The sequence below is a fragment of the Canis lupus genome, chromosome 2, assembly GCF_011100685.1.
Source record: "Canis lupus familiaris isolate Mischka breed German Shepherd chromosome 2, alternate assembly UU_Cfam_GSD_1.0, whole genome shotgun sequence".
NCBI classification, from domain to species: Eukaryota; Metazoa; Chordata; class Mammalia; order Carnivora; family Canidae; genus Canis; species Canis lupus.
This window is the reverse complement of record NC_049223.1, coordinates 80,123,879-80,375,168: the sequence shown is the minus strand read 5'-3', so window position 1 is coordinate 80,375,168 and position 251,290 is coordinate 80,123,879. Positions and strand designations below refer to the sequence as shown.

The following is a 251,290-nucleotide window of genomic DNA, read 5'->3' as shown; positions in this document are numbered from 1 at the left end:
GAGGGGAAGGAGGGCTCACTGTTGGCCTGTTGGGAGCTGCGGTGGGGGAAGCCTTGCACCATGTGGGCGGGGAGGCTCTGCAAGCTCTGCGTTCTGAGGGACAAGACTCAGCAGGGGCAGGCCGGGCTGGGAGGGATGGGCTGGACTTTTGTGAAGGTCTCAAGTCTCCAGGAGAGAAACTGCACCCCTCCCTGCCTGGGACCCAAAGATGCCGGCTTCCATGTGCCTGCCAACCCAAGCTGATGGGACAGGGTGTTGCTGGAGTGCCTCTGAGCTTAACAAGCCCTGCTCCCTGCTGCTGCCGGGGAGCCCCACTGAAGGGGCTGCTGGTCTGAGGACCTGGACAGCCAGCACCCCAGAGGCACCACCATGACGGCTGCCGGATGCTAGGGAGAAGCAGCGGCCTGGGAACAAAGGCGGTGGGTCAACCCTGACCGACTGGGCCTGGTGCCTGGGGCTTCTGACTACCCGGGGCTGGCGCTGCAGTGGGCCCGGAGCACCTGTGACCAGGGCTTAAGTGACCCGAGGGCTTAGGCTCCCCTTGGAAGGGTTGGTGGGAAAAGGTGGAGAATGAGGGTACGGGCTTCCTGGGCACCTGAGACCTACCACCGTTCAGTGCTTTTCCGTGCCTGACCGTCTACCCTTGAAACCTCAGTGTCGCAAACCCAACCCCCTTTCTGAGTTGGGCCCGTGAAAGAGAAGCCCCTCCTGCAGGTCACAGGTTTCAGAGGGAGTTGGAGCTCCACTCACCTTCAACCCCAGACACTGATCTGGGCTCCCCTGAAGCCCGGTTTTCCCGGGGGAGCTCGGCGTGGGCAGCAGGTGGGAGGCGCCTGCAGGGAGCTGGGAAAAATGTTTTTATGTCTTATGCTGGTTCTACTGAAAAAGAAGCACAAAAGCCAAAACAGAGTAAACAATGATGTCGTTTATTTAAAATGTTTACTCCAAGAAATATATATATAAAAAAAAGACAATTACAGCACTAAACCAGGCACCTTCAACCAAATCACAACCTCTTCTGTGTTCTCCCCTTTGCCCTGAACCCCTCTTCCAGAGCTGGAAGGGGAGTCCAGTGCCCGAAGGGTCGGCGCCAAGTACTCGCTCAGCCTGGGCCCGGGCCCCGTCTTCTCTTGGAGTGCGGGACCACCCCCCAATTCCTTGTCCTGGAGGACCTTTCCCCTTTAGGAAGTTCATTTTAAAATTCTAAGCCAAAAGGAGTGATTGTGGCAGAGAAGAGGGCTGTCTTCACGTGGGAGCCCCGTGCCTATGCTGCTCTAGTCTCCGGGCGAGGGGCCCGCCCCGACCTAGGCTGGTGGCGGGTTTCAGGCTAGTCCCCTGGAGGGTCAGTGCCCCGCGGGACCAAGGGCAGCTCCAGGGGACGAGGGGCGCGTGCGCCGAAGCCCCGTTCCAGGAAAGAGGCTTGCGTCCAGGAGAACGGATGGGATCCCTGCACGGAAGTGAGAGCCCCAGAGGGTGGCTTTGGGGGTGATTTGGACAAATCAGGTTAGTTTAGCAGAAGCTCCTCCCCTGGACTAGACACAGGACAGCAAAGACGAGTGTGGAGTCAGACTAAACCTTAGGAAGACGCGGGCCGCCCTCCTCGCGCGGCCTTGGGACCGGCCAGGACAGATCCTGTCACGTGCCTTGGAAGGCGTGACGGGGGAGGGGGGGCGGGCAGGGAAAAAAGCAACAACAACTAGATCATTTTTGGCATTTTAACATCGAGACAATGACAAGTGGTAACAACAGCAAAGCAAAGAATAAAAAAGAGACCAATATTGAACTTTCCCATCCACCCAAGTATCACACGAAGTTCTAACCCCATCTCCCCCAGAAGCACCACGGAACTAAAAAATCTATTTTAAAGCACCCAAACCAGTCCAGACCCTCTCGAAACCAAGAGCCCCAGCCAGAGCTGTCGCCTCTCCTGGGTCCTAGTGAGCGGAGGGGTCCGGGAAAGGCACCTCGTAACTCACGCAGAGCAGCGCAACGCCGGTGACGAGCTCGGGCAGAGGGCAGGTGGCGGGCATCGGGTGGCAGTCACAGATGTGCGCTGGCGCGGGGAAGGGGGCTGCTTCAGCAATCCCAACTATTTGGTACCACAGCCAAGCGATGCGACCAGAGAGCTGGGTGAGCAGAGCCGGACCCCGCGTCTCGGAACCAGGGCCCGTTCCAGCAGGATCCGGCGGGGGTACAGACAGAAGCACAGAGGTGATAAAGGCTGGTACGGAAAGGGCTGAGCCTTCCTTGCAAGGACTCCAGAATGCACTTTTTTTTTTTTTTTTTTAAGCTGCTGGCTGATCAATCTCTAATGGCGAGTACGGGCGGGGCGGCCCCTGCTCCTCAGAGGAGCCCCAGGGCTGCCCCTGACCCAGACACATTGTCCCCATGTCTGCCCGCCCCCCAAGTCCCCAACGGGTCCACAGTCACCTGATTTTCATTTGGACTTCGTTTACAGCTAAAGTAGATAAAAATGGCTAAACACAGACCCCAGAGCCCCCACCAGGGGGGACACGACAGATTCTAGTAATGTTGCAGCCAACAGGCGGTGGGGCGTCTAAGCAGCCAGGGGGAGAAACAGAAGGCCAGCCTCAGCTGGGCTGCAAGAAGCGGGAAAGAAAGTGACCCAGATGCTCCCGAAGCAGGCGGGCGCGATTTTGGATGGAGATCCGCCACCACGACTGTCTCTGTCCGGCTGCTGCCGGTTCCCAGAAGGGACATAACCTTCTGAGTCCACGGGGACTCCTCTCCCAGGGAGCGCCCGCTCGGATCACAACGCTAGTCACGACTGGAAAGGGCTGTTCTGAGAAGTGTATTTAGGAGCAGGAAGAAAAAAGAAAAATGACTTGAAGGAGAAAAAAAAAAAAAAAAACACCTGGGTTGCTCAAAGTTTCTGCCTCTTTGTAGGAATGGTTAAGTCAACTATGAGCAAACACTTTAATTAAACATTAGGAGGGAAAAAAAAAAAACCACTTTGGAAAGCATACAGAAAAGGTAGTTGATGTTGAATCACTTATAAAACGGAACCTCAGGGAGTCTAATGAAAATGCACCTTCGGTCAACTTTTGTTTTCTTCAATTCCTTGTCCGACGTCCCGTCCCAGTGCGCGTGGAACTGACAGCTGCCGCGGGGGGTGTGGAGCCGCGGGAGGCTCCAGGGCCATCAGAGGGTCCGGGGGTTGTACTCTGGCAGTTTCTTGATCTTCTCCTTCTCGGTCTCGCTTTCGTCCCGGGCTATCACCAGAGAGTGTGCGTAGCCCATGGCCACCTGCGGGGGGAACCAGCGCTGGAGGTGCCAGGAGTGGACAACAGACCACCGGTCGGCCCAGGCAGGACCGCCGAGGCGGTGCTAGGGTCACCGTGACCCTGGACCCCGCGCCCTATGAGCTGGAGTGTCCCAGGCTGCCACCAAGCAGGGATTCAACGCTGTCAGCAGAGAGCAGCAGGGCCGTGAGGATCCTGCTGCCTGGGCCTCCCCGGACCACCCCGCCTGGTGTGAGGGCCCAGGGCCCAGCTGTGCGTCGGCAGACGAGGGCAGGCAGGGCGGGGCGCCCAGTGGACAGAGAAGCAGGGGCCTCACCCCGCTTCCCCCCCTGCCCCACAGCCTAACAGTGTGTCGTCTCAGCTGAAGGTTCGGAGCAGATGTGAGTGAGGCCTTTGTCCCCATGACAAATCCTTGGGAGCTGGACGGTGGCCAGTGTCACCTGGGTGAGAACGGCTACCGAGTCTGGCTGGCTTGCCCCGTGCTGCGCCTTCTGATGGCCGTCACCACCAACACCCCCAGTGAGACACAGCAGGGGAGCCCTGGGGAGACCAGCCTGCAGCGGGCTCACGAGCCCAGGAGCAGGGAAAGGTAGGCGCGGGCAGGCACCTCTTGGCGCTGCTGCTGGCTCGGGGCCCTGGCTCACCTGCTCTGTGAAAATGCCGTCCAGCGTCTTCACCTCTTGAGCCGCGGTGGAGGACTTGGGTTTGTGGTCCCCGTAGCCCTGGCAAAGTGAAAAGAGACACAGACCCGGGGTCACAGTGGCACAGTCCGGAAAAGGGACCACTGGTGATGTGCACAGGGAGCCCGCTGCCCGTGAGCCAGAGCCGACCCTGCTGGCTTGGTGACAGCCCCGGCACGCTGGACACGAGGGCCAGGCCGAGGGCGCAGCACCTACCCGCGGAAGCGCTGCTGACACGGGACTAAGTCTCAACTCGAGGACCCTGATGCCGAACAGTCACCTGTGGGAGTTTGTGTACTAACGGGCACCTTCTGGGGTTGTCACTGGGGACGTGACACCATCGCTAAGAACAGCGGCCGCCCAACACTCACCCTGCGGGCTGGGTCCTGAATGACTCCGGGACACCAGAGACCGCGGAGTCTGCTTGAGGACTGCCCAGAGGGCGTCGCACCGAGGGGGTGTGCACAGGGGCTTTCAGGGCTGGCACACCCTCGGCGGAAACGTAGGGCCTCCCTTCCCAGCACCATCGGTCGCCAGAGGTCACCGTGCACGTCCCGTATGAGAAGTGCCTCCTCCCAGCGCCATGCCATCGCCTCGCCCCCCAGACGCTGCCCCAAAGGCCCCCTCGTTCCCCTCTGGTTTCTAAACGGGAATTCGGAATCTCTGACCGGCCCTAGAAACACCTGCCCTTCTCCAAGAATAATCCATAAAAGCCGGGCCAGGTTCGGTGTCTTGATTTCAAGGCTGCACCCAGGGCTGCCGCTGTCCAGGAGCCCTGTGGGGCCCCAAAGTGTGTGCAGGACACCGAGGACGAGGCCACCGAGGCCCAGACATGGCTCCAGGGGCCAAGGAGCCCTTTCTTCCCTCCTCTGCATCACCCCTCAGCTCCCACCCACAAAGCGAGGCGGGAAGGGAAACAGACCGCCTTCCCCGCAGGAAATAACAAAGAGGCTGAGGATCAAATCGCAACTAGAACGGGCGCACCGCCAGCCGCGTCCGCAGCCAAGCTGTTCTCGACGAAGGAATTAAAAGTTAAAGACTCATCAGGCACCGTGGGCACCAGCCCCGAAGAATCAGACGGCTGGGGAAGGCCAAGTATGTGCGAGAAATCGAGGGCCGTCGGTTCTCATCAGGCAGGCGGCGGAGGTTAGGGAAGCAGCAACACAGGCTTGGACTTACTGAGGAAAATGAGGGAGCAGCGTCCCCAGGTGACCTAGAGGCTGGCCCCGTGGGGCACCGCTCTGTGGGGCCGCAGGAGGAAACCAGGGGGACGGATGCCTGCGCACCTCCGGCCACGTGGTGCCAGCGACCCGCTGTCCCTGCTGACCTAAGCCCTCCCGGAGAGAACCGGAGAAAGCACCCCCTTCCGCCTCAGGGGCACACCGCCACCTCGGCTCACACCACCGCAGGAGATGGGATCTGAACCCTCCCTGGTTCCGTATTTACAACGTGATCAAAGGACGTTCACCACGGCCTGATGGGCACAGAATCCTCTGTGGGTCTTGCCTCCCCCTACACAGGCCCCCACCTACTGGCTCCCTGACCCCCCCCACACACGGGCCCCCCACCTGCTCCCTGACCTCCCCCTACTGGCTCCCTGACCCCCCCACGGCCCCCCCACCTGCTCCCTGACCCCGCACACACAGGCCCCCACCTACCAGCTCCCCGAAGGTCGGCGACGGGCCCCAGCTGATGGTGCTCTCATCGGCGGCCACGATGATACTGCTCTTCCTGCAAACAGGGAGAGGCCGTCACAGGGCGGCCACCACGGGCACTTCCTGCAGGCGGCGTGTGACTTACTTGCATTAAGATCCAGTCTGTCCCATTAAAAACTCTCCAAGGTGCTCATTTCCCACAACACGCACAGGGGGTCCTGGGCAGGCCCCGAGGCAGCGCCAGGAACCAGAGCCCCGGACCCTCCCGCCTCGCCCCGGCCTGGTTCTAGGGCTGGGGGTAAACACATCAGGGAAAGGCGTCATCAGATCAGGATGACGGAGGACTCATTCCAAAGGGGCTAGAACACAACACACAATAATCCGGACGGGCCTGGACATTCTGGCCGACTAAAGCTGAAGCACTCCAACCCCGAGACGTTGCCCCCACCCTCCCCAGCAATCGAACTCCTCACCAAGAAGTGCTAGAGAGCTCAACAGGTGTCCTCAAAATAATCTGAGGAGCACCTGCTTCCAGCAGGTCAGGGGAACTAAAATCCTATCATCCAGCTAAAGTCATTTTAAGCTGCAAGACGGGCAGAGCCCACCGAGCCTTTGAAGAACAGAAACCTTCAGGAGAACTTTCTTCCTGCGAAGGTGAGAGGACAAGCCACCTGTTCTATCTGATGCCCTGATGGGGGCTGCTGGCGTCTCACAAGGAAGAGGCCCCCGCCCCAGTGTGTCCGCTGGGCCCAGGAAGGGCCAGGAAGGGCCCAGGCATCCTGCCCACCAGGTACGTTGCCACATACCCACAAGCCAGGCTCCGGATTCTCCAGCCACAGAGGTCCTGCACGGCCTTCGGGTACATGGTGGACTCGCGGGACGTGTTGGTGGCCCCCCAGAAGAACAGGCCACCTGGGGAGAGATAAACACGTTCCCTCTCTGACCACACATGCCAAGAACTGAATTCTCCTCTCCAGCACCATCAACAAGATGCTGCACGCTGGTGACAAGAGGAACATTCTGTCCAAAAGAACACTGGGGTTCTGGTCGGGGAACGTGGAGGACTCTGCGGCTCCCTCGCCCACCAGAGTGCTCATCTGCACACCCCCCTCCGGAGGCCCAGACGGGGGGAAAATCACTAACCCACTTCACTGACAGCAAAGGAGCAGGTGTAGCCGGCGTAGATCTGGGACGCCCCGCGCCCGGGGAAGTCGAACAGCTTCACCAGGCGAGGGACCATCTCGTCCTTCTGCTCGGCGTGGCCCAGGCGGCCATAGCCACCAAAGCCCCAGGAGAAGACGCGCTTCTGAGAGTCCAGGACCAGCTGCGGGAGGAGAAACAGTGTTGGGATGGGCTCCTGACGGGAGGGGACGGGAGGGTCACGCTGTGGTCCAGAGAACTGCTGCAGCAGCTGATGGTAAAAGGCAGAAATGCTGCAGATAGGCCGAACCTGCCCCCACCCACCCCGAGGTGCAGGAGGCGACAGGGCATTTCCTCTTCCCTCTGCTGGGGACGCTACTTTCCATCCTGAATCACGACTCAGTCACAAGTCTCCCTGGTTCCTCATCACAAGCAAGAGCAGGTGTCTCTAGAGGGCAGGTCAAGGCACTGGCTTCCCTCATCACAGTGTAGACGGAACAGCAGAAAGACCCGAGGGAAGGCCTAGGGAAGGCCTGCCTGCCTGGGACTCTTAGGCGCCACCCCCACCACGCCCCATTCACGGGGGAACCTCCACCTGGTCACGTGGACTGAACACAACCTAAAGTGGATCTTCAGGGCACCTGCGGGGGCTCAGGCAGGTAAGCGTCAGACTCTTGATCTCAGCTCAGGTCTGGATCTCAGGGTCCGGAGTTCAAGCCCCACAGTGGGTGTGGAGCCTGCTTGGAAAACAACAACAAAAACCCTTTTCCTTCAGGACGTCTTCCAACGTTCAGCATCTGAACTGTGTGAACATACGACTCATTAAAACAACGTGACTAAGAGGCCTGCGCGGGATCCACCTCTGCTTCCCTGGGCTACACCGGACAGAAGAGAACCACAGATTTTGGACTCCAGGGGATGGAAATCTAGTTCTCGTCACTGAGCACTAAACAGGGAACATTCCAGGGAAGAAGTCACGCCTGACATTTCTCGCCAGTCAGCTGCACACCACACCAGCGTGGTGTCTGGACTCCCAGCCCAGTGCTCTTTCAACAGAAAAGCGAGCCAACCTTGACTCACAGGCATCCCCGGGCAAGGTAACTCCAAGAAGGCAACAAAGATAAAGACCCAGTACTGGTGTGCCTGCCGGGCTCAGTGGGTGCAGCACCCAACTCGACCTCAGGGTTGGGAGCCCAAGCCCCACACCAGGTATAGAGATTACTTTAAAATGGAAATCTTAATGGGGCGCCTGGGGGGCTCAGTGGTTGAGCGTCTGCCTTTGGCTCAGGTCATGATCCCAGGGTCCTGGGATAAAGTCCCACATTGGGTTCCCCTCAAGGAGCCTGCTTCTCCCTCTGCCTGTGTCTCTGTCTCTCTGTGTCTATCATGAATAAATAAAAATTTTTAAGAAAAAGAAAATCTTATTAAAAATCGAAACAACACACATACACAAAAACTGTACTGCCATCTGACCAAAGCCACCTCTAAGGAAACAGCCTTCACAGTTCACCATTCAGCACCCTGCCTGTATGGGACATTGCCTACGGACCTAGGACGAGGCCGGTGGTGCTCTGCTGGATAAAAGCCAAAATCAGAAAGTCACCACAGGATTCCTACCCCACACGCCCGTCCTTTAGTTACGTCTACAGAAGTTGCACAGACACTATTAAGGTAAACAGTAGGCCCCGCAGCGAACCGCCTGGTGCACGGCCGTGGGAGGACGGCGGGAGGTCCCGGGTCTCCAGGACCAGCCTGGCCAGAGCCAAGTGCTGGGACACCCGAGCAGACACACAGCTCTCCCCCCGGCCCCTCTGCAGGGGACAAGCGAGAAACCTTCAAGCCTTACCGTGTGGTTAGCGCCACAGGCCACATCTCGTACGACCACGTTGGGGACCGGCAAAATCTGCCCATCTTTCGTCTTCTCGATGAAGATGGCCACTCGCCGGGGGACCAGCTCACAGTCATATTCTATCCGCTGTGCCCTGGCGATGAACTTCCCGTCGGAGTTGTGTCCTGCGGGGACCAGAGCCAGCAGTCGGCAGCAGTCGGCAGCAGTCGAGAGCACGTGCCCCTGCCCCGACCCAGCCCCTCGGGGCCTCGAGTGGCACTTCTGTGGCAACACAATGCCTTCCCATCTGGGGCACACCCCAATCCAGATCAATTTTGGGGGCTGAAACCAATTATTTTTTTAAAAAAATGAACGGGGCAGGATAGGAAACACCCAAGGGCATCATCGTCTGTAATGAGGCTGCTGTTTTGTAGAAATTCTTTGTACGGGCCTCGAACATCTGGATCCGGCCGTGACACGCACGTTTCTCACTATGAACTGTGGTCAGAGTCAGAAACCACAAATTCAAAGGAATGGCCTACAGGGTACAGTCTGTGCCCCACTCGGCCCCTGGATGGGCCAAGAAAGGACGGAAAAAGTTCAAGACACAATCCCAAGACTAGAGTTTTTAGGACTTACTAGTAACCTAAATATATCGCTACGGGTGTTAAAATACAGTTAATGGCACATTCTCCTCTTTGCCTTGCCTGACCCAGTAAAATGCGTCGAGAGAGAGAGAGAGAGAGAGAGAGAGAGAGAGAGAGAGAGAGGGCGAGCGTGCGTGCCGGGAAACACTACTCCAAGGTTACATGTCTACATTCTAACAGGGATCTCCCTGGATTTGCACAATGAGGTTCAGACGGTTTCCAAGAGAGCAGAGGAGCATGACTGACCAGACACCCCTAAAGCCAGGATCCCAAACTACCTCTAAATTAAAGTGTACCCGGGGCACCCCGGGGCCTGTACGAAGCCCCGAGTACCCGGCACAGTCATGGCTCAAGGACCGGCCTCCTCGTCACTGCCAAGGTCACGCAGTTCTCCCCAAAGGAAAATCCACCTGCTGGTCTGCAAATCCGGGGCGGCCACAGGCAGCAGGGGAGCCACACGTTTCCGGAAGTAGACTGGAAACACACTTCCGGTGTTTTGCCCGGGGTTGGGATGGCACCAGGGCCTGTGGCCATGGAAACGGTTTCTCCAACAGTCTCCGGCAACTCCCTGGCAACCGACACCGCATGTGCGTAAGGGGCTGCTCGTTCTTATTCACTTCTGACTTGAGGTATATTTAGTTTCACAAAGTCACTGTTCCCTGAAGTCTAAGGCCAACGCGATGCTCCTTGTTCTATTTATACCCTCTTCCATCTGCCGGCTCTTAATGACGTGGGGACCCGGCAACCCAGATACGGAGGCCGCGGGGATCCGGAGTGGCTTGCGGCTGAGGCGCCAGCAGGGGGCGCCCACTCCTCACCTCCCACTCGCCAGGGGCTGGGCCGTGGGAAGGCGCCAGGAGGGGAAAAAAACACTTTGGTGTCAGATGGGAAAAGAAAATGGAGACCTTGTAAAATCAGGATCGAGAGACATCTTCCACTTTCGGAGCACTGCTCTGAGCTTTCCCTTCCTACTCGATGAGCCAGACGGGAATGTGTTTCTGGAGGAGCGCGTCCTGTTCGGGGCGGCACCGGGACGGGTCCCGGTCACGGGGAGTGGGGCTTAGGTGGGCACTGGAGGGGAGTCGCCCAGACCAGGGTTTGCACAACCACCTTTACCTCGAGTGATATTCTCGCTTCCAAGAAAGGCAAATCTTTAAATACGAAACCGAATGAAGGGGGCTTGGTTATTTCCTTACAACTTCGAAATCCTTTTCTGCATAAACGAATTCCCCTCTTAAGAAAAAAAGATTCCTTTGTCAGACAGGAGGCCGACTTACTCATTAGGGCCAGGCCATTGTAATGCTCCACAGCCGTGGGTTAGGACGCGCTGTCCCGGTAAACGGGAGATCCACTTAATGGATCAAGGCTATTATCTGCGATCAATTACCCACATCTCCAGCACGTGTGTGCAGGCCCACACTGACTTCTGGTCCCAGATATGCAGTTAGATTACAGGGCTTTTAAAAAATGTTTCCATACCCAGCTGACCATATTCAGGGCACCCAAAGGAATAGAGGTTCCCTTTGCAGTCCATTATCATACTGAATTCAGCCCCACAGGCCATTTTGGTAATTGGCTGGCCGTTGTACATTATCTGAAAAGACAAGACAGTAGACTCTCAGACATTTTTTAAAAGACTGATAAAAAGCCTCCCCCCTCCCCTCCCTGCAGATCGGTGTGAAACAATGATTCGATTACAAAAGAAACTGAACGGACCCAGCATTCTGAAGGCCAAAGCCTAGAATATCCGTGAAGAAACAGCCTTGTGACCCCCTTCCCCACCTTCCCAGCAGAGTCAAACCCCAAGACGGGGCCCATGGTGCGCCCACCCCCGCATCCCTCAAGATGCCCAATGCCGTGTCCGGGTCAGTGCAAACCCCAGCTGGGACAGGGACAGAAACTTGCCCGCACGTAACCCCCAAACCTCACCCCGTCACTAGTATGTCGGCCTCAACTTGGAAAGAGCAGCTTTCTCCCTTTCTCCTTGCCCTCTGCAGATACCAGCCTAGCTAGTCTTCACTGAAGGCGTGGGCAAGAAACAGAACGGTTCAAATTCAGGAAATAAGACCGCCAAGGCCCCGAGGGACTCAGCGTGGGCTCTGGAAGCACGTGTCAGCCGGGACTTAGAAACCGTGCCACGGCGCCCCTCAGTCTGGGAGAGCCCTTGCCATCTAGCCTGCGCCCTGGGCCATGCCTGTCGCTCCCGGCCTCCTCTGCAAACGGTCACTTCCTCCTTAGAGCAAATGGCAGATGCAATGGAGACATTTCAAAACTATTTCAAACTACAGGTAAACTTGCCAACTGTCTCTTTTTCAGACCAAGAATGCGGAGTCCCTCCCCGCCCCATCTTTAAGTCACTAATCAGATACCTGCTGGCACATGGCTGCCCTGCGTTCATGGTCACTCTCGGCACGATCCCCACCTGCCTAACTCCTGTCTGTGCACTAAGCCCCGGCAGGTGATGTCCCACAAGGCCCCAACTCAAAAGGTTTCTGCAGAGAAACACGGATCACATCTAACGTTTCTCCCTTTCTTTGGAACAGAGCAGGTTATGACAAGGCCCCTGGGAAAATTCTTTCAATGAGAGAACTGTTCTCAGGATATTTCTCGATGCTGGGCACCTAGTAAGCGTGCTTTAAAGACGACAGGACATGGATTCTGCTCTAAGAATTGAGACTGTTTCCACAAGGCATCAACTGAACTACAGGGAGCAGTGCTGGGTCTCGCCGCAGAAAATTGAGAGCGAAAGGAGAGAGAGACAAAGGCCCCAGAGCCAGGAGAGAGGAGTGGCACCTGAGCAGGGCTCGGGACAGCGTCTGTCTGGTTGCCGAGGCCGAGCTGCCCCATCTTGTTCTCTCCAAACGCAAGCACGGAGCCCGTTTCTGGAAGGAAAAGACAGGATCACAAAAGGGAAAAGAACACGGAGGGTGTGGAACTCGATCTGGATCAAAGGCTCCAAGATAATAAAAACAGCTCGTGTGCCAGGAAGAGCGCCAGTGAGACCGTACCGCAAACAGAGGTGGGACGGGCAGCTCAGGGCACGGGCCCTTCAGAGCCGAGGCTGAGGACGCAGGGAGGGTCTAGGGGCCCGGCCTCTGCCTCCCGACCACCTTCTGATGCCAGCGGGTGGGGAGGCCAGCCGTGGCTCCGAGAAGCACCCACTGGGGTCTCTGGGTGCCCCTCTGATCCTGACTCAGAGCCCCAGAGACGACTCCACCCCAATGCCCAAGGTGGACCGTGCGGCCTCCTGCCCAACTCAGCAGAAGCCAGCCATTCCTTACCTGTCAACGCCAGGGTGTGGTTCCGTCCACACGCCGCAGACACAATCACTTCGTGGCTGAGACCCTCAATGAGTTTGGGGGCTTCCACCCTCTTGGTATCACCGTGTCCCAGCTGCCCCTTCTCATTTCGACCTGCAGATCAAGAGCAAAATACAGTGGGAAGGGAGAGAGCAGCCAGGACAGCGTCCCGGGAAAAGCCAACACACCTGGGTCCCCCCAGAGGGTGCCCTCCACCCTTGACAGCCGAGAACGAGAGGCAAAAAGCCCTGCCCTGGCTCCCCTGTCAGTGGCCAACCTCTCGAGGTCGGCCTGAGTGGGGCCAGGTGACCAGGGGAGGATATACAGTGCCATCCCCAGAGACGTGTCTGCGGGCCATGGCCACCTACCTGCCTCACCTCTGACCTGCTTTTCTGGGACAGCGGCTGGGACCCACCCGGGAGCCCTTTCTGTAGCTCTGCTACCGGGGAGACAGAGCGCTCGGTTCGCCCCGGGTGTCCCGCACAAGCAGATGAACTCATGGAAACTCACAGTTCTCACTCCACCTGCCAGACAATTCCCTCGCTCCCTTCTCTCCAAGATGGATTTTAAGAGGGGAACTATTTTGGACACCTGCCTCACAGAGTTTAATTACTTCAGTGCCCTGGGCATCTTCCATGGACCATTTGGTTCATTTCTGCCCGTCGTTTCTTTCCTTTCACCTGCCCTGGAAACGCTGCCTGCAGAGCAGCCAAGCCCACCTCCTGGGGGCAGCCCTCCACAAGACCCTCAGCTACGGGACCCCCAGGGGTGGACCACAAGCCCTTCCTGCCAACGGGGCCGCGCAGGCTGTGAGCTGGGGAGGCAGGAAGGCCCGAGGAGGCCGGCCTCTGCCAGAACCCTCCACAAGGCACAGGCCCTCTGGCTGCACAGCAGACATGGGGATCCCGGTGGGCCGGGAGGAGCCCCCACACTTCCCCTGCTTTCCAACTCCAGCTACCACAGTTCCCAAACCAAACAGCTCTGCAGCCTCACAGGTCCCCTGGCCAAGAGAAGAACCACATGGTGGTAACCAAACAAATCTGGGAGATTTCATGGGGCCAAAGAGTCAGGGCACTGAGGGGTCGGGGGTGAGCAGTTCACGCCCTCCCCTGACAACAAACTTCTGACCTTTCTTCAGGAGAAACACGGAGGACAGAGACACAAAGAGCAGGGCCAAGCATCCCGAGACCTGAGGAAGGAAGGGAACTGCCAGCTGCGAGAACTGTCCTCCAGCCCACACGGATTCCAGCCCTCTGGCAGGAGCGGCACACACCGGCTTCCGCCGGGAGCGAGCCGTCTGGGTTCACCGGCAAAAGCAGGCTGCACCGGGCGAGTGTTGGGCATGGTCTCTCGGCCCCTCGAGAGGCCCGAGTGGCTCTAACAGGTGCAGACCCCTCAAGAGCAACGTGCACCGATGCTCCTAGATTCCAGACGACACCCCTTGCCATTTCACGCAGCTAACTGTGGAATGGTGATGTCCCCATGGGCATGTCCCCCCCACCCCCCACCATAGCACCAAGTCCACTCACAGGGACACGAGTCCTCACTCTGGGGCCAGGCAGGGCGCATGGCCTCCAGCTCCCCTCTCTGCCCACAGTGTCCGCACAGGGCATGTTTTCAGAAGCACCACGTAAGGGAAATTCAGTAAAGAGATCAGAAGGAAGAGATGTCAAGTTCGGAGCTGTGACGCTGCCGTGTTCAGTGCTGGGACACCGCGGGGAGGGGTGCCCCGGGAGGAGCCCGGACCCCTGCACTGATCGGGGGAAACGACAGCCGTGGCAATGTCAGCGAGTCATCAAGAGACGACAAAGTTTAAATGTGGGCCAGACACACTTGTTAGCTCTTTTTTTTTTTTTTCCAACAGAATTACAAAATTAGCAGAGTGCAGCAAAGACAACAGATGTTAATATATTTGGACTTTGGTACAGCAGCTCATGAAATTGCAAAAAACGGTTCAAACAGACTGAAATAAAAAAAGCAGTCATATGGGCTAAAAGCTAGCCAAAGGACCAGAAACAAAGGGCGGGGACGACTGCCAACATACCCAGCTGGAGGAAGAGTCCAGGAGCTACGAGAGGGCGCGGGGCTAACCTGAGCCTCGGTCAGCACCTCGATCAACAATCTGGAAGAGGGAACGGGCAGCAGTGCGTGCAGCCCCGCGGAGGGGCCTCAGGCCAAGGCCACCACCGCCAGGGACCCGGGCGAGGGGCTCCAGCGGCAGGAAAGCAACTCAACTCAGAAAAAAGTAAACTCAGCTGTCGGGAAGTCTTATCATAGGCACCGAGCAACCGAACCTGCAGGCGGGCGGGATCCCCGGAAACAGAGGGACAGGAGCACGGAGATGCAGTGGCCGATGCCATGACGTGGCCGGCGGCATTTACAGCGGCAAGAACACAGGTCTCACGTCAATGCTGTGCCACAAAGCAAGGGGGGGTACTGTCTGCCCAGGGGACGGCGTGTCTAAAATAGAAATTCAATTCTAGGCACCTCAAGATCAGAAAGATCCAGATTCAGTCAGAACGTTCAGGGAAAGGTTGCTTAAAAGAGACACTTCAGGGGCGCCTGGGTGGCTCAGTCACTTTGGCTCAGGTCATGATCCCGGGATCCTGGGATGGATCCCAGTGTGTGTGTGTGTGGGGGGGGGGGGGGTTGGGAGCTCCAGGGGGAGGAGCCTGCTTCTCCCTCTGCCCCTCCCCCCGCTCATGTGCATACATGTTCTCTAATAAATAAATAAAATCTTCCCAAAAGTGGAGAGAATTCAAAGAGTCCAGTGTATGTACGAGCAAAGGGGAGGGGAGGAAAAGGATGCGCTTGTGGGGAACAGACGAGACCGGCTGGAAATCAAGGAGAAGAATCCAGGCTGCAAAGGGCCGCCCCTCCAGGAAGCCAGAGGAGGAAGTCAGCCCCACGGGGGCCACCTCCATGAGTCACCCAGTCCCGCCAGGCCCGGACTTACCCCAGCTCCACAGCTTCCCTTCCGTGGTGATGAGGAGGCTGTGGGCAGCACAGGATCCCGAGACCACCGTCCGCACCCGGACCCCCGACAGGCAGCCGTATCTATGGGGCCCCCACAAATTCTGACCGAGGTTGCGGTAGGCAGCTGCAGAGGGAAGAGTGCAAATCAAACACCCAGTGATTGAGGGGCCGGCCGTGAGGGGTCCGCTCTCCCAGGACACGGGAGCCCCGGGGAACTGCAGCAGCCTGGCATCGGGAGGCTGCCCCAGGAGAAAGGAGCCCGCCCGGCAACTGGGGTTGCTTCACCTCTACCTCTGGCCCCAGCCCTCCCTCAGGGACCTCAGACCCCTGGCTACTGAGCACACCCACATGCAAGTGGCCAAAGAGGCAGGGTGCTCTCCCTCTTATTGGGAGCCCAACCCAGGAAAGCTGGCAGTGGACCCATTATCTCCTTCCCCGTCCTCCTGGCTTCCTACACCCCTTCTCACATTCCCCTCCCTGCCCTCCACCCACCTTGGCCTCGCCCCTGCAGCCAGAGGATCCCGAGGAGAGGAGTCTGAGTGTCTCCACCCTCCTCTGAACAACCTGCCCTCCTTGCACATCCACCAGGCCCTGGGGTGGGGGGTGGGGGTGGGGAGGCAGTTGACACCCCTCCCCTGCCACACCGTTTCCTTCTTAATCAGGGGCCCTGCTGTCATGGTCAGGTCACGGCCCCATGCCTTTGCCATGTATTCCCTCCCACAGAAGGCCCCTCCCTGTCACCTGCTTGTTCTTCAAAGCTCATGTCAAGCACCGCCAACCTCTGGGAAGCCCTCCAGGCCCACATCCCCCTTCAGCTCATTGTTCCCCTCACACCCTGAGGCCGACCACAGCACTCAGCCTCCTGAACACAGGTGCCTTCCAGACCCTACCAACCCGAGGGCCTCGCCAATGCCTGGCACCCAGGAAGCACTTCGAACACTGGAGGGCCTGTGGGTCGGAAGAACACAGCTGCGTCCTTCAAAACCCTCTCCCCTCTGCTCAGGGACAGAGCATGGCCAATTTTTTTGCTTCGTATTTTCAACCTGGGGCTCTCAACAGAGACACAAGCCACGTTTCTAGGCCCGTGGGGATCACTGTGAAATGCTAGCCACTGCCACGTCCACCTCGTCCGGTCGATCTGGATGCGGGAGCTGATTAAGAGGCTGCCGGTGACCCAGCTCCAGGGGTAAAGCAGGGGGAACTGCTGGAGGCCAGTCCTGCTTGCGCCCCCCCCCCCCAGCAGAGGGCACCAGGGGTGTCGTCACTGGGCTGCGGGGCCACCCTGGCACCAGCAGCCCGGAGCTGCTCCACTCGAAAGTGTACCCCAACGTTGAAGACGACCCAACAACTCCTTGCCAAAGAGAAGACCAAAACTGACGGCCTTTGCAGCTTCTGTCCAAGTCTTCATTGTGAAGGCGACACAATCGGTGGCATCACTGATGCTGGTCATCTCTGGGAACAGCACATGGTGCTGTGGCGAAGTGGACCTGACTCGGGTGGCCAGATGCCCCGGGCTCGCCAAAGCCTCTTCCCTAAGGCAGCGCCAGGAGGATCAATCAATGCCCAGGACACCGGGAGCCCGAGGGGCGGACCTGTCCCCGCCGGTGCCGCCACCACCGAGGAAGCCGGTCAGAGTGATCCTCAAATTCAGTGGCCGGCAGCAGTCCCAACTCCCACCAGGCCGGTGGTCAGGGCAAGGAGCACGAGTCACCGTGTCAGGCTGTCCACCAAGCAGGCGTCATGCTGATTCCACGCGAGCCGTGGCAGTAGGACAAATCCCCCTCCTTTTCCTGTAGTCTCTTGGCAAGGTCACGGAGGGCCAAAAGTCACTTTAAAAATCCTTACAAAGAACCTTTTTTAATTGCATAAAAAAAAAAAAAAACCTTCATTTGTGGGGAGACCAATCAGGGAAGCCAGGGTCGGAGAGGGAGAAGACAAAAAGGCCCTCTGAAAACGCGCCCAGAAGGCCTCCAACCAGGGCGTGTAAGTGGATCTTAAACCACAAGATGGTTTTCCTTCCTCCTGTTCCTTCACGGGTGGGGGGAGCCTGGCCCAGCCTGGCGGTGCCACCCACCCTCCATCCGCAGGCGACAGCTCGAGCTCCGCCACTTGCTCTCCTCGGGAATGGACTCCCCCACGCTGGGCCCGAGCGTGCGTAACTGGGACGGGCCCACTGGACCAGCAGCTGGGGAATCGAGGCGGCAGGTGCACAGGGCTGCCAGGGAGCCCGCGGCCATCGCAGCCGCCGGGAGGGGCTTCCAGGACACCAGCCCCGGGGGCCGAGCGCTCAGCCGGCTCCAGCTCGGCGGGACCCCAGGAGCTGCCGAACTCCTGCCGCATTCATGGAATAAGAGGATCCTCTGCCCGTCCTGAGGCACCAGGGAGTGTCAGTGTGCAAATATTTGTTCGCTGGGCAATGTTGGAAAGTACTTTGGGAATCTTTCCAAATGAAATCAAGAAGCCATAAAATGTGGCGACGTGCCAGCTTCTCTTCTCTTGGATGGGCTGGTATCCTCCTGAGGAAAGATACCGATTCTCTAAAAGCCACTGGAAACCAAAAGCGACTTCTCGGGACTTCTCTCCGCACCCCCCACTCCACTCGCTGTTACTTGCTCCCACCGACCAGTTCCTGCCACAATCTGGCCGCTTACAAAGAGCCGTGGACTCTTCTGTAACGTCTAACAAGTTGGACCTGTGACATGTGACAAATATCTCAGACATTCGGACATCACACAGGAGGAGCCTCTTTGTTTTCGTGAAAGTAACTGACGGGAGGACGGTGGGAGGAAGGTGTCTGTGTTATCTGTGGTGACTGCTTACGCTTTTCCCATTTAATCCTAAACGGAACCTGGATTTTTCAAACACAGACTGGTGAAGCGAGAAACTGGCACAGGAACCAGGGTTCAAGTCCTGCCCCGTCACTACGGGGGCTGTGTAGCCTCGGGCAAGTTGCTTGGCCTCTCTGAACACTTCTGTCGAGGCAGAGGTTACCTACCTGGTGGGGGCTGGCCGGAACCACACGGACACCTAGCACACAGGAAGCACCCGACAAACAGTAGCTTCGTACGGTTTTAGAAACGGGGTCTCATACCTTGCTGTTTAGGCACTTCTTTTCGACCAATCAAGTCCCAGTTGGTTGCCCCAAAAATCAAAAGCTGCCCTTTGCACTTAGACCCTTCAAGTTTCTACAGAGACAGAAAGAGAGAAAGGATTAGCTTGCAATGTTGCTTCCAGCTTTCGTGGTCTGTCCCATGACAGCCAGAAACAAAAGAAAAATCATCATTCACGCCCTCCCCTGCGGCTTGCACCGCGAGGCCAGAGGTGGGCACCCCCTCATCACCCCCTCATCAGCGTGCATGATCCCAAACCTGCCCAGAGCAGCTCGTTTGTTAGGCCCAGGCTCATCTTTATTCATGGATTTCTCTTGAAGATATCTTGGAGAACACTGACAATATCGGCCAGCCAGCGTTGCCCTCCACCCTGCGCGCTGCCTACGGAGGGGTGTGCGAGCGGCCTGGCACGGCACACGAGGTGGCACACGGGGAGCATTACTACGGCTGACCTCGGGGCCGGTCTGCCTTGCCCACGGCCAACACAGTGCCGCACACGGCTCCAAGCCTCGGGAGCCCGCGTCACCTGTGATTCTGGACCATCCCTCTGTGTGCTGCCCATGGGGACGTCACCAGAGCGCCGGTGACACGGTGGAGCCCGGCTGCGGTGGGGCCGGGGCCTGGGAGGGAGAGGCTGTGTTCCCTGCCCCAGGGCCCCAGGACCCCAGAGTCCAGACCCTCAGCCTCCCAACGCAGAGGCACCCTCGTCAACGGGAGCATGCACCCCTCAGAACAGCCACCGTCCCACGGGGTAGCACACATTGGAATATTCTCAGCAGTTGACTGTATTTCTGAAATGCCCAAACACACTTGTTAAAGTCAACCATCAGGCAGAGACTCACTCCTGACCCAGGGACCCAGTTCCTGCGGGATGGGGAAGCGGGGGGGGGGGGGGGGGGGGGGGGGGGGGAGACTTCCCTCTCTGCCTTCATCCTTTACCTCACCACCCCAGGACACTGAGAACGGCTTCCTGCTGTTTACAGAACTGTTCTTGGAAGGCCTGGTGAAAAAAAGCCACCCGGCCCCAGTCATGCTAACCTCCAGGAGGTGCCTGCCCTGGCGGGATGCTCGGCAACACAGGGCATGCGTTTTCAAGAGGAACACATCTTCATGGGGACGCTGCGTGACCCAAGCCCAAGGCCACGGGCACCCCACGGGACAGGCCCATCACGCTCGCCCATGTTTACGTGGCTGGAGGAAGACGGTCCACCTACAGGGCACGGCTGCAGGCAGCGTGCAGAGGGAGCGAACAGCCAGGGTGGAGGACTTCTCCATGCTTCAATTATTTAGAGAACGACCTTAATCGGAGGGCAGTCCCACCCCACAGCACCCACAGACTCGGATTACTTGAATGGGAGCCTAGTTTCCCTCGGTTATCTCCCCTTCTTTGTTCAGCTGGCGAGCCTGGCTGGAACATTCTACAGATCGACAACAGAGGAGGACCAGCGGCCAGCGGTTTCTGTCAGGCTCCCCAAGGAAGGAGCGGCCCTGGGTCTCTGCCCATGTCAGCAGCCGGCCCTCCGGGGGCGACGTGACCACTGAACCACAACCCCGAGGGGCACCTGCTAGAGCCGCGGCTCGCAGGTGGCCCCCGCAGGCCCACCACGGGCCCACCACTCCAGTGCACCGTCAGAACCTCCACAATGGTCCCGGGCAGGAGCGGGTTTCCTCTGTGACCCAGAGGTGCCAGCGACAGCGCAAGGGAGCAAGGGCCTGTGGACACTGGCTCTTCAAGCCAGCTGAGCGCTTCTACACAGCTCCAACCTTAGTGCTACAAGGCTTGGGGAAAGCCTCCGCCAGTGGAGTCTACTCCAGTCCCCGTGGTCAGATTCCTCCAAAGAGACTGTTCTCTTTCTCAGGTTTTCACGTCCTGGGCCTTACGTCCTCACACATCAGATGCAAGTAACTGGCTGGACTTCATTGCTGTTCTCTGCACCGTCGTTTGCCATAAGGCACCTACTTTATTTCTCCCTAATGTAATTCTTCCCTCTACCTTCTAGGAAATAAAAAATTCAAGTAAGGGACGGAACTCCTGATACCCTTTAAATCACAGCCCATGTCCCTCTTGGCCACAGATCTGAGCTGGCCCGTCAGGTGGGAAAGACCCCGAGTCTGCTGGGCTCCCCGCAGAGGAACCCCAGGGATGGCTGTCAGGGCCGAGGGCCAGAAGCTGAGTGACCCTTGGAGGTATAATCCAGCCTTCCCTGATTGGGCCAAGAGATTGCTTTTTGTGAGTAAGGACCATGTGGCAGCGGAGCCGGTCCAATAGTCTCCCCAATAGGATGCGTGAATTTCATTACACCTGCTGCCTCCCGACAGCCCGGTCACAGAAGCGGGGCCGAGATGAATGGCCACTGCAGAAAAATGCACTGAGCTTCTTCAATCAACAAAATGGGGTTTCTGGTTCAAAGCGATTTTTGAATTATTGCCCAAGTGCAAGGAGCATGTTTATGAGGCTGAGAGTCCACCTTTTAACATATATCCTCTTAGAAAACCACTATCCTTGGCAGAGGGGAGGCCGTTCAGAGACCGGCCAGCAACGACAAACTCCCGAAGGGGATATCAACTGGAACAGACGTCAAACTCGCTTTTCGGTGGTATTCGTTTGGCCCTTGCAGATGGGACACACTTGTCTCAGGGTCCACAAGACCTGAGCGCCCCAACACTGAAGAAACCATGAAGACCGGATGGCTGGCCACACTCCCGTTTCCCAGGACTCGGCCAAGGCGGCCTGTGTGACCTACAGGGTCCTGGAGCTCACGCGTCATCCACCCTAGACCATCATAAAATGCTCACCTGACAGCACTACACGTTAAGCCTGGGAGAGAGCACTTCCTGAGACCAAAATCCTCAGAATGTTTTCCAGAAACACACACCTTAACTCAGGGCAACCTTGCCCCCTCAACCATCTATGGGTTCCCCTTTCACAAGCCCGACTCCTGCGGCTTCGAGTTCCAGACAACCCGTGGCAGCTGCTATCACACACACACACACACACACACACCAGGGGAGGTCCCCAACCGTGGTGAGGTTTGCAAAATTCTCCCTCAAAAAGCTTCTCCGGAAACAAGCTGGGGACAGCTGGTGGTGGCCTGGGGCAGGACTGATGCTTCCCTAAGAAGGCAGGAACCTGGGCCAGGCAGGAGACCCACCCGAGACCGAGGCCTATGGGAAGCAGAGGGGCAGCACGGGCCTGGCCTTGACCCTGGACCAAACTCCAAAGATGCTAGTAAGAACCTAAACTTGGGATGCGCACCTTCCATGAGACATCGGAACGCTCCGTCTCCTGATGTACTGAGTTGTCCAAGGGAAAACCGCTCAACTGCTTCAGAGGCCTCCTTGTTTTTTAATGGGGTGGGGGAAGGTACGTACGGATTTGTCTACATGTAGCAAGGATGTAGGAGATACGTGATCCATTAACACAAAGCAAGCGTGAACCGCAAGGCTCGGCTGTGTCTGCTTCTGGGGGCAGAATTCTCTTGGTGAGACTAAGAAAACGCCCTTTCCATCAGACAGGCCGGCCGGGGTCCCTCTGCACCCTCTCTCTGGGACTATGTTCTGGGTGAACTTTTAGCGTGGGATTAAGGAGCTCTCCTTTCACTTTGGGACAAGAAAATGCATGGCTCTGATGGGCTGGTGAGGGCCCTGCAGCTGAGGGGGGCTCCCGCACACACAACCCACCAGAGGCAGAGCCCCGCTGGCCGTTCTGGTCTGGGACTGGAAGGCCAACCGGCTAGGGGCCCGCACAGAGACGTCCATCTGTCAAAGAAAAACCGTTCCTGTGCTCCAGTTTCTCAGACTGGCAGGGACACGGTCCTGGCCTCAGACCCTAGGTCGAGACATTTCAGTGACAGGGGCTCTCCTCCCCACTCTGATGTGCAGACTCCTCCGGACGGGAGGACAGTTATAAAGCATTTCACGTGAACACCCTGCACAGGGGTGAGGGACATCGGCAGAAAACACGCAGCCCATGTGGAAATCTACTGCGATGGGCTGTTGGGACAGACCCTGCAACGCTGTGCCTCGGTTTCCTCATCTGCAAAGCAGACGAAGACATACGTTCTTTTTGACCATTTAAACTGAGCACCTCTGGGGGTGAAGAGCCCCGGCACTGCTAGTTCTCACACCCCCTTTGCGGGGGGAAGCACGGACAGAAATAGGCTTCTCCAACGTCTACACCCGAGTGCAAGTTCCTCCTCTGCCGGGGCTAGCTGCGATCCGGTCCAAGCCGGGATCCTCTGCTCAACAGAGGTGCAGAGGACGGCGGACCGCGGGCTGCGACCTCTGGCCAGGCCCCCGGAGCTGCCACGGTCATGACCCCACGGAGGATGCGCGGGCCCAAGGCGAAGCAGCGAACTGAAGCCCGTTGGGGGGTGGGTGTGTGTGTGTGTGTGTGTGTGTGTGTGTGTGTGTGTGTGTGCGCGCGCGCGCGGGGAGGGGGGGCACCGGGAGATGCTTCTTCCCGGGGGTGCAGCCCGCGCGCGCCGAACAAAGCCCCAAGCCGGGTCTCAGCCCCGGGGGCTTCCCGGCCTCGGCCGCGGCGGGGAGGGCCCCCTCGGAGCATGCGCCCTCGCACCCGCCCCGGCGCCCCCGCCCCCGCTCCCCGGCGGCGCGAGACGGCGCAGGGCCGCACGGGGCATGCGCGGCGGCCGCCAGGCCCCGCCCCCCCGGAGCGCCGGAGCCGAGGCGGCGGGAACCTCAAAGCCCCGGCGCGAACCGCCGCTCCCCGCAGCGCCCCGGCGGCCGCCAACCGGCGGAGCGGCGGCCGCGGGGGCGGGGGGCGGGGGCGCGGGCTGGGGGCGCCGGGGGCCGCCGGGGCGTCGCCGCCGCAGCCCGCACCCCGCACCCCGCGCGCGCGTCCCCTCCTCCGGCCCGAGACAACTTGCAAAAGTCTCCCTTCCCGGGGCGGGCGGGGGAGGGGAGGGAGGGGAGGGGAGGGGAGGGGAGGGGAGGGGAGGGGAGGGGAGGGGAGGGGAGGGGGGAGGGAGGAGGGAGGCGGCTCGCGCGGCGCCGGGGGCGGGGCCTTGACCCCCTCGCGCGGGCGGGCTCCGGCCGCCCCTCCCCCGGCGGGGCCCGGGGCGCGCGCCCCAACGGCCGGCGGCCAAGCAGGCGGGTAGGCCTCGCCCCGCGCCCCGCGCCCCTCGCCCCGCGCCCCGCGCCCGCCCCCGGCCCGCGCCCTTTTGTTGTGCGGCGGCGGCGGCGATGATTCAGCCCGCGGCCTGGTGGCGCCCGCCCCGCCGCCCCCGGCAGGACGCGCCGTGCCGCGCCGCGGCCCCCCCGACCCCCGGCGCCCCGGGCCCGCGCTCACCACGCGCTCCTTGGTGTGCTCGGGCTCCGTGATGACCACGGCCGCGCCGCCCGCCTTGGCCGCCGCCGGCCGCGCCGCGCGCTTGCCCCCGCCGGGGGCCCCGTCGAGCTCCAGGCCGTCCTCGTCGCCGCTGCTGCCGCCGCCGCTGCTGCTGCTGCAGCGCTCGGGCCGCTCGCGCTTCCTGCCGGCCGGGCCGCCGCGCTTCCTGGGCCCCGCGCGGGCCGTGCCGTTGCCCGAGCTCGGCTCCTCCCAGGCCGCCGCCGCCGCCGCCTTCTTCCTGGGCATGGTCGCGCTGGAGGAGACACGGGGCAGCGGCGCACAATGGACGGGTTATAAACTGCGCGGGGGGAGGGGAGCCGCCGAGCCACCGGCCTCCACTTCCTCCCCTGCCCTCCCCGAAGTGGCGGCCGCGGGGTGGGCGGAGAGGGGGCGAGCCGGGAGGAAGCCGCGCCTCCCCCGGGGAATCCCGCACGGGAGCCCGGGTCCCCCGGCCGCAAGAGCAGGGGGAGGGGGAAAAAAAAAAAAAAAAAAAAAGAAGAAAGAAAAAAAAAAAAAGAAAAGGAGACACCCCCCCGCCCCCCCGCAGCACCGGCACCGGCACCGGCACCACGTCTCCCCCGGCCCATCCTCAAGTTAGGTTTGCCTACGTCGCATCCCCGTTGCAGCCCGGTCCCTCCCCCTCCCCCACCCCACCCCCCAAAAAAAAGTAAAGGGAAAGAAAAAGGAGCCTCCGATGGCCCAGGTGTCAATTAGAGGAGAGGCTGCGGGACACTCCGGGGACCCCCCGCGCGCCCCCGCCCCGCCCCCGGCCGCCCCACCTGCTGCTTTTGTCCGCCGCCCCCCGCCCCCCGCCCGCCGCCCCCCTCCCCGCCCCGCCCCGCCCCCGAGTCCGCGCCGGCCGCGGGCTTCCGACCTCGGGGCGGGCCGGCCCCCAGCCCCAGACACCTGCTCGCACACACGCGAAAAGGAAAACTTTAATTAAAGCCGCCCCAGTCCGCCGGCCCCGCGCCCCGGCCGCCAGGCGCCCCGCTCCGCCGCCACTTCCCCGGGCTCCCCTGCGCTCTCGCCCTGCGTCGGATCGCTTTTTTTTTTTTTTTTTTTTTATTGATTTTGAACAATGGGATCTCTGTCTGTCTCCGATTAAACCACGTGGATCCGCCTTCCTTCCCCCTGTTTTTTTTTTTTTTATTCATTCAATCCCCCAACTCCCCCCCCCCAACCCCGTCTCCTCCTTCCCTCCTTCCTAAGGTTTTTTTTTTTTTTTTTTTTTACCTTTTCTCCTACCCAAAAAAAAAAAAAAGAGGGGTTTAAAAGAAGACAAAACAAAAAAAAAAAAAGCAACTTTCCCCAGATCCCGCGAACTGCACATTGTCGGTTTTTGATGTTTCGGTCCCTACCTGGCTGGAGTGAGGAGAAACCGGGAGAGAAAACGGAAGAGGAGCAACTAAGAGAGGAACCGGAGGGCCCCCGCGCGCCTCCCCGCCCGCCGCGCCCCCGCCCCGGGCCGCGACCCGGGCTCCAGCCCACTCACCAGATACACTTAAAATGTAAATACGAGCTTCCAGAACAAATGCTACAACACAAAACAGAAACACATGTGCTGCCGGGCGGCAAGCGAGCGCGCGGCGGAGCGGGCGGCGCGGGGCCCGGGGAGCGCGCGCCCCCTGCCGGCCGGCGGACCCCGCGGCGGCCCGGCCCCGCCCCCGCCCGCGGCCACGCCCCCGGCCCCGCCCCCGCCCCGAGGCCACGCCCCCGGCCACGCCCCCCGCCCCGAGGCCACGCCCCCGCCCGCGCCCCCGGGCCGGCCGGCCCATCCGAGCCCGCCCCGGGCGCCACGCGGCCACCCTCGGGCGCCCCGGGCCCGCGCCTCCCTCGGGCCCCGCGAGTCCCGCGCGCCACGGGGTTCTTTGGGGTTAAGGAGAACATTAGATTGCTCCCCCCCCCCCCCGCCCCGGGCATGTCTAGACAGGTCACCTGAGGACACTCGCTGGAAAATAGTTACTTTGCTCACGCATCCGCCGACCGGGGACGTGCCCTAATTGAGCGATTGGAATGAACGATGAATACAGTTTGAATGATTTTTTTTTTTTTTTTCCTCTCGTGCGGAGGGAAGCCGCTCTTTATCTGCACCGACCGAGGATGTAGTGTCGGCCCCAGGATGCAGCAAGGTGCTGCTGCTACTCTCCCCGCCCCCCCGCCCCCCCCCCCCCCCCCCCCCCCCCGCCCTCCTCCACTGGTAGACTTGCAGCAAGAGATTGCCTGTGTTCCTGTGTTGGGGACTGGCTAGCGATGAATACGCAGGCCAAGGATGCATTCAGAAGCTGGTTCTGGTGGAAAGTTCTCGTAAATAGTGCCTGGGCGCCCCCCCCCCCCTGGCCCCGTACCTGCGAGACACACAGCGCTTAGGTGCTGGCGGTTCAAAGCCAGAGGGTGAGATTCCTGTCTTGGTGAAACACACTGTCTGACGGGAGACAGATCATTAAACAAGTAGTCACAGGTGCGATAGGTGATGGGGTTCAGGACGCACCACCTCAAAACACGGCACCATGGTGTAGGGATATTGTAAGCTGAAGGCGTTTTGAGAAAGGCTGCAGAAGCTGGAAGGTCACTGATAACTCCCTTGCCCCCACCTACACCCCTTCACTCCCAACCCTTCTTCCCCTAGAACAGGTCATAAAACCCTCAGGTAAGGGGCACCTGGGGGGCTCAGTGGTTGAGCATCTACTTCGGCTCAGATCATGATCCCGAGGTCCTGGGATCAAGTTCCACATCGGGCTCCCCAAGGGGAGCCTGCTTCTCCCTCTGCCTATATCTCTGCCTCTCTCTCTCTCTCTCTGTCTTTCATGAGTAATATAAAATCTTAAAAAACAAAAAACAAAAACCCTTGGGTAAGAGATGCCCTCCTCATCCCAGGAGGAAGGGCACATCCTCTCCAAAAACAAAGGAACAACCAGAATTCTTCTAATACAGGACCCTTCCTAAGTGTCCCCAGTCTCCTACACCTACCTCTTACTCTTTGACCTTCACTTGTCCTCCAGCACCATCCACTCTCCATCAAAAGTGACAGAAAAATGCCTGGGTCTGTTTATTTTGGTCTTCATCGCCTTATGAGGGCTCCCGTGCCACATAAAACTTCTATTAAAATAAACTCGTATGCTTTTCTCCTGTTAATCGTTGTCAGCATGATTTTGCAGACCCAGCCAGGAACCCTAAAGAGGGTCGAGGAAAGCTTTCTCCTCTCCTACACAGGTGTAGCAAAGTCATCCCCGTGTCGGACCTTTGCGGCAAGGGGAGCTCATCCTGTTCTGGGTTCAGGGAAAGCCTCTCCTCCTTTGGACAGTTAAACCGAGTGACTTTCAGCATGGGTAAGACCCACGAGATGAACAGCGATAAGACTCTAACAGGGCACGTGGAGGAAGAGTAAACACAAAAGCCCGGGAACCTTGAGAGAGACATGCCATGTGGAGGAGAAGCATCCCATGGGGCATGTGGAAAAGAGCAGTGTGGCTGGAGCCGGGATGTAGCAAGAGCTAGATCACGTAGCGCCTAGTGAACCATATAAAGGATTGATTTTTCTTAGAAGGTCTGTTTACTCATCCTGGGAGGTGGATGACTTACTGGTCTTCCCTCCCACGTTACGGCCTGAATAGCCTGTGGTCTCCTTTTTTTTTTTTTTAAAGATTTTATTTATTCATGAGAGACACACACACACACAGAGGCAGAGACACAGGCAGAGGGAGAGAAGCAAGCTCCACGCAGGGAGCCTGACGTGGGACTGGATCCCGGGTCTCCGGGATCACACCCTGGGCCGAAGGCGGCACTAAACCGCTGAGCCTCCTGGGCTGCCCAGCCTGTGCTCCTACGGAAGATTTTTTACCTGCTTCCCTTTGTCTTAGACTTACTGCCCCAAGGAAGTTCCTTTTTTAGACAAATTCCCAAAGATTAGGATAGAGTTCTAGGCTTTTTTTTTTTTGCAATTCATTCATTCCTTAATCATTATAGCAAGAAGCAGGATTCAGGAGGCAACAAATGTCTAGAGGAAGACAGAAACACCAAGGGACCCAAATCTAAGGTATTTGATCAGTCCAAAGTCTGTGTGTCCAGGGAGCCAAGAGCACTTATGTAAGAGAACTTTAGAAACGAGAAATCAACTGGTACTTTCCAGAGATTTTTCAGATAGGTCAAGACAAGGAATAGAGACACCCTTTGAAAGCTTCTTCTTAATAGGTCTGCATTTAAAAAAGAGATTTAGGAGATTAAACCTTGATGCTTGCATATAAAACATAAGTAGAACCAACCAGAAAAGAATTTTGCCTAAGTATGCCATCAAGTCCCCTTCAGGAAACGGCATGCTGGCGCTTGCCAGGCTTCTGTGGTTGGTTGGGTGTTTATCCTCCACAAACACCCTGTGTGGCCAATTAGGAGAAGTACAGATAGTACTTTTAGATTTCAGCCCGTGAGTATTTTTCCTTTTTTTTTTTTCCCCTCTCTCCTTCCCCATGATAAGGCTTTTTGCCAGCGCAGAAGACACATGCGTCAGAAACACTGATGCAACGAGACGCTAATATCGGATTGCGTCATGTGATCCTAGGTGTGGTGCTCCTGAAACTGGTTTTTCTGGAGGTTGTGCTGCCGTAGAAAAGCACTCTGGAGATAACACCCAAGAACTGGCCCTACTCGTCAGATGGCAGGAGTAATTTTTGCATGTACATGCCTCGGTTCCACACCACTGTTCTCCTAGGGAAAGGCGGTGTGGCTTTCCAGGCTGAACCGGGCGTGCTGGGGACAGTCATCAGGTAGGCGTGTCGCGCTGCCGCTTATGTAATGGATGCGCTACCTAGGGAGGTGCACCCACTGGGCCGGCTGGAAATGACACTTCCTCCTCCAGAGCGCGCCCTGAATTGTATCTCACTTTAATCGAGCAGCGTCTCTGGGGACAGACTGGTTCGGTGCAAAACTGGGAGAGGAGAATTGAAGACGGTGGCTGAGATTTCTCGGGCACTTCCTAGGCGGCCGGCACTGGGTTACAAGCACTTCACACGAGGAACTCTGGAAATGTGGGTTCCAGCCGCCAGCCCGCTGTCACTGAACCCCACGACAGGCTGCTTGGCCTCTCCTGGTGTTCGGTGAAGTCCTATGTCAGGTTAGATCAGAGGCATTGAAGGGCCCTCCCAGAAGTGGAATGCCATTCACCTTGGCCACAGAAAGCTGGAACTCCAGAGTCTATTAAAGAACGATCGGGGACCCTGGGTGGTTCAGTGGTTGAGCGGCTGCCTTTGGCTCAGGGCGTGACCCTGGGGTCCTGGGATCGAGTCCCGCGTCCGGCTCCATGCAGGGAGCCTGCTTCTCCCTCTGCCTCTCTTTCTCTCTCTCTCTGTGTGTCTCTCATGAATAAATAAATAAAATCTTAAAAAAAAAAATCACTGGTCATGAGAAAAATGTTAATGACGCATGGACAACTGATCCCGATGGTCAGTGTTTGTACGGCCGGGTTAGGGTAGGATGCTCTAACTTGGATCTCCACCTTCACCGTCCAGCATGCTAGCCATGGACTAGTGAGCACTGGAAATGTGGCTAATACAAATTATGACGTGCTGGAGGCATACGGACACCGAATTTCAAAATCTTAGTACGACAAAAAAGAATCTAAAATATCCCAATAATTTTATCATCCTGATTGCATGTTGAAATGGTCATATTTTTGGCATTAGGTTAAAAGACTATTAAAATTAACATCACCTGTTTCTTTCTACTCTATCCAACGTGGCTACCACAAAATTTAAAATTACTTATTTAAAATTTTGTGGTTCACATTTTATTTCTATTGGATGACCTGCCTTCGAAAGCATAGCTGGAAAACCAGTAATCGGCTCTGGACCCAACACTCTCTGCCTCTGTTCTTGAGGGTTCTCGCCGGTTAAATGGCAAGATAGAGTTTGTACTAGATTTCTTTTGGGGTTACATCTAGAAGAATATTCCCTGATTCGGAGAACCATAGTTGGTGGGGGAAGGATCCTTATCATAGTGTCGGGAAACATGTTTTCTAGGAGAGGAAACTCTTATAATTCAATTTCTGCCAGTCAGCCATGAAGTTTTAGAGAATCCAAAGGATCCTTAAATACTATCATTGGACTTTTAAGCAACCCAGGATGCAAAGCCCTCCCAGAAATGTGGTTTATTCATCTTTGTTTTCCCAGCAAGCACCCAGGGCAACCTGACATGAGTATGCTGTCAATTTATGTTTGTTGACCTATGTAATATCCAGATGAAGAATTGAAGCCCAGAGAGGCTCTGTGACCAATAAGGCCACACAGTGGCTGCCAGGTGAGCTCGTTCTAGGAACCCTTGGTGAGGTCCCTGGACCAGCAGCAGCTGCATCATTTGGATGTTCATTAAAAACACAGACTCTCAGGCTGAGCCCCAGATCTATTGAATCTGAATCTGTGTTTTTATCAGGATCCCACAGGTTGGGGCACCTGGATGGTTCAGTTGGTGAAGCGTCTGCCTTCGGCTCAGGTCATAGTCTCCGGGTCCTGGGATGGAGCCCTGTGTATGGCTCCCTGCTCAAAGGTGAGTCTGCTTGTCCCTCCACCTCTGCCCCTCACCCCTATTCACGCCCGCTCTATCTCAAATAAATAAATAAAATCTTAAATCCCATAGGTAATATTTATGTGTCCTAAAGTATGAAAAGTCATACACCTTTTCTCAAGGGAAGTCTCACCGTCCCCGTGGGAGTATTCTGAGCCTAGTTCCAGGGAGAGAAGACGTAGGATGCCGGACACCAAGCCTCACATGCTGGCTGATGAAGAACAAGATTTAAGGAAATTCAACAAATATTTACTGAACCTCTGTCCTGCCCGGCACCTGGAGCCGGTGCCCCTGCTTCTCTTCCTGAGGGTTTTCAGGGCTTACGCTTTGTAGCCCCAGTCACCTACACCTTGGGGAACAAGTGGCCCCTTCATGATTTTCCTCCTACTGGTCCCAGTGTTCCTACTTTTATACAAGAGTCCAGAAGAAATGTGAAATGAAAACAGACACGCCTTGGGAGTTTGACTTTTCGGACCCAGGACCAATGGGATCGAAATGGGTTTCATGGATGTCTGCATGTGAGTTTGTAACCACCAGACCGTCCGTCCTGTGCCAGGTGCTTACACTCACATTGTGTTTCCCACCTGGGATAGAACCACAGTATATAGAATTGGACTCTCTAATCCATAGCTCTCCAGTCACTTTTTTCAGACTATCCCTCATCCACGCTTGCCAATAAAAGCCACGCTCTGCAGAGATACCATTCCCCCTGGCAGTGGGCAGTATGGATGGAAGGTTTAGGGCAGAGAGAGAGATAGAGGACACATGAGTCGCAGGCCAATGAGACATTTGCCCAGCACCCATTGTGTAATGGAGCCAAGAAGCCAGGGAGTTTTCTGGTGAGGTCAAGACACAGGGTCTGAATAGACAAGAAAAACCAAGGCTTTGGGCTCCGGCACAGAATTGATCATGTGCCTGGGTGGCTAGTGATAAGGCAAGGAGGGCAGCCTGTTTCATGTGTCAGGTGGCCCTGGTGGCCAGACACCACTGCATTTCAGGCCATGTCATGTCATGCAGAACGATAACAACCCTCGGCAAAGTGAACAAACCCAACCGGTGTGAGCCCCCGCAGCGCCAAACACCTGGACTGTCGGTCAAGGTCTCACAGGGGAACATGGTGAGGCCACGACTTCCCCTAAGTGCTGACTCCCAATCCATTCCTTCTTGTGTGTCAGACAGACCCAGCATGGGGCCTCAGGCCGGGCAACGTCTGTGAATCTCGGGCCCCTGTGGGGGGGCAGGCACAGCCACCTGGTGGAAGGAGCCAGAGTTCCACGAAGGACTGTGGCCCAGCAGGCAGCATGCTCGCTGGCGCACAGAGGGGGAGGCAGTGGGGCTCATTTCATCCTCTCCAGGGTGTAGGCTCCTCACCTCTGGGTGAGGAGAGGGGCGGGGGGCAGCGCTTCCTGCCGGGCCTGCTCCCAGGGTCAGTGCATTGAAGCATTCCCTAAACTGTTAAGTACTGTTCCCAAGACAGAGAGCCTTGGAAACAGGGTCGGTGTGGCTTTAGGTCCATGCCGCACGGTCTGCGTCTCCTCCTCCTTGACCCTCTTGGGGGGGACTCCACAAGGTCCAAGCCTGGGGAGCACACCTGTTCGTGTCTCAGTTTCCCTGTCACGCAATCTTTAATACACCTTAACTCGTACAATGACTCGATGTCCTATTGTTCACTAGAGCTCAACATGAGATGTAACAACCTGAAGGTAAAATATAATAACGTGAGGAATGACGATATAATATTTATATAAGTTTTGCCTATTTTCAGAGGCCAAAATGAATTGTTGCTGACCTCAGGGGCCCCACCCGAGCCATTCCTGGACTTACTCCATTGTCACCCACTAGCTCTCTTTCCTTGCTCTGCCCCCTGCCCTGTGCCCTCCTTCATTTTCTTAAATCCCCCTCTTCCTAGGACCCCTTCTTTTTTTTTTTTTAAAGATTTTATTTATTTATTCATGAGAGACACAGAGAAAGAGAGAGAGGCAGAGACACAGGCAGAGGGAGAAGCAGGCTCCATGCAGGGAACCTGACGTGGGACTTGATCCTGGGTCTCCAGGATCACACCCTGGGCTGAAGGCGGTGCTAAACCGCTGAGCCACTCGGGCTGCCCTAGGACCCCTTCTTTTTATGCCTTCTCTTGCTTTCCCTATAGGAGTCTTGGTTCAATTCCAAAGCTGGAAACAGCAGGTGGAAGGCAGCAATCGTGTGTGGGTTTCTTCGGGCTTTGAGTCTCAGGAAGAAGCACTGTCTTAAAAGACAATGTCCACTCTGGGCAATGGTGGTGCTGGGCATGGACCCGGGTAGGGCCAGGGCCCGACTTCTATCCAGGTCCCGCGACTCTGGGAGTGGACCGTGTGAGCTGGCAAGTCTGCACTGTGGGCTGAGCCCCGCTGTGTGCAGAACCCTCCCGCGGCCAGGCCTGTCACCCACCCATCACGGCCTTAGATTAGGCCCCTCGACAGCACCGACGTGTGATACCCGCAAGCCTCAGCTTCCTCTCTTCGTGCAGCAGATCAGGCAGTAGGAACAGCATGAGCAAAGACCCTGAGGTGAGAACACATTCTGTTCTCTTGGGCAAAGTGGAGAAGGAGGAAGAGGACGATTGTAGACCAAGTAGGTGCCAGCCCTATGAGCTGTGTGGTGTGTGGAGATAGCAGTTAATTTCGTAATGGACAGGGGGGAATGAAGGCTCAGAGAGGTTCTGAGGGTCAAGGATGCTCAACTGGTACCTTCCAAGGTGGTAATTGCGACTCCGTGATTTAGAAACCCACACTCTTTATGCCACATGGCACTGCTCCTCAACTCTGAGACCCGGGCCCCCCTCAACGAGATTGGGCTTAGGCTATAAGTCTGGACCCCCAGGGATCCTCCCTGAAAAATGAAGAGGATGGGTCTGAGCTCCAAGGATGTGCCTCTTGGACATGCACTGTGGACATGCCCTTGAATATGCTCTGTGGATGAACACCACAGACAGGCACTGCAGGTGTGCAGTGTAGATGCACACCGTTGGCACGCTCCATGGCTATGCTCCATGGACACACTCCATGGAGAGACAAGCTCCACAGATGTGCTCTGTAGACACACATCATAGACATGCCCCATGGATGTGCTCCACGGACGCGCATCATAGTCGGGTGCCACGGATGTGCACTGTGGACATGCACCATTGGCATGCTTCGACATGCTTCGTGGGCATGCATCGTTGGGTATGCACCGTGGCTATGCACCTGGTGGTGGTTTTGGCAAGTACACAGATGAACATTTTAAAAATTCCTATTGCTACAAATTTATTTCAGTGCATGTTAGAAATACGTGTGTGTGTGTGTGTGTATAATGAGCGATCAAATCCATGCTTTCAATAATGAATATTATGGAGTTCTCTTTTAAACTGCTCAGCCACCCAGAGATCCGAAAATGGATGTTTATTTAAAGCAAGATACTCTGGGACACCTGGGTAGCTTAGCGGTTGAGCGTCTACCTTCGGCTCAGGGCGTGATTCCGGGGTCTTGGAACTGAGTCCAGCATCGTGCTCCCTGCAGGGAGCCTGCTTCTCCCTCTGCCTGTGTCTCTGCCTCTCTTTCTGTGTCTCTCATGAGTAAATAAATAAAATCTTAAAAAAATAATAAAGCAAAAAAAAAAAATAAAAATAAAAAAATAAAAAAATAAAAAAAATAATAAAGCAAGATACTCAATCAGGTATTATGTAGATCTTGAGGCAAGTGGTTCCCCAACAGCTTTGTCTGGAGAGATCAGGATTCCCTGCTCTCCGACCCCTCTCCCACATCTGGGGTTCTTCAGTCTGTGATGAACCGTGGACTCTGACGATCTAGAAAAATTGGGTAGTGGCTGAGAAAGCAAGCCTATTTAAATGTACATACTGAATCACGCAGGTCTGGACCTGATCCACGGAAGACTTCTTGGCTTTGCATGTGTGACCAGGTGTGCAACCCATCATCAAACACCGGCCTGATTATGGGGCTTAGGAAGCAGGAAGCTGGCACCCAAGGAGGATGAGCCTTGCAGGTGGGAACCTGATCTTGGCGTGTCGTATCTGGTGTATATGTGTGATATATAGTCATTTCTATGCCTATTAGGTTGCGCTGGAAAGTATTATTTTCTAGCTGGAAGCCAGTCCCCTCCTTTAAGGGATGAGAAAACGGAAAGCCAGACAAGGCGAGCTGTCACCCAGCCTGAGCCGAAAGAAGCAGGGCCATGTGTTGTCTCCCCACCACTCGGCCAGGAGCCACCTTGACAACTAAACCACTCATTATATTTTATCTTCTGGATGGTTTAAATAACTATTATTATGCACATGTTTGTTTTTTTTTTTTTTCAAAAGAGTGTGTTTATTACCAAACCTCATTAAATTGCCTGTGTCTCGAGCTGGTTCCCCATCCCAGCCTCGGAGGGAAGGAAGGAAGGAATTTGGCTGGACACAGAAGCATTCCCTTCCTACACGATTACCTAATGCTCTCTGTCCCAAACAGGGTGCTAGGGAATCTCTGGGCAACCAGTCTGACAGGGAGGGGGTTTCCAGATGACTCACGGGGCAGCAGTGAGCACAGGTGACCCCAGGAATGTAGGCAGGGCCCTTCTGGGGAGGCAGAAAAGGGTGGACCCCCGTGAGAGAAAGGGGGAGATGGGAAGCACAGACTCTGGAACTGGCCTGCCCAGGTTTGCATCCCAGCTCTGTCGCTTGCTGTGTGATCTCGGACAAGTTAAAGAGCCTCTCTGGGCTTCACTTCCCTCCTCTGAAAGTCAGAATTTTCTTTCTTTCTTTCTTTCTTTCTTTCTTTCTTTCTTTCTTTCTTTCTTTCTTTCTTTCTTTCTTTCTTTCTTTTTTTTTTTTTAAAGTCAGAATTTTAACAATAAAAATCTACCTTAAAGGGGTGCCTGGGTGGCTCAGCAGTTGAGCGTCTGCCTTCAGCTCAGGTCGTGATCCCAGGTTCCGGGATCAAATCCTGCATCGGGTTCCCTGCACGAAGCCTGCTTCTCCCTCTACCTATGTCCCTGCCTCTCTCTGTGTGTCTCATGAATAAATAAATGAAAACTTTTAACAATAAAAATCTACCTTAGGGCCTCATTCTGTGGCCCAAGCGAGCTGGTCTTAGAATGGCACCCAGCATGTAGTGAGATGTGTTGCTAATATCTCAGATCTTAGATCCAAGACCCTGGTCAGGCCACAGCTGCAACTGTGCTCACGCCGGGACTTTGGGCCGCTCCTGCACTCCTCTGGACCTTGTGTTACCTCGTGTGAAATCAGGGTGATGACGGAGATTACCTGGTGGGAGGTAGGAGCAGGCCAGGACACAATCCCACAGCCTGGCACAGAGGGAGCCCTGGAGAAAGAGGAACTTGCATTAGCTGAGACTCCTGTCCACCTATCACTGGGGCCTTGTGACCTCACATGGGGAGCACTCGGACGGACCCACAGGAGTGGATGCCTGTGACCGCTTGGGTGGGGAGGGGGCAGCAGAGGAGCAGAGTGGAAAGGGCCCATGGCGAGGAGCCAGGAACACTGGGTCTGAGTCTCCCAGTGCTGCGGGCACCGGATGACCCAGGGCAGAGACCCCCACCCCCACCCCCGCCCACTTCCAGGGCCTCAGCTGCAGCAAGCCTACAGAGAGGAGCGGAACCTCATTAGTGGTCTTCCAGTGAGGCTTCCTTGAAGGTGCCACTGCCTAAGCTCCCCCAACCCACTTCCATCAGATTTTTAAAATAATAACACATCTGTTGCACCCTTACCACCTACCAGGTACTTTATATGCACCAGTGCATTATCTCAGTTAACCCTTGCAAACCCCTCAGGTGGGCACACGCTGCAGGAGGGGACATGAAGCTCAGAGCGGTGACGCAGTCTGCCTAAGGCCACACAGCAAGCTCGCCGTGGAGCTGGGACTTGTACCCGATTCTGAGTGGCTCCCGAGCCTGGACAGTTACTTATTTATTTATCCTTTAATTTTGGAAATCATTACAGATGCCCAGGAGATTGCGTCTGTAGTACGGTGTGGTTCGTACCACCCTCCACCCGGTTTCCCACAATCGTTACATGTCACACAACCACGGGCCAATACCAAGGGTACGATGTGTCTCGATGTGACACGCCGTCCTCTTCCATTTTACGTGCTTGTGCAGAGCTGCGTGACCCACGCCACCGTGAACACCCCCAGCCGCTCCCTCATTGCAAAGATCTCCCTGGGGGCTGTCCCTCGTAGTGCCCCCCTCCTTCCCTCCCACCCGCCATCCCTGACTCTCGGCCACCACCAGTCTGTTCTCCATCTCTGTAATTTTGTCACCTCGAGAATTGTTTTGCAGATGGAACCGTAGGCTTCTCAGGTCGACTTTCACACTCACCTAATCCCCCGTGATCTGTGCGCCCTGCTGTGGGTTATCAGTGGTTTGCTCCTTCTCCTTATTGTGTCGTGGTCCATGCTGTGACCGGTCACAGCCTCTTTCCCCATTCGTCCAGTTAGGGGACCTTTCGGTGATTTCTAGGTTTGGGCTATTACAAGCAAACCTGCTGTGAATATTCGTGGATCGCTTTGTGTGTGGACCTAAGTTTTTGTTTCTCAGGGATAAATGCCCAAGTGTGTAATCGCTGGGTCAAAGGGGAAGTGTATACTTAGTTTTGTTAAAGAAACTGCCAAACTCTGTCCGATAGTGGCCGTAGCATTCCCAGCGGCCGTGTCCGAGGCATCCAGCTTCTCGCCAGCACCTGGCATGGCCACTGTCTTTTTAGTATTAACTGTCCTAACAGCTACACCGGGGTGGCTCGCTGGGGTCTTGATTCTCATTTCCCTAGTGACTGGTGATGGTGACCCTCTTTTCATGGACCTATTTGGCATCTGTAGATCCTCCCCCCTGAAATATCTCATGCCTTTGGCCCATTTTCTAATTGTATTTTTTTTTTCTTTTTAACTGTTGGGGTTTGAGAGTGCTTTATATATTTTAGATACGAGTCCTGTGTCAGGCGTGTGGGTTAAAAATATTTTCTCCCGTTTGTAGCTCATCTTTCCATCCTCTTGACAGGCTTTTTTTTTCCATAGAGCAAAATTTCCTAATTTTGAGGAAGTCCAGTTTATCGATTTTTCTCTTTTGTGGATCGTGCTTTGGAGCTTGGAGCTTTGGGGTGAATGAAAAAGCGGAGATTTGGAGAGAATGGGAGGTCTGAGAGAGGGCAGGGGGAAGCCCCGTGCATCTCTCCTTCCATCTGTCTGTTTCTGAGTTATATCCTTTTTTTTTCTTTTTTCTTTCTTTCTTTTTTTTTTTTTTTTTTGGAGGAGGAGGAGCAGGAGGAGAAGAAGGAGGAGGGGGAGAGGGAGGGAAGAAGACAATCCTAGCCCTATGGCCCCAAGACAGTCTTCTACATTTTCTTCTAAATGTTTGATAGTTTTCTGTTTTACTTTTTTTTTTTTAAGATTTTTTATTTATTTATTCATGAGAGACGCAGACAAAGGGAGAAGCAGGCTCCCTGCAGGGAGCCCAATGCAGGACTCGATCCCAGGACCCTGGGATCACGCCCTGAGCCAACGGCAGACGCTGAACCGCTGAGCCACCCAGGTGCCCCCCCATGGCTCTTATATAAGAAATTGCAAGGGTTTTAGGGTCTCTTTGCTTGAACCAGAGGAAAACCAAATACATTTCTTTTCTTTTTTAATATTTACTTATTCAAGTAATCTCTACATCCAACACGGGGCTCGAACTCGAGGCATCCTTATGTTTTACTTTTTAAGTCTGTGATCCATTTGGAGTTGATTTTTGTAGGAGATAGGAGGTGAAGTCGAGTTCCTGCTTTGGCCTCTGGATATCCAATTACTCTGACACTATTGTTCAAAAAGCCATCCTTCCTCTTTCAAACGCGGACCTGTGATCAGGACACTTGGCCACCCCGATGCTCTATGTATTCGAGATTCCAGCAGGATATTGTTTGAAGAAAAAATGTTGCAGCTGAAATAGTTTGAAAACTGCTGAATGAGAAGATGCAGACGTTCTCCTGGCTCTAGTATCTTATCTAGTATCTTCTAAACCCTGGGGTGATGCATGGAGCCCAGCAGCCGGCTTGAAAGCTCCCCCCCCCCCCCCCAGAAGGGACTCCTGGGTTCCAGCCTCAGTGCCAGGCCCCTCCCGGGCCCTCTGTCACCATGTGGGCTCTCCTCCCCAGATGGGGCCTCTCACTGCAGAAGGAGTGGTCTGGGGCCTGCAGGCTCATTAGCAGGACTGGTGACATCCCTGGCCAGGGGGCATGAGCTTGCAGGGGGGCATGAGCCTGCAGGGAGGCAGGTGGCCTGGAGCTGGCACAGAGGGTGAAGAAGGCACAAGGGGAGACCTGCCCTGAGGACTTGGAAGGGTGGCTTCGCACGGCAGTTTTCAATCCTTGCCTCTCCTTGCAGCTCTGAGGCCGGAGGACTCCCCCAGACGTGGCAGGAGAAGCTGCAGAGGGCCGCGGGGGCACGAGGAACGCGCCTCCTGTCCCCCACCCCCAGCGCACCTCGCACGGCAGGAACGCCCCAGACTCCTTGATCCACTGGCGTCTCTCTCCTCGCTCTGCCATCCTACCGACTGCGATGAGACCTGAAGGCCACTTGTCAAAAATCTCTTATTTTAGACAAGAAAAGGCAGCTAAAAATAGTAGCATGCGGAAGGTCCCTTCTCTGATCAGTGTGGTGCTTTAAGTTAGCACAGCACGGTTATCTTCTGTCTTGGGCCTCCCAACCACCGGTGAGGCCACGGGGGCCCAGATTATTGTGCCCATTTTATAACTGGGGAGCCTGAGGCCTAGGAAAGGTCAAGTGACTTCCCGGTTCACTTTTCTGTCTCCCTCCACTAGGCCGAAAGCTTGGAGGGACAGCTGAGGTTTGGCTTGTTTACTGCTCCCTCCCCAGCTCTCAGCACGGCTTCCAGAATCTAGTAGTTGCTCAGTAAACACTCTGCAGGCGAGCACAGTAACAGGCAGCAGAGCTTAGGCACACAGTCCCCGCAATTCTCTTTTTGCAGCAAGATCTAGCAAATCACAACAAACGACAGGAAGGAGTGTCCGGTCCAAGACCTTCCGAAGAAGAGAGAGGCACCGGGAGGCCAGATCCAGCCTGCGAGTTAAGCGGAAGTGTCACCCTCTCCCTGGAGGAGCTTCGTTCTGCGGCACAAGAAAATTCTCCTTGATTATAAATGTAGGGTTTGACAACAAATCAGGAAGCGTTTGTGAAAATTCATTTTACACCTTGTTATGTAAGTAGCCACATGGTACCTGCAAGCGTGCCTCTTGGCTCACAGAGCCCGAAATAGTGACTGTCTGGGCCTTTGCAGAGAACAGTTGCCGACCCCCCGCTCTAGAAGGAGAGAAGTGGGAGCTCACTGCAAGCATTGAGGGTGATGGGAGGGCATCTGGATAAAACAAGGAGTGAGATTCTCAGAAGTCACTCAGGTAGGCAACTCCGATCCCAGAGTTCTTTCTGCCCCGTGTCACAGCTTCTTCTGGGGACCCCGTGAAACCTCACTGGGAGAATTCTCTAGTGTAATGTGGCCCCCTGGAGTCCCCCACCACCCACACGGTGGCTTCTGGGGTGACCACATGCTCTGCAGCCAATCGGCTCCCCTGGAGCTCCGCCTTCCTCCTGCCCAGCTCAGCCCAGGACACCCTGGGTGCTGGCCCCTGAGAGTTGCGTGGGCCTGTGGCTTTGAGAGTGAAAGGGAGGGGCCTTTGGAGAGGCACCAAGTTCACACCTGCTTTGCCTGGCGTGACCTTCGATGGGCGGCCCCGGCTTTCCGGCTGCCAGCCTGGCCTTGCCAGGGCCAAAGGAGGATGCTTCAGGCAAAACCCTCGCACGGGGGAGGCTCGCTCAGGTGGCTTGGGAAAGGCACCCACTGGAGGGTGGGGACCTGAGGGCTCTTCTTCCGCCAGCTGCTCTGCTCGGAGGAGGCTGAAAAATCTCTCTGTCCTAGTGTTCATCTTGAAACATGAGCCTCAACCTGAAACGCTGACGTCCTGCCACCTGGCCACGGGTCCATCCTACACCTTGCCTGAGAGAACGGCTCCTTTCCAAACCATTTCATCTGCGTATCAAACGCAGTTTCTGAGTCAAGGTCTGAACACATCGAGGCACCGTTTGTAGCGAGGAGTGTTTTATTGAGGCTGCTTTCCTGTAGCAGAGTCGCGGAGGCTGGGGACGCGCACACTGCACAGGACAAGAACGCAGGTGTTGGGGACCCTGTCGGGAGCACGCGCGCCACGGCCCCACTCACCTGGCTTGGGCGGATGCGTTTTCGATTCCTAACCCCACATGTGACTACACTCGGCACATCTTTATGGAACACGGGGAGGGGAGCTATGTGGCGACAGCACGTGCCCTGTCAAGGTTTTGACGCTTTGCGTATTTTAACTTACTTAAGCCCCACAATGATCCTACGAGGTGGGTATTGTTGTCCTCGCTTACAGATCAGGAAACTGAGGCACAGGGGCTGAGAGTCTTGGTCAGGGGCGCGCATCCGGGGCACCCTGCCCCACCACGTCCAACCATTTCTGCTGCCCCCCAGAGGCTGATCTCTGCTCAGCAGGACCTCTGTGCTTGGCAGTGGGTTCCAGCTGCTGGCTGGTGTTTGGGGAGCTGCCCCAGGGAGAAGGTGGCAGGTGGCAAAGGGCAGGGCTTGCCTGTGCGGGTCCCTCCCCTGGATCTGGGGACCACAGGCATGTGCTGCTGGTGGTTCGATGCCCGAAAACCATGGCTTCGGGTATTTTGTTCGATATTATGGTTGCTTATGGTGGGGGCTCATACGGTGGTACCAATTACTCCCCCACAGCCATGTCACCTTGTGGGCTGATATTTTTTTTCACTAAAAGTTTTAAATTGCAGTGAAATATACAGAATATAAACTATACCACTTAAGCCATTTTAATGCAGTTTCATTAAATTAATTTATTTAGAGACAGAGAGTGCAAGTGTGGGGAGAGGCAGGGGCAGAGGGAGAGAGAGAATCATAAGCAGACTCCCTGCTGAGCATGGAGCCCGATGCAGAGCTCGATCTCACCACCCTGAGATCATGATCTGAGCCGAAATCAAGAGTCGGATGCTTATCCACCTGAGCCATCCAGGCGCCCCAGCACTTAAACCATTTTTGGGCGTATCATGCAGTGGCATTAAAGACATGGGCCTTGCTGTGCGGCCGTGGCCACCGTCCGCCTCCAGAGCTCTGTCCCGCTCCCGAAGGGAGACTCAGAACCCACCAACATCGCCTCCCGCTCCCTGCAACCCCCCGTGGCCACCCTGCTCCCTCCCATGAGTTTGAGGACTTTAAGCAGCTAGGGAAGTGGGCATGGGGATGTTTCCCCGATGTCTTTTAAAACCTGAAAACACTACAGAGCGTCACTGAAAGAAAAGTAGAGAAGAAATACAGGAAAGGAGGAGAAAGACTGTCCGACGACGTAGCACTTTGTTAAAAACACTCCTGTCCCCCATTTACAGCAGAACTTTCTGGGAGCCATCGAAGCCAAAGGCTGGGTTTGTTTCGTGGCCAGGGCCTCTAGCGAGATGAAGCTGATAAGCGATCACCGGGAACCTGGCTGCTAACGAGGGCCGGCCCGGGCCCTAACTAGACCTACTGAAGCCATTTTCCTGGCCCGTGAACTTTGGGGCTCGTGTCCAAGTACAGACCTAGGGCCTCACGTGCCTCTCCAGGGCGCCGGTTTAAGGGCGCCCTCAGCACAACCCGAGCATCCCTTCCCGGCGCTGACACCCCCCCCAGTCTGCCCCCAGGGCCCCCTCGGAGTGTTTCTCTGCTGCCCTGGCCTCCCGGTTAGACACTCAGCCAGGCAATGTTTTCTCCCCCCAGTGGCCTTTGTTCATTTATTTTTAACACAACCGGTTACCATTTTGGAGGATTCAGCTTTGGTGGGGATCTTCTGGTATTACCGTGGCCCTGGGGCTGCACCCTTGGCAAACAATTTAGTCCCTGCCCCCAAGGAATCTAAAAACTAAATCCAGGCCATTTTTTTTAGCCAGAAAGAAAGCTGGCATACAAAGACCAGTTTGGAGAAATCATCATAATTAGAGCTACCATTTCTTATGCTTTTTCTAGGGACAATTGGGTACTTAACATGCATTATTTTATTCCTTCTTGGGAGTGGGCTTTGTTACCTCTCACCGGCTGGGGAAGCTCACAGAAGTGAATGGATTAGCCTGACCTCCCACAGCTGGTAACTGGTAAAGCCTTGATAACGCCAATTTATTACTATTATTATTATTATTATTATTATTATTATTAACAAGAATTATAGCTGGCATGTATTGAGCACTTAGTGGGTGCTGGCGAAGATTTATGCGTTCTAAGAATGTATAACTTTATATAGTTCTCATAGCGTTAGGAGGTGGGGGCTACTTTCAAGATCATCCCCATTTTACAGATGAGGAAACTGAGGAACATTCTCTCTCCCAGCAGCCTAGCCAGTCCGTGGGGGAGTCAGGACTTGAACCCAGGTCTTTCACACCACCTGTCGTTAACCCTCAGCTCACCTGCCCCCTGCCCCAAACCGCAGACTGGCTTGCGGATGCATAGCTGCCTTGTACACGAATGACGCTAGCAATTTCATTATGTGCAGACTTGGGGGCTGGGGTTTGAAATGATGCCATCTGATCTGGGGGGCGGGGGGCGGCTGGGACAGGGGACCAGACTGTGCCACCTCTTGTGAGAATGCACCCTTCCCCTCTCCTCCCCTCCCTCCCTCCCGTCCCCTCCTGTCCCGTCCTGTCCCATCCCCTCCCCTCCTGGGGACTCCTTATCTTTTGGCAGAGCCTGAGAGATTGTGTGTGCTTAGTTCACAGGCATTTGCAAGTTTGGCCACAATCTCTGTTCGGGACTGGTGAAAACACAGGCCCCCATATGTGAATTTTATGTCTGCTTTCTCATTAAGAGAAGTTTTAGCTCTTTTTGGAAACAGCTTTTTCTACCTTCCCGTTCCTTCAGGCTGCCTGTGAAGTTAACCCTTTGCTTTACCCATCCCTCTTCCTAAAATGGAATCTTTCTTTTGTCCGCTGGCAACCCCCGCCCCTTGTTTTTTCTTTTTCTTAAGACTCTTTTCATTGAGGTGTGATTTGCATACAATGAGACTCACCGGATGCCTCTCAGATGCCTCTGGGCTGAGTCCTGCAGCTGGGTGCCTGGCCCTGGGGTGGGCGCCGTTTCTCCAGCACCCCACACCACCCACTGCAGAGGGACACCCCATCCCTTCACGGAATCAGCTGGCTTAGGGCAGAGCCCGTGAGGGGACAGGGGAACAGGTCATTTCCCTGGGTGAGGACCCAGAAAGGAGAGATGGAGAGAGCCAGCAGAGGGCCTTCCCAGCTACGGGGGAGAGAGCCGGTGGAGGAGGACCCCAGCCCGACCATTCGGGAGCGTGTGCGTCTGTGTTTGTAAATCCAACCGTACGATGTGTGCTGTCGAGGACAAAAGGATGGTGCTGGACACTCGTTAAAAGCTGCGAGGAAGGTTGTTCAGGACGACTGCGGCTGGGGAGAGGCTGTGGCACCAGTGGGGAGACCAGCCGCTGAGCTCCAAATACACCGAAGGCAGTTGGGGAGTCACAGCCAAGAAGCGGAGCCAGGGGGTGAAGGGAGGGGGTGAAGCTCCTTGCTTTATTGGTGCCTCGACGACGACAACAAGGGAGAGGCTCGCCTGATTTATTCCTGACGTTTATTTGCCTGAGGCCAGATCCAAGAGACAGACTTAGCACATGTTTTACAAACGGGGGGAGGGGATGACCCCATTTGTAAATTAGTTTTTTTGGGGGAAGCTGGGAGGCAAAGATAGAGGGAGGGGAAAGTAGAAGGGCAAAACCCAAAGGCTCTTATACAGGGTGCAGGTGACTATTTCGGAATTAATTGGATCTTGCTTTCCTGCAGACACCCAGCCCAGCATTCCATTCTTCCAAAGAGCCACCTTTTGGAAGATTTTCCTTTTACAAATATGTACCGAGCGTTGACTGAACTGGGTACTTTTCCTGGCACTGGGGATATAGCAGGGACCAATTCAGTCTAAGAGCCTGCCCTTCTGGGGCTTCTGTCCTATTGGAGGAAGACACCCGTTAAAGGAGGTGAATTGTGACATCTGTTAGGGAAGCGTGCCATTGCAGGGAGAGGGTGCCAGTTGGAAGGTTTGCCGTTGCAAATGGGGGGGGGGGGCAGGAAAGGTTTCACTCCGGAGGAGGCATTCTGGCTAAGGAGCTAGCTGGGAGACAGGAGGATATGTGGGGGGAAGCACGGGGCCATGAGAAAAGCAGGTGCAAAGGCCCTGAGGTAGGTCAATGCTTCCTGTATTAAGGATCCACAGGCAAGGAGGCTGGTGTGGCTGGAGCGGAGGAGGAGAGGTGAAGAAATGAGGGGGACAGCTAAGGAGTGGGGCATAGGGGAGTTCACATAGGGCTTCAGCAGGAACCCTGAGGGCACTGAGAAGAAGAGGGACACGATTCTTTTTACTTAAAAAAAAATGGATCGCTTTGCCCACCCTGGAGAAAGGGCCAAGCCAGGCGGCAGGGAGATCAGTTGGGATTCCAACGTGACAGTCCAAGTGAGAAATGAGCCGGGCCAGGTGGCGAGAAATGGTCGTGTTCAGATACCTTTCAAAGGTGGGGCCACTGGATCCATTGATCGCCGGGTGGGGGAGAAAAACAAAAAGAGGGCTCTGTGATTTTCAGTCTAAGCAACTGGAAGCATGGAGCCACTGTCATCAGTGACGGGGAGGAGACCCCCTGGGTAGAGGCAGGTTGGGGCGGTGGGGGGGAGGGGAGAAGCGGGGAGGGCCACTGGGAGCTCAGGCTGGGACATGCTGACGCGAGATGCCATCGGACCCACCCCCACCCCGTGCAGAGGTGTGGGGTCTGGGTTGGGAAGCCGTCTGGCCTGGAGAGAGACACACGCGAGTCACGGAGGGTCTTGGAGGGAACAGCGTCAGGCGCTTGCGGCTCTGCCATTCGGGGCTCACATCTCACGGGAGAGAAAGTGAGGTCCAGACAAGGGAGGGGGGAGGGTCCTGGTCCCCGGTCGCCGCAGCCCGCTGATGGCAGCATTAGGAATGAGGCCTCGATTCCCTGGTCGCCATGATCAGGGTCTTTTCCTGCCTCCAGCTTCTCAGCACCCTTTTAGTGATGAATAGGGCTCCCCGGGCTCCAACACTTTGTCCCCTGGCCACCGCCGCACGCTCATGGGGTCACCAGGGAGCAGGGGTGGCCTGCCACCAGCCGCGTGGCCAGTGAAGGCACTAGGACTTCTGCTCTTTGCTCTTTTTGATCTGTGTTGCCTCCTCCAGGAAGCCGGTCTCTCATGCCTGGACCACCTGGACCTTCGTGTCTCCTCTGCCCCTCTCGCCGGACTCTGGGCCTTTGCCACTTGGTGTCCCACAGCCCAGGGGTCAGCCCCTGGTCGTGACAAAGAGCCTCTCCCTGCCCAGACTCGACTCAGGCTCCTCTGAAAGCTCTGCTCCACCAGGCCCTGACCCCTGGGCCCTCCCACGTTCATCTCTGTGCCGTCCTGCATTCTCCGCGTGAGCCCCACGGAGCTGGCTCAGCCACGTACCCTCATCCTCCATATATGATCACTCCCTGACATCCCCCGCCACCGCCCAGGTGATGGCCCTGACCCGGCCTGCCTCTGGTGGGACTCCTTGGCAGGTGTGATAGTGCAATACATACTATGAAATGTTGGGGTGCCCGGCTGGCTCAGTTGGAAGAGCGTGTGGCTCTTGATCTCAGGGTTGGGAGTTCGAGCCCCGTGTTGGATGTAGAGATTACTTAAATAAGTAAATATTAAAAGAAAGAGAAATGTATTTGATTTTCCTCTCGTTCAAGCACAGAGACCCTAAAACCCTTGCAATTTCTTATATAAGAGCCATGGGGGCGGGGGCACCTGGGTGGCTCAGTGGTTGAGCATCTGCCTTTGGCTCAGGCCGTGATCCTAGGGTCCTGGGATCGAGTCCCAAGTCAGGCTCCCTGCATGGAGCCTGCTTCTCTCTCTGCCTGTGTCTCTGCCTCTCTGTGTGCTTCTCATGAATAAAGAAATAAAATCTTTTTTTTTTTTTTTTTAAGAAATAAAATCTTAAAAAAACAAAAAAGAGCCACTGGGGCATCTTGCTGTTGTGATATTTACTGTTGTCCTCGGTTCCAGGACAATACTGGTGAAACGGAGTCTGCTGTGTGTGTAGCAAGTCCCTTCCAGCCACACCGGAGTTTACGTTAATGAGGTAATTTTTGGAAACCCCCTAAGATGGGTGCTGGTTGCTGGGGGAACCAACCAAGGTTGGAAAGTTCCAACTTTCTCACCACCTGCCCCATGCTCATGTCTCACCTGGATCGGCACATTGGAAATCTAACCGATCTCCCTGCTGCCTCCCTCGGACCCCCACGACCTCGGGGCAGGAAGAAGTACTGGAGATGGGGTTTCATCCACCCCCCCCATGTAATGAAGCCTCCATAAAACCCCCAAAGGACACAGTTCAGGGCTCGGTGGTGGGGTGGGGTGGAGAGCTTTGGGGTTGTGGAGGGCTTGGAGGTGCTGGGAGGGTGGCCCTTGGGGAGAGAGACCCCTGCCCACCCACCCCGCCCTGTGCATCCCTCCCATCTGGCTCTTCTGAGATGCGTCCTAACACTCAGCGATCTTCTGAGATGCTCTAGTAACACTCAGCGATCAAGGGGGTCCTGTCTTGCTTCTTGTAGGAGGGGTATCTCTCTGTGACCATCTTCTAGAAGTAATCACCTCCTTGGGGGTGGGATGCACGTGCTTTGGCATTTCTGTCAAGGGTGCCAGGCCCAGCGCCGCACCAGGGAATGTGCCGGTGACCCAGGAGGATTTGGAAGGTGATGGGTGGATGGCCCTGACCCGTCGGATCCCGTGCCCCACATTCTTGTCTCAGACGTGATGCATCTGTAGCCGAAGGTAAAGGAGGCGATGTCCACTGGTTTCCCTCAACCCCAAGGCCCAGGTGTGGGTGTGAGGGTGGGGGTTTGAGCCTCTTATTGTGGACAAGCCTGGATGAGCTTGTCTTCATTCAAAACCACTCTCTTTGCTAAGGGTTTTCTGTCCCCACGTAGCTCCTGGGGGTGCAAACAGCCTGGGATTTTGAGCAGTGCAGGGTTTTTGGGCCCTATGGACAGTGGCGGACAGAAGGGGGCCCTGCGTTGTGGGGGCCATTCCGTGCACTCTAGGATCCAGCCTCTACCCGCTGGATGCCAGTAGCACCTCCTCTCCCACTCGTGTCAACCAAAATGTCTCCAGACGTTGCCAGATGTTCCCCGGGAGCTGAATTGCCTCCCCCCAGCTGAGAACCACTGAGTTACTGGACAGGATTGTTTTCATCTGTGGCAGCAGGAAGGGAGTGATGGAGAGGGGCCCCTATAGGGGAGGTGACCAGAACCAGATGTGTAGCTTTGATCGCTACGCCGAAGCCTACTTTAGGGCCACGTGTTTCATATCTAGAGGGGCCTCAGAAGCAGCTTTTTTTTCACTGATATAAACTGTCCTGGGGTGGAGGAGGGTCCTAAGGGAGTTCCCTGGCTCCCTCCAGACAGTGAAAAGTGATGACATGAAAATGATGTCTTGGTAGACGAAGAAAGATCCAAATCTACCGAGGGACGGGGACGAGGGGCGCGTGCGAAATCTAGTCCTGGCCCCAGCAGAAGATGCTGTGTGGCCTCAAGCTCACCACTTAACCTCTCTGGGCAGTGAGGCTCCCAGGGACGGGAGGGGCCCCGAAGACAAGGGCCTGCCCTTGGCCGGGCCCCATAAGGGCAAGCTCTCCTTGTTAACTCTGAATAACGATGCTGAGCATGACGGCGGGTCCGACAGCCTCGTGACGCTGGACTCTGGAAAGACAAAACCCAATGTCAAGATCACGCGCCCCGTGCAGCCGTGAGGGCAAACTCATGCCAGGCTGCCGTGCTGTGCGGGTCGCCCCGAGAAGCAGGGGGGCGCCCGTCTCTGGAAGGAAGACGAAGCACAGGGTTAGAATCCAGAGAGGGCCTCTGGAGGCTTCTCGCGTCGTGCTGGACGGGCTCCAGTGTTCTTAGAAAGTTGGATGTCTTCTTGCGAACGTCTGGGGGAGATTAAAGGAACACACATATGGGCGCTAACACGCGCACGAACGCACACACGGTAGCTTTTAGAGGAAGGAGCTTAAGTGCTGAACTGCACGTCCTTTGCTTGCGGCGCAGCGCCTCGTACCCCCCGGGGCCCCCTGCAAATCCCTCACCAACCAGCCTGGCGGGTGGGGTGCGGGTGTCACACCCAGATTTGCAGGTGGCGCGGTGGCCGTAGGAAGAGTGCAAGTTGCTTTGAACAAGTACCAGACACAGAAAAAACTCGGACTCCACTTGACTAATGTTGATGGAAAGAAGTGAGCCGGACCCGCCGGGTAACCCGACGGAGGAGGCCTCTTCTCCTTGGGGTTCTGGTAAATGGCTCAATGTTCTAGTTTGTTCTGAAAGATAATGGATTTGAAGATCTGAAGAGCCAAATTTTTCCTCCCTCCCTTCCTTTCTTTCTTCCCCTTTCCTTCCTCCTCCCTCCCTTCCTCTCGCTCTCTCTCCCTCCTCCCTCCCTTCCTCCTATCCATCCAACCAGGGGTAACATCCGGGCAAAACACCTGCGAACTAGCCCAGTGTGACCGCGTTGCCCCCGCCCAACCTCTATGCAGACAGACCTTTAAACCGATTGCCCTCCCAGGACACAGTGTACATTCCGGGGTACACGCTACCTGTATCACGATCGAGGATCGAGTAGTCAGTTAGTTACCCTCACGGCCGGAAAGGTGTAGGTGGGCAGCTAGTCAAGACTCCGAAGGTCCCAGCCGTCTGTGATTTCTCCCTTCGCTCCCGCAGTCCTACGTCTTCCCCTGACCTCTGCTCCCTCTGTTCCAGCCACACAGCCTCCTGTGGCCCCGTACGCAGGCTAAGCTCCTGCCTCAGAGCTTGCTGTCCTGTCTGAACGTGCGGCTTCCGGGAGCTCCCGGGAGTCCCTCGGTCTCTGCTCAGATGTCACCTCCTCCGGGCAGCCCACTCGGCATAGCCACGGCCACCTGTTCCCTCGTCCGCTGTATTTTTCTGCAGCACTTGCCGTTAGCCTGCGCCCTCTGCGTCGCCTCGTGGAGGTCGGCCTCCCGCTCTGCACAGTTGTGGACGGAAGGATGGAGCCAGTGCTGGGTCCCGGGCAGTGGGACCACGCTGTGTTTTGGAACTGGAAGTGGCTTTCAGACCTACTTGGCACCCCGTCATTGTGAGGACAGGGAAACCGAGAGCAGGGGAGAGACGAGCTCGACCCCATCACGCAGGGGGTCTAGTTTGGGGCCCGGCAGTGGGAAGCAGTGGGGAGGCCTGTGTTCTAGAACTCGCTGCTGGATCCACTTCTTGCTCCGTGACTCTGGGCCAAGCGGCTCCGGCTCGGTGAGCCTCTGTGTCCGGCGAGGCAGGTGCGCCGGGGCTGGTGCTTGGTGAAGGGACGGGGGTGAACGGCCCAGCACAGCCGCTGCAGCAAATGTTGGCCTGTTGCTGGGAACGGGCGAACCCGGGAGCTGGGGCGTTTGGTTCTCAGAGCGCAGGCGGGCCTGCGTTCATTCATCCGTTCATCCATTCGCCTGTTCGTCACGCCAGATGCCGGGCTCGAACTCGCGACCCTGGGATCGAGAGTCGCATGCTCCACCCGCGGAGCAGCCGGGTGCCTGGCTTTCGACGGGGACCAGCAGGGAATGGGTTGTGCGAGTTGGATCGGAGCAGGGCTCTCGGGGGGGGGCTCGGAGCAGCGGCGCTCGAGCTGTAGGAGCACCCGGGTGCTCGGGTATCCGCGTTTCTAACAAGTCCCCAGGGCCACATGCCAGCGCCACCCCCGCTCCGGCCCAGCACCTATGCCTCGGTCTCCGGCTCTGCAGACGTCATAGGCTACCTCCCACGTGCGTTCCCCTCTCGACCTGCAAAGCCCCTCAGCCTCCTCCTCCACCCTCCCCAGCCTGACCGGATTGCCTCTCTCGTCCTCACGCGCCTGTGCGCACAGGGTGCTTCTCATCCTCTCTGGCCCCACCAGGGCGCTCTCGTTCTGCACTGGGCAGCGAGGACAATGGCCTCGACTTCTCAGGGTGGCCCTCGCCAATTATTCGGGCCGCTCAAGCCTAACCTGTTTTGGCCTCCTTGAGTTGAACTCTTCCTGAATCAGGCTACCTACCCATCTCACAATGCAGAGCACCTCCTCCAGGAAGCCTTCCTGGACTGCCCAGGCGTGGTCAGGTTATTTCTCCTGAGCCTGTGCTTACCCCTCTCACTAATAGTCCATTTTCTTCCTATGCAGGGACTGTGAGCCCATGGGGGGAAGGGATGAGGTCTTAGCTGGTTGCTCAGCGTCCTCAGTCCTCCCGGTGTCCTTTCCACTGAGGTCAGCAGAGGGCGCCTCAGCTCCACGATTCAGCCTTTGGAGGGTGCAGCGCCCCCACCTCCTGCCCTCAGGACGCCTCTGGACAAAGGCAGGGCTTCCCTGCCGCTTAAGAGCCCAGGACTTGGCCCAAACATTCCTAATTGCGTGACCTGGGCTTGGCGATTTGCCCATCAGACCCTCAATTTTTCTCTTCTATAAATTGGCTGTAATAATGCCTCTCAGGAGTTTGCGTTTAATAAAGTGATCACGTGAAAGGCTTAGCCCAGCCTGGCCCAGGATTCGTGTGCCCACCCCGGACTAGCTGGGTGACCGTGAACCAGGGATCTCACCTCCCCGTGCCTCAGTTTCCTCCTCTGTGAAATGGGGGATAATTTTTTTTTTTTTTAATGGGGGATCATTTTAACCACTTCCTCACTTGGCTGCTGTGCAAACTGAGTTGGTATGTACAGGACACCAGGAAGAATGTCGCGCAGGGTCGCGCCCTATGATCGTTTCCCTTTATTGTGTTTGTTACTTGGCGATGATGATAATGATCAAGCTCCGGTTTTCACCTGTCACGTTCTGGCCGAGTGTGGGTCCACCCTGCATTCCCAAGATCCCCCTGGCTCCCCCAGAGCCCAGGCTCCTGGTGGGGCTGAGATCTGTGCCCCAACTTTGTTTTGGGGAAAGGGTCAGTTTAGGGTTTTGGCCCGAGCTGGGGTGCCAGGTGGCTTCTGGAAACTTGGCTGCCCCCGAGCCAGGCTGCAGCTTACTGCAGGAGTGGGGGTCTGCGGTGTCCCCAGGACGCCCCCACGTGTTCCCCCCCAAAACCGAGGCTGCTCTGGATCCCTGAGCAAGCCCTACTCTCTGTGATGGGAAGGGAGGGCAACGGGGCAGCAGGGAGGCTGGTGGCCAGGTCAGCCTCATAAGCCAAACTGGGGAACGGCGGTGAGGCTGGACTACTGCTCTCTCTCCATCTACATAAAGGACCAAAAAAACCCCTATTTCGTTTTTCCCCCTCAGTGCAGGCTGGTTGAGCAACATCTCAGCCCCATCCATTACAGTCAGGGGCAAAGGCCATGTTCTAGAGCCTGACGGTCTGGCTGTGAACCCTGACTTGACTTCCTACCAGCTGTGTGACATCGGGCGAGTGACTGAACCTCCCTGAACCTCAGTGATGCAGGGGGCATTGAAAACGTGATATACAAAAAAAAAAAAAAAAAGAAAAGAAAAAAAAAGAAAACGTGATATACATGCATGTTTTACTCTTGCTGTTGTTTTTGGTGTTGGAAACCAAATGCATTTCTGTGTCATCTTCAGTTAAGCAACACCAGGCCATGGCTGACCCTTGAGCCACGCAGGGGTTAGGGGTGCTGGCTCCCCTCCCTGCACAGGGGAAAATCTGCCTATAACTTTTAACTCCCCCCAGACTTAACTACTAACCTCCTACTGTTAACCAGAGCCTTACTGATAATATAAACAGTCGCCTAGCACATACTTCGTGTGTGGTATGTACTGTGCACTGCGCGCTTACAGTGCACCAGAGAAGAGGGAAAGTGAAGGAAATCATGAGGAGGTGCAGGGGCCGAGGGCAGGCCGCCCGGGATGGGCCACTTTGGCATGAAGCGTATTTTGAGCCGAAGACACCTGAGTCTCAAGAGAAACTTTTGCCCCTCCCTTAACTACATAGTAGAATCTAAATTGGGCGTCTTTCCCAGAAGAAGGGCTGTTATCAGAGACAAATTTTTTTTTTTTTTTTTTTTTTTTTTTGGTATCAGAGACAAATTTTATCCGAGTGACCCGTCTATACAGCAGGACAGACACCTACTTACCAAACACCTGCTCTTCTCATTGCCCTGTGAAATGCATTCCTTTCCTCTGAAATCCCAGACCCTGGCTCCCTTCTCCATAGTTCAGAACCCCATGGATACCTCATTTTGCCTGTCTTTGGAATTTCCATGTCCGTGTGGATTCCCTGTACATCCTCTATTAAATTCGATTTTCTCCCGTTCATCTGTCTCATGTCAATTTGATTCTTCCTGTCCAACTGGAAGGACTCTTTCCTTTTTTTTTTTTTTTAAGATTTTATTTATTTATTCATGAGAGACACAGAGAGACAGAGGCAGAGACACAGGCAGAGGGAGAAGCAGGATCCCCACGGGGAGCCCGATGCTGGACTCGATCCCAGGACCCCAGGTGCCCCTGGAAGGACTCTTGAAGAAAGACAGGGGTTCTTGCTCCTTGACAGAAGAAAAATACAGTTCTAGTGCCAGACTGTATTTATTGAAAAAAAAAATCCACCTGTAAGTAGATACATGCGGTTCAAAGCCATGTTGTTCAAGAGTCAATCGCAGGCTCTCTGAGCCAGCGCCACGACACTAGCTGTGGACCTGACCCTGAGCTTCGCAGCTCCTCCGAGCGGAGAGGTGGAGCTGCTGCCCTCGGGATGAAGGGGGGAGGCTGCTTGGATGACTAGTCCTTTACCTCTGTGGCTTCAGCAATTCCACATAGCAACAGGGAGAGATGGCTGCATCTTCCCAAGTTAGAGGTAATAAAGCTGAGGCCCCAGGAGGTGGCAGGACTTGGTCAAGTCTACATCTGCAAGAACAGGTGGCTCAGAAGCTGCCCCTGGGATGGAGGAGGGGGCACAAGAATATGAGCGAAGGGGCAGCCCGGGTGGCTCAGCGGTTGAGCATTTGCCTTGAGCCCAGGGCCTGATCCTGGAGACCCTGGATCGAGTCCCACGTCGGGCTCCCTGCATGGAGCCTGCTTCTCTCTGCCTGTGTCTCTGCCTCTCTCTGTGTCTCTCGTGAATAAATAAATAAAATCTTAAACAAACAAACAAACAGAATATGAGCGATGTCTTGCCCTTGACACTGTCCTGACACGCTGCTCAGTCAGTGCACGACGCCAGGGGGTGCTGTGTGCATCTCAGAACTCTCCTGTGGATCCCGGCCCCCCTCCCCCCAGCCCCCCGGGGCTGTCCTGAGCTGCTGCTGCATCTGACTACTGATTTCCGTGAAGACAGTTCCGTGAGGACAGCACTGTAGCTGGTAATGACCAATTATGCCCATCACTGGCCTCTTGGGAACTGGGCCCCCCCCCCGCCCCACAAGCCTGTGGCTCCAGCACCCCCTCCAGCTTGCTTCCTGTTTCTGCAATGTCTTAAGTGTGTCCCAGCTGTTTGTGCTGTGAATTTAATCCCCAGGATGGCCCTGAGCTTGGCAGAAGACAGGCATGTTAGGAATCTAATAAATGTGTGGCTGGCCCGGCAAATCGATGTAAGTAAGCTGTTTCCCGGAACCTCTCGGCGGGGCACCTCAACCTTGGAATCCTGTTGAAGGGCCTGAACACGAAGAGCCTCAAGTTCAATCCCAAACAAGTGTCAGTGATTCGAGCTGGGACAAGACGTGAGGAGGACAGAATAGCGACGTGACAGGCCTGTGTTCAAATCCTGATCCAACCACTGTATAAGTGACAGGAACAGCCGTTGTGCTTCATTTCTCCCAGTGATGTGGAGTCTGGTTTTCTTTCTTTCTTTCTTTCTTTCTTTCTTTCTTTCTTTCTTTCTTTCTTTCTTTCTTTCTTCTTTCTTCTTTCTTCTTTTTTTTTTTTAAGTATTTATTCACTCAGGAGAGGCAGAGAGAGAGAGAGAGAGAGAGGCAGAGACACAGGCAGAGGGAGAAGCAGGCTCCATGCAGGGAGCCCGACGTGGGATTTGATCCTGGGACCCCAGAGATCATGCCCTGAACCAAAGGCAGACGCTCAACCGCTGAGCCACCCAGGTGCCTGGAGTCTATTTTTCCACTGTTTTACTTTGACAGAACATGCTGGAAGGATGGACATGTGACTTCTACGTCAGGGTGTCAGGAGGCCTTGCCCACTGGCAGGTTCTCTCCTGGAACTTTGTAGCCATCACATGCCATGAGCCTGTGCTAGAGCACTGGTGGCTGAGCACCACGTGGAGGACACTTTTTTTGTCCCCATTTTTTTATTCATGAGAGACACAGAGAGATAGAGGCAGAGAGAGACACAGGCAGAGGGAGAAGCAGGGTCCCCAGGAAGCCCATCCTACTCCAGCAGACAGCAGCCTCGTGAACAAGCCAAGTCCAGTCGAGATCGACTTAGTGTGGTCCTGGCCAGAGGAGCCACACGACTGACCATGAGCTATAATTGAGGTATATTGCCTTAAGTCCCTAAGTTTGGGTTTGTTTATTATGCAGCAATAACTTGTTGATAGAGCCATATGTAGTTAGATGATCTCGGTCAGATTGCTTCTCCTCTGAGCCTCACTTTCTTTATCTGTGAAATGGGCATGATAACAGCCTTCATCCCAGAGGACGGACATGGGGAACGAATATACATCCAATACATCAAGGACCTGGCCCGATGCCTGACGTGGAGAGGTCGGCTGGAACAGAGGCTGTTCTGCTGCCATAGAAGCAACTCCCAAATCTTTTTTGTTTTTAAAGTTGGCTCAGTCCAACACCAGAGTTGAACTCACGACCCTGAGATCAAGACCTGAGCTGAGATCAAGAGTCAGACTCTTAACTGACTGAGCCAGCCGGGTGACCATCAACTCCCCAATCTTGATGAGGAGTGAAACAACAGAGGTCCGCTTCTGGCCCTTGCTACCTGTTGCTGGCAGGTGGGTGGGGGGCGCCGCTCATCGCGGCTGGGTGGAGTCCCGGGCTGGTGAGGAGGTTCCCCACCCTGAGGGTGTGCCGGTGCACCAGGGAGACCGGGCAGGGTCTTCTTCTGGCAACTGAATGCTCTGCTGAGAAGTGACACAAGCGGCACTCGTGTTCACAGCTTCCTGCCTCCACCTGCCCGAGGCATCAGGACGCTCCATCCTTCATACCGGAGAGCGCCTGGGAACGGCAGGTGTACCTGTTACCTGTTCTTCTGCTCAAACCCAGAGGCAGGAAAACCAAACCAATCACAAAAGCAGTGCGGATAGAAGGAATACAGCAGGTCCACTTACTGAGCACCTACTATGTGTCATTGAGCCCTTAGCTCCCTCCACCTGCCAGGGGATGGGGCTGAGAGCCCCAGGACCTGCCCAGCGTGACTGGCCAGAGCCGGACCAGGCTTTCCATAAACAGGGTCCGCCAGTCAAGGCTGTGCCTGGACTCCTGTCAGCTGCGATCAGAAAAGCTGCCTGTCCTTGGCCTTTTAATCCCCTGTCCCCTCGGGTTTCATAACAGAACTTTCCCCTGAGGGATTCCAGCGTGGTGTGAGGTGAGCCGGGAGATTCGGGATCTCTTACCCCGGAGGGACTGGACGTGGGCTCCTCCCTTTGCACAGCCATTGGAGACCATCGCAGCCACTGACCGCACCCTCGCCGGAGCGGACGCACCCGCAGGCGCTAGGTGCTTCATGGGCAAGGCCTTGCGGAGTCCCCTCCTCGGCCCTCTGCTGTCACCCGCATTTTACACAAGTGAGAACAGATGCACAGAGAAGTTAAATGTCTCCTCCAAGGTTACGCAGCTGGTGAGGAACTGGGCCTGGACACAGAGAGCGACACAGAGAGCTCGGCCGGGTCTGCACTTGTCACCTCTGTGCTATAAAGGGCTTTCACAGGGACGCCTGGGTGGCTCAGTGGTTGAGTGTCTGCCTTCGGCTCAGGGCGTGATCCCGGGGTCCTGGGATCGAGTCCTGCATCGGGCTCCCCGCATGGAGCCTGCTTCTCCCTCTGCCTGTGTCTCTGCCTCTCTCTGTGTCTCTCATGAATAAATAAATAAAATCTTAAAAAAAAAATAAAGGGCTTTCACACCCTGGGCTTGTCTGATCTTCCCCTAAACACCCAGCTATGTGCCTCCACACCCCGCCCGCCCCCCCCAAACCTGAGGGATGAGCAGGGCGGACTTACTACTCTAACTCTACAGGTGTGGAATTTGGGGTCTGGGGACAAGTTCCAACTCACAGGACTGGTCACCTGGTTTTAAGAGCAGTGCCCTTTCCACACCCAGGGGCTCAGGGGAGTGCGGTGTGGGCAATCACCTCTTGCTGCCTCACCACCCACCCGGAAGCTTCTACTTTGGGAGGCTAACCGACTCTGGAATTGGACGAGGTGCAGCAGGGCTGCTCATCTCTGCTCCATCATGTCTGGGGCCTCAGGGCTGGAAGACACAAAGCTGGAGGTGACTCAACGGCCCGGCCTGGGAATCCCTTGGAAGCATCTTCGCTTCCTGGCCTGGCCGTTGACCAGAGCACCTGCACACGGCCCCTCCGCATAGCCTGGGCTTCCTCACGTCCCGGTGGCCTGGGGGTCATCGGTGTTTAGACAGCGGCTCCCAGATGAGCATCCCAGCCGACAAGACGAGGTCATTGGGCCTGAGAGTGTGGGGCCCTAACGGGAACTGACGGAGGCTCCTGTTAGCACTGACCTCCGCCAGCCTCCCCGCCCCTCCCCTTAGTAAAACTGGGTGTTGGGGATCCCAGAGCTTCCCATCCTCATCCTGGAGGACGTGCTCCTGGTGGTCAGCAGGGGACGCCCAGTACCCCTTGGCGTCTGTGAGTGAGGAGGGGCCAAGGCAGGGGGACACCGGTGGCCTCTGTGGACACAGTCACCCTCCACAGCCCAGCAAGGAGCCGTCCAGGGGACCCCGCCTGTGTCCACACTGCTTGGTCCCGCCGCCGGTCTCCCCAGCGGCCTGCTGCTGGCGTGCTGGCCTTTCACGGGCTGTGACAGCTCTACAGCACCCCCTGGGGGAGCGCGTGGGCCCAGCGGGACAGACTGCCAGTCTGGACAAACCCCACTCTGCACTTGGGATCTCCCAGGCACGAGTCTGAGGGGTCTGGACCGCAGGAGCCCCGAGTTTCCAGTACTCCAATGAGCAGCTGAATGTCTCGAGAAGTGAGGCTCCTGAAGATACCCCTTGTCTGTACACAGTGCCCCGCTGGACTGGGGCCCGTGCCCGGGCTCCCCGTCGGCCGTGTGGGCGCCGTGTTGGTTGCAGCCCTAGGCGGCTCGGAGACCCAGGGGATAGGCCGCGACTTCTCACAGGAGCGGCCACCGCAACCCCTCCTGGGAGGGAACAGCGACTGTGGGCCAAGCTCCTCACTCTCCAGGCGGGGAGGGCACAGCTGTCTGGCAGCAAGAAGTTGAGTTTGTCCACCTCTCCTTTTGCCTCTCTGCTCTTCACCGCTTGGCCACACAGGAGCTGCCATCACTCCCGCCTTGTCCCTGCACTTCCCAGCCCGCTCCCCAGCGGGGACCCCACCAGGCCAGCCTTACTCACCCTCCTCTGGCTGGCTGACATTTGTCTAGATTGGGGGGGAGCAGGTAGGGTGTCATGGGGCCCCATCTAAAGAACTTTCTTGGCAATAGCAATCACTTAATCCTTTTTATTTATTTTTAAAGTTTTTAATTATTTATTTATTTATTCATGAGACACACACACAGATAGAGAGAGGCAGAGACACAGGCAGAGGGAGAAGCAGGCTCCATGCAGGGAGCCCAACATGGGACTCAATCCCGGGTCTCCAGGATCACGCTCTGGGCTAAAGGCGGTGCTAAACCGCTGAGCCACCCGGGCTGCCCCACTTAATCCTTTTAAACATTCCTTCCTCTCAGGTTTGATCTGTGATCCTGGGGCCTGATTGTGTTTGAAGAAGGAACATTACCTCTGCCATCAGGACACATGGATTCAGAGGGCAGGGGTGAAGAGGGGAAGGGGACCTCTGGAAGGAATTAATTTTCAGTGAAACAGCATTTAAGCGGTCCAGGGCTTTGGGGAGCATTGCCTTTGGTGCAGTCAGGGTGTCTGATGACAGGGAGGCCACCACATTTGGGCTCGTGGGCCAGGCGCTGTGTGACACCAGGGGCACCGTCCACAGGCTATACAAGGTGGGACCCCTCAGGATGTGCACTGTGCTCTGCTCGATGACCTCAGGCCAGTCTCTGCTTCCCACCGACAGGGAGGAAAGACCCTCCGTGTCTCCCTTGCCCTAATGGTCCTATGTACCTGGGTGCCTGCCTCAGTTTCTCTGGGCCAGGCCTACTACCCTGCTCATCTCTTACAGCAGAGAGGGACTGGATCCTCTTTCCTGGGCCCCCGGCAGCTAGAGAGATGGCCCCAAATCAGAGTGCCGCTGGCCTCCTAACGCTGAGTCAAGTGGCCACCTGGAGATCCCAGGTCTGGGATGGACCTCTAATGGGCTGACGTTTGCCCCAGTCAGGTCCAAGCTAGAACAGAACAGAAGCTTCAGATCCCAGCTCTGCCTCTTTCTCTCTGTGTGATCACAGGTATGCCTCTCAAATCCTTCTGACCCTCAATTTTCCATCTGCAAAATGGGCATAATGCTAACACACCTCTATTGAATCTGTGGGTGAATCCCGGGGGCTGTGCCATCGAACAGACAGATGGCAGTTGTCCACATCTCTTGCCCTTGGAGCACTATCCTTCGAAGTAAGTTTTCCCCGCCTCTGAGCCAACCCAGACCTTAACGTCTCTCTCCCTCACCTCCGGACAGTTGGTGCAGACGGGGCCCCTGAAATCCTGAGCTCGAGGGGGATGGCTTAATCTCTGCTGTGCTTTTTATTTTTTTTTATTTATGTTTTATTTTTTCTGCTGTGCTTTTTAATTTTTTTTTAAAGATGTTATTTATTTGACAGAGGTAGAGGGAGAGAGAGCACAAGCAGAGGGAGTGACAGAGGGAGAGGGAGAAGCAGACTTCCTGCCCGGGGACTCCATCCCAGGACCCTGGGATCATAACCTGAGCTGAAGACAGATGCTTAACCCACTGAGCCACCCAGACACCCCTCTGCTGTGCATTTTTTTTGAAATAATTTTTAATTTGTAATTAATTAATTTATTTTTTGCTGTGCATTTTTAAAGAATGGACTTGGCCTGGTAGAGGTTTTCAGTGGATGCATTTAAACGACAGATAAGATCACTTGACATCAGCCCGGCCATCATTTATGTAAATGGGGCTTTCATGGTGTTCGCTTTTGTTCTCTTAAATTTCTGACATTTATTTATTCATTCGGTACATGTCAGTTAAAAGCCTACTATGTGCTGGGCCCTGGGTTGGGTCCTGAAGATACCGGAGAATCAGGCAGGCAGGTTCCGCGCTGGTGCAGTTTATACACACTTGAGGGCACAGATAAGATCCAAGTAAATGCACGGACATGTTACATAAATCCAAATTGCATAAATGCTTTAGAGGAAACAAACTCATTTGCTTATTCAAGCTTCACTGATACGAAGGTAAGTTTCCGCCTAAGCCCGAGGAATCTGAGGTTTTTCGAGGAGAATATAATGAACATGAAGCCACGGGACAGTCTCCCCAGGTCGCAGTGTCCTGCCGAGGCTGCGTGTATAAACGAGCGCCTTGTAGAAATGAGCTCATTCACTCCTTACAACAGTGCTCGTGGCTGAGTATCATTATCTCCATTTTACAGATGAGCACACAGAGGTCAAGGGGTCAAGCGAACTTGCCCGAGGTCACAGGGCTTGCTAAGGAAGCCGGATTTGAATTTGGGTTTGTTTGATCTGTGCAGCTGTAATTACAGACCCAGGCGGGGCAGCGTGGCTGGGCTCAGCTGCAGTGTTCGTCACGTTGGTAAGGCCGGGCAGGGAGTTCTTGAAGCTGGTGGCGGGAGGGCCGAGGGAGAGCTGGAGCAGAGAACCCCTGGGGACCAGGCCTCCCATCAGAGCCAGAAGAGGGGATGGGGGTCCTTGAGACCCGGAGCTGGAGGAGCTAAGGCCAATGCCCAGGGCAGAGGCCTGTCTCACAACAGATGGAGGCTAACGGGGTCCGTCTCCAGGATGCACTGTAGGCCGGCTTGGGAAAGGGCCTCTTGCCTCCACCTGTTTGCCAAAGCTGAATGCAGGTGATGCGGATGTGGATGGGGGCTCCCCTCTGTCTCCACAGAGCACCTGACGGCCAACATGTCTCGTGGTCTTGACTGTCAGTACTTTCAGGGCTGTAGGCAGGTGGGTTAGGAGGTTGGGAGGAGCCCCGTGCCCGGGATCTGGACACTGCTCCGGGACCACTTGCTACTGGCAGCCCCAGGCCTGTTCTCGCCGTGGGTATAAGCCTAGACTCTGGAAGTGAAAGGACCTAGATCCCAATTCCAGCTGTTCCACTCTCTAGCTGTGTGGCTTAGGACAAGTTGTTTCTCGGATCCTTAGTTCCTCATCTTTCCAGTGGGTGTGATAAGATCCGCTTCTCAGATCTCGGGAGAGGAAATAAGATGATGTATTACAGGTGCACCTGGTTCCCAGGTGATCATTCAGTGTCAGCTGACGAGCATAAAGCCAAATCCTATTCTTCCCAGAACTTGGGGTGTCTCCATCTCCCCAGCTGATGGACAGAGTCTGCAAAACAAAGTATGACCCGCAAATGTGCTCTCTCTGGTTTTGGTCTAACGGCGTGGGTGCTTATCTGCGAGACTGTTGTCCCTTTGAAGTAGTCACCAGTCGGGAGGCTCTTCCTGGAACTTGGCTTTGCATGTGCTCAGTGGAAGTACTGCATCCTCTGAAGGTGGATCTGGCGAAAGGAATTAGCAAGGAAACTTCTGGACTCGAGGGTGCTGACATGGGGTGGGGGTTTCCACCAGGCAGTGCCGGCAAGGCAGAGAGGACGGCAAGGCAACCGGGAGGGTGGGGAAAGGTTTTCTACCGGGGAGGGCTTCAGAGCTGTTTTCAAATCCATGTGTGGAGCACGGTGTTATTATGGGCCAGGAGGAGAAGCTCGGGGCACTGAGGCAGCAAGCCTCATTGGGCCCCCAGAAGCTGGAGAGATGGCCCCAAATGGCAGAGGGTGATACCCTCCCAGAAATAACTGTCCCCAGACATCCCATTTGAGATTATTTCCTTGGCAAGTGCGGAGCCCTGCTTGAGTACATGTAGGCCAAACAGGGAATCTATTTGGAGGATTCAGGGGGATCTCAGAAACCCGGAGAGCTGCCCTGGCCTCAGGAGCGATCCCAGGAGCTGAGCATGGGATGGGGACCCAGGCATTGATTGCCTGCCCGTCTTTCCTATTCCCTATGGCCTGTCTCTATTTTTAATCGCCGTTACATAAAATCTATTATTGTAACCATTTTTAAGCTATAGTTCAGTTGCCATTTGGGTGCATTTTATGTGTCTGTCCCCACCATCCGTCTCCATTTTCATCATCCCAAACAAACTCTGCATGTGCATTACGCACATGCACCCCATGCCCCCTGCTTTAGGTGGAGCTGACTCCGCTGGTAAAATGTGGTGCATGGGGGCTCTTTGGGGCACAGGCTCAGCGAGTCAATGAACATGTGGCCTTGGGGGAGCTTAGCCCCTGTTGGCAAACAGGTGCTTCCAAAATGCTTGGGGGAAGTGCTGCCCCGCAACCTCACCTAGCAGAGCGATGTTGGGCGACCACATAGCATTGGGATGTGGGAAAAGTGGGAAAAGCAGGCAGCCCTGACCTCCCGGAGGGACCGATGGTTTGCGCGCAAGGAATGGAGGCCGATTTAGCCGATTTTTCTGAACTTGTGGCTTCTTCTCAGCTAGTCTTTGCCTCCTGTGTCACCCGGGCTTTGCGGGTGGGTGAGAAAAGGAGGGGCCAGAGAAGGGAAGACCCCAGAGAGCCAGAGAGGAAATTCCGGAGGGCTTTATACCCTGTAGAGGAGGGGAGTGGGTGGGTGCTGGTCTGGATTTCCAAAAGAAAACACCAAGGGTGACTCTGGCCCCTCCTGCCCTCATCTGACCTTGGGTGCAGCTTTCTCTGGGGGTGGAAAGCCCAGGCCAGCCCTTCCGGGTGGGTGAGGTGGGCAAGGCCACGGAGAGCTGGGGTGGGGCTTTGGGAACGAGGCTGCGGCCTCCGCGTTGTGGCAGCCTCTTCCCTGGTTGGGACGAAGGGAAGGTGCTGGAATGAAGGCGAGGGTGGCCTTAGTGGACAGCACTTCTTGCAAGGCCACCGGAACCAGAACCCAGCCTTCCTGGCCCGGCACCAGGCTCCTTAAAGGGAAGTGCTCTCCCCACTGCTACTTCTGCAGGTGGAGGGGCCGCTTCTCCGCCCTCCTGCCTCTCTGCTCTCACTTCACGTCCTAATAGTAAAGACAAGGAAGCTCTAGCTACAAGGAGGGCTTCCTGCCAGCGTCAGTGACGCTGTTCTAGGTGCTTTTCATCTCATCTGATTCTTCTGCACTCCTCCTGTACCCCCTCCCTGCTGACTCTTGCTCAGCCGCCTCCCAGGTGGGAACCCAGTGAACCCAGGCCTGTGTTTACTTTCTCCCGTGGTCCAGAACCTTTGGTCCTACCAGGGCTCGCTGAACCCTGTGTGCCTGGGGCCTGGGTGCTCCCTTGGGTAACCATTGGAACCAGAGGGTTTTGGTTTCCCTCAGCCCTTAACTCAAACTGGCCATCTTGTGCACGCTCAGTATGGCCTGGGCAAGTGTCTTATCCCTCTGAAAACTGTTTCCCTCTTTGCAAAACGGCGGCCACCTTGTTGTGAGGCTTCTGTGAAGTTATGCACAAAGAATTTTTAGATAAGGCCTATGAGAGCCCAAACCCAGGATTATCACCATCGCCACCATCATCATCTTCATCATCCCAGGCAGGGGTCAGCCAACTGCCTCTGTAAGGCCAGAGAGCAAATATTTTTGGCTTTGCAACCCCCTATCGTGGACTGAATTCTGCTATTTTTCTCTCCAAAGCAGGCATGGACAATAAGCAAATGAGAGTGTTTGTGTTTCAGTAAAACTTTATTTGCAAAAACAAGCGACGGGCCACATTTGGCCCGAGGACTGCCGGTTTGCTGATCCCTGGTCTAAGACCTTGCTTGTCTGCCAGCGTCCCCGTAGCAGGATGTAGAGCAGGGCCCAGGCAAGGTTGGACGTGACATCCAAGTGTCCACGAGCAAACAACTGCCCGTGAGTGTTTTCAGGGCAGGGGCTCATCTACTCTTGAGACCGTGTCCTGGGTTCTCAGGGGCGCATGGTAAGAGCAGAGTGTTTGTGGGTACATGGCTTTTCCCGATGACCAGGCACTCACGCTCTTAATGAACTCAGCAGGTACGTGGCTAAAATCTAGGGGCGATTAACACAGGCAATAAGAATCCAAATGGGGCCGGGCTTCTGAGTGTGCCTTCCCGCTTCCCTGAACAGGTGTCCTTGTAATCAGAGCCACCCTTATCGTGTACCCCCCAGGAGCCAGGATGCCAGGGCCCTTTCCCTTTACGCATTTAATTCCCACAAGAACCCCGAATTATGGGGACGATCATTGTGACAGTAGGAACAAGGGGGGTACCGAGGCTTGGAGACACGAGGTCATGTGGCTGGAAAGGGCAGGCATTCAAACCTGAAGCTTTCCAACTTCAAAGCATGTTCTTTTCCACCTTCCCTGGTGAAAAGAATCCCATCCCCTGGAAGAACCTGGAATCCTCCCTTGTACCATGCCCTGTGCTCCGTCCTGGGCCAGGCGGGCAGCTGTCTGTGGTTAACCCCTCTGCTGGCACCCCTGAGAGGCCCCCACCTTTGTTCACACTTCTCCTCCCTTCCCCACCCTGGCAACTTCCTGGTTCTCCCAGGCGGCTGACGGATTGCCTGGCCTGGCCTGGCCCAGCCCTGCCCAGCCTGCTGGGTCTGACTCAGGCTAGTCCTTCCTCGTGAGCTGCTGGGGCCACCTCCTGTCCTCCTGCCTGCCCGCCTGGCAGGTCTGGCAGGTGAGTGACTCACAAGCCTGGGCCTTCTGCACGCCTGGCGCAGGGAGCTAGTGTACCTGACCCCTGGGCTCCTGCCTGCCCTGCCAGCTGCTGTGACCGACGGGACCTTTTCCTGGCAGCAGGGCCCGACCCTACCACCTGCGTGCGCCTTTCCCAAAGGGCCAGATTTGGACTGCACAGAATCCAGGTCAGATTTGGGGGGTTTTAAAATCTCTGTCCCTCCCAGAGGTGGAGGAGGATCCTTTAGAGGTCACAGGGTGTGTGTGGGGCTTCTGCTCCTGTTGACACCCTCGGGCTCCGGGACCAGGGACACCTTGCTCCCTCCCTGTTGGTGGTAGGGCCCAGGGACACCTTGTGCCAGGCTCCGCAAGAGGAGCTCTGCTGGGAGCCTCGGTGGACCCGGCCCTGACCCTGGCAGCCACCTGTGGGGCAGGTCAGAGCGATGTGGGGTTGAGGAGCGCAGAGGGAGCCTGGCAGGGGTGTGGGTGCCGCGGAGGCTTTCCCTGCCTCCCTGCTCAGGGTCACAGAGTTGACCCTTGCAGCCCGCTGTGGCCTTACAGGACTCCTAGTGCAATGGCATCATTTCAAAGCTGGGGAAGCTGAGGCTCTGGGTGCAGGGAGTAGTTCTGGGTCACATGGTGAATCGGTGGCAGAGCAGGGGCCTGGGAGCTGGACCCGGCTGCCTCCTCCCTGCCCTGGGTCCATCCTCTTCCTCCAGTGCTTGCTCCCATGTTGCTGCCCCTGGGGCACCCGGTAGCCCTCTCCTGCCTCCTGCACAGGCGGGATGTTTACAGGCTTACAGGTGGCAGCATTTTAAAGGTCACCCCCGCGGTCCTGGCCCTGAGTCCCCGACAGGTGGCTGTTTAGCCACAGCTTGGGTATCCAAGCTTGCTGCTCTCGGAGGCAGCCTCTTCCCTCTGCATGGCCAGTGTCCGGCCGCGATGACATGATGCTCACTTTGTGCCCTGCGCTCTGCTAACCGACGCACGTCACTTGTGTTAACTCGTTGGGTCCTCCCAACACCCCTGCGGGGTGAGTATTAGGATTATTATTATCAGTCTTGTTCACAGCTGAGGACGCAGGCACAGAGAGGTTAAGGAACTTACGATTTCACAGCTTGGAAGAGGGGAGCTGAGATTTGCAGCCAGACAAGGCTGGCTCTGGAGCCGGCCTGAGCCCTTGGCCGCCTCGCTCTCTGCTGCCAGGGGTCCATGAGGGCACTGGGGGCACGGCCGGGCCAGGCTTGGGAGGGGGCTGTGTGTCCCTCTGGTGGCCTCCCCAGCTCCTGGGGCTGCAAATGTCACTGCCCCAGCTTGTCTCCCCTCCCCTGCTTCAGCTCTGTGGGAGTCACTGCCCCGCGCGGTGTCCAGCACAAATGACTCTAGGGGCCCAGGGTGGGCTGTGCTGAGCCAAGAGCAGGGGTTGAAAGCAGCCGGTCCAGGACTTCAGTGCCAGACACTGCTGTCACGGGGTTGCCTGGAGCCGCCGGGGCGACGGGAGGCTGGGGGCGCGGGGGGGCCCCGGGCCGGCCTCCTTCTCTCCGCATCACCCCCAGGCCGGCCTCCGCTGGGCTCCCCCGGCTTTGTCTGTCTCCGGAGTGTCCTTCGGTGACTAACCAGGGCCGCGCCTCATCCTAAAGCGCTGGACGGTTTACAAATCGAGTCTGCATCTGTTGTCCCCACGGGTCTCACGCCGGCCCAGGGTGCCGGGCGGGGCAGGAATGACGACCGAGACTGAGGGCAGAGGCTCAGAGAGCTGCGGCGACCTGCCCGAGGCCACACAGCTGCGAGAGGGCAGAGCGGCCTGCTGTCCCCTGGGGGACGCTGGTGAGGCCTGGGCGGGCGGGAACTTCCCAGGCGACGCTGCCCCCAGCTCTTGGCCCAGGGACCAGGGGCTCCTGAGGCCCGGGCTACTCCTCCTCTGCCCCTTTGAGGGCTGAGTTCCTCCAGGAGCGATGGCAGCCGTCCCTCCCCCGGGTCTGCTCCCTTCGTGGGACTTTGAGGTCTTCAGCGGGGGTGACTGGTCTGGCCCCATGCACATCCCTACCACCCGGAGGCAAGAAGAGTCCCTGACGCCTCCGTCCGGCTCGTCCCCTTTAGGACAGTCACGTGGGTGGGAGGTTCCCAGGCTGATGCCATTCCGTCCTCTTCTCCTCCTCCTAGTAATAAATAATAATAATAATAATAATAATAATAATAATAATAACAGCAACGTTGCCTATCAGTAGTGCCACCGTGACTACGCTTCCATTTATCGGGCCCAGCTCTGTGCCAGGTGTCCTGCACCCCGTAGCTCACTGCATCCTCCTGACCAGCCCGCATTTCACCAATGAGAAAGCTGAGGCTCAGAGAGGTGGAGTCACTGGCCCGGGGTCACACAGCTGGCCAATGGCATCTAAGACACCACTCAGAAAGTCGAAACAACCTGTCACCCAGAGTCACCACCCAAAGTCGTGTGCTAAGTTCCTGGTGCAGCCACCACCTGGGCCTGGCGTGGTTGCCTCTGGATTGTAAACTTCCCATCTGTGTCTCTGGCTGTGTGGGGACTTGAGACCCGTGGGGTCTGGTTGCTCTGCTTCTCCATGCTATGGGACTTTGCGCCCGCCACTCACCCTCTTGGGGGTCACCCCATCTGGCTGCAGGGGCTAATTTCTTTCCTGTGATCTATCCGAGGGCTGTGAATGATAGTCGTGGCCGGGAATGCCTGTAAAACGTCGCCACAGTACGCATGCAGAGAATTAGCAGGAGGAGGGTAATTACCGAAGCAGCGTCTCCAAGTCCCCTCTGTGCCTGGGACAGCCTTGACCTTTAATCCCCGCAATTACCTTGGGATGAAGGAACTGGAGCTGAGCTCTGCAGCGGGAAGCTGAGACTTGAGACTCAGGGAAGCAAAGTCGCTCGCTCAAGGTCACAGGACTAGCAGGTGGGGAGGCAGGGATCTGAACTCGGTCTGTGTGTGCCCCAAAGTGAGCACCCCGACCCCTGATGAGAGACAGCCTCCTGGGCATGGCCCGAGGGGGGATCTTAGGGTTTCAGAGCTAATTCAAGGTGGGGATGCTCGTGGGGGCAGGTCCCCAGGAGCTCAGCAGGTGGGCCCAGGCAGGTGGGGCGGTGCTGCCCTGAAGTGAGTTCCTCCCTGCCCTGGTCAAGCCTCCTCCCACTTTGCCCTTCAGCGGAATGAGGGAGGACCTCCTCCCCCATCATTCCTTGTCTCAAAGACAGAGGCGGCTCTTGTACCAGGAGGACCGGAAAATAGGGAGGTCTCCTGGCCGTGCTGGGACCTGCTCGGCAGGTAACCCTGACTCTTGTCCTGGACCAGCCAACCCCAGCTCAGCCACCAGACAGAGCCTTCTGATGCCCCCGGCAGAGGGAGGGAGGCAACCGGCACCCCTGCCCCGCTCGCCCCTCCCCTCTCCCGTCTTATCCTATCCCCTGGATCTTCAGAGTATTGTCATAATTAAATCTGACAACCATTCATTCTATCTGATATAAGGGCTTCCAAAGTCATGGTTTGAGGCAGGCAGAGGGTGGGAAGGGGACCTTGGGCTACAGCCAGGAGGCTGCCCCTGCCCTTGTTCCATTCTTCAAGCCCTGTATGACCTCGAGCAAATCCTTTGTCCTCCTGGGCCTCAGTTACCCCTCTGTGGGTGGAGCGGATTGGCTTGGATCATTCCTAAGGGCCCTTTCAGCTCTGAAAGTCTCCGAATTGCTCAGGCGGAAGGCCCCAAGGTGCCCTCTGGGCTCTTTGCCAGCCATCCCTCCTCCCCAGTGGCCACAAGGCCCGGGAGCACAGGAATGCGGGAAGCTCGAGTTCACTTCTGATGCGTGGCGGACTGGCAAGGACTGGACTGACCACCATAAAAACCTGTTCCTATTGGGTCTGGCCAATCCCGGAATAAATCCGGGATGCCTGTGTTTGCCCAGCTGCAGAGAGAGCCCTCCCATGGCCCTTTCCACCTTGTTGGGGGTGGGGTGGGGGACTATGGACTTTGGAGTCAGATTGAGTTCAAATCCCGGATCTGTCCCCTCTGATGTGTGAGCTTGGGTGATTCACTTGGTCTTGGTTTGTACATCTGAAACGGCAGGTAATAATACCGAGCTCACTGTGGTGTTGTGCAGGCCGTGTAGGCTGCCGTGTGTCATCCCCGGCTGCGCACTTGGCCTGGAAGGGCATGTCGCTGACCCCAGTGCCATCCCAGTCCCTGATGTCCCACAAACAAATAAAGCTCCAGAATGGCAGGATGCCTCACCGAGCTGCCCAGAACCGTAATGCCATGTTCCACGCAGATGAGCAGATGTGTCCGGGCGTGCTTTATGATGGTGATGCAGTGCTTTATGGTCTTTTCTCTTTCTCAAAATTTCTCTGGAAGCTACAAAACTGGGCCACATGCCTCGGTAGCTGCTCTCCTGAGACTTCTGGGTTCTTCATCTGTAAGCCTTGCTTTCCAAACCACAGGAAACTGGAAACCCTAGGCTCCGGCCGGGGCATAGGGGGCAGGAGAGCAGCCTGGTTCCCATGGATCTCTCCCTAGAGTCCAGCTGAAGGGCTCTAGCCACTGAGCAGAACTCGTAAGAGATGGGGGCTGGCGGGTCAGCCTGAGATCTCTTAAATTAACTGCAGAACAAGAGCCCTAAAGCTCAGGGCTCCTGGTGGGTGCTCCAGGATTCTGAGGTAGCACCCAGGGACTAGTTTGGGGTTGACTGACCAGACCCCAGGTCTGGCACAGCTCTGTTCCTAGGCCCAGTCCTGGAGCCACAGGCCGGGGAGTTTGCTACACTGGGCACATTTTGCGGTTGCCCCTGATTCAGAGACATGTGGTTTGGGGATGGAGCAGATGAAATTCCCTGCGAAGTGGTGATTTCTGGGAAGGGAGAACATGCTTGATCAGACTACACACTCCTGATTTTATTAAGCTGTCTCAAAGCTCGTCAACTGGCACTTCTTTTTCCTTTTCCCTAAAAATCAGCATACTGTTCCCTGCTTTCCCTGGAGTCCTGGCCAGGGGATTTTCCAGTTAGCAGAGAAACTGTATCCAGCTTCCTCCTGCTTCACTGAGTGGGGGTGGTATTGTCCTCTAGCCCTTTTTTATCTTGTTTTTGTTTGTTTGTTTTAAGATTTCATTTATTTACTCATGAGAGACACAGAGAGAAAGAGAGGCAGAGACACAGGCAGAGGGAGAAGCAGGCTCCATGCAGGGAGCCCAATGTGGGACTCGATCCCAGGTCCCCAGGGTCACGCCCTGGGCCGAAGGCAGTGCTAAACCCACTGAGCCACCCGGGCTGCCCTTATCTTGTTTTTAAATTATATTTGTCCATCCCTCCATCATTCATCCGTCTATCCACCTCTCCATCATCCATCCATCCATGTGTCCATCCATCCATCACCTATCCATCCATCTGTCCATCTATCATCCAATGGTCCATCGAACCATTTGTCCATTTATCTATTATCTATCCATCCATCTATCCAACCAGTCATCTATCAAGCAATGGTTCACCCATCTATCCATTATCCAATGAGCCACCCATCATTCATGCATTTATGTGTCCGTCCACCCATCTCTTCACGTGTCCATCCATCCAACCATCATCCATCATTCAATAATCTATCCATCCATTTATCTGCCCATCCACTCTTCCAACCATATATCCATCCATTTACCTACAGACTGTGCACTGAGTATCTACTCTGTTCTTGGCACTGTATCCTAGGGATAACAACTTTGTGCAAAACAGACATGATCCTGCCCTCAGACAGGTTGTAGGATAGCAAGGGAGACAGACAATTTAAGAAGCAAAAGAATACTTTGTGCTCCAGCTGTATTGTCTCTGTTTATCAGTTTTCTTAGGTGCTGCATGGGATGATGGCAGTAGCTGTTTCATGGGATTATTGTGAAGATTTGATGAGGTTATACGGGTAAAGTGTTGGCTCAGTGCCTGGCATGTAATAAATGCTCAATAAATGTTAGCTATGATGATAATGTTGACCAGGGTCACAATGAAGATGATGATGATTAAGGTCACCTAAGCAGGGCCTGGCACTAACCAAGCAACCACATGTATGCTTGAGCTGTTCTGGGCAGGCCGGCTTTCTTAGCAGCCGCAGAAGGTAATAGGGGAAGGGTAATGAAGGACAGGCCCCATGCCAGCTTCTCAGGGTGGGGCATGGGTGCTGGCTGTGCCTTCTGGAGGCAGGAAATGTGGGTCTGAGGGCTCCCTGGGGGAGTCTGAGCCAAAAATAGCTGCCTGGCTGGTTTGCCCAGTTAGGAATTGGTAGTGAAGCTTCTCAGGGCAAAATAAGCCATGACACTAGCAACTGTAGTTTGCCTTTGCAGGGGCTGGGGTAGGCTGTCTGGAAGCTCCCAGAAGTGAAGGAAACCAGCAGAAGTAGGGATGCTCCCCTGCACTGGAGCTCTAGGCGGGGTGGGGGTGGGGTAGTCAAAAGTGGTCATGCCCCTGGGGCTGATGGGGGCCAGGGCACATCAGTCTTACTTGTCACTATGCCTCCAGCTCCTGCAATGGTGACAGGCACATCTCAGGCACTTATTTGAGGGCACATCTGGGAGTATTTGTCCAATGCACACCGGGACTCCATTGGGATAATCTGATTTAACAATCATGCTGGCTTACCTGGAAGAAGCAGTGATTCTGGAACCAGAGAGAAGTGGGTCATAGCCTGACACCCCCACTTACCAGCTCTGGGGAACCATGGATAAGACACTAACCCTGTCTGAGCCCAATTTCTCCATCTGCAAAATAGGAATTGCAATATTGGCATTGAGGGTTGTTGTGTAGGTGGGAGATGGTGAAGGGCTTGGAACGCCCCCAGTAAGAAGCACCTGCTGTGGTCATCATCCATGCATCTGGGGTGACAGAGTTGTGAGCCAGGACTGGTGCAGCTTGAGTATCTGCTGAACCCCACATTTGAAGTTTTGGGAAGGGGTGGTGGGATAGAGTCGGATAGACCTGGAATCCATTGCTTACTTGTGTGACCTTAGGTAAGCTATTTATTTCCCAAGCTTCTGTTCCATCTGTCAGAAAGGGGATCTTTTTTTTTAAGTATTTAATTTACTAATTTGAAAGAGAAAGTCACAGACAGAGCATGAGCAGAGGGGGAGAGGTAGAGGGAGAGGGAGAAGCAGACCCCCTGCTGAGCATGGAGCCAGACAGGATGCTGGGCTCAATCCCAGAACCCTGGGATCATGACCTGAGCCGAAGGCAGATGCTTAACTGACTGAGCCACCCAGATGCCCCAGAAAGGGGATTGTGAGAGCAGCCATTCTATAGAGTACCTGCAAGAGTAAATGGGATTGTGCATGAAGAAGAGCACAGGGCCTGGCGTGTTGTATGTGCTCAGGAAAGGGGGGTGTGGTCACCAAGGGAAGGGGCTCTGGTCCCTCCCTGATAGGCTGGGGCTCCCTTCCAACGTGGCCCACACCCACCGCAGCGTATCTCTGCTGACACATTGGGCAGGTCTCCGAAGGTGCTGATTTCCAGGAAAAAAACCTAAGGAAACCATTTGCCTTAACCTCTTGGGTTCCATGGGGGCAGGTGTCCAGTGATCATAACCGGGGGCTACGCGGTATGGGGGAAGGAACAGAGACGTAAGATTAAAATCCCAGCTTCTCCACTCTCCCACTGTGTGACCGTGGGCACGTCACCTCACTTCTCTGGGGTTTTTCTCTTTATTCATAAAATGACAAAGCTTGCAGGGTTTCCTGGAGGCCGAGCCCACAGCGGGCCTCTGTAATGGGGGTGATTTGTGCAGGCTCCTTGGAAGGCGAGGGAGTAGATGTTAATGAACGCTGGGGCTGGCCCAACAATCCAGTCTATAAACCTCCTGCCTGCAGCTTCTGGTGCGTTGCTAATGGGAGTTTATGTGAAGGACACAGTGGGATAAGGGCCCATTGTTCTGTGTGGGGACGGTTTTATGACTCTTAGAAAGCGTCTTTCATCTGGGAGACCGGGGAGCTTATGGAACCTCCCAGCCCTGGGCGGTGAAACTGGGGGACGCTGAAGGTTTCTGGGGCTGGTGCCAGGCTGCAGCCAGGGCCAGGCCCTCTTGCTGCAGCCAGGGCAGCTGGCGGGGGCTGAGGGCCCCCTTGGAGTGGCACTGCAGCGCCTCCCTGTCCCCAGGCCCGCGGGACCTTCCCTCCTGCAGATCTTCTTTCTGGCCTGGCCAGGTGTGCTTGGAGAGGCTGGAGGCTCCCGGGGTCCCCTCGGGGGTTCCCTCCCTGCTCCCCCTCCTCAGCAGCCTATTTTTATCCTTATGGATGAAGATCCTTCCAGAATGGGCCTTGGGCCCTGTGTGCTGTCAGCTGACCAGCAACTCTCATGCCCGGATGCCTGGCCTGGCACCCTGAGCCTTGGGTAGGGGCAGTAACCTGATGCCAGGAAGCTAAGACCTTGTCTCCTTGTCCTCTCTGGCTCCTTGGCCAGGCCCCAAGCAGAGAAATCCAACCTCCCCTGGCTCAGCAGATGGCCCCAGGCCTTCTGTCTGTTTATCCCCGTGGAGGCGACAGATGCCCCGAGGTATGGGTGAGGCTGGCTTCCTCCTGTAGACCAGGCTGGTGCACCGCACCCATGGGGTCTGGGCTGATGGGCAGAGGATCTGTATGGGGGTCACCCTTGCCTCGGACGCCTCTGGCTGGGACTCCCCTCCTCCCCTTTTCTACTTTGGGAGGTACACGAAGGCTAGAGCAGGGCACTGGGGTATCTCGTGCCTGAAGTGGCCCCAGAATCCCCTTCCCCCCGCTGCAAGGCCCTACCTGAATAGCAAACCCTCACTGACTTCTCTGCTTTCAAGGGGGGCAAAATCCCTTTGGGCAAATACAAGTGAGGGGGCTTTGTCAGAACACAGGAGGCCACTCTGATGGACATTCAGGGCTTTGTGCCTCAGTTTCCTCATCTCAAAAATGAGGGTAAAAGTACCTGCCTTTTTTTTTTTTTTTACCTGCCTTTTTTTAATTTAACTTTTTGGTTATTTATTTATTCAGAGAAAATGAGCAGGGGGAGGGGGAGAGGGAGAGGGAGGAAGAGAATCTCCAGCAGACTCCGTGCTGAGCAGGGAGCCTGACGTGGGGCTCGATCTCACCACCCTGAGATCGTGGCCTGAGCTGAAATCAAGAGTCGGATGCTCAACTGACTGAGCCACCCAGGCGCCCCTGAAACTACCTACTTTATAAGGTTGCTGTGAAGATAAAATGAGTAAGGTGTAAGGTAACACACCGAGCCTGCTGTAGAAAGTGCTATGTTAGCGTTTGCTCTTATTTTTATTGTGAACACCGTCCAGGGCTTTATGGTCTCTGCCTCACTATCTTTTACTCTATACTCCTGATTTTATTTTATTTTATTTTATTTTTTTTTTGGCTTTCCTATGACATTTCTGATCCCCCTGGAGCCTGGGTTTGAACACGGCTGTGGTTCCTTGCAGCATGAATGCTGGCTCTGGCCCTGCACGATTTTTCAGGGCTCAGCATCCATGCTCATTTGACTGACTCAGTCTCTCACCTCTCCCATTTCAAATTCCTGGGAGGAACGAGCTGAGTGGCCGGGCTTCAGTCAGATGTTCACCCTCTCACCCAATCAGCCGTGCTGGGCAGGAGAGCGCTGCCAGGACCCATGGGGGTGTAGGGAGGCACATCCTGGCATGTCTACCCCAGCCTCTTCAGAGGCTCTATCAGAGCAGCAGAAGAACTGTGAACAGTGGTTTGGGTTTTTTTCTCTTTTTTCTTTTTTTCCTGCCAACTCACAGGGGCGTTCCCGGGGGTGTTTCTAGGTGATCAGGACAAGCTTTCAGAACTCCTGCAGCTGGCACTTGGATCCTGTCTGGCTCACAAATTATCGGCCCTTTTACAATTTGAAATTGTCATCAGTATTAAAAATCAAGAGATAGGGATGCCTGGGTGGCTCAGGGGTTGAGCATCTGCCTTTGGCCCAGGGCGTGATCCTGGAGTTCCGGGATTGAGTCCCACGTCGGGCTCCCTGCATGGAGCCCGCTTCTCCCTCTGCTGTGTCTCTGCCTCTCTCTCTCTCTCTGTGTCTCCCATGAATAAATAAAATATTAAAATAAATAAATAAATAAAAATCAAGGGATTTGATATAGAAATCTGGACTTCTGGCTTCTCTTGGGGGGAAAAAATAAAGAGAAAACTCTGGGGACACCGAGCATAGACACACAGTATCAATTAGAATTGGAATTGCCAGGGCAGCCCCGGTGGCACAGCGGTTTAGCACCACCTGCAGCCCAGGGCGTGATCCTGGAGACCCTGGATTGAGTCCCACGTCAGGCTGTTTGTATGATGCCTGCTTCTCCCTCTGCCTGTGTCTGTGCTTCTCTCTCTCTGTCTCTATGAATAAATAAGTTAAAAATCTTAAAAAAGAAAAAGAATTGGAATTGCCCCTTCCACTGGGGGCATGTGCTTTCCAGGCACTCGGGGGTCCCCCCTTCACCTTGAGGTGTCTCCAGTCTTGAAGCTTAGTAACAGTTGTCGGGGCACATCCAGTCTGCTTCTCCCATTGCTGTTCCCTACCTGCCCCCGCAATGTGCTGGAATTTGCCACCTTACTCTATACTCCAGAAACGAGAATTGCACAAAGAAAAAGAATTACCTAGCTCTCCGAAACTTAGGAACACATGTATGAGCCCAGTTCTGTGCCAAACAGCCCACAAATAGGATCTCATTTATTCTACTCCACGACCATGAGGCAGGTATCAGTACTTTCACTCACTCCCACTCTACAAATGGTGAAACTGAGACCTTAAGAAGACACGATGTGCTAGAGATAGGCCCAGGCCATCTGGCTGTGGAAACAACTGTAAATGACAGACAGGCTGCGGGTACAGTGCATTTCATTTCCCTCGGAGGCATCTGAGAGGAAACTGCCGACTCGTCACTCCTTTGGGTATTTGGTGTGTATTTCCTACAGCCAAGGACATGCCCCTCCACCACCGTGATACAACCGGCCACATCAGGAAATGCACACGACGCATTCCCACCATGTCATCCTCAGCCCCTGCTGAGTCTCACCAGCTGTCCCAGTAATGGCCTTTATGCTGAAACGCTCCAGTTCAGAACGACACGTGGCATTTAGTGGTCCCGTCTCTGATTTCCTTCAGTCTGGAAAAGTTCCTTGGTCTTTCCTTGACTTTTGTGACCTGCGCATTTTGGGAGATGTTTAGAGGAACGTCCCTCAATTTGGGTTTGTGTGATGTTCGCTCAGCATTGTGTTGCGTCCTTCTCCAACCATGGAAGGACGCTCACGGTGTCCAAAAATCCCCCTGCTGGTCATGTTCCCAGTTTGGCTTGGGTGATGAAGGATCTGCGAAGCTGCTCTTTTTCCATAAAAAAAAAAAAAAAAAAAAAAAAAAAAAAAAAGGTTGTGAGGAAGTATTTTGTGGGAAAGTGCTTTGAGACAGGGTAAATAGCCATTCCTAGCCTTCCGTGTGCTCATTTGCTTAGTTACTTGTCACATCAGTATGGACTCTTGGTTTCCCATTATATTCAATGGGAGGTAAATCCTAATCATCATTATTTTTTCTAATGGTCCAACTGCCCTCGGTTTGGTGAGTGGGAGCCTCTGTGAGCTGCTTTCTTTGTCATTCTGTTATGCTCCTGTCACTTTTTGAGCAATTTATCAGTTTCGGGCCCCCGGCTATATTACAGGCTCAAATGTCCTTCCCCTGGGGATGAGCCATTTCTCCAAGAAGCTCTGGATCCCTTGAGTGGAGAATGGTATTTAGGAACCACGATCTGGCTGCTGAGTGTGCTCATTGCTATTGGGTGTCCCTGCTCCCAGGCCTTCGTGGTGGACAGACTGAGGAGCTCACGCTAACGCTTCCCATTCCAGCCCAACACCACACAGGTCATTGGACTTTTCTTCCTTTCTGTATATATAAATTTGCTTCTCGAACAAGGAGAATCCCAACAGTTGAAGCTCTTGACCACTGCTATATTAGGCTGCCTCTCATTAATAAGAGTTGGTATCAAATAGCTTATTTATCTAATTTTGTCAGTGGGAAGTTGAAAACTCTCTGCTAGGCTGTATTCACTTGATCCTTCAAAGTTCTGTGAAGATAGAAGAAGGCACTAGTAGGATTATTGTTCCTACTTTACGGGCAGTGGGACAGGGAGAAAGAGGTTGAGGACTGCTTTCCAGAGATCTTAGGGTGGGAGAGCTCTGTATCACATTTGTGTCCAGCCCCCTGGACATGAGCATCCATCCCCTTCCTGTGGGTGTTTTGGGAGAACTTTGAGGACACATCCCCAAGACAAGGAGCTGCCCAGACTGATCTTTCCCTGACACTCAAGCCCCGTAAAGTGATAGCTCAGAGAAGTCAAGTTTCCTTCTTTACCTGAGTTCCCAGACCCCTTCTGCCTGTGGCTGTGCCTTTGACCTCAGCTTGTTTCCCCACAAATGCAGGTCTTGGGTTGGGGAGGAACCTGGAAGGCTTGAAGAGGAGGTGGTTGCTCAGTGCATCCCAGCCCCTTTCAGGATGCCAGTCCTACCGAACAGGGGCAGGAGTCATGGGAGGGGAGTTTCATCTCAGTAAGGTAAATTGTATTGCCTTTTTTCATAATCAAAGTGTAACCCAGTCTCTCTTCGATAATAGCCTGGTCATGATTGGTTTGATGGTGTAGTACATAAGGACTGACCTCTTCCTGCACGCTCTCCATTCATACTTCCTGGGTGAGCGTGGTGTCTGGGCTTGGAAAGTCCGCTTTCCTATCTGCTCACTTCCTTTTTGACCTGCTATGGGGTTGGGCTGGTGGAAGAGGGGCCTGGGCTGGAAGGCAGAGGCAGGAGCCCTGGGTTCCCACCCTGATTTTGCTACTGACTTGCTAGGCAACCTTGGGCACATCACTTAGCCTCTCTGGCCAGTGGCAAACACCACCCCTGTCCTCCCTGCTTCCCTCTTCCCCAGGTCAACGGTGGAGACAAGGCCAAAGGGAGTCCTAGTCCCATCTGGATGTATCATTAATGGATATGCTTATACAATAAACCCTGCACCCACCAGAATGTTCAGCAAGTGGGAAATTCTGGTTAATTGAATGTTCTGGGACATGGAAATGTTCCCAGAAATTCTTTTTGTTCCTTTTGTGGCCACTGAAAACCATTCACTGGTCTATTTAGCAAATATTTGTCTCGTGCCTGTGCTCTACCAGGCTCTGTCCCAGGTGGTGGGGAGGCACCGTGAATGAGACAGCAGAGTCCCAGCCTGTGAGGACTCATAGTCTGGGAGGAAACGTGCCCAAACGCAGTGGACCCTGGAACAGCACAGGGGTTAGGGACTCCGATCCCCTGTACGGTAGAAAATCTGCATACAACTTTTTTAAAAAGATTTTATTTATTTATTTGAGAGACAGTGAGTGAGAGAAAGCAGGGGGAGGGAGAGGAAGAAGCAGGCTCCCGCTGAGCAGGGAGCCGGATGCAGGGCTCCATCCCAGGACCCTGGGGTCACGACCCAAGCAGAAGGCAGAAGGCTCAATGACTGGGCCATCCGGGCATCCCCTGCATCCGACTTTCGACTCCCCCGAAACAACTGCCAACAGCCTACCATTGACCAGGGAACAGTCATAGCGATGACATGAACTGTCAACGTATTTGGTACGTTTTATGCATTATATACTGCCTTCTTAAAATTACGGAGGCTAGAGAAAATAAATTTTTTTTAAAGATTTTATGTATTTATTCATGAGAGAGACAGAGACACAGGCAGAGGGAGAAGCAGGCTCCACGCAGGGAGCCGATGTGGGACTCGATTCTGGGTCTCCAGGATCACACCCTGGGCCGAAGGCAGCACTAAACTGCTGAGCCACCCAGGGATCCCCAAGAAAAGAAAATGTTAATGGAAAATCATAAGGAAAAGATATTTTTACTGAAAAAATTCATGTATAAGTAAACGTGCCCCATTCAAACCTGTGTTTCGCAAGAGTCAACTGTACACCACGGGACACGGTAGGATGGTTGCCCTGAGGGGACCGTAGGATGCTGTGGGAGGCCTGGAGTCCAGCCTGGGGCCCCTAGAGAAGAGATCCTTGACCGTGAGAAGGTGTTATTGGTTGAGAGCCTCAGACAGCTTTAGCCAGTGTGTCCAGGTGGGGGTGGGGATGGGCGGTGGGAACAGCATGGGCAAAGCTTAGAACACGAAGCTGGGGAGGAGAGAGAAGGGGTGTGTGTTGGGAAGCGAGATGGTGGAGAGAGCAGGGATGCAGGAAGGTGAGGGCTGCAGGCTCACGTAGGCTCCAGGACGTGTTTCTTGATGCGGTTCTCTCTCCTAAAAGTAGAATGCAGAGGAAAAACCGAATGAAAACACTATTTCCCAGAGGAGGGGCCTCCAAGTTGGAGGGGGTGCCCCAGGGCTGGGGGGGCTGGTAGCAGGCAGAGAAACACAGCTCTGTGTAAAGGGCCACCACTCCCTAGAGCTCGCGGGGTGTGGTCCCGGGGATGGGGGCGATCAAGGGCCTGGCATTATCAGATCTTCGGGTGTTTTGAGAAGCTAGCAATCTGTTTTTTTATGGGAAATCTCCCAGTTGTGAAATATTGGTGGCCAGCGACCAAAAACAAAACCACTGTGGGCAAAACACCACGCTTCTGCAGGCTCCGTTTGCTCTATGAGCTGGGGGGTTGCGACCCTGCGTCCAGAGGGGTCTATCTGATGAGGTTGAGGGTGTCCACTTAGAGTCTCTTAGGATCCTCTGATGTCGAGTGTGTCCCTCACTGGGGTGGGGGAGTATAATAGGGCCCTAAGGTATGACCCCGGCCCTCAGGCCATCAAGCTGAAGACAGCTCGAGTTAGAATATGTGTCCAGAGCTAACAGAACAACAGAAGCACCAACCAAAGCCCCGAGTGCCGTAGAGCTCAGAGGAGAGGCGGTCAGGGGACAGGGTCCACGTGGAGAGGTTTCCCTGGGGGATTCTGGGCCTTCTGATGGTTCCAGGAGGGAGGGTAAACCTTAGTGCAACCAGAGAGGGAGACGGCATTTCCAGGCTGGAGGATTTGGGGGTGGGGGCGGGGAGGGCTCAGGCCCAGGAAGCAAATAAGACAGAAGAGGGGAGAGGTTGGAGCAGATCCGAAAGGCTGCGAATGTGGGTTCAAGAACTTGTACTTGGCTCTGGCTGCGCCAGCAGGACCCAAGCGTCTCAAGTCTGGCCCAAGGCTTTTTTTTTTTTAAGATTTTATTTATTTATTCATGAAAGACACACAGAGAGAAAGGCAGTGACTAGGCAGAGGGAGAAGCAGGCTCCAGGGAGGGAGCCTGATGTGGGACTCGATCCCAAGACCGCAGATCATGCCCTGAGCCAGGGGCAGGTGCCCAACCGCTGAGCCACTAGGCATCCCTGGCCCAAGGTTTTTTTTTTTTTTTTTTTTTTTTTTTTTTTCCCAAGGCTTTTAATGCTATGTCACTCACTGGACACCTGAAGATGTTCTAGCTGCTTCGCTGGTGTAGGGAAGGAAAAAAATCCTTGTGCTATTCTTCGAGCTCTAACACCAGGACTAAGAATTAAATTCACGTGAGGCAGATTAACAGGAGAAAAAACCTCAAAGTTCTTTAAATTAAATTAATTTTTTAAAAATATTATTTATTTATTTATTCATGAGAGGCAGAGACACAGGCAGAGGCAGAAGCAGGCTCCCTGTGGGGAGCCCCATGCAGGAACTCTGGGATCATGTCCTGAGCCCGAGGCAGATACTCAACCACCGAGCCACCCAGGCGTCCCTTTAAATTTTATTTTTTATTTTTCATTTTATTTTATTTTTTAAAAAAGATTTATTTATTTATTCATGAGAGACACACAGAGAGAGAAAGGCAGAGACACAGGCAGAGGGAGGAGCAGGCTCCACGCAGGAAGCCCGACATGGGACTCCATCCCGAGACTCCAGGATCAGGCCCTGGGCTGAAGGCAGGTGCTAAACCGCTGAGCCACCTGGGCTGCCCTATTTTTTATTTTTTAATTTTATTTAATTTTATTTATTTCATTTCATTTTATTTATTTATTTAATTTTATTTATTTATTTATTTATTTATTTATTTTATTTATTTTATTTTATTTTATTTATTTTATTATTTTTTAAAGAAATCTCTGCACCCAATGTGGGGTTTGAACTTACACTCCTGACATCAACAGTCGGGGCCCTACCGACTGAGCCAGCCAGGTGCCCCAAAACTAAAGTTTTATTATGTGCCCATAGAGGTCCAGTTATGAAACTGAGACCTAAAGAAATGACCAATGCAGGCACTTTTTATACTTTTAGGTAAAGGGACAAAAAGCAAAACAAAACAAACAAACAAGCAAAAAACCCCAACCAAACCCAACAACCCCAAAACAATAAAAACTGTGAAGAATTGACTGGACAAAGAAAACTTGATTTGGGAGGGCTTCCGTTAGTAAGCAATTCTAAACAGAAATTGCGGGATGCGGTAATAGAAATTGGTAAAAAAAAATAAGTTTGTAAAAAAATAAAATTAGTAACAAGGATTGTTTATACAACCTTCTTAGCTCTCCGTTTTCCATCTCTGGTGAGAGGGATGTCTCTTTACCTCCCATACAGGGAGGGCATCTTTCACATGGGAGATTTATTTCCTGCTTTCAAGGGGACTGAGAAGGGTCTGAGCCTCTTTCTTAAACAGGTTCTCCTTATAAGTAAATTATTTAAAATAATCAATATGGGGCACCTGGGTGGCTCCGTGGTTGAGCACCTGCCTTCAGCTCAGGGCCTGATCCTGGGGTCCTGGGATCGAGTCCCGCATCGGGCTCCCCGCAGGGAGCCTGCTTCTCCCTCTGCCTGTGTCTCTGCCCCTTTCTCTCTGTGCCTCTCATGAATAAATAAATAAAATCTTGAAAAAAAATTATCAATATGCCTAAGTAGCACATTTCGGGTTGGCCTGCCCTGAGCGCCTACCGTGGCACTCCAGAAAACGTTCCCGTCTGCTGTCACAGCCGCTATTTTTTTCACGCCTGGAGTGGGAGATCCAGCGGGGCGGAGGGCACGCCCGTTTTGTTCACCGATGTCTCGGGAGTGCCTAGAATGGAACATAGTAAGTGCTCAACCAAGATTCACCAGCTGCTCACTATGAGCCTAGTGTTACCCCAGGCCCCGGGCCGCCGACACTCTATGAACCACTCTTAGGACGGGCTCTATGGGGCTTATGTCCTTGTGTGGAGGAGACAGACAATTAACAAACACATCCACGAATAAGATGATTTCAGAGAGCGGGGGGCCTGCGTGTGGTTTGTGTCACTGCACTGTAGTGGCCTGTTTATTGCTGCGACCTCCTAGGCCGGGAGCGCCGAGGGGGGCAGGACTGGGGGCCGCCCCGCTCCTTGTCTCATTCCTAACCCCTAAGCTGGTGCCTGGCAGAGGAAGAGGGAGCAACGCGACACAATGTGTTTGCTGGCGCTGTTGCACGAGGCAAGGCTGACAAAGATCCCAGTGTACACACACCTGTGCCCTCTGGAGGCTGCAGGACTCCTAATTACCAGCCGGGGAGTCGGGGAGTCGGGGAGTCGGCGCTGATAAGCCCGAGTGTGTGCCTTTCTGGTGGCAAATAGAGAGGTTGCAGGGCACTGTTTAGTAACAACAGGGATAATCTTAATTAACGACCTGATAACTATAATTAATCGCATCGTATCCGGAGGCCCTCTTTGGGATTCTGGGAGGGAGTGACTCGTTCGCGTTTGCGGGCTCTGGGAAGGGGGGGGTGTGGATGGGAAGAGGGTGTGTGTGTGGGGGGGGCGCTGGGATCTCCGGTGCTCCGCTTCCTTGCTGGGCGAGCTTCGGCCCCATCAGTCACTCCCAGCTCGGGGAGCCTCAGTGTTCTCATCAGGAAGGTGGGGCTACACGGCTGGGGGCGTGACCTCAGGTCTCCCCGCCCCCAAGGGGGTCACAGGAGCCTCCGACAGGGGCTGGGGGGCCCCCCTCTCCCCGCCCCGGGGAATGGCTCGGCCTCCCGCGGGCGCCCCGGCAGCCGAGTCCTGGAGGGGGTCGGGGGAGCGGCGAGGGCGGGGTGCGCGCGGGGGCGGGGGCGGGGGCGGGAGGGCGCGCGGCCCCGCCCCGCGGGCCTCGGTTTCCCCTCCTGCGCCGCGCGCGGCCCGGCCGCCAGGGGTTAAGCGGTGACTTCAGCCGCGGGAGCGGGGACCGGGCGGGCGGGGGCGGCGCCGCGAGGCGCTGAGCGCGGCGGCGGGACCAGGCCGCTCGGAGGCGGCGGCGGGCGCTCTCCCGGCGGGGCCGCGACCTCGCGGGGCGGCGGGGCGCGGGGGCGCGGGGCCGGGGCCGGGGCTGGGGCTGGGGCCGCCCGGCCCTCCCTGGGCGCCCGGGCCGCCGGGGCAGCAGGGGCGCGGAGCGGCCGCCGGCGCCGTGTGAGCGGCGCGGACAACAAAGGCGCGGCCGGAGCCGGTGAGTCGGGCCGCGGGGCGCGGGAGGCCGGGGGGCGCACTGCGCAAGGCGGCCGCGCGGGGCTCGGAGGCGCCGGGGCCCCGCGGCGCGTCCCTGGCAGCGGGGCGGGTGTGTGTGTGTGTGTGTGTGTGTGTGTGTGTGTGTGTGTCTGTGTCTCCGGGCCCCTCCCCGCCGCCCCGGTGCGGCTGCGGGTGGGCCGGGCGGGCCCGGGGTGCGTGTGGGTCCCTTCGTCCCGGAGCCTGCGCGCTGTGGCCGGGACCGGGAGTGTGAGAGGCCCCCAGCCTGGGCTGCCCTGCGTGTGCGCGTGCGAGTGTGACTCTGTTCCCCCCCCCCCCCAGCAGGCTCCCTCCCTCCCTCCCTCCTTCCCGGGGACTCCTGTGTCCTCTTTGTGCAGCAGCCTGAGAGGCAGAGACAGAGGGAGGGACAGGCCGTTCCAGGGCCTTCAGGTCCTGCTGCCGCCGTGCGGTGGGGCCACCTCTCCCTGCTGCACCCTGGGGGTCCCTGGGATTCCACGGAGTCCGGGTCGCTCCCGTCACCTCTCTTCTGGGCTGGCCTCTCCCGCCCTGGACCTCAGCCCAGAGGTGGAACAGGGTCACCCTCACAAAGGAGCGGGCGTGGGAGGAGAGGATGCCCGGTCAGCCGGAAGGCCGCGGCCAGCGGGACGAGGTCAGGCCTGCACACCCCTGAGGCAGGGTAGTGAGGCCGGGGTGGGCCTGGCTGAGGATGAAGGCGAGCCTCCTGGCCCCCTGGGGTGGCCCCCGACGGGGAGCCCCCAAGCCTAAGGTAGAGTGTGGGGATGCTATCTCCTCTCTCTCCCGGGGCAGGGGTTGGGAATCTTCCTTCCTTTGGCTTCCTTAGCCTGAGGACCCGGTCTTGGGCTGCAGCAGGAGGTGGCCAGGGGTGGCCGTATTTCCCACTGGCCCTGGAGCTGAGACCTCAGAGTCCTTGGCCTTCCCCGAGGGATTCAACTGGGGGAAGGCATGCCCTGCCTGCCTGGGGCCCCATCTGTTCCCCCGCGGATGCTGGAGCGAGAGGACAGGCTGTGTGGGCTCATTAAAATGCTCAGCCCTTGCCTGCAGGCCCTGCCCGGATGGCCATCAGCTGCAGCATCCACCCACCCGTCCCTCCATCTGTCCGTCCAGCGTGACACCCCCACGGTGTCCGGGCCTCAGGCACACAGACTAGAAAGGGAGCTACAGCCTGGAGATCTCCAGGGGTGATCGTGGGGTGGGGCTAGCCCTCCCCTTCCTTAGGGTCTCAGGGTGATGCTCAGAGCCCTCCTGGTGCCCATGACCACCCCCCCTTTGTGCCCGTGTCTCTCACTCTGCTCACACTTACCTTCCTGACGTCCCCTGCCCTCCTTCTCCACCCCCCGCCCCCCCATTTCCCTCCTTCCAGTAAGTTGGCCTCATCCTTCACCTCTTCATTCCTCATTCAGGAGTCTCTTCTTTGGTCAGCCAGGCTGGCTCAAGAATTCTGGTTCCTGGGGCGCCTGGCTGGCTCAGTCGGCAAAGCCTGTGACTCTTGATCTCAGGGTCATGAGTTCAAGCCCCACATTGGGCGTGGAGGCTACTTAAAAAAAAAAAAGGAATTATCATTCATGATGCTCTTAGAACCCTCATGTCAGTGGGGATGGTTTGTTTATACCACCCCCCACCCCCCCAGAGGGCTGCATGCCTTCAGGAGCAGGGACCGTGCTTGTCCTTGATCGCCAGCCTAGTACAGGGCCTGACACACAGTAGGTACCCAATAGATCACTGCCAGTTGAGTGGATATCGGTGTCTAATGGTTCCTAAATATTGGTGTTTCAGGTTTTCTCTTGGGAAGAGTCTAGGGAGGAGGGAAAGCTAGTGAGCTCCTTAGGGCCTGGGTACCAGGTTAGTGTAAGGGGGAGGCCTCCTGTTCATTAGACAAACTCTAAATTATTTGACAGATATTTTATATTTGGTAAATGCCAGATGCTGGGCCAGCTCCTTCACCACTGCACTCAGCGGAAAGAATATAATCTTCTTAGATCAAGTTTGAAAAGATAAAGGAGGTGAGAGTTATATATGTGTATAACATAAACACATGCCACATAAAAATATATGTGTCCTACGTAAGCGTGATGACGGTATATTGTTCTTTCACCTCCACTCTCTGTTTCTACGACAGCCCTGATAATTATTGGGCAGGGAAGATGGGTTTGTACCCATTTCACAGATGGCACTTAAGTGACTGCCTCAGGTCAGTGAGTGGAGCACTCAAGCCTCCGTCTCCCTGAATGCCCAGTCCTTCTTTCTTCTGCGAGCTTGTCTTCAGTGCCCTTGTATTCTCGTCACTGGGCTTGACAGGGGCGAGTAAGCCCCTGTCCTTACCCTCAAAGGGTCTGAAGACCAGAAACGAGAATCAGAGTCATCAGTAGGGCGGCAGAGTGGGCCAGTGTTCTCCTTCCATCCCACTGTGCCTCCTGGGCCCCAGCCCAGCTTCTTTGCCTCGGGGGAGGGCCTCAGCCACCACCTTCCTTTGGGGTCCTGTTCCCCAGAGTGACCTATCCTTGCAGAGCTGGTGCAGGGCGCTGAGCACTGGTGTCAGCCAGTTTGTACTGAAGCACGAGAGCTGATGGCTAAAATTTAGGAATTTTGCGAGCCGCCCATTAAACGCAGCCGTTATAAAAATTGGTAATAAGTAAGTTTATAATTAAATTATACTAAAAACAAGGGTAATAAATAGTCAAAATATGGTACCTCCGTTGTTTTGCTTTTTGTTTCCTTCTCCAATAAATGATAGCGTTTTGCTCTTTTAAAAAAAATATGGTACCTCCTAGTTATTTCACGTTTTACCATCACCTGTGTGTTTGTGGCTGTGTCTTTTGTACGTGTGTATATCATACGCACATTACACACGAGTATGTGTCTACGTATGTACGTACCTGTATTTATGTATGCACCGTGCACATGGGTGTGCTCCTGCACATGCCTTCCCATCTGTGTTCACTGATGTCACCTTAGTGGCTTGAAACTGGCCACAGGGAGACTATTTATACCACAGGAATCGGTGTCCTGCAAGTCTGAGGTTTTTTCCTCTGCCAGAGAGCCAATTGTTAAACATTTTACAGCAGGCCACGGGATCGAGCAGTGAGCAGCTGGGGCACAGCCTTTCCCTGGGGCCTGCATTCTGGTGTGACACCTCCCTGGTGAGTTTAGGGTCCTCATGGTACAGGGTGAGAGGGGCAGCTGCTAGGCGGGGCCGGCTCTGGTCGTAGGGATCATAGGGATCGTAATTTGCCCTCTAATGAGTTCTCCACTCCGGAAACTGAGTTGTTGTATTACAGTGCGTTGTGAGAGGGGAGACGGGATGAGGGTAGGATTCAGTTAATTGAGGGCCTGCTTTGCCATTGATTGAATAATCACACTTCAGGGTGACCCAGGCATTTGGGAGGCATTAGGGAGGTGCCCTGGGACCGTGGACAGGTCAAATGGCTCGGGGCTGGTGAAGGTGTCATGTCCAGGGCACGGGCGGCTAGAGCTGTCTGGGTCTGGTGTAGACACCAGTAGGTGTGACCCATCCGTATGGGTTCACCGACAGCGTGAGAGAGTCAGACTGTTGAAGGGACAGGCTGTGGCTCTTGTACGATCTCAGAGCTCTGGATGGGAGACGGACACGGACCCGCTTACCTGCCGTGGAGGCGTGTGCGTGCCTAGCGGGGGAATGGGGTGGGGAGAGGGGAAGGGTCTGGATAACAGGAACAGCACGTGCAAAGGCTCAGAGGTGCAGGCCGCTGGGAGGTGAGCCGGGCTCAGGCGTCAGGTGAACCCGAAGTGTGCACGGTGGTGGCAGAGCACGGGAAGGGGGGGGAGCCCGGAGTCCGAGAGCCCTGCGTCACCTGGGAGCTGGCAAGGGCGCCCCGCCACACCTGCCAGGGGCGTCGTGCTCGGTGGACCGGAGCTGTGAGGTGTCTCAGTAGCTCCTCGCTATCCTCGGAGCTTGCTGCTGCTCCAGCCTGGTATCTGTGGCTCGTGGAGCCTTCAGGAAGGTTTTCGTTTTGATACGAGGTGAAACAAAACGGGATGGAGAAGGTGAGTGTGCTGCTCATTCCCCACCCTCCATCATACCAGAAAAGCCAAAGATAAAAGTAACTGATCTTTCCAGAATCTCTAGTTGCCTCTGCTGCTTCTACCCTTTAGATAGAAGTTAATGGAGAGTTTATTTGTTTAAAGACCACTCATGTTTATGCCTAAACGTGCCGGACATCCGTTCCTTTAATTCCCATACCGATGCTGCCGGTGGGTGCTTTTATCCCACCTTACAGATGAGGAAACTGAGTCTTAGAGAGGTGGCTTGACTTTCCCAAGGCCACGGTGTCTTAAGTGACAGGATCGGAGCAGGTAGGCAGTGAGGTCAATGGATTTCCTCCTCTGTCCTGTTTTCTTCTTCCCTTTGAGGAGGGCGGGGAGGGAATGCACCGCAGGTCTGCAATCCCAACACACTTTACTGCTCTTTGTTTGAAGTTACTGCGTGTTTTTTAACCCCGGCAGTTGGGTTCATCACCCTGTGGCTTCAGGGCAGGGCTTAGAACAGAATCAGGGCCTGGCGTCCGGAAGCAGCAAATAATAAAGGCTTGTATTTACGGAGGGAGCTGGTGCAGAGGGAGCTGGTGCGGATGGCTCAGAGGGATGGAGAGCCAGGCCTGGGGCTCTGCGAGCTTGTGGCGTCCTCAGCCACGTCACGGTGGGGGGGCGGGGGGGACTGTACCATCAACTCCGCTTGCTCCCAGCTCACAACACCCCCGCCCCTTGCTCCCAGCTCACAACCCTCCCCCACCCCCCGCCCCTGTCCAGGCCCTGGGCTGGCAGTACCTTGAGGTCTCCGGGCAGCGGGGCCCACCTGCTGCGGGAAATAGGGACGCGGAGCTGACCACCTGGCGAAGCATGGGTTGTGCCCACCTCTAGGGTAAGCATGGCACTGAGCACCCCCACCCCGGGATTTATCTTCCCACGGACCTTTCTGTCGAGAGGGTGGTCTTGACCCAGGCCCACCTCCCGCTTCTTTGCAGGTACATGCCTGTTCTGGCAGGGCAGGTGGTAGGGGTGGCTCCTCCCCAGGACGTTGTGTGGGACACTGTGGGGCGGCAGGTCTGGGTCTGGCCCCCTCCTCCTCCTCCTCCTCCTGGAGAGCCCAGCCTCCCCCTCCCGTCGGTGTCCCCCTGGCAGTGGCTGCCTGATTGGTATGCATCCCGCAACTCCAGCCATTAGCACACAAGGCGGGGACCAGCTCCCGATACTTCCCTCTCTTCATTGTTTGAAGTGGACAGGCTTGGAAGCCGCTTTAAAAATGCGGGCTTTTTATTCAATTTCCCTAGAAAAACAATGGTTTAAATTAAATAGAGGAGTAACAGTCTCTGGAAATTGAAGAAAAAGGATTCCTGAACCCGGACACTACCCAGAACCTTTGAATTTCTTTTAAAGCATGGGTTTATTTTATGTTAAGTTATGCATGCCTCGCATGACCAGCAAGGAGAACTTGGGAAACACAGAAGGGAATTAGGGTCACCCTTTGCTCCACCACCCAGAGACACCCTGTCTCTACACCGCGGCGCACACCGCTCATTTCTCCGGGGACTGGTTTGCTCATTCGGAAAGCCCTGGGTTTTCAGAGGTCAGGCCCATGTTGGGCATGGGGTGTAGACGGGGTATAGATGGGACCCTGCTCCTGTCACGCCTCCTTCTGTGCCAGATCTCGGACAGCTCACCTGGTCCCTCTCTGTTCCAACTTCCTCATCTGTGAGATGGGCCGGCCTGGCAGCTGTGGCCCAGGGTGGGAGGACCCAATGGGAGGGCGCAGGCAGGCCGCTGGGGACAGCGCCTGGCCCCTGGGGAGCTCAGCCTCTTTGGCTGTTGTTTCCATGGTGACCAGGCGGTAGCCTTGCCCTCTTCGGCCTTTCACAGCAGGGAGGAGACCCGTCGTCCCCAACAGATCCAACAAATGAATGAAGTAACTGCACGTTAAGTCCAAGGCAGCAAGCTCATGTGATGTGATGGGAATCACTGGGGGATCGCGTTGGTGGTAGAGGGGGTGTGCCTGGGGGGAAGTGGTGCAAGATTGTTAGGGGGGCAGTGGGCGTCTCTGAAGAGACACCTTTAAGCTGAGACTGAATGACAAAGAACCGAGGGAGCAGTATTGTAGGCAGGGACACAGCAGATGCAAAGGGCCTGAGGCCAGGATGATCCAGGCCTGTTTGAGCAGCACTGAGCCCAGAGCCTGCAGCAGGCACGGGGCGAGGGCAGTGTTGGAAGGCAAGCAGGCAGGGCGGTTACTCTAGGTGCCACGGGAAGCCACTGGAAGTTTGTGTTCTTCGTTTCACACAGATCCCTTTATTAATAGGATGCAAATCCAAGATTCCAGCTGTTAGTAACTCTGGTAGGAAATTTGCCTTTTTTCCAGATAATTTAGCAAAAAATGATGTACTGAGTGCCTATTATGTGGAAGCACTTGAGTAGGTGCCGGGAGCCGAGGGATAGTCACAAAGAGGAGCAAGACGAAGGCTGGCTTGCAGGTATCCTGTGGGGCCTGCATTCCATCTCGCTGACCCACCACGATCAGGCTCTGATTTGGGCAGGGTGCTCTGGCTGGAGGGGGGAGCCGGACGCACAGGCTGGGCCGCCCAGAGGCGCAGGTGCTGGCGGGTGGAATAAGAGGAGTGGAGTGTGTTCTAGAATCTTCTTCTTTTTTTTTTTAAAGACTTTATTTATTTATTCATGAGAGAGAGAGAGAGAGAGAGGGAGACACACAGGCAGAGGGAGAAGCAGGCTCCATGCAGGGAGCCCGACGTGGGACTTGATGATCCAGGGTCTCCAGGATCAGGCCCTGGGTGGAAGGTGGCCCGGAAGGCCCTGAGCCACCTGGGCTGTCCTGGCCTAGAATCTTCTTTTGAGTATGTAGGTCGGTGCTGATGGTCAAGAATAAGATGGTTAAGAGGGTGGGGAGCGCGGGGTTTTGAGGAAGCCAGAATCCAGTCGAGGACAGGTACAGGTGCACGTGAAGAGTGCTTCGCAGTCCCAGTGCCCGCCCCCCCCAGATGCGGTGGAGGTGCCATTAGCACCTAGTTGAGGCAGGTGGGACCACCCGAGGGGAGGTGTGGAGACACATCTGGTCGAGTGCATGGCAGGGAGCCAGGAGGAGGAGCCAGGAGGAGAAGGGGAGCCAGGAGGAGAAGGGACAGCGGGGTGTCTGGGAAGCCGGCACGGGTGACGCTTTCAGAAAAGAGCTGGTGGTCAACGGGGCTGCGGGCCCCTGGGATCCACGTGGAATGAGACAGAGTGGCCACTGGGTTTAGCACCAGGGAGGCAGCGGAGGTCTTCTGTAAGCACAGCTCCGGGGGACATGGGCTGATTCCCAAGTGACAGACAAGGTGACAGCGCGTGTGGATAGCATTTGGAGCACTGGCGGGGTGAAGGGGAGTTGGGAAAGGCGTCTCGTCGGAGGGCAGGGCGGACCTGGGGCAATAGTTTGTGCTGCTGGCCAGGATGGCTCCCGGGGGTCAGAGGGGACGAGGGGCAGCTAGGGGCGCCGGCCCTGTGGGCTCACGAGAGGGTGATGTGATGGTGTGGGGTGGGGGGCGGCGGGGGGCACCAGCAGGAATGCTTCTCGGAAGATGGGAGACGATGGGGTAGGTGTGAGTCTGAGGACAGTCCCATCTGATGGCCTCATGCTTCTCAATGAAACCTGGACCTGGGGGGGTGGGGTGCACAAGACTGCCTGCCCCGGGGGGTGTCATTGGGAGCCACCACAGGACAGGCTGAGGTTGCTGGGCCCCAGGAGGAGGGATGCAGGTGCTCCGCAGCTGGCCTTCGTGTAGAGGGGGAAATGGGACAGGAGCAGAGGGCTCGGGGTCTGAGGTGGCACAGCCGGGCCGAGTCCTCACTGTCCCGCTCTGGGGACCTCACACTCCCCAGGGCTCTGGGCTGCTGGGGCTGGGGCTGGTGCCGGTGGGAGTGGGGAGCACCAGAGCCGGTGGGAGGGGGGAGCATTAGAGCCATCAGAGTGGGGAGTGTTGGAGCCGATCTGAGTGGGGAGCACCCGAGCTGGTGGGAGGGGGGGAGCATCGGAGCCGGCCAGAGGGGAGAGCACTAGGGCACGTGGGAGGGGGGAGCAGTGGAGCAGGTAGGAGTGGGGAGCATCGGAGCCGGTCAGTATGGGGAGCACTAGAGCACGTGGGGGTGGGGAGCACTGGGGCTGGTTGGGACTGTGGTGCGGGAGGAACTCGGCCCCTGCAGCAGAAGCTCCCAAGGCTGACCGTCGCCCCTGCCCCAGTCAGGTTCACCTCCCGGGTTCCCCCGGGGCACAGGCAAGGCAGCCCTCTCTACCTGTCAGGCCCAGAACTGGACACTCCGGAGGAGGAGCGCGCTGAGCCCTGGCCCCGAGTGCGGTGCAGGGGCTACCCTCACACGCGGAGGGAGAGAGGCCCGAGAGGTGGGGTGCCACGCCGGCAGGGTGCGGGGTGCGGGTCCCAGCCGGGCCGCCGGCCCCTCGGGCTGCATTCCCATTTGTCAGAGGAGGCCTCCAGGGCGCGGAGGAGACCTCGTGTTCTCACCTGCCTGCCCTCGTGTTCCTCCTCACACATCTTTATGGAGCACCTCCCGGGCTACGTGAGTAAAACGTGGTCACCCTCCTCCTGGTGGGGGAGGCACAGGTAACAGGGAACGACGGCAGGTCTCGTGCCTAACCAGGTGTGGGGGCTCCGAAGGCTGTGCCGGGGGAGCGTCTGGGCCAAGCAGCCGGGGAGGGGAAGCTTCCAGGCGATGGAGGCTGGGGATGAGCATATAGGAGGGTCCCGTCCTGCGGGGAGGGAGCTCTGGAAGTTGCCTGGGCTGCTCTGTGTATCTCACTAGGCGGTTCCCTTTATCTTGAGCACCCAGGGAGCCAGTCAAGTGTTTCAGGCTTGGGAGGGACCCGACCAGAACTTTTTGTTCTGGGTGGAGACTGGGCTGGAAGGGACAGGAGACATCAGGGAGGCCTTAGGAGGCCGTGACAGGCCCTCTGATTCCTAGATCATTCTGTGAACCCTGCTGTTTCTTTTTTTTTTTTTTTTTAAGATTTTATTTATTTATTAATGAGAGACACAGAGAGAGAGAGAGAGAGAGAGAGAGAGGCAGAGACACAGGCAGAGGGAGAAGCAGGCTCCATGCAGGGAGCCCGACGTGGGACTCGATCCTGGGTCTCCAGGATCATGCCCTGGGCCGAAGGCAGCACCAAACCACTGACCCACCCAGGCTGCCTTGTTTCTTTTTTTCAAAAAAAGATTTTATCTTTAAGTAATCTCTGCACCCACCATGGGACTTAAACTCAGGACCCCGAGATCGGGAGTCGCACACTGCACTGACTGAGCCCGCCCGGCGCCCCAACCCTGCTGCTCCTTCAGTGCTCCCCAAACTTTGCTCATTTCTCTTTCCTGAGAAGGTTCCAGAGACTCAGGGAGGTTGAGCAACTTGCCTGAGATCACCGCATAACAGGGCATCCAAGCTGGGGGCCTGGTCCCTTGAGTGAAACAACCAGATCTCCGGGGGGTAGGGGGAGAGCAGGCGGCGAGTAACATCCGGGAGGGGTTCTCTGGAGGCTCGGGCTCTGTGTCACCATCCGCACATTCCCTTGTGCCTTCGGATCTTGCCCTTTTGCAGTCTCAGAGAATGGGCGGTGCCTCTGGGAGGGAGGAGCTGGCTTGTTGCTGGGAACTGGGAGTTGGCCTTTGGAGTCAGAGCCCCATGGGCTGTCTTAGCAGTTTCTGGGGACTGGCGTCTTCCCCAGTAAGTGACTGGAAAACCCTCTGGGGCCGGGCCAGGTCATGCGCAGCCAGCCAGGGAGGTGGTCCCTGCAGGGGGCGGGCAGCTGTGGTTTACAGCTGCAGGCAGAGGCCTCATCCTTGGGGGGGCCCCGGGAGAGATGAGGAGCCATTAGCAGGGCCTGTCCCTTGTGGGCCCCAACCCTCTGGGCGGGTGTCTGTCCTCCCCGGAGTCTTGGTTAGGTCGACGGTGAAGCCAGAGATGGTGTTAAAGGTGTTAAAGGTGATTGCCAAGGCCTGAGAAAATGCGCAGTGTTTGCTGAGGGCCCAGAGGATGCCACGCACCACGTGGTGATCTTCTTTCGGTTCTTTGTGGGGTTCCTTGTGAGGTGTGCGTCGCTGTCATCGTCGTTTGACAGATGGAGCAGCTGAGGAACAGAGAGGGCAAGTGATCTGCCCCCAAACCACACGGCTAATAAATGGCAAAACTTGAACCCCGACCCACCTGACTCTGGAGCCCTCCCCTGAGCCCCCTCCGGTCCCGTCAGACTCTGTTCAGCCGAGCCCTTCCTTGGCGCATCGCCTGATAGAATCTTGTGGGGGCCCCAGCATTCTTCCCACCCCCCTCTGGGGCACCCAGTCTGGTTCTTCCCCTTAAGTGTCATCACGGAGCCTTGACCCCTTGCTCACCATCTCACCCCCACTGGTGGCGGATGTGGGATGGGAGCCCCAGCATCCCGGGCCGCTTGGCCTGCTGCTCCTCCTACTACCCCGGGACCTGATGAGAGGCCCCCAGCCGGGAGCCGGGCACCCACCTCTTCCTCGAACCAGCCTGGACAGCTTGGGCTACGCCTCGCCCTGTCCCTGACTTCACCCTGAGCCTTGATATTTCCCTCCTGCAAAACGGGCACGTTGAGAACCTGGAGTCTCTGCGGATTCTAATAACCCACGAGTCTAAGATTTCAGGTTTCTAGGAATCCACGAGTCAGACGTTGGCCCCTGTTCCTACTTCCTGTCCTCCGTCGCCTGGGGAACCAGGGGGAGATTGAACGGAAGAGACGGCGCAGCCCCAGTGAGAGCGGCTCCCGATGCAAACACTGATTGAGCGCCAGTGTGTGTGCGGCAGGGAGGGAAATGCCGCGGGGTAGATGTGAGGAGGGGGGTGCAGGGAGGCGGGCCCACCCTCCCGTGGGCCCAGGGATAGGGTTACCTGTGGGTGAGGCGGGGCTGAGGGTTTGGGCGTGGGATGCTTCCTCCTCCACGTGCCCTCACGTGGAGCTCTCTGCAAAGCTGTCTCACTGGGCTCCAGATGGAAGGATCCAGCCCGTCCATCCATGCTTGAGACACGGCCACGAGGGGCCCATGTGGAAAGGCAGGGTGGCTGCGAGGACCAGCGAAGGGACGGCGGCGGGGAGAGCAAAGACCCTGCTTCGTCCACTGTTGGCCGCAGCTCGGGCCTGCCTGGCAGGTGGCCCGGAGAGTGGCCTCGGCTGTTTACAGAGAAAGGGACTCGGGAGCCCGGGGAGGCTGTGGCTGGCGGGGAGGGAAACAGGAGCTGAGGTAGGACGATGGAGTCAGAGACTCATTTAGGGCCGGAAGGGCCTTCTGGGATCATGTCTTCCAAGCTCCTGATTTTGTGCGTGGAGACGTCTTAGTCTGGAGACGGGCTGTGACTTGCCTCAGGTCTCACAGCCAATGGCAGCAGACCCGGGAACAGAAGAGGGAAGCTGGATCATCAGCCTCAACTCCCGGCTGCTCTCATGGGCATGACTTCCTGCCAGGTCCTGCCCACCCCCCTCCCTCCCATCGGAACAAACACACCAACAGCACTCATCAGCGAAAGGAGCCATCTCGCCGAACACTAAGCACGTTGGTCTCTGGAACGGACTCATCCCCGAGTATGAGTTACCTTATCACGGTGGGCGGAGGCTTCTGTGATCGGAGCTACCCGTGTCCTCCTGGGGCGGCAAGACCGGCCGGGAGGTCCTGGCCTGGCGGCCTGTGCCCCGCTGAAGGCTCTTCCCAGGGATCCTGGCTCACCTGAGGGCAGGTGCCGAGGATGCCAGGGAGGAGCAGGGCCCCCTGTGCCGACCCGGGCAGCCTGGGACCATGGAGGAGCCTGGGACCCGGCCACCTGGCCACTATCCTGGCCCCAGAACTCACTATTTCATGGCTTTGGGCAAGACACAGCCCTCTGTGGGCCTCGGTTTCCTCATCTGTGGGATGAGAGGCGGCCTCAGTGATCTGTTGGTTCCTCTCAAGGCTGACGTTCTGAGGGATGGGCATGTTCGGGACCTTAGCCTCCTCCTGCGGTTTGCTGGGGTTCTCGGTGTCATTGAAGATGTCCTATCAGGAACTTCCCTTCCTCCGAAGGCGAGGTGTGCGTGGAGGCGCGTGTCAGGTGGCCTTAGCACCCTGGGGAGCCCACGAGCCAGTGATTCTCATACATTTGTGTACGTCAGGCTCGTCCAGACAGCCAGCTGAGAATGCAGATTCGTGGGCCCCAGCCCCAAGAGACTCTAAGTTCATAGATTGGGGTCAGACTTTAAAATCTACATTTTTTAAAAATAAAGATTTGTTTATTAGAGGGTGGAAGCATGGGCACGTGCACATGAGCATGGCCAGGGGGCGGGGCGGAGGGGCAGGGGGGGACCGGGAGAGGGCGAGGGGCTGGATCTCACGACCCTGAGATCACGACCTGACCCGAAACCAGGAGTCAGATGCTCCACCAACTGCACCACCCAGGTGCCCCCAAATCTACGTTTTTTTTTTTTTTTTTTTTTTTTAAATTTTTATTTATTTATGATAGTCACAGAGAGAGAGAGGCAGAGACATAGGCAGAGGGAGAAGCAGGCTCCATGCACCGGGAGCCCGATGTGGGATTCGATCCCGGGTCTCCAGGATCGTGCCCTGGGCCAAAGGCAGGCGCCAAACCACTGCGCCACCCAGGGATCCCTAAATCTACGTTTTTAAAAAGCCTCCCCACTCAAGTGGTTCTCAAGTTGTAGTTCAAGGGCCACACTTTGAAAAAGGCTGTTAGACTCTCTTTCAACCAAACAGGGTTTAGGACAATGGCTGCTTGGCCCTGTTCGGACACATCCTCATCCGGGGCCACAGCCTTTAGTAGCTGGTGTTCCCTAAGCTAGTGTTCCCCAAACCTGGATCATTCCCGGAATTGCCAGGAAGCTTTTGAACAAAATAGGAATTCTTGAGTCTCGCCCTTTCAGATTTTTGGAACCAGTTAGATCTCAACTGGGACCCAGAAATCTCTATGTTGAAAAACTCCCTGGGTCTTTGTGCATTTGTGTGTCATTCATTCATGTGTCGAGGCTTGCGATGGCCCGGCCCAGGGCAGGGCGTTGAGGACATAATTGTTAGGCCAGATGCAGTCTCGGACATTAGGTCACCTATGTTGCAGCCTGGTGAAGGAGATACACAGTGATTACATGGGGATGCTTGGCCAGGTTGGGGAAACGTGTCTGGAAAATGGTTGGGCTGGACTAAATACCTGGGGCAAGGCGGCAAAGCTGGGATTCCTGGTAGCTGAGCTCCGGTAATTTCCAGATTGAAGTAGGGCCCTCAGCCCAGTGGCTTCTGGTCACTACTTATGGATTCCTGTCATTTTGTCACCACTTAGTCATTTATTTATCCATCTATCCGTCCGTCCACCCATCTACACATCCACCCACCCATCTACCACCCATTCATCCATCATCATGCACCCACCTTTCCACCCATTCATCCTTCATGCATCCATCCATTAACCACTTATCCATCCATCCATCTACCCATCTATCCATCCACCCACTCACCCATTCATCCACCTTCCATCCACCTACCCATTTATCCATCATCTACCCGTCTGTCTGTCCACCCACCCATCCGTCCATCCACCCATCAATCCATTCATCATCTCTTGAATCTCTACCATGTGCTCTGTACTGTCCTGGGTACAGGAGGGACTGAAATGAAAGGCATTGTTTCTGTCCTCAAGGAACTCACATTCCTCATTGGTCAGTGGGGAGGCGAGGGTGGCCTTGTGCACCATGCTGAGTTGCTTGTGGCTGTGGGGCTCTGGACAGCATGCAGGCAGGGGGATGACACCCTCATGGGGGCTCCCTCTGCTGGGTGGGGGAGAATGGAGCGGGGGACTGAGGGGCCTCCCCAGCTCTCACCCTTCCTTGGCCTCCTCAGGCCAGGGCCATCGCACTTGGGAAACCGTGGTGAGCCCCTGACAGCTTTCCAGCAGTGGGTCTCCTGCAGCTCAGGGGCTCCGCCTCCATTTGGGGTGGGGGGTGGGGGGTGGTGAGGGGACAGCGTAATGGGGGGGTGAGTAAATGCAGGCACCGCTAAGAGCCTTGGCTCCTGGGTTTGATTCCCACTTCTGCCTCTTATTCGCTGGGTGTCCTGTGTGTCCCTGGGTTCGGCTGCTTACCAGCCTCTCAAATGGGGATAGAGCAGCCTCTCCCTCGTCTAGTTGTTGGGCTGATCTGGAGAGTGGTCACACGTACAGCACTTAGAACAGTGCCTGGTGCGCAGGAAGCATCCGACGAGCACTAGCTGAGATGTGGAGCCTTGGGGGCAGTCGCGCTGGGTGGCTTGAGTAGCTGGATATTTATTCTTCTTGCAGCTGGAAGACCTGGTTGGAAACCCATCTCCACCTCTGAGTAGCTGCGGGGATCTTGGCAAGCTGACTCAGGCTCTGAGCTCAGTCTTCTCATCTGTGAAATGGGGACGGATGCGCCACAGGGCTGCTGGCAGGAGCGCTCTATCTGACAGCCCCATCTCTGCATTGGGCTTATTGAAAATCAGAGAACCCAGGTCTAAACAGGTGGAGCGAAATCTCCATTTGATGAGGGTGGTGTGGACAGCCCACAGACTCGGGGGGCCTCTGTTGGGCTGCCTCTCGGTGCTGGCCTTCCCCTTCACACGCCGTCTCCTTGGTTTCTGGGGTTATCCTATGACTGGGGGTCTGGGTCTTCCGAGTAGGGTGCAACGGGGCAGAGGGTAGCACTTGGTCTGTGGGGGCGCTGGGGGCAAGGACTGTCCTCCCCCGGCCAGGCTGGATCTGGGTGCCCTGGAGAGACCAGGGTTTCTGATCCTTGTCAGGGGGCTCAGCACCCTGCCCTCCCACCTCGTGTTCCTGCTTCCTTCGAAATCTCAGGGCTGAGGGACTCCGTCCTGCTGAGGCCCCGGGAGATTTGGGTCTCAAGCAGGTAAATATTAACCATACAAATCTAGGTCTGAATGTAAACCTCTCGGGCCCGGCTGCTTGGGGGGCTGCGGGGTCCTGAGTCCCCCACCCCCGCTGATGGCCAGGAGCAGTGGGCACCCTGCAGGGGGAGAGAGGGCACTGCTCTAAGCCAGGTGACTGCCTTCAATGGCCATTGCTGTCCAGTGGTCAGGGGCTGCCCTGTTTTACAGTGAGGAGGAAACGGAGGCACAGGGCAGGCAGGTGCTCAGCTTTACACAGCTTAATGGGATGGGCCTGGGGTTGTCTGCCTGCAGAGCCCCTGCCCCACACCCTTGGTTTCTCCCCCCGGTGGTCCCCTGGCTGCTGTTAGGATCTCGCCTGCATGTCGGTGTGTCACAGGTGCTGAGATTTGCTCTCTGGCTCCCCTGAACTTGCACCTCAGATTCCCTGTTTGCGAAGCAGGGACAGATGGTTTGGGGTCCCCGGTGGGAGGGACCAAGCCCAGGACACCTGAGTGCAGCAATGCGGAGGGCACCCAGGGAGCTTTCTCTGCTCGCAGCCTGTGAGGCTCTCCTGGGGCCTGGGCTGGGGTTTCAGAGTAACCCCCCAGGCAACCAACCAAGCCTTCTCTTGAAGACCATGTATGATGCACTGCGGGGACACCCGGGGCCCAACCACAGTTTCTGTCCTCCTGGAGCTGTCACACGAGCAAGAAGGAGGATACGAATTTGGGTCTCCAGAACCTGAATTCGAATCCTGTGTCTTATTAGCTGTGGGATCTTGGGCAGGTGCCTTGGTCTGCCTGCATCTATGGCTCCCTGTGAGCCATAGGAATTCTAAGTCCTACTTCATAGGGCCATTGTGAGGATGATGCGAGATAGCATTTGCAAAGCCCCTAGCACAGTGAGCACGTAGTAGGTGCTCAGTAAGGCCCTTGCATGATTGTCTTCAGAGGCTGATGGTGACCAGCAGGTCTGCAGGGTGAGCGGAGGCTGCCTCCCCCATGAGGCCAGCAGCCAGGAATAGCACGGGGTGGTTCTGCGGGCAGAAAGGGGCATCAGGTCCACAGTGTTGGGGGCTGGGATGTGGGGCTGAGCTTGGCTGGGGAGAGAGGGAGATGCTGGCTTGCATTCATTCCCCCCACCCTGCCCCCAGCCAGTAGGCGGAGGCCGCCCCAGGAGACTTTTCCTTGTTTGCCCACTGACGTATCCCATACTCACCCCTCCAGAACCCTGGGAGGGGAGATGACTTGCTCCATGTCGGTGGGACTTGGTGGCAGCACCAGGCTGACCCCAGCCCAAGGCCCACCTGATGCCGATGCTGCGTCTTCAGCTCCCTGGGGCAGGTCCCCGGGGCTGTCGGGCTCCCTGGCCTCCCTGGCCTGCCCTGGAGTCTGCTCTGAACAGAATATTCTGTGTCACGTGATTCACTAGACTGGTCCTTCCTCTGCCAGGAGACTTTTCGTTTTCCTTTCTTTCACTTTTCCCTAATAAGGTTGCGTGTGGCTCTCTTATTTCTCCTTTCTGGGGGCCGGGAGGGCCTGTGACTTTGCCTTGGGAAGGCTGTCCCAGCTCCGTTAACAGCTGCCAGGCTGCAAGGGCCCAAATGTGGGAGAGTTCAGAGGGAGGCCGAGTGCAGGCCTCAGAGCTGCACAGACCTGGCTGGCCTGCTCTCCAGCTGTGTGACCTTGGGCGAGTCACTTTGCCTCTCTGAGCCTCAGTTTGCTTACTCAGTTCAATCCAACCCGCACTTACTAGGGCCTGTCAGATGCCAGGTGATGGCACGAGCCACGTCAGGCAGAGCAGTGAACAGACTCAGCCGCTGGCCTCTGGCTTGAGGCCTCAGGATCGAGTGGAGGATTTACATGGGGACCTGGGTCTGCGTCTTGAAGCGTTGGAGACACGTGAATCACCACGCAGGGCTCCAGGTTTGAATGAAGCTAAGAAATGGTGGTGAGTGAGAGCCGAGGCCGGGCTCTCGGGGAATGACTGCCACGTGGATCTCATGCTCGCCAGCAGGAGGGCGGGGAGGCTATTTCTAGAGACGCAGTGTTGATATTTTGTGTACGTTGCTCACACGAGCAGCGTCCCCGGTTGTCTGCTGGGGCTGCCGTGTTCCCGCGTGCGTGCCCTGAACTGTGCCAGGAGGAAATGCAGCCTGGGTGATGTCCCAGGGCAGCCCGCCCCCAGCACGTGGTGGGCGCCCAAGAGGTGTTGGTTGAGGTTAGCTCAGCGGTGGCACCTGGGGCACATCCTAGCGGGGGTGGGGGAGGGACCGCGCACGTGGGAGGGTGTCCTATGTGGGAGGGTGCCGGCCTTATTCTGAGCGACTCCAGGGGAAGAACGAGGGCAGGTTTTAGGCCTTGTAATGTGGGACAAAGGAGGACCCAGGGATGAGCGTGTGATGTGGACAGTGACTCAGCTCAGCGTAGGGGCCCGAGCAGGTGGGGTACCCACTGTGTTCCAGGCCCAGTGCTGGGCTCGGCGAGCCCTGCCAGGGGCAGGGGGGCTTTTCCTTGCTCGTCCGCTGATGGATCCCAAACACTCGGAACAGCGCTTGGTTCACGGAGGCGCCTCATGAGCATGGGTTGAACGAATGAAGGAGCGTATTACTTCACTGGGTCGCAGCAGTGGCGTGACGTCCAGTTTGCAGATGAGTAAACCGCGGTGTAGGGAGGTCAAGTCACACATGGGTCAGGATTCCGAGTCCGGGCTGCCCGATTCCAAAGCCCATGCTCTGAGTCACCCACTTGCCAGAGTCCTCAGGGAAAGGACTCCTGCGCCGGCTGGTGGTTGCTTTTCACCCTCGCAGAGACCCCTCTCTTGAGAGTGGCGGAGTGTGGGAGAACAGAACGCTTGATGCAGGGACAGTAGTGGGTTCGTGCTGCGGGTCCCCGTGGGTAACCCCAGCCATGAGTTTCTGCTTGGACCGGCCGGCGCTTTCAAGGAGCCAGGTCAGGAGGGGAATCGCTGCTGCCCGTTCCTCAGGTCCTTCCAGGCGTGGTCTGACGTCACGGTCATCCCGGGCCAGGGGGCAGGGTCGGAGAGCCTTGGCTCAGGCAGCAGCAGGCACACAGCCTTGCCCGCCCCGGTCTGCCCAGCGGGGCCTGCATCGGAGGCTGCCTGAGCCCCGGCGCCATCTCCAGGGTGGTGGCTGGATTGGTCTGGATGAACCCAGGCGTTCGTAGGAACACGTCCCTGCCCTCAGCTTCCGGGTGGATCCAGACGGGAATGCCTGGTGAGACTTAACGTGTTTGCATCCAGCTGCTCTGGGAACCCGGGTTTGGGATCTGGACAGAGGAAGCTGCTTGCTGGGGTCCTGCTGGGGGCAGAGCACTTAATCTGCTGGCCTCCAGGGTCTCCTCCTGATGTGCTGCCCCGCCGGCTCCCCAGGGTCCTTGGGGTCCCCTCTGCTCACCCGGCTGTTGCCCCAGGCAGCCCGGGGGCCCAGCTGACTGGCTGGTGGCTGAGCAGTGAAGGAGCAGATGTTGTAGGGCTCCAAGGCACAGCCCCTGGGTTCGGACCCCAGCCCTCCCGCCTGCTGACCATGTGACCGTGAGCAATCTTCTTACCGCCTCTGTGCCTCTGGTTCCTGACCTGTACACGAGGATGCTCGTGGTTCGTCTCTCCAGGGGGTGGTTGTAAAGATTAAGTAACGATAGGAGCGAAGGGCTTGGGATAGGTCCGGGCACTTAGTGTGCGGTTAGTAGATGGGAGGTGTGGGGATGCTGATTTTGGCACTCCTTGGGGGCACGGGACAACCCGAGGAGCGGTTGCCTTTTGTCTGCACCCGGTGCCTGTGCCCTGACCCCCGTCTGTGCAGTGCTGCTGGTCGTGGGTGCATGAGCGCCTGGGCCTGGCCGCTGGGGAGAAGGAGCAATCCCTTGACCCCGCTGGAGGCTCCCTTCCTGCCTTCCTCCCTCCCTCCCTCTGTCCTGCTCAGGTGAGCCCATTGTCATGTGTCCCATGCTTCCGTTCACTGTTTGAGGCGTGTTGACTGATGGATGACCCCCCTCCACCCCCCCGTCTACCTTCAGGCCTCTCTCAGGAGTTCCCAGAGCCCCCAGAGCCCCCCACGGAAGCACTGCTGGTATCTATTGTAGGTACCCGTTCCTTCCTCCTTCGCCGGCCAGACTGAGCTCCATGGGGCAGGGACCCACGAATAAGTGTCGAGGGTTGAGCCATGCGCTAGACTAGGCTCGGGGACATCTCAGGATGGGGCACAGCCCCTGGCCTCAGAGAACTCACAGTCTGGTTGCTAATTCATTAATGCAGAGACAGCTGCTCGGTGCCAGCCACAGTGCCGGGTGCCCAGGGCGGGAGAGGCATCAGATGTGGTCTGTGCTCGCCGAGGTCAGGGTCCTGCCTCGCTCTGTCCCCACCTTCCGTGTTGCAGAGGCTGGGCCGGGTGGCGGCAGCACATGGAGAAACAGGTGTGTCTGCACCCCCCGGCCGGGTGGTGGGGGAGAGCCACAGAACCCAGTAAGCAACCCCAGCGAAGCAGTTTCTTTAGACTTGTAGCCTGGTGTTACCTGCCGTGGAAACCAGTGGCAGCAGCTTTGGTTTCCGTGTCCCCACGACTATTGACGGCTGCGTTAACAGGCCAGTATCTGCTCTAGATCCTCCAAGGACTTGACCAGACGCCCTACGAGCGGGGGCCTCCACCTGGGCACCATTGATGCAGAGCCAGGTAATTCGGGGTTGTAGGGTCGCCCTGTGCCCTGTAGGAGGTTGGGCAGCATCCTGCCTCCACCCACCAGGCACCAGTAGCATCCCCCCTCCCCTGCTGAGTGTGACAACTGAAATGTCTCTAGCCAAAAATCCCTGGAGCGGGGGTGGGGGGGTGGGGGGGTGGAGGGGCAGGAGACAAATCACCCGCAGTTGAGAACCGTGGCCTTAAATGGATCAAACTAACTGCCTGATTCAAGGTGGGATGGAAATTTTGAAATCCAATACTGCCTCCCCCACAAAAAGAAGCAAAAGAGGAAAAAAGAGCCCACAACATCCTGTATTCCTTGGATGCACGAATGATCTGGTTTGGCTCAAAGAGCAAACATCCGCTGGAAGGTGGGAAGGCCCTCGGTGGCCGGAGCAGCTGTGCCTTGGCCCAGGCCACCTAGAGGCGGAGCCCCTGGCCGAAGTGACCTGGTCATTGCCAGGCCTTTGTGTGCCCTGCTCTGTGGTTATGACCGAGGGCAGATCATCAAAGGAGCACGTGGAGTACAGGGACCAGCGTGGGTCCTGGGAGACGAGAGTCGGAATGGGTGACTGTCCACTGGAGTTTCCGTCAAGCTCGCCGTCCCCTTACCTCCTGGTGCATAACCTGGTTTGCGGTGATGTGCAGGTTTGCATAGTGTAGTGTATGCCCCCTTGCAGGACCGCGGCCTTCAGGAGGGCGGGAACCTAGCCTGTCTTGCTCATCAGCAAATCTCCAGAACTTTCCATGGTGCCTGGCATACAGAATGCTCAGTGAATATTTGTGGAATGATCAAGGGCTGTTTTTGGATGGCAGAGGGATCGAGAGAGATGAAGACTGGCTTTTCTGGCCCCCGCCCCTCCCCCTAGAATGCCGTTGATCTGAAAGGCTCCCAGAGTGAGGGAGCGGGGCCTGGGGACCTCGGTTCTAACGCAGACGGGACATGTGTAGATGTGCAACCTCCGTCACTCACTTCCTGGTTTGCACCCGATTTGGAAGGAGATGGTGTCCCTGTCCTCTGACCAGCCCCGAGGCCACTGGGACAGACCTTGGATGGACCTGGCAAAGGCTCAGTCTTGGCACGGAGTGGCCCAGTGTCCCGGCGTGCGTCTGCCCCCCGCCGGCCAGCCGTGAGCACCTGGTGGTATTCCAGCCGCCAGCAGGAAACAGGGCCCCGGATCCCATTTTCCCAGGCCTGTTCCCTTTCCGTCGGTCACTTGAGGATACTCCTGATACGGTGTGAGTGACAGCCCCGGGCAGGCTGGGCGTCACTGCAAGTTCCTGGCCTGGAGAGGGACCGTTGTCCCTGAATTTAGCAGAATACATTTGAGATCCAGCAAGCGAATGGAAGCATCCTGAAGCTTGCAGCTCTCCCCAGATCTCCAGCCCGGGGGCTCTACAGAAACGGTACAGCTGCAGCCGGCCCGAGGCCCCGCCTCCGCTTGACCACACGAATTCGGGGAATTGGCACGCCTCCCTGGCACCACACGCTGGACTTCGGTTGTTTCCATGTTTCGCACCAACTAAGGGAACTTAGCATTGCTGTCTGGTTGGGGATCCTTCCCCTTTTCTGACTTTCACCCCGTTTCCTGGAATCTTCACTTTCAAAGCAGCAGGAGGCAGTGGAGGCTTTGGGGAGCTTCCAGAGCTGAGTGTCAGCCTCAGGCTGGCTGCCCCAGAGCAAGTCACTGGTCATCCTTTGCCCCCCCACCCCCCGTGAGGGCTCCGGGCCAGACACCGCGGGAGAGGCTGCCCCCCGGAGCCTTGCTTGCACCCCAGCTCTACGGCGGCACCACCCTTGTTGGCCAGGTCTGCTGTCTGGGCTGAAGGGAGTAGCTGTGCATTAATTCGCTCAACGGACAGTTCTCGAGCACCTCCTCTGTTCCAGCCTCTCAGCGGGGCGCTTTGTGTGCACCACCTCACGTGATCCTTACAACAGCCCCGTGCGGTGGGGATGCTTGGGTCCTCCTGCAGCAGCGGGGACCCGGGGCCAGGCAGTGGAATCAATCTTGCTGTCACGGCGAGGAAATGGAGAGTCGGGACCCAGCCAGGCTTGATCCCAGAGGTCCCTCTCCTCTAAACAATGCCTGGGGCATGATGGTGGCAAAAAGGGGCCCCATGAGGACCCCCACCCACCACTGCAGGGCCAGAGAGTGCTTTAGAGCAAGGGCCGCCCTGAGTACCGCGGGGTCCCCCCATTTCCCACCGGGCAAGTGGCTGCCTCCCTGGGAGCGCGAAGGAGGCCGGGTGGGCTCGCAGCTCGGGGGCACCCTGCCTGGCTCCAATGTCAAGGGCGGGAGCAGTGGGAGGAGGGAGTTTGGGAATTCTCTGTGGGGCCAGGCTGGGGGCCGCATCGGAGTTACCCATCCCTGCGTGGGTGAGCACCTGTCTGGGTCCTGGTCACACTGGTAACGGGTGCTTGGAACCAGCTCCCCTGTGGGCCAGCGTCCCGGCTCCGGCTCCACCCCGGGACAGGGCCGGTTCACGGTTGACGCCTCCCCCAGTCTCTCTGCTCCCTTCCCGCACCCCTTCTCCCTGGGGTGAGAGACCAGCCTGCTGGGGGCGGCGGCCAGGCTGCCTCCGGAGAGAAGGTCCGCACACACCTCGGGTCTAATCGTGGAGCTTCTGGACCTCACACACATCTCTGTCTGTCTCTGAGCCTCAGTTTCCTCACCTGTAGGAGGGGCTGGTCCCGCCCCCACCCCCAGGAAGGGCCGCCCCTGGGGGCTGGCAGGAAGACTCGAATTACTGCAGCCCCCTTGCAGGTTGGGGGGATGAGAGAGCAGCTGGGGGGCAGCTCGCTGGGGGGGTTGGATCCAAGTGCTGGCTGCTTTGAGAGCTCAGCCGCCAGCGCTATCCTGGGCCGCGTGGCTGAGGCCTCCAGGTCCCCTGGGACGCCTGCAGGGCTCGTGTTTCAGGAGGGCTCCGACTGCCTGGCCGGCTCGCCCTGCCTTCGTTGGGTGGGCTGAGTATTTTTAGCTCTGAGTTTGCAAAGGTTTTTTTTTTTTTGTTTTGTTTTTTTTCCTGCCTGGACCTCTCTTGTGGGACGAAACAGACGGTGCCGTCCCTGACAGAGACAGAGCTTGGGCCTGAAGAAAGGGACCGGGGCCAGACTGGACCCCAGTGGCTCCGAAAGGGAGGCCTCCTGCGCTCTCCGTGCCTGCCCGCCTCTGCAGCAGCGCTGGGCCTTGCTCTCTGCAGCCACAGCTGGAAGCTGCCGGCCCCTTCCTTGGAAAGCTGAGTGTGTGCCAGGTCCTGTCACCTGCCTGTGTGGGGAAGGCCCGCGCGTGCACCTGCCCGCCAGAGCGGCCGAGGGGGGCGGCCCTTGCGGCCCTGGCGTCCTGTCCCCTCTCCTGGCCACATGCTTCTGACTCATCAGAACCAGAACGTGGATTTTTTTTGGGAGTGAGTTTTTAAAAATAGTCCAAGTCCTTCCTCCAGCCCTGCCCCACCCCTCTTCTGATCACACCCGGTGTTGGCCCCAGACCTCGTCCCACACTGGTTTTGGGGAACCGCCTCTTGCACAGCTTGGCAGTGGATCTGTTTGTGAAGCTCTCCTGGGAGGAGCTGTCCTGGCCACAGGCTGATTTTGGAGAGGAGGCGGCACAGTGCTGGGAGTTGGGGCCCCACCGGCCGGCCGCGGCCACCTTCTCCCCGCCCCTGATGGTGGTGCTGGGACTGCCCCCAGGGCCGGCGTGGGACCAGGGATCCCTTCATTCATTCAGCAGGTGTGTGTGGAGGTGTGCTGTGTGCCAGGCACTGTTCCCGGGCTGTGGTTGGAGCAGGGAACAAAATGCTAAGGCTCCTGCCTTTGTCGAGTGCATATCCTGGTAGGAGGAAACTGGTAGAAACAACTCAAACAGCCAGGTGTCCAGAGGTGTCACATGCTGTGAAGACGGGGCAGCAGTGCGATGGGGATGTATGTGCGCTATTTCAGAGGATGGATGGGGAAGGCCTCTCTGAGCAGAGCCCTGAAGCGGGTGACAGAGCTGTCTATGGGTATGTCTGGGGGATGAGCGTTCCAGGCAGAGGAACAGCAAGTGCAAAGGGCCTGAGGTAGGAGCATGTGCGGGCGTTTGAGGGGTCAAAGTGAGGCAGAGGCTTGAGCCCCAGCCCCTGGCAGGCTGGCGCTGCCCTCAGGTGAGCTGGGAGGTTGGGAGGAGTCGGGGAGCAGTCAGGACTTGGTGTGGATGCTGACTTCAGGATGCCCGGCAGACCACGGAGCGGACGTGCCGAGCAGGCCTGTGGGGAGAAGCCTGGATGGAGTTCAAGGGAAGGTCGGGCGGAGGTGTCACTGTAGAGAAGGAGTCCAGACAGGCGAGGTGTGGACCTGGGAGGCAGCTGCAGTGGGCCAGAGTCACGAGGCCGGGAGTGGCCCAGTGGTTTGGCAGGGCAGGGGGAGGGAAGGGGGGAGTAGGAGCCTCCGGGAGGGCGGAGGGCAGACAGACGGCCGCGGGAAGGGAGACGGGGCCCAGGCACGTCCACGGGCTTTGGCATCTTGGAGCAGCGGGGGTGGACTCTCCCGGCCTTGATAGTTCGGCAGAGAATGGGGGGGTCCAGGACTGGGGTGTGGGCAGCGTTTGCCCAAGGGAAGCAGGGAATCTGGTGGTGGCTAGAGCTGATGTGGGGTTGGTGAGGTTTTTGGGGTTTTGATCTTTATATCGGCTGGGAATGATCCAGGAGCGGGGATCCGCCGTGCCCCTTGGCTTCCTCCAGAGAGACCCCCTCCTCACATCCTCCTCCTTCCCCAGCCCCCGGGTCTCTCGCATTCTGGCATCAGCTCCGAGTCCCAGGTCCTTTCTGTGGTCTAAGTGGGGCCCGTGTGTGTGCGTGTGTGTGTGTGTGTGTGTGTAGGGTGCAGGGGTTTCCCCATCTGAAGGCGCGTGGCCTGAAGAGATGTGGGCCGTGAGCCCCTGGGTGGGACAGGCCAGGGGAGCCACCGGCGCCACTCCCCACGGAAGGGTGGGAGGCACACGGCCCGTAGGGGGCCCCGCTGGAATCCAGGACCAGAAACCATCTCCCTGAACCGAACCCCGAAATCTTTGCTTGTGGAAGCCCGTCCACGCAGCCCGGGGTGGGGTGGGGGCAGCATGCAGGGCCCGACAGAGGGGTGCTAGCCGGGTGCAGCCGGGAGCCTGGCACCTCCGTGGGAGGGTCAGGGCCGAGAGCTGGGCATGGCAGTGTGGAGGGGGCCGTGGCTGGAGGTTGCCTGCCCCTGTGACATCTGGGGAGCACAGTGCTTTGCCTCCTTGCAGCTGCCTGTTGTATGGTGACGAGCCGCACCTTCTGGTGAGTTCCTGCCCCTACCAGGCAGTGCTCATTGCCTTATTCATCCCTCATCCTAACCCGAGATACCTCCCTCCCTCCAGTGCAGACTCAGCGAAGCAAGTTCTAGCAAGTAGTGAGGCCAGGATTGGAATACGGTTTGACCCCAGAAACCCTGCCCGAGGCTCTGATCTGGAATGGAACGCAGGCCCAGAGTCCACTGGGCTCCTGTGGGGTCTCTGCCCGGTAGGCAAAGCACGTCCCTGCTCCCGCCGAGTCCCGTGGGCCACCCCTGCTGTGCGGGACTGGTGTGGGCCCCCCGAGGACAGGAACGTGGGCCTCTCCCTTGTTCCTTTGTGCCCAGGCCCGAGCTGGGGCCCTGCAGGGAGTCGGGGCGCGGAGAAATGTTCCTCGAGTGGAGCAAGCACGGGCAAGCACCATCGCCGTGGAAGCTGCTGGAGGTGGGCCTGACTTGGGATCCCAGAGAAGCTGGGGGCCACTCAGGGACCTTGGGTGCTCCTGCGGCAGTAGCTTGATACCTGGGCGTTTGGGGGTGAAGGGTCCTGCCCCGGCTCCCCCTCTCCTGAGGCTTTAGGTCAGCTTGCTGAGTGGCCGGGAGCCACCCTGGCGATCTCGGCCCCTGCCCTTGGCTTCACCTGCGTGCTTGGGGTGGGTGGGTGGCTGGGATGTGCCCCCTGCCTGCGCCCCTACCCCCTTCCACCTGCAGGCTTCTCCGCCTTCCTGGGGAGGTGCCCGTGCCTGGGAGGCCCGGCTCTTCTGGCCCCTCTGCCTCCGCCTGGGCCCTTGCTGCAGACTGGGCGATCCGTGCTCCCCCTCCTGCGGCAGCTCTGTCGAGGTGCAGGGAGCCACACACGCCTTCCTTTCCTGCTCCTGCCTTGGGCTTCCGGGGACTTGAGGCAAAAGCTTGGCCCGTCTGAGCCCCAGCTTCCCGAAAGGGAGGGAAGGAAGCCCGCTGCTCAGGTTTGGTTCCGGCATGGAAATGCCCTGGTGCTAGAATGAGCGGATCGGAGCCTCGCTGACGCTAAGTTGCCTGAGATGGGGGCTTCAGGGGAAACTGAGGCTCAGGAGGGTGAAGGGGTGGCACAAAGTTGATGCTGCCCCCTTCTGGCCTCCTGGCTGTGGGCCGCGGGGCCCCATCACGTGGACCACCCAGGACGTGGAGGAGGGTCCAGGACCCTCCAGGGGTGAGGGCAGGACAGCTCAGCCCAGAGTAGGAGGCTCTGCACCTGGCCCTTCAGCCTGGCGCCTCTTGCCTGGGCTGGGTCACTGCAGAGAGGACGGGCGGGACGGGGGCCGGTCTGGGGCAGCCCTGTTGGTACACATGGTTAGGCAGCTTCTCCAGGCAGGCGCTGGTTTCCTGCCCCCCCGCCCCCCACCGCTGCCGGAGGGGTGCCGCACAGGTGGGCTCCTCTGGCCGGAGGCCTCCTCCTGGGGGCTGCTCCCCACCTGTCCTTCCTGGACGCCTAGGAAGTCAATGGGAGACGAGGGTTAGGGGGCGGGGACGCCTACTCTGGGCTGGGACAGAGCCTCCATTGTCTGAGGCTTCGCCTTTGACCAAGCCTCACCCCTGCCTGTAGGCTGGAGGGTGCTCCTCTCAGCTCCCTCCTCCCCCTTCTTGCAGGAAGCCCATCGAGTGGCCCGGTGCCTAGTGGGTGAGAGAGCTGGCCTCCTTGTCCCTCTGGCATTTGGAGGCTGGGGCAGGGCAGGGGACAAGCTCCCCCACTCACCATGCGCTCACCCACCACTTGTTGCTCGCGGGGACCCTGGGCTGCGGATCGTGCCCTGGCTCTCCCGGCTCTCCCACCGCCCGGGACTCCCCGCTCAGCTCAGGGGCCACGTGGGCACGTCCTTCAGTCTCCACCTCGTCGATTAGGGGGACTAAATGAACAAAACTAAACTGCTCGCCATGCTTGGTGCACAGCTGCGGAGTGGCATCCGGAGATGTCAGCTGTCATTTGAAGACGATCATTTCGTGACCTCTGGGGTGATGAGGGCCACGAAGGACAGGGCCGCTAAGTCTGGTGGGCGGTCTGCAGAACGGGACGACCGTCTGTCCTCGAAGAGCAGCAGGACCTCTGGGCTGGGAACTAGCAGGTGTCAGCAACCACCGGCGCTGTCAGATGTCATTTCACTTACACCTGCGCTTGACAGTCGGGGCCAGAGGCGCAGAGGGTGAGCGGCTTCCTGCGGTGTGGCGGCCCGAGAGCTGGGCTTCGTTCGGCGTCCGAGTCCTTTCCGGGGGGCTCACGTGTCTCTCCCCAGGGCTCTGGATTCTGAACGTGTGTCGCTTGCTGTAAATCCACGGTGGTGCCTTGGAGGAGGCGCCTGTCCCTCCAGGATTGGGTCCAGAGCCTCCAGCAGGTGCGCCTGGCGCCGAGGGCGGAGCTGCGGGCATTCCCCTTCCCGCGGGGCCCAGGGTCCACAGCTTGAGTGCCCGCCGCTCCCCCCGGGGTCTGGTCTCTGGGCAGAGCAGAGCATCCCGAGGGGGCTGAGGTTTCCACCTGGGTCGCCCCCCTCTTTCCACCCAGCAGGAAGCCGAGCACCCACAGCTGCTCCAGGCCCTGCGACACTCCAGCCTTACGGGTTCCAGAGAGGGTAGGTCCCAGGCAGGTGAAGGTTCTCAGCCTCTGGGCTTAACTCAGCGGCTGTTGTCCTGTGTGTGGGCTGGTGCTCCGGACGCGGAGATGAAAAGAAGTCCCAATCCACTGAGGGGGCCGTTATAAGAGGGGCTGTACGTGTCCCAGAATCACTGTGCCCTTTGAAAATAGACTTTCCCTGGCTGCATCCCTGAACCATCAGAATTGTGGGCTTGGAACGCGTGTATATATATATTTTTTCTTTTAAAGCTTCATGAGATGGGGCTGGGAAGGAGAGACTAGATCTGGGTTTTGAAGGTTAAGTAGGAGTTTGCTTGCTGGTTGTGAGTGGGAGTTCTACTCAGAGGGAATAAACAGTCTGAGCAAAAGGCTCAGAAATATAAAAATATTTCTATTTTATAGAACTATAAACAGAAAAAAAAAGAAATATAAAACAGGTTGGCAAGGTCATGGGTCAGAAAACCCTTCCTGAGGGCTGGAGCCGAGTTTCCAACCAGACAGGGCCTGGGAACTGCTGAGCCCTGGGAGAGGCCAGTGGAGGGGGAAGGCGCGAGTCACCGAGGCCCTTGCTTGGGTCCTAGACTTCGTCCTGAAGGCGACAAAGAGGCTGAAGGTGTGTGTTGTGGAATGGTCCCCGTGGCAGCAGGGGGCCAGGGGGCGGGTCAGCCGAGGGTACGCCTGACAAAAGGCCAAAAGCCACAGAAACCTCTGGGAGGGCCCGGCTGCAGGAGGAGCCATGGTCCTGACCAGCCCACGCACCCCCTCTTGCTCCGGTGTCCCACACATTTCTTCCCGCTTTGAGGAGACACACACGGGTGCCTCCAGGCTTGAGGTGGGTGCGCGGGCCAGAACCTACTTGTTTGCCTCCAACCAAGGCTGGGCAGCTGTCACCTTTCCTGTAACAAGGCTGCCTGACTCGGCGATGCCAACATCTGCTGCTTCCCCAGCTTCTGGGACTGGGTTTCTTTTTTTTTTTTTCTTTTTTATAAATTTATTTTTCATTGGTGTTCAATTTGCCAACATATAGAATAACACCCAGTGCTCATCCCATCAGTGCCCGTCACTGGGTTTCTGCCTCTCTGGACCCCTGCCTCCCCTCCCCTCCCCTCCCCTCTCCCACGGGCCTCTCTCCCAGAGGCCAGCCCTTCCTGTCCTCCAGCTGCTGGCCCTGCTTCTACAGCCTCCCTGACTGTCAGGAGCCCTCCCGGGGACATTTCTGTAGGCCCCATCCAGGAAAGAGGGGTGGGGCCTCTCTCTTGATTGGGGTGGGGGTTGGCTCAGAGTCGGCTGAGCTAGTGAGGAGGGGCAGGTCCAGGCAGGCGGAGGGTTTCCTATTGGGCCTCTGGATGGACCTTGAACTCTAGAGGGAGGAGGCACCGGGTAAGCCCTTTGATTAAATTAGAGCCGCTGAGACACCTGTTTTAGTGGCAGGGCTGCCGAGGGGGGAGGGAGGCGCTCACACTGGCTGCTCTGAGCAAGCTGGGTGGTCGGGTCCCTGAGCTTACCCTGCTGGGCCCACCTGCTGCCCTGGCGGGAGCCCCCCCTCCCAACTCCTCTGTATCTCCCGCTGCCCCAGGGTGGCCCATGAAGGGCACAGCCTCCCGCCAGCCATTCCGCACAGCGTGGCAGGAGAGAGCCCCGTTCAGGGGGCCTGCCCGCCCGCCCAGTCTTGGCTGTCGTTGTCAACGAGATGGCCCCCAAGAGAACACAGTCCGCCAAGACCCTGCCGCCCAAGCTCAGGCCAGCGAATGTCCCAGTGATTGCGGCGGCCAGTGTTTCCCGGGAGCTCACTCCCTGGCTCAGGACCTCTGCGCGACAGGTGACAGGTGCTTGTGAGGTTACCAGCTGTGCTCCTCCGGGGACATGGTGGGGTCGGGATTGGAACTCAGATCTGGCAACACGTCCCACGTCCTTTACCCGCTGCCCTCGCGTCTCTGCCTCTGCAGCGCAGCAGTGCCGCGGGCCCTTCCCTCCGTGGCCCGGCTTCCACCCCTGAAAAGCCGGAGCGGTGCCCTGTTTAGTGTAAAGGCTCCCTGGTTCCGACCCGCTATGATGTTTTTGCCTCAATGTTCTTTTTTAGAAAGCGGGAATGGTTATTTTTGTCGTCCCTTCTTATAATGCTCACCTGAGCCTAACAGCGTTACTGTCTACGTGGGTTTCCTCTCGGGCCTCTGCCTCTGTGCAGTTCTCAAGCACAATCCGAATCGCTCCTATACTCTGCTGGGCTGCTTTTGGTTTTCCCCTGGCTCGCCTTCACCAGCCAGATGGCCTCTTTTGCCAGAGACTGTCATGGCAGGAAGGTTCTGGAGCCCTATTCAGAGAGAGGCTCACTTCAGGGACATCACAGCACCTTTCTTCCGGCTCAGGCTCCCACCTCAAGAGCTCCCAGACCATGTACAACTCAAGGAAGACTTAAAAAAAAAATTAAACAAGGGAAATAGTCAAATGACTCCACCTGTTTGCCTAAGCACGTTCACTCCCAACGACCTGGCTCCTTGCCTGTAGCAGCCTGGAAAATAGCCTGCACGGGAGCTTCATGCCCATTTTACAGAGGGGAAGCCTGAGGCTCTCAGAGGCTGAGGACAGGCCTGCAGTCACACGGGGAGGAGAGACAGAGCCCAGCCTGCAGGTGGCTCTGGCTGCCTCAGGCCACTTTCTCCAGATCCCCAGAGTGAGCCTCCCCCAGGGGTCCTACACTCCTGGGGTATGGAATCCAGACACAGGGTACGGTTTGCTGTCTCCCGTCTTGGTGGCGACAGCTCCAAGGGTGAGCATCTTGGCGCTGAGTGAGCCTGCTGGCATTGTGTGCTTGGCCTCAGGTATGCTGCTGGGAGCCCCGAGGGGCAGGTAGTGGGACCCCCTTTGTACAGATGCGGACACTCACCAGGCTCACATCATCTCCTGGTGGAGATGCGACTCCAGCCCGAGTCCCCAGCTCCCAAGGCAGAGCTGTGCTCACCGCAGCCTGTGCTGTGTTAATATGAGTCGCGTACCAGTGGGTCCCAGGGACCCTTCCACAAGCTTTACCCATATTTACTCTTAATTATCTTAATAACCTGGGGAGGTGCTACTTTTTAGCCCCCATTTTGCAGACGAGTACACCGAGGCTCAGAGATGGGGGCTAAGTAACTCATCCAAGGTGTCCTAGCTACCGAGTGGTGGGACCCTGGTGGTGTCAGGTAGCCTGAACCTTTTCCTAACTGTGGCCCCATGAAGGTCTCTGGTGTCAGCAATGGGAGACACCCCTGCTCCCTCACCTGCATCCTCCTGAGGCTAGGGGCACCTGTGTACAAATGGTGGCCACAGGGCTGTGGGCGTGCATGGGGCTTGTGGGTCCGTTGTCCTTGCCTGGGGACCTCACTGCCCCAGATTAGTCTGTAGCAGATGCCCCCAGATTCCAGCCCCAAAGTCGAGAAAGGCATTGTGGTTGGAGGAGGGAGAGGGGGGGTTTGGGGCTGAGCCCTAGTGTTGTCACCTGTCCCCTTGCCTCTGTGGCCTGGGCAGATCTCTCCTCCTCTCTGTGCCTTGGTTTCCTCATCTGTAAATGCACTAATGCAGATCAAGCTTTGGGCTTGGAGCAGAGCGCAGGGATCACCTCTGCTGGGTGAGGAGAAAGGGGAGGACAGCTTTCTGGCCTGGACGGAAAGGATCCTAGGTTTCTGCATCATCAAAAAATTGTATTTGAGCAGCAGTTTGCATAGGGCCTGGGGCTAAGCGCCTCTCCTTTCCCTCCTGTACACGGGGTGTCAGTGTTCCTGCTCTTTCCTGAGGGGTTCTGGGTGAACCCCAGGGAGGAGGCACCTGCCTCAGGGCTGTGGGGCTGTTGTTGGGTCTTTCCACTGGCAGGGGAATTTGCAAACATTTTAGTTTGTTTCCCAAAGCCCTTTGCTGAAGTAACGTTTCCGTCTTGATGGCTTTGAGTGCGGGGCTTCCGGGCACAGCCACCGCCTGGGGAGAGCAGTTTGCATTCAACCGAGTGAAAGTTGCCTTCCTCCTGGACTCAGCAGCTCCTAGAGGGCTTGGGCTTCTAGGCTCACGTACGGGCTCACGTACGCACTTGCTCGAGGCCCTCCGCACGTCAGTTGCTGCTGCGTTCATAAGGCCAAAACCCCGGGAGCTCCTCAGTGTCCCCTGTAGGGAGTATATGTTCCACCCCTGTCCCCAACCCCCACACGACGCAGCCATTCAGAAAAGTGAGGCTGACGTCTGTGAAAGGTCACCAGGGTTCTTAAGCTTTAAAAAAAAGGTGGTGCAGTGTGCTTCCCCCCACGTGAAACAGGACACGTGTACAGGCACAGGGATAAGCAGCACACCCGTGGGCCGTTTAGAAGGATACCAAGGACCTAGTGAAGGCAGTTGCTTTGGGGTGGGACTGGGGGGACAGAGGTGGACGGGGGTGGGCTGAGGGGACGGAGGTGGGAGGGGGTGGGACTGGGGAGATGGGTGGATGGGGGTGGGCTGGGGGGATGGAGGTGGGTGGGGGTGGGACTAGGGCGATGGGGGTGGATGAGGATGTTGGGGATGGGACTGGGGAGACATGTGGATGGGGGTGGACTAGGGGGATAGAGGTGGGTGGGTGTGGGACCCGGGGTATAGGGGTGGATGGGGGTGTTTGGGGGTGGGACTGGGGGGATGGAGACTTTGCTCTGCACCCTTACGTTGTCTGGGTTTTGAGAGGCAGTGGAGTGTGGTTACCTAATGGGCACGGCCTCCGGGGCCCACGGCCTGGGTTCAAACCCTTAGTAGATGTGTGATCTTGGGCAACTTACGCATTCTGGGCCTCGTTTTCTCATAGTTTGTCTGATTTCTAATAGTTGGATTAAATCTGTTAATATTTGTAGAGTGCTTAGAATAGCATCTGAGACATGGTAGGCACTATGGGAATGTTTGCTGTTATTAATTAATTGCCATTTACATGCATTCTATGCTTATTGAGGAAGCCGGTTAGTAAAAAATAAAGGCTTTAGGATTGCAGAGGAAAGCAGGCACGCAGCCAGCGGGTGGCAGGGGCTGATTGGACTGTAGGGCTCGTGCTTCCCTCCAGGATCGATTCTCCCCTCCACAGAAAGGTCTAGAAGGACAGCCCCCAGCTCAGAATCGGGGGTGCCAATATGGAGGGGGGAGAGCCCTGTCCCTCACCGCCTGGACTTGTGGCAAGGTTGGCTGCAGGCCCTGGGAAGCCCAGGGAGCCCCCGCTTTGAGGCCAGGGAAAACTGTGCTCCGAGCTCCGAGCGTTTGGGATTCTCTCCCTATGTCTGGCCATCTGCCTCTCTGCATCCCTTTACTTCCCTCACGGCCATGTGCCAAGGCCAGTGGCCCCTCGCCAGCTGGCCAACCCCGTGGGGGCAGGACAGGGAGAGACAAAGAGTGAATGGCCTTCAGCGGGGCCGCAGGCGGGGCTGGTGCGAGGGGCCGGACTCCAGGGAGCTGCGGTCACTGGGCGGCCCGGAGGAGGAGGTGTCCGGCCACGTCCATGACAGTTCAGGCGTGATCCAGCTTCTGGAACACAGGAGCCCCAGCATGATCCTGGCCTCTGGGGCTGGGGTTCACCTGCAAGCCAGAAGGGATGAAGGGGGGTTGTCTAGCTGGACCTGCCGGGCTCCCCAGGGTCGCTGGGCACTGAGCAGAAGGAAGGTCTGTGGTGGCCTGGCTTTTCTGGGAAGATGGGGCGATAGCTCTGCAGCTGCTGCCTTTCTGGGTTAATGATTTATGGTGGGTGGGGGCTGGGCCCTTTCTGGCACCATCCTGTGCTCTGGGAGCTGCTGGGGAAGGAGAAGGCGAGCTGGCGGGCTGGAGTGCACAGGTGGTAAGCCAGTGACCCCTTTCTGCTTGATGAGACTTTGCCCTTGAACCCCATCTAATTAGATTTTTGGCCTTTTTTTCACAGGCGAGCGGCTGGGACGGTGCTGGTCTGAGCTGGACTTTGTCTGATGGCTTCCTCCAACCCTCCGCCACAGGCTGCCATAGGTACCGTACCCCAGGCTTCCTGCTCGTCCCTCCTCGGAACGGGCCTCGGGGCTGGCGGAGGGATGCTAGCTTTGGAGCAGGCTGACCCTGGGTGAGAATCCTGCTCTGCTGGGGGTTAGCAGTGTGCCCTGGGGCAAGTGACTGCACCCCTCTGCCTCAGTTTCCTGGTCTGCAACGTGGAAGTCATAATCTGCTTCTCAACAGAGTAGGCTCCAGACGAGGGGTGATTCTTCACCTAAGATCCCCTGGAGATTTTAGACTTTTTTTTTTTTTTTTGAGATTTTAAACTTTTAAGACACTGTCCACCTGACAACAGGAGTGTGATATGCTTGGGGGTGAAGCTCATGGATTGAGGGCGGTGACCCTGGAGGTGGAGGGGAAGGGCCTTGGGCCGATAGACACATGTGTGGAAACATTATTGTTGTTAATCTGAAATTCAATTCACCATCCAGCAGTTTACCTGGCAACCCTAGCAGTGGGGCCTCGGACACTGCAGGTGGAGTCCAGGCCCCACCCCCCCCCGAGGAGCTGGACACCCTTCACCCACTGGGCCCAGCTGCCTGTCTTTGTATCTTCCTCTGGGAGAGGCCGGTGGCAGAGAGGTCCCATGTGAGGTCTTCTTCACCAACCCTACCCTGCCACCGACACTGTGCGCTGAGTTGAGCCACTTGGTGTCTCTGTGGCTCCGCCTCATCACCGTACACGTGAGGACAGTAACGACACCTGCTCTGGTGCTGTTGCCAGGTTTAAATATACGGAGAGCCCTGGCGTCGGGTGATCAGTTGCTCAATGAACGGAAACTATTATCCCCTTGCGAGGTGGACCGCCAGGGACCAGGGAGGGGTCCCTTCCTCCCCGAGCCTTCGTGTTCTCCTCCGAAGGGTGGGAGACCAGCACAGCGAGTCCACCTCGTGGCACACGGTGGCTGCTTGGGTCTCCTGCCTCCCGGGCTTGCTGGGGCTGGCTCTCCCAGGGCTGGGGTGTGTCCAGGAACGTCACAGGCAGCAGGGGCCGGCTCTGGTCATGCCACCTGCCCAGATGGGTGGGAAGGGCTCAGTTCCGGGAGGGGCCTCCTGATTTGTCCTTCTGATAAGGAGCCACGTCTGGCTGCCTGGGTCTCAGGAGCAGTGGAGTGGGGCTCTGGGGACGGGGCATCTCCTGAGGCCTGACGGTGGCTTGGGCCCCTGGATGCTCCCTGCTCTGGCTTCTGCTGCTGGGGGCATTTTGCACCTTCTCCTATTCACCAGAAAACATGAACAAAATGATTTTATGATTGAATCAATTCAGTTCCTTTCACCAAACGTTTGACAGACATTTACTGTCCCAGGTATACCCCATATTGCCAGCCAGTGTCATATGGTTGAAACAGGCTCTTTGCTGTTTGCTGATTCTTTGAGAGCTTCCTGTTGTCTTTTTTTTTTTTTTTTTTAAAGATTTTATTTATTCATGAGAGACACAGAGAGAGAGGCAGAGACACAGGCAGAGGGAGAGGCAGGGTCCATGCAGGGAGCCTGACATAGGACTCGATCCCGGGACTCCAGGATCATGCCCTGGGCCAAAGGGCCGATAGACACAAAGGCAGGTGCTAAACCGCTGAGCCACCCAGGGATCCCCAGCTTCCTGTTGTGTTAATTATAAAATTCAAATTCCCCCAAACACCTCTTCACGGTCCTCTAGTTCCGTCCCCCTTGCTCACGTCTTGGGGTCCACTGGGTCTCATGTTGTTCATTTCCACTCCTGCTACGGCCGCAGCCTGGGACACTAGCCCCACTCATCCTGCGAGGCTCTGTGCAGGGGTGGCCCGTGCCTGAAGCCACGCCAGTGTCTGGCCAGCGTGAGCCTCTTGCTGTCCCTGGGCGCTGGCTCGGGCCCTGGGGATCTGTGCTCACCTCTTGTGTGCAGTGAGCTCCTTGACACTGAGCGGGCGCGTCTTATTCCTCTTTGAACCTCCCGGCCCGGGAGCTGCTGGGAACAGTCCCCTGCATGCAGGCGTGACCGTACTGATTGGTGTCCCTGCACAGGGCCTGTGGCCGGTTGCTCCACGGGCCTGGCCTGTGACTGGAAAGGCCTGCACATCTCCCCCAGGGCCTGGGGCTGGGCTCTGACTCAAGGCAATAATCATAATCATCATAATCATCATGGAGATAATGGTCATGATGCAATGGCCCTGACGATAAGCAGGACCAGTATCAGCAGTGAGCACGTGCCCTCACACCAGGCAGCTTCACACGGGCAGGTTCATTCCGCCCTCCCATCCAGTGTCCCATCCTGCCCGATGGCCCGAAAGCTGCTCGCTGTTCTTGTCCTTGTCATAGGTCAGGGAGCTGCAGCCTGGGGGGGTATAGTGAGCCCCCCACCCCCATTCATACAGTCAACATCGAGGAGAGTTGTGGTTGGAGCCCGGGGGTCTGACTGTGACACCCTAGTCATCACTCAGTACCAGCCACGTGCACAGTATCCCCACTGCCTCTCAGGTGGATTCAAGTGGGAGGGGCCACAGGCACTGAGTCCGGGGGTCAGGGTGGGGCTGTATCTGGTCGCCCTCAAATAGTGAGGGGGGGCTTTGAAGTCTTTTATCCCAGCATTTAAAACTTTTATTTTACTTATTTATTTTTTTAAAGATTTATTTATTTGAGGTGGGGGAGGGAGAGAGGGAGTAGGAGAGAGAATCTTAAGCAGATGCCCTGCTGAACATGGAGCCCAACACAGGGGTTCGATCCCACAACTCCAAGATCGTGACCCGAGTCGAAACCAAGAGTTTCAGATGCTCAACTGACCAAGCCACCCAGGCACCCCAGTATTTTTAAACTTTTATTTTTTATTTATTTTTATTTATTTTATGATGAGCTCATGAGCTTACGTTCTGGTTAGGACACAGTAAAATCAAAGCATCGGACATCACTGCTGATGAGGGCCATAGAGAAAAGTAAGGCAGGCAGGGTCATCAGGGAGTCCCAGGGTGTCTCTGTGGGCGGTTTTGGAGATGGCCTAGAGTAAGGACCTGAAGGAGGCGAGAGCGGGAGAAGATACCTGGGGAAGAACATTCTGGACCCCAGGATGGAAGGTGCCAAGGTCCCAAGGCAAGAGCACGTCGGGCACATTCATGGTGCAGCACAGAGCCCCGTGTGGCTGCAGTGGTGAGCGAGGGGAGCAGTAGAAGACTCTGTACCACCTGTGTGTGTGTACACCTGTGTCAGCAAGCAAACAGAACTGTCAGAGCCATGGCAGCAGTCATACCGAATGTGACTTTATTAATATTATGATAAAATATTTAAAAATATCTCAAGCAGTTCATAAATGAAGCAGAATACTGCCTGGGGAATCCCCTAATTGATTTTGTGACCCAGCAGCGGGTTGAGAACTGTCATTTGAAAACCATCGATCCAGCTTCCAACTCAACCCCTGGACTTCCTTTGTTAATTCATCATGTCAAGGCCCAGTGTCCAACGGCTCAGCGAACTTCCAGAAGGCAGCAGGGCTCAGTGGAGAATGTAGGAGGGGACTAAGATGGAACAGGTTCAGATCCGGCTCCCCGCTTACCAGCCGCATGACGGTGGGTGCTTCGCTTTGCTGCTCGAACCTCTGTGGCCTCGTCGTGTCCAGTGGGGGTGGTCAAGAGGCTTTACACCAGGAGCTGCGCCAGCCAGGCTCTCAACCAGGAGAAGGAGCTTGTGCCACGGGCCACATCATAGCCCAGAGGAGTCCACTCCTGCCCATGTTGACCCAAGCTGTCCCCAAGGCTCCCAGGAGGAGAGGTGGGTCCCTACCTCTGGGGCCTCCATTTGGTGGGGAGGGAGGCTGAGCTCTGGGCTTCAGCTGCACCCCAGCCCCGGAGGAAGGGGCTCTGTGGATTTGGGATTTGGTACATTGGCACCTGGAATGTTCTGCTCTGCAAACTCCCAGGTCACTGTAGGAGAGGGACTGGATTTTTCTAGTCGTCAAGAGACTGCTGGAGTTGGATACGCTCGTCAGCCCCCGTGCTGCTCCATAGAGCCGTCTCTCTGCTCCATCCACCTTCCTGCCTGCCTACTCATCCTTCCACCTCTGAGCACCTGTTGGGGCTGAGTCCACAAATACGGGCTGGGCAATCCTGTCTTCAAGGATCTCAGGCTGGGAGGGGCCGTACTTACGACAGGTGCTGTTGTGTAATGTGTCCACACACTAGGCCAAGTATTACCCTGGCAGTTCCCAACTAGGAGTGATTTTGTCCCCCAGGGAACATTTAGCAATGTCTGGAGACATTGTTGGTGTCGCAACTGCAGGGTAATATTCGTTTCTAACTGGTAGAGGCCAGGGATGCTGCTGCAGGTCCTGCAGTGGCCCCAGCATGAAGACCCCGGGGAGCCAGAGCCAGTTGATAGTGGCGAGGCAGGAAACCCTGACCTACTTCTTAGTTCACACTCACCTCGGCCTAATGGGGTGGGTGCTGTTTTTATTCTCCTGTTTACGGAGGGAGAAACCAAATTCCAAGAGGTGAAGAGACTTGCTCGGAACCACACAGCCGGTCTGGGTCCCAGGCAGGACCAGAGCTCGTGCTCTCCCTTGTGTGGTGTGAGCTACAGCAGGACTGGAGGGTTAGTCCGCTTTGCAGACTTTTTTCTCCCCCCAAGATTTTATTTATTTATTTGAGAGAGAGACAGCAAGCGAGCACGTGCACACAAGCAGGGGGAGGAGCAGAGGGAGAGGGAGAAGTAGACTCCTGGTTGAGCAGGGAGCCCGACGCTGGCTTGATCCCCGGACCCAGGACCCCTGGATCGTGACCTGAGCAGAAGGCAGGTGCTTAACCGACTGAGCCACCAGACGCCCCAGCTTTGCAGACTTTTAAAACCAGACCACATTGCCCTTTGATTTTGGAGCAGGTTTGCTTGAAGTTGGGGGATGGCGTACCGAGCCTCTGGTGGTCTGTCCAGCCCCAGGTTCGAGGAAGGGAGTCCTCCCTGGAAGAAAACTGGGGACCTAAGCTTGGTGGGGCGGGTGGAAAGGTTGAGGGCCCGTTAAGCTCTTTAGGAGAGAGAACCCGTTCCTTTTCTTGTTTAACAGAAGTTGCTAAGCTTCTACCCCGGGCCAGGCCACCCTCTGTCCCCTTAAAGGGGACAGTTAAGAGGACTCTTAGGGATCTGAGATCAGCTGGGGAATACAAAGGAGCACAAAACACATCTCTGCAGGTTAAACGGGAGTGGATGGATGGAGAAAACACGGGCTAAGAGGGGGCGTGCGGGGGGGGGCTCTGTTTCAGTTGAGCTTTGCAGGATGGCAGGAGGACGTGGCCCCACGGGGGCCTGGGGGTGCAGGCTCCTCACCCTGGTCCCCGTACGCTGCTTCCCTTCGGGCTCCAGATACTTGCAGGCAGCTGCGTGCGGTGTGCAGGACAGGGGGGTGTGCTCGCTTGCACGTGGTGAAAGCACACAGGCACACACGTACTGAACCACACATGAACCACATGCACGTGCATTTTAAAGGCCCCCTTGCAGGGCACCTGGGTGGCTCAGCAGTTGAGCATCTGCCTTCAGCTCAGGCCGTGATCCCGGGGTCCTGGGATCGAGTCCCGCCTCGGGCTCCCTGCATGGAGCCTGCTTCCTCTGCCTGTGTCCCTGCCTCTCTGTCTCTGTCTCTCATGAATAAATAAAGTCTTTTAAAAAATAAACAAATAAAAAATAAAAAGCCCCCTTTCTTACAAAACGGGGAAATGGGAAACAAGAACATGAAAGGTGTAGGTCCGGGTGCAGATGCACGCCGGCTCGCCCTTTAGCCTTGCTCCCTCCCCTCTGTCCACTGCCTACCTGCCTGGAGCCCTCACCGATGATGGGTCACCTTGGGAGCCCAGGGGGACCAGCTGGCCTGGGCAGGGGTTTATTGAGTCCCTGGGAACTGCCCTCGTGCCCTCACTCAGGCCCGCAGCAGCTCCCCCGTGGTAGCCGGTAGCCTTTTCCCTTGACCAAACCCCAGGCCCTGAGTCCACTAACTCCTCCTCCCTTCCAGAAGATCAGCTGGTTCCCGGAGGCCCCGGCCCCTCCCCCGAGGCGGAGGACGACCCTGGAGAGGCTTTTGAGTTTGACGACAGTGATGATGACGAGGACACCAGCGCCGGTCTGGGTGTCCCAGGCCTTGCCCCAGAGAAGGACATCGAGGATGCCCCACTGATCCACTTGGACTCCGCCCCCACCACTGGTAAGGTGTTTTTGGGAGCCTTGGGTCCTCCCACTCCCCCGGCCTCTGGGGCTCTAGGCTCCCAGGGATGCCTCCCAGACCCTCCACTGTCCCCAGAAGCAGGAAGAGAAAAACCATTGAGAAGTTGCATTCCAGTTGCTTCCCCTGGGAACTAGAGATTCCGAGCATTCCTGCAGCATCTGGCGCACTTTGACATGGGGTCGTGGAAGTGGTTGGCTCCGGGTCCTGCTTGGATACAGTTGCTGCCCAGGGCTCGTGTCTCCGAAGCCCCTCTTCCCCAGCAGCTTCTCCCAGGGAGTCACACAGCCAGGGGAGCCACCTCCCGGAGGGGTGGGAGGGCCCTGATAAGGCCGTGTTAAATGGCAGCTTCTGGGCTCTTGTATTGTGTCATCTGGGAGAGACTGGGGACTGGACTAGCAGGAACTTCCTGCAGGCTTGGGGACTAGGGGCTCTCCTTGAGGAGCTGGGGGTGGGAGGTAGGCCCAGAGCTGGCAGGGCGGCTGTTCTGATCGGAGCTGGGATGTGGGCCATGGAGGTGGGAGCGGGCTGGTACAGGTAGGACAGGTAGGGAGCTTAATGACAGTGCGGTGGCTGGGGGAAGGGAGGCAGGAAGCCAGCAGGCACCCAGGTTGGCCAGGCTCCGTCTCTGGCACCCCGGGGAGGCTGGGAAAGGGGGCGGGGATGGACTGAGTCCGTAGGGACCAGCCTCAGGCCTGACAGGCTCTCCTCTGCTCTCTTCCCACAGACCCAGACCCAGCAGCCTCACCACCCCAGACAGAGTAAGTGAGACTTGTTCCTTTGCTTTGGTGGTTGGTGAAAGAGGGGACGCTGGTCAGGAGGTGTCGGGAGGGTGGTGCTGGGCCCAGGACTGCTCAGACTTCGCCTAAGGATCCAGCAGCCGTTCCCTCCTGTGGCCTCCCAAGCCAGCTCGGAGGGGGGGAGTGAGTGTCGGGGCGGGGGTTGGCTGCACAGCTGGGTTTGGGTTTGGGGGCCGTTAAAGCAGAGGCCTTTCAGGGTTTTGCTCAGTGCTGCTTGCTGCCTGGCTTTGGGGACCTGGGTGCTTAGAGAGTCCTCCTCTAAGGGAATCCTTAGTGGTGGATCTAGGCCCTGGGGTCCTGGATTTAAATCCTGGCCACCATGGCAGGAGGAGGGGCGTTTGAGTCTCCCTTTCTCTTCCTGGTGTGCAGACCCAGGGGGCCTGATTCTCAGGTGGGTGTCACCCAGCTGGAGAGCTCAGAGATGCAGCTTGCCGCCCTGGGCCCCTGGGGGGGCCATCCGGAATGGGTGGGCCCTGGAGGGTTTCTGCTGGGCCCGAGGTCGGGGGTCGGCCTCTCCTCCCTGCCCAGGGACCTGAAATGAATCAGCAGCCCTGCACCTGTGCGGGGGAGTCTGATCCCCCAGGGGTTAGAGCCCTCCGGGGTGGGCCCGGAAGGAAGCTAGCCAGAAACTGGGCCTAGTGGGGGATGCAGATGCAGGAGAGTGGCCCAGAGAGGAATGCCCAGGGTGCTGAGACACCACCCATGGGAAGAGGCCTGGGGGGAGAGCTCAGAGAGAGGGGAGGGGTGGGAAGGGGTGGGAGGAAGCTACTGGCAGGGGCAGGAGGGTGGGAAGGTGAGTGGGCCGTGAGCAAGCGCACCACTGCCCTCCAGGTCTGGTGCTCTTGTTTCTCTCAGGCCACCCTCCTGGAGAACCCCGTTGCCCACTGAGGGTCGGGATCTCGGCAGCCTGGCCCGTCCCTGCCCGCCTGTTCTCTGTGAGCCCTGGAAGCTGGGTTGGGTGTCTGGCTGGTGCCGGGGCAGTGCTGAGGTGGTGACCAGTGGCCCAGAGGGCTGGTGCCGCACCATGTCGTCTTCAGCAGCCCGCTGGGGGGGTAGCTCAGAGAGTGTTTCAGGGAGAGGGGCCTGCCTCTGCCCTGAACCCGCTGCCCACCGCTCCGCAGCTCCCTTACCTGTCCTAGGACTCACCCTGGAGCAGCCCCAGCCCCCTCAAATACCATCTCCTGGCGGCGCCAGGGTGTGAGCTCTGGAGGTTCGAATCCCCACTCAGCCCGGCACTAGCTGGGTGGCTTTGGGCCGCCTGGCAACCTCTCTGAGCCTCAGTTTCTCTGTCTGTACAATGGGAGTAATACCCATGTAGGAGCATCGTGGGGAATAGGAGAGGCTGGTAGAAGGACACACCAAATACGCACCTGTGTTCGCTTCTCCGCCGCCTCCTGTCGGGGCTGGGTGTGTCCAGTGACGGGGCGGGAGGGACAGTGACTGTGTGCTCGGAGCCTCGGCCTCTTGGGCTGGGCCAGGGCTGCCAGGTGAGTCTCGCCACACCTGGCTTGAATAAATGTCACTTCTGAGTTCCCTTCTGGGCAAACAGTCATGGGACATGAGCTCCCTGCAGAGCACGGATCGTGGCAGGAGTCCTCAGGGACTCTCCTGCTCTTGGTTTCACAGAAGCGGAGATTGGGAGCAGGACTTGTCCAGGGCTACGCTGTGAGACGCCGGCAGCCTCGGACTCGTAGTCCAGTGCTCTGTGCTCCCAGCTGCACCCTCCCTTGCAGATCTCTGTTTGCTTCAGTTCCAGCTCTTTCCCTGGGTGGTGATTTTCCACTCTGGAGTCCTCGGGGAGAAGAATCAATTCAGATCATCGTCCTTCTCTTTGTTATACAAGAGAAAGGGGGAAAAAATGTTCTCTCCTATTTATTTATTTATTTTGAGACCTTCCTAAAGGTAGTCACCAAGCAAACACGGCTTTGAAAAAGCAAATCGCCAAGGGGAGGACACTTCACGGATCCTCACGGGGTTTCCTCCGTGGCCCCTGCCTGGAGGTTCAGAAATGGCCCCAGGCTTTGCCTGGCTGCCCACCTGGCCTCTAGAGGCTCCTGACGACAGGGGTAGTAACTGCCCAGATGCTGGGAGAGCTGCAGCCCCCATCAGGGCCCTGGCCCACTGCTAGGGAGGGAAGCAGGGCCCGCCCCCATCAGGGCCCTGGCCCACTGCTAGGGAGGGAAGCAGGGCCCGTCCTCATCCCCACCTCCCCGCTGGTGAGCCGCCAGGTGGGAGCGTGTGGTGGTTAAGCAAGGGCTGGAGTGGGGTCCCGGGACACCTGGGAGCTTGGGCTCGTAGCCACATGGAGCTGGCTTCAAGTCTTTCTTGGCACTGGCTGTGCGTCTCTGTGCAAGTGGCTTCTTGTCTGGAGCCTTACTTCTGATCAGTAAGATGGGGAGGACTCTGGGGAGGACTCTGAGGCATCATAAGTTAACAGGTATCCTGTGCTCAGGCTGCTGGCATGTGCCCGCTGCTCCAAAGGTATTTGCTGTTGTTATTCTGGGTCCTGGTTTAGATGTGGTTTTGTTATTTTATTTTATTTATTTTATTTTATTTTATTTTATTTTATTTTATTTTATTTTATTATTTTTAAAAAGATTTTATTTATTTATTTGAGAGAGAAAGAGAGAGAATGAGCAAGAGAGAGGGAGTACAAATGGGAGGAGGAGCAGAGGGAGAGGGAGAAGCAGACCCTCCCCTCAGCAGGGAGCCCAATGTGGGGCTCGATCCCAAGACCCTGGGATCATGACTTGAGCCCAAGGCAGATGCTTAACGAACTGTGTCCTCGGGGAGCCCTGAGGATGTGGTTTTGGAGGGAGGTGGTTGGGCTCTGTTCCCCAAGAATCAGACAGACCTGGGTTTGACCCTCCTCCCTCGGGCCAGCCACCTCCCCCCCCCCCCCACCTGCCCCACCTCTCTGGGTCTGCCCAGGGGAGAGAATCCTGCTTGCCAGGTGGGTGATGGTGGGGCTGACTGAAGCTGATTGGCCGTCCAGGTACCTTGGCAGGGGCATTGAGGCCCGTGGACTTCCTGGTCCCTCTACCTGCTTGGCCAGGGGAGGCAGCCGGGCTGCTGTGCGTTGCTGGGTCGTCTGTGCCGAGGCCCCTGGGGTGGTTTGAGGGTCAGGCCACTCTGGTCAACAATCCAAGGCGTGAGAATGGCTGGGGGGTCTCGTCCATCCTCGCTGCTGGGCAAGAGCTACCTCCTCAGTGCTCAGCTTTGGTGCTTTCTCTTCCTGCAACGAGACGCATCTGCTACCAGACAGCAACTACAACAGCAAAAATAATAGTAACGAGAATGGTCGTGTTTACTGGGTGCCACGCACGGGGCTAAAGGCCCAGTCCCATTGACGCCTCCCAGCCTCCCACCTCCTGGGAGTGGCTGTCCTTACCCATGACACAGGTGGGGAAGCGGAGGCTCAGGGAAGCCGCGTGGCCAGGGTTACATACAGATAGTGCATGTTCATTCAGAATAGGGCCGGAGCCTGGGCCTCTTCCCCCGGGGGCTGGGTGTTTGACCCCTGCACTGCCCTCCAGGGATGTGCTGGGGACTCCAGGTCCAGAACCTCAGACTGGTGGTGGCGCGGGGTGGGTGGCTGATGGAGGTGGTGGCGGCTGCATATGGACGATCGACTGTGTGTTTATTGGGGTGCGAATTGTGCCTCCTGAGAGATCTAACTTTGCCTCTGGTTCTTAGGAGAGTAGTTTGCAAGCGGTCGGTTCCATAGACTGCCCCCTGGGGAGCCACGCAGAGTGGCCTGGGCTCCTGCCTGTGTGTGATTGTGGGCAAGGCCCCGTCCGGGAACAAGTGGGAGCAGAGTCAGGGCAGCCCCTTCCGACTGGGGGAAGGGTGTGGAGACATGTCTCCCCCTCCCCCCAGGTACCCACCCCCAGGCCAGCCCCCTAGGGCGTGGGTGTTTAAAGTGGGGACTGCCAGGCCTCAGGGGAGCCCTTAAGGCCTCGTATTGCATGAATGATGAGCACTGGACCACAGGACACGTTCAGTGTCTCCGTGAAGAAGAGTGTGGAAATGGGGTCTCCGAGCCTGGGCTCTAGGGGCCGGGAGGGAGGCCAGTGGGACGGGGCTCTGGGTGGCGGGGTGGCTGGTCCTGCTGATCCTGGCAGTAACGACGAGCTAAGTGAGCCCCACACGTGATCTCTCCTGGATCCATAGCCCCAGGAGGTGGGGTGATTGGACTCGCCCACTTTTTTTTTTTTTTTAGGATTATTTATTTATTCATGAGAGACACAGAGAGAGAGAGGCAGAGACATAGGGAGAGGGAGAGGCAGGGTCCCCGCAGGGAGCCCAGTGCGGGACTCGAGCCAGGCATTCCGGGATCATGCCCTGAGCTGGAGGCAGACGCTGAGCCCCCCAGGCGCCCCTGGGCTTGCCCACTTTTTAGGAGAGGAACCGAGGCTGGAGTTGAGGTGGCTTACCCGAGGACTTGGGGAGCTGCAGTGTGGCCGTCTGTTGGAGCCTGCGGGGTTGGCCCTTCCTGGGAGACTTTGAAGCCCATGGGCTCAAGTACCCCGACCTCTCCCGGGGGGCGTCTGGCTGAAGAAGCAGCTCAGAGCACAGTGATTGCAGGAACGAGGGCGTGTGGGTCGCTGGCTTCCTGTGTTTTCCCTGGCCTCTGCCGCACCTCTTCCCTCCGAGGGCACTGGCCCCCTCTGGAGTTGTTTGCTTTTTCTGCCCAGCTTTGCTGCCTTCCCACAGGGCCCCCTGCAGCCTTAGTATTTCCTGCTGGGTCAGGCTTTTGGCTCCTGTCTGGGCCACAGGGATTCTTAGTGGCTCCCTGGAGGTACCTATCCAGCCCCAGATGGACTGAGTCTCTCACCTGGGCCTGGCCTCTGGGGAAGCAGTTGGGCAGCTTGATTCCTGGAAGTGCCAAGGAGCCCCGTCCTCTCTGGGCACATCAGGTGCTGGGAGGGTCAGGCCAGGCACTGGAAACAGCGTTCGAGCAGAATGGAAATGGTGCTCGAGGCCTGTGGCTTCTGAGGTCCATGGGCGTGGGGAACGTGGGGGGTCTTGGGAGGGTCAGCAGGACAGAACTGGAATGCCCCCAGCCCCAGAGGAACTTCTCTGTGGCAAAGTCCGTCACTGGGTTATCACTCAGGGCTTTCCAGATTGCTGAGCCCCAGCGTGGGGTAGTTTGCAATCCCACCCAGGCTTGCCCTTACTCTCACTGTTTCTCCAAATCCGGAGCATTGCCAGCCTCCTGTGTCCTATCCTGAGGGGTCCATGTGGGACCTGAGGCCTGGCGGAGATCAGCTCCCCCCACTGGATTCCCTCGTGAGAGGGTTATGGGGACCAGACCCCTATACCATTAGAGTCCTCTCTGACCCCTTGCTAGTCCTGAAATGGGAAAAGCTGTGTTTGTTTTTGTTTTTCTTTCCTCTCCACCTGTGGTTACGAGGGGGTTTCAGCATCTGAGCTGTGGCCTTTGGGTCGCAGTATAAAAGTACCAGCACAAAAGCATCCAGGATAAAAGCCATACAGTCTCTCCTGGAAGAGGTACCTGTGTGCCCATTCGTTGCACCGAGTGCCCCGGTCAGCAACCTCGTGACGTCCGGCCCTGGGCCTCTGCAGCCATAGGATGCTGCTTTATCCGACTCTCATCCCTGATGGGGGGCACAAAGTAGGCCCAGTACTAATAGTTTACATGTGCACACGCGTTATAGTTCCTGTATATCTCACTATCTCACTGTGGTTCTCACAGCTGTGGTGGGGAGGATAGTGCCGCCCCCCCCCCCCCCCCCAAGAGCGCCAAGTCCTGATCCCCAGCACCTGTGAACACGTTACCCTTCAATGGCAAAGGGACCTGGCAAATATAAGTTAAGGATCTGAGATGGGGAGAGTCTCCTGGATTCTCCGGGTGGGCCCAGTGCGATCACAAGGGTCCTTAGGAGAGAGGCAGGAGGGCCCAGGTCAGAGAGAGGTTACAAGGTGCCACGCTGTGGGCTTTGAAGATGGAGGAGGGACTGACCGTAGGCCAGCGGATCCTGACTGCTTCCAGAGGCTAGAAAAAGCGAGGGGTACGATCCTCCCCAGCGCCCCTAAGGGAGGAGAGCCCTGCTAACACTTTGCTTATACCCCAGCGAATCCCATTTTAGACGCTTGACCCGTGCAACTGTAAGACAATACATCTGGGTTGTTTCAAGTTACTAAGTTGGTGGTAAATTGGCACAGCAGCAGCAAGAGGAGGCTAACACACCTGGAAAGAGGCAATGTTAGGGGTCCCACTGTGCAGACCCGGGGGGGTGCAGTCCCCGGCCCAGGGGTGGTGGCGCCTGAGCTCAAAGCCAGAGGGCGGGGCTCGGTTGGCGCTTCCCCCACCCTCCCAGGACGGTGCCAGGGTGACCTTGGCCAGTACCCCGCTGGCTGGCTGGCTGCCTGGGCGCCCTCTGCCCTTCCCCTCCACCCCCATCCTTCCATCCCACACACCATCACGGAGTGCGACTGATGTGCAGTGACCCAGGCGCCGGTCCCTGCCCTTGGGGAAGGGGCGCTGATATTCTGTGCCAGGCTGTATCATTTTCCTGTGCCAGATGCTGTTGCACGGGTCTACCTGCCTTATCTCGTCAATCCTGACGCCCTCGGAGGCGGCCGCGGTGACAGTGCCCACTTTATGGATGTGGAAGCAGGGCAGAGGGGACACGGCATCACCCTCACGTCGTCGCAGAGCTGAGATGACGCAGAGCCCGGGCTGATCCCCATTGGCTTCCAGAACTGGTGTTTAGCCCGCCGAGGTCTGCCGCACGGATCCGGTTTGGGTCCTTCCCGCCCTACACGTGGGCTCCACGACCTGGGACCCCCTTCTTCCCTGTAAAGCGGGACGACGGACCAGCTGCTGGAGCCGTGGGGGGAGGAAAGGAGACCCAGGGATCAATGCTCAGCTGGAGAGCAGCTGCCTGCCACTGTCCCCAAGGGTGCTGGTCTGTCTGGGGCCGACCCAAGGGCATGCGGGACCCACGCTGGCCAGCGCACAGCTTAACGTTTCCAGAAATACGTGTCCTTCCCCCTTTTTCTTTCTTATCGTGGGCACACGTGTGTACTGTAGAGAAACAAGCATATAGAAGGATGACAGGGCAGCCCGGGCGGCTCAGCGGTTTAGTGCCACCTTCAGCCCAGGGTGTGATCCTGGAGACCCAGGATCGAGTCCCACGTCGGGCTCCCTGCATGGGGCCTGCTTCTCTCTCTGCCTGTGTCTCTGCCTCTCTCTCTCTCTCTGTCTCTGTCTCTCATGAATAAATAAGTGAAATCTTTTTTTTTTTTTTAAAGAAGGGTGATAGACTAACGTGACCTTTAACCCCCCCACCGTGCGTCCCTGTCTGGCCTCTTGACTGCATAGATCTGCAAGTGCATATATATATATATATATATATATATATATATATATAGGTTTTATTGCACCTGCTGCTTCATGGCTCATTTTCTGCCCTAATTGCAGATCGTGAGCATTTTCCTGTGAGAACCTGTATTCTTGTTCATCGCCCCCCGGACTCTTGATAAGTTACTGCTGGGGGTGCAGTGCCTGCCCCCAGCTGCCCTGACCGCCGCACCCAGGGCCCTGCAGGTGTCAGGGAGGCGCACGCACCCCGGAGCAGAAGGCCAGAGGCGGGGTCCCCGTGGGCGTCCTCGGCTGTGTGTCGGGAGGGTGTCCCCGGGGGGCCTTGTCGCTCGCTCCGCAGGGAGGGCTGTGCTGTGGATACCCAGCTTCCCCTGGCGCCTCCTCACTACCCATTCAGGAAGTAGGTTTGTGACCATGCAGGAGGTGGCATGGGACAGACGGACTGGGTCCCGGCCCCCTTCTGGAGGAGAGTGACGGCCAGGCTGTGGCTGCGAGGAGGCGCATGCGTGCAGGTTGGGGGCGCTGGCCTGTGACCCACCGTCCGGGGCCCTGTAACTGGACCAGGGATGGAGGGGAGGGCTGGGGACGGGAGGCAGCACACCAGGAGCATTTATCAAGTGCCAGGCCTTCTGCTAAGTGTTTCGGCTGCTTTCTTTATTCTGTCCTTCCCAGCACCCCGAGAGGGAGGCATTGTTGCCCTGTTTCCCAGAGAAGTTATCTGGTTAATCCTCGCTGCGGGGAGCAGAGGCTGTTACTGCCCCCTCCGCGGTAGCTGTCCTGGCGCGCCAAGCCAGGCGGCAGAGCTGTGGTTTGGTACCCGGCCTGTCGCCTCCGGAGCAAAGGCTCCTTCACCCCTGAAGCCCGCGAGCCTGGCTCTCAACGCTGGCTGCACGCAGGAAGCAGCGGGGAGTTTAGGAACGCGGGTGCCCGGCCTCCTCCAGCCCAGCGGCTGGGTGTCCCGAGCAGGGGCGCCGGCCGGTACCTGCTGCGGGCTTCCCGGGAAGGCAGGGCAGCTGCTCCGAGTCATCTGACCAGACGATCTTTCACGCGTTACATAAACTGGAAAGTGGCCAGGGCTGAAAAGAACTCTGGCAGTGGGGTTAATCTGGGTTTAATATTTTTGTCTTTCAAAAAAAAAATATTTTTGTCTTTCTTTTGTGGCTCTTGGACTTAGGGGCAGTGGCCATGGTGGTGGTAGATTTCTGGGGGTGGGGGTGGGGGGGTGACGCTGTGACCAGGACCGTCCTGGGCAAGCCCTGCTGTCAGGGCCTCATAAGGCGGTCGTTATTCGGGTCCTTTCTCTTCCCCAAAGGTGGGATTCTTTCCTCCTTTGCATTTCCCATACGTTGTCCTGGAAAAGGCCCTGGAATGTCCCGCGTGTGCACGTGGGTGCACGTGTGTGCGTGCGCAGGGGTGTGAGCCCACCCCAGCCTGCCAGGAAATCCTCAGGCAGTTATGGTTCGGGTGGTCTCCCCCACCGTGGAGCCCCTGGGAAAGAGATCCTGTGGGATCTGCTGTCCCTAGAGATCCACAGAACCTCGGGGCTGGACCAGCAGCTGCAGGGGTGGGGGCACTGCCGTTCTCTGCAGTGGGGCTTTCATCTAACACAGGCCGGGTGGGCATCGGTCATCACTGGGCGGGGCCCCTGGGCGCCGGGGCTGACGGAGCAGGGCAGCCAGGACAGGGCGGGACCCTGCTGTCCCGGGGCACCCACTGCCTCACCATCCCTGACTTTTCTCTGGAGATCGAGGAGGTGGGCATAGCAGGCGCTTGGAGCTGCGTGGTGGCCTTCTTGACCGCGGTCTGGCAGACGGTGGACACTGGCTTTGGGGGACCAGGAGGTGTAGTTTCTTTTATCTCCCACCCGCTAGTTTTCAGCGAACTCCCTGTTCTCTGCTCCTCTCCAAGGACTTGGCTCCTTTCCCCTGCATTCCGGTGGCAGTGGGTTCACCTTGTGAGACTCATGTCGTCTTGGTGGCGGGCCTTTTTCTCAGGTGTGAGCTGAGAGGCATTGAAAGTTCAGGAAGCTCAGATAAGCCTGAGATAAAGGGCCTCTTACTGCTTTTTATGGCTCTTTGATTATCTGGAAGCTTTGGGGAGGTCCCCGGAGGAGTGTGTGCTCTTGTGGGGGGAGGAGTTCTGGCCAGGCAGCAGCTGGGAGAAGCTGCCTCCCGTGGCTGCAGAATGGGGCCGTGGCCTCGCTGGGCAGCTGGAGGGGACCAGGAGGAGGAGGCACCTGCAGCCCCATTGCCATGTGTCCTCCTCTTCCCTTGCCTGGGAGGTGCCTTTCCCCTCTCCTGTCTGCTGAGGACACCTGGCTACATCTGGCGGGCAGCAGAGCGGGTGTGGAGAGCAGGGCTTGGCGGGCGCATTGCAGCTCTGCCACCTGCTGGACCTCCATTTTCCCATCTATAAAATGGTCCCGATAATACACGTGCTTGTGCTCCAGGGGCCTTGCTCACGCATTCAGCACGGCACAGGGCAGAGAGTAGGTCCCAGCCAAGTGCAGGGCAGGGGTGGGTGGTGGTCCCCAGCGGAGCCTAGGAAGACCTGTCCACGCACAGGCCCGGGCCTTTCCCCGCCCTCGGGGCTCCCAGTCTCTCTGCTTGCCTCAGCCGTGGAGGCAGTGGGGGTCGGCACGAGGGTGACTTCTCCACGCTGTAAGATTCCCCGCTCCCCAGCCCAGGAGGGCAGAGACTAGCTCCTCTCATCGTGTAGGTGGCTTGGATCGACACTGTCCTCTTACGGAGACCATTAGCTACAGGTGGCTGTTTAAAATTAAATTACTTAAATAAAATTAAAACATGAAGTTCACTGTGTTTTGGTGACGCTTAGCCCGGAGGCTCATGTTTCAGCCACTCCTGGCTTTTGGTGTGCCATAAATTATTTCCAGATCCCTTCTAAAGCTGCCTGACCTCACCCAAAAATACCCACTGCCCTTGACGTCACCTTCAGAGTTCACCCAGGGCCTTCTCGTGTGTTCTCTGGTGGAACTGCCCTGCAGCCTCGGAGCTGGCGCTGGCTGTGAGGATTTCTCCTGGACAGAGACCCGAGCTTGCGTGTGGCCGGTGCTATTTCTCTCCTCGCCTTTAAAAGAAGGATGTCTGAATAGTCAGGCGAGGTTCAGAGGCCTGATGACACAGCAAGTCTGTGATGTAGTAGAGTAAGTGCCACTCCCCTCCCCCCAAGTGGTCTGGTGTGAGAAGCCGAGCTTTGTAGGCAGCCCGCCCGCCCGCCCGAGAGCCCAGCTCCTTCTAATGCACCGAGCGAGCGACTTCGGGGAAGTATAACCGAGTCTCTGTGGAGTCTGTTTCTCCACCTGTGGAATGAGGGTAACGCAGCCCCTGCCCCGTCTGCATTCCCGTGGAATGAAGTCTGAAAATACAACGCACGACAGGTGGCCCGCAACAGGTGCTTCGTAATGGTCCCCGATCGTCATAGACGACAGGTCACGGCGAAGAGAGCCTGTGCTTGGGACCCTTTCAAGCCCAGCCGCCAAGCTCACGTCCACTTGGCCTGGAATGCTTTGGTTCTGTCCTGGCTAGAGGACGTGGGGGCCCAGGGAAGCCGTTGTTAGGGGTGGGAGCTTAGGCGGCTCCCTCCAGCCCAGCACCCCGTCCCGGTCTTGCCCCGTCCTGTCCCTAGTTGGCTTGGGCACAGCGTAACTGGAACACGCTGTCGTCCTCACCCCGGGGTGACACTGCTGGCTTCCAGCAGGAAGACGGGAGCAGGGGATTTGCTCCTCCAGTAGGGCGGGTCGCCTAGACCTGCGCTGTCCTGTACAGTGGCCACTACTAGCCACAGGTGGCTCTTGAAAATTCAATGACTTAAGGTGACACAAAACTCAAAGTTAAATTCTTTAGTCGTATCAGCTCCGGTAACTAACTTCCACAGGTCACATTCCCAGTGCGTAGGAGCCACAGGTGGCTCACAGGCTGGCTGATAGGACGTTCCTGTCGTCGTCATCGCCGCATCTGTGCTCTGCCACCCGAGCAGCAGTGCAGGAGGCCACTCAGGGGCCAGGCAGGCTGGCTCCGCGGTCTGGCTCTGCCACTCGAGCAGTGTGATCTGGGGCAGGATCCTCTGCCCAGGGCCCTCGAGGATGCAGGATCCACATCTCGGCCGCTCACGGGAGGTGCTCCCGCCCCGTCCTCCCTCCAGGCCCCCCGCACGTCCTGGCATGTGCCTCCCCTCCTCCTCCGGGACTCCGGGGTGCTCCAGCCGGCTCCTGGCAGCTGTGGTGGCTGACTGTCTTGGGCTGTTCAAGTTGTCTCCCCTCCGATTGGCAGGTGTGGCCTTTGGTTTCTTGAGGCTGGGCTTAAAAAAATAAGCAACACCACGCTCATTCTGGAATAGTCTTAGATTTACAGAAAGGTCGTAAGGAGTTGCGTACACCCACCAGCCGGGTTTCCCCAAGGCTCACATCTTGCACGACCACGGGACATTGCTCAAAACTGAGAGAGCAGGCTGGGCGCCGAAACTCCAGGCTTTATCCACATTCCACCACGTTTTCTTCTTACCCCATTTTCTGTTTTGGGATCGTTAAGTCTCCCCTCGCTTTTCTTTTTTTTTTTTTTTTTTTTAATTTTTATTTATTTATGATAGTCACAGAGAGAGAGAGAGAGAGAGGCAGAGACACAGGCAGAGGGAGAAGCAGGCTCCATGCACCGGGAGCCCGACGTGGGATTCGATCCCGAGTCTCCAGGATCGCGCCCTGGGCCAAAGGCAGGCGCCAAACCGCTGCGCCACCCAGGGATCCCTCCCCTCGCTTTTCATGGTGTTGGGAGTGTTGGGGAGTAATGCGCCGGGTTTGCAGAGTGTCTGGGTCTGTCTGGTGCTCTCCCCATGATCAGACTGGGGATGTGGGTGTGGGGTTATAGCGCTGCCGAGGAGAGACGCCCTCTCATCACGTCCTGTCGGGCGCACGATGTCTGCACGACGCCGCTGGAGATGCTCAGTTGACCGCTTGGCCGGGCTGGTGTGTGTCGCCTCACTAGTTGCCCCAGTGTCTCTGCCGCTGGGCCTGTAGGTCCAGCCCATCCTCACATGTGGCGGGGACAAAGCTCTGCCTCCCTGTCTGGTCTAGTGAAGCTTTGCATGACCTTGTTTCTCACAAGAGGCAGGGGTCCCCCAATCCTCACCCCTATTTTGCATGGGGAGAATGGGAGATGGAGAGCCCACTGAGGCTGCCCGGGCAGAGGGATGGGCACCCTTGCTGGGAAGACCCCTGACCCTCATCACTGGTCTTCCGGTGCCTTCTCAGGATGGGGAAACTGAGAGGGGGAGAGCTGGCCTCCCCAGGTCTCCTGACTCATGGCTTTGGGGGCAAGTGGCTCCTGGCCCTCCGCCCACCCTTGTGCTTCACGTTCCCTATTACCCTGGTGAGGGGCTGCCTGAGGCTTCACGGAGCCAGCTGGCCTGTCCCTCCCCGCTCAGCAGCACCATCCCGGTCCCTGCTGGCTCACTGACACCGTTTCTTGGCCCACACGCAGGGTGCCACCAGTGGTGAGCAACGGGGATGCTGCTTTCTCCGGGGTCCGGCGCTCCAGCTGGAAGCGGAAGAGCTCCCGCCGGAGTAAGTGTCCCCTGACCCCGTCTTAGCCCAGGAGGGTGGCACGGGGATAACCTCAGAGCCCCTTCTTCAGGCCCAGAGGGCCGACGTGGGCTCACACGTGCCACAGGGTCATTCTCACTGGGCTGCTGCTCTGGGCTCGGTGGCAGCTCTGGGGTGGACCGGCCACTGCCCATGTGGGGGAGCTGCCCCCATTTGTTGCCTGATGAGAGCCGTGGTCCAGGAGCTGATCATGTATTTGACCGTTTATCTGTTCCTCAAATACTCAGAAGCTCCTACAGCAGCGCTGATTGGCTGGGGGTGGAGTGCCCTGGTGCCCAAGATGAGGTCCCTCTGGGAGCAGAACCAGCCACAGAGGCAGGCAGTTTCCTCTCAGAGGGCAAGGTGCAGGGTGAGGGGAGGGGGAGGGGGAGGGGGGAGTGAGGAGAACCCATGGGTCCTGAAGGCAGAGCGGAGGGAGCAGGGGTCAGGAAGAGAGCATCCAGGAAGGAGCCACCTGTGCAAGAGCCTGAGGCCCAGCCCGAGTGGAGAAGGGACACCTGGCACCTTGGGGAGCAGCTGGTGGAGGGTAGCCCCCAAGGGGGGATTGGGGTGAGGGACGCTGCCTTGTTCCCAGCTCCCTCCGGGCCTCCCAGCCATGCTTTTCTGAAGGCAACGGGGAACCATGAGAGCCAGAGATGCTGTGGGGTGGGGGTGAAGCGGGGTGGGCTGCAGCCCAGTGAGGAGGCTGTCCAGGAGAGGAGGCTGATGGCCCCAACCAGGGACCCGGAGAGAGGGGAGCATGTGGGGGAGGGACGGGTTGGGGGGAGGATTCACAGGGCTCGCAGTGGGGATTCCAGGGCTCATCGGCCTGTAGGGTGAAGACAGGCTCCCGTCTGGGTGGGGACTGGTTTTCCAAACCCTAGCTCTGGGCAGGGCATGTGGTGGCACATCCCTAAAGAGGGGCAGAGGTTGGCCACACAGTTTTGAGGGGTTGCACATCCTGGTAACCACTAACCGGGGGGCAGAGTGAGCACCCTGCCCTGCTCGTTGCCCACCCAGCAAAATGTTGGCACAGGGATGTGTTCATTTGCTGAATTTTTCACCAGTCAGGACCCTGCTGGCTGAGTTTTGGGGGGCTTCTCCTTAACCCCACCCTCCCACTGGGTGGGAGGTAGCTCCTTTGGGGGTAATCCTGAGGATCTGGGCCGCTGAAGATGCTCCGGGGGAAGGAGCAGAGGGATGTGTTCATTTGCTGAATTTTTCACCAGTCAGGACCCTGCTGGCTGAGTTTTGGGGGGCTTCTCCTTAACCCCACTTTCCAAATCTACCCCCCCCCATTCCCTGTACTCTGTAGGGCTGCTGTGCCCGGTCCACCTCTGGGTGGGAGGTAGCTCCTTTGGGGGTAATCCTGAGGGTCTGGGCCGCTGAAGATGCTCCGGGGGCCAGGGCACAGGTGCTGGGTGGGCTCCATGCCCCCTGCAGGTGCCGGGAGCCTGTGCAGCATCAGCCAGTGGGAGGCGGGTGGGGGTCTGCCATCCTCCCTGGGAGGATGCACTGGAGGGAGCCCTGGAGGGTGTGCTGGAGGGTGCCCTGGGAAGGTGCGCTGGAGGGTGCCCTGGAGGGTGCGCTGGAGGGTGTCCTGGAGGGTGCGCTGGAGGGTGTCCTGGGAGGGTGCCCTGGAGGGTGGTGTGCTGGAGGGTGCCCTGGAGGGTGTCCTGGGAGGGTGTGCTGGAGGGTGCCCTGGAGGGTGCGCTGGAGGGTGTCCTGGGAGGGTGCCCTGGAGGGTGTCCTGGGAGGGCGCGCTGGAGGGTGCACTGGAGGGTGCCCTGGGAGGGTGCCCTGGAGGGTGTCCTGGGAGGGTGCCTTGGAGGGTGTCCTGGGAGGGCGCGCTGGAGGGTGCGCTGGAGGGTGCCCTGGAGGGTGCGCTGGAGGGTGCCCTGGAGGGTGCGCTGGAGGGTGTCCTGGGAGGGTGCCCTGGAGGGTGGTGTGCTGGAGGGTGCCCTGGAGGGTGTCCTGGGAGGGTGTGCTGGAGGGTGCCCTGGAGGGTGCGCTGGAGGGTGCCCTGGAGGGTGTGCTGGAGGGTGTCCTGGGAGGGTGCCCTGGAGGGTGTCCTGGGAGGGTGCCCTGGAGGGTGTCCTGGGAGGGCGCGCTGGAGGGTGCACTGGAGGGTGCCCTGGGAGGGTGCCCTGGAGGGTGTCCTGGGAGGGTGCCTTGGAGGGTGTCCTGGGAGGGTGCGCTGGAGGGTGCGCTGGAGGGTGCCCTGGAGGGTGCGCTGGAGGGTGCCCTGGAGGGTGCGCTGGAGGGTGTCCTGGGAGGGTGCCCTGGAGGGTGTCCTGGGAGGGTGCCTTGGAGGGTGTCCTGGGAGGGCGCGCTGGAGGGTGCGCTGGAGGGTGCCCTGGAGGGTGCGCTGGAGGGTGCGCGGAGGGCTGGGGGCGGGGAGGAGCCGCGGAGCCGCGTTCCGGGAGAGCGGCCCGGGCGGCGGGCGGGATGGCGGCTGGTGCGGCCCTGCGGTCAGCGGTGACCCCGGCAGCCCCTCCCCGGGCGCCCCGGCCGCCTGAGCGCCCCGTCCTCTCCCTCGCTAGCAGTCGACCGGTTCACTTTCCCCGCCCTGGAAGAGGATGTGATTTACGACGACGTGCCCTGCGAGACCCTGGATGCCCATCAGCCCGGTAGGCGGATCCGCGCGCCCGGGGCCTTGGGGGGGGCGGGGGCGGGGCCTGGGAGGGTCTGCTCGTCCGCCCCCCCCCCCCCGCCCCTCCCTGCCCCTGCCCCTTACCCCTGCTCCTCCCCCCTGCCCCTCCCTCCCGCCCCCTGCGCCCTGCCCCTCCCTCCTGCTTTCACCAACCGTTGCTGCGCCCTGGGCGGGTCCAGAGCCGGTGGGGGGGGTGGGGGAATTGTGGCTGCAGAGGAGGGGGTGGGGCAAACCTGCCTGCGCTGGGCTGGGCGCACCCCCAGCCCCCATAGTCACCCAGCCCCAGAGCATCACCCAGCCCCAGGGGGGAGGCACGGCCCCTGACTGTCCCCAGGGACAGCGGCCTTTGCCTGAACACATCAGGCCAGCGACGCTGCAGGTTTTGCTTGCTGGAATCTGCGGGTATCCTGGCCCCATTGTCCAGGAAAGGAGACTAGAGGCAGAGCTGGGATCTGAGCCTGGTTATTCAGACTCCCAAGTGTGCCGCTCTGTCCCCTGCCCCAGGAGGATTCGGGTGGCATCCTGTGACCCATGATGCCTATTTGCTCCCACTGTTCAGCCAACCCCTTGAGGTCTGCAGGGCAGGGCTGATGGCTCCGGTGACAGTTGCATTGAGAAGTTAAGCCACCAGCTGCAGATCACACGGCCTGTTTTTGAGGAGCTTCTAGTCTGATAGGGGCGGCCGTCACCATCCTTGGGCTGTGCACAGTCCAGTGGGAGAGACGTGCAGACAACATCACAAGGCCCCAGGGCCCTCAGAGCCGCACGCCTGACTCCTGTTCCTGGAACAGGGACGGGTGGGCTGACGATAAGCACATCCCTTTAGCAAGCCCCAGAGGTTCCGGGAACATCCCTGCTTGTTGCTAGTTTGAATCCAGGCAGAGGAGGGGCAAGGGCACAGTGCCTTGGGGCAGTGGGGTCTGGTCGGAAGGTCCCAGATCTCCGAGATCTGAGTGGCTTGGATTTAGCTCCCTTAGGCTGTTTCTCCCCCACCCCCGCCCCCAGAATCAAGTCAAACAACTTATCGCTAGGCCCCAGGCTTCACTGGACACTGATATGTCATCCTGCAGTTGCTAAAGGAGGTGGCCAGGATGTCGGCTCTGAGCTTTCAAACCCAGGACGGTGACCCCCATCCCAGGGCCCTCGCCCTCAGGGCTGTGGGAGGGCTGGGAGCCTGAGGCTGCGGCTGGCCCTCAGTGGGTACACTGCACAAGCAAGACTGGTGCTATTTGTTTTAGACCTGCCAGGGCCCAGCACCGACCTTCACGAACTGCTGTGGGCTCAGCGGGTGCTCGGAGAGGAGGCCATCAGGCAGGGAGCAGGGCCCCCCATACAGCCCTGGCTTCAAATCCCAGCTCTGCCATTGGTTAGGGCCTAGGGCTTGGTTCCCCTGGGCCTTGGCTTCTTCATATAAAATCAGAATATCATCCTGACCTTATGGAATATCATTCTGATGCTTTGGGGGGTGTCATACCAGAGAACTTCAGCTTCAGTCAGTTACATCTGTACAATCGGGGCAGTAGTGGGGACCTCCATGGCTTGGGAGGATGCCGTGAGATAACTGGCACAGAGCACTGAGCCGGTGGCCACGGTGTACGCTTGGGGAAGGGGAGCCATTAGTGAAGCCTGAGGCCCCAGGAAGCAGAGGGTGGGAACCAGGACCCCTGTGAGGCCCCTGAAGGCTGAGGATTTGGCTCAGATTTGGAATCTGATGACTCTTTATTGGAGATAGTCTTTCATTCATTCATTCATTCATTCACTCATTCATTTAAGAGAAAGAGAGAGTTTACAGAAGCAAGGTGGGGAGGGACCAAGGGGGAGGGACAAGCAGACTTCACTCTGAGTGCAGAGCCTGACGTGGGGCTCGATCTCAGGACCCTGAAATCATAACCTGAGCCAAAACCAAGAGTCAGTTGCTTAAGCACCTGAGCCGCCCAGGCGCCCCTGGAGAGAGTATTTGTAAATGAGCCCAGGCAATGATCGGGCTGGGAGGCCTCAGCAGAAGGCGGTGTGGTGACTGGTTGGAGCCTGGCCTAGGAGTCTGCAGCCCCTTCTCCGTGCTGTCTGACCTTGGGCCAGCCACCTGTCTTCTCCAGGCCCCTGTGTTCTTGTTTTTCTAATGAGGTGATTACTTGCACCCTATCAACCTTTCGGGCTGCAGGAAAATCCAGCAGGAGATGCGGCACCTGCAGATGTAGGTGGGTGGGAGGCCGGGGTCATGGAAGTGTAGGGAGGTAGGTACTGGAGATGCTGCCTGGGTTCTTCCTCAGAAGGAGCCCCAGGAACTGGGCTCTGCTCCTCTGCTTATGGGTCAGACAGTCAGCCCAGGCTTGTAAAGGTCACAGCCTGGTCACCAGCTGTTCCAGTCCCTGGAGACATTAGTCACTATTATTTTTGGCTTAAAAATAACCTTATGCTCCCTCCTCATCCTGAGACCTAAGTCCCCAGCTAAGCCTCATCGTGTCTGTTTGTTCTTTGGTGCCAACCTCCCAGACCCCCCACTCCCTGGCGTTCATGTGGGGTGGACGTGGGGGCCCTGGGTCAGTGGGATGACACTTGGGCTCCCCCAGAGACCCCGTGATCAAGGACCAGCTGCTCTTTGCTGAGTGCCTGCCATGTGCTAGGCTCTTTGCTACAGCTTTTGGTTCATATTTTATTTACTCGACCTTATGGCTTGCTATTATCACCATCTTGCAGAGAGGTCTCCGACAACCAAAGCTCCCTGTTCTGAGCAGATTTTTTTTTTAACCCTTCATGCTATATTTCTTGTGCATGGACAAAAGCATCTTCATCTTTGCGTACCTTTTGGGGTCTGGCCTCACTTTTGTGGGACCTGCAGTTTGGTTCTTCGGGTGACAGGCCAGGAGGTGGAGCCCAGGGGGGTGAGAGTGAAGCCCGTCTCTGGGATGGAGCTGGGGCTACTTGGACAGCGGCTTTTCCACCTCTGCTTTGAAGCAACCTCACTCCAGAGGTGACAGGGACCATGGGAGTGGCCTGGCCCTGGGGAGGACCTGTCCCTCCTGGCCAGTGGACCTTTAGCTCTTGTCCCTACTTCCCCTGTGGGGCTTAGGAAGACAAGGGGACACTCCAGGATGCTGGGTCAGGCACGCCCCCTGCTGGACCATCCGGGACCCACACGGGAAACTTAGATTTGGGGTGAGGTGTCCTTCATCATTTAATGCTCCTGACAATTTCCATTTCGCCCCTGAGGATGCTGGGGCCAGAGCTCAGGGCCCGAGGCAGGACTTGGTTTTAGGTCTTCTCTTTCCTGCTAACACATTCTCAGAGGCCAGGATGAGCACTCAGATCCCAGAAGAGCAAGACTGAGGAGTGGCGGCAGGGAATTAAGGAGGTTTTTGTGTGCCCGACTCATTTCTTGTGCCTTTCCGCATTTTCTCGTGTCCTCCTCACTTACCGGGTGGATGTTGTGTGGTCATCACCTCTGTTTAATGGACAAGGAAACAGAGACGGAGCTGCAGGGCCAAACCGCGACCACCCCCCACCTCCCATTTCCCACCCCCCACCCGCCTGCCTGGGGTAGAAATTGGGTCTGGTGGGCTTGTCACTGGAGCCTCGGCTCACAAGGTCTGTCCCTCGGCCCCGCAGGGGTGGAGAGGAACCTGCTCTATGAGGATGTGCACCGGGACGGAGGGCCCAGGGAGGCGGAGGACCTAGGCTGGAGCTCCAGTGAGTTTGAGAGCTACAGTGAGGACTCGGGGGAGGAGACCAAGCCAGAGGCAGAGCCTACCAAGCACCGAGTGTCCTTCCAGCCCAAGGTAAGGGGGTGGGCTTCTCTCACCCCAGCCAGGGCGCTGGGATGCCCTGGGGAGGCGGTAAGGAGGGTGGTGAGGGCAGGCGCAGACTCCTACCCAATTAGTGACCCCCAGGAATGTGCAGTGAGAGAGGACGCAGCCCAAGTTTCCTGAAAACGGGAAATGATCCCATCAGCATTGCTGTTTGACCTCGGAGAGCCCTACACCTGGAATGGGCGTGGCTACTACCTGGCACAGGTGCTCCCCCACCCGGTTCCCATGGCAGCCCTGGCAAGGGACCATGATGCTCATGGGCTCAGGTCTGGCTGCAGAATCACAGGCTCAACACAGGCTTCAGGCAGCCCAGCCAACCGATGAGAGTTGGCTCTTAGATCAAGTCAGCTTGGTCTCCCTGCCCCGCGGGGTGCATTCTGAGAAAGGTCCTCGACCCGTACAGTCCTCCGCCCTGGGCAAGTGAGCAAGGGGGCAGGAGCTGCTGTGGTTAAGACACAGTTGCCCAGAAGGCCTCTTTCCGAGGTCTTTTAAAATGCCATCCGTGCATTGGTTTCTGCCTGGAACGGGGTTCATTCTGCTGGTTTCATGGAGGAAGCCGAGAAGGCCAAGAGGAGGATGGATCGTCTGCTTCCTCCTGAGACAGGCTGCTCCTCCCATCTGTCCTGTAGAAGCCACCAGAAAGCAGATTCTGTTCAGGCTGAGAGTTGGGGTTTAATGAGAGCACTTCTTACAGGCAGGCCCTGCCCAACCAGAGGTGACGGGGTCCCGCTCAGCCTCCTTTTGAAAAGAAACAGGCAGGCAGACACCCAAAGGAGGTACAGGGTTAGAAGGCAGGGGCCCCAGGACTAGGCTGGGGTTATGGGCACCTCCTGTCCGTTTCTGAGTTTGGGGATCCCCCCTGGAGGAGGGATGCTGGCCAGAGCAGCCCTCACACCTGAATCTTCAAATCTTCAGGCAGACTTTCCTGAGCCCAGGGGGGCCTCCCAAGGCCTTGAGAAGCCTGGGAGTTGAGCACGTCTCTCTTGAACCAGTCTTGGGGCTGAGCCTCTGTGGCTGGGGCCCTGGAAAACAGCTTTGGTGTCTTGCTGGGATAAAGTTAAGCATCTACGATACCTACTGTGTGCCCAGTCATTTCTTAGGGTGTGGGCCGGGGTGCATGGGAACGGGAAGACCCAGCCCAGGCCAGGCAAACCGGCATGGCCTAGGAGGAGATACCACATATGAAGCAGTTTGTCGAAAACAAAGCCCAAACCGCCTTTCTGTAAACATGAGCCCAAGGATGTAGGGCCACAAGCCTGACACGGGTGGGATCTAACAGCCCTGGTCAGAGCCGGGCTTCTCTGGCTCAGAAACTGGAGGGGCTGGGAAAGCTGGCCCCAGCTGGAGTCATGGCCTGGGCGGAAGCCCAGGAATGGCCCTGTTCCTTTCCTGTTCTGGGAAGGGGCAGCCTGCACTGCTTTAGGGGGAAAGGGCTCTGGTTATGAAGCCAGCATGGCACTGGGTCACCCCTCAAGGTAAGGGCAGGACCTGCGCCTCTTGGCTTGGTTGGGGATACTGGGCGCAGGAAGTGCTTGAGGCGGGGGCCATGCCTTATTCTCAGCCTCTTGGGTCCTCCTTAGTCCCTTCTTGGAGGCTTTCCCGGCCCCTGGCCTTCTTGCTGGGTCCCGGGAGGGAGCCATAGACGTCTCCCAGGGGGCAGGGGGCACGGAGATGCTGAATTTGGGCTCCCCAGTGCTGGTCCTCTGACTTGCACGGGCATCGGGATCACGAGGGTAGCCTTGTCTGCGGTGCTCTGCCCTCCTGAGCTGCTTGGGGCCCACCTGCTTCCGTGTCTCGCACTGCAGCGGCTGCGTGTTTGGGGACTACCTCTGCTTGGCTGTGCCTTGTGTGTGCTGTGGGGCCGCGGGCAGCAGAGATCTGGTGGTGTTTTACCCTGTCCTTGGGAGTCTGACGGGGGGCCTGGCCCCCCATCCAGCTGCAAGAGAGCTAGTGTAGTCCCTCCTTCAGGTGTCTTGGAGGCCAGGCCTCAGCAGGTGGATTTTTGCCAAAGAAGGTGCCTGAGGGGTCTACAGAGGGACCTCCTGGGACGCGCCTGACCTCCATGTAGGCAGGGGCCCGATCCTGTTATGTTAATAAATACCTGCTGGTTGCAGCCCATGGTCAGTGGGATTTTTTTTTTCCAGTTATGGAATGGACTGCATCGGACTTTTCCTTTTTCTGACTATGACCTCTTCGTAATTAAGGTTACTGTGATGCAGCTGGCCAGGGCGCTGGGCAGAAATGCCAGCTCTGACCCCAGCCTTGCTCACTCCCCTGCTTGGATCTGGCCAGTCTGCAGCTGACCTCTGACCCTGGTTCTTCTAATCCTGAGCGAGGCAGAGGGGCAGTGCAAAGCCAGGGACTTTATGATTTTATTGTATCAATTTACAGATGAAACAAGACTCAGTTTGAACCCCAGCCTCTCCAGTGTTGGGGAGCCTGAGTAACTCTCCGAAGGACCTCTGTCCTGCTGTTTCTTTGCATTAACAGTAGTGAGCATCTGCTTAGTGTGGCCAGTTTATAAAGCAGTTCATAGGACTTTCCTAATACCCTAGAGTGGTTGGTATTATTTGCATTAAAAGTCATTTTACTCCTCAGAGGTCAGAGAGGATAAATGATAAGGTTAGGGTCACGTAACCAGTAAGCAGTAGAGCTACGACTCCATGTCGCATCTGATTTGAAAGAAGACACATTGTCCTTATGTCCATGCATGCATGCATCTGTCCATCCACCCCCCATCCATCCACTCACCCATCTATCCATCCGTCCATTTGACCAACTATTCATTCATTCATTCATTCATTCATTCATTCATTTATTAAGATTTTGTGTATTTATTCATGAGAGACACAGAGAGAGAGGCAGAGACACAGGCAGAGGGAGAAGCAGGCTCCATGCAGGGAGCCTGATGTGGGACTCGATCCCGGGTCTCCAGGATCACACCCTGGGCTGAAGGTGGCACTAAACCGCTGAGCCACCGGGGCTGCCCCAACTATCCACTTATTTAACAAATATTGAGCACTTATAATTTGTAAGGTAGTGTAATAATAGCTTCTATTTTTTTTGAGCACTTACTAAGTTCTGGACCCTACATGTATCGCCCATTTAACCTTCTCAGTAACTCTGTGAAGTAGTTATCATCCTGGCAACTTTGCCGGTGAGGAAGGTGTCCCTCAGAGAGGTAAAGACATTTTTTTCAGCTAGTGACTCGCGCGCGTGGGGCGATTTGAACGTAGGCCTGCCTGCCTCCAGAGTTCATGCTCTAGGGCCCTTTACTCGTCTGCTCTGGAAGTAGTACTGTCTTGGCTTTCTGTATGCTTTACCAAATATCACTATTGCTCACGCTGCTGAGGCATTTCAATGTCTATGTGTTTGTCTCTCCATCCACCCACCCACCCATCCATCCATCCGTCCATCCATCCATCCATCCATCTTCCCAGATAGTATGTAAATTAGCCAGCCACCCATCCTTCCATCCAGTTGTCCACCTGCACTCCCCTATCCCCCCCCCGCCCCCATTTACTGGTTCCTTCCTCCAGTGGTGTGCCAGAGCCGGCTCTTCCCAGCTCCCAAGATCTAGGAACCAACTGTGTACTCTCTTTCCAACTCCACGTTCCGCGATGTCACACTGGTAGTTTGAAGTTTGCCACGGTAGGAGTGTTCACACCATGGAAATACTACAAAGCAGGGCTCTTCCTCCCGGGGAAGCCCGCGTCAAGTATTTACCAGCGCAGCCCCGCTTCCATCCGTCCGTCCACCAGTCCCAGTCATTCATCTGACTGTTCGTCTGCCCATCCGTTTACCCAGCTCTGCAGTCATCCGACCAACTTTATCCATTTGCTCACCTATCCATTTATCTGTCCGCCCATCCCTCTATTGTCCATCTGTCTGTCCAGCCATCCCTCTGTACACCCAGCCACCTTCCTATGCATTTGCCCACCATCCCCCTGCCACCCACCCATCTCATGACTCACCGAGGACCTCCTGTGTCACCAGCCCCACGCTGGCCCCTGGGATGGGGGGATGCCTGAGACACAGTCCTTGTCTCCAAGCACTCTTCTCTTTCCCTGAGTAGGGCCTGGCCAGTCCCTTCCCCCTGTCCTTCCAGCAGCCGGGACCCACCCCCCGCTGCCTACTACGTGTTGGGGTGGGACGCTGCTGGAGCCGATCCCCGGCAGGGAGCCCTCCCCACGCCCCACACCCCACCTCACCTGGTCTCCTTTCTCCTCTGTTGCCCTGTTTGTCTCCTGCCGTCCCGCCTGCTCCTCGCACCTGCTCTCCCTCTGCCTGGCTGCTTGGGGGCTCCAGCTTTCTCCAGACCTGACTAGGCTAAAGGAGAGATGCGCCAGGACTAAGAAAGACATCTTGGCTTTAAGAGCTGGGGGGAGAGACATGCAGGCGCTGAAGCACAAGTACGATTGTAAGGTATTGTCTGTCCCCCCCCCCCCCCCGTGTCCCGGCTGGGGCCCTGCAGGGGGGTTGCTGAGCCCCTGGCTGCATCGCACATTGGTGCTGGGGCCGGGGGTGCTGGGAGTCGGCACACGTGCCCCTGCTCCCCCACTTCTTGCCTCTCTCTCTGGGCCAAACCTTAGCTGCCTTCCGGAATTCCTGGGTGGGTCTGTGGACCCGAGGGCCTGCAGAATCACCAGGGTGCTCTGGAGCGTGCAGACTCCCGAGCTCCGTCCCCAGAGATGCTGGTTCCGGAGGTCTGGACTAAGGCCCAGGGATCTGCCAATTTGATAACCATGGCGGGGGGTTAGGGTCACGGTCTGAAAACATTGGAGCAGTGAGCGATGCTGGACGTTCCTGCCCCTCTGAGCCTTTCAGAGAGATCCAGGGTAAGAAAGTCTGTAGAGAAATCACAGCACCTTCTGCTCAGAGGCGCCTCAGACTTGTGGATAATGATGACCTCGACAGCAGGAACTTCCCTTAATCGAGCACCTACTGTGTACTATGGACTTTGGAGGCCTGCAGGCCTGGCTTTGAATCCCAGTCCCACCACTTCCTGTCTGTGTGATCCTGGGCAGGCCTCTTGACCTTTCTGAGCCTTGGTTTCCTGACCTGTGAAATGGGGGCTTCGACAGTACCAGCCCCCCAGCTGGGTAGAAGAATTCGGTGAGCTCAGACCTGTAAGGTGCTCAGTGCTACGCTTGGCACCACTGAAGAGCTCAGTGGCTGGTGGCCACTGTGGTCTGTGCACCTGACGGTTCTGTCCCAGGGTGTCCGGGAGGCAGCCGTCCTACTGCTGTCACTTGGCATCAGTGAGGCTGGTGAGTGAAGTACCTGGCTGGCGGTCGTGGCGCTGGGCAGCGGCAGAGCTGGGATTCAAACCCGGGTCCGTGCATGCCAAAGCCGAGTGGGCTCCATCCTGCACCACTGCCCGGTTTGTCAGAACCCACGCCCTCCCCAGAGGAGGGGCAGAGACACTTTCTAGTTTGCACGGCCTTTGTATGGACACACCACGGGGGCCCTGTGACCCGAGGTGGGCAGGCTTCACTTCTCAGAAGGCCAAGGCCCACAGAGGAGCAGGGAGCACGTGAAGCTCAGAGTCTCCCACCAGGGTTCTCGCCCTGGCCTCCGCCCCTGGAATCAGACCCCGGCCCAGCCTCTGCACTGTGAGGATAGGTGGAGGCTGCAGGCTGACTTGGGGGCCCCTTCTGGGGTGTTCAGTGGTTGCTCTTTCTTGCCCGGGGAAATGCCAAGGGAAGACCACTTTGGGAGTTTGTAGGATAGCTTTCTGACAGGAAAGGACTGGGGTCAGAGCAGAGGTTTCTAATCTGGAGGTTGTGGACCGCCCCCCGCCCCAGCTCCCCAGAGGAGGGCGAGCATCTTTGTGCAGTCTCTGGGGTTGTCATCTGTCCTTCTCCCTAGGTTATCACGGGTGGTTATGACCCCCCCAACCCCCACCCCAAGATGCGAAGAATCACAGCTGAAAAATTGTACCATTTAGATGCAGGGAGGCCCCGAGGACTTCCCCCTTGCCCCTGCTGTTTCCAGAATGTCAGCATTGTTCCTGAAAAGCCACCACCCTGTGCCCTAGGCCTAATACCCAGTGGGTTATTTTTGCAAGCCAGAGGCCCAAGGGGTGCCAGGAGTGGGGCCCCGGGGCTTGTTTGCAGGCCGGTGATAGCAAGGGCAGTGACCGGAGCCCCCCAGAGGAGTGCACCCACCTTCCTCAGGGAGCCTCAGGAAGGAGAAGAGTGTTCCAGAGAGCTGCAGGGGCCATTCCGACGGCCATGTGGCCATTTAAATTTAAGTCAGTCACAATGAAATACAGTCAGGACTCTGGGTCCTCAGTTGTACCAGCTGCTCTTCAAGTGCCAGGGGTTCCTGTGGCTGGTGGACCCCAAGTGCACACAGACGGGAGGCATTTCCATCACTGTAGGAAGTTCCGACCCATGGCACTGACCCTGTGTCGGGGAAGACCCGGAGGTTGGGGCTGGGGGCTGTGGGGTGCAGGAACCACCTAGGGGTCAGCGGCTCTGTTTGCAAGCCCTGGCTCCCCCCGGTGCTCGGGGGACCGGCTTCCCCGCGCCGGGCCCGCCGACCTCCCAAGCCTCCCATGCTGCTTCGCTTGCCGCTTGGTGTCTGTGGGTCCCTCCCCACATAGGGGCAGCTGTTCCCCACCCAGTGGCCGCTTCAGCCTCCTCTCCGCCTTCCCAGGCCTTGGCTCAGTAAGAAACTTGGCTGTTTGGGGGGCAAGGGAGGGAGGGTTCCTCACTTGGGTTTGGCAGATGGGATAGGGGTGTGTACTCACTTCCCCTAAAGTAACCACTGACATTTGCACCGGTCATTTTACTGCTCAGCATGCTTCCCTGGACTCTGTCCTTAGTCCTACAGACCCTGGCACAGCTCGGTAGGGAAACTGAGGCTCAGTGACGTTAAGTGACTTGTCCCAAGAGGTGTAGCTGGGATCTGAACCCAGGCCTCGAGTCTTTCCCCGAAAGGGAGATAGTCGGGTGAAGGCCCCTTCTTGCTGATAAAGAGGTTCCTCCAGGGTGATCCCTGGGGGCACAGATGCCCCTTCTCACCTTGTCCCAGGGTGTCTGAGCCTGGCTGTCCCTCTTGGCTTCTGCTGCCACCTCCTGGGAAGTGAAAGGGCCCTGGGGTCTTGATGTGGGCAGCTCCGGCTGGGAGGCCTGGGTGGGGCTGGTGGCCCTTGGTGGCAGGTGTCCCGGGCCTCTCTCGGCTTCTCTGATGAGCCCCTCTGCCTTTGCTCAGATGACCCAGCTCATGAAGGCTGCCAAGAGCGGGACCAAGGATGGGCTGGAGAAGACGAGGATCGCCGTCATGCGCAAAGTATCCTTTCTGCACAGGAAAGACGTGCTCGGTGAGGCGCTGTGGGGCTGGCTGGCAGGAGGCTCGGGGCTCAGCTCTGTGACCCCAGGGATGGGTGGGCAAAGTCACTTGGGGTCTGAGATCCTCTGATGGTAGGGGTTGGGGACTGACCCCCCAAATATCACTGGCTGGTCCCAGCTCGTTTCCCATCCTCTGGCAGGTATGACCCACCTCTTTTTGGGGGCGGTGGGACCCCTCCCTTCAGCGTCCCTGCCCCTGGTCTCTGTCCTGGCAATCTTGGCCTCCTGCCTCTCATGCTGCTCGGCTCACCCGGCCTCCTCTTTGAAGGCTCCCGCTCTTCCCTTCCTTTATCCACTGTCCATCTGTCCACCAGCCAATATTTATTGAACACCCACTAAGGGCCGTACCCCGTGCTGGGTGCAGGGCCACCGAGATGAACGAAGCGGCATTTCCTCTGGGACTTCCTGGCGCAGTGGGGGGCAGGCCTATAAACAGGAAGTGACCACAGTGGCTGACGAGCAGCGGTGAGGAACCATGGCAGGAGCTTGGAGGAGCCCAGTGCACGTGAAGGGTCAGGGAAGGGCTGAGAGCAGGAGGACGAGGAGACGCAGGTCAGCCAGGTGGCAGGGAGGGGGGCAGGGACCGGGTGCCCCGGGCAGAGGAGCAAGCCTGTGCAAAGGCCCGGGAGCGGGGCAGTAGGAGACATTCGAGAAATGATCTTCGCATATGTCAACATTTATCGAGGATTCGCCGTGTGCTGGGCGCTCTCGTGATCTTCCAGCTCCTTGCTTCATCCTTGTAAACACCAGACCGTGCATAGGACTGTCCTGTTCCCATTGGGAGATGAGCCAGTAGGCACAGGGAGGTGGCAGAGGCTCCAGGTGGCTGGAGTGAGGGGTGGGGGCGAGAGATTGGCGCCAGGCCAGCCCAGATATTCAAGCCAGGGAGAACTTTGAGACTCGGTGCCCTCCGTTTTCTCATCTGTACAATGGGGCTACTGTGGCACCTCTCTCCGCGGCCGTGGTGCGAAGGCCCGAGGTAGCGCGTGGAAAGACCCTGGCGTGGCTCCTGGCTGCTGTGTGGCAGATGTCATCCTCCGTAGGCGGTCACTCAGTGGAGGTGTTTGGTGCTAGGACAGCCCCTCGCGGTGTGGGTTCAGATCCCGGCTCCAGGGCCCCCTGGCTACGTGACCTTGCTTAGTCCTTTCCCTCTCAGAGCGGCTGGTTCTTCATCTGTGAAATGGGTTTAACCCCACCCTTGCAGGCACTTGATGCAGCACTAAACCTCTGGGGGAGCCCTGGCCCCCGACGAGGGAGGGGACAGGCCGAGGAGCCCGAGGAGACTTGGTGGAGCGGCCCGGAGGCAGGACAGGGTGGCCAGGCTGGTTGGCTGGGAGCTGTTCCTGGTCACCGTCCCCACCCCCAGACGGGCCGGGCTGCCAGCAGGCTCTCCCTAAGCCCTCCCCACCCCGCCCGCCAGCCCGGAGCCTTGCCTAAAGTGACCCTCCCACCAGAGGCGTTATTAATAGCCACGGCAGGGCTCGGATCACTGGCCAAGAATGTTACCCAGTGGCGCATGGGCGAAGAGGAAGCCGCGGGGCCGGCGGCTGGGGTGGGTGCGGAGTGATGCCCGGGGTACCATGTGGGCCGGGCAGGAGGGCCTTCACCACCCCCACCCCCACACTGTCGTCCGCTGTCCCTCCTCCTCCTCCTCTTCTGTCTCCTGCTCAGGTAAGGGCCTGCCTGGGTGTCCCTGCCCCCTGGGCCCTTGCTCAAGGGTCGCCGTCACTTCTTTCTTCCTGGCTCCCCCGCAGCACCCTGCTGGCCGCCACCACTGGGTTTCAGAGCACGAGCAGCTAGGGTCCCGTCTCCCTGCGCCTGCGTCTCTCTTGTGGGGACAGAGCCCTGCACTCTCCCTGACCTCCGTCTTTCCGTCGGCCCCAGGCTCTGTCTCCTGCCCTCCGTCCCAGAGCTGCCCCCAGTCTTGTCTGCATTGTCTAGTTGAACTTTTTCCCTTTGGGTCGATCTACTTTTTTTTTTTTTTTTGGTTAAAAACACACAGCCAAACACCCCGTTCTCTTGGGGCTTTCTTCCCCCTTTGGGCATCCAGAAGAACACTATTTTTAGTGCATAGTGATGGAGACACGGACGGCCTGGCTTTTGCTGGGCCAGAAGCAGGCGGGTCTGAGCAGGGACAGTGACTTTGGCAGAGTCCTTCCTGAGAGCTGGTGCGCCAAGGCATGCTGCTTTGTGCTCCCTTGCTCTCCCCCCTTTATTTTTTTACTTTATTTTTTAGAAGATTTTATTTATTTATTCATGAGAGACACAGAGGGAGGCAGAGACACAGGCAGAGGGAGAAGGAGGCTCCCTGCAGGGAGCCCGATGCAGGACTCGATCCCAGGACTCTGGGATCATGAGCTGAGCAGAAGGCAGATGCTCAACCGCTGAGCCCCCCAGGTGCCCCTTCCCTTTATTTATGGTCGGAGGAGCACAGCAGTGAGTGACCCTCTGTGGCCCCAGGACCCTGGCCCAGGGTGGTTCCCAGCTCCTGGGGTCTGAGCAGGGTATGTTATCCTTGCTTTTGTATGTGTCACCGGCCTGTCTGACTTTCCAGGTGACTCGGAGGAGGAGGACATGGGGCTCCTGGAGGTCAGCGTCACGGACATCAAGCCCCCGGCCCCGGAGCTGGGCCCCATGCCAGACGGCCTGAGCCCTCAGCAGGTCTGTGGGCAGAGCCGGGGGTGGGGGTCTTTAGGGGAAGGGGTGGTTGGGGTCCCGCGAGTCCGGGCCTTGAAGGGGGAAGTGCCAAGCGGGGCCTCCACCAGCGTCTTCTCTCCTCACCAGCTGCACAGACTTCCAGATTAGACCCTGCAGGTCCCAAGCTCTTGTCCCCGGGGATGGTGGGCCTAGCATTTGGAGTGCTTGCTTCCCACCCCAGGGTGACCAGAGAACTCCCAGCTTAGCGTTTCACACGAAGGTGTCGTTTGCAGGAAGGGGCTGCAGTGACAGAAGGAGCGCTGAGCTAACCCAGCTGGGGAGACTCGGGAGGGGCCGGCCCGCCCTCCGTCCACGAGCTTCTCCCGGGCGCTGGGGCCTGTGGGCGAGGCATGGGGACCCGGTGGCTGGGCTCTGGGCCCACGCAGAGGCATGTCGTCAGGTCGGCTGTGCCAGCCATGAAACGGGGTGGGGAAGCCCCTGACTTGCCGCAGCTGCGGGGACGCTGAGCAAGTGGTGGCCGGGCAGCAAGCGCCAAGAAGGGATTTGCCCCTCCTGTGGTTGGCAGAAAATCCTGATGTTTGGCCTTTTTTGGACAACCAGGGGGATGAGATGTGGCCACACCTCGTGGTCCCTCTGCCTGGCCACCCCTCCCCCGGCACTGAGGTGTGACCCCTGCCCCTGCACCGCGAGCCCCTCGGAGCTGTTGGAGCCGGCGTGAGCTCCTCTTCCTGGCCTTGCCAGGTCTCTCTCCTCAGGAGCCTCTTGGTCTCCTGATCGGGCAATAGACACTGTAGGCCGGTGGTTCCCAGAGGGGAGTGTCCCCGCCGGGGTGTTCGCCGTGTCTGGTGAGGCTTGTGGCTGTCACAACTGGAGGCGGTCCTGGAGGCCTGTGGGCCGGGCCCAGGGAGCTGCTTCTGTCCTTCAGTGCACAGGACAGTCCCCACAACAGGGAGTCGCCCGGCCCGAGTGTCCACGTGCTGGGGTCAGGAACTCTGCTCTGGGAGTAGCTTGGGCACCTGGGGACCGTTGACAGAGCACCCGCTGGTGGGGGTGGCGGGAAGGCTGGTGGCCTGGCCCGTCCCAGAGCCACCGGGCTGTGTGGGCCATGGGCAAGCCTGGGGGACAGTGGGGATTGCTGGGAAGGGCGTGCCGGGGGCAGGATGGAGGCGTCCAGGAGGAGCAGGGGGACATAGTGGTGGGGACCTGGACCGATGTTCAGGGCGGCTGTCGGGGCACGGTGGGGTCGGTCACCCTCCCAGCCACGGACCAAGTGGACAGGCTCCTGCCTCAGACACCTCTCCACGGCGCCTTTTGTGAGCTCTGTCCTGGCTTTGGGGGACAGCGGAATCCCCTGGGATGCTCTAAAAACCCCGATCCCCAGGCAGTGCCCCAGATGGACTCAATCAGGTTGTCTGGGGTGGCGGCTGGGTGACAGGAGTTTTAAAGATGCCCACATCCCCCCCACCGCCCCTGCCCCCTCGGCGCTGCCCACCTGTGCTGGTCAGGTGTGCTAGGCGGGCTGCACCTGAGGGCATGTGGGTTTGGGCAGAGGAGAGAAGGGGCCAGCGGGAGGGAGCGGGGAGGGGCGGGGTGTGTGGCTTGCAGCGGAGCCCCCTCGGTGGGTGGGAGGGCGCCCAGCCTGCCTGGGGCAGAGGGGTTGGTGGAGGGGGCATCTACTCGCAGTGGGAGCTGAGATCTCTGTTCTACCTCAGAAAGGATTTTCTCCTCGAGTTGTCCAAGGGTGGGGGTGCCGCCTGGCCCCGTGGTTCCCTGTCCCTGGATGTACGTGAGCAGAGGCCTGGTGGGGCACTCGAGCCCCGGCACCCCACAGCCCCCTCTGCGGCCGCCCGGGCTCTGGAGGGAAATGGGCGCCTGTGGGTCCCAGGGGTCCCAGGGGCCGGCTCTGGGAGGGACGGGTCCCTTCTGTCGCTGTCAGCTCGCCTTCCCGCCACACCCAGGCTCTGCACGCATCGGGTGCGGGCACTGACCGTGCTTTCTGGCCCGAGCAGGTGGTCCGGAGGCACATCCTCGGCTCCATCGTGCAGAGCGAAGGCAGCTACGTGGAGTCTCTGAAGCGGGTGCTCCAGGTACCAGTCCAGGGGCCTCTGGGGGACAGCGGGGACGACCCCAGAGGGACACTTTATAAGGGGTGCTGGGGACTGCGAGTGGTTTTAAAGGGAAGGGGCACAGGCCAGCACTTTTGTGAGGACAGCAGGAGTTCCCGATGGGGGACATTTCGGAAGCAAAGCTGGGGGGCTGCCAAGTGAGGTGCACCCTGTAGAGCGGAGCGTGTCCCTCCGTTGTCCTCCCCTCTCCGGGAGCCCTGGGGCAGGTCGTGTCTCCCGTCCTCCTGCGGCCCCACCCCAGGCCTCGAGGCTGGAGCGGATGCCCCCCCTCCCCGGCTGCAGGATGCCCAGGCGTTGCCACGTCCATGCGTGCGTGACCCGGCTAACCGTGCCCACCTGGGCTGCGGTCTGCACTCCTGACGTGCTGAATCGTCTGGGATGCCGCGGCTCAGGGAGAGGCCCCCACGGAAGACCGTTGTCGGGGTGCCGGGGTGTGCGACACCCTCCTCTCCCCCTCCTGAGTTCGGGTCCACAGCAGGGGAACCCAGGGGTCAGGCAGGGAGAGACGGAAATGTCGCTGTGTTCCTGCTAGTGGCTCTGGCCCGGGGGCCGAGGGAGCGCGCTGTGACCTCGCCGCCACCTCTCCGGTCTGCAGGCTGGCTTGGTCGGAGGCAGAGCTGGACGCGGCCAGCGGGGCCTCGGGGCCGCCTCCACGGGGCTCCTTGCGGGCGTCTTCCTCCCAACCCCGCTCAGCACCCACGTCATGGGGTGGGTTGTGGGCGGGCAAAGGCTGGGCCGGGAGTGGTACGTTCACGGAGATCCTTCCAGAAGGACAGGTGACCAGTGAGGGATAAGTGCCCCCCACAAAGGTCTGCCGTGGCCTGCCGAGTTCTGATGGGCCTTTCCAGGGTGCCATAGGGCAGGGGTGGGAGGGGCTATGGCCTGCCTTTGGGGCGCTCACCCCGCTGGTCCCGCAGGATTACCGCAACCCCCTGATGGAGATGGAGCCCAAGGTGCTGAGCGCCCGCAAGTGCCAGGTGGTCTTCTTCCGCGTGAAGGAGATCCTGCACTGCCACTCCATGTTCCAGATAGCCCTGTCGTCCCGCGTGGCTGAGTGGGACTCCACCGAGAAGATTGGGGACCTCTTTGTAGCTTCAGTAGGTATCCCCACACTCTCCCTCCCCACTGCGCCCCCACAGGGTGAAAACCACAGCTCTGACCTGGGTGTCCTTTGGGCCGCTTCCTGCCGCCTCTTGGTCACCTGTCCAAGCCAGCGAGGTCGGGGGTAGCGGGGCCTGAGTGCCTGGCCGCAGCTGGGGTGGGCATCACACCTCTAGTCGGTCCTTGGAGATGTCCCCGGGTGTGGTGCTGGTGAAGCCAGCTGGCTGTCCTGGCCCTGCCGCGGGGTGGGGGGCTGCACCGCACCCCCAGGAGGCCAGACACCGGGCAGCCCCCGCCGGTCTGCAGCCTCCCTGCTGAGCACTCGCACGGTGGCCACCATTTGAGCTGCTCGCCCAGACCGAGGCCTTGGCCCCCAGAGGATGCTGCAGGGCATCGGGCAAGCGCACTGGATTGTGCTCCAGGAGGCCCGGCCGGGTCCCAGCTCACTTTTGTGACCTCGGGCAACTCCAGGGCTCTCTCTGGGCTCAGGTCCCCATCCGAAGGGGACTCTTGGGTTTTCCAAACTGATGTCTGTGAGCCCCAGAGAGATTCAGGGAGTGTGGGGGGTTATGTGAGTGGAACTCCACTTTGATCTGTTTTGGGTAGTTGGGTTCCCCTAAAAGAAAAAAATAATAGTGTTTGGAAAATCTCAGCACTTGGCAGATCTGGGGCCCTGGTCAGTGTGCCCAGGGCCTGGGGGTGGAGGGCCAGGGCGCTTTATTTCCTGGGGGTGGTGAGGAAGGGCGTGTGGGACGGGGGTCATGCCTGCCCCCGCCCCTTCTCCGTCCACCGTCCAGGGCTGCTCTGCTGCAGGAGGAGGGGGGTCCCCTGTCCCCTGGCTCCACCTCTTCCTCCCTGGGACCATGGGCGTCTCCCGCCTCTTGGAGCCGGTTTCCTCCCCTCAGTGGGGTGATGGGTTTCTTCACCTCCGGGCCGGCTGTGACCCTCTGGGGAGCCAGTAACCCCCTCCCCTCGCGTCGAAGTGACCCTCCCTCCCTGCCCCCGCGTCCATTTCAGTTCTCCAAGTCCATGGTGCTAGATGTGTATAGCGACTACGTGAACAACTTCACCAACGCCATGTCCATCATCAAGAAGGCCTGTCTCACCAAGCCCGCCTTCCTCGAGTTCCTCAAGGTGGGCCAGCGGGGGTCCGGGGCCCCTCTCGGTGGCTTTTTCAGAGGACAGAGGGCACTGTGGCCCAGCCTTGGGTGTCACATCATTGCTTTGGCCTGGAAGCCTCCTCTCTTTTGTTTGGGACATCCCCCGTCCCATGGGAAAAGGATCCCTCTTACCCCCCAACCCCCAGGACAAGGGTAATAATGAGTCAGAGGGTCTGTGAGCAGCTTGGGAAGCTGGAGCTGTGCCAGGTGGAAGGGGGGGCTGGTGACCTCTTGGATGGGTGAGGTGACAGCAGGTGGGCCTGGCGGTGTTGGGGCTGTGTCCCTCTGTCAGCCTGGGTCTGGGTGGGTCTTCGGGTATGGCTCAGGTGGTCACCGGGCTGATCCCTCTTCCTCATCTGTGAAAGGGCGAGGGAAATCCCTCAGGGGGGTATCTTGGGGACTCTGTGGGAGAATGGAGGTAAAAGGACCAAGGTGGGGATCCCTGGGTGGCGTAGCGGTTTAGCGCCTGCCTTTGGCCCAGGGCGCGATCCTGGAGACCCAGGATCGAATCCCACGTCGGGCTCCTGGTGCATGGAGCCTGCTTCTCCCTCTGCCTGTGTCTCTGCCTCTCTCTCTCTCACTGTGTGCCTATCATAAGTAAATAAAAATTACAAAAAATAAAAAAAAAAGAAAAAGAAAAAAAAGGACCAAGGTGTCAGGTAGCCATCAGGTGAGTTAGACTCAGACCTTGCTGTGCTCAAGAAGCGTGCTGCCTAGGGAGGGTGTGGGTGGGCGAGGTGCAGGGGGAGCCAGAACCTCAGCCGAGGGACCCACTGCCCCAGGCCAAGAAGGTCAGGGGGCTTTCTCAGTGGAGTGTCCTCTAACATGGGTCCTGGTGGGGGTGGGGGGGAGTGGAGGGGAGGGGACCATGGGGTTGTAACAGGTAGAGACAAAAAAGGGCGTTCCACGTCCAAGGGTCGGGGACAAAGGTTAGAGGCAGGAGGGTGGGGATGGGCAAGTCTGGTTGATCCTGGGAGCCCCGGGTGCCTATCAGGGAGTCCCAGGGGAGAAGGCCCAGACGCAGCTGAGTCAGTTTGGATGGTCCTGGGTTCTGAGGCCCCAGGGCTAGGCCCTTGTGTTTCAGGTGGTGGGAGCCACTGAGGAGTGTGGGGCCTGGGCAGCTGGAAGTGGAGGCCGGGAGGGAAGCTGAGGCAGCAGCCTGGGTGGCAGGGCATGAGGGCTGGAATCAAGGTGACAGGTGTGTGGCTGGGGCACTGGCCTGGGCTCCTTCCAGAGCTCCGGGTTCTTGGATAAACTGCTCAATCTCCCAGTTATGCTTTTGTCCAGAGGCCTTAGCATGACTGCTCCAGTCTCCCCAGGCCTAGGGGCTGTACGGGGGACCCTGGTGGTGGCAGAGAGCCCTGGCTGGGGAACCAGGGACGCTCGGGGGCTCTTCTCTCAGGCCTGAGGCTCAGCAGGGTCCTGGGTCCCGGGGAGAGCCCAGGACGGGCAGCGTCTGCCCTCTGGGCTGCTCAGCGCCCCTGCAGACCGGGAGGGGGGGGTCCGTGAATGATCCCGCCTCCTCTCCAACAGCGGCGGCAGGTGTGCAGCCCGGACCGCGTCACGCTCTACGGGCTCATGGTGAAGCCCATCCAGAGGTTCCCACAGTTCATCCTCCTGCTTCAGGTACCACTCGGGATTCCAGCAGCCGTGGACCTGCAGGGTGTGGGCTGGGCTGGCGCAGGCCTCCTGGGCTGGGGGCTTCCCATCCGTCATCCACAGCCGTCCATCTGCCGTGGACCGTGCGCAGGACCCACAGTCCCCTCTCCCTCTGCTCCTGGGGTGGAACGGGTCATGTTGGCTCCCCGGCGTGGACGGCTGGGTGACTGGTGATGGCAGGAGCCCAGCTTACAGGACGGGAGCCAGGGCCCGTGGACACCCAGGCCCTCGGGGGTCCTGGCATTGGGGAGATGCTCAGTAAGTGAGCTGACTTTGACCCGCTTCAGGCTTCTAGAGGGAGCGTTAGTCCCGTCCCAGGTCCCCAAGAGCTTGGGACACCTCCCCCGATTGCCGAGGGCCCTCAGTGGGGGTGAGGCCCCCCTCCAAGCTGGGCAGGGGCCCTGCCAGGCCGAGGACCCCCGCTGGACTTTCCTCTCTGTCCTCAGAGCTGCCGGCTGCAGGAGGGGGCTCTCACCTCAGCACACTGCTGATCAGTGAATTAGAGCTGGATCCGCATATTTATTTTATTTTTTCGTTCATTAGCTGTTTCTTGCGGCCTTGCTCTCTGCCAGGTACCATGTGTCCTGGCCCTTCAGCCCGGGTCTCTGCGGGAGGTGGGAGGGGAGGCCTTGATTCCCAGGCCAGGGGAGGGCCTGCTGGGGTGGGGTTCTCAGCCCTGGCTGTCTCGGGTCCCGGCAGGACATGCTGAAGAACACGCCCAGGGGCCACCCCGACAGGCTCTCCCTGCAGCTCGCCCTCACCGAGCTGGAGACGCTGGCCGAGAAGCTCAATGAGCAGAAGCGGCTGGCCGACCAGGTGGCCGAGATCCAGCAGCTGACCAAGAGCGTCAGCGACCGCAGCAGCCTCAACAAGGTGAGTGCGGGGGGGTGGGGGCCCACCTGCCAGCCTTCACCTGCCCTGGCAGCCTGTGGCACCTGTCGCTCCGCCTCCTCCCGCAGCTGCCCACCTGGCGGTGCTCTCCGAGGGCGGGGACTCCTGGACTCTCAGGCCGCACACCTTGCCTTGACGGTTAGAGTCCCCACTGCGCCCCGGCGGTCATTACGATTCATGGTATTTTCGGATAAAAGCCGATTTTGTCCATCGGTGTCATTGCCAGGAAAGGCACCAGAAGTGACAGTCTAGCACTGTGCTTACACACGTAGGCTCTGGGCTCAGGATCTGGGTTTGAATCTGGATTTTGCCAGTGGTGCTCACTGTGTGGCCTCGGGAATCACCCAACCTCTCTGAACCTCACTTGTTCCCTCGGAAACGAGGAGAGCTCAGCGGTGCCCACCCCAGGGCTGCTGCGAGGCCAACGGGGGAGTCCTTGAGATAAGGGGACTGTCGTCGTCACTAGAAGAAAGAGGAAAACTTTCATGCTGTGTTTTGTCTGGGGTTGCAACTCAGAACATTTTAGTACAAAAAAAAAAAAAAATCTTGCAAAACTTTCAAACGAGTCCGTAGAGAACCTTGTTTTCAAAACACAAGCCCTGTGCCCAAAAACATCGTCACCTCGAGCCACCTGTTGGTCCCCATGATGTGAGGTGCTTGAAGCCGTACCCAGACCTGGAAGGCCGGCTTGTTTTCACCTGCCGGAGGGCGGAGGTTGGTGGGGATGGCTCAGGATGAGGCACGGAGGCAGGGACAGTGGCTGTTCTCTGGGGGCAGAGACATTGTACGGGGTCATCAGTGGGAGGTGTCCACATCTTTTGGGGGAAAACCGGGGGCCTCCTGGTTCTATGGGCCTCAAAAACAGAAGTAAGGCCAGTGACTAAGGCCAGTGAGATTTCAGCCACGTGGGCTGGAACTTTCTAAGAGTACAGGAAGCTCTGCCCAGAGGACAACAACCCTTCCAGGTGAACTGCACTTCACAGTGTATAGTACTAATGTGTTCCGGGATCTTTGATCTTCAGCACATGCCTGCCAAGTTGGATGGGTTCGCCTGCAGGGTCCCTTGCAGTTCTAAGCTTCAGGGGTCCTACAGCTTATTTGTTTTGTTTTAAGGTTTTATTTCTTAGAGAGAGTGAGTGTGTATGTGTGCATGAGTGGGGGGCAGAGGGAGAGAGGGAAGCAGACACCCTGCGGAGCAGGGAGCCTGATGGATGTGGGACTCGATCCCAGGACCCCAAGATCATGACCTGGGCCGGAGGCAGATGCCTAACCGACTGAGCCACCCAGGTGCCCCCAAGAGTCCTACATCTTAAGACTGTCCCTCCTCAGGCCAAATTCAGGCTCTACAGGTGCCTTTTAGCCCACACAGTATTTCTAAGAAGCTGCAATCAATTGCCATCCCTTAAAACTGGAAAGCTGTCCCATAAGATCCAGACCGGTAGGTCTTCTTAAAGGGTTGGAAGAGCTGGCACACTGGTCCACCTTCCCGCAGGCCACTGGTCACCTGGGTAGCAGCTGCCCACGTCCCCTTGGTCCCAGTCCCTCCTCGCCTCCAGGCAGACTTCCTAACCAGCCCCACACCAGCCCTCTGTTGCATAATGTCTCTAGAAAAACAACCTTCGGGCCAGTCTGGCACCTGCACGGATGCCCCATGGTCTCTGCACTGGGGAAGTGTCTCCTGTCCCGTCCTGTGGCCCCCTTCTCTGTAGCCGAGAGGGTTTCTCTTGCTTCAGCTCGCACACCTGTGCCGCGGCCAGGGGAAGAGCTGGCTCGGCAGGAGGAAATCCTTCTCCGCGGCCCCTGCTCTGGGCAGATCCACTGTTCTCGTCTGCTCTGTCCCCCACGGGGACCTGGGCAGTAAGGAGCCATAGTCACTGGCTGGAGGTCAGGAAGCCCTGTTTGATGTTGGGCAAGGAACCAAAAGCTCTGAGCCTCAGTTTCTCCACCTGTCAGGTCGGTGTGCGGGGGGGCATTTCCTAGACATGTGGGATGTGATGGTGGCAGCGAGGTGGCTGCACGCTGCACCCACTCCTGGCCACCCCCGTCCCTTGGGCAATCTCGGCCTCTTCTGAGACGAGTCCGGTGATTTTCCTCTTGCAGTCCATCACCCAGGGGAAAGCGGAATTGAAACTGGGTGCGCCCCAAACGGAACCCTGCCGGCTGTTTCAAAATGTGCCTGCTCAGGACCCTCCAGGGAGGTGTTTGTGCAATATCCGTTTTTTTTTTTTCCCCCCCTTTTATCTGCCTATGGGACAGGGACATGGTTGCCAGAAGCCCGGGGGACTTTCCTTCCAAGTTTTAGGTCATGGCACACTTGGCAATCTTCGACGGGGCCTGCTGTCCAGGGTTCCAGTCTTGTTTTCATGAGCTGGCGTCTGCTTGTTGGTGGAGGCGGTGGCGTGGGGCAGCCCGGCTTTAGCAGTCACGAGAGGCCTCCTGAGGGACCCTGAGTCATTTTTGTGTTGGGAGCAGTGGAGCCTCCCGACCCCTATCACACCCAGCTGGGTGCCCAGTGCTGGGACAGCGCATGCAGCCTGGCTGCATCGTGCGCCGCCGCTTGGCAAGCCACTCTGCCTCTGGAACCTTGGCTTCCTCCCCTGGGAATGGGGGTGGCCTCGGGGGCTGCAGAGCTGGTTAAATGGGAAGTGGGGTACCTAGTGCCAAGTGCAGTGCCCGGCATGCCGTGGGCATTGGTGCCATTCAGGTTTCTGTATCAATCTGGGGAACATGGTTCTAGAAGAATGACAGGGCAGTGTCTCGGGGGAAGGGGAGGAGGCTTGGGGTGAGAAGGGAGGGGAGGATGCCTCTTGTCATTGGAGTCGTGGGTTTTGGGCATGACTCTTGCTGAAAATTCTCTTCTCCTTTGTTTTTTTGTTTTTTTTTTTAAATCGCTGTCAGTAAAAAGCTGTTTTCCCGGGAGGTCCCTGGGTGTGATGGTGGTCCCGGTGCTGGCAGGGGGTTCTTGGTGTCCAGCCTGAGATCGGCAAACGCCTGCTCAGATGCCTGAGGCTTGAAGGTCTTCTGCGTCCTCAGAGGGTCACCTGGTTGAGTGGCGGCCGATCTGTGCGACCCCCCGTCGTGAGGCCAGGCTGCCCGGGGCTGTCCAGCTGAGGGTGCGGAGATGGGACGTCCTCCAGGCCCGCAGTGGCCCCGGGCAAGGCCGTCACAGACAGCACAGCCACGGGCAGGGCCCGCTTGCTGGGCCTGTGAGCAGGGCCACCGCCCGGGGCTGGTGCTCAGGAGGGCCCCAGACGTGGCTGGATGTTCCGCTGTCACTGTCATGAAATCCTTAATGACATTTGAACGAGGGCTGCATTTTCGCCTTGTGCTGGGCTCGGAAAATGAACGTCGCCAGGCTCGGTCAGGCGTTACCTGGGTGATCTGAGCGGCGGATACCGCCCCACTTGACAGCTGAGGAAGCTGGGTTGTGGGCAAGTGCAGGGACCTGCCCGAGGGCTTTGTCGCAGGCGAGAGAGGAGCCAGGGTGGGAGCCTGCACCGCGGCGGGGAGGGTTGCCAGGCTGGCTCACCTGAGGGGGGTGCTGGCCGCGGGCGAGGGGCACGGTCAGAGGCCCTCGCCTCCTCCCCGGGGCCCCTCATCATGCCAGGGGAGGACCCCGTCCTCCGCCTCCCCCAGCCCTGGTCCCTTCTGCGCGCAGCGAGAGGATGCTGGCTCTCGGGCACGGTGACGTCCGCGGAGCGGCCCGTGTGCGGGGCTGGCGTTGACTCGGCTCCGTCTCCCCCTCGCAGCTGTTGACCTCGGGTCAGCGGCAGCTGCTCCTGTGTGAGACGCTGACCGAGACCGTGTACGGTGACCGCGGGCAGCTGATCAAGTCCAAGGAGCGCAGGGTCTTCTTGCTCAACGACATGCTGGTCTGCGCCAACATCAATTTCAAGTAAGTGCGGTAGGGACCCCCCTGTTATGCCGCGGCTCCTGGCCTGGCCTCTTGCCGGGGGACCCACGTTTCAGACATTCCGGCCTCCACCTCCGTCCCTCGCGGCCTGCTCTGTCCCTAGTCCCCAGAGCTGGAGAGCACCCGGGGGGCTCGCGGGGAGCCAGCCCCGGCCTTTGGGCCAGCAGCTGCCCGTTGTGCAGGGTGATCTGTTCTGGAACGCCGCCGCCCTTGGTACCTGAACAGCTCCCCGGGTTTCAGCCACACTGAGATTCAGGGGATTGGGCTCCCACGGCCCAGAGCATTGTGTCCCCTACAGAGCCTGGCTTCCTGGTTCTGAGACCGAGACAGTAGAAATGCCCAGAGCTGGCCTTCCAGGCTGTGCCTGAAAGCACTGCAGCCCGGACGGGTGAGGGTGATTGTGCTGTGTGGGTTTTGCACGAGGCCCCCAGAAATCTTTGATTTGGCATCACCGGGAGTTCACGCAAACATGGAGGCATGTGCGACTTCTCTGAAAATGCGCAGGTCCAGCATTCTGGGCCCACGTTGCCCAGGGCTGCCGGGCCCGGAGCCGGGTCTCGTGGCCTCCTTCCGAGGGCTCGCGCTCTGCTGTGCCCCACGGTCCCCTCCGGGCCCCGCTCACTCACTTGTGTCCCCCGCTTGGGCCTGTGGCCAAGGGCTTGTGCCCAAACGAACTTCAGCTGCGACCCGTCCAGCTGTGACTCTTGGCCACTCGAGTGGAGGGGACCCTCTGCTCTCAACATTTGACGGCGCTTAAAAAATCGTGGCGGAAACACCAGTACGGCGACAATAACCGAGACCCAGAGGGACGTCACCTGTGCACCCCCTGGCAGGAGCATCTATGCGGTCGGGGATGTTTGCAGGGATTGATGTAGGCTCTGCCCCCCACATCGGCTGGTGCGGGCACTGCCATGATCTGGGGACAGTCCCCACGGCTGTGGCTCAGGCTGCCTGTCCGGGGATGCGCATGCTCCCTCACCCCCCATCCACCCATCCATCCATCTATTAGTTCATCAAATACTTCCTGGGCCCTTCCTGCCAGCTCACGGGTCTGGAGGGGACCCAGCACTGGCCGGGGACTTGGGCGAGGAAGCTTCTGCCCCAGATCAGTGTGGTGCTGTCTCCTTCCTCCGTCCCGCCCTGATTCCATCACTGTGGTTTTTAAGGCACCATATCTGATGAGCACCTGCTCTGCCCTCCCCTGTTGCTCGGGGCCCAGCCCGGTGTGACGGGGATGCTAGTGGCCCACCTTGGGGGGAGGGGAAGATCAGCTTAGGTGATTTGGGATGAGTCACGTGACGTGTCTGAGCATCGGCATCTTTGTCTGGAAAATACAAGCTTCCTAGCAGGGTCGTTGTGGGAATCACAGGGGACTGGAGGCCAGCAGCCAGCTTGGGGAGACGGCCGTCCTGTGGTCCCCGATGCCCACGCCTGGCCCAGCCCAGGGGCTGGGCCCCACTGCCTCAGTCCCCTAGAAATCACTCAATAACAGGAATGACCTTCCCTTCTGTCTTGTCTTTTTCCTCAGGCCTGCCAACCACAGGTAGGGGTTTGGGGGCTCGGGGCCTTGGGGCGTGTGATTCTGGATCTGGGCTGGGGCCTGGGCACGCCGGGGCTTCTGCCTCCTTGACGGCTCCCTGCTCTGCCGAGCTTGTTGTGCTTGCGTGGCGAGGTGCCTGGCTGAGCTGGTGTGCTGAGGAGCGTGCTCTGGGCTGGCCCTGGGCCTGGGGTGCGGCGGGCTCTCCAGGGCTTCCTCCTCTCTGTCCTGGCAGGGGCCAGCTGGAGATCAGCAGCCTGGTGCCCCTGGGGCCCAAGTACGTGGTGAAGTGGAACACGGCGCTGCCCCAGGTGCAGGTGGTGGAGGTGGGCCAGGACGGCGGCTCGTACGACAAGGACAACGTGCTCATCCAGCACGCTGGCGCCAAGAAGGCCTCTGCCGTGGGCCAGGCCCAGAGTGAGTACCCGACGGGCACCCCCCAGGCCTGTGGGTCCCGCCTGGGAAGCCCAGCCCGACGGGCCACGCGGCCAAGAGGCTCTTGCTGGTTTGCAGCCTCACACTACACGCAGATGCACACTCAGAACCCCACCTGCTCATGTGCATTCTGGAGTCCCTGCTCCATCTCACACACCGGACACTGGCCCTGCCCACCCCACCCCTACCCCCTCCTGCATGTATGTGCCTACCCGAGCACGTGTGCACGATGCTTTTGGAGTTTGAAAGCAGGACTTCCACCCCTGCCTGACGGTTGCCTGCCTCCACTCTGTGTCTCAGTTCGCCCTTCTGCACGGTGAGGGGCCCAGGTGACACCCCCTAGGCCCCTAAGCCCTCAGGGACCAGGCTCAGGGCTGTCTGGCTCCGACTTTATGGGCACGAGAGGAATGAGAACTCGGAGCGGCATCGGGCAGCCTCTCAGCCGTGCTCCTCTGTCCGTCTCCATGTGGCCGCCACCATCACGCCTGGCGAGAGGGTGCTCTGCTCTGGCTCCCCTGCCCACCGGCCAGGCTCTGCCCAGCGCCTGACCCGGGAGGTTGCCTCACTGGGCTGCCAGCAATTCTGGGAACTGTGACGGAGGGATTGCACCAGCCAGCTGTGCCCACTCCCAGATGTCCTGCCTCTTCCTCTGGGCTATTTTGAGGTTCCCAGGAGCTCCCCAGCAAAGGGCCCTGTTTGTCTTCCCCAGAGGCACTTCCAGGCCTAGCTTTGCCCCTTCCACCCCAGTCCCTCCTTCACTGCCACGTATCCCAAACTAGAGGGCTATGTGGCCCTAATACCCTTCAAGGGCGAAAAATAAGAGATCTGGTTGAACCCTAGTTGGCCTTGAATGATTTTTTTTTATCATGTTATTATTCACGTCTATGCAGGCATAAGAAAGACGAGGTAGGATGAACTCCTCATGCTTACGTCCCTTGAACCACCATTAAACCAAAACAAAATCACGAGTGGGATGAAAATGAAGCTACAAAACAAAAAGTTAAAATTAACAGCGTTGATTTGATGTGATGGATGATGTTGTTTTGCTGGAACCAAATTGCTCACGATGTGGACGGGGGCGTCTGCTGGGGCAGGTTCTGAGGTCTCTGTACCCACACCATAGGGTGCCTTCCGGGGACCCGCGTGCCCCACTGGCTTACCCATGGGGGGGTGCCCCAGGGTCTGTCTTTGCTCTTCTTTCGTGTGAGTGCATCACTTACCTGCCATGCCCACCTTGCTCCCTGCTCGTTACCTGGTGGCCATTCGGGCACTCCTGCTCATTACCAGGGTCCACAGAAGCCCTGATACCGTGCAGCAAAACAAAATACCTGAAAGTCCAGGTATCCAGGTGACTCAGGATGTACATCTGGCTTCCAGATGGTCATCACAGTGAAAACCCCAAATAAGCCCTCACTTGGGATTCCATAAGACCTCAGCCTGAGAGACCACGGCCTGAGAACACAGCAACAAACTCCCTAGCACGGCATTCAAGGACTCCTCCTTCCGGCCACTGCTCCTTCCTGCTCTGTCTCTTATGCCCCCAGTACATTTGTGACGTCACGAGAGATCTGGGCACCCTCACTGGCCCCTCGCCCTGATATCTTTCTCCCTGGCCTTTCATCAGTTGTGGTTGTTAACTGACTGCAGCCCCTATGCCCCCCCACTCAGGCCAGAAGCTCCATGAGAACAGGGATCCTGTCTGTCTTGTTTACAGCTGTCTCTCCAATGCCTGGCTTAGAACCTGGTGCATAGTAGGTCCTCAGGACATCCTCGAACACCTAGCTGCTTGTGGGCTTCAAGCCACAGTGCCTTTGCACATGCTGTTCTCCTTTATGGCAGTCCCCACCACACTGCTGGCCCTGTGAAGGCTCCTCACTTCTTGCGGGCACAGTGGGCTCTTAGTCTTCTGGCCTCCTCTGACCCTTTGAGTGTGGCCCTGACCCCAGGCGCTAGACCACCTGTGATTGGCTCTGTCCCCCACTCCCGTAGACCGGGAACTCCACCAGGGCGAGAGCCTGGTAATGTTTCCTGCTGTGTCTGTGGTGCCATATCTCCAGGGCGACAGGTCTTTTTTGCAGTGACTGGATGCTCGGGTCCTTTGTTAGCCCTTCCTCCACCCCTGAAGTTGAGTTGGGTCTCTTCTCTGCCCAGATAAGGTGTATTTCGGGCCCCCGCGCCTCTTCCAGGAGCTGCAGGACCTGCAGAAGGACCTGGCTGTGGTAGAGCAGATCACCTTCCTCATCAGCACGCTGCACGGCACCTACCAGGTACACAGCGCTGGCCTGGCTTTGTCGGGCTCCAGCTCCTCCCTCGGGCAGCGCCTGGACGCAGCGGGCAGAGCGGGAGAGGGCACCTGTCCTAGCCCAGCCCCAGCCATGCTCCTGGCCTCTGAACCCCACAGGCAGAAGCAGCGGCTAATGCTCCCCATGGCTACCTAGAGCTCTGGTATGCAGCGTCTGGTTCGGGGTGAAGCTCCGGTTTGGGTTGAGCGGGGTCTGGCTGCATGGCGATTTGTCCTCTGCACAGTGACCTGTCTAGAAGCCCCTTCCTGGACCTCACCCCGAGGCTGGAGAGGAAGCTGGCTGGGAGGTTGTGTCCCTTGCAAACGAGGGATGCCACGTGGGGTCTGAGTGAGGGCCTGCAGCCCAGGGAGCCGGCGCCTGCCGTGGCTGAACACCTCCCCAGCTCCTCTCCCCTGGGGCGCCCCGAATGCTCTGGGAGCCTGTGTGGCTCTGGGGGAGCCAGCAGGCTGGGTGGTGATCTCGCCGGTCTCCTCACCCCTAGAACCTGAACATGACCGTGGCTCAGGACTGGTGCCTGGCCCTGCAGAGGCTAATGCGGGTGAAGGAGGAGGAGATCCACTCGGCCAACAAGTGTCGTCTCAGGCTCCTGCTTCCCGGAAAACCTGACAAGTGAGATGGGGGGTGGCCACTGCTGAAGGAGGGGATGTGGAGAGGGAGCGCCTGGAGCCCACCTGTTCCTCAGTGTGGTCATGGGCGTGGGTGTGTACACACTGCGGGCCCTGCCCGGCACAGCACTTGCTGTGGAGTGAGTGCTCCTTGTCCAAGGAATGAGTGAATGAATGAATGACCAGTTCACACCCAGCTTCAGCCCATCCTCTGTTAGGAGACCCAGAACTCCTCTGATGCTCTGCTGTCAGTTGGTTCCTTTTGTTCCATGACCTTTTCCCTCCAGACCATGCGGAGCCCTGGGACCAGCCCGGGGCCCATCTCCTCGTGGACCCAGGCTCCCCCCAGCATGTCCCCTGCCCCCAAATGCCCACCCTGACGTTTGTGCTCCGTAGACGCTCAACTCATGTTTGTGGAATTGATGACAGATTTCGCAGAGACGGGGAGAGCTGAGCCCCATTTTGCAGATGAGGATGGTGAGGCTCAAGGAGTAGTCGGATAGGCCCACAGCCACAGAGTTTGGGGGTGGAGCTGGGCTCTGACCTGAAGCCCAGGCTGGTGCAGCGCGGGGCTCACAGCCCGGGCCTGACCTCGAGGATGAGGGGACCCCGGGGGACCAGGGTGTTACAGGCACATGGGCCGCAGGACGAGGAAGATCGGAGCGCTGTTTGCAGCAGGGCCACGAGCCCAGGAGCCCCAGATACAAGGCTCCAGGCTCGAGTCTCAGAGGCAGAGACGCAGGGCTCTGAGCTGTCATCCCAAGCTGCCACTCCCCTGCTGAGTGGCCTCCCGTGGCCCCTTCCCACCCCCGCACCCCCTTCTCCCGTGGGAGAGTTAGTGACACTAGCCCTGTCCCCCCCTACCCACTGCCCCATGGCCCCAGAGGACTCTGAGAGGCCCTGCTGCTCCTGGGTGAGAGGACAGTATTGTGACAACAGTGACCTCTGGCTGCCCAAGCCTGTCACAGCCTCAGCCACTCCCGGCGTCATTCAGTCGTGTGTCTGTTCCGCAGACCGTTGCTGAGCACCTGCCCTGCTCCGGGTGCTGGGAGCGGGTCCGAGTGAGCCCGTTCCTCCCTGAGGAGGCCCCCGGTCGGATGTGGAAGCGTGTCTGACAAGGCCCGTGGAAAGCTGGCCGGGGAGCCCTGGAAGGGGCCTCTCGAGTCGCTAGGCACCTGAGCCCAGGTGCCGGGGGTGGGCTGGGGAGCGTGGCCTGGTCAGTCTCCGGGGAGGCACCTTGGGCCACGGTGGGTGGAGGGACTCTTCCCCCAGGGGCCGAGGCTTCGGCGGGCCGCCGGCCTCTCTGGCCCCACTTTGCTGCCCTGAGCAGAGCTGGTGCTACAGCAGGTGCGTGCAGGTGGACGGGGGACCAGGCGCTTGCTCTGGGCGCTCAGCTCCTCGCCCTCTCGCCACAGGTCCGGCCGCCCCATCAGCTTCATGGTGGTCTTCATCACCCCCAACCCGCTGAGCAAGATCTCCTGGGTCAACAGGTTGCACTTGGCCAAGATCGGACTCCGTGAGTAAAGCACTGGGGAGAGTGCCTCGGGACAGGGGTGCGGAGCTGGGAGGCTTGGGGTGTGCACATGTGGGTGCATGGGGGCAGGGGGGGCTTCTGATTGGGAGGGACAACCCCGGACAAGTCTCAGCCCCTGCCTGAGCCTCGGTTTCCCTGTCTGTAAGGTGATGATGTAAATATCAGGGCCCCCTCACTCCTGTAACTCGGCCTGGAGGAGGGTGGGAGGGCACGGCTGCTGAGGGGCTTTCTTTGCTGGGGGTGATGAACATGTGCTAAAAGTAGATCGTGGTGGGGACGCCTGGGTGGCTCAGCCGCTGAGCATCTGCCTTTGGTTCAGATCATGACCGTGGGGTCCCAGGATCGAGTCCTGCATCGGGCTCCCTGCGAGGAGCCTGCCTCTCCCTCTGCCTGTGTCTCTGCCTCTCTCTGTGTGTCTCTCATGAATAAATAAATAAAATCTAAAAAAAAAAAAAATAGGAAGTAACAGTAGATAGTGGTGAATATGCTAGAAACCTTGACATGAACATGACATTTAAAAGGGTGGGTTTTATGGGACCTGAACTCTGTCTCAATGAAGCTGTAACTAAAAGAAAAAACCAGCACAGTGCAGGGTAGGTTCAACTGGTTCGCGGCCCGGGCCCCTTTGTTATTACTTCTTTGTCCCGTGCACGCCGTCACCATCACACAGATAAACAGGACACGCGCGTAGGGCGCTTCCTACACGGCCGACTTTTTAAAAGCATTTTTCACACGTCTCGTTCTTCCCACGTTGGCGATAACTCTGAGAGCCGGGTCTGTTGCGAACCCCCTTGTACAGTGAAGGGTCTGAGGCCCAGAGAGACGCGGAGCCTTGCCCGAGCTCACACGGCGGCGAGGGGCAGAGCTGGTGCTCAGACGCCGGGCAGTCGCCCCCAGAGCCCCCCGGATTGCTGTCCCTCTGCCTCCCACGCTGGCAGAGTGTCTGTCTGCAACCACGTTTGTTAGGTTGTGATTACTTTTTTTTTTTTTTAAGACTTTTTAATTTATTCACCTTTGAGAAAGAGAGAGAGAGAGAGAGCACACCCTACCCACTTGGGGCTCAATCCCAGGACCCCAGGATCCTGACCCGAGCCAAAGGCAGGCATTTCACCGACTGAGCTAGCCAGGCGCCCACATCGTAATCACTTTATTTGTACTTTTTTTGACTTGACAAAAGGCCGGGGTCCTTGCGCGTCAGGGCTGCTATTTTCTGTGCTGTACTAGAATTCCCATTTGCTGCTTCCAGCCAATGGCAGGGACACTTTTTTGTGTTTGTTTCACCGTTGTTCTTTCTAGCGTGATCTTTTTATAGGTTTTGAGACATTTCTGGAAGGAAATCAGGACCTTTGTCACTGGCTTTCGTCAATTAGAAAATGATTATTGAATGAGTTAAAATTTTTTTTTATTAAAGATTTTTATTTATTTATTCATGAGAGATAGATAGAGAGAGAGAGAGAGACAGGCAGAGGGAGAAGCAGTCTCCATGCAGGGAGCCCGACGTGGGACTCGATCCCGGGTCTCCAGGATTAGGCCCTGGGCTGAAGGTGGCGCTAAACATCTGAGCCACCCAGGATGCCCGAGTTAAAAAAAAATTTAAAGATTTTTTATTTATTAATGTGAAAGAGAGAGAACACACAAGCAGGGGGAGAGGCAGAGCGAGAGGGAGAAGCAGGTTCCCCGCCGAGCCGGAGCCGGAGCCCGACGTGGGGCTCGACCCCAGGATGGTGAGATCACGGCCTGAGCCGAAGGCAGACTCTTCACTGACCGAGCCCCCCAGGCGGCTGAGCGCATCACAGGCGCCCCTGAGCGAGTCTTCATCGCAATTTTAGATATTGGGAAAAGAGGACTGACAAAAGCTGGAAGATCCCTCCTCTCAAGGAAGCTGTAACTTATGAGGGGCAGACAGACATAACACGAGGAGCAAATGAACAGGGAGAGAGGGGGACAGAGTTTAGGGGACAGAGTTGGGTGACGGGACTGTCACGGAGCCTGGGGGTCAGGACTGCTGTCAGGGAGGGCCTCTGGGAGGTGACCTCTGAAGCCGACAGAGATCTATCTGGGCAAAGCAGTCTAGGCTTCAGAACAGCAAGTGCAAAGGTCCTGTGGTGGCCAGAGATGATGTATCCTGGGGAGAGAAGCAGGCAGGTGGAAGGATGGGCAGCTTTTCCAGAAAGCCTGGGGGAGACTTATGGGGCTTACCCTGAACACGATGGGAAGCTGTTGTAGCAGCGAGAGCCGGGCAGCACCCTGGTCCGGTTTCCGCTCGAGTGGGTCCCGCTGCCTGCCGTGCGGAGAGGGCACGCGGAGGCGAGAGGAAACGGGGAGGAGGCTGTGGCTTTGAGGGAGCCAGGGTCAGAGGCCCTCTTGATGCGGTGCTGACGTGGCATGAGCCTCGGCTGGATGTTTCTGGGCGGCCGAGATAGTGGCAGAGGGAGGAGGGAGGACTCCGCGCAGAGGCCCCCAGGAAGGCTGACGGCTCCGCCCCCCGTGTGAGGCCCGGCCGCCTGGCCCGGTGGGGTCGGCGTGGGGGGGCCAGCGGCTTGTGACACTCCGCCGCTTCGTCTCCATGCGGTTTCGCTGCAGCAAAAGTTTTAATGGAAGGAGAGTCGTTTGAAATCTTATTTGAATGCCTGGGTTCCCCTGGGGCTTGAATAATTTGTTCCTTTTATTTTGCCAGTTTTTTTATTTTTTTATTTTTTTTAATCCGCAGTGCCTGGTTGGGTGGGGTGGGGAATAACACGAACCTATAGTAATAGAACATGTTAGAAACATTTATTCACAAAGAATGTGATTCCTTGTTTTTTTTTGTTTTTTTTTTGTATTTCTCTTTTCTTTTCTTTTTTTTTTTTTTTTAAAGATTTTTTATTTATTTATTCATGAGAGACACACACACAGAGAGAGAGAGAGAGAGAGAGAGAGGCAGAGACATAGGCAGAGGGAGAAGCAGGCTCCATGCACCGGGAGCCCGACATGGGATTCGATCCCGAGTCTCCAGGATCGCGCCCTGGGCCAAAGGCAGGCGCTAAACCGCTGCGCCACCCAGGGATCCCATATTTCTCTTTTCCTATCATGTACGGAGATCATAATCCACTGAACGTTGAGGAAGGAGAGTGCTGGACTGGGGGTGCCCGGGGTCCAGAATGGGGGGGATCAGTCCTGCCCCTTGGGAGGGAAGGGCAGGGCAGGGCATCCTGGGGAATCTGGGGACCCACGTCACACCCCAGCGTGGCCCCCACTCTGCCGGGGGTCCGGGGAGAGGCGGGCTCCCTCCTGTAACTCAGCCTAGAGACCCAGTGGGCCTCTCCCGTCTTGGATCTGGGATCTTAGAGCCTCGTGAGATGGCCCCGGGCGGCCCGGGGTCAGTTCCTGGTCTGTCCCCTTACCAGCTCTGTGACCGCAGGCGAATCAGAAGGTGGGGATAAGGCCAGTGCCCCCCTCACGGGGAGACGGTGCGGGGAAGGCGCCTGGGCCGGCCAACACCTGGCACGTCGGAGAGCTCCTAGGACAGGGGTGTCTGCGTGCCACCGACGGCGGAGGGACCCCCTGAGGTCACACGTGATTCAGAGCAAACAGGGCCGGGCCGGGCCACCCTCCCACTCTTCTTCCAATTAGTCTCCTATTCATAAAGGCTCCAGAAAGGGGCTGCAGATGGAAGGGCCCAGAGAAGGAAGAGGCGTGGTTGGGGGCTTCCCGCGCTCCCTTCCTGTGTCCTCTCACCTGAAGCTCTTGAAGCGCGGCGTTCTGGCTCTTACACCCCACGGGGCCCTGGAGCCTCTCCCACTGCAGCCCCCCTCACTCCCACGTTCCCAGAGCACCTGGGCCTGGCGGGCCGCGGGCGGGTCCCAAGCTCACGGGGACACATCCTCGCAGGGCGCAGCGTGGGGCGCCCTCCCTCGCTGGCTGGGACTTGGCTAGTTCCCCGGTCCTCAGTCCTCACAGTGATCCCTGTGCCCCCCCACCGATGACGATCCAGTGACGGGGTGCAGCACAGGCAGCGTGCCACGTGGTACCAAGCGTGTTCTAGCTGTCACACGTGGGTGCTGCGACCTCCAGGCCCTCAGGCGGCAGCAGGTGCCCTGCCCTCGGGAGCTGGGTGACCATTCGCCTGGCCTCTCTGGACACCAGGGTCTCTCTCTCTCTTTCTCTACGAGGGGGGTGGTTTGGAAAAGAAGGGTGCCCATGTCCTGCCAGCCCCCACCAGGCCAGGGGTGCAGCCGGTGGAGGTGGGTGGCCGCCCCCAGGCCTGCTGTCAGCCAGACTCCTCACCTCAAGGGCAGTGATCTCACTATTTCTGGAGCACCTGGCATATACTAGGTGTTAAGTCTTTGTTCCCCCAGTGCTCACAGTGACCCTGGATGGTTGGAATAATTCCCCCCATCTTCCAGATGAGGCAGACGTACAGAGGTTCCAGGATCTGACTGTGTGCACGCAGGGAGCCCGGGGCCCTGCTGGCACAGTCACTCCTGCGGCAGGTGGGGCGCTCTGAGGGCGCAGAGGTGGGGGCGGCCGAGGGGGACGTGGCCTCTGGCCCCAGAGCTTCTCCCCGCTGCCCCACAGGGTGCTCTCGTGTTCCACGGGGGCCGGGCGCTAAATAAGCCCCCATTTAGTGTCAATTGGAAATCACGGCTCTGCCGATGGTGCCAGTTCTTAATGTCACTTATCCCAAGCGGGCTTTCAATTTTCAACTGCAACAGCCTTCTAATTTGGTCTCAGCCGCCCTGGTTTTGTGACAGGAACAATGGCAGTGGCAGATGGGGAGCTACAACTCCATTTTACTTTAACGTTCCCGATCCCAGGCAGGGAAGGCACCATCTGGAAGGAGAAGGTCAGATCATTAAAAAATATATATCATAATAAATTGCCAGGACTTGATGGGCTGTGGGTGTGGGGGAAGGAGAGGAGAGGCGCTCGGGCCACGTGGCGACGGAGGGGGTTTATGTTCACAGGCTGAGCTCCGGGCTGGAGCTGGAGCTCCGGGGGTGGGGTGGGGGTTGCGTTGCAGGGGTCTGCTGGGCCCTCGGGGGGTAGGGGCGAGGGTCTGTGTGATCGTAAGCTCCTTGAGAGCAGGGTAGGCTCAGATCCATCCCATCTTTATTTGCTGTCCAGTGTCCATCACGATGGTGGCCCCAGCCCAGGGGAAGGATGCTGCCCCGCAGGGCAGGCTGTCTGGAGTGACAACTCCATGCTGGGGCTGATCCTGGCCTCCTGGACCTACCCTTTCACATCCCCCCCGCCGCCCCCCGGCCTCAGGTTCCCCAGGCAGGAGGGAGATGCAAGCTCCCACCTCTTCTGGCGGCCCCGAGGATGAAAGGAGCCCTCACGTGGGACAAGGCTTTGTAAACCATGTAGTGTGGCGCACGTGGGCATTCTGTTATGATGGTGCCCGTCTTGTGCCAGCTGTCCTCTCTGTGATGGCCTCACCTCCTTGGTGACGGGAAGCAGGTTTCATGTGATGCTGCCTCCAGGACCCAGTGGGGTGGAGGGCCCGATGCTGGGGCTGCCTCTGCGCCCGTTTAAGGAGTGAGCTCACCATGCAGCCGCCGGACTGATGGTGGAGTGGGTGCCCCCGTGAGCAAGCCGGTGCCGGGGGGGCTAGGGAGGGGGTTGGTGGTGGGAGCACGGGCCAGAGCCTCTGCTGAAGCAGGTTGTTCACATCGTAATGCCTGACATTTGTGGATATCTTTTGCTTCTCAAAGAGTGTCCTCCCCTGCCACCTTGTCCCAGTGCCTCATGCCATGACCAGCACTGGGACGCCACCTTTCTCTGGTGACAGTGGCATTTTTAAAAGCCACTTTATTGGCGTATGATTGACATACCTCATACAGAACACAGGCAAGGTCAGGGAGCCGTGGGCACACACACACACACACACACACAAATATGTGCAACACTCATGCATACGCACAAACACATGCACACACACAAATGGGCACACATGCTCATACAAACTCGTGCACACTCATGTACAAACATGCATACACACACAAACATGCATACACAAACGTGCACACATGCACACTCATGTCCACACACTCATGTCCACACAAACATGCATACACAAATGTGCTCATGTGCACACACTCATATATGCACACTCATGCACACCCAAACACACTCACGTACACACACGCACACACATAAACTCATGCATGCATTCATGTACACACAAACACGCACACACACACTCATGTACACACACAGAGGAAAAAACAGGCGAGCCAGTGGAAGAGCCAGAAGCTGTGTTCAGAGCATGACAGACGGGCAGGGGCTGAGACAAAGTGTTGGAGGGGAGGGGTGGGTGGTGGTGGGTTGAGGCCGCTCCCGGAGGGGGCACAAGTAACCTAGACCTCGGGGAGGAGAGGAGTCAGCCCTGGGAGCGGGGAGGACGGTTCTCTGGGTGGAGGGAGCATCCCGGCTCGTTCGTATAAGCTGCAGAGGAAAGCCTAGTGCGGTGTAGCCCACGACAGGGGGATGGCGCTGGGAGGGAAGGAGCGTCCTAGCTGCTCTGGAAAAGTTCGGATTTGATTCTAAGTGGATGGGGCGCGACGGACGTGGGAATGGAGAGGTCCAGCAGAAGTTGGCGGGACGGCCCTGGACGCTGGGGGGGGGACTGACCGTAGGGATCAGTGGTCAGCGCGGGAAACCAGTCTGGAGGCCCCGTGTGGCTGGTGAGCCCTCTTGGGCCTGGGCTGACTCTCGCTTGGCAGGGCCAGGGTGGCCACGGAGTAGACACGTGGGGAGTGGGAAGGCTGCTGTCACGAGTGTTCTGTGGAAGACCTCTCCTCCCGTCCCTGAAGCTCCAGCCTGATGTCGTTGCGTTAGGTGGCCCCTCTCACCCAGGGTGCCCCATCCGTGCCCCTGGCTCTCCCTCTCCAGGGCAGAGCCACCTCCTGGTTGTCCAGGGCCAGTCATGCCCATGGGCCCCAGTGGGGGGCAGGTTCTCAGGAGGCGGCGTTGGAGTCCAGCAGACCTAGGTCCCCATCTGGACTCTGCCACCAGGCCGTACATGTGACCTGGTCAATCACTTCCTCCCTGAGTGTCGGTCTCATGGTCTATAAAGTGCAAGTCACAGTTCTCACCGAGCTTTTTGTGAAAACGAGAACCCGGGAACCCTGTCCCTGTGCCCTGTCCCTGCTGTCGGGGTTCCTGGAAGGCGGGAGTGCTCAGAAGGATGGGCTCGCGCACGGAGAACTCTCTGGGAGGGAAGGCAGTTTCCCCGCTCACTCGCGCCCCCCTGTCATTCGTCCTTCCAACCCGTGCTTGCCGAGCGCTGCGTGCGGGCAGTGGCTGGGAGCCAGGGAGCCCGCGGCACACGAGACAGGCTGGGCCCTGCTGCCCCGAGCTTCCACTCTAGAAGCATCAGGCAGACGGCAAACAAGGAAATAGACCGAGCCATTCTAGATTGTGGTGAAGGCCAGGCGGGAAATGAGATGTGGTCCTTAGACTGTTTTCTGAGAGAGGGCGCCATCGTAGCCAGGGTGGTCAGGAGGGACTTCTTGGAGGTGGTGGCGGGTGAGGGGGCCCTGACCCACATGAAGGAGACATTGCAGGTGTGGTTTAGCAGATGCTCGTGAGCACAGCAGTGTCCAGATGTGAGTCCGGGGTCTGGGCTCAGGTCTGAGCACCTGCACGTCTCACAGGTCCCCTGGGGCCTCAGTGTCCAGCTGGCCTGGGAATCTGGAGGTAGATGACCACCTGGGCCTCAGAGTGGGTCTCAAAGGAAGCAGGAGAGGGTCACCCTCTTGAGCATCATCATCAGAGTCAGGCGTAGAGTGGCATGGCTGTGGCATCTCGTCTCCTGGCTCTAGAAGCACCTCTAGACCTCTAGGTCGAGGCAGCCAGACCTGGACCGTGCTCAGCATCACAAGATGTCTTGAAACCCTTTCTCATCTCCTGTTTCACTCGATCCTCACAGTGACCTCAGGACAAAGACATTTTTATGCCCCTGTCTCATAGGTGAAGAAATCGAGGCTTACAGTTGGGGGAATTTGCACAAGGCTGCTCAGCCAGTGCGTGTGCAAGCCAGGAGTCAAGTCTTAGGTTTCCTGACTCGCTGCCTGGGACCCATGGCCCTGACCATGGAGCGAGGCCGGGTTTCATCTCGGCTGGGCAGGTGCGGGGCTGGGGGCGGCCCCCTGGGCTGGTAGGGCTGCTCACCCCCCCGCTTGGTCCTCGGGCTCTGACCAGCCCCACCCACCTCCTTCCTCCTGCTGTAGGGGAGGAGAACCAGCCGGGCTGGCTGTGTCCGGATGAGGACAAGAAGAGCAAAGCCCCGTTCTGGTGCCCCATCCTGGCCTGCTGCATCCCCGCCTTCTCCTCCCGAGGCCTCAGCCTGCAGGTGAGTGGAATGGATCTTGCTGAGCCCACCACGAAGGTGTTCCCAGGTTGATCCCAGGTTGTGCCCGCAGGAGAAGAGGGCCAGGCTGCAGTCTCCGCTTCTGCACCTCTTACCCATGGAGTTGGCCAGGACTTTTTGGCTCTCTAGGAGTCCGCTTCCCCACCCAAATATGCAAACTACGGGGATAGATGCCCTTTGTTGGTCAAGTGAATGGAAAATTCTGTGATTTTTGAGCTAATGAATCACAGTGATCTCATCAGCTGATGGCATGACTCCAGCGCAGAAGAGAGGCTGGAATACGCCCGGGGCGGGGGGGGGGGGGGGGCTGCCAGACTGCAGCCCCGTGGCCGCCACGCCTCCGTCTGTCGGCCGCCTACTATGTCTTCCCACGGCTTTGCCTCCACCCTCTTTTTTTGATATTTAGAAGAACCCCATGAATAGATGTCTCTAGATCCTGTTTCCCAGGTTAGGAAACTAAGGGTCAGACAGGTGACGTGATTTTCTAAAAACACAGCCAATAGTGAGGGTCTGGGAGTTGGCACCGTGTGCCTCACCACTAGGACGCTCCCTCCACCGTCATCTGTCCCTGATGTCCTGGCCCAGCTCCCCCCTCCCTCTGGAGTCCCTAGGAGAGGAGCTCGCGTGAGCTCTGGTGGGGGCTGGGGGGGAGGAGGTGCAGGCTGGGGACCTAGATACGTAAACCCTAAGGGACACGCTGATCGGGCTGCAGTGTAAAGTACGTACACTTGAGAAGTCAGTTCATTCATTGGTTTGTCTGTCCTGCCTACAATTTTTTTTTTTTAAATTTTTTATTATTTATTTATGATAGTCATACAGAGAGAGAGAGAGAGAGGCAGAGACACAGGCAGAGGGAGAAGCAGGCTCCATGCACCGGGAGCCTGACGTGGGACTCGATCCCGGGTCTCCAGGATCCCGCCCTGGGCCAAAGGCAGGCGCCAAACCGCTGCGCCACCCAGGGATCCCTGCCTACAATTTTTAAGCACCTACTACGCGCCAGGCCCTGTGCTGGACACTGGGTGTATGGTGGTGACCAAATCATACGAGGTCCCCACCTTCTATGGCTTTCACTCTGGAGAGAGACAGCAGTCGTCCCGCAAACAGAAGGAAACTCAGAAGAGCCATGTGGGTCACATATAGAAAATAACGCAGCTGGGATACGTGGCTGGGGCTATGTGGTTAGGGGGCTGAGAGGGCCTCCTGGAGGAGGTGATAGACCTGAGGGGCTTGAAGGCTCCGATCCCCTGAGGGCCCAGGGGAAGAACATCCCACGCAGGCAGAGCAGCGCAGAGGCAGGAACAGTCTGGGAAGCCGCAGCCCCGTGAGCTGGGAGGAGAGGCTGGGGGTCAGGTCCGAGGTGGGTGCGCTGGGCCATGCCCCAGGCTGGTCGCGGTTGGGTTTCCGTCTCAGGGCAATGACACCCCAAGGATGGCTCCACACAGGGGACCAGCACCGTCTGGTGTGTAAGATCATCAGGTCCTTCGGGCTGTGTGCCGAGGCAGGACTTGGTGCAGGTGGAGGCAGGGCCGGGCGAGGGCGAGAGGGGCACTCACCTAGTCCTAATGGCCAGGATGAGTGAAATTTTAATGCAATACTTACAAAACTTACAAAACCACAGCAAACCGTGGCTGCTTTTTTGGGATAAGTAACGGGTTGGGATTAGGGGCAGAGCCATGCGATGCAGGGTCCATTTCTCTGTTTATTTAAAATCTTACTAATTATTCATCATGGATTTTTTTTTTTTTTGCCTTAATTTTTATTGCCAAAAATCGTGTTACAATATTCCTTTTGCTGTTGGAGTGTTTTGGCACCACTGTGCTCCCTGTCGTCCCGGTCCTAGAGGAGGGTACAGGGGCAGGGGACACGGGGGGGACACATTTGGGGAGCGTGCCGGGGTAGGGCCGGCCACGGCCACATGGATGAGAGTTCAGGTGGGGGCTGGGGGGCGGGAAGGACACACCCAGGTCTTGGGCTTGTGCCCCTGGAAGTGTCAGGGTGGTGGAATGTTCCCCGGGCCGCAGCCTGATTTAGGGGCGTGCTGAGGGAGACGGGTCAGGTTCCCAGCACTGCTCGGGGGACAGCGGCCGGGGTGGCAGCCTCACCCGTCAGTGGCAAGCCCTTTCAGGAGGCGTCCATGCCAGGCTCCGTTCTAGGCACTTCACCACCGTTAACCTTGGGCCTCCGGTGCCCTCAGAGGCGGGGCTTGCCCATAGGGGTGGGAGGGTTTTCTTGACTCCGTGCCCATCCCCCTTTTTTCTGCCTCTCACTAGGGTGTCAGGTCCCCCATCAAACGTTTCTGGCAGGGGGGCCAGATGCTGTTCATTTCTGTAGGGCTCAGGGAAGCCAGCCTTTGTAGGTCTTCAGACCTTATTGGTGGGTTAATGGGGAGGCCTGCTGAGTCTTGCGAGCTCCGGCCCAGCATGAGGTGGGGGGTTCTCATGGGCATCAGGGCGGGCGGGGGGAGGCCGGGGCAGTGGAGTCCTTGGAGCGGGGATTTTTCTGGACTCAACCTGCCTGTGGCTCACCTGGCCCTAGGACATCCCGTGGAGAAGGCTGACCCGGGGTGACCTCCGTCTCCCCCGACGGCTTTCGACTGCTCCAGAATATAGGCCCCAAGAAGTCACAGACAAGAGACTGCCTCCAGGGCCTCCCTGAAAGAAGCCGCCCAGCTGGGGAGCCGCCCTCCGTCTCACACCTGGGGGGCGGCACCTGAGCAGCTCCTCACGCGGAGCTCTCAAGGCCGGGGGATGTCTAGGCCCCTTGGGGGTCCCCTCTGCCATCTCCTGAGCAGCCCCCCATGTGAGCGAAGAGAGCCCTGAGTCAGTGTCCTGGAGCAGTGAGCCTGTGGGGCTCCTGAGGGACGTACCAGGGCCTGCCTTTCCCACTTGCTGGGTCCCAAGACACCACTTCTGCTCCGCCTGCACCTGCCTCCCACCCCACACCAGGCAGACATGCCCCCTCAACTCTGTGCGGGCGGCCAGATGAGTTAGGGCCCCGGAGCACCGGGGCCTGGTCCAGCCGCTGTAGGAACAGATGTGAGCGTGTTGGCCACTGTCCGGGCCTGCCTCCCGGCCCGCCACCTCTCCCCTGGCCCTGTCCCAGGGGCCCGGGACTTGGGCTCTGCAGCTGGCCTTAGGGAGCCCGTGACTAAGTCTGCCGTCCAGGAAAGGCTCGCTGGCCCCAGCCGCTCCCAGTGTAGACAAGGTCAGTGCTGTCCTGCCAGCCAGACCTGGGCATGTGTTGGGTTCTCTCCCTCAAAGGAGCAGGGATGTGGGGGCTGAAGGAAGGAGCGTTTCTCTTCTCTGTGCTGATGGGTGGCTGGAGCCCGGGCTGGACCACACCACCACCTTCCTCGAGAGGACATCAGCAGGGTGCACCCATCCCTGGGCTTGCGCTATAGCTCGTGAAGTGATTCACACTAAGCACTGTGCACACAGAGTGCAAGAGATGGAAGCAAAGCTCGGAGAATGTTTTGGCCTCCAGGAAGACAGGAGAGTCGGTTCCAGAGGATTCCTGAAGTCCCGACTGCCGCAGTGTCACCCCAGCAGCACCCCTGGCGGCACCCATCCAGGCTGGAGACCTATCCCTGGAGGCATGGCAGGAGGGCAAGGGGAGGGCTCAGTGCAAACCTGTCCCCCCGAGTCCAGCCTAGGGGCCTGCTCGGGGACTGGGGCTTGGAGAAAGTGGCGGGGTGCCACCTGCGCCGAGGTGCTCTACGGTGTAGCTCCTTGGGGGTCTGGGGGCTGCAGCCCAGACCTGCGGAGGGTCTGCTCCAGACTCAGGCCTCAGCGTGCTGCCGAGTGCCTCTGTCCTGGCTGTCCTTAGCCAGAACTGCTGGCTATTTGTGGGGTCCCCTGCCTCCTGGCTCGGCCACCGCCCACCCCTCCTGGCATGGTGTTGCTGATGGGACGAGGTAGACAGTAAAGGGGTAGCCACGGGATGTCCTGGGTAAGACGTAGTGGCCGCCAGGTGCCCGGTCCTGTGCCAAGGGCTTATGTCTGCCTCTTCAGTCCCCACGACCATCCTGACGAGGTGTCAGGATCTCCATGACCATGAGGAACTGGCTTGTGGGGTCACCGGCTGGTAGCAGCTGAGCTGGGACTAGAGCCCGGGCTGGCGGCACCCACAGCCACTGTTTCCCCCGAGCCACCGTCCTCTGCACTGCCTGGGGCCCCGGGATTGGGGAGAGTCGGCTTCCTGGCACAGACGGGGCTCCTGGGCCCAAGGAGCCACTTGAGTGTTTGCCATCACTGTGGACTGGGCTGCCATCCGGGCCCCCTGGAGCTGCCATGGAAACATCTGAGCGGCTGCAGGTGCCCCCTCCCCGTCTGTGAGGACCGGAGCAGGAGTCTGGTGGAAGGGGCTGGGCAGCCTCGGCTGCGTGTGGCCCACCCTGGGGCAGCTTGAGGGGGACCCGGGGGCCCAGGGCGAGGGCAGCCTCCTGCTCTGCGCTCCAGCAGAAGTGGGGGCCGGGAGTGCGGAGGCCGCAGGGCCTGGCCCCTGGTACAATTTAACTGGAGTGGAAAGGGCGCTGGGCTGGGACTTGGGCTCAGAATGCTAACCTGCCGTGTGACCTTGAGCCAGTCGTGTCCCCCTCTCTATCCCCGTGCACCAAACTTCAAATTTGCCAACTCCTAAATGGAGGAACTGGATGAGGTGACCTCTCCGGCTTCCTCATCTTTAGCCATTGGACGCTATTAGGACATCATCCCAGCAGGGCCGGGGCCAGCCAGGGCCTTCGGCACCAGCAGAGGGCAGCACCGGCCCAGCAAAGGTCCTGTGGTGGCTGCATTCCTCCGTGGGGCACCTCCAGCTGTCCCCTCTCAGCCTCCTTCCCCGTCCTACTGGCCAGAGGTTCCAGCAGGGTCCGTGACGGGGCCTGGCCAGCTCCTCGCACTGCTGTCCTGGCCACAGAGGTAGACTGGTGGGGTCTAGCTCAGAGAACGGGCCCCAGAGAACCATCTGGAGTGGGCAGCAGGTGCAGGAAGAGCAAGCAGCCAGTGCTTCTTGATGACAGCGGGTTGCAGATGGAGCCTCTGGCCCCCGTGGGCAGCCTGTACAAGCCACTAAGCCCTCTGGTGCCAGCAGGCTTGTCTCCAGAGCGGTTCCGTTGTTGAGTGGGGTGGAGCTAGCTGTCCAGCACCCCTTCCTTCCTCCGCTGTGCTTCTCTGGAGGAATGCAGGGACATCTAGGAGGGAGGCTGGCCCAGGCCAGGCCCTGTTGTCCTCTTCCCGTGGCCTGGGGCAATCATGTGCCCTCTGTGGACCTCATTTCCCCATCTGTAAAATAAGTGGGCGAGGGGTGTTAGTGGTTTTCACCAAATCTTATCTGGATGTTGCTTAGTTTGAAGAATCGGTGGCTGGCCCAGATTCAGGCACCTCCTAGGAGAAGGTTGTAGAAGGGCACTGGTCAATGTGATGCCTAGGAACTGCCTGGAGATCCCATGAAACCTGTCACTATCCTGGTCCCACCCTCAGGGATTCGCATTCGGGGCCTGCATGAGGCCCAGAAATCTGCAGGTTTAACACGCCCACAGGTAGTTCAGACAGAGGTCCTGCTGCCGGATATCGGCATCTTGGACACCTTGATGCTTAGCCCCGTGTGTGCCTTGTGTGTCTCCACAGCTTGGGGCCCTGGTCCACAGTCCTGTCAGCTGTCCCCTGCTGGGCTTCTCAGCGGTCAGCACGTCCCTCCCACAGGGCTACCTCTGGGTAAGTCTCTCCTGAACCCAGCCAGGGATCCCGGCACCAGGAAGGTGGTGCTGGAAAATGCTGCCTGCCTGCTGGTGCCCATTATGTGCACCTTCACCCAGGAAGGTCTTTATGGGAACCTCTGTGCCGGGCTCTGTGCTCAGAGTTGGCAGCCCAGCTTTGCCGGGGACAACAGCAAACCAGGGGATGGAGAAGTGAGCATGACTCTCACAAATGGCCGTGTGCCATGAAGGAAATGAACGGAGCTGTACGGAGTACCTGGGTGGCAGGGTCTTCACCCTGGGAGCCAGGAAGCAGGGTTGGTTATTGCCCAGCTCTTGCAGAGCTCCCAGTCCACCTTTTTCTCCTGGGATTCCTGGCAAAGCCTCTCTTGATTCAAATAGGCACCCTTCGCTCTTTGTGGTGGAGACTGTGCTCATCCCACAGACTCCTTGAGCTCCCACCTCCCCACCCCTCTGGCCACCTTCCAGCCACTGCTTATGCCTGTCTCCAGGTACTCAGGCAGGAAAACTGGCTCACCCTTCAGAGTCCAAACCAAATGTCCTCTCTGAGGGTTGAATTGTTCCTGTTTCCCCAGTATCTAGCATGTGGTATATCTATCCATCAGTCAGTCCGTCAATTGATCCATCCATCCATCCATCCATCCATCCATCCATCCATCCATCCATCCACTTGCCCATAATAATCATCCATCCATCCATCTGTTCACCCATCCATCCATATAGTCATTCATCTACCAATCTACCCACTTATCCATATAATCATTCATCCACCCACCTACCCATCATGCATCCACCCATCCACCCATTCATATAGTCATCTACCTATCCATCCATACACTTGTCCACAATAATCCTCCATCCACCCATCCACTTATCCATATAATCATCCATCTATCCAGCTACTCACCTACTCATCCACCCATGCATGCATGCATTCATCCATCCATCCACCCATCCATATAGTCATCCATCCATCCATCCATCCATCTAGTTATCTATCCATCCATCCATACATACATACATATAGTCATCTACCCACCCATCTATCCACCTGTCCATAATAATTGTCCATCCGTCCATCCATCCATCCATCCATCCATTCATCCATCCCTATAAGCATCCATTCATCTGTTCATCCATCTACCCACTCTTCTATCTCTTCCATCCATCCATTTATCCATCTGTTCATCTATTCAGCAAGTATAAAGTGCCCACCACTGCCTAGACACAGAGGTAGAGTGATGAACAAAACAGAAGACATTGTAAAGAGGCAGATGTGTGTTCACTATTCGTTTGTTGAAATTTACTCTAAAGTTGGGGAGATAGAGAGCTGACGGGGTATCTGGTCTACCTTAGCTCCTCACTTGATTTCCTTTGGGCCCTGAATCTAACTCATTGCCATGGCAACTGGGAAAGAGTGACCTTCAGTGACAGCGAGATGCTGGGGGGCAGGAGAGGGGCTACTCCTCTGGATGTCTAACCTCAGAGTAGAATTTGGGACAGGTCACCAGGAGGGCAGGGGCTGAGCTCTGTCCCTACGCTGGTAGTGGTGCCTGATGGCCTCTCTGGGTCTCTGTGCAGGTCGGAGGTGGGCAGGAAGGTGCAGGGGGCCAGGTGGAGATCTTCTCCTTGAACCGGCCCTCACCCCGCACGGTCAAGTCCTTCCCGTTGGCGGCCCCTGTGCTCTGCATGGAGTACATTCCCGAGCCGGAGGAGGGGGAGAGTGGAGACGAGAGCCACGTGGCCACTGAGCCCTCGGCCACAGTGCATCCGACCATCTGCCTCGGACTCCAGGATGGCAGGTGAGGGGCCTGGCGAGGAGGCACATCAGAGCTTTATTTCTTTTTATGGCCATGAGGCTGGCATCAGTTTTATGGGGGAAGTGGGGGTTAGTCAGCTGGAAGGCGGCCTGTCTGGGTTCCCACTTGGGTCTTTGTGGTCCTGAAAACCGTTGTCTTAGCATCTCTCCAAACCTCCACCCAGCTCTCCCTGGGCCAGGAGTGGGGAGGGCACCATCCTCCCTGGGAAAGCCCAAGGTCCCTAAGGGTGAACAGCAGCCTGTTCATGTGGCCCGGGGGCCCGGCTAAGGGCATGTGCGGTGGGGGTAGGGGCTCAGGCAGTCACTCAGGTCTCTCCCCACAGCATCCTGGTTTATGGCAGTGTGGACACAGGTACCCAGTGCCTAGCGACCTGTAGAAGCCCGGGCCTGCAGCCTGTGCTCTGCCTGCGGCACAGCCCCTTTCACCTATTTGCCGGCCTGCAGGATGGGACCCTCGCCGCCTACCCTCGGACCAGTGGTAAGGATGGCAGTGCTGGGGTTCAGGGAATCTTGGAGTAGTTGGAGACCCCTGAGCCCCACTGGGGTCCCTGCAGGAATGGGGTGCTCACTACTATACAGACAGCTCACCCCATTGGCAGGAGACTCTATAAGAGCAGGGACCCTGGTGTCACACAGACTCTGGGGTCGGGGTCATGTCATGGTCCCTTTGACAGCTGTGTCCTGTGGTGAGCTTCTTGCACCTGAGTGTCCTCATCTACAGATGGGTGTAATTTCAGTACCCACCGCTCATGGGCCCCAGTGGGTTAAACCACCGACGAAGGCAAAGCCCAGGGCCTGGCACGGTGGGTGCTTACTGGCAGAGCATCTGAGCCTCTGTTATGTCATTGAGCCACGAGCCACGGATGGCACGGAGTCCGCTGCTGGAGGGCAGGTCCGGCAGCACTGGGCTGCTGTGCGCGGAAACACTCGAGTGCTTGATGTGTGCACGTGCTCGGAATTCTCACCACGACCCGCGAGAATTGCCGAAGCTGAGACCACAGGAGGGGACGCGGCTCGTGCACAGCCACGCAGAGGCCCGATGTCCCTGTCCCCTTGTGGCTTATTCGGCTTCCAGTTCCAAGATGTGTGCTGGGGGAAGGCAGCCCAGTGCACCCAGGGAGGGCTGGGGAGTCTGCAGCTCTGCAGCCCCTAGGCTCCTCCCTCCCCTCCCCTCCTTCCCCCATCCCTCCCTCCCCTCCCTCCAATGAACCTCTAATTGCTGCGTCATCACTGCCTGTTGCAGGGTTATAAACGGATATTTGTACTGAGCTATTTTTTTTTTTTTTTTGCCACTTGGCACTGTGTTGGTGTTTTTAATTAGCTTTTGATAAGGCATTTATAGTTTTTAATTAAAGGGGGAAGAGGTAGGGAAAAAAAAAACCCCCTCGCCGACAGACATGGCATGCGTGGAAATGTAAATATGGGCTCCGATCTTTGGAGATTTAGACGGGGGTTCCAAAGGGACTCCCACCCTCTGGCTCCCACGGAACCCTGAGAGCCCTGCCTTGCCCCGCTCCGGCCCCCTCCCGCCCCCTCCCGCCCCCCTACTCTGGGCTGCCCTGGACCCTTTGCTTCTTGGTTCCTGACTTGTCAGTTTGGGCACCGGCTGTGGGGAGGTGAGGGGGTGCGTCGGACAATGGGGCCACCGTAACATAGTGCCACCGAGTTTAAATAACAAATGCATCTTCTCCTGTTCTGGAGGCCAGAAGTCCAGGGTCAAGGCGCTGGCAGGGTTGATTCCTTCTGAGGGCCGGAGGGAAGGATCTGTCCCGTGCCTCTCTCCCAGTTCCGGGGCTGCCTTGGCTTGTGGCAGCAGACCCCAGTCTTCACAGGCCGTCTCCGGGGTCCTGTTGGATTCGGGATCCACCCTACTCCAGGATGACCTCATTCTAACTAATTATATCTCCAACAACCTGACTTCCAAATAAGGTTGCATTCTGAGAGGTACCAGGGGTGAGGACTTGAACCTGTGAATTTTGAGGGAACATAATTAAACCCCTTTATAGGGGTTTTGGGGTCTAACATTGACTTTCGGCCCAGGTACTTTGTCAGAACCAGAAGGGCCACTGGGGACCACTGAGGACTCCACACCCTCATATTCCAGGTGGGAAGGGACTCCCCAAAGTCCCATGAGTGAGCCGAGACCCGAACCTAGGTATCCTCTTTCCAGGGCTGGGACCCTTTCCAGACGTTAGGGGATTTTGGCTTCTGTGGGCAGAGCCGGAGACCATCTGGCCAGGAAGACAAGGCTGAGGTACTCCACCGGCCTTCCTACAAACGTTTGTCCACTAGGTATTTACCGAGCACCTACTATGTGCCGTGGAGACGGTGGCCAGCGAAGCAGATGTGACCCTGGCCTCACAGAGTTATAGTCGGTAGCGGGAGACCAAGTTAGTCAAGTGACGAGCAGGGAGCTTATGATTACGCGCGGTGCTGAGGGTCCTCAGTGGGGAACAGGATGGTCCATGAGAACCTGACGCCCTGGGCATGGGGCAGGCTGGTCGGCAAGGGCTTCCCGAAGGCACAGGATCCTAAGGATCCTTCTCGAAGGCACAGATCCTTTGTCTGAAGAAGCAGAGGCCCCAGGCAAGTGAACAGTTAGGGGAATGGTGTTCTTGCAGAGGGAACAGCATGAGCAAGGCCTGGGGGCCGGGAGGGGCTGGCCTGGTGGGGAGCCCAGAGAGGAGGGCGTTGTGCTCGACAGCAGCCAGAGGGGGCGGCTGCAGGAGGCAGGGATCGAGAAGACGGCTGCATGGTGTGGGTTTGCCTTGGGTTTGTCTCAGTGGACAGGAAGTAGAGGGAAGCGTTGGACGTGGCCAAGGAGAAGAGGCAGGGAGGCTGGCTGGAGGCTGTCCCAGCCAGCTGGGCATGGGAGTCTGGGGTCACTCTTTTTTTCTGGAACCTACCATCTGGGGCTTTGGTTTGGCCTTGGCCGGGGAGGCCTCTGGGAGAGGTCTTGCCTTGCCCACCTCCCCCTCCTTCTGCGGTTTCCTCTGTCGGTTGTCAGGGCAGGAAGGGGGCTCTCAGGACCTGCTGCACAGTGTGGGGTTGGGGGGCCTTCTCCCCATTACCTTTCACTTAGGCTGCACGTGGCTGGGTCTGGAACCAGCATCCTGGCACGTGACAGCCTGGGGTCCACTCTGGACTCATTGAGGTCTCAGGTGCCACTCACATGCCTATGCCCCATGCCAGCCCCAGAGCTCCTGGGCCACCCTCCCCAGCCTTGTGCTAGTAGAATCTGCTTGGGTGCTCCTGGTGGCCTGGGGACTCCGGGAATCGTGAATCTTCCAGGTGAGAACACTTGGGTTCGGGTCTCAGCTCACTCATGGGACTTTGGGGAGTCCCTTCCCATCTGGAATATGAGGGTGTGGAGTCCTCAGTGGTCCCCAGTGGCCCTTCTGGTTCTGACAAAGTATCTGGGCTAAAAGCCAGTGTTAGACCCCAAAGCCCCTATAAAGGGGTTTAATTATGTCCCCTCAAAATTCACAGGTTCAAGTCCTCACCCCCGGTACCTCTCAGAACGTAACTTTATTTGGGAGTTGGGGTGTTGGGGATGTAGTGAGGTAAGAGGCGGTCGCGCCAGAGTAGGGTGGGCCTCTAGCCCAGGGCAGTGGATGTATTTATAAAAAGGGGAAATATCTTCACAGACCCTTACGTGGGCTCGGAGCCAGGATTGGATGAAGGACTCGCCAGTGTTTGTAGTCATAGGTTTCCTGTCCTGCGTGGGTTTGGCTGAGACCAAGACGCAGTAAAACTGGCATTCCTGGCCCACGCTTTGGCTCGTTGCAGAAGGAAAGGACCAGAAATATTAAGTAAGATGTGCAGAGCCACCCTGGGAACCTGCCCAAGTCCTGGAGAACTGCCGTGAAACCAGCAGCTGAGAGGTGACAGGACTCTGAGGCCACCAGGCCCCGCATCACATCAGAGCTGGAGGCGCCTCGGAGTCCAAGGCCTAGAGCAGTGCAGTCGTGGCGGCCAGCCTGCTGCCCCCAGGAGCCTCTGCTCACCCGCGTTCATTTGTTCATTCATTCATTCATTCAACCGTTCACTAACTCCAATGTACCCAATGCCCAGGAGGCGCGAGCACTGAGCTGGGCCCTGGGACCCAGAGGTGAGCCAGGTGGCGGTCGTCCCTGTCCAGCCCTGTGCCTGAGCAGAGCTCCTGGTGCCCTCCATCGCCACATCTGTCAGCAGGCACAGGGGCATGACCGGGCCTGGGGGCGGGCAGGGGGCCGGGTTCACCTCCTCGAGGAGGCAGATGATGGGATGCATTAGGGATGGACTGAGGAGCCAGGCTGCCTGGGATGGAGGGTCCATGAGCTCGGCCCGTGTTCTCACCTGTGACGCGGGTGTGAAGTCAGCCTCACCTCACAGCGTGGTTGTGAAGGCTGGATGTGAGGAGTCACACAGGTGCCCGATGGAGCTGGGGGTGGGGGGTGGGGGGTGGAGAGACTCGTCGTCATCATCGTCGTCGTCATTCCTGTTGTCATAAGGGGGCTCGGGCTGCCCTCTGGGCCTGTCTCAGCCTCGAGGGCTTTCACTCTGTGCCCTTGCTCCTGGCTTGGGCTGGGGGTGCATCCCCGGGGCAGGGAGCAGGGGGGCGGCTGGAGGGGAGGAGCTCCTGCCTCCCGAAGGTGCCTTTGCGGGGTCTTCATCTCCCTCTGGCTGGTGTGAGAGCCGCTGCTGGGCCCAGACGGATGGGCTGTCACACGGGGTGAGTGTGTGCGTGTGAGTGTGCACCTGTGTGCCCGGACACGTGTGTGCTTACCCAGACCCACCGCAGGGCAAGCCGGGCCGTGGGGTCAGCCCTGCCCAGAGCTCACAGTGGTGGGTGTTTAAAATCCTAGGGTAGTGGCTCGTGAGGGCTGAGACGGGCCTTGAGCTCTGGCCCCTCGTGGTGCACTTGGGGGAACCGAGCCCTGTTAGAGCCTCGTCCTCTCATCGGGGACACCTGTCTATTGTCTTTTTTGATATAAAAGTATTAATGTTATTAAATCTTACCAGTTTATGGTTCTGTTCTGGGGTCAGGACTTCTTGGGGGGGGGGGGGGCGTCTGGAGACGCCAGCAGGTGGAGGAGCGGTTGGCGCACCTGTGACCCCCTGGGGTATCAGTCCCGAGCCCCTGCCCCTGGCAGCCGTGACCATGCTGTGTGCCAGGAGGGCACAGGGAGGACGGTGCAGGGCTCCGGTGCTCAGTGCCGTGCCCACGGGGCGGGGCCCCCACCTCCCTGTTTCCGGGTGCCATCCCAGGGTCCCCAGCTGCGGCCTGGCCCGGAGAGGTCACAGCACCACGGAGCGGTGGTGGCTCCTGCTCCGGCCACACATGCGCTACTCGCTCGGGGCCACTGGGGGGCACCCACAGCCTTGCATCTAGTGGTTCTGGAGTCCTGGTGGGGGGTCAGCGTGCCCTGTGGGAGGCCGGGCCGCCTGGTGGTCACTGCCATCCTGGTCGCAGAGCCCTTCGGAAACTCCCCGAAGCTGAGAGGGCAGCAGGGCCGGGGGAGGAGCCGAGGGCCAGTCAGCCGGGTTCAAATCCCGCTGGGCCTGTCCCCTGGTTGGGTGGCGTTGTGCAGCCCAGCTCCCTGGGTCGGCGTCCTCACGTCAGTCAGGTGGAGTCAACACCTGCTCCACAGACGCCGTGTTGTGCAGAATGAGACCAAACAGGAGCTAGTGTGCACTGGATACTTGCTCTCCCTGTCACGGGGGCCCTTTATTTAAACTCGCTGTGTCTGGCTTCTCAGTGTAGAACAGGGGTAAGAATAGAATCTTCCACGGAGACTTGCCAGGAGATAAGGAAATAATTCATGAAAAGAGTGCCTGGCGCGCCAGCGTACGGCGGCCCAGGGCGACAGCTGTCCGCGCTCGGGACCGTGAGCAGCCCCACGCGAGCTCCTCCGTCTGGTCCCCGTGGCCACGTGCAGGCGCAGTTGTGCCCATTGGACAGATGAGGCTCGGAAGGGTGAGGCCCCGGTCCAAGGTCTTGCAGACGTTTGGGGGCTGCCACCAGGGCTTCCCACGTGTTCATGTTCGCGGGCCGGGAGGACCCGGGTCCCCAGCCCCTAGCCGAGTGGGGAGTCCGCCCGTTTTGGGTAGAAGGGCCGGGGGAGACCCTGATCCAGAGCCAGGGAGGGCAGGACAAGCGGGAAAGTGGGGGGGGGGGGCGGCAGGCTATCTGGTCTGTCCTCCGACGGCGCCTCCCGAGGCACCCCAGGCATTGGCTTCCACTGCAGGCCCGGTGGCCTCTCCAGCTCTGCAGACAGTGGGGCCCCCCTGCCACCCCAGCGCTGGCTCCCACGGAGGGTCTGTGACATGGTTCCTGTGCGCCCCCCAGGGGCCTGCAGGGAGGACGAGGTGCCCGGGCACTGGCAAGCCAGCGGCAGGTGTGCCCCACCTTCCCTGCCAGCGCTCCCTCTCACCTGGCCCGCGGGCAGGACGGGGCGGCCGCCGGGGTTCTGGGTGGCGCTGGGTGCGACCTCAGCCCCCAAACGTCTACAATGCCCGTCCCTGGGGTGCCACTCACATGCCAGGGAACACCCCGGCACGTTCTTGGGTGGGCTGAGCCTCGGGGGATGGGTGGGGGAGCCTCGTTCAGAGCCGGGCCAGGTCCCTCGGTCTGTCCTGTCTTCAGGGCTGGTAGCCTGGGGCCTGACTGCCTCTCAGACTTTCTCTTCTGCACCTGGAGGTGGTGGCGTCTCTGGATGGGGAAAGGTCATCAGCGGTCTTGGTAAAGGGGACAGAGCGCCCTGGAGACACCAAGGTCTCTGAGATGGCGAGGGTCAGAAAGCTGTAGTAAGGATCCTGAGGCAGTCTGGGTGGTCTCCCCATGTTACAGATGGGGACGCTGAGGCCCGGAGAGCAGGGAGAGATGTGCTCAGGGTCCTTGTTGGGTTTCTGGCAGAACCAGGACCAGGTCAAGGCGCTCCCCGCTGTGTCACGCTGCCTCCTTGGCAGGGCCCTGTGGATGCTGCGTCTTCTGGGAAGCCCCCCCGGATTGCCCCTGTGCAAGAGTTTTCCATCTGTCTCAGTGCTTCTCAAGGCCTCCCGTGCACATCTGGTCGCCTGTGCTTGGTGTCATGTGTGGGGACTGCTGATTAACCCCTGGGTTTCTCTGGCCAGTTGGAGGGCAGGGTCAGTGGTGGGTTTATTCCTGCCCTCCCAGTACCCAGCACAGGGCCTGGCCTGGGGCTGGTGCTTACTAAGAGAGAAAGAGAGAGAGAGAGAGAGAGAGAGAGAGTGATGGGTGAACAGGAGAGAGGGAATCCAAGTGGGAAAGAGGAGGAGGGAAGGAGAGTGAATTGGGGGTTCAGCCTCCAGAGGGGGTGGGGCATGATGGAGGCAGGCCCTCCCCTACACCCCCTGACCTGTTTCTCTGCTCGCCCCGCAGGAGGCGTCCCCTGGGACCTGGAGAGTCCTCCCGTGTGCCTGACTGTGGGGCCGGGACCCATCCGCACCCTTCTGAGCCTGGAGGATGCCGTGTGGGCCAGCTGTGGGCCTCGTGTCACCGTGCTGGATGCCACCAGCTTACAGACTCAGGTATTGGCCCTGCTTCCTCGCTCAGGGCCGCTGGCCTGCGGGCCACCTGCCGGGCACGCCCTCGCTGCCCCTTCTCGTGCCCTACCTGGCACCGTGTTGGGCCTCAGGGGTTACTGAGAGTTTGTCGAGCAGCACAGCGGGCCCTGAATTGCTGCTGGACCCCGGCCTCTGCCCCAGCACGCGTCCCCGGGCTGCCTGGAGGGGAAGGGTCCCGACCACTGGGCTGAGCCGTGATCTGGACCCTGGGCTGAGTCTCTTGCTGCCCGTGGAGCCGGAACCTGCCCCACACTGTACCCAGGAGCCAGCTGTGCCGAGGGGAGGCCTGTGTGGACGCCGCCACCTTGGGGGCTGGGCTCTCTCAAGAGCCTAGAGGTGGAAACCGCCGGGTCGTCCTTGCCCTGTTGTGAGCTGAGCACTGCCTTGGCCGCCGGGGTGTGGGCCTGGTCCTGGGGCTCTGTCCTGACTCAGCCTGGGTGCATGCCCATCAGCGACCTACCGCATTGCCCGCCCTGCCTCCCCACACCCTCTTGGGGCCCATCTAGGGCCACAGGTGTAGACTTGGGCATGGTGCCCCAGTGGTACTTAGTGAGTTTGCCATCATTCGGTTTGTTGGGATTATCATCTTGGAGGGAGGCCTTGGTAACCGGGCCCGGGGCAGAGGTCTGGGTGTGGGCTCGGGGCCGGAACAGACAGGTGCCCCAGGTGAGCTTCTGTGAGGGGACGATTGCCATCTGCCCACTGGGTCATCTCTATAAATTGGCTGTGAATTGGTTACTTAATAGCCCAGCAAGAGCACCCAGGGGTTCCTGCCGGTGTGAGATCACAGGTGTTGAGGGCTGGATCAGGTGGGGAAACTGAGGCGCAGGGAGCTGTGGGCGAGCCCTGGGGCCCTGGCTTGAGTTTCAGGGACGTGGTGATTACTGTCCCAGTTTTGTTGGAACCTGAGGGCAGTCTCTGCAGCTGCGCACGCCCGGTTCTGCATCCCAGCGCTGCCACCCACCTGCTGGTGCCATTAGGGCCCCCCATTCGTGACTCCTAGTTCCCATCGGTGAAAGGGGGTTCACGTCCCCTCCCTGGGGGCCTCTCGCTCGCTTGGGAGCCACAGTCCTGGTCAGCACCAGCTTCGGGATACGTTTGATCAGAGGCTCCTCGGTGCTGGGAGGGGAGGAGGAGGGATGACGTCCCAGCCTGTCAGCCGGGAGGGGTGAGGCGGAGCTCTGGGCAGAACCATCAGGTTTAGGCTTTGAGGTCTCATCCTTCAGAGGAGAAGGATGTTGGGGGCTGAAGGTGACCCCTGGGCCCTGCTCTGGGGCTGTTTGGGCAGCAGCCTCCCCGAGTGCTGGGAATGCCCCATGAGGGCCTGTGGCTGGGCCAGGTGGAGGGGCCCCAGGCCTGGACGGGAGGGAGGCGGCTGCCTTTCTCCTGAGGGGCAGTCAGAGCTCAGGGTGGGGGAGCCTTGAGCGGCTGTAGCCACAGACCCCCTTCCCAGCCCTTGCTTTGCGTTGAGGGGCTTGCCTGCTACCTCCCACCTGCCCCAAGGGCCTCTCACATCCTTCACCTTCTGAGAGGAAGGAGAGCTGCCTCCCTCGGGCCTTCCGGATCCCCAGAGCTCCTGGGTCTCAAGCCATTTGCAGGAGGAAGGATGAGGCCCATCTATAACTCCTTGGCCTCACCCCTGTACGACCTCCCCCCCCCCCCGCCCGGTCCCTGCATCGTCCTTAGGCCAGGCCCAGGTGCCCTCTTGGCCTCTTGCTGGCACCCTGTGCAGGCTCTGACCGGTGTGTGGAGGAGAGCCGTGGTGAGGGGCGCTCAGCCAGCGGTGGAGCACTGGGGCCCAGTTGAGGGCAGCCTCCAGACTGATGGGGGAGACCCGGCCCTGCCCTTGGAGGGCCTCTGATCCAGTGGGGAGATACCACCTGCCCTTGGGAGGCCTTCAGTCAAATGGGGGAGACCCAGCCCTGCCCTTGGGGGCCTCCGTTCTGATGGGGGTGACACAACCTCTATTCTGGTGGGAAAAGTGAGCCCAGAGACATGAAGAAGGGAAGGAGCAGGCCCTCCGACTGTCCTGTTGGCCAAAGGACGCTCTCAGCACTCCACCAGGGGCAGTGGAGGGAGAGGGAGGAGGCGGCTGAGGACACTAGGAGGCAGGCTGTGAACCAAGACGTGTCTCCAAAGAAGAGGATCTTCTAAGGAAGGGCCCAGAGGACCCAGAAACCATGTGGAAGTCAGCGGCTGGTGGTTGCTGGGAGGGAGGTGTGGGCAGCAGGGCCTGAGCCCTGGTGAAAGCTGGGCCCCCTGTGCCCCGCCGCCCCAGGGCCCTGAGACTTTCTGGAAGAGGGGATTGGGATGCATCACCGAGGGCAGAGGCCCCGGTCTCTGTCCTGGCCACGCCCCCCGGGTTCCCTGGGCACCCCACTCTCTTGGAGGTGTGTGGTTGGCTGGCCGGCTGCTTCTGAGGCGCTGGCTCTGTCCTGCCAAGCCGTGCACCCTTGGACAAGGTGCTGAGCCCCCCTGGGAGAATGAGGTGATAACAGGACTTTGTAGAGGGTTGAATGAGAACACTTACTTAAGGGCTGTTCCACACAGGGCCTGGCACTTAGCAAGTGCTCAACGAACCTTAGTTGTCATTGTAATTATCTGTCTCACTCGAATCCTCGTTACCATGTGTATATGGCTTATCTGGAGACTCCGGCTCCCTTTGAGTTGGGGCTGCTGGTTGGTGTGGGCCGTGCGCCCGCGTCGCAGGGCTGCCGTCCTCGCTGTGTGGGCAGGAAGGCTTCCTCTTGCCGACAGCCATCCTAGGAGCGTGAGATGGATGAAGGGAAGGACAGGGATGGGGCCGGGCCCTGGCCATCATTCACCCCATTTTGCCGCTCACCGGCCGCAGTGCAGTCCTGCCCGGGCCCCGGAGCTCAGCTCTGGCCCCACCGTCCCTGGGGCCGAGCAGCCACCAGGCTGCAGCTTGAGGCTGCGATGATTTAAGATTAGTTCTGGACCAGCTGCTCTCAAGAAGGGGATCAATATGGCCTTTTACCTGCTTGGCACACCGCGGAGGGCGTCAGGAGGGCGATGGGTGCGGGGAGGTGGGACGGAGGAAGGGGTGGCGGGTCGGAGGGAGCACGCGCCCTGCCCTGTCTGCTGCGGGGAAATGGAAAAGTTTGCGTGCTGCACGGTGCGGGCAGCTCACCTTCAGTCACACCGGCCTTCGGCAGGGAACGAGGTGAGCGGCATGCATATTTAATAAAGCTGCACCACGCGCCGCTCGCTCGAAGAGAGGAAGCCTGCCCACCTTGGCGCGGGGCTCTGGAAGCAGCCTGGCCTGGCTGCTGCCCCTGCTGCCCGGCTCATGGTCATGGGCAGCCGGGCCTGGGGGTGCAGGCTGGAGACCCAGCTGCCGTCCTGGGGCTCAGCACCCGTCTCTGCAGAGCACCTCGCTTTGGAGGGAGGGCATTGCTTATGCGCGGCGACGATGTGGTGCATCCTCCCCCCGGATGGAGAAAAGCCTCCGTGGGGATTATTTTTTTTAAGATTTTTTATTTATTTATTCATGAGAGACACAGAGACAGAGAGAGAGAGAGAGGCAGAGACACAGGCAGAGGGAGAAACAGGCTCCATGCAGGGAGCCCGACGTGGGACTCGATCCCAGGTCTCCAGGATCACGCCCTGGGCTGAAGGCAGGTGCTAAACTGCTGAGCCACCCAGGGATCCCCCCTCCGTGGGGATTTGAGACACTTGGGTCTAACTGCTCAGCGCCCCGAGCCAGGCGGCCTAGGAGTGCGCTGATGGCTGAACGCGGCCCGGCGAGGCTCTGGCCCAAATTGTGGAGCCATGGGGAGTTACTCTAGGGATTGCCTTAACTCTCAGGAGCCTCCCCTGGTTTTTCCCACACCCAGGAAATAATAACAACCAACATCTATTGAATACTGCGTGTGGATCGGGTATGGATTTTAAGTACTTTGCATAGGTGAACTTGCTCAATCCTCAGATCACCCTATGAGATGAGTATTATTTTTATTCCCACTTTATGAATGAGGAAACAGGTACAGAGAGGTTAAGTGACCTGCCCAAGGTCACACAGCTAGATCTGAACACGGGCGTCTGGCTCCCGAGTCTGCTCTCAATCTGCGTCGGCTGCCTGGGTAGGCGGAAGGCTGTCTCCTTGGGGCTGTATTTGCTCCCCGCGGGTTACGCCCTGAGATATGTCACTCCCGGGAACTCCCATTCATTTATGTACCTGCTTTTTCCAGCAACACGTCTTCCAGGCCGAGGATGGCTGCTTGTTCATCCTCATTGCCCCGGGGTCGGGCTCACATGCAGTGCTGCGAGTCAGTAGTCATGGTGGGTGGGCAGATGGGCATCCCGATTCCCAGGCCCTCTGTGTGGGATGCTGGAGGGATGGACGTGAGCAAGACCTGGCCTCAGCTCCTGGGGAGCTCAGAGTCCAGTGTGGGGAGCAGACCTGGGGCGCTCAGTGTCAGCCCCGGGTGCGGAGACCAGGAGGGGGCAAGCCCAGGCCCAACGGGAACACAGAGGGGGTACCAGGGGTGCCAGATCCAGCCGGAGAGGTTCCTAGAGGTCAGGACCCCTGAGCTGGTCTGAGCAGGTGCGTGGCTGTGGTGAGTGGAGGATGGGAGGGGGCAGGGAGGGTGCACGGTTTGGAGGCTCCCTGGGGACAGGCCTCTGTCCCCATTTAGGTCCACTTGGCCCCTGTCCGCTGCCCCCACCCTGCTGAGCCCGCCCCCTGCGGAGCCAGCACCCACCGTCCGTCTCCTGGTTTAACACTTGCCCCCACCTGCTTGTTCAGCTCCTTGATCCCAGCGGAGCAGCCGCGAGACCTGTTAAATAATAACGCAGCTCGCCAGGGCCTGTGTCAACACGGCATCCTCGTGTTCATTATCTAGATCGGCACCTTCAAAGTCTAATCCAGTCGCATGGAGTTCATTTTAACCGATCGCTGGAGGGGAAGCCGGCTGTGGGATGATTGCTGCATCTTAATTAAAAAAAAAAAAAAAAACGTATTGGGGACAGGTCGCCTGGAAAGCGCCGGAACAGAGGGCAGGTGGTGCCAGTGTTTGGGCAGGGGCCTGGCTCCCGTCCCGCAGGGCTGTTGCGAGGGTTAATGGGGGCAAGCTCTCCCTCATTAGACCCCAGCTCCCCTCCGACTGCAGAGAAGTCGGTCAGGACCACCTCCCCTCCTCCACACGCACCGGGTCACAGCCCTGTGCCCCACCGCCGCCGCAGCACCACGCTCCTTCACAGCGCTGGCCACAGCTGCATGTTGACGTTTTGGGGACAATTACTGGATTAACCAGAGCGAGGCTGTGCAGGCAGGACCACGCCTGGTTGGCTCCCATCGCATCCCGGGTGCTGAGAGGCTGATGCGCAGCGGGTCCTCAGTGCAGGGCTGTGACGGCCTGGGCCTTTCCCGCAGGGGAGTGGGCTCTGGCGGTGGCAGGCCCCCTGGGCGGGGAGCGGAGCCCTGGACGGCGTGTGCTGGTGACCTGCTTCAGGGCTCAGCGCCGGGCACGTGAAGGGCCGGGGATCCCACCCCCTGCTGTCGCCGCACCCTCAGCGCCTGGGCGCTGGCCTCTGAGACGGGCACTGAGGCTTGTTGTCACCAGGCGGTGCCCGGAAAGAAACTTCTCCGGATTCCTGAACACCGGCAGCCGCCGGATGTCCCCCTGCCCACCCCCACATACAGCCTTCCCCACCCTTAATTTTCACGTTTAGTGCCCAAACTTAGTTTGCATGTATTAGCTGTTGTAAATCTATCATAACAGTGTGACGTGGCATGAATAATGCATCACTGGGCTGTATTAGTTTTCTGTCTTCTATCTTATTTATGACATGAAACGGGTGGGAATTTGCAAAAGCAAAATCTAGGCGCGGGGTTTCCTGGGTAATGGTATGCAAATTGGCGTGAAGGCGGAAAGATTCACCGGGTCCTCGGGGTGCCCGAGCCCTGGGGTGCGGGCCACCTGAGCAAGGAGGGCAGGGCTCACATCCCTGCACGGAGTCATCTCTGTCCCACGGTCTTGTCTTCATGTTTTAAGTGTGTGTGTGTCATTGCTGTTGTCATCCTGGGTTTTTCTGTTTTTGTTTTTGTTTTTTTGTTTTTTGTAAACCGAAAAGTTGGCAGGGGAAACTTGAGACGCAGATTTTCTAAAGGTTGTGGAGACTTCTCGGGAGGCTCAGACAGTGAGCATTTTCCAGCAGCGGGAGGAATTGCGGCTAGACTTACAGAAGGACTTCCTTCCAGGAGGCTTGTGAAGGACGGGGTGGGGGTGGGGTGGGTTTGGGGATCCCACGCGGGCGGGGGGGCGGCCCTGGCCCTGTATCGAGGGGCCAGGCGTGGCTCAGTGCCAGCTCTGCTCCAGGGGCCTGGGGGTGGTCGTGAGGCGTATCTCCAAGGCTAAGGGGCAGGGCTCCAGGCCCCTCCCTCCTCACCGGGAAGAGCTCACCTCTTTCCTGTATCCCATATTTCATCTCCTCCTGTCCTGGAAGATTTAGGTCGCTGGAGGGTTTCATGCTTTAAAAACAAGTGGTTTGAAGCCGTTGGCTCAGGGAGCAGGCCTGGGAGGCCGTGGAGGAGCAGGGAGGCAGTGGGGGGGCAGGCGGAAGGGGATACTGTGGAGACGGCAGGGGGGCCGGAGGGGAGGGAGCGTGGACCCCAGCGGGGTGGGGTGGCCCTCCGTCTCCGCGTGCCTGTCCCCCAGCGTCCGGTTGGCAGCCCTCCCCTCCCCGGGTCTCCCGCGTCCCCCCCGCGCCTCTGCGGCCACCCTCCCCGCAGCCCTCCTGTAGGGGGGAGGGACCGAGCCCGGGGAGCAGCTGCCCAGCCCCCTGGAACCTGGCTGAGCCACGCGGAGCCACGGGCGGCCCCCCAGTGCTGGGCCTTTCACGCACTGGAGGCCGGGGCCTGGGCCCGGAACCGGACTCCAGTGTCGCTGCATGGGCCTGGCACGCTCGGACCCTTGCACGGCGGCCACGCCAAGCCCGGCGGCCGGGCCAGAAGCTCCAAGGGCGCAGTCCTGCTGCCGCGTCTCACCACCTGCTCATGTGTCTGCTGGCGCCGTGGTCACTGTGGGCTTGGGAGCTGGGCAGTGGCTTCGGGCCCTGGCCCCGCCGACCCAGGGCCTCCGCTTCCCCGCCTGTGAAGTGGGGATGATTATGGGACCTACCGCAGGGCTAAGCAGCTTGACAGCTGTTTTAGTGCCAGCCCTTGGTCAGGGTAACGTGGGCCACCCGGTGGTAGAGCCAGAGTCTCCAGCTCCTTCTGACTCGAATGCCCGGTCCCGAGGCCCAGGGTCCTCTGTGTGGTGGATGTAGGCGCCGCATCCTCCCGCAGGCCCGCGCGTTGTCAGCGGGGGCCGTGTCTCCCTGCCTGTTTTCCTACAGTACAGGTACAGGTACCGGTACAGGTACGGGTACGGGTACAGGTGTTGGGCCCACCTGTCTGTCTTCGGCTTTCCTTCTCCCTCTCCCTGGGCCCCGCCACCCCCTCCCTCCCTGCTGCCCCAGCTCCTCTCCTCCGCCTGGGCTCCGAGCCTCCCAGGGCTCCTGGCTGCTCCAAGCCTGTCACCCATGGCCTTCACACGGCTTCCCATGGGCCCTGGGCTCCGATGGCCAGAAGCAAAGGGCCGGGTGTCTGTCACCTCCCCCAGACACCTGGGAAGAGAGGGCAGTGAGGTGGGCCGGTGGCCAGGGGAGTAGCTGTCCTGGATGCAGGGGCCTTACCCCGGCGCCCGTGCTCTGCTGTGGGGCAGACACCCCTTCCATCGAGCCGGGGAGCCCAGGAGAGGAGTGACAGCGTGGCGGGGCGGGAGCCAGGCTTCCTGGAGCGGGGTCGGTGAGGATGGGTGTGTGGGAAGAGGCTCCCGGGAGTGTGAGCAAACACATAGAGGTGAGGACAGCTTGCGTGTGCGCGTGTGTGAGCACGTGTGAGCACGTGTGTGCACGCAGGTGAGAGGGGGGATTGATGGATTACACTAACATCGTTTTGTCCTTGACTGTAGCTTGAATCCTGTTGACAGCATCCGTCGGGCTCTGGGGATCTGGGCCAAGCCTGGAATCCTTTCCCTATCCCCGCGGTTCCCGCGCCCCCTGCCCAGCAGACTTGGGAGCAGATCTGTGCCCGGAGCTGAGCCGTGACCCTTCCTGGTGCGTCCCCACCCTCAGCAGGAGGGCGGCACTGCCTCCTCGGCCGCCTGCTCACCTCTGCTGCTGTGGCCGAGGGGCGTCCAGAACGTGGGGGGTAGGGCTTATGTGCGTCGGGACAGGCAGGTTTAGTGTGGGGATTTTTAACTTTTGGGGGGAGCTAAGGGCAGTTGCAGACTCTTTTGAGGTGTTGGCAAAGGCGATTGACCGTCTTTCTAGAAAAATGTACCAAAGGTGGACATTTTTTCACAGTTAATTCCAAGACAGATTGTTAAAAGTTTGGGACAGGCTGTCAGTCTTGGAGCTGGCGGGGCCGTCCATCTGTCCGTCCCTCCTGGGTTCCCCAGGTGGCTCCAAGCTGGAAGAGTCCAGCACCGGGTCAGGTCCTGAGAGCCAGGAAAACGAGCCCTCTGCTACTGGCCATCATCCCTTGGCCGCGACCAAGTCAGACCCCAAAGGCAGCACGTGGGGACAGGAGGGAGCCCACACCGCAGTGTCTTTGCGTGGCTCGGAGACCGGGTGTGGGCTGTGGAGTCCCCCCAGGGTGACCGTCTGTCCCCGCTTGCCCGGGACAGGGCATCAGGCTCTGGTGCGACGCCTCCCCCGGGATGGCTGGTCACCCTGAGCGGAATCCTGGCGTTCCCCTCCCCGTTTCCTGCACTGTGACTTTGTGAGTGTCATTCAGCCTCTCTATTTGTTTCCTCAGCTGTGAAATGTTGATAAGAGTAAGACAGATAAAGAAAGGGAGAGGAGTTGTCGTGCCCACTGCCTTCCCGCCACAGACTGTGCCTGCCCACCTGCCCAGGGCAGCCGCTCGGGGCGCGACCGCTGCGTCTCCATCCCCAGCCTGTCCCCTGGCTGGCGGAGTGAGCCCGCGCCATGGCTTTCCCCAGGCCTCGGTGTCGTGCCCGCTCCACGAGGATGGCAGGCTGGTGCCCTCGTCCCAGGTGGCCAGGGCGTGACGTGGAGGCAGGGGCAGCTGAGGGGCTGACGTGTGCCCTGTGGCTGAGCTCTGGAGCAGGCCACCGGCCCGGTGCCCGAGCAGGGAGGGAAGGAGAGCTCCGCATGCTCACACCCTTCTGGGGTGCTTGGTAGGAGGTGCCTGGGGGGCGTCCCGGGCTTGGAGTCCAGGGGGCAGGCCCATGCCCAGCTCTGCCCCTGCCCCGTGGGGCCACCTGGGCTGGCATCCCCCTTTCTAGGTTCGGACCATCTTCTCTTGTCAAGGTCTCTGCAAGGATGAAATACGGTGGCATGGGGAGGGCCTGGCACACAGCAGGTGCCCAGCAAGCCGCAGCCAGGCCAGCCTTCTGCCGTTTCCTCGGCAGCCCCCAGCCAGCCCCAGACGCCCCCGCGCTCATTCCCGGCTCCTTGGCATCCTCTCAGCTCTAATGACTTTGAGTGCTGAGCTGCTCACCCTGGGAATTTATAGAAACTGAGCACAGAAGCGTCACCTGGAGACACATAAATATTGTACGATGGAGGTTGGGCTGTGTCAGCAGTATTTGGAGCGGTGTCACTCACCTGAAGCCTTCTGTGCACCTGCCCGCAGCGGGGCGAGGGGCACGGGCCGTGGTGGGCCCGTGTAGGACGCCTGGTCTGGTTCCAGCTCCCGAGCAGCTCCTAACTGCGGGTGGCGTGCACAGAGCTCTGGCGGTGGCCAGCTCCGCTGCGGACCCGGGGCCCCACACGGCAGGTTCTCCTCCTGGCCCTGCTGACAGGTGAGAGAGGAGAGCCACTTACCTGGCCAGAGATGAGCCGGGGGCTGGGGTCACACCCATGCCCTTTCCTCTGGCTGCCAGCTTTTTTTTTCTTTCTTTCTTTTTTTTTTTTTAATAATTTTGTCTCCCTCTCAACTGTTTATTTAAAGACATTTCAAACTACCTTAAAGTTGAAAGACTAGTACAACACACAAATATTCTTTAACCAACTGTCAGCATTCTGCTGTCATTTCCCCCCCATGTTATACTTACACTCCTTTTTTTGGCTGTACCACTTAAAAGTGGGTTGCAGACATTTTTATTCTTCGCCCCTAAATAGAGAAGGGCAGCATGGCTGTCCTATACATAACTTCCACAGCATTATCATACCTGGGAATTCAACGTCAAATTGTGTCTGCAGGTGCATTTTCCCCAGTCACCACCCCCCCCGAAATATAACTTTTATAGCTTCTCTCCTGACCCCATGCAGGATCCAGCTGGGACTGAACATTGCATTTGGTTTTCATGCCTCATTAGTCTCCTTTTAATCTAGAATAATCTCTCTGCCTTTATTTTATTTATTTTAATTTTATTTATTTATTTTATTTTATATTTTATTTTATTTATTTATTTTATTTTTTGTTTTATTTATTTTATTTTATCTTATTTATTTTATATTTTATTTTATTTATTTTATTTTATTTATTTATTTTATTTTATTTTATTTCATTTTATATTTTATTTATTTTATATTTTATTTTATTTTATTTTATTATTTTATTTTTTTGTCTCCATGACACTGACTTTTTTGAGAAATCCAAGCCAGGGTCTCTTGAAAACTTCACAACCAGGAGCTAGTCAATGTTTTCCTGGATGGACTTTGAGCCTGTGGCTAGATTCTCTGTGGGGAAGCTGTGCACTTCTCAACGGATCTCTTGGTTCAGGGGTCCCTGTCCCAAAGGCACTGGTTCCCCTTTGTAATCACTTGGTCACTGGCAGGTGATCCTTGCAGAACAGGTGTCCTGTTCCTCAGCAAACTTTCACCCCAAACTTTCATAAATTAAAGAGGAGTTCCCCTTACCCCAACCCACCCCGCTTCTAATACCACCTCTACACATTTGTAGACTCTTTTTAAAAATCCAGTGGGCTATAATCCAGGGCAATCATTACTCTTGATACTCAAATTGCCTCAAATTTGGCCAAAAGGAGCTACTTGGTTTTGGCTCTTGGGTCCCTTGGACACTTCCATATTATTTGTCGGGCACGTCCTCGCTCTTCTGCCTCGGGGGAAGCTCTGGGCTCCTCTGCCACTTGCCCTGCCCGGAGGGGCCATTTCTCTGGGGTGACCCAAGCCGGTTCCCTCTCGGGAGTGGTGTCTCGTGTGCTCCCCGCCCCGGGTGTCATTGCTTCCAGACCCTTTCAGTGCGCAGGGCCAGGAACACAACTTAGGTTCACACAGACAGCTCTAACTCAGATCCGAGGCCGTGGACCTCCACCCTCACCTTCTCTCACTCCACCTTTGACTCTTCTCGCTGTGAGAACCCTGGCTCCCGAGAGTAACATCAGCGAGCTTCAGCCACACGGCAGGGTTTCCGAATCGCTGCGCCCGTCCCGCCACCCACAGCAAGCCTACTACTTAGTAGTAGGACTTCTTTGCAGATCTTTTTGTCCCTGAGGACCCAGGGTGCATAGTCAGAGTGCTGAGTTCCCAAGCTACCGGAATGGGTTCTTTCTACGTGGGCGTGGCCGTGCTCCAATAACTCGTAACTTAACCAGAACAGGTGGCAGGCGGGTGTAGTGTGAGGGCCACTCTTTGCAGACCACTGGTCTAGAATATCATCCTAACGGGGCGGCTCCCAGGACAGCGTAAGCAGCCGGCGGATCGCCCTGCAGAGGAGGGGCATGACTTTGCTGGTGGCAGCAGGGCAGAGGGCGCCTTCAGAGACAAGGTGGGTAGAGCCGTCTGGGAGGGAAGGAGGCCCCCCACTCCTGGGCTCCAAGAGCGGCCAGGGACTAGAGCAGGGATCCGGAGGTGAGAAATGGGAAGCCAGCACTGAGCCCAGCGGGCAGTGAGGGCTGGGCCTCGCTGCCGCCCGCCCCCACCGGGGGTACTGGGACCCATGCTGCCGACATGCCACCTCCTCCGCCCTGTGTTCCTGGCCTGGCCTCCGAGGACCTGGCTCCAGGGACAGGCTCCCAGCACGGGGAGGGGGCCCAGGAAGCTGGGAGATCATCAAGGAGGGAGGCGCTGGAGCTGCCGGCGTGCATCCTGCCCTTTCCCCCACCCCAGTACCACTGGGCTTGGCAGGTTTGCACAGGCCCTGGTGTAAAGCCCCCTAGGCCCGGGGACAGGCTTGTTATGCCTCTGGAGAAATGAGCCCAGATCTCCACCGCTGACTTCTCTTGTAATTGGGTTCTGACAGCAGCTCGCAGGGCCGAGCGGCTGCAGACTCGGGGGGGCCTTGCACGGCCCTAAGCCCCTTGGTCCCAGCGCGGCCTGGCTGTCTCGGAGGCAGGACACATTCTGCGCCCTTCCCCAGGAGCTGGGCGGCTGTCCTGCTGCACGGGGGTGAGCATGCGCACGCCTTCCCGCCGGCTGGCGTGTGTTCGTGCATTCCTGTGCAAATGCGTGCCGGCTGTCCTGGGGACAAGCTGGTGCCCCCTTCCAGCCTGCCACCCCCTCTGTGCATCCGTCTGCTGTGGACAGTGGGCCCTGTGGGACGTCAGGTCCAGCCTCAGTGGCTCGTCTGCGATGCACTCAGTGGGGCCTCTGCTGGCCTGTTTGGACGTGGTGTTCTTTTTTTTTTTTTTTTTTTTTTTTAATTTTTATTTATTTATGATAGTCACAGAGAGAGAGAGAGGCAGAGACACAGGCAGAGGGAGAAGCAGGCTCCATGCACCGGGAGCCCGACATGGGATTCGATCCCGGGTCTCCAGGATCGCGCCCTGGGCCAAAGGCAGGCGCCAAATCGCTGCGCCACCCAGGGATCCCTGGACGTGGTGTTCTGCGTGGGTCTGGGCTTCAGGAATGTCTTGAGTGCAGGCTGGTTCAGGAAGATAAGCACCCCTGAACCCCCTCGGCCAGGTTTCCAGAAGGACTAAGGAGAACAGAAGGCCAGTGCGGCCAGAGGTGTGGGGGGGAAGGGCCGGAGGGCTGGAGGGCCTGTCCCCTCGCCCTGCGTGGACTGGGCCCAGCTTGAGGCTGTGAGGGGCTTGGCCTCCCTCTGAATCCCAGAGGCTCACTGGCTGAGCCTCCAGTACCTGGGCCTCCACTGGGGCGCGGGGGGCAGGGGGCGAGGAAGGAGGAGCAGAGACCACTGCCAGCCCCTTGTCTGAGCAGGGGGCTTCCCGTCCTCTGAGTGTGCCGCACCTGACAGGAGGCCCCCTCGTGCTCCTGGGAGCCCCCACTTTGATGGGGACTACACGCCTCTGCCCTTGGTGAACTTCCTGTCTGAGAGGTAGCTGCAGCTCTGCTCTCGGGGTCCCCCCAGTGAGGGGGGTGCCCTGCCTCCCAGGAGCAGCCTGGCACACAGTGGGGGGAGAGCATGTTGCTCGGGCTCTCCCCCCCTCCCCTAATCTGGGGCCCTGGAGGCTCCTGTCCCCAGCAGCCTGTTAGGCCACCCCGGGCCACATGCAGAGCTCAGCCACAGGGACTGGCTGGGAAGAGCAGTTTTGTTGGTCGTGTCACAGTCTCGCCCTCATTGGCTTGGCTCCTGTGCAGACCCCCACCCGCCAGCTTCCTTATCTCCCTGGGAAACCCATTGGGGATCTGAGCCCGGGGGACCGGGGGCCACTCCTCACTTGTTCAGCCCATGCGAGGCCCACAGCCCTGGCCCCTGCCACACGGCTGGCCATCGAAGCCAACGTCCTTCAGAGGCAAACCTGACCATGTCACGCACCAGCCTAGCCGCTCTGGCACTTAACTGTCGCCAGCCTTCCCCATGGATGGCAGCGGCCTGGGGCAATCCAGCCCCTGCCCGCCTCCCCCTCCGTCTGACCACGGCCCCACCCTGACCCCTTTCTGATTCTCCCCACCCCAGCCCTGCTCCCCGGGACAGAATGCACCTGTTCTGTTTCTAATCTCCAGGACCTTCCCCCCCCCCGCACCCCGATTCCGATGTGTCTACTCTGCTGTTTCTTTGTCCTTTTTTTTTTTTTTTTTTTAAATCAAGCCCAGAGTCAAAACGAGAAGCCTTCAACCTAATAAGTGCCTGACATCCCATGATTGTTTTCGTTTCGTAAGTTTCAGGCGCACAGCTGTACATTTTGACATCTGTATATGTCACAAAGTCTAGTTACATCTGTCACTGTACAGCTGACCCCTCACCTGTTCTGCCTGCGCCCCCAAACCCCCTTCCCCTCTGGTAACCGCCAGTCTGTTCTCCGCATCTGTGAGGTTTTTTTTTTTTTTTTTTTTTTTTTTTTGAGTTTGTTTCTGTTTTATATCATTTTTTTGTTTGGTTTGGTTTTCTAGATTCCACGTAGGAATGAAATATTGCAGTATTTGCCTTTCTCTGGCTTATTTCACTCAGCATAATGCCTCCTAGGTCCATCCATGTTGCCGCAGATGGCATACGTCATCCTTTTGGTGGCTGAGTAACATCCCATGGTATCAGCACACCATATCTTCTTTATCCACCCATCTGCCGATGGACACTGAGGTTATTACCGTATCTTGGCGATCGTAAATGCGGACTTCAGTGAGCATAGGGGTGCACGCGTCTGTTCGAACACAACAGATGGTTGTGTTCTTTGAATAAATACCCAGAAGTGGGACAGCGGAGTCATAAGGTAGTCCTGCTCTTAATTTTTTGCACAACCCTCCATACTGGTTTCCACAGCGGCTGCACCAGTGCGCATCCCCACCAACGGTGCATGAAGGTCCTCTTATCTCTGCGTCTTCAGCACCACTTGATGATAGGTGTTGAGACGATAGGTTGCTGTTGTTTTGATTTGCATTTCCCTGACAACAACTGGTGATGTTGAGCATCTTCTCATGCGTCGGTTGGTCATCCGGATGTCTTTGGACACACATTTATTCAGATTCTCTACCCATTTTGAAATTGGCTTGTTTGGGGGTTTTGTGGTTGTTGTTGAGTTGTGTGAGTTCTTTATATATTTCGGACACTCACCCCCTCTCCCGTTCAGCAGGTTGCCTTTTTGTTTTGATGATGGGTTCCTCTGCTGTGCAGAAGCTTGTTAGTTCACCTTGTTTATTTTTACTTTTGTTTCCCTTGCCCCTGGGGTCGGATCCACAAAGATGTCACTAAGACCCCGGCCAGGGAGCTTACCACCTCTGTTTTCTTCTGGGAATTTTATGGTTTCAGGTCTCGCATTCAAATCTTGAATCCATTTTGAGTTCATCTTTGTGTCTGGTGCAAAATGGGCGTCCAGTTTCTTTCTTTTGCATATGGCTGTCTAGTTTTCCCAGCACCATTTATTGAAGAGATTGTCTTTTCTCCACGGTGTGTTCTGGGCTCCTTTGGCAGAGATTCATTGTCCAAATATGGGCAGGTTTATTTCTGGGCTCTCAGTTCTCTTCTGTTGACCTGCATGTCTCTTTTTGTACCAATGCCATACTGTCTTGATTACTGTAGTTTTGTGGTATAGTCTGAAATCAGGGAGCGTGATACCTCCAGCATTGTTTCTCTGTCTCAAGACCGCTTTGGCTATTTGGGATCTTTTGTGGTTCCATACACATTTCGGAATTATTGGTTATAGTCCTGCAAAGCATGCATTGGAACTTTGATGGGAATTGCATTAAATCTGTAGATTGTTTTGGGTAGGATGGACATTTTTACAATATTCTTACAATCCATGAGCCTGGAAGATCTTTCCATATATTCATGTCTTCTTCAGTTCCTTTAATCAATATCTTACAGTATTCCACATTTATTTTACTTCCTTGGTTAAATTTATCCCTAAGTATTTTATTCTTTCTGATACAATTGTAAATGGGGTTGTTTTCTTATTCTCTCTCTCTGATGAATCATTATTAGGTCCCAGAAATGCCACAAATGTCTGTATATTGATTTTTGTATCTTGCAAGTGTGCTGAATTCATTTATTAGGTGTAGTGGGTTGTTGTGGTGGTTGTTGTTGGCTTTTTTTTTTTTTTTGGTATGTTCTTTATGGTTTTCTGTATATAGTATCATGTCCCCTGGAAATAGTGACTGTTTTACTTCTTCCTTTCTGATTTGGATGCCTTTTATTTCTTTTGTTGCCTAATTGTTGTGACTAGGCCTTCTAGTTACTATGTTGAATAAAAGTGGTGAGAGTGGGCATCCTTGTCTTGTTCCTGTTCTTACAGGAAAAGCTTTTAGCTTTTAACTGTTGAGGATGATGTTATCTGTAGGATTGTCATATATACAGCCTTTATTATGTTGAGGTACATTCCCTTTATACCCACTTTGTTTTGAGAGTTTTTCCAACATCACAAATGGATATTGAATTTTGTCAAATGCTTTCCCTGCATCTATTAAGATGATCATATGATTGTCTTTCATTTTGTCAGTGTGCTCTTATGCATTAATTGATTGGCAGATGTTGAACATCCTTGTATCCCTGGAATGATCCCACTTGGTCATGGGGTATGGCCCTTTTAATGTATTGTTGGGTTCAGTTTGAGGACTTTTGCATCTATGTTCATCCAGGGTAGTGGGTGGCCTGTAATTGGTATCGGGGGTGGTTTTGATATCAGGGGTGATGCTGGCTTTGTAAAATATGTTTGAAAGCTTCCCCTCCCTTCAATTTTTGGGAAGACTTTGAGAAAGGTAGGTGTTAAATCCTCTTTGAATGTTAGTAGAATTCACAGGTGAAGCTACCTGGTCCTGGCCTTTTGTTTGCTGGCAGGTTTCAGATTGCTGTTAAAAATCTCTTTGCTAAAAAAAAAAAAAAAAAAATCTCTTTGCTCTAATAATCATTTTGCTCAGATTTTCTATTTCATCATGGTTCAGTCTTGGAAGTTTCTGATTTTATTTATTTGAGTCCTCTCTCTCTCTCTCTCTCTTTTTTCTTGGTTAGTCTGGCTAAGGGTTTGTCAGTCTAGTTTATTTTTTCAAAGAACCATCTCTTTGTTTCATTGATCTTATACATTGTCTTTTTTTTGGTTCCCATTTCACTTATTTTTGCTCTAATCTTTAGTATTTTCTTCTATCTACTAATTTTGAGGTTTGTTTCTTTTTTCTAATTCCTTTAGGTATAAAGTTATATAGTTTATTTGAGATTTTTCTTGTTTCTTGGGGTCAGTCTGCATCGCTTAGAACTGCCTCTACTGCTCCCCAAGATTTTTGATGTGTTGTGTTTCTGTTTTCATTTGTCTCTAGGTATTTTGGGGGGTTTCTTCTTTGCTTTCTTTTTCAACCCATTGGTTTTCCAGTACCATGTTTTTTAACCTTCCTATTTTTGTGATTTTTCTCATTTTCTTCTTGTAATTAATTGGTGGTTTCATACTATTGCGGTTGGAAAAGATGCTTGATAAAATGTCGGTTTTCTTGAATTTATTGAGACTTCTTTTGTGCTCAACATGTGATCTATCCCAGAGAATGCTCCATGTGCCCTTGAGAAGAATGTGTTTCCTGCTGCTTTTGGGTGGAATGTTCTGTAAATATCTGTTGAGTCCATCTGGTCTAATGTGTCCTTTAAGGCAGATGTTTCTTTATTCATTGTTATTGTCTGGATAATCTATCCATTGATGACGGTGGGGCATTAAAGTCTCCTACTAGTATTGCATTGCTGTCAATTTCCCCCTTCAGGTCTGTTAAGATTTGTTTTATATATTTTGGGGCTCCCTGTTGGATGCATATGTATTAATGAAAGTTATATCTTCTGGATTGACCTCTTTATCATTGTTTCGTGCTCCTGTTTGTCTTCTATTACAGTCTTTGCAGTCTATTTTGTATGAGTATCGATACCCCAGCTTTCTTTTCATTTCTATTTGCACGGAATATCTTTTTCCATCCCTTTCGCTTTCAGCCTGTGTGTGTCCTTGTCTCGACTCGATGTCAGTCTTCTGTATAGATGGGTCTTGCTCTGTATCCATTCAGCCACTCTGTGGCTTTTGATTGGAGCATTTAGTCCACCTACATTTAAAGTAATTATCAATAAAAAAAATAAAAAAAATAAAGTAATTATCAATACGTGTATACTCATTACCATTTTTTAAATTGTGTTCAGGATGTTTTTGTAGTTGCTGTCTGTTCCTTTCTTCTCTTGCTCTCTTCCCTTGTGGTATGATGGCTTTCTCCTGTTATGTTTAGATTCCTTTCTCATTTTCTTTTGTGCATTTATTATAAGTTTTTCCTTGTGGTTTACCTTGAGGTTCACATAAAATCTCCTATGACAACAGCAGTCTGTTTTAAGTTGATATCAATGTAATTTTAAGCACATTCTTAAGCTTTGCCCTTTTTACTCCTCACCCCTGTTGTTTTACATTTTTGATGACACATTTTACATTTTTACTTAACTAATGATTGTGATTTTAGTTAACTTTACCAGTTATATCATTTCATCTGTATGGTTGCTTTATAAGTGATAGGCTCACTATCTTTGCTATACATTTACCTTTTTTGGTAAGGTTTTTACTTTTGTATGTTTTCTTACTATTAATTTGTGCCATTTCTTTTAACCATAAAGGAGTCCCTTTGACATTTCTTGGGCTCGTTTGGTGGATGAACTCCTTTAGCTTTTGCTTATCTGGAAAGCTCTTAATCTCTCCTTCAGTTCTGAATAATAACCTTGTTGGGTAGAGAGTTCTTAGTTGGAAGATTTTTCCTTTCAGCACTTTAAATGTGTGTCATGCCACTCCTTTTTGGCCTGGAAAGTTTCTACTGAGAATCTGCTGATAGCCCTGTGGGATTTCCCTTATCCATAACACATTTTTCTCTTGCTGCTTTTAAGGTTTTCTCTTTATTTTTAGCTTGTATCATCTTAATTACCACATGTCTTGGTGTAGATCTCTTTGAGTTCATCTTGCTTAGAACTCTCCAGGTTTCTCGGACCTGGGTGTCTGATTCCTTCTCCAGATTAGGCATATTTTCAACATGTTTCAACATGTTTTGTGTTTCATTATTTCTTCTTTTCTGGCCCTTTCTCTCTCTCCCCCTCCTTCTGGGATCCCTATAATGTGAATGTCACTCCACTCGATGTTGTTCCAAAGGTCCCTTTGGATGTGTTCACTTTTCTTTATTCTTTTTTCATTTTGCTGCTCTGTCTGGGTGTTTTTCATTCCTTGTTTTCACTGATTTGTTCGACTTCATCTGGGCTGCCACTGGACGCCCCCAGTGGTATAACTTCTGTTTGGTATTTTCTTTCTTTTTGTTGAAGTTCTCACTGTGTTCTTCCAGAATTCTCCTGAATTTAGAGAGCACCTTTATGACCATCACTTTGAACTTTTTTTCAGGTAGATTGCTTATCTCTGTTTCATTTAATTCTTTCTTTCAGGGTTTGTCTTTTTGTTTGTTTGTTTTTGTTTTGTTTTGTTTTTTGAAATATTCCTCTGTCTCTTCATTTTGCCTTACTCTGTGTCTGTTTCGATGTATTAGGTAAGTTGTGAATCTCTCCCAGTCTTTTTTTTTTTTTAGGATTTTATTTATTTATTCATGAGAGACACACAGAGAGAGGCTCAATATGGGACTCAATCCCAGGACCCTGGGATCACAGCCTGAGCCTAAGATAGATGCTCAACAACTGAGCCACCCAAGTGCCTCCTCCCAGTCTTATAGGAGTAGCCTTATGTAGAGGATGACCTATGGGGCCCAGAAGTGCACCTTAGTTACCAGAGTCACGTTCTCAAGGGGTATCTCCTTTGTGCGTGTACATGCCCTCCTGTTGTGGTGGGGCCGTGGTTGTAGCACTTTGGGGGTGGGGCTGACTCCTGGCCTGGCTGGGGGCATGTCCATGGCTGCCAGGGTACATTGGTGGACAAGACTCTCAGTGGAGTCACCCAAGGCACTAGCAGGTCATAGAGAGAATCCCAAAATGGTACCCACCAGCACCAGTGTTAGTAAGGGAGGTGGAGATGCTCCTACCAATGTCTCGGTCCTTGTGGGCACCCCTGCTGTTTTCTACCCCTCTGGCGATCCTTTAAGATGGTTAGTAAATGGATCTTCATTATCAATGGTATATGTTTTTTTCAAATTAGTATTTTCAACTAGTTTCCAGGTTGAATGAGCAGGTGTAAGCCCCTTAAGAATGAGTTTTCTGTTCCTTCCAGTTTTCTGGTTTTCTTGAACATAATCCCCATTGATTTTCAAAACCTGGTATTTCGGGGGATCATCAGTCCTGTGGAGGATCTAAGGGTTGGGCCTGATGTGGAGCTTGAATTCCACATTCCTCAGGGAAGTTCTGTACCTTGTATGCCTCCAAATCGTGACGTGCCATGGCAGGACTTTTCCCTGGTGAGTTTGTGTCTCTGCCTCTCATCTCGTCTCGTTGCTGTCCTTTTATCTTTTGTTGTGGAGGTTCAGTTCATTCAATTTTCAGGTCCCTTTCAGAAGGAATTAATCCAAGAGCAGTTGTAGATTGTTGCGTGTAGGGGAGGAGGTGTGTTCAAGATCTTGTTACTCCACCATCCTGAACCCAACTCCCAAATGTTTCTTGGTTTATCAATTTTTGGACATTCCTGCTGTAAAAGATTAGAGTTTGAATCACACTACCCGCCTCCCTTTCCTGATCCTTCTGTTTGTTGCATTTGTAAATCTAGATAATGTACATAAGCTGTCATCTCCTCTTGCATTGACTTTTGGTCCTGACTTTCCCTTGTGTCACAGGGGCATGCTAGAGCCTGGCCTGTCAACTCCTGAGAGCGGGGTGTGTACGTTACCTCTTTCCTAGCTCCTTGTTCTGTAGTGCCATGTGGGTAGCTTGCGATGGGCCGTGTTATAAGTATTTACACCCCAGGAATCGGCAGACATGACAAACCAGGATTCCCCACCAGTTGTTAAACATTTACCAGCCTGCCCCTGCTGGGCTCCTGAGGTTCCCTTCTAGCCCTGAGTCTGGTTCAGGCAGAGGCTGGATGAGCTTGGTCCCCCCGAGGCTCAGCCAGCAGGCCCAGCCCAGCACCAACACCCTTCTTTCTGTGCCACAGCAAAGCTTCGAGGCGCACCAGGACGAGGCGGTGAGTGTGACACACATGGTGAAGGCAGGCAGTGGTGTCTGGATGGCCTTCTCCTCTGGCTCCTCCATCCGCCTCTTCCACACCGAGACACTGGAGCATCTACAGGAGATCAACATTGCCACCAGGACCACCTTCCTCTTGCCAGGTGAGTCTGCTGCTGGCCATTGCGCCCTGCCATTCCGGGCCTGTGCTGGGGAGGAGCTGACCTCCATGGAGCACCTTCCACGCCAGGCAGGGGTGTGTCCTGGTCCATTTATACCGTTAAGCCTCCTAGTGGTATTTGGCCAGCTTTGAAAACTGGGCCTCTAAATGGGGAGGCAGCAGGGCTGGATTTGAACTCAGGGCTGTCATTCCCAAGCCTCTCTTGCCATCATCACTCACCTCTTGCGGAAAGTGAGGCTCCAAGCTCAGCAGACTCTCCCAAGTTGGGCAGCTGGGTGGGAACCCAGGCCTGTCCACACCAGCGACTCCTCAGGCTAACCAGAAACCTGGTTCTGCCTCACATCATGTACAGAGTGTGAGGTGAGGGGAACGAGAGAAGGCTGACCAGGGGTCTCTTTCTTTAGAGGTTTTTCTGAGAAAGGCGACTGGCTTGGTTGGCTGGTTGGGGTGTGGAGGCAGGGGGAAAGCAGAGGGCTAGGACGTCATCCCCTTGGGGCCCCGCTCCCTCCTGCTGGGCTGTTGGTGGTACTCAGTGGAGAGGAGTAAGACCGGAGCTCACCTAACTCTCTGCTCGCTCCTCCCTGCATCTGCCTGAGGCCTCCGTGGAATCAGCTGCAGGCAACCTCCTTCCCATCTGCTGCCCAAGATGCTGCCCATACCCTGGCGGCTGTGCTGGAGGGAGCCAGGGCTGACACCTGCTCGGAGCCTGCTCCTACCCCCAGCTGGCTTTAGAGCTTGGCCCAGCTTCCACCAGACAGACGACTGGTCTGGGACGATGCAGGGGCTCCATCCTGTCCAAGCTGGGCTGGGTTCGGCAGCTGGGAGAGCCGAGGGGCCCTGGGGCTGGGGACACAGGCCTAGCATGGCAGGTGGGGAGCTAATTGTTACAGGGACTCAGCAGATGGGCCATGTAGAGGCCAGAAGTGGCCGTGTGCTGAGCTGGGGGACTGATCGCTGGGCTGGGCTGAAGGCAGGCACCTTAGCCAGAACCTCAGGGGCCATGGGGGCCTCCGTCTTACCACAGAAGCCTGGTCCCTAACTCCACTAGGGGACCCAGACACCACCCTGGCTCCTGCTTCCTCCCAGCCAGTCAAATAGTGATCCCTGAGTCTGGACTGGTGGTGATGGTGGGCCGGTTACTAACCCCAAGATCAGCGGCGGTAGTGACAGTGAGTAACGGCTGCCTGCCGCACACCTGCCCTGGCCCTGCAGGGAGCTGGGTTCCGAGGGTTTTATATACGGGGCCTCGCTTCACTGTAACCCACAGAGTGGGGTCATCCCCGTCGTACACACACAGAAGCTGAGGTTTACTCAGCTCGTCTCTTGTCGTGCGGTGGGCCAGAGGCCGGGCCAGGAGTCACCTGAGACTCCCACCGTGTGGAATGGGGAAGAGGTGGTTTCAGAGGTGCCCGGAGTCCTGGCTCGGCCACTGTGGGGCTCGGGTGGGTCTCTCTGCCTCCTGGAGTCTGTGGTCCCTGTGAAACCAGGCAGTTCTGGCTCCAGATAGATGCCTGCAGGCCTGGGGAGACGTCTGGGCCAGGCTTGGAGTGTGTGTGAGGATGTGAGGACAGTAAATGCTTACGTAACACGCTTTCAGGCCTGTGCCGTGTGGGCTCGGGGACCTGGGTCAGGGCTTTCCTCCTCCTCTTTTTCCTCCCTCCCTCCATCCCCCCTCCCTCCCTCCCTCCCTCCCTCCCTTCCCTCATCCCTTCCTCCCTCCCTCTCTCCTCTTCCAGTTTTATTGTATTCCACAGTATTTAGCCGTGATACAGGGTAAAGCCATTTTAACTACGATAAAGATTTCTCTCTATCACAGAAATGTTTCCACATTTTTGCTGATAGCTATATTATTTCAAGTTAGTGGAACAACAAAAAAAGTGGACCTTTTAAATCTCCTGGGCCTCCTCTGCAGGGCAGGGGCAGGGGAGGGGAGAGAAGGGTCAGCTTGTTGCAGGGCCAGAGGAGGGGCTGGCGGGCAGACCAGCCGCAGGGGGACAGCCGCGGCCTCTCCGGAACAGCTGTGGCTTTACCGTGTCAACTTAAGACGCACCTGCTCGTCCGCCGGCTTACTTGTCCTCCTCAGGTCTCCTTTAAGGAAGGAAGGACACTTGCTGTCCTTCTATGATGTTAGAGCCAGGGAAACGGAGACGTAGGAGGTGAAATGACCCAAGGCCAGAGCCAGGACCCTAATCATAGCCTCTCACAGGCTTCTTGTTCAGCATCCCCAGCCTCGGTTTCCCCATCTGTACAGGGAGGGGCTGAGATCTGAGCGGGATCTGGCTGTGTAGCGCAGGCAAGAGCTGGAGTCGGCCTGGCTCTGCCCCCCTCCAGCCCCGTGACAGGGTCCCCGCCTCTCAGGGAGGTCGGGTCTCACCCGAGGCAGTGCACGGACAGCGACCCACAGTCCCTGGCTGAGGGAGGCCCAGGCCACGGTGGCACCGCCCACTGGCATCATCCCTGTCCTCATGACGGTCCCTGCCCCTCACCGCGCCAGCCCTGCAGGCCACACGTGCTCCGGGGGCCCTGCTGCTCAGCCCCACTGTCCCGGCCATGTCCTTCTGGCTGCACCTGCTGCATCCAGCAGACAGATGCCACCTCTGGCTGGCCACACCTTCCTGGGCTGGGCCCTGGCACATCTGGGGGGGGTGTTAGGTTCCTGTGTGCAGGGCCTCCCCCAAGGTTCCCCAGGACTTCTGCCCCGGGCCCCCTTCCCCAAGCCCCACAGTTCCTGGTCAGCAACACCCTGGAGCCTGGAGCTCTGGCCGGCCAGGCCCCCCCACACCCGAGAGGAGGCGGTGAGAGCTGCCTTGGGGGAGGGGGGCGGCCTCAGACCACCTCACGTCGTGCCCTGGCCGGGAAACAACAGAGCGGGATCCTTCAGTTCTTTATTAGAGATATTTTTAAAAGGCTTTGAAGTATTTTTCTTCCCCCACACCACCAAATGAAATAATTGCATAATTAGTAATAAATTTGTTCCTCTTCCAAGTGTGGATTTTTTTAAGGGCGTGTTAAAAATTTATCACGCTTCCTTCCCCCGACCCCTCTTCCACGCATTCCACGCATGTACCCGCCTGGTATTAATGCGTTTTTGAACCTAAGCTCCCCCCTCCTCTTAACCAGACAGGTCATTAATAAAATGTTCTCCGAGCGCCTGAGCTTTTTAAAGTTGTATATCTCCAGATAGATGGCCTGGGTGAGCTGCTCGCTGCTGCATTAAGTCTCTGTGATAAAATATTTATCCACCATTAGAATGTTTTTTTTTTTTTCCCCCTTTCGGACTGTTTGTGAAGTATCTTGCTCTTTTCCTGGAGGCAGTCGGTGAGGAGGAGGGGCCCCAGAATGAGGTCCGCGGATGAAGTCGGTTCTCAGTTCTGCCACCTGCTTGGGGTTCCCGGCGCCCTCCTCTCGCCGGCTGCGGCTCGGTGTCCCGTGAGGGCCGGAGGGTGCGGGCGCCGCCGGGGAATGGTCTCTCCCTGGCTCAGGCCCCAGGGGCCCCGGAAAAGGAGGTGACACAGTGAGATGAAGAATCGGCCACTGTGCGCTCGCTGGGCTGAATTATTTCTGGGGGTTGGTGGCTCCGATGGAGCCGATCCCGAGCCACGGGTCTGGGTCCTTTTCCTGCTCACCGGTGTCACCCTAACGGCCTCCTGTATCCATCGTCCGCTCTGCGCTAAGGGCCGTGCCTCCCGGCCGCTGCGTCCTATACACGCGGAAAATTCTAATGATCGGAAGATGGAGCGAGGTAGGTGTGTGACACTCCCTGAGAGGTGAGACGAGGAGGACACTTGTGACGCCACACGCCGAGGATGGGCATCACGCCCGTGTCCTTTTTCGCTTTTCGGGTTTTCATTCATGTGTCCTTGAACTCCCACTCGGGCCCGGGGCACAGGCGCTCGGGAGCCGGGGAATCTGGGCCCAGACCAGCTGCGGCCCTGGTGAGGCCTCCGTCGGGGAAGGCAGGCGGGGGACAGAGACCTTGACCTGGGCCAGGCGGGGCCGGGTGGTGGCGGGGGGATGGCAGCCGGTGCCATACGCAGCACTGCTGAGCTCGGGAAGCCGGGGACCCTGCGGGCCTGGGGTGGCACCGTCTGAACCAACGCAGGTGTAGGGAGTCCCTGATCCATGAACCCAGACGCCATGGGAAATGGCTTCGGAGTCAAGACACGGACCCGCCTGTCGTCCTGGAGTTTCATTCCTGCCCCGAATCCGAGCAAAGTGGGACCCTCAGGGTTGGCATCATGCAGTCTGGCTCTTCCAGCCCCATCCTGCTGACGGGTCCATGTGCATCTGGGGCGGCACGGCCACCAGAGGGGGGGACCTCAGGGACTTCCTCTGTGCTGGGTTATTGTCCCCTGTCCCCACCCATTCTCCTCTGTGCTGGGTTATTGTCCTCTGTCCCCACCCGTTCTCCTCTGTCCTGGGTTCCTGTCCTCTGTCCCCACCCGTTCTCCTCTGTCCTGGGTTCCTGTCCTCTGTCCCCACCTGCTCTAGTCTCCTGGGTCTGTTGATGTGCATCAAGTGGATCCCAGATGGGCTGTCACCCCGCAGGCCACCATGACATCTCGCCACCTGGGTCTCTGCCCTGCTGGTCTGCTCTCTCCCCTCCCTGCGGCGAAAGCCCTCTTCCAATCTAGGTCATCCACCCTCTGCTCAGACCTTCCAGTAGCTTCTCACCTTGTTCTGAGTAACAGCCTGGGCTTCATCCTGGCCCCCCTGCTCCCCTCTGTCCTGAGGTTGCCCTCGTCTGGTGCTGGGCTGGCTGTAGTTGGTCCTGCCCCCCACCCCTCCTGCCGCAGGCCCTTTGTATGTGCTGAGCCCCCTTCCTGAGCCTGGGGCTCGCGTGGCTGCCTGTCCTGGTCCCTGGTGCTTGCATCCCCACATCTGCTTCCCCATCCTTCCAGAAAGCAGGGCGAGGCAGGAAGCTGGGGAATCCTCACACCCACTCCCTGCACCTTCCCGCATCTGAATCCTCGGCCTGGTATTTAGTTTCCTTGTTCATGTTTTTGCTTTCTCTTTCCCCCTCCTGGCCACGCTAATAAGGGAGCCGCTATTTCAATGGAAACTGAGTGAAATGGGACATTCAGTGCCTCCGTGTCCCCTGCCCCCATCCTGGGCTCTGCAGCCGCATGTGGCGAATGGCTACAGACCTGAGCGCCGTGATAGGTAGCATTTCCATCATCACGGAAGGTCCCAGAATGTCTGCTCCCCAAGGGCAGAACTTGGTGTGTGCAGCCCCCACCGTGCCCGTGCACAGCAGGTGCCCGAGCGTCCCAGGGCGCCGGCCGCGTGTGTCCGTGATGGTAGGGGCCACCGTGCGAGGCGGCGCTGCTCGGACCCCAACATGCTAACCCGGGGAGAAACCCGTTCTGCTCCGAGGAAGCCCGTTTCCCTGCCCGCGTGGAACTGCCGTGATTGCTCCAGAGCCGAGGCGGTGGCAGCGTGGACCGTCTTCTGCAGGCCTGAGCTTGGCTTCCCGCCTCGCCCAGCAGCGGGTGACCTCTGGGGACCTGGGTATCCCGCCCTGGAAATGGGGCACGACATCCGCGTGTTGCATCCCTCCCAGCGGCGGCCAGGCTTCTGTCAGGCGGGAGCAGGTTGGCGTGAGCTCTAGAAACTCCGGAGCAGCGTTTCCCCAGGCCGGTCCCTGGACCAGCCCATTGAGGTCACCCGGGTCCTGGCTAGAGATGCTGTGAGCCCTGCCGGGGGTGCCCGTACGTGCCCAGGTTGACCGCCACCGCCCCAAGCAGCATTTCACACGTCACGTGGCGTTGTCATCGCCCTGATACGCGTGAATTTGAATTTCCCCTCAGGGAAGAACTAGCCCTGTCCGTGGGGCAGAAGGAGTCCGGCGAGAAGGAAGCCGGCCCTTTAGGGACAGGGTCTGTGCACAGGGCCTGCCTCCTGCCCCCTCCCGGTGCCCGGATCCTTGACACACAGCGACGGTCATAATGGCCCACAGCCCCTTCCTGTGGGTGCCGTGGGCCAGGCTCCGGGTTCCGCGATTCATGTCCATTCGTCGACCCATTTCATCCTCAGGATGAGGCTGTGGAATGTCGTCATCGTCCCCTTTGGCAGGGGAGGAAATGGCACAGAGAAGTTTAGGGACAGGCCTGGGTCGCGCGGCTCCAAGTGCCGGAGCGTGGGTTCGAGCCCAGCGCGGATGTGTGCCCTGCTTAGACCCCTGCCTCTGCGGCCCACGTGGTGTGCCCTCCCTGCCACCCCCGGTGTCGCCGACGTGGAGAGACAGCGCCAGGGGCAGCCGCGCGAGGACTGATCTGGGCCAACAGCAGCCACACGCAGCCCCGGGCGCGGGGACCGCCTCGCTGGCGGGCCGGGGGCTGCCGGGAGCAGGGACGGCCCCCGCGGGCAGGACGGCAGGCCTGGCTGGACACCGAGGCCCGCAGCCAACCGCCGGCTCCCCTGCTGCCCGGATCCAGCCGGCCCCCGCCCCGCGTGTCCCCTGAGCCGCAACATCTGTGTCACCTGCAAACCCGCACCATCCACCGAGCTCCCCCCGCGTCCTCACGCAGCCCCACTGTATCCAGGTGGGAACTGAGGCTCGGGACCCAGGGTCCGGACCCTCCCAAACCCACGCGCTAACCACAGCCCCGTGCAGCTTCCCGCTGGTCTCCCGGGGGGAGCCGGCCCATGCCCCTTCCTCACCTGGAAGCCCCCACAACCCGATGCCGTCCCCCCGGGGGCTGTGCCGCTCACGCTGGCTTCCCTCTCTGCAGGCCAGAAGCACTTGTGCGTCACCAGCCTCCTGATCTGCCAGGGTCTGCTCTGGGTGGGCACCGACCAGGGCGTCATCGTCCTCCTGCCTGTACCTCGGCTAGAAGGCATCCCCAAGATCACAGGTGAGGCGCGGGAACTGGCCATGGCGGGTGGGGTGGGGGTGGGGTGGGGGGCTTTGAGTCAGCTGCAGGTGGCCAGGGAGGGTGGGTCGTTCTCCAGTGTCTTCTGCCATCACAGGTGGTGCAGGGCATTATGTCATCCTGCCCCAAGGTCTCCCACCTGCTTTCTGAGTCTCAGTTTCCTAATCTGGCCGATGGGCACAATAGGTGGGTCTTGGTCAAGTGGCCAAGGGTTGGTGGAGACCCATGACCCATGGCTGGGTACCCCCCCCATTGCTGCCTTCAAAATGTCCAGACTCTGGAGACCGACGTCATGTAGGGCTCCTGAGGGTGGGGTCCACGTGCAAATGTGTTCCTGTGGAGCAGCGGGAGGTCCGCCCGGATGGGTAGCACTGAGGCCAGGAGAGCAAGCGTGGGATCGGGGAGGCCCCAGAACCCCGGGGTCCCCTCTGCCTCTGCCCTGAGAGTGACGACGAAGGGGTCTTCTCCCGCAGCTGCTGGAGGAGGGGTGGGGTGGGGTTGGGGGGGTGGGAGGCGGAAGCCCCGCGGGTAGACCAGCCCAGCCGGAATGGGCGCCCCTGCTAGAGAAGGCCGTCTTCCTAAATCCCAAGGTCGTGATGGTCCCCCCAGCGATGGTCCTTGGGTTACTGTAGGGATGCATCGGGCAGAGACCCTGCCCCCCACGCTGACAGTCAGGTGGAGGAGCTGAGGTCCAAGGTGGCAGGTGCTTCAGGACCGCGGGACACAGAGCAGGGGTGCTTGGCAGTCTGTGCGTGGAGGCGACAAGGACGTGCCCTGGAGGAGCCGGGACTGGGCTCCAGGGGATGGGGTGTGGCCTCAGGGGGTGGGGGAGGCTCTCTGGGCAGAGCCAATGGCTCAAGCAAAGGCACAGACATGTGTGGCTGGCCCGGGAGGGGGCTGCGGGCGCTCACACTGACCGGCCCCCACATGCTTTACGAGGTCAGCCCTGTCCCGCAGTGTGGGAGAGCCCTCCCCAGACCCAAGGCCTCCCGGGAAGGTTCCAGCACAGATCGCGGTCACCAAAACAATGGCCACCACCCAGAAGGTTCTCCAAGAGAGACGCGTGGGTGCCTCCCCTGAAGCTCTGGGCCTCTGGGCCCCAACTCCCTCCGCTTTCTTGCAGGGAAAGGCATGGTGTCGCTCAACGGTCACTGCGGGCCTGTGGCCTTCCTGGCCGTGGCCACCAGCATCCTGGCCCCCGACATCCTGCGGAGCGACCAGGAGGAGGCCGAGGGGCCGCGGGCCGAGGAGGACAAGCCGGACGGGCAGGCCCACGAGCCAGCGCCCGCGCCCGCCAGCCACGTGGGCCGAGAGCTGACCCGCAAGAAGGGCATCCTCCTGCAGTACCGCCTGCGCTCCACCGCGCACCTCCCGGGCCCGCTGCTGTCCGTGCGGGAGCCCGCGCCCGCCGACGGCTCGGCCCTGGAGCACAGCGAGGAGGACGGCTCCATCTACGAGATGGCCGACGACCCCGACGTGTGGGTGCGCAGCCGGCCCTGCACCCGGGACGCCCACCGCAAGGAGATCTGCTCCGTGGCCATCATCTCCGGGGGGCAGGGCTACCGCAACTTTGGCAGCGCCCCGGGGGGCAGCGGGAGGCCGGCCCCGTGCGGGGAGACGGACAGCGCCCTCCTCATCTGGCAGGTGCCCTTGACGCTATAGCCCCCGCCCGGGCGCCCAGCCGCAGGCCTGGTGGCAGGGATGCGCGGCTCTCGGCCCGCTGTGGGCCCCTCCCGCCGGCCGGGGACCCCCTGGAGCGCTGGGGAGACTGGCCTTCCAGGGACCTCGACGATGGGCCTGGGTCTCCTGGAACTACCTTGGCAGCACAGAGGAGAACTTCTTCCTTTTTATTTAAAAAAAAAAAAAAAATATATATATATATGTATATATATATATATATATATACATATATATATATATTTCAGAGTGCTTGGGGGAGGAGTTTGGGTTTGGGGAGAGGATACCTCTGGAGGAAATGGCCTTCTTTTTAAAAGCAAAAAAACCCACAAACACAAAACCTCACGACTGCCTGGCAAGCCCACCCGAGCGGGGCTCCGAGGCGGCCACGCGCCTCTCCTGGAAGGGCGTGTGCGCGTGAGTGTCTGAGAGCGTGCGTGCGGGCTGGTGTGTGAATATGTATAAATACGTACATATGGTGTATATTATGTGTATAAATGAAGTCTGTACATATTGGAGCTCTGGGAGATGCTGGAATAAAAGGCAAGAATAACGTGAGTACCTGGGTTGACTTCTGTTTGCTGAGAGGTGACGGGGAAGAGAGAGCCGCTGTCACGAGATAGGGCTGTCCCGGAACCAGCAGCCGCGGCCCCAGGAGAGCCCGCCACCCCGCACAGGCCCCGCAACGAGCTGTGTGGGGCACTCGCAGATCGGTGGCCACGTGCAGTTTCTACTTTTGTAATTAATTCACATGAAATAAAGTCACAAATTCAGTTCCCGAGTCCCCTAGCCGCATTTCTAGTGTGTCTGGAAAAGCCCCACAGCAGCCTGTGTGTGCCGACCGTACTGCACAATACAGATCTATTTCTATCATCCCAGAAAGTTCTCTTGTGCTTGGGAAGGGACCCTGGGGAGCTTCTTTTCGGAATAGGTTTTTTTTTTTTTTTTTGGATTTATTTATTCATGAGAGACAGAGAGAGGCAGAGACACAGGCAGAGGGAGAAGCAGGCTCCCTGCGGGGAGCCCGACGTGGGACTCGATCCCAGGACTCGGGGGTCATGGCTTGAACTGAAGGCAGACGCTCAACCACTGAGCTCCCCCCCCGCCCCCAGGTGCCCCTCGGAATGGTTTTTGAAGAGAAGGCTGCCCTCCCTGCTCTGGAATGGGAAGATGCAGGTGGCCTGGGCACCTGTCACTGCCAGCCTGGAGGGAAGATACAGGAAGGGCTTCACTGCACCGAGGATGGGGGCCCTGGGGGCTGTTGCTGCAGGCGGCAGGGTGAGGCCGAGAGGAGCCCGAGGTGGGGGGTGAGCTCCAGACGGTGGCAGCAGAGCCCAGGCTGTGGGTGGGCTGGGGGGTGGGGCTGCTGGGGGCCCTGGCATCCTTCTTCTGGCTCAGAGTCTCCATCCTTAGATTTCTAGAGCTGCTTGCAGGGGAAAAAAACCAACCATAGCCAATACCCACCACCCAAAAGGGAAGTGTTTTCTCCGTCTTCCCACCCACCACTTTGCTGGCACCTGTCCCGTGTCTGTCCACCCACCACCCGCCCACCTGCGTGGCCTCCCTTTCACACTGACTGCGGCTCCAGGTGGCGGGAGGTGGGGAGGCAGAGATCAGGGGGGGTGGGAGGCAGGCCTGTCGAGGCAACCCAGCTGTGCAGCTCAATGGGCCTCCGCGGATGCTCTGGGGAGCTAGGGGTGGGGAGCACCGTGGAAGGGGAGGCCCCTTCAGCCAGGACCCACCCCCCGGTGGGATTTTGCCCGCGGAGGAGTCACTGGCTCGTTCACTCTTTCACCCTCAGCCCCGGCCCCCGAGCTCCCGCTATCCTCAGGCACCGCACTGGCTGCCGGGGCCGTGGAGGGGGGCAAGGCAGGGCCACCTGCGCCCCCAGGAAGTGCCGCCCAAGGAGAGGGCGGGTGTGTAGGCCAGCGGCTGAGGGCTTGGGGGACGTCAGGGGTGCTGCCGACAAAGGGGCAGGGCCTCCAGGAGGGAACAGCCTGTGCCAAGGTGGGCTGCGCGGAGGTTGGCTTAGTCCCTCTGGCAAGGGATGCAGCTCAGGTCCCCGCCCAGGAGGGGGAGCGGACAGCTCTGTCCCCACCTGGACTCCGACCCCAGAGGACACCGGACATTCCGTTCCAGATGAACCCTTCCCTGAACCCCCGTTCCCCTTTCAGCATCGAGGGGAGACTCAGCGCTGTCCTGCCAAATGCTCGCGGGAGGGGAACTGAAGCGCTCAGCGCCCGAGTTCGCGATGGAAGGCTGCCGGGTGGGCTCCGTCCCCTGAATCAGATGCCCGGTTGAGACTTTTCCCAGGACAGTGACCGGGAAGTAGCAGCCCCTGGGGGCCCTGGGCAAGCCTGGGGACCAGGATCTTGCAGGACTGTATCCCAGTCCAGCTCCACGGAAGCCCTGCCGTGGGCCTCCCCGCGTGTCCCTTTGCCACCAGGCCTCGGTCTCCCCATGTCTAGGACGGGGACCATGACGCCTCCGTGAATCGCCAAGGACAAGTGGCCGCGTGGCAGTGATCCCTCACATCACACTAGGGACAGGCTGTAGTTAAGGAGGCCCCAGTGCGCAGGAGCGGGCGTCCGAGGACTCTGCGGGTCTGTAGGACCCACACCTACAGATGGCTCTGCTGGCGGGGACCCGGAGATCCGTCCCCGAGAAGCTGGCCGCCTTTGCGCCACCGTGACATTACCCATCGGTCCCCAGTCCCCCTCCCAACTTGAGGGCCTGGGGGACCCAGGGCGTGGGGAGCAGCTGTGGGGCCTCGCAGAGGACGGGGTGGGGGGGTGTTAGGTGCTTCAGGGGAGCCGCGCTGGGGGCGCTTGCTCGTCCTCACTCCGTTGGCGAGGGGCTGCCGCTCGCTCGTTCTGCAGGTGGGAGAGAGGCTCGAAGTTAAGTGGCTCCCAGGAGAGCATCGGGGCCCAACGCTGCCCCCCAGGTCGCCCCGCCTGACCAGGCTTCCCGGTCCACCCGGTGGCATCGGGCAAGACCTTAATGTCTGTGTCTCGGAGAGGACGATGGTCTAGGCCACGGGAGCCGAGCACTGATGCGAAGCCACCGCGTGCCAGGGCGGCTGCTCTGGAGAGAGGACAGGAGGGCGGGCACAGGCCGGGGCGGGGGGGGGTGCCGATATCAGGCATGTGTCGGGGTCGCACTGAGGAGGTGACGTCTGAGCAAAGGCCTGAGGAGGAGCAGACATCGGGCCGCAGAACATTCTGGGCCGAGGGAACAGCACCAAGGCCACCGAGGCCACCGAGGCCGGCGGTGGGGCGGGAGGGGTGCTGGTCACGAGTTACTGGGTTGGGTGGAGGAAGGACTGCCGTCCCCTCAGGGACATGGGAGGGCCCCCGAGGGCTTGGAGCAGAAGGCCCACCCGTCCGTCCTTTGTGTTTCCAACAGTCACTTTGGGCTGAGAAGTTGAGGCAGGTAGGAGCCTGGGAGCCGGAGGCCACCGAGGAAGCTGTCACATGTCCTGGGGCAAGGTGGCCATGGGGACACACTGGGTTCTGACACCGGAGCCCGTAGGGTGTGCAGGGGGCAGGCAGGGGAGAGAGAGGGGGCATCAAGGACCCCAGGTGCCTGGCCTGAGCCACTAGGACAGAGTTGCCGTTTCCTGGGGCAGGAGGTTGGGGAGGCAGGGAGGCCAGGGCACAGGGGAGGCCGGGGTTGGGAAGTGGGGAGGTCACCAGGCAAGGACCAGGGAGCCAGGGGAGGCAGAAAACCAGGAACCCTGCACATCTGGAAGCTGCGTGGGGAGCGTGGGAAGGAGGAGGGAGCCATTGCCTGTGTCCTTGGCTGGCCAGCCGTGGACAGAAGCAACCTTAGGAGCAGCGGGGACCTGGGGGGTCGAGGCCCTGGTGCCTTGTGCTTGCTTGAGAGGGAGAAGGGCTCTGGCTCCCCGCCCTGGGAAGCTGGCCCAAGCCGGGGCTGGTGGTCTGGAGGCAGGCGTGCGGGATCCTGCGCAGCCGCGGATGGGGGATCTCAGGCCCAAGGTGGGTTGCCGGCCCCCACCCCGGGCACCCGTCACCTTCCGCACCCGCATCCCCAGCACTCTCAGCAGCTGGGCCTCTCGCAGCCACAGGCCCAGACCCCCTCTGCCCGGCTCTCCCGCCCGGGTGGCTGCACGCGGGGACACAGCACTCGGCCCTTGGTGCTCTGGCCCCCCTCAGGCTCCCTGACTTCGTCCTGGACCATGAGGGCCAGCGGGGTGGGGCGGGGGCCCCGTTGTGTGCAACCTCAGGCTCATCCCCTCCAGTCTGTCCTCTTGCCCACTTGCCATGTAAACTGGGATTTCTCGTGGGGCCTGTGGGCATCTCTGTGCTCAGACACGGAGCTCTGCTCTTGCTTCGCGAAGGGAAGCGACTTGGCCTGTGTTCCCCCAGAAGCAGGTCCTGAGATAAGGATTTTGATTCTGGAATCATCTAGTAGGGAGGGGAGGCCAGGGACCAGCAGGAGGGGGTGCTTGGGGGACAGGGAGGGGAAGGGAGTCGGGACAGGTGAGTCACTGAGCAGGCGACCTGCCATGGGGGGCTCTGGGGACAGCGCACAGCATGCTTCCACATCACCCGGTCGCGGGGTGAGGACGCTGGGCCATTTGTCCCCCAGCTGCCATCAGGATGTCCCTGGCCGAGGCTTCAGCCACAAGCATTAGTTCCTGGTGCACCAGCCTGCCTCCCGGGTCAGCCCGAGAGCGTCCCTGTGGCCCTCGGGGACAGCACACGCTGCGAGGGGAGCATTTGGGAGAAGTGGCTTTTATGACTTTTAAGTGTTTTCTTCTCCAGCGAAGCCAGGCTTTCAAGGGGGTGGTCTTTAATTTTTTTTTAAAGATTTTATTTATTTATTCATGCAAGACACACACAGAGAGGCAGAGACACAGGCAGAGGGAGAAGCAGGCTCCCTGCAGGGAGCCCGATGAGGGACTTGATCCCGGGACCCCAGGATCACGCCCTGAGCTGAAGGCAGATGCTCAACCACTGAGCCCCCCGAGTGTCCCTCAAGGGGAGAGTCTTGCTGTGGACACAAGACTGTTGTTAATCTGGAGCGCAGAGCTGGGTGCCTGGGTCAGTCAGCTGGGGACGCTGTAACAATCCCGCAGGCTGGGCGGCTGACACGTTCGTTTCTCCCAGTTCTGGGTGCTGGGAGTCCAAGGTCAAGGTGCCTGGCCTGCAGACGTCTGCTGTCCTGCTTTGTCCTCTAGGACGGAGACGGGGCGCTCCGGTGTCTCCTCCCTGTGTTACAGGGGCGCCGATCCCATCCTGGGCCTCCACCCTCACGACTCATCACGTCCCGAAGGCCACACCTCCAAACACTCACCGCGGGGGTCAGGACTTCAACACACGACTTTGGGGGGGGCATGAACATTCAGACCATGACATGTGCATATGCTCGTGCACACACGCACATGCACACACGTTATCCGGCTTTGGTTCGGTGGGGTGGGGACCGGGGAGACATCGGCCCATCAAGGCCTCTACGGGATGAAAAGAAACCTCAGGTTTATATTGCAAACAGATCAGCGCACTACATGCACCTCTGCTGGCTTGACGCTGGGCTCGAGTCCCTGGAGAGGTAAGTCGGCCCTGCCCCTGTGGAACGTGCAGTCCGGTGAGCAGGATGCTGGGGCGGAGGAAGCCTCCCTGGAGGCAGTGACGTGGGGGCACAGCAGATGCGGGCTTTGGAGCGATGCAGATTTGGGTTTGTATCTTGGCTCTGTCGCATACTAACCGTGTGGCCTTAAGCCAGTGACAACCTTCCATGTCTCCACGTCCTCAACAGGGCGGCTGTGGGCTCTCAGCACTTAGGTACCAATCACACCTGTGACCCTGCTACCTCTTCCAGTCCCGCCTTGGCTCCCAGAAGCACTATTGCAGCGGCTTCTCAAAATTAGCCAGAAAGGAAGGCAGATGAAGGAACGGAGGCTCAGAGCGTGGAGTCACCCGCCAGGGTGCACCCAGCTTGGGGAGGGGGATGAGGCTGGTGGGGGTGGGCTGTGCCCCGGAGACCCCCGGGAGGGGGAGGGGAGCTCTGGGTGTGGGGCTGGCCTGGCTGGTTTCCAAACCCTGGCCTCGAGGGGAGACCCCCCGCCCCGCCGTCCCTCCCTGGGGTCAGAGCAATGTCAGGCTCTTGGGGACACAGGCTTCTTGTCCTGTCTGAGAGGGACACCAACACGATTTGTGTGAGCCCCGTGTGGCCCCAGCCCTGTGAAAGCCGTGCAGGCTCACAGGACAAGGACCGGTGCCCTCGTTCTGTGGGGTGACGGCCTCCGCAGCCTGCCTTCCGTGGGCCTGATACCTGCTTTCTTTGGATTGCAGAGCGTGTGCACGTGCTTTTCCACGGGGGGGGGGCGGCTGCACCCGAGCATCAGCTGCAGACCGGCGGCGGGTGGGGGGCGGATGAGGACGGCGCTGACCCTGCTAGTCCGACGGGTGAGACGGAGTCACTAACCCGGCACGTTCCAAGTCTGATGGGGGACAGGTCCTGGTTCTCAGGGAACCCCCAGTCCGCTGGAGGACTCAAGCCCCTATTGCCTAGGTTGACAAGGAAGCTGCTAGTCTGACGGGGGAGACCCAGCCCTACTCTCAGGGACCTGTCAGCTGGACGGAAAAGACAGCGTTTCTGCTCGGAGGAGGCCCTCGCTGGGGGACATGCGTGCCTGGCCGCAGAGGGTTGTCTAATCTGATGGTGGAGACTCTGGGGCTGCGGTGGGAGATCGGGCCCTTGGCCTTGCCGAGCTCCCAGTCCAAGAGGGGAGACAGGCCCCTCAACCGTGAAGAGACCTAATAACGAGACACACAAAGGAAACTTTTTTCTAACAATGCCTTCGTAATTACAGCGCTGCTGAACCACTCCAACTCCTCATTTACACATTCCTGGGGAAATGGCAAATAGCAAGAATGTGTAAATTGAGGAAAATTAATATAATTACCTGAGCTATTGCTTGTCATCTTTTCACATCAACAGAAACCACAAACCTTTCCCGGTGAGAAGCGTGGCCGTTCCAGGCTCTCTCCCGGCGGCAGACAGCTGGCTCCCCCTCCACAGGGAACAGGTGCTCACAGGTGCCCCGTGCACCTGTAAGCCGGTCCCGACAGATGCGCCAGGGTGCGTGCTGGAGAGGGCTCCGGGCCTCGAATCGGGAGGCGCGGTCCGAGCTGTGGCTCTGCCACCGGTCTGTGTGGGACCCGCAGGTCCCTGCACCTCCCGGAGCTCGAGTCCTGCCTGAGACCAGTCCAAGCGTCCTCGTCCCTCTACGGGGTCCGGGCCCCGTGTCAACCGTGTTGTGCCCTTGATCACAGTGCATCATCCCAGCTACGCCGAGAGGGCTTCTTTATTACCTTCGCTTTACAGGCAGGGAAACCGAGGCTCGGGGAGGTGAAGTCACTTGCCGAGGGTCACACAGCATAGGAGAGGACCCCAGGGCTACAGCCCTAATGCCCACACCCTTAACCCTGCACTACCTGCCCCCCAACCTCGGTGGTAAATCGGGGCTCATTTCCTGGCCCCGCCCCACCCACTCCGCCCCCTTGGGGACGCTGTGCGAGGACAGGTGCACAGGTGCTGATCCAAGCCACAGAATGGTTTGCAAACCTTAGCCTTGGTCTGCTCTTCTAGAACGTGGGGGATTTTAACAGCCTTGTGCGCATGGGCTGTTTTGAGGATGAAATGAGTTAATTCAGTCAAATATTCAGAGCAGTCCCTGGCCCACAGTGAGCCCTCATTCACTTGATTATGGTCACGGCACAAGGAGCCCGGCCAGGGTCTGGGTCCCAGATGCTCCTCCTCAGAGTGGTAAATGCCCAGGCACGCCGGGAAGCCCTGACCACCCCCTTTAGAGATGCCCAGAGGCTTTGACCAGCTTGAGGAGCCCAGCAGTTTGCAGAAACTTCTATCAGTTCTGCTGGCTGAGGGAGCACAAACACCAGTGCTGCTCATCAAACTTTTTTGGAAAATAATGGCAAGGGGCAGTAAACACCATACTAATAAATCGGCATCCCGCAGTGGGCCAATTAGTGGGTCCAGAAAATAGACCGCGTACGTTTGCAGGAAATGTGCTGTGGTTTGAGCAAACGGTCCTGGAGCAAGCGTCTGCGGCTGCGTCCCGGCCCCCCAGGGCGGTGTGGAGCGGGTGGGGTCTGAGGCCGGGGCCGCGGAAGAGCTGACACGGTCCCTGCCATCCTGGAGCTGAGACCCCAGCCTCAAGGGCAACAAAGGTTTGAAAAGCTGAGGTTCCACGGGTCCCCCGGGGGGCTCAGTTGGTTAAGCATCTGACTCTAGATTTCAGCTCAGGTCATGATCTCGGGGTCCTGGGATCGAGTCCTGCATCGGGCTCTGTGCTCAGTGGGAAATCTGCTTGAGATTCTCTCTCTCCCTCCCCCTTGGTCCCTCCCCCGCCACTGCTTGCATGAGCTCTTTTTCTCTAAAAGTAAATAAATCTTTTTTTAAAAAAAGAGATGAGTTTCTTGGAGGTCCAATGTGTAGGGAAGAGAAAACTGGTTTTGGGGTCTCAGAGGCCCCACTCACTGGCCTCTTTCTCTCCGGTTGTAATGCTGACAGTCCCCTATCCCAGGCGGCTGCCCTGAGGCAAGGCCAACGTGTGTCAAGTGTGTAAAGTGCTCAGCCCAGGGTCTGCTCACTCAGGGTGGGCTTTTTTAAAAAATTTTTTTGAGAAAGAGAGAGAGCATGAATAGAGGGGAGGGCAGAGATAGAAGGAGGGAGAGAGTCTGCAGCAGGCTCCATGCTCAGTGCGGAGCCTGACATGGGGCTCGATCCCAGGACCCTGAGATCATGACCTGAGCTGAAATCTAGAGTCGGATGATTAACCGACGGAGCCACCCAAGCGCCCCCGGGGGGAACTCTTTTTAATTGTGATGCTATTGATGTTGGGCCTGAGCAGCAGTGTGCAGGGGGCTCTAGGTGGGTGGGGGCGGCAGGGGAGCATCCTCTCCCAGGGCCCCAGGAGACAAGGGAGATTCAGGGGGCTCAGCTCCGGGGCTCCTGGGTGGTCTCACTCGAGACCTACGTGGAGCGCATCTCTCTGGAGCAGCTGGAGAGAGTCACCTTGCCGCAGGTACGGCTGGGCCCGCGTGATACGGTTCTACTGTGGCGACGCCTCTCCCCGGCCCGGTGGTGGTGACTCTCGACTTGGATCAGAGGTAGATGTAGAAGCGCCAAGAACTAAGATCTTCAAACCCTCTGCCCCAAGTCCTATTAGAACTTGTGACCTCTCCTCAGAAGGTAAGGTGATTAAAAAGGCCCAGTTTTAAAAACAAGAACAAAAACAAAAACACGGCTCCATCCACAGTGGCACCCACTGTGAAGCTAGACTCTGTTGCCAACCCCTGGCCTGGGGGCTCCTGGTTCCAGGGATTGGGGCGCCGGTGGTCCAGACACCCTGAGCTCCACTCCAGAAGGCGCCCCGAGTTCCTTCTGGCCTGACCCTAACTCAGACATGACGGACAGGCACGATCTTCTTCCCCTGTTGTTTCTGCTAAATTAGGTGACCAGGCCCTTTTCTTTGGTAAATCTGGGGACATGCATTTGCATGCTGTTTTGCATAAATCAGAAACTCATTTGCATCCATTTGCATGTTTCTCTGGATATAAGATGCAGGGAGTGCAAACTCAATGTGTGTGAAATGAAATAAGTATGTTGAGTCTGGCTCTTCGGCTCCTGTAAGCCGGTCTGCACCCCCAGGCTGGGACGGAGGAGCTCAGAGGGCTGGCGGTCTCCTGGGGATGCTCAGGCCAGGGAAGGGCTCAGGCTAGCTCTCTCCAGGGGTGTCCGGGACTGAGGGGGAAGGGGAGCTTTGGGGACTTGGAGACGATGAAGCTAAAGAAGCTGAGATGACACCATGGGGCAGAGTGTCCTCAATGGCCCAGAGCAGCCCCTCGAACAGGTGCACCCACTGGGGAGTGACAAAAACCCTTCCACAGTGTCCTCGTCATTCGGTTGCTACTGCGTGCTGGGCACCGCGCTAGACCTCTCCTGCAGGTCGGCCCATTTTCTCTTTGGGCCCTTAGGAGGTGTGGAGAGCCCGGGTGACCCATTCAAGGCCCCGTGACTGGTCTTGGGAGGTCCTGGACTCAAACACAGTCCTGTTTATTTCCAGAACTTTCCTGCCCTGGTTAAGGAGAGCGAGAAACCCAGCCCGTGGCAGCTCCAAGAGCATCTCTCTCTCCCAAAGGCTCTCCCCTCTTCCCCGTGTTTCACTGGACTTTCTCCTGAGGAGGGAGCCGGAGGGAGGGCACCTGGGCCTCCAGAAGGGCTTGGTTTCCATAGCAACAAAGATACACAGGCCAGGCCACAGGTTGCCCCAGGGAGGGGGTGGGGGGCATCTCCCTTTGAGGGAAGGAACCTCAGGCCCTGGCACAGACTTGGCCTCGAGCAGGGCCCCCTGCGAGTGCTTCTTGAGTTCACCCACAGATGGATGGACCGTGGGGGGCACCCCTGCTGCCGCTGTTTACTCCACCCTTGGGGGGCGGTGGATAAAGATGGTGAAGATTCTTTGTCACTTCCCCATTGGGAACTAGAATTTGTTTAGCTTCTTCGAATCTGGGTTTGTCTTCATGCTTTAATGAGGGAATATGATGGCAGTGACACTGCCCGTCGGCCTGGTAGCAGTGGGGTTCATGCTTTGGGGGCCTCTGAGTTACCACGTGAGAAGTCCAGCCAGCCCGATGGAGAGACCACGGGGACAGACCCGTGGAGACAGATGGGGTCTGAGAGAGCGTCCCGGCCACAGGCGCCACGCATGCCCCTGAGCCGCCTCGGACGCGCTCTCTCGTGTCCCCCGGTAGCTACAGATCCAGACCATGTCTGGTCCAGCAGAAGAAGTCTCTGCTCCCGGCAACCCCCAGCATCATGAGGGATCGTAGCTTTTTTTTTTTTTTAAGATTTTATTTATTAATTCATGAGAGACACAGAGAGAGAGAGAGGCAGAGACACAGGCAGAGGGGGAAGCAGGCTCCATGCAGGGATCCTGACATGGGAATTGATCCCGGGGCTCCAGGATCACGCCCTGGGCCGAAGGCAGGTGCCAAACCGCTGAGCCACCCAGGGATCCCTGGATCATAGCTTTCACATGGCTAAGTTTTGGGGAGGTTTGTTTCATGCAACCACACACCTGGACACTAACCCGTAAGGTGTCTGTGGTCCCATTCCCCACCCTGCCCCCATCCCCATGTCAGCTCAGCCAACCCTCCTAGCCACAGCGGGACGGAGGGAGTGAGGCAGGGAGGGACAGACGAATGGTGTCATGTCATCTTTGGGTTCTTGGTGTCTCTGGGCAAGCTCTCCCTCTGGACCTCCTGGTTGCATGAGCCAATACATGTTCTCTTTCTTTTAAGGTGGTGTGAGTTGATTTCTGTCACTTGAACTGATGGGACACGCATCACCCTGACTCTATTTCCTTGCCTCATCAAACTTAGAGATAGCTCGGGCTGCTCGGTGCCTCAGCCCTGAGGTTCAGTTCTCCTGGGAAAAGTAAGGAAAAAAATGCACCTGCTCTGGCCGAGGCTGCGGCGCAAGGTGCAGGCCTCTCTTCTCCTACTGAACTCCCACCGCTGGCTCTGAGGGGGGTGGCTCCTGACTGCCTTGCAGGGTGGGGGCAGGCCAGAGGCCCAGCGATCCTCTCTCCGTGTGGCAAAGCGAGGTAGGCAGAGACCAGGCGGGGAGGAGCGGGGAGACAAGTCCCATTAATTTTCTGCAGTCCTAAATCAATTTAATGGGAGCCTCCGATGGCTCTGATTTGATTTTTCATTTTCGGTATTAAAATTATCAGCCAATAGTATCAGCAGCTCAGGCTTGCAATGGGCCAGCACAGTAGAGGCTGTCAAGAAGGGAATAGTCCCAGATTACACCAATTACCTAATATTTTGCTAATTAGACACCCAATGCATCTCTCCAGGCTACAGCAAGGAAGAAAATAAAATCAGTGGGATTTTTCACACGATCATTGGGATTCTTTGCTGCTCAGTGGTTCTCACCAACCCCAGCTTGAGGGTTTTGCATCCCGAGGAGAACTTCTGTGTCCAGGATCCTGCATCCCCATGACGCCGCCTAGTGCAAAGCTGGGGAACCCTGCTGCCTACACTTGGTCCTCCTTGCTGCTCTCTGCGGGTTCGGGGTGCAAGTGGTTTTGTGCACCACAGCCGCCCCCAACCCCTGTGGGATGGCACTGTGCCAGGAGGCAGAGCACGTGGGGAGACTTTTCAGGCCGAGAGCAGGTGGTTCAGAGGAGGACCCGTGGAATGAATGGGGCTGAAAAGGGGTTCAGAGTTGGAAACCTTCCTTCCCCTTTACAGATGGGAAGGAGGCTCGGAGAGGGGTGCAGCTTGGCCACGGAGCCCGAGAGCGGGGGCAGTGCCTCAGGTCTCCTGACCCCCCATCCAACACCCCTGACGGCCGGTGCTGTTGGTCTCCTGTGTGGCTGCCTGGATAGGTAAGCGAAGCTGGCTTGGACGGAACCCAGAGCATCGGATGTGTGCAGGCAGGGGGCCGGCCCGTTGGTCTGAAAGGCTTGCTTGTCGGCACACACGCCCGTCCTTCACTTGGGGTTCACACCGTGCGCTCACTGCCTACCAGCTGGGTGACCTTGACCACATCCTTCAAATCTTTGAACCCCAAAGGGCACAGAAAGCCCAGAAGGAGAGGGGGCCTCGTGAAAATCAGGAGTTAATGATTTATCCAAAAGAACCATTTTCCAGAAGGAGACCCACGAGGTCAGGGAGTGGGGGGGCTTCCGTTGTTTTGTTTTGGACACATAAATAACTGCTATTATTTACTGAGGCTCCGCTGGGAGCTCCAGGCTCCAGGCTCTACAAGGGTCACCTCCCTGAATCAGTCCCAGGAGGCAGGGCGGTCGTGCCCATTTTACAGCTGAAAAAGCTGAGGCTGGTTTGACGCCTGCGCCATGTGGCAAAGCCAGGATTGGAACCAGTTTGTTCCCAGAGACCTTTAGGACGAGAGGCTGAGAGGCCATGGTGCGGGGCAGGGAAGGGACAAGGAGCCCTGGAGGCACCGCCCGCCCACCCCGTGGCCCCTCCCCGGATCCCGATTCCTGGAGCTCAGGCCTCAGGGCAGCTGCTCTCAGAAACGTGGTCAGCTCTGCTCTGCTGAACTTCATTATCTTTATCAAATTAATTTACACAAGCCAGTGTGGCCACCTAATGAGGACGTTTCCCAGGGCCCTGTGCCGGCTGCTTAATGAGGCGGGAGCGGCTGGACTCAGGTTCAAGCGTCCTGGGTGAGGACGGGGAGGTGCCAGAGTGTGACCTGGCTGCTGTGGGGCTCCTGCTGGGCCGCAGCCCGGGCTGGGGGTGACTGCCTCCTGCCACTCGGTCCATGCCCCTGCCACCGTGCCCAGTCTACACTCTGGCTCCCCTGGGAAGGAGGGGGCGCTGGGGCCCACAGGGCCCGGGTTCCCTGTGGTTCCTGTTGCAAGCGACTAAGATAAGACTTTCTCTGGTGCCCCATGATGGGTCAACCCTGCGGTGGAATGCCCTGGATTTGGTTAATGAACTTCTCTTCTTTCTGCAAATGAGATTTTTGAGAAGGGAGGGGAGGGTGAGCTGCTGAAGAGGCTGTGGCGGCTCCAGGGGACCGAGCGGCTGCTGCTGGGGGTCGGGTGGGGAGGGTGCTGGCTGGGGAGCTGGGATGCAAGACAGCGAGGGACGGCAGGCGTCCTCCTTTCTGGTTTGGGCAATGGGACGCAGTGGTCATTCCTTCATTTGCTCATTCATCCCCCACACACGTGCACAAGCACACACACACAGAGCTTGCTCACCTATATGCCAACCCCTGGCTGCCAGGCACTAGGGGGTAAAACCAGGAACTAAACAGACCAAACCCCTGTCCTCACAGACCTGACATTCTAGGACATTCTAGGACCGTGTGGTCTTCACCTCGTCAACATTTAGAATCTTAAATAAATCTCGAGTGTTGGCTTCGCTGAATCTTAAAGCCAGAGACTCGTCACTGTCATTGTTATTAACGTCCATCAGGTGAGTGCTGACTTCATGCAACATCCCACTCCGTTCTTGCCGCGCCCCTGAGAGGAGGTGGGTTCTGGGGTTATTACCCCCATGTGACAGATGTCGCCAGTGAGGCCCCGGAGCCCCCGGCAGCTTTGTGAGGCTGCCCCTAAGGGGCTGAGGCCAGGATGGGCCCAGGCCTATCTGACCCCTCTCCCTCCTCTGTGGTTGTCTCCCTGTGGTCACTGCCAGCAGGCATCCCGCGTGCCATTCCGAGCCCCTCTGTGGCCGGTCTCGAATGAAACTGGGCAGCCTCACTAGGTTCCCCGTACATCCGTGCCCTGGCCCTTCATCCCTCAAGGTCCCCCCTCCCCTGCTCACCACCCCCTCCTCACCACCCCCCCTTCTCCGCCTCCCGTTGGTGGGCTGCGTCTCATCCTGTCTCAGCCAGATTCCTGTAGCCAGCATCCCCGTAGCCCCCACCCTTGGCCCCTGCTCCCCCACCCCCACCCCAACCCCTGGGTCGGCCTATGTTGGCTGGAGAGCTGTCTTGGGTCACGGTGAGGAGGGGGCGGTAATGATAAACACAGCCAGGATCGCCAGCCCCTACTGTGGGCGGACTGCGTGCATGCCCTGCCCACTACCGGTGACTCGGCCACGCGGGTACTGCCGTTATTTCCATTCTCAGGCCTGGAATTGAGGTGCAGGGGCCTCGATTGACACCCAGAGCTCCAGAGCCCACACCCTTAGCTGGTGTTGTGCAGGGTCAGGAAGCTGGGGGAGGGATCCCAGCGGGTGAGGCTGGGCGACAGGACCCTGAGCTGTGAACACCCACTTGGTCTGCAGGGCAGGGAGGCAGGGGAGGAGGCAGGGGAGGAGGCAGGGGCGGCCTGCTGACTGGGCAGCCAGCCTGTGTCGGCCGCAGACTGTGGCCAATGCCACCTCCTACTACAGAGACTGTTGGGCTCTCACCCCACTGGGCTCCCCCGGACGAGTGTGGGCTTCCTTCCCACTGAATTTTTTTTTTAGGGATTTTTTTTTTTTATTTTAGAGATAGAGAGGGAGAGAGAATCTCAAGCAGGCTCCATGCTGAGCGCAGAGCCCAACATGGGACTCCATCCCACGACCCTGAGACCATGACTCTTGACAAGTCTGATGCTTAACCCACCGAGCCATCCGGGTGCCCCAGGCTGTATTCTCTTTGTTTTATTTTATTTTATTTTATTTTATTTTATTTTATTTTATTTTATTTTATTTTATTTTATTTTATTTTATTTTATTTTTTATTTTTTTAAAGATTTTATTTATTAATGAGAGACACAGAGAGAGAGGCAGAAACACAGGCAGAGGGAGAAGTAGGCTCCATGCTGGGAGCCTGACATGTGACTCGATCTGGGGTCCCATGAGGCCCTGGGCCGAAGGCAGCACTAAACCGCTGAGCCACCCGGGCTGCCCCTGTATTCTCTTTGAAAGAGACAAAATATCCAACCCCCTTGACTGCAGAACCGTCTAGATGTGGGGTTGCTTCCATCCGATCCTTTCAGAGCAAATGGTTACCAACAAAGCAGAAGCAGCCTTCAGCTGGGGCCGGATCGCCCCTTCTTTCCATCCCAGACGCCAGGCTGGCAGGAGCCCCCTCCCACCTGCTGCGCGAAGCCCCGCCCCTGCTGCGATGTCAGGGCAGGTGCCCCTGCGATCCCCACCTGAGCTGCCTTTAAATTTTACAACCTGTTTACGCAGCTCAAGGCTTGTGGACCAAAGACCACATGCTTCACTGGACGTTTATGGCTGCAAATGGCTCTGGTATGGGCAGGGCCCGGGGGGTGGGGCACCCGGGAACGCCGTCCAGCAGTTGCCCGCATGGACCGGCGGCCTGTGTCTGGGCACCGCGCTGAATGTGCGGGTGGAGGTAAGCATGACACCTGCCTGGGCGGCCTCAGAGACGGGGATCTGGGTGCAGGGCAGGGTGAGAGAGGACGGCGGGGTGGGTGGGGGATGTGGGGGGCACCAGGCTGGCTTGTGGTCTCAGGCAAAGCCCCGCAGCTCCGGGGGCTCTGGAGCATAAGTCACACCCAGAGTTGTGACCTGTCTCACTGGCGACCTGTCTGTCGCTGGCCAGAGACCAGCCTTGGGGCTGTAGATTCCCAGGCGGCTCAGCCCCCGTCCCCTTCTCTGCGGAGGGGCTGCAGGTGCAGACTCTGCGGGGCTGGATGGGGGGGAGACTCGGGGCGGCTCCCGGAAGCAGTAAGAGGTCCCTGTGGGGCTTCTGGGAAACACCGGGTGGGCTTCCCCACGGGTGTGGCTGAGTTCATGGGCAGGTGGCGAAAGGGAGGTAACGGAGACAGCATCGGGAGACACTCGGGGCTGCAGATAGAAACCCTCCGGGACGTCCCCAGTGCCCTGCCGTGCGCGGGCCCGTCTCCTGACGTGTCACGGACATCCTGCCCGGCGGCCGTCGTCACCCTCGTTGTACAGGTGGGGACACGGAAGCGCACAGAGGTTGTCACTTGCCCAAAGGCAAACAGCTCGTCAGTGTAGAGCTACGGCCTGAACCCTGGAGCCTATACTTTCTTCTGGACGTTTCTGGGCTTCAGGAAGCCCCTCTGAGGAGCCTTGAGCTCAGCCTGGGTGGAGGGTCATCTCTGGGAGAGGCGGTTCCAGGTCGCCCCTGCCTGGACCCTGGCTTCTCTGCGGGCCGGTCCGTCATTCACTGAGTCTCCCCTGAGGTCCGAGAACATGCCAGGGCCTGCCCCAGGGCCCGGGGGACAGCGGAGAAGGCCGCTTGGACACGAGCCCCGCGGGAAACGGACGTGGCTGCTGCTGGGTTCTGGGAAGGCGACGGGGCCTTAATTTAATTCCCCCTGGAGCCTCGCCTTGAGGCCGGGGAGGGTCACAGGCTTGGTGTGTGGAGGGGACCCTGAGCCTTCGGCTGCCTTTTTTCCCCCTCGGTGTTAGGAGCCATCCTCAGAACAGTCCGGCGGGTGTTGCCCTCTGCAGTTCCAGATGAGGGACCGGGGCTCCGAGGGGAGGAGGAGGTACCTGGGGGCTCGGCAGGCCTCTGGGCGTCCTGCTGGGAGGGCCCCGGGGTGCATCCGGGGCAGAGAAAGCCTGAGCCAGGAGGGAGCATAAAGTCAAACTGCTCTTAGAGGCGCTGGGTGTCTGCAGAGATGGTCCTGCGTCCCCAGGGTTTGTCGCCTCTGCCTCTGTCAGCCTCGGGGAAGGAGAGTCTGGCTTTACTCCCTGCCCCTCCCCCCGTGCTCCCACGTCCAGGGAAGCTCCGGGCCCTCCCCGCCTCGTCAGACCCTCAGGCCCTGCTGGGAGGTGAATGCAGGCTCACCTTCCTAGTGGGAGGTCAGAGTCTGGGTCACCCAGGAGGGACCAGGGGTGGGGACAGACTGGGTCCTAACATCTATGCTGCCTCCTGCCAGCGGGGTGGCCAGGACAGGCTGTGGTCCTCTCTGATCCTCAGTGTCCTCATCTGCTCAGCTGATATCTGGGGCCTCTCAGGCCCGCTCCAGCCTCGCTGGGGGAGCAGGATCTCCCGTCTTGGGCCTTGGGGACAAATGTGGGAACTACACACCGGCAGACTTGGTGCAGGTGCCCTGGGCAGGGCCTGTGAGGACAGGACCCCCCCCCCCCCCCCCCCACACACACATTCACACAGGTTCACATGTGTGCAAGACTTAGGGTGAATGAGCTGCCGGGAAGGGAGGCAGTGAGGCCCTGTCACAAGCCTCACCCTGCTGCCCAGCGTCCCAGGAGCCAGAGACGCAGAGCCCCCCACCGAGAGCCTTGACCCCTCACTCCCCGTTCTCCTCCGCCTGGCCCCGTCCGCACTAACACTCCTGGCCATTTGCTTTCCTCTAGCTTTATCATTTTTCTCAAGCTGCAACAACCACCTAGCGTCCTAGACATAAACCGCCACCAGCCGCAGTGCTGAATGCTATGTTGATGATTGTCCCCAAACCACAGTCCAGTCCGCTCTGGGGCCTGCCTTTGCCACTTCACCCACCGGGTGTGGCTCAGGCTCACTGGTGCCTCTCACTGACACGAATGCCAACTCATGGGCCCCGGGGTCCTACAGATCCGAGTTCAAATGCTGGTTCTCCCACTGCTGCTGTGGCCCGGGAGCCTGCGACCTCCCCATCCCCGAGGCGGGCCCCAGCGTATCATCCATCCAAAGTGGAGAACCGCCGTGACTTCCTCGGAGGTAATTGCAATTCTTAGACACGGCAGGTCTCACGATTCACTGATGCATTTGGGGCACGTGGCTTCCCCACGCGCCCTCCGCAGAGCACAGAGGGGGATCCCAGCCCCTGCTTGCGGGGAGGAGCTTGCCATCGGGTCTGAAGAGGCCAAGTGCAACGTGCAACCAACGAGTAAGTGATGACTTGGGTTGTTGCAATAGACACACAGGGCGGCGCAAACTTGGCCCTACCCCCAAGGAGCTCACCGCCAAGCCTGGGAGACAGGTAGTAATAAACATAGCTGTTACAATAATACCGTTAATAAGGGATCCCTGGGTGGCACAGCGGTTTAGCACCTGCCTTTGGCCCAGGGCGCAATCCTGGAGACCCGGGATCGAGTCCCACGTCGGGCTCCCTGCATGGAGCCTGCTTCTCCCTCTGCCTGTGTCTCAGCCTCTCTCTCTCTGTGTCTCTCATGAATAAATAAATAAAATCTTAAAAAAAAAATACAACCTTCTTTATTCTAAGACTGAGCTTAAATTTCTATTTCAAGTTTCTATTCCAACCAGGGGCAGAAGCTTAATCTCTTTGGCTCGGGCTCCCCGTGGCCCTCCCCCCTCTCCGTCCCTCCCCCCGCCCCTCGTTCCTTCCTTGGGAGGCTCTTGGGCTTGTGTGGTTGTTAGTTCAATGATCCATTTAGTCACTGCCTGTCCCCCCTCGCCCACATTCCTTTTTTTCTTTTTCTCATTTATTTTTTATTTCAAGAGTTGCACGCTCTGCCGACTGAGCCAGCCAGGCGCCCCACCCCTCCCCTTGCATTCCTGATCCTACTGGCTCCCCTGGTGGCCTTAGGTAGCCTTGGGTAGGAATCCTTGGTTAGAACCCCAAATAGCAGCTAATATGGGGGGTGGGCGCCTGGGTGGCTCAGTCAGTTGAGCATCCGACTCTTGATTTTGGCTCAGCTCATGGTCTCAGGGTCATGAGACCGAGCACCGTGTTGGGCTCCGTGCTGGGCATGGAGACTGCTCAAGACTCTCTCTTTCTCTCCCTCTGCCCCTCCCTCTAAAAAAGAACAGCCAGGGCGTACTGAGTGCTTACTCTCCCGGACTCTATTCCCAGGGGTGCTAGCTCCCCCCACTTCTGGCCATGCCTGTGAGTCCTGCAGCAGCTCCACAGGAGGGGCACAGGAGGAGATCAGCATCCTCAGTGCGGTGAGGTGGCCCCTGCACGAAGCTGCTGGAAGCCACAGTGGCTGGAGAGGGGCTGGGGAGGGGGGGGTCTGGAGGACCCGCAGAGAAGGAGTGCTCGGTACTGCCATCCCTGCCCCACCTCCACATCCCCTGTCCCCTCACCAGGTCCCAGGGGTACTGAGGGGGACCCTGTTCTGCCAATGCTCTCGGGTCAGAGACCATAGCTGAGCTTCTGTTATTTCTTTTCATGTGCACCTGTTCTGTCCCAGCTCCTTGCTAATTTGGTTCTCACAATTCTATGGGGGAGGCGCTGTATGCAACCCCATTATTTACAGGAGAGGAAACAGGCTCAGAGAGGTGGAGGTTTGCCCCAGATCGCTGGCTGGGAAGAGGGGGGGCCCAGTTCGTAGCCAGACTTCGTTCCTGCTGTACCCATCCACCGGCTGCCTCATGCTCCCTGCCGCTGCAGCTCAGCCTTCTGGGTCAGCACCTTCCCCCCTCTTCCCACCCCCATCCTCCCTGTTGCTGGGCCAGACCACCTGGGGGGGCAGGTAATGGATTTTTCAAAGGAAGAAGCCACAGGGGAGGCACTGGGGTGGAAGGAGGTGAAGTGGGTTGGTATGAGAAGCTGTGCCAGGTGGGGCCACATTCTCTCTGAATCCTGCCCCCCTCCCCATCCTGCAGCCCTCCATCCCGCCTCCCTGTCCCCCAGCCTCACCCCCTTAGTCTCCTAGAAGGGGCTTCATGGCTCCTCTAGTCTAGGCTTTTCACCGCTTCCTGGGAAGTGGTTAAACCCGTTGTTGAAATGACATCACACATGGAGCAGGTCAAAGTGCAGTCTGGATGCTGCTGGGGATCAGGGCCAGGACCCCCCTCACTCCTTCCCCATCAGTGATGCCCCTGCAGCCCCTCCAGGGAACTTTGGGGGCCCAAGGAATGCACTTTGAAAACCCCTAGTCTGGGCCGTGCCCCCGTTGAGCAGATGGGGTGAAGGAGGCCCGGGGATGTCACCTGACTTGCTCAAGGTCGTTTGCAGAGGCAGAGGCGGAGGCGAGGCCTGGACCATGAGGCGTCCACGGCGTGTGTCCTCTGCGTCCTCTGCGCTGCCGGGGGCTCCACAGAGCCTCCCCCAGCCGCACTTTGTAAAATTCCCTATGCAAATGCCATGCGTGCCCCTGGCGCTGTGTTTGCTCAAGGCTGCGGGGGCTGGCGCTGGCAAATCCTTATCACCCAAGCAGGGATCGGCTTTCTGGGCCTTCCCCCACCCCGCTCTCCAGGCTGAGATAAGGGGCATTATCTGTCTCGGAGAACGGAGCTCCAGGAGCAGCAGAGGTAATAAATGGTGTTTGCTGATCAGCACCGTGTTCGGCTGAATCTCCTTGAAGAAAAGACACAGAAATAGCTGAGCGGGCCCCGATTGCCCCAAGACCTGACACTCCCTGGAGACGTGCGGCCATTGGAGACCCCAGGTTTCTCAGTGGGAGCCTGTAAGGAGGCCCCCGACGACTCCAGGAGAAGCTGGGTCACCAGCAGGCAGGGAAGTACCCCGTGCCCACTCGGCCTCCATCCGGTTGTGTCTTCTTAAGCCTCTGCACCCCCGTGAGCCTCAGTTTCCCCACCTGAACCATAAGCTGCTGGCCTGGTTCATCCCCAGTACCTTAGTGGCTTAGGCAGTCTCTGTCTTCTAAACCCCAGTCTGCCTTGGGCTCCCCGGCACCCCGCATGCAGGAGAAGCCTGCGGCTCCCCAGCCCGGCCCTCGTCAGCATGCCCAGGGGCCTGTTCCCTGCCGCAGCCTTCCCTCCACCTCCGTGTCTCACACCTGTTCCTCTCCTCCTGGAGGACCGACTCTAAAGCCCGTCCTTTGTCAGCAGAGCTACCTCGCCTGGCAAAGGGGCTTTCATCTCTGTGAGCAGGCCTTCCTGCCGCATCAGCAGAAACTTCTGGCTGGGGAAGAAACTGGCTCCTGCTCCGATGGGAAGCTCCGGGGATCCCGGGCTCTTGTCCTCTGGAATACCAGAGCTGGAGCCGGCTGCAGGAAGCTGGCACGCTGGCATGGCTCGTGATTAAGGGCATGAGCCTCGGAGCAGAACAGATCTGGCCTTGAATTCTGGCTCTGCTGCTTCCTTGCCGTGCGACCTTGAGCTGGTGGCTTCATTGTCGTATGACTTAGCTTCCCTAACTGGATCGTGGGGATCCTAACTAAATTATAGGAATGGTTCGAGAAATAAATAACAAGCATAAAATATTCAGCACGTTGCCTGAAACGTGGCAAAGACTCTGTTGTGATAGATCATTAACAACTCCGATTTTTCCATCTTTCTTGTACTTCCGTCCTTTGCGGGGAGACCCTGCAGCTGTCCCAAAAGGCAGAGTCTCTAACTCCCTCCCTCCTTTCCCTTGTTTCTGGTCTGGCTTTGGGATCTTCTTTGGGCAAATGGGAGTGACCCTGCACCAGTTCCAAGTTTAGTTCTTGCATGTTGCTCCCGCGCTTCTGACCATGACGGAAGAGCACCCCCACTCCGCCGCCACCCCCTGGCTAGGCAGCTGGAGGATGGGAGACGCCCAGAGGGGGTGCTGAGCTGCCCTGGTTGCTCCACTAACTGGCAGCTGACCCCAGACACGGGAGTCCAGCCCAGCCCACAGCCACTCGACTGACCCACAGTCTCATGAGCTAAATAAATGCTTGTTGTTTTAAGCCGCTGGGTTTGGGGACGGTTTGTTACACAGCATTAACGTGATGCTAGCTATCACAGATACAGGCAACTGTATGATTGAACATAGAATGTCAGGCAGCCCCGTGGACTCACTTGCTGGGTGGCTTTGGGGAAGTCCCAGCTTCCTGAACTGGGCATTCTTATTTGCTAGATGGTAGCAAAAGCACCCAGGGCTGTTGTGGTTGTGGTTGTGGTCTGGATGCTGGAGTTAGGATGAGGTTTGAACCTTAGCTCCTCTCCTCTCCTTTCCTCTCCTCTACTCTCCTCTCCCCTCCCCTCCCCTTTTCTTCCCTCCTTTTCCTTTCTTTCTTCCCTTCCCCTTTCTTTTCCTCTTTTTTTTTTTAAATCTTTGCAGTGTTTTTGTTTTTTTTTAATTTTTATTTTATTTATTTATTTTTTTTGCAGTGTTATTTGTCACAGGACTCTTCACTCCTCCACTTTCTTAGCCCCTGACCTTGAAACCTCACTTGACCTGTCTGAGCCTCAGGCTCTTTCCGTGTTGAGTGATAAAACCACCTCAAGGCGCGGCCTGGCTGGCTGGGAATGAAGAGCGTGACTCCTGACCTCGGGGTCATGAGTTCAAGCCCCAGGCTGGGCAAAGAGATGGTGGGGATAAATAAATAAACTTAAAATAATAAACCATCTCAAAAAGACTGTCGTGAAGATCAGAACTTGTATCAGAGCCTGAACTTACATGGAGTGCTTGGCGCATACGGGGGGACCTGCTTTGGTTACCTGTCGCTATGTCACAAAACACGCCCAACTCAGAGGTTAAAACAAATGTTTATTTACTGTTTCTCTTGACACCATGAGTTGATGGGTTGGTTTTTCTGCTCCATCTGTTTCTGGCAGAGTGACTGCAGCAGGGGCATGTTCCTGGGAGGGGGAGTCCTCTGGGCTGAAACCAGGAGGGTCCCAGGCAAACTGAGATGAGCCGGTCACTGCTGCTGTCCAGGTCACTCACGCAACTGCAGCCGGCGGTGGACTTGACCGGCTGGGACGTCCCGGATAGCTTCACGCACAACACGGCTGGCGGTGGCTGCTGGCTGGGGGCTGGGAGCTCAGCTGGGGTTCTCTGCTGGGGCTTCTAGGTTCTTCTCGATAGCTTGGGATTCCTTTTAGGCTGGGGGTCTCCAGGTAGCCTTCTGGGAAGGGGTGTTCCAAGAGAAAAAGCCCCAAAGAGTAAGCTCCCGTAGAGCTTCTTCTTGCTCATTCTTGCTCCTGCCCCGTTGGCCAAAGCGAGTGGCATTGGTCTAACCCAGATTTGGGGGGTGGGTGTGGGGGGAGACAGGAATACGAGGCAGGAGCACAGGAGCCAGGATCACTGGGGGCCGCCGACGTCCTGGTCTAAACACATTGGTTTGGGGGGTTGCTGCGATTCTCACAGATACAGTGTAAGGCCTGGATTGATGACCTCTGAGGTCCCTCCCACCAGCTCCCGCGTCTGTGACCCACGAGGATGAATGACTCGCCCAGGGCCACACAGGGAGGTGGGGGACAGAAGCGGATAAATCATGGAACTCACGTGAGCGGCGCTATCGATAAAGCAATCAGAAACGACAGAAACATAAAACATCGTATGCATCGGAGCATTTGTTAAGGGGTTTAAATGGGGGCAGGGCCAGCACGGGGCCAGCCACCCTGTACCCGCATCACTGCCGACAGTGAAGTGTTGGGAAAAGAGTCAGGGGGCCTGGGGCAAGGAGGGCGGTGATTGTCACACAGACAATAGCCCCCTTCCTGGAGGGTTTGTGTTTTCAAACTGAGATTCAGAGAGGTCAAGTCACTTGCCCAAGCCCACGTAGCTAGGACAGGACAGAGCAGGGATGCGAACCAGGACTGTCTGGTTGCAGAGCCCGGGGTGTACTTGGCGAGACTTTCTCCGGGAGGCTGGATGGGGCAGACGGTTGGCGCTCAGGTGGGCACCAGGCTTCTGCCTCTCTTCTCTGAAACAAGGCCATACCCAGGGGGGGCTACAGGTCAGGAAATCCCAATTAACTGCATTTTTTTTTTTTTTTTTTGCCCCAAAGCCCTTCTGACCAGCAGCCTGGTGGGTGGTTAAGGTCACACATTGGATTGGGGTAAGTCCCTTACCAGCCGTGGGACTTTGGGCAAGCATAAGGACTCCGGGCCTCAGTTTCCCCAGACAGCTGGAAGGATGAAATGAGAGACTGCGCAGTGAGCCCTGAGTCTGACCCAACTCCCGGATAACCCTCTGTAAAGCTCGCTGCTATCCTGCATCGAACCTCCGAGATCCTACCTGGCAGCGGCGGAGGGGACAGGATGACGGACGACCTGGCCTCCTTCAGACAGAAATCTCCCCGCAAGGCCCAGCCAAGCGGGTGCAGACATGCCCGCCTCCCCCACCCCTGGAACCCTCGGCAGCAGCAGACGATCAAAAAGGAAACGTGAGCAAAACCGAACGGTTGGCCGGCGGCGCCAGCTGTTGATTTATTCTTGGGAAGGGCCCCGCGTCCCCCGGCACGGTGACCTCTATTAATGTTGACGTGTTCAAAAGCCGCGTATTGGGATGCAGCGCGCCTCTCCTGTCCCTTTAAAGAACCTGCCGTTCGGTTTCAAAGCCCCTGGCCGAGCGTGAGTAGTGTCTGGGAGTGCAATTCCTCGAGGAGGAACATTCCATCAAACGCCGCGTGATAAATGGGGGCCCGAGCCACTGTAGACACTCACTTTGGACGAGCGGCCCCGCGCCGGAGACTTCACTCGCAGGGATGAAAGGAGATTCATTCCAAACGGAATGGCTGAGCAAACAGCCGGCGCCCCTGTGCCCCCTCCTTCGCTGCAGCCCACCCCGGCCCCCCGGAACAGAACCCACGACAGGGCCTCGGGGGGCCTCTGGGTGCCCGGGGCGAGCGGGGTGCTTTGCAGCCTCGGTCTCCTTGCAGGCTCACCACTTGCAGCCTGGGGGGAGTTGGCGCCCACCTCCTGCAGGAGCTCACGAAGCCCAGAGGGGCTGGGACCTGCCTGAGGTCGCACAGCCCAGGAAGCCTCCTCAGGATGCCAGCCCTGGCCAGACTCTCGAGGGCAAGCAGTACCAGCCGCAGCACCGAACAGCGGGGAGACAGGCCCAGGTGGGTGGATGGGACTGCCCCAGGCTCCAGGGCCAATTCAGCAGAGAGAATTTTCTGGAATCAGAGAAAGGAAGCAGAGCCTCTGGGCCGTGGTTGGCACTTTGTAGATTTCCATTTTGTGGAAGTCCATTTTCTTCGCTCTTTCCTTCTTCTTCTTCCTCCTTTCTGTAGCCAAGGGCAGAGGAGGGAGGGGGATTCACCTGATGAGAGCAGAGAAGTCGCCAGGGGAGAGAGAGCCTGTGGGTCACCCAGCGGCCCTGGGGAGGAGTCGGGTAATGCCGAGTCTCCCTTTCATGCACGTAAGTCCTGTGGCCAAGGGTCAGCCATGGGGACAGTGCCAGGGGGCCTGGGGGTCCAGAGTGGGGCTCGGCACTGTGGGTTCCCAGCAGAGGTCCTGTGGCTTCCCGAGGGCTAGGCCCCGGGGCCTTCAGAGAATGTGGGGTGATTGCACCAGCCCAGAGTCCATCTCACCCACTCTCCCCTCCGTGACTCATTCCAGTCAGAAGGTCTAGAACCGACTTACGTGCCTTTGGCCCTTCCTCATTGCTCAGAGGAGAGCATGGTGGGGTGGGGGCTCCCTCTTGCCCCTGGAGGGCAGCTGCTGTCCCTGCACATACACCCTCTTCCTTCCCGCCCGGCTCTTTCTCCCGCTGCTCCCTCTGTCTGGAGGGATGTCCAGATGCGAACCAGGGCTGTCTGGTTGCAAAGCCCGGGTTGTACTTGGTGAGCCAAGCTGCCTCTGGGCTTCATGCTCTAGCAGCCTTTCTTGGGGAGGCTGGATAAGGCCAGATGACCGGAACATCTCTCTCCATCTCTGCCTAAGGCCTACCTCAGGGCTCAGTGTAAGGGCTGCTTCCTCCCTGGCTCTTAGCCTGGGCCTGGCCCCTCTTCTGGGCTCCTGCAGCCCCGGGGCTGGCTTCTCTCATAGCACTCATCCCCCAGGTGGTGATGCCCTCCCTGTTCCCCGTCTCCCAGATGGGACCGTGAGCCCCTTGTGGGGGGGCCTGGCACACAGCAGGTGCTCCATAAACAGTAGTGTAACTCCATGGAGTTGGGGAGCTGCGACCCCTCAGCCTGCAGAGGTGCATGGGATGTGGGCATGGCTGTGCGAGTGTGCAAGTGTGCAGGTGTGTGTGCATGCAGGACCCTACCAACCCGGCCGCTTTTTTGGCAAAAGGTCCAGGAGTCATGGTTCAGGACCTGAGGGTCCTATAGGTTCCTCTCCCGAGCCTCCTGCAGGGAACAGTCCGTGGGGGCCCGGCCGGGGTCGAGGCCCGTCCCTTTGGCCTCCGTTCATCACACCCCGGAGCTCCCCATCAATCCTGCTCCTAATATGCCTGAGGATTGATATTCTCTTCCTGGCTGGCCAAGGACCGGATCGATTCCTGTCTTAAAGGCACCAGCCTCCCTTCAGAGCCATCAACTGGGCATTTTGTGGAGGTGGTTATTTAAAAATATAGCACCTTTCATTTTGTTCTTGACTCAGAAATACCGCGGGCCACCCCTTATTGGTCCTGGGCGCGGGTCGGCTCGGTGCTCGGGGCTTCCATGGATTATCTCATCTAATCTCTCCTCGACCACTTGAGATGGGTCATTATGGTCCCCTTTTGGATGCAGGCATGGAAGCCCAGGCTGATGCGGAAGCTCGCCCAAGGGGCAGAGCTGGGACTGGAACCCCTGATAGCAGGTGCATAATAAGCATAGTGGGGACCCGGCCCAGCTTGGGTGAAACCCCAGCCTCCCCAGGCCCACGAAGGCTCAGGCCCAAAGCCCTCCATCCTCTGCCGCCCGCTTCATCGGCGCCACCTCGGGCGCTGTGGGTGTCTCACTGTCCCTCTGCTCCTCGCAGCCTCCCGCCTGCATAATTGCAATTACGGATAAGCACCATCGAATAGGGCTCAACTGGCAAATTAATAACCTTATCTCGCTCCAGCCAATTCTGGGGCCACAGCACCCCCGGCCTGGAGAGAGAGAAGCCTTCTTTATCAGGCTGCAGGCAGCTCTCGGGTTTTCCCTCTTAGACCAAGCACACAATGGTCTCGCCTGCTGGCAGCTTCCCATCTCTGTCCTCAGATGCTGTTGCTAGGCCCTGACCGCGGCCCTGGATCTCCCCAAAGCTGCGCGCTTCTCTTCAGAGATGTCCTCTGAGTTGCTGATCTGAAATCTCTGGGCTGGATTGGCTCCAGGGGTCGCTGGGTGCATTTTTCTGTCCCCTCGCAGGGACTGACCGTGTTGCCTTGGGAAGGATGGCTCTCTCCCCCGCCTTGTTTCCGGTGGTGGTTGTGAGTCCTTGCAAGAGCCCCTGCCCGTCTGTGGGTCCCACCTGCAGAGACGGGGGCCGTGTTGGACCCGGCCCAGGTCATCATTAGTGCAGGGAAACCTGGAACGACCCGGGCTCCTCTGTGGTGGCTGGCTGGTTCATTTTCTTCCCAGCTGTGGGGCCTCGGTGGCAGTTGGGGCAGGGGCGTGGAGACCCTTGTCCTGGCGAAAGGCACCAGACTGGCCCTGGTGCCGAAGAGAGGAAGACGGCCGAACCCCGAGGCCCGGGCTCAAGCCCAGGGTGTTCTTTTAGGTGGCTCGAGGCGGTACGGAGCTCGGAGTCCAGAGTCGGAGGGACCTCGTCGAACCCTGGCTCTGCCACCGGGAGCCAGTGTCTGTCTGTGGACAAGGGGTTTGACTTCGTGGAGCCCACGTCCTCCTCTGTGAACCGTGGCCTCCGGCAGGAGTAGGGACGTCATGAGTTGAGGGAGAGGAAACGAGTCCGGCTGCGTAGGTGCCTACAACAGGCCCGGGCCAAAGTCGGCAGCATGTGAGTGTTCGTGGTCGTTATTTCATTTGATCTTCATGTGAGAATCCTTTGAGAGGTCACCGGAAAACGGAGGCTCAGAGACGGGGAGTATCTGTGCAGGTCCCACAGGTGTCAAGGGAGAGCTCCGAACCCTGGCACCTT

At 57.9% G+C, this 251,290-nt stretch overlaps 2 protein-coding genes and 3 long non-coding RNA genes across 19 annotated transcripts; 3 read left to right on the top strand and 2 right to left on the bottom strand.

Moving 5' to 3' along the window:
- Nucleotides 1–905: 905 nt before the first annotated feature.
- Nucleotides 906–25,471, bottom strand: RCC2 (regulator of chromosome condensation 2). Its single transcript, XM_038531829.1, has 13 exons — nt 25,438–25,471; nt 23,907–24,198; nt 18,580–18,673; nt 15,469–15,612; nt 12,495–12,626; nt 12,007–12,095; nt 10,693–10,807; nt 8,585–8,751; nt 6,742–6,922; nt 6,405–6,510; nt 5,602–5,674; nt 3,908–3,985; nt 906–3,267 (listed from the first exon to the last, which is right to left on the bottom strand). The coding sequence occupies exons 2-13, from the start codon at nt 24,189–24,191 to the stop codon at nt 3,163–3,165; spliced, it is 1,569 nt and encodes a 522-aa protein (XP_038387757.1). The 5' UTR covers nt 24,192–24,198; nt 25,438–25,471; the 3' UTR covers nt 906–3,162.
- Nucleotides 10,780–15,164, top strand: LOC119870473. Of its 2 annotated transcripts, XR_005356129.1 has the most exons (4): nt 10,780–11,078; nt 11,211–11,501; nt 11,757–13,538; nt 13,651–15,164. It is a non-coding gene; the product is annotated as an uncharacterized LOC119870473 (long non-coding RNA). The 2 variants fall into 2 exon arrangements; XR_005356128.1 differs by having other exon boundaries at nt 11,757–15,164.
- Nucleotides 25,472–30,414: 4,943 nt separating the features above from the next.
- Nucleotides 30,415–41,310, top strand: LOC119870063. Its single transcript, XR_005355111.1, has 3 exons — nt 30,415–30,476; nt 34,382–34,514; nt 38,882–41,310. It is a non-coding gene; the product is annotated as an uncharacterized LOC119870063 (long non-coding RNA).
- A 23,177-nt stretch (nt 41,311–64,487) lies between these two features.
- Nucleotides 64,488–223,956, top strand: ARHGEF10L (Rho guanine nucleotide exchange factor 10 like). Of its 13 annotated transcripts, none has more exons than XM_038531822.1 (29): nt 64,488–64,703; nt 116,331–116,410; nt 122,393–122,578; nt 123,324–123,357; nt 136,240–136,322; nt 138,884–138,970; nt 142,600–142,769; nt 147,108–147,224; nt 150,021–150,129; nt 152,712–152,818; nt 154,825–154,902; nt 155,859–156,038; nt 157,060–157,176; nt 158,736–158,828; nt 159,561–159,734; nt 163,502–163,647; nt 165,194–165,208; nt 165,438–165,619; nt 167,789–167,904; nt 168,422–168,549; nt 169,961–170,061; nt 178,296–178,417; nt 184,060–184,146; nt 185,730–185,950; nt 186,291–186,445; nt 193,352–193,500; nt 214,440–214,614; nt 221,366–221,488; nt 222,630–223,956. In XM_038531822.1, exons 2-29 carry the CDS (start codon nt 116,374–116,376, stop codon nt 223,166–223,168), a joined length of 3,831 nt encoding a protein of 1,276 aa, XP_038387750.1. In that variant the 5' UTR covers nt 64,488–64,703; nt 116,331–116,373; the 3' UTR covers nt 223,169–223,956. The 13 variants fall into 13 exon arrangements, with proteins under 13 accessions (XP_038387750.1, XP_038387744.1, XP_038387752.1 ...); XM_038531816.1 differs by having other exon boundaries at nt 122,390–122,578; XM_038531818.1 differs by lacking the exon at nt 64,488–64,703 and adding an exon at nt 82,864–82,914 and having other exon boundaries at nt 122,390–122,578.
- LOC119870472 lies at nt 140,694–151,525 on the bottom strand. 2 transcript variants are annotated; one of them, XR_005356127.1, is made up of 3 exons: nt 149,831–151,525; nt 147,011–149,209; nt 140,694–143,422 (listed from the first exon to the last, which is right to left on the bottom strand). It is a non-coding gene; the product is annotated as an uncharacterized LOC119870472 (long non-coding RNA). The 2 variants fall into 2 exon arrangements; XR_005356126.1 differs by having other exon boundaries at nt 147,011–151,525.
- Nucleotides 223,957–251,290: the final 27,334 nt, after the last annotated feature.

What these genes read in the sequence shown, in the direction of transcription:
- RCC2 (XM_038531829.1), bottom strand. Translation starts at nt 24,191, where the DNA reads ATGCCCAGGAAGAAGGCGGCGGCGGCGGCGGCCTGGGAGGAGCCGAGC. An exon ending in CTGTCCCGAGCCCTGCTCAG is followed by an intron (nt 10,808 to 12,006) that starts GTGCCACTCCTC and finishes TTGTCTTTTCAG; the next exon opens with ATAATGTACAACGGCCAGCC. An exon ending in CGCCGACCTTCGGGGAGCTG is followed by an intron (nt 3,986 to 5,601) that starts GTAGGTGGGGGC and finishes TCACTTTGCCAG; the next exon opens with GGCTACGGGGACCACAAACC.
- ARHGEF10L (XM_038531816.1), top strand. Translation starts at nt 116,374, where the DNA reads ATGGCTTCCTCCAACCCTCCGCCACAGGCTGCCATAG. An exon ending in GAGTGTCCTTCCAGCCCAAG is followed by an intron (nt 142,770 to 147,107) that starts GTAAGGGGGTGG and finishes TGGGGGCTCCAG; the next exon opens with CTTTCTCCAGACCTGACTAG. An exon ending in CTCTGAAGCGGGTGCTCCAG is followed by an intron (nt 154,903 to 155,858) that starts GTACCAGTCCAG and finishes CTGGTCCCGCAG; the next exon opens with GATTACCGCAACCCCCTGAT.